The 261468-nt window shown below is 41.9% G+C and overlaps 14 protein-coding genes, 2 non-coding genes and 1 pseudogene across 18 annotated transcripts; 3 read left to right on the top strand and 14 right to left on the bottom strand.

Annotated features, from left to right (window-relative positions):
- Positions 1 to 19405: 19405 nt before the first annotated feature.
- Positions 19406 to 20587, bottom strand: LOC139657825 (homeobox protein HMX2-like). Its single transcript, XM_071535750.1, has 2 exons — positions 20380 to 20587; positions 19406 to 19914 (listed from the first exon to the last, which is right to left on the bottom strand). The coding sequence occupies exons 1-2, from the start codon at positions 20585 to 20587 to the stop codon at positions 19406 to 19408; spliced, it is 717 nt and encodes a 238-aa protein (XP_071391851.1).
- A 1360-nt stretch (positions 20588 to 21947) lies between these two features.
- LOC139657824 (homeobox protein HMX1 pseudogene) lies at positions 21948 to 24555 on the bottom strand (annotated as a pseudogene).
- Positions 24556 to 54091: 29536 nt separating this feature from the next.
- On the bottom strand, positions 54092 to 55393 carry LOC139657849 (alpha-2 adrenergic receptor). The gene has a single exon (XM_071535796.1). The coding sequence runs from the start codon at positions 55391 to 55393 to the stop codon at positions 54092 to 54094; it is 1302 nt and encodes a 433-aa protein (XP_071391897.1).
- Positions 55394 to 97848: 42455 nt separating this feature from the next.
- LOC139657822 (protein Dok-7-like) lies at positions 97849 to 125533 on the bottom strand. Its single transcript, XM_071535749.1, has 13 exons — positions 125480 to 125533; positions 125329 to 125374; positions 123434 to 123664; positions 119508 to 119708; positions 114444 to 114563; positions 110538 to 110636; positions 109259 to 110076; positions 107143 to 107191; positions 106291 to 106698; positions 105369 to 105457; positions 104056 to 104125; positions 99846 to 100003; positions 97849 to 97980 (listed from the first exon to the last, which is right to left on the bottom strand). Exons 1-13 carry the CDS (start codon positions 125531 to 125533, stop codon positions 97849 to 97851), a joined length of 2475 nt encoding a protein of 824 aa, XP_071391850.1.
- A 938-nt stretch (positions 125534 to 126471) lies between these two features.
- LOC139657832 (hepatocyte growth factor activator) lies at positions 126472 to 138880 on the bottom strand. Its single transcript, XM_071535767.1, is given in 16 exon segments — positions 126472 to 126736; positions 127761 to 127903; positions 128361 to 128432; positions 128435 to 128500; positions 128917 to 129056; positions 130259 to 130517; positions 131767 to 131815; positions 131817 to 131865; positions 133005 to 133179; positions 133724 to 133834; positions 135051 to 135182; positions 136155 to 136298; positions 136414 to 136487; positions 137850 to 137943; positions 138445 to 138511; positions 138652 to 138880. Coding segments are annotated over 16 exon segments (1857 nt in total). The 5' UTR covers positions 138760 to 138880; the 3' UTR covers positions 126472 to 126562.
- A 2535-nt stretch (positions 138881 to 141415) lies between these two features.
- rgs12a (regulator of G protein signaling 12a) lies at positions 141416 to 177662 on the bottom strand. Its single transcript, XM_071535765.1, has 18 exons — positions 177585 to 177662; positions 174776 to 176655; positions 172763 to 172852; positions 157631 to 157652; positions 154817 to 154992; positions 154123 to 154215; positions 153584 to 153727; positions 152594 to 152776; positions 152333 to 152483; positions 151710 to 151807; positions 151225 to 151428; positions 150865 to 150938; positions 150625 to 150751; positions 150014 to 150110; positions 149587 to 149645; positions 148973 to 149084; positions 148156 to 148731; positions 141416 to 142223 (listed from the first exon to the last, which is right to left on the bottom strand). Exons 2-18 carry the CDS (start codon positions 176564 to 176566, stop codon positions 141934 to 141936), a joined length of 4287 nt encoding a protein of 1428 aa, XP_071391866.1. The 5' UTR covers positions 176567 to 176655; positions 177585 to 177662; the 3' UTR covers positions 141416 to 141933.
- Positions 177663 to 180191: 2529 nt separating this feature from the next.
- On the bottom strand, positions 180192 to 181916 carry msantd1 (Myb/SANT-like DNA-binding domain containing 1). The gene is made up of 3 exons (XM_071535748.1): positions 181637 to 181916; positions 181190 to 181483; positions 180192 to 180486 (listed from the first exon to the last, which is right to left on the bottom strand). Exons 1-3 carry the CDS (start codon positions 181888 to 181890, stop codon positions 180192 to 180194), a joined length of 843 nt encoding a protein of 280 aa, XP_071391849.1. The 5' UTR covers positions 181891 to 181916.
- A 3526-nt stretch (positions 181917 to 185442) lies between these two features.
- On the bottom strand, positions 185443 to 200912 carry dtx4a (deltex 4, E3 ubiquitin ligase a). The gene is made up of 8 exons (XM_071535777.1): positions 200690 to 200912; positions 197270 to 198527; positions 189024 to 189085; positions 188439 to 188600; positions 188229 to 188290; positions 187727 to 188047; positions 187549 to 187638; positions 185443 to 187445 (listed from the first exon to the last, which is right to left on the bottom strand). The coding sequence occupies exons 1-8, from the start codon at positions 200895 to 200897 to the stop codon at positions 187215 to 187217; spliced, it is 2394 nt and encodes a 797-aa protein (XP_071391878.1). The 5' UTR covers positions 200898 to 200912; the 3' UTR covers positions 185443 to 187214.
- A 1289-nt stretch (positions 200913 to 202201) lies between these two features.
- trnaa-cgc (transfer RNA alanine (anticodon CGC)) lies at positions 202202 to 202273 on the bottom strand. The gene has a single exon. It is a non-coding gene; the product is annotated as a tRNA-Ala (tRNA).
- Positions 202274 to 202669: 396 nt separating this feature from the next.
- On the bottom strand, positions 202670 to 206845 carry LOC139657851 (sodium/potassium/calcium exchanger 1). The gene is made up of 3 exons (XM_071535799.1): positions 206681 to 206845; positions 205394 to 205544; positions 202670 to 204188 (listed from the first exon to the last, which is right to left on the bottom strand). Exon 3 carries the CDS (start codon positions 204184 to 204186, stop codon positions 203551 to 203553), a length of 636 nt encoding a protein of 211 aa, XP_071391900.1. The 5' UTR covers positions 204187 to 204188; positions 205394 to 205544; positions 206681 to 206845; the 3' UTR covers positions 202670 to 203550.
- A 1988-nt stretch (positions 206846 to 208833) lies between these two features.
- On the bottom strand, positions 208834 to 218698 carry coro1b (coronin, actin binding protein, 1B). The gene is made up of 11 exons (XM_071535741.1): positions 218230 to 218698; positions 216592 to 216797; positions 215743 to 215865; positions 214929 to 215058; positions 213185 to 213366; positions 212328 to 212451; positions 212086 to 212186; positions 211831 to 211976; positions 211300 to 211357; positions 210801 to 211133; positions 208834 to 210693 (listed from the first exon to the last, which is right to left on the bottom strand). The coding sequence occupies exons 2-11, from the start codon at positions 216793 to 216795 to the stop codon at positions 210571 to 210573; spliced, it is 1524 nt and encodes a 507-aa protein (XP_071391842.1). The 5' UTR covers positions 216796 to 216797; positions 218230 to 218698; the 3' UTR covers positions 208834 to 210570.
- Positions 218699 to 220992: 2294 nt separating this feature from the next.
- trnar-ucu (transfer RNA arginine (anticodon UCU)) lies at positions 220993 to 221084 on the top strand. The gene is given in 2 exon segments: positions 220993 to 221029; positions 221049 to 221084. It is a non-coding gene; the product is annotated as a tRNA-Arg (tRNA).
- An 862-nt stretch (positions 221085 to 221946) lies between these two features.
- LOC139657829 (oxysterol-binding protein 1-like) lies at positions 221947 to 233077 on the top strand. Of its 2 annotated transcripts, XM_071535762.1 has the most exons (17): positions 221947 to 222265; positions 223060 to 223231; positions 223552 to 223760; positions 223954 to 224122; positions 224352 to 224463; positions 224753 to 224936; positions 225989 to 226106; positions 226499 to 226556; positions 226696 to 226860; positions 227361 to 227606; positions 228254 to 228374; positions 228685 to 228788; positions 228996 to 229091; positions 229333 to 229520; positions 230344 to 230579; positions 230711 to 230749; positions 230858 to 233077. In XM_071535762.1, the coding sequence occupies exons 2-17, from the start codon at positions 223095 to 223097 to the stop codon at positions 230998 to 231000; spliced, it is 2325 nt and encodes a 774-aa protein (XP_071391863.1). In that variant the 5' UTR covers positions 221947 to 222265; positions 223060 to 223094; the 3' UTR covers positions 231001 to 233077. The 2 variants fall into 2 exon arrangements, with proteins under 2 accessions (XP_071391863.1, XP_071391864.1); XM_071535763.1 differs by lacking the exon at positions 230711 to 230749.
- A 2071-nt stretch (positions 233078 to 235148) lies between these two features.
- LOC139657830 (N-acyl-aromatic-L-amino acid amidohydrolase (carboxylate-forming) B-like) lies at positions 235149 to 238227 on the top strand. Its single transcript, XM_071535764.1, has 6 exons — positions 235149 to 235384; positions 235543 to 235738; positions 235929 to 236022; positions 236156 to 236263; positions 236540 to 236652; positions 237887 to 238227. Exons 1-6 carry the CDS (start codon positions 235149 to 235151, stop codon positions 238130 to 238132), a joined length of 993 nt encoding a protein of 330 aa, XP_071391865.1. The 3' UTR covers positions 238133 to 238227.
- A 45-nt stretch (positions 238228 to 238272) lies between these two features.
- Positions 238273 to 242465, bottom strand: LOC139657839 (claudin domain-containing protein 1-like). Of its 2 annotated transcripts, none has more exons than XM_071535775.1 (4): positions 241824 to 242465; positions 241106 to 241224; positions 240708 to 240845; positions 238273 to 240062 (listed from the first exon to the last, which is right to left on the bottom strand). In XM_071535775.1, exons 1-4 carry the CDS (start codon positions 242156 to 242158, stop codon positions 239842 to 239844), a joined length of 813 nt encoding a protein of 270 aa, XP_071391876.1. In that variant the 5' UTR covers positions 242159 to 242465; the 3' UTR covers positions 238273 to 239841. The 2 variants fall into 2 exon arrangements, with proteins under 2 accessions (XP_071391876.1, XP_071391877.1); XM_071535776.1 differs by having other exon boundaries at positions 241106 to 241213; positions 241867 to 242465.
- A 3152-nt stretch (positions 242466 to 245617) lies between these two features.
- LOC139657835 (ice-structuring glycoprotein-like) lies at positions 245618 to 255176 on the bottom strand. The gene is made up of 14 exons (XM_071535770.1): positions 255105 to 255176; positions 254546 to 254607; positions 253884 to 254448; positions 253621 to 253685; positions 253227 to 253408; positions 251424 to 252493; positions 250865 to 250926; positions 250293 to 250767; positions 250030 to 250094; positions 249636 to 249817; positions 248553 to 248902; positions 247655 to 247716; positions 247409 to 247557; positions 245618 to 247309 (listed from the first exon to the last, which is right to left on the bottom strand). Exons 1-14 carry the CDS (start codon positions 255117 to 255119, stop codon positions 247221 to 247223), a joined length of 3393 nt encoding a protein of 1130 aa, XP_071391871.1. The 5' UTR covers positions 255120 to 255176; the 3' UTR covers positions 245618 to 247220.
- Positions 255177 to 255180: 4 nt separating this feature from the next.
- Positions 255181 to 259203, bottom strand: LOC139657820 (keratin-associated protein 4-9). Its single transcript, XM_071535747.1, has 3 exons — positions 259193 to 259203; positions 258473 to 258643; positions 255181 to 256210 (listed from the first exon to the last, which is right to left on the bottom strand). The coding sequence occupies exons 1-3, from the start codon at positions 259201 to 259203 to the stop codon at positions 255181 to 255183; spliced, it is 1212 nt and encodes a 403-aa protein (XP_071391848.1).
- Between the last annotated feature and the right edge of the window lie 2265 nt (positions 259204 to 261468).

Raw genomic sequence — 261468 nt, 5'->3', positions numbered from 1 at the left:
TTTGGATTCAGTTTGTGTAACAGGAGTCAGTGACCACAAAGGAAGCCACAGCTCCATTGTTTATTCACCAAGAGAGATAATTTAATCCAGGATGAGGAATTGGAGGTGTAGGAAGAGGAGGATTGCCAGAGCATTACATCTCCCCTTGTAAGTGGTACTCACTTACTTAAGCCATCAGCCAGTCATTAAAAATGTAAAATTAACGTTTTTAAAGTGGAACATGATTCTGTTCTGTGCTCAGGGGCAGTGAAGCGCATGCTTGCATATGAAATGCATTTGGTCATCCCCCTGGCAACAGGGAAGGAAAAGGTGCATTGAGTGAAACAAGAGCAGATTGCTTTTATTCTTTATTTAGAGAGTTATTCTAGACAGTGAGTCACACAGATGCCCTCCCACTGTAAAACCCTTCCTGCTCAATTGAGGCTGTTGGAAGAAAACGTTGAAGGCATGGGTCTCCACGGGAAAGTAAAAAATGCATTCAAGCTTTTCCATTTGTCTTTGAACATGTTTTTTTCATGTGTAAATGTGTCACAGAATTAGTCGGGCTATAGACATTACATCCCTTCTGAGACAGTGAGCTATAGTATCAGAGTGGATAGGCACATTTGTCACAATCATCTAAATGTATTGTTTGGATTGTGATATTGTACTCTTCACCCGATGTGACATGTAAAAGGTGTGAGCGTGCATCATCTAGAGGTGTGCATGAAGTTTACAAATGTGTCTGTTAACAGGCAGAATCCTTTATATCCTCTTGTTCACACTCTTGTTTGGCCTTGAGCCTTGGCCATAAACCTAAATGTACATGTATTAATGTGTTCCGGATGTGTTGTGTGTAATGCGTTCCATATTGTCACTTTCCTGCAAAAACTGTGTATAGGTCTATCCAGTTTCTTCATGATTTACAGCCGAAATCGTCCTCCATATGCACAAAATGTTTTATGACCTTAGGGCCAAGCCAAACTATTAAAAATGCTTTGTGAAATACCTAAAAAAGCATGAGTGTCAATGGGGGAATCAACCAGCTTTTTCACAGCTTCTAGTAAATGTACTATTTGTGCCATAAGGTTTCAGCAGGACGCATGAATAATGATGAAATCATATGCATACATGCTGCGTTGTAGATCATCTAAGCTAATGGTTTGGCTATTGATTTTCTCCAATATTAGATGCATCTTCACATTTCATTACAGCTCTGAAAAGCTCCTACTGCAGAATTTCAAATAAAGAACGCTTTCTCACTGAGAATGTAAAGGCACAAATCATTTCCTCTTCTTGTCATCATCAATCATAATTACGTAACAATTTCTTCACCTTGGATCAATTTGTGCCACTGAGATCAAACAGTAGTGCTAATGGGAGCCCAGATTTCTCTAAAGGTAATCTATATCATGTGGTGTGAGCAGTAGCCTTTCAAGCCTCAAGTCAACTCATGTAGTATATAGTTTCGTTTACCATTGGAAGGTGATAGGAAACAGTTTTTTTCCCCTGTAACTAGAATGTAAATGTATTCTTGTGTTCGATCTACATAGTTTATTGTCCTCTTGGTCTGTCATTTAGATAATTCTGGCCATTCAGGAAATGCCCAAATAAACCTAATTGATTATATGATCTTATAATCAATGAAACAGGATGTTTTTCCATTATAAATAGGGTGTTGGGTCTTTTTAAAACTAATATTTAGTATGGGCTTCTTACTTGTGCTTGGTACAGAGATCTGCTTTCTAAATGTGGTTGCCCTCTTTATTGCTATTGACAAGTGAACAAGGTCTAATCAACCTTGCTGCAGCCTTAAGATAAACTGGGTCTTCAAAGGTTTCACCCATGCTGTAATTAGGCCTAATTGTCTCTGCAGGCAGAGTTCTTGTTGTTCTTTTAAAGACTTTCAAAATAAAAGTGATGGTGGTCAGTTTCCGCAAGCTAACATTTCACTTCAAAGAGAACTGGAGAAATGTACAGCCAATATAATGGTTGGCTGAATTGCGTGCCCATAAATACTCTGCCTGAACACTAGGAAGGAGATGAGACTAAACACCGGGGCGATGACCGCTGAAAAAGCTCTTGATTTTGGTTTCCATTTTTAGAGTCCTCACCCAATTTCATCACATTATCCCAGTTGCATAGAACCATGTCGGAAAATCACAAGCACTTAAAAGGCATTAGCATGTCCTTACCCAAGAGGTGTAACACTATAGTGTTGGGAAATACTGTATGAAACACAGACATTGGCAGATGAAAAGGCATGGGCCCATCACTGTTTCTTACATAATATGTTTGTAGTTAGCAAGAGGCGCTTGTTTCACACCCCATGTACTGTAGTTTAAGCAGCCTGTCACTTTAAACTAGTGTGATCTGAAATATTGCTGGGTGACTGCTGAGAATACTAATGCTTTGGAAGTTGTATCCTGTGGCTTTTTGGCTAAAATCAAACCCAGATAGGGACGAAGAAGAACCAAGCAGAAGCGATGCCAACTTGAGAACGGTTGGTAATAGAATCCTTAACAAGTCCAGCTTGGATCACAAACTTGGTGATATCAGCCTGACACTCCAAAACACTCTTTTCATTTTTGTTGGTAACTATATTTATTAAGGAGTCCACAGTATGATGGCAGTGTAGCTCAAGGAGATGATGAAGGCAATACGTATATAGATAAATCATTTCTTGAGCATAAGACAACACATATTCAATCACAATGTTGTTTAAGCAGTGCTGCTGTGTATGTAATATGCTCTAAACTATGTTTGCTAATGGTTCAGTTGCTAACGTTAACTAGCAAGCCAGGTACCTTACTGTATTCTCCATAGAAGAGGTGAGGCAGCTCACCTGACAACAGCAATGTGAAACCTGACAGATTTGCAGACATCTGAGTAAAGCACAGCATTTTTATACTCTTTCAAACAATTTTATGCAAATGATCCTCAAAACCTCCAAGAGACCTTAAATCCATAACTACTCTTTAATTCAGAGTCTGTTAGTTACTGCTAATCCTTAAAACTGTGAAAAAAATGTTCTGTAACATCATCTTCTACGATTTCTAAGACCCAAAAATGTAGATTCTATTTTGTTTTAGCTTGACTGATACAGATGAATGATAATGCAGAGGGTTTATTAATTTAGTAACAAGTAAAATATTTATTAGCAGGCAAGCAAACTTTTAGCCACGTGTTCAGGATTCCACTTGAAAATGTGAACAGCATTAAGATGACAGCTCTTCAGCTTTACTGTGCATTCAGATGTCCAACAACAATATTGTTGTTGTGACAATAATATTGGTAAAACTGGTCTGGCAAAAGTGTAAAAGTGGTTTGCAGCAATAGAGGAAACAAAAGTATAAGCACATGATTGCCTATCATTTGCCAATATTGCGCAAAAACTATGTTTTTTCAATGACACATGCAACCAATACCGATAACTTGCACTAAGGAGCAAAGCACGAAAATGGGGCCTTGTGTGTGTTGTGTTTTCCAGCATGCACACAATGATCCACAAGCACAGGGGTTAGTAGACCCTAATTTTTGTAAATTCAAGTATGTACTGATTACTCCATACCTGTGGATGTTTGCATGTATTTTGGCGAGAAGTAGAATGTTAACAAATCCCATTTATTCCTCAGGAAAACTCCATGGGATCTTTATGCTGCGGTCAGCTTTCCTCGTCCCTCCTTCACCACACAGACCGCACAGATTATTTGCTAACTGCTGCATTACGTTGCCGTTGCTTAAGTTGTCCCTTCTCTCATGGAACGTCAATCGACTTCTGGCAACTAAACGGTCAAGAGAAGACATGGTGATAACCTGATCTCACTAATATCAAGAAGGGATTTTCTGTCGCATCCAAACATCAGCATTTGACATTTTGTTTTTTATTAAGCAGTTCATTTCCTTGCAGCTTGTCTATAACCTGTTATCAAAGATCACATTTTTATATTCCCATTTCCCTTACAATGATGAATAACTGGTTTCTAATTTCCAAGTGTGGGCGTTTAATGAGGCCTAAGACATTTTATTCTCCTGCTATAATGCTGTCTACAAAATATTGCGCTGCTGAGTGTAATCATGCAATGCTATCTGGCACAGACACTCTCTGGCGGCAGCGAGGCAAAACCTGCAGCCCAGAACTGCTCCACTTAAAGCAGGCTGATGTGAAAGGAGCAGACAGGCGAGAGTGGAAGGCCCTCCAGTCATGCAAAATGCAAAAGAAATATGACTTTATTACAGCTCCCTAATGGTGACATAACAATCTGTTCAGCCACTTTCCCCCAAATCTCAAAGCATTTTTGGAGAATGCTTGGTCTAAAGGATAGGATGGATTTGAGAATCTTTCAATATGAGTGAATTTAAACAAAACTGAATTTGAATGATGGCTTTGACCAGCTTATCATGTGATAGCTTTTATTATTATTATTTTTTTAGTACTGCATGTCAAAGTAATAAACCTCCTGATAGAAAAAAACATTACCCAACACAATGTGGGAAATTGTAGTCTTAAGTCATAAGACTTCCTATAAGATATATATATTTTACATTTTTAACTCAGTGTTACCTTTTTTAAGTTGAAATGCACTTGCAGTATTAGGTATTTACAGCGGCTATAACTAACCTATAAGTTTTTCTTCTCAGTCACGAATATCAAACTTTCCTATACGAACTATAAATCGACAATAGGATGAAAATATATCCAACATTGCAGATTGAGATGTATAAATGTTCTCATATGTGCTGTGTGCTCTAAGAAAGGCTTAAAATATGCAGTGGAAAGCTCATGTTGGGATTTCCGTCACTTGAAATCTATTCATATCACCCTGAAAAAGTCCAGACATAATTACTCCAAGGCTTTATTTTGGCAATTCTGTTTTCTGTTCAAACACCGACCGAGTTGTGGGATTTCTGATGAAAGGAAATGCAGATATTGGTCATAATCTTTTACGAGGGAAAAAGATTCTGTTGTCTGGTAAATGAATTTTTAAAGAGGAACATTTTACAGCTATCTATTTATGGATTTAAGAGATATATAAAATAAACACAAACTCTGTTTTCCCTTTTGTAGGGTTGTGGAATTAAAGTGGTGAATAATACATGGCTGAAAGCATCCCTCTCCCTCAGTTGCATCCTCTCTTGGACACTAGGGGATGTATAGGCAAGGAAGCGCCGATATTTATGAAGTGTTGTTTGGTTTGGGAACACACAGATGTGCTATCACTTAAACTCTTGTTGAGAAACTCTCTTTCCCTTGTTCAGAAAACCATATAGACAGAATAGCATAGGAAATTTCCTTCCATCTCTTATAGTCTCATGAATAGGAGATGGCACAAAGACTTCAGCGACCAATTGATGCTGAAATGGGGCTAGGTGAGGTCATACAGTAAGAAAAGCTGCGTGTGAGGGAGGCAAACCTAGGAACAAAACTGTGAGAGACTTAAGTAGAGGTAATACTGTGGGCCTTGTACAATAGGAATGAAGAGCTTAGAAAATATTAAGAGCGCTTTCAATGTAAATATTTCTATACTGTTCATCGAGCAGAAGTAGCGGTAATTTTCTTCCATATCAGTGTGATATAAACTACTGTAGATTCTCTCCTTTGCAGATACAATAACAAGTTTACCAGTTTGTTGTGCAGGAGCAAAAGGAGACAAGAACTGTAGAAAAGGCAATGAAACTCCATGCAACACCGCTATGCAAAAACACCATGTAGTAGCTCTACTACTGAAATCTCAACTATTAAGTACTGTGTTTTAATGTGTTAGAAGGTCTAGCACCAAAATGTCAACTATTTAAGATGTTAGAAGATGTAGCACAGTAGCACTGAAATCTCAAATACTAAATGTGGCGTCTTGCTTCTGTACATTTCTGTACCTTTGAAATAATTAGATTCTTTTACATTTCAAAAATGGCTGCTTGCCCAGAGACATGGGCTCTTTCTCAATATACAGTATATTCTTTTGCATTATTGTGTCCTCCATGACGCGTTTTACATCATATCTAACCACCGAAGTATAATTCCAAAACAATACAGCGCAAAGATGGAGGATGGATAAAGATCCCGGAAGTTGCCAACAGAGGATGCATCGGCTGCTGACTTGACTAGTGAGAACAAATTGAAAGTCCCAAAATCATTGCAAGAAGAATGCATCATGTCCAAGCAGTGCTATAGTTTATGGTGCAGAGCCAGTTGAACCAGGTGGGAGAGTGAACAGTTGTGTGTCTTAATTGACTGCACACTGTGAAGTCTCTGTGCTTTCTTTCATGAGAAGATTGTTCTCTCCTAGACAATTTGGGAAGAACATTTTCCGCAAGGACACAAGCGTTGACTTGGCATTCTTGGATATGATATTCACCCACTGTTTTGACTGTTCTTGAGCTTCAACTTTTGCAAAAAGAGACTGTTAAACAACAAAACAAACCAAAAGAAAACCAAGTATACAAAAACCATCTGACCTCATTTATTAATAAAGAAATCTATGGTCAAAGTGAAAGGTTTTATAGACTGTATATCAAACACAGTATTTTTTCACATCCAAGTGAAATGACTCTGACTTAGACATTTGTTGACAGTCTAAAGTGGTTGTGAACTCTGACCTTTGCAGCACATCACTCACCTCAGCTGATGAGTAATGTCGACAACCGCGTTAATAGTGGCTTGAATAGCAGATGACAGATTGTATGAGCGTCTTTTGAGCGTCTCTTCCTAGTGCAGATTGTGACGTTGATGGGAGTTCGACCTCAGGCTGCTGTCACGCAGGCTCCACTTGTCAAGTGAAATGCGGAGAGCATCTCTGTGCCTTCCTCACCATTCTCTGCAGATACAGCACTGCTTTGTTGGTTTGTGTCTTTAAAAAAAACTATTAGCTGGCATGATGACTCGTATCATTACATGAAGTGCATAAAATATTGAGCCTCAACAGGAAAACATCTATGATAAACAAAATATGTAGATTGTGATTACACTAATTATAGGCAAGAACTCTTCCCGTCATTTCTCACCCACCGTGAGACCAACCAATTGTCCTTAAATAGTTTCTTGTGGTTGATACTGCATGACATAAGTGCGTGACTTGGTGTAAACTCCCTCCTTAGTTGAAATTCCCCCAAGTTGGATTCTTTTCAGATGGCAGATTGAATAAGGCAGTGTGTCTCTAGTGTTGTGAGCAAACTGAGGAGGTGTAAAAACTGATTTGGAACCACTTAATTTGAATGTATCATGTCATCAAGAGGGGAATAATTTAGTGCAAACTGACTGTTGTGTGTTGCAGTCACAGAATATATGAGCCCACTAAATAAAAGCCCACTGTGCATGCTGTCACACCAAATAATACTTCTCCAGTCTGTTGAAACAGGAATACTTATCTCGTCTGCATGTTGCAATGGGAATCATTTCAGAAGTATAGCTGGTCGGTGTCCACTTTTCTGTAAGACACACGATAATAGCCGAGTGTCTGTTGTGCAGCAATGTGTGGTTAGTTCTGTTGCACCATCTGTATCTGCATATCAGTCAGGGCCATTGGATTTGTTTCAGATGAGTGGTTCAAACAGAAATAGCTGGAGTGTTACAAATTGTGTTTCACTTGGGATTCCAGTGAGGGCCAAAGAGCTGGTGAACGGGTCAAAGCCCTGGCACAGAGGCAACATTACTGTTTAGCGCTGATGTGACCAGCACTGCTTCACAGACCCGCCTCAGAGGGCAAGTGGAATGGCAAACCGTTCATTAGTTAATCATGCCGCCGATTCACCAACTCTGAAAACAATCTGCGGATACTCACAGTATTCTCATATCACAGTTGTTTTCAAACAATATGGCACTTTGCCGCATATGCCGAGCACTGGTTGTGGCTGTCATTTGATTCACATTATGTTTTAGGCATTTTGCTGATACTCTTATACAGACTTCCAATGAGGGATGCTTTGGACACAGGAGCTGTTGATGGACACATTGGGTGTAGCAGGGCTCAAACCTATGACCTTCCAGTTACAGGACAACCATAAAACACTGCTTTAGTGATAGCTGTAGTTTAACAAAAAACTACTAAAAAACGCCTAAAATAAGCAGGTTGTGATATGAAATACTATAAGAATAGATTAAGAAGTTCGCTCACATAGCCTGCATTTGTGCTATTTAAGAGTAACGGTTGTTTCTCAGCAGTTGTGAGTTGATGGAGATCCTTGGTACTCTGAAGCCATATGTAATGGTTTTAGTGTTATGATGACACAGCCTGTTTAAGGGCAGCAGGTGCATCTACCTGGCAGGCAGCCACCGAGGCTATTAGCCCACAATCCAATGATCCCTGTTTGGGTAGGAGTTGTCCTTTTCACTGCATCAACCACAGCTCCATTTATATTCCACTCAGCCGCTGATTGCTCAGTGATATGTGTTTTCCGATGATAAATTCCCATGACTGAGCTATTGTGCTTGTGATTTGAAGCTGTCACACAGGATGAGCTGAGCGATGCACAGCTGCTCGGCCCTCGGGGAGAGCTGGCTCGGAGCGCATGCCGCCGATTCAGAAGGAAGCAAAATGGTTCCAGCACAGATGATTACGTTTCTGTGGTAAGAGATGTGGGTCAGGTTACCGTCCTATCGCCAATTGTCTGGAAGCAGAGGGTAAATCAACAGGAAACACACCAGCTGTCAATTAACTGTCACTTTCACACTACAACCCCATACTGAGTCAGCAGTTTGTATAGGTTTACATCACAGGAAATAAAATGCGGGCAGGTGTTTTTTTATAGAGTGAAAAGAATGTTTCCTTTTTTAGCGCAATTGCTAATTCATCTACCTGGCATAAATTTGTTTGGATTAGATCTAGAGTTTGAGGAGAGGTTTGTGTTTGTGGCCATGCATGTGTCTATAAATTACACAAAGCTACGGTTGATTGAACCAGTATTGCTGAATTCGCAGTCAAGAATTGACTCGAATATGTGTGCAAAATGTGCTTGTTTCTATTTCAAATAAAGTAGTAATGTAAATGATCACTACATGCTCATGGCAAGTATGCAGGTATTCCCCTACAGCACCACTCTGTATGCCATTTTTCAGTAGGGGCTGTTTGAAAAAAGTCAATCCAATTAATAGTTTAATCTGGCACATCGCACCAGATCTATAACATACAGTTTATCTACAAGATTTAGAACAATAAAATCACAGGATTTTCTTTATCTTCTGCAACATTGGAGCGCAAATAAACAGTGTGTTGGACATTTTAATATTTGCAAACATATACAGGTCATCCAGGTCCTAAGCAAAAATAGTTATTTGATGTTATATGCCATTAATGAGCAACTAATAACCCACTATTGATCAGAACGAGAATCCCTCAAGACAGCTAAGAAATTGATATGTCTACGTTCATACACGTACATGGTGGAGTATGCACATATGTACATGGACGCACACACACACACACACACACACACACACACACACACACACATACACATTTGGGTGCAAGCATACGCAGACTCCATGCCTCCCAGTTACATGTTAGTCACAGCAGCCTCTTCACAATTCAGTCGATAGGCTTCCATTAAGAAGGGGTAGGCTGTCAAAGCAACCTGTGACCTCCTCTCGCCCCCTCGGAGCCCGCTGGCCTGCGATGTCCGTATCAATATGAATTTCAGCCCCTTGCACCCGTCAGCCGCAATTCCCAGTGTCCATTAGTCTCAAGTATCTGTTTCCTCCAACTTGTATTATTGATTTCTGTGTGTCTTTTGTACACAGTATGTATAATGATCTTAAAAACAGGGACAGTTTCGTGTGTGGGATGGATTTCTGTCACTGGGGCATTGAAGTTCCTGTGTGTTCTACCTCTTAAATGATTTTCATACCTCTGTCACTGTGTCTGAATGGCATTGGCACTCTTATCGCCGCTCATAATTGCCTTACAGCTATGTAGTTGAGCTAAGCAGATGTGTCCAATAGTATGATGACATCTGATAGAGAGGCAGATGACATGGGGGTTTGAAGGCAGCTAGACGGGCGCCCCAGAAGGTCAGGGCATTTCATCTCCGAGGCCACAATGAAGTGACCTGTTGTTGTCATACACAGACGGATCTCACAGCAAATATGGGGCACAATATGGTCATGTGTCCCTGGAGATTGTATGTGCGCGTACTTGTACAGACACTTGTGCAGACACTTGTGCAGACACTTGCAGACAACATCTGTTACTGAAAATTGTCACGTGGGAATGGTTTGACAAAGGTTTTACCTTGATATGAAGGGGAGAAACTTTATTGAGAAGAAGAACTTGGTTCAATTGGTGAATCCAGCTAAACACATGAATGCTGTGTGTACCAGTGGGTGTAGGCAATGTAGAAGGCAGAAGAAATGCAAAGACAATAACCAAAGTGCTTAAGAATTGCAGCCTCTAGGTTATTTGGTCCCTTCCTTCCCACTGTGCGTCCAGCATTTCTAAACTGGGAAGAGCATATGCTGACATTTGGACGCTCTTCACACACATGACATATTTGCCACTAGGGGGCTTTGGGGGATGAGATTAGATATTCCTTGACACAGAAGACCGGTCCCTGAGAGATGAAGATGGATGACCTTTAGCTTTATTTATGTCGTCGCCACTCATGCAGGACCTTTTCATCAGATACGGTCATTGTAATCCCTTAGCCCCCATTCAATTTACAGAGGCACTCTGTCACTCCAGACCACTAAAGTCGACTAAATTAATGGATCAATAAGCCCTCTGAAAGCCTGGCGGGAGGGTCGAGATCCCCTCGGTCGCTATCGGGTTACCGGTCATAATGAATGGGGTGTTGTTTATGTTGTAAAGTGCAGCGTCATTGAGTCCTTTGAACAAGCCACTCTCTTAGCCAGAACTTAGGACACCACTGGAGAGGTTTTTCAGGGATGTGATGAGGACGCCAAACCAAGAAATCAACGAAAACAGGAATCTTCATTAGAAATCTATTGGTGTTGTCTGTCCAAAATGCAAAATCACTTCAAGAATTCCTCAGTTGAGACTCAAGTGGCTGCAGAACAAGTGCACAGACATTTCGTAGAGGATAGATACAATATATAACCAGAAACCATATAAATTATAATGTTTTGCATAATAAATGTTCCTTAAAAAGTAAAAAATCTGAAATACTTTTTAATGCACAAAGCATATTCAAGCATAAAATACAATTCATGTGTGTTATTCCTGTGGCCTAACTCGGTTCATTCAGTATTTGTGAACATGAACATCTCTCTCACAGCTGACAATGAGTAGGAGACTGACTGTAGATAAAAAACAATGGTTTGAGCAATTTATTTTATCATCGTGCCAACAGTACAGAGAAAATCCCTCAGGCTGTTGTCCCCACTGTCATGTTTTCCATCTTTACCAATTCACTCTCTGTTGAGTTTTGCATTGGTGTGGCAGCACAGATTTGGGTTTGGGACAAATTCTTCTCTTTATTTTCTGGTTAGGGGGGGTCATTAGTTAATGTTTGCTAATACCAGCTGAATTGTCCTGAGGCATAAGCAAAACATATTTGAATAGTGAAATTGAAATGTGGAATCCCACTTTAAGGTCATGTCACAACAATTGTGAAACTTGCTTTGGGTGACAAATCAATTAAGGACAGGTCTATTCTGTGAGAAATGGGCCAATTTTAAGATTCCCTGATGGCTCAGTGGGTAAAGCCACACCATACAAGTAGCATTTGAATCTGTTTCATGTGTTGCATATCTTTCAATCTATATTGTCATGCGTGTTGTCCTGGGATGGCAGTAGCCTAGAGGTTAGAGAAGTGAATTTGTGACCCAAAGGTCGGGATGGAAAAGTGAATGAGATACGCTCTCCTCTCGTCAGCAAAGCATTATTCTGACTGAATGTGATGCAGGCGCTTAGTCAGTTTTCCCTGGAATTGTAAACGTTAAAGGTGCTGTGTGTAGCATTTTAACATCAATAAATCATTACATCATTCATTTTGAAACATTAGTATGATTACCGTAAACAAACGAGACCATCGCTGAGCAGTTTGGCAGCGTCTACCGGTCTCTACACTGCATTTTATATTGTGCACCACCGGGTCAAATTTCACAGGAAATCTGCTAGATCGCTTTACAGCACAAAACAGGAAGAGAGAAAGCTGCTGATCTTCCAGTGCAAACGGAGCTAAAGCTTTCAGAGTTTCTTGCAATGGCAGATGGTGGAAGGAGTGAAAGGCCAGAGGAAAAATCACTTCATCCGCCCTCGTCTCTTATCCTCTTTGCAACAGGATGCAACAGGGAAATGGGAAATGTGGTCTTATAATTTGAGAGACACCAGCACTTACAGAACCACTGGTGTGAGATAGTGGCCACCAATCATCTCGACCATGATCTCATTTGTTTACAGTAATTATACCGATATATCACAATTACTTTTACAATGATATATTGATGTTTAAAAATGCTACACTCAGCACTTAAAAAAAATCCCAGTCTCCCATGTTTCCTGTCACTCTTTCATTGTTTACTATCAGATACTCCTCAAATGGCATTAAGACTATCTTAAAAAAGCAGAACTATTTTACAGCAGTTAAGCTCAGTTCTAATATATCATGTTAGAATAAAAAGCACAACCATGTTGCTGCATCAGGTCCAGCCTATCTTGAGGCAGCGTTAACAGTAATTGGTAGTAATTATAAATCCTACTGGAGAATGCACAAAGAGCTCATGGCAAAACTGGCCTGTTTTTCAGTGCGGAGCGCTCGGTGTGAACTGAACGCAGATTAATCGCTCATTATCAGGGTTATTAAACATCTATTCAAACATTCAGGTCTAGTTACGAAACAAGGCCGCTGATAAATGATTGATATGGAAATCTCAATCCAAGTTGTCACTCTTTGTTAAGAAGATGTAATGTGATATGACAACATGTCATCCTGTTTGAGACTTGACAAGCAAGATGATGATCCTTTAACTAGCACGCAGACACACACACACACACACACGTCAAACACACACTCACTCATCTATACAGTACACACAACGTACACTAAGTCATACTAATACACATACATTATGGTAATACACACCCTTAACGTTGGTATCCATTTACCCTCTCAGTATTTTCAATGTGATCTAAAATGACTTGTCCAGCCTTCACACGGACATTTGAACAATGTAATGGCCGCTTCGATGTTAAAATGAGGCAAACGCAGTCGGTCACATCTCCGTTTGTACTGTCAGTATTCGCATGCTAGTGGCATGAGAAAAGCTCACACCACAATCATTCAACGGGACCACATCATCACATGCGACTCGGGATCAATGATTTCAAACAATAGCGCTCAACATTCATACATTTAACACAGAATCAAAACCATGTGCTGTGTGCGTTATTGATGGTCAAATTGGAGAAAAGTGCTGACAGCTCTGGATGGCCTTGAGGTGTACATCAGCCCGGAATAACTCTGCCAAACTCGCAGCTCTATTTCTTTTGTAGAAAAACGTTCTTTTGTAGCCACTGTTGGCAGTAAGTCAATCGCATGTATTAAACTACCCCACAATGCTCACCAGTCATCGATAGCCCTAAATGAGTGCATATGGTGTCTTGGCTTTGGGATTCTTTTTGATCAGGTTGAGATTTTAATGGATTTTTCTTCGCCTGTGACAGACAAGGCTGGGGATTAGAGCGCGGCCCGGGGCAGACTGCAGGCAGCCGGTGGGGTCATTTGAACCTTGTGGTTGGAGAGCAGAGTGCTGAGACACAAAGAGCCAACGCTGCGTTCACAAGTGTCCGACACTGGGAGAGTCAGGAAGTCTGGCGACTGTAAACCCCACCCGACCCCACCCCCATCTCAGACACATGAAGACACGCCAGGCAGCCACTTCTGCACGCATGCGCACACACACATACACACACACACACACACACACATACACACACACACCAAGTATATAGTTAACACTTTCTATGAGGTCTATATATTCGGTTCATTATAAGGGAATATTCATAAAGACTTATAATGTATTATAAAGCTGTAAAGGAGTCATAATGTTGAGCTTGGTTATAAACACATCTTATGAGTTACTCTAATACTTATAGCACATTTTATAATATTGTTATAATGACTTAATGTGAAGTGACATTGATATTACAGATGTTTTTACTTTAGATTACTTCTTATAATGCGTTGAAGCACTGTAATGTTTTGTTTTGGACAGTGACAGACAAATCAATCCTTATAGGTGGTAAGTAATGCCTTTTTATTCAGAGTGCAAGTTTCCTGATGATTTGATAACTCCAAAAATATACTGCCTAAACGTTTGTCCCACGTTTTTGTTTAACGTTCACTGATCAATATATTATAGATAATATCAGATTCTGTTATTCTCAGTTGTTCAGACCACAGTGACAGTAAGGGTTACTAATCTGAATGGGATTAGTGTGAATGGTGGTTAAGTAGTCATGGAGGTAAAACCCCTAGTCTGAGTTGGATTACTTGCATTTACAAAAGGCTCCTGCCTCTTATCTGCTGGACAAAGAGAAACTAAAACTCAATCCAGCAGCGTGACGCTGAAGGCTTTAAATGAACTGTGACAGATTACAAATGGTATCATGCTGGTTTCTAATAGGAGATAAACATGTAAACATGGTCATACTAATAATAATACTAATAATAATAATAATACTAGTAATACATTTAAAACCTTGAAACATTTTAGCTCTTCATCTCCAATTTTGCTCTCACTGAAATGAAAACACTAGTGACACTTGAGTTTAATTTCTTCTATTGGTCTTCTGCAGTGTGTTTAAATACACAGGGTGAAAATCAAATGCTAACAGTACACAACTGTAGAATAGTAGAATTGTGACGTGAGGGTAAAAGTGATCTATTAATGAAAACATGGCCATGATATATCTGATGATGAAAAGAAATGTAATAATAGTAAATAATAGTAATTAACAAGGAAATCCATTCTGTTTATATGCTTTATACTTTTTCCATATATGTGACACTATGTCCAAGTGTGCAAAAAAACCCCAAATTAAGAATTAGTATTAATACTAATACTTTTGCTCATTTTCTTTTTCAATATAGCCCATATATACTTACTGCTAAAATGCATCACTATATTCTTTCTTTTAAATATTTCTGCCTTTTTACACAGCAAAAATCCACAGCATCCTTTTATATCAACATGTAAAGGATGGCTAATGAGGTTAAGTTCATTATCTTTCTTTCCCCTTTCAGTATCACACTGATCAAACCAAATAATATACTTGATGTACAATTGGTGTGGTACAATTCAACGTGCAGTACAGGCTTCTGAAGAGGAAGGTAGACAGGAATTTAGTAGAGAAAACAAGTGATTTGCAGGCAGACTAAGTGGTTGAGTGAACAGGTTAACAGCGGCAGGGCTTTGAATGGCTGTGACAGGGAGAAAGCAGTGAGAGGCTCCAGCACTGAAGGGGGAAGTGACCCGGAAACACTGTGTAAGTGCAGCTTGCTGGGCCCTTTAGGAAAAATCTCTCCAGAAGCACTGATGCAAGTCTACCTAAATACACATTTCTCTATTTCTCTCCCTCTCTCTGCAGAGATGCATTGCTCAGCTACACTCACGCACACACGTAGGACTTTAAAGGCAAAGAAAAAAAAGGTATTAGGGAAACCGTGACTGTGGTTGTCATCTATAGGCCTGCAACAAAAACTCATGATGGTTTCTTCATATTCACCAGATTTCCAATATGTAGAATGGAGCCTACTGTATACATTTGGAATAAGAAAAAAGTAAGAACTCAAGGACCTGTATCTTATAGTAGTGAAGCAATGCATTATAATTAGTATGGATGCACATTTACATATATTATGTATCATGAGTTACACATGCACAAAGTTGCATTTTTTCCATTATCAATGTGATTTGTTGCTTCACTTCCGTATTTTATTATGGTGCAAGTAACTAAACTAAACTTTATCACTGTCCATGTTGCACAAGACTCAATTGCCATAACTATTTCCACTGGCCTATAGACCAAAAGATTGTGGGTTTGATTCCAAACTTGGGTGAAAGTTTTGTCAGTTTATCGTTCCTGTCAAAGCTTAACACTTACAAACAATTAGCTGAGTATTGACCTAAACTCACTATCCACGCACTTTAATTGCTTAATGTTAGCAATGACCTAGCTAGCAGCTCTGCTATTAGCTAACATTTGCACTTCCATCCTTCCATCCTCCATACACATGTAGTATAACTGAAGGTGTGATGGAAACTTTATGTAACTGCGTTGTGTAAATGTTGCTTTGCTGTCACACCTTTCTCTTCCTGTGTTTCCAGTCTATCTTCAGAAAATAAACATTATAGGTCCACTGCAGAAAGGTGACCTGACTACTTTCCAAAGAATAAAATAATCTACAGTATAACCAATACACTGCAAACACGGGCCAAGAAGCTTAAAATTTATTTTTTTTGTATCACTTGTTTTTACTGTATAGCCTAAGTATAACTCCTTGAAGGATTGTGCTAGTCCATATGTAACTTAAAAGAAATTTGCCTCTTTGCTCCAATGTTCAAAACTCTACAAACATTACAAACTTATAACAGCTTCATAATACATTTTCAACTTGTGTTTAGCTGTCACAGATTGCCAGTTTTTGTGTCAAAAGTTTCATTCATGAGTTTGAGAGTGAAAGAACTGATCACTAAACTAGCTGGGAGCTGGACTACCTCCCTTTTGCTTGGATCTGGAGAAAGAATTGGGCCTTTAAAGGGATAATATGACATGTTGAATTTTTGTCTTTTCTTTTTCTTCCTTGGTTTACTTTTTTTCACTTGTCATATTGTCCAAAAACATTTCCCCATTTGCACTACAGCTCACCAAAAAATGTCTTCTTGGCTTTATTATAGATGCTAATTTGAAGCTAATTGGTACCCATGGTTTCAACAGTCAGTGCTAAAAAATTACAGGCTGTATAATCCATTTTTAAGTAAGTTACAAATGCAGAAACGTTTTAGTGCTTGGTGATGAAAACAAAAACACTGAGTATGAAGTGCGACCAGCTGGAAATTTACGTTTACAATGCTCCCATTTTTATGCCATTCCAAAATGTATTTAACCTAAACTGTGGGTCTATTCATGTATAATACATAAGAATTTGACTTGTAAGTGGAAAGTAATATTTTTTCATAACCCATCACACTTTAAAATAAAAGACAGGTTTTTCCATTATTTACAAACATTGCAAATGTAAACAAACCAGCCTTTTGCAGTCTTAAAAATTAAAGTAAAGCTAATGTCAATCTGTCATAATGCCATTAGATTTTGTGTCAAAACCTCATTAAATGAATTTCAGAGTGAAAAAAGCTGACTTCAGTTCAATATATCACTGTGTAAACAAAGCTACTGATGAGGCAAAATGCTTTCAACCAGGAGTGCCTTATGGCTCTTATGGATCAGGCCTTTAATAGACAGTGTGACAGGAAAGAAGACGGTCGGGTCGACATGCAGCAGAGACCTATTCAGGCAAAAAGGCACAGGTTTGGGGTTTCTCTTGAGTCAGTCAACTCAAATACATAAATTTAGTTCAGTGATGTACGTTAAGCAAATTCACACTTTTGTTGAGTTTGCATGAGTTATTTAAGTTTTGAAAACTCTTTAAAGCACAGTTTTGAGTCTTTTTTGCTTTGTTATAGTTGGGAAATCACAGATAGAGAAGAGGGACAAACACACACACCAATCATTATGTGCAGGCCAGTAGGCCTACAAACAACACTGACAGTTAAGTTACTGCACAAAAGACAAGTGTCTGCCCATTTTTAGTGCCGATGCAAACAAAATATCTTTTATGGTAACCAACATTGATGGCTATTTTTTCCTAAATTGACCTACATGAGTGTGCAGCCACCTCTCACTTTGTACAAAACATAGACTAAGGCAAGGACTGTTATAAAAAAACTTGTAGAAAAGTCACAAAAGACACAAGTATATTGACAGGAGGAGCTGCCCTGTCAGCTGGTTAATACCATCTTGACATAATGAGCAAATCCTGATTTCACTGAACTACAAGGATTTTCAGTATTCCACTCAGCTAGGCCATTTCTGATAGTAAAGCAGCACTGTTGCATGATGCCATTAGATGTTGAAGAAGACTAAAGTTACAACAAATACAAAAAAACTGCTGTTAACCCTTTGCAACATCACTATTCTTCACAACTCAGGAAAAGAGGCTTTTGTTCCAGATGATTTTCTGGATGCAAACTTTATCAGTTAAGTTACCTCAACTGCCTCAGGATAGCTTCACAACACACAAATTGTCTGTTGGCTCGTAATTAAAGTAAATAAAGAAAACCAAGAGCCACTTTCAGTCATTTTTGAGTCCATTTTGACCCAGTCAAGTTTAGGTTGTGAATAGAATCAATTTTTTTTCCTTCTGATTTAGCCTAAAAAAATTAGAAAATATTTAAAAAAACATTAAACTGGAACCTTTTGTGTTAAATCATATGCACTATATGATGAGAATGTTTTGCACACAGTTTCAAATGAACTTAATATCTTACTTGAACTTATTACCTCGGGCCAAATGCACATTGGAAAAAATAAATAAATAACAATGTGGCACAAACAGCCAAAATAATAATAATAATAATAATAATAATAGTTCAAAGCACACGATCATAAAACGTTTTGTTAATTTGATAGTAAATTTGATCAGTTAATGTCCCATTTAGCTGCAAAACCTCTTAAGATTCAACAAACTTTGGAGATATTGCAAATATTACAGTTTTTTATTGCATATATTCATCATTGTCATAATATACTGTATTTTAACAGCTTTACAATCTGTCATATGAAATGTCAAGTGAAAAGAAATCGTAGAAGTCGTTCTTTTAATGAATAAGAATAAGGCCATATAAATACAAATGAAATGTTACTGCGATTAAAACTGATTCAAAATTCAAGATAAGAGCTGGAAAATATTACAAAGTAGCCTATAGCAGAGTAATAAAGTTGATCAAGTGAGATGATAGATTCAGCATTTTTCCGAAGGACAACGTTAACGTTAACGTACATTCATCCAAATGACATTATACTGCACAAAGTAAAACTGTTGAATGTCCGTTGGGCCTTCTTTAATGCATGCATATTTTGCTCATGATAAATTTACTATTGATACTGTAATTTCCTAAGCATGGGAAAATAATAATAATAATAGCCTAATAATAATAATAATAATAATAATTATAATAATAATAATAATGTTATTTCAACTAACCCAAAACCATCTGGGGAAGGACAAAAAGTGGCACATGCATGTCTTGGATTAGTTGATATGTTGACATCGAAGTTGGGATTTTTTTTTTATTATTGAGCCCCAATAAAAAGAAGTGACTGACTGGCCTATGTGAAGCCGAAAGGGGGGCAAAGTCCGACTGATTGCCATTGTCCACGCAAGTCATCTTCTGCATCCCAAACGCTTGAAATCATCCGTCTGCATCAAACAGGCCAAAATATTTACCAGAATTGGAAACGTAAATGTAAGGCGCGGCGTTTGCAGTTGGGTACATGACGGGGAAAGGCATAGGTAACAAGCATCCGCCCAGTAGGCTGTTGTCTTTGTAAAAAGTCGGTAATTGCACGTTTTTCCCTGCCTCTGGGAAATGGTCTACGGCGAGCGGTCCCTCCATGTCCGTGGATAACTGTCTCTTCAGCTTATTGCGCCGGTTCTGAAACCAGATTTTCACCTGCGTCTCCGTGAGCTGCAAAGAGTTCGCCAGGCACGCGCGCTCCGAGCTGCTCAGATACCGCTTCATGTCAAAAGTCGCCTCCAGCTGGAATATCTGTCTCTTGGAGAAGATGGTGCGCGTCTTCTTCTTGACCGCTGCTTTGGAGTCCGTGCCGGCGCGGTCGTCCTCGGCGCTGTGCGCGCTCTGCGCTCTGGGACAGTCCGCGCTCAGCAGCGCTGCCTGCTCCCCGCAGTCTGCAGGCTGCGCTCTGCCTTTGGTTTGCGCTGTGGAAAGGAAGCGACAAAACGGGTTTCGATGCATATCATGTCTTTTTGCGACACACAAGGAGTGCGTGCCAATACACATAACAAGCAATGATGTAGTGGTGAATCAAAAGATGCGTGACCTGCAGTCGGAGATCATCAGAAGGCAAACATCCACCAATATAAACAAAAACTATTACATTTTCAGAAAAGCATTTAAAGATCGTATCTAACTTATATTGGTTTGACACAACTTAGCAGGATGTAGCTATGCTGTGAATTTGCTTAAAAAGATTTATCAGCCTAAAAAGGTGTGTCACCTCTCTCCCCTGTCTAAAAAGGTGGATAAACGGGGTCCAGGTGGGTTTAAACTCCACTACATCCCTGCAAACAAAAGAAGTTTTACTGGAGAGACACTGAGAGATAGTGGTTTATCATGATTTTAACTCCCTGTTATGCGGGACTCACCTGTCTCTTCGGATCTGCTGTCTGACAGATGCCTCCTCCGGACGTCCCACACCTCATCACACCGGGCTTGGAAGTCATTTTTACATCCACTGTCCGTCTGTTCTTTTGCGGCAGCGTCAAAGTTTCTGCTGCTGTGCTTCAGGTTGAGGATGTTGTCAATAGTGAACGTCAAAGCAGCAGTCCGACATGGGGCATCCTCTTTGTTCATATTCCCTGCCGTTTAATTTGCTCCTCCAAGATTCCCGAAACATGGACGTCTCCGGACGCTCCAAGCACCATTGCTCCTCGGTTGCAACTAGAGGACAGAAGAGCGAGCGCACCGTTATCCAATGAACCGGAAGACTGAGGTTTAGCAGCTTTTGATTGGTGAAGATGTGGGGCAGATGAGGGCGGGAGGCATATTTACGTCTGGCTGCAATATTCCAGCATTGAACACTTTTCTGCCATCAGAGATTACTCCTGATTGCTTAATGCACCGTAATGCGCAGTAAATTCAAAATATCGCACGGTTGTATCCTTTATTCCCTCCGATAGGAAAGCAGAAGGCCACTCTATTGCCTCTGGTGCTTTTTGTTTGTTTCTTGTGACTTTTCCTGGGGAATCAAGTCCATCTTTTTAATCCAACCTCTGAGTCAATGAGCCTATCCTAGTTGTTTGACTTTCTCATTAATAAGGCTACTCATTCTCATCATTAAACCCATTAACATGCATGGAGAATAGGCTTCACAGGCCACAGATGAGCAATCACGTGGAAAACTTGCCTTGTCAAGAATGAACCACAAAACAATGTATGCATAACGAACTATTTTATTCACACGTGGACATATTAGTGTACAAAAGTCTGTATGAAATCCTTTTAAATAAAAAAAAATGTGGCAGTCAAAGAATACAGCTAAATAACGCACCCATGCTCTGAGCTATCAAAAGACACAAACACCAAAATGTCTGTTAATAACTGGTCAGGTTTCTACTTCGGAGGCCAGTCTCAGGATTTAGTGCATAGATGTCCCATGTTACTGTGGAGCATTCCGTACATTTTGTGTGATTAATCAGCACAAAATAGAGTAGTTGAAGCTGGTGTGGCTTTGTGTGAAATGTTCTCCATTTAGGCCCGTGGACAGAGTTTTGGACAGTGCAAAAAAAAAAAACCCATCTTATAGTCATTAAATCTAATATTGAGTCTTAAAATCTTATTTTTCTTAAAATAAGTGGAAAAAACTGTCAATGAGGTGAGATAATTTCACTTGTTTCCTATGCAAATCAGCTTGTTTGAAGAATTCTCAAGTAGGCTAGGCCTATTCAATAATCTTGATACTGGTGGAGTAATCTGCCTTATTTTAAGATAGTGAAAGATGTTTCTTGGAAATTCCCAATACAAGTGAGACTGCATTAGAAACAAGTGGAATTATCTCACTCCATTGGAAGAATTTATGGACATTAGGACTTTAGGACTGAATATGAAACTAAATGCTGAGATGGACATTTTTGCAGCATATATTTGATTGATCAGTCAGTGTCCAATGAGTCACAAGTAAGCGGCTCTCCTTGCACCCAACTGTTATTTAAAGTCACACCAGCCCGGTCATCTGCGATGTCAAGAAAGACACCGGGTGAGCGAAATGGGACAGAGGATAGTTAATAGCGCTAGAGAAGCCAACCACGGGCGACGACACTTGGGGCAGGCCGGCCAGCGTCACGGACGCGGTGTTCTCGCGATACAACACGGGAACTCTGACGATCCTCTGGGCCGGGTAGGGGACGACCGCGGCGCCGCCGCCGGCCTCCATGTCCGCGGCGATTTGCCTCTTCCACTTGTTCCGGCGGTTCTGAAACCAGATCTTCACCTGCGTCTCGGTGAGCTGCAGCGAGGCGGCCAGGCCGGCCCGCTCCGAGCTGCTCAGGTATCGCTTCAGGTCGAAAGTGGACTCCAGCTGGAACACCTGACTCCGGCTGAACACGGTCCGCGTCTTCTTCTTGCGCGCCGCTTTCGTGTCACCTGAGAGGAGGGAGAGGCAGAGTTTTCACTTAGCGTAACCGGAGCCAATCCCGGACAGCGTACAACCAAAAATTAACAATCAATAAAGGAATATAGGGTAATTCAGCCTGGACATAAATTAATCATTCCCCATTTCATTTTTAAAGTTGAATATCACTTTTACTTTATCTTGTAGTGCACTTTGAGAGGCAAACAGATCTTATCCAATTGGACACTTAATCTTGTCCATGTCAGCGTAACCCTTCCTGTACCTTCATAATGGTACAGATAGCTGTATGAATGGTAGGCTAGGTACTCAAGTCATTTATCAGCCAATACAGCCATCTCTGGTCTTTTTTTTTTAATTACTCCTTGGCCTATTAGGCTAACTGTGGAACCCTGTAGACAACGTCGTCCAAAAGGGTTTGAGCTTCTTGTAAACTGATTGTCTTTATGTCTAAATATCATACATTTATGAACGTTGATATTTAGCTTCTCAACTTTGTATGAGGTCATGTCACTTGCCTTTTGGTAGGGACCTCATCGACATAATGGCACCAAAAGACCCGAAACCAGGTTAGAGAGTGCGTGTCCGGAATTGGACACACCAAATGGGTACACCAAATGTCATTGCTAAGACTCTGCTCTTGTTCTCTCTCTCCCCAATCTTTCCTGTCTCTCTTCACTGTAGATTTAATAAAGGCAAAAAATGCCCAAGAAAATCTAAAAAAAAAAAAAGAAAAGAAAAAGGTAAACGTTTCTATACATGGGCTTCTGTTGTAGAGATCTTCTGTTGTTTCAACTCTGTACCATAGGCCGATCGGTTGCTATGGTAACGGCTATGCTCGCGCTGTCAACATTTCAGGAGGAGAGCGCTTGCGTGACGAGAGCGCATGCGTGATGATTAATGCCCACTTTTGTATCCACATAGGTGGGCTCGTTTTTTGACAGATTTATTCTCTAAAACGTGTGACGTGTTCTGTCACCTGTCTCACAGCTGTCCTCTCTCGCGCAGCAGGAGGAGCGCGCGTCGTCCTCCTCTCTGTCGTCCGTCAAACTACCGTCTCCTCTCTCGTCCGGTTCGTCGTTGTCCTCCGCCGCTCCCGTTAAAGTCGGGGAATCCCGGTCGCTGGTTGGCAGAGGCAGAGGCTGGTACTGTGGACCTGCAAGGGAGGGCATGGAAAAGTCACTGCAAATGCTGCACATCACGAGGCTACATTTTACTCTGAAGGTGTCCACAACTAGCAGGACAAAAGTCGGCATCTTTCAGACTTTTCACAGCATGAGAATTACGCACATCCCGCCCTGTCGTTTTTAAGTTTATAAACGCGTTATGCATCAGCTGTCTCCACTGCCTCCACTACTGGCCTAGTGAAGCACCAGAGGGAGATTACTGTGAAATTTTAAGCATAAAATTTTAACCGTAAAGGCTGCTATACAGTAGTAGCCTAAATAGTTGGAGAGGTGTGGTGTTTTTACGCACGAGAAAGGGACAGTTTGACGTATGACAGCCTATATGATGTCCAATACTGGCATATTTGAGGCACCAGAGTGAGTCATTTTTTAGTCAATGTGTTAAATGTAGAAGTTATTGTATAGTTCAGGTCTAAGTGTAGGCTAGACTTTTACGCACGGGGCAGGGAGTGTCTCACTATGATGTAATCCCTTTTAACGTTACTTGAAAATGAAATGAATTATTTTAAGTTGTTTCTGATGTGTTGCATAACAGATAATTGCTGCGATGACCCCGGTTGGCAACTCTGGCGTAGTTTTTTTTATCCCGGTTATCCAGGTATAACACGGAGGTTGTGTCCCTGCGATAGACGCTGTATGCGATAGACGCAGTATCCTATCCTATACTGTTTTCAGAATATTGTATATAACGGTATCCTTAATTAACTTGCTAGGGCTCAAAAAACATTAGCCTACATATGACAAAATCGACACTCACTCCTCGAGCTGCCGTAAGGTTTGTTGGGTGACGTCCCGCACCAGTTCAGTATGTCGGTGTCGTTCAGTCGTCGTGTCTCCAGTCCCAGAGAGGGCATTTGGCTGTGGACGGTAACTTTGAACCCCCTGCTCTCACCCCGGTCCTCAGCCGAAGCCCCTCTGTCTGGAGTCCTAAGTAAATTCTCAATGTAAAAAGACGAACCTCTCGACGGAGGACCGCGCTGCGACCTCGGAGCTTTATCATCCAGCATATTGAGCTGTTTTTGTCTTCTTTTTTTCCAACCCGCTTTCACCTTTAAATTAATCTGCTGTGGATATTACAGAATCATTCCTGTGAATGTCTCTTGTCTCCATTCAGTCATGTCTTCTGCTCCTCGTAAACCGTACCGATGCAATCCATGAGAGCAAGCATAGCCCGAGCCGGTCGCACGGCTGTAAAGAAATCCAGACAGATATTTCGTCTTGGCTTTGAACAAGCCAGGAAGCGAGGAGGGGAATTACTCCAGGAAATTCAGGGAATTACTCGTCCAAAGCCTCCCCTGTACACTGTGTGATAGTCTGCCTTGGGGATCGCAGAGATGCTTTATTTAGGTCAATTAGGGAGCAAACCAAAGCAGAGATACAGTCTTGTCCTCGGGGCTGGAGATGCAGAGAGCTTCATGGAGAATGGCACAGTACCGCCTGTTGGTTACATTTGTCCATGCACACTGTAAATTTACTATGCACACTATAAATGTATTATGTCATGCAGTTTACTCTCTTAATTACACTCTTATTTGAATACTGCAGAAGCCAAGAGGGTGGAAAAAATATAATTGCACGTGATTATTTCGCAACCAGAGGAGTGTTTGATTATCCACTGCCTGGTGAATAAAGTTTCTTAATTGAGCCTTTAATTATTTTTTTTAACTCTTAATTGAGTGTTTGACCCTCAGCATGTCTTGTTACTTCTCCTTCCATTAGAGAGAGCATAATGTTTTAATTCAACGGTGCAAGTAACGAAAATGTAAACCTGAAAATACGTCAAACCTCCAATGAACAGATACACAGAAAATGTTTTGGGCTAAACTGTTGAATACAAAATATAAGTGATGAAATGAGAATAATGAGAAATAAGAGTAATGAGAATATCTATTACTTGGAGTGCGCTATAGGCCAGAAATAGATTATTATTATTAGGAGTAGTAGTAGTAGTAGTATTGCTATTATTATTATTATTATTATTATTATTTATTATTTTTTTTATTGGTGTTGTTATCGTTATGTTTATACAATAAACAATAGTTTAACAATACTGACGGCATTATTACTGGTGCCAAATATAACAGACTATCAAATTACTCCATGCTCTGCCCTGTTTTAACCCGCCCGTAGGCCTATAATGGTGTTGGTGTCTTACAGTCCAAATGAAACGTGCAGTTCTATTAGCACTACCTCAAGTGGAAAGTAGAATTTGGAGTAGCCTAATTTGCGTTTATTATTTTCCCCAAATTCAGATTTGCGTCCAAAATTCGCCACAGGATCTAGGTGAGCGGGAGGGCTACAGGCTAATGTCCACAGCCTGGTAATACACTTATTACTTTATTTATTTAATTTAAATTTGATTGATCTCAGTGTGATAAAGCATGGAATGAAATGAAATAAAATAAAATAAAATAAAATGAAATCATCCTATAGGCCTATATCACTAAAAATAATGTGTCCATTTTTTTTATGTTTGTTTGCAAACATGCATTACTATATTAACTATGATGCACCCACAGGCATCAACAGCTTTCACATCATCTCACTATACATGTGATTAATTGAGCAATCCACTAATTGCTGGAGTTGAGAACATGTTTTTCATCCCTCCAAGTGACTTAAAGGGCCACTTTGTAATCCACATGTAAGGAAAGAGCAGCTGTAGCTCCACTGCACAGGCCAGAAACATTTTGTTTTATTTTCAATCTGACAGACAGTCAGACAGAGACAGAGGGCCGGTCCTGTCCTGCTGCCCTGCCACATGCCCATGTACCTTTTCTGTAAAGATTTTAATTTTCACTTCCATAAGGTCAAGAAATCTACATAAAAACTTTGAAGCACAAGCACTCTGTAGCTCTCCAAGAGTAATTTTAGCTGTTGGAGTGCTTTTTTTTCCTTTAATTGAGCCAGTGCCACCTAAAATGTGGGCCGTCCTGTTGATGGGACTGACCATGTGTTGCAGCTAAACATGAGTTAATAAATGCAGAAGTTTGAAAAATGTTTGCTTAGCCTCAAAATTATGAACATTGGAGTAAAACACCATGTTGTTTGAGTTAAAAGAGGATTAAAACATTATGAAAAGCTTACTTTCATCTGTAAGTAGCCTACTGCTCTTGAATAAACACTCAGAACATTCCGGACTGGGGCTTTCAGCTGTATTGATCGACCATAGATTGAACATAACAGGCACTAATTGCAAATGCCGAAAATACCATGCAACACTGCAATAAATGTTACTCAAAGAACCTGGCAGGAGGAATAATCTGCCAGTTTATGAAATCCATGTACAGCAGGCTAACACTAAAGACAGGCAGAGAACAACAAACTGCTTGTGTTTGTAAAGGAATTGCCTAAAGCTCACAGTTGTTTACTGTTGTGCCACTAAATTGACTTTCATGAAAGCCTCTTTGCAAGTAACATCAACCTGATGTTCTGGATTCTAGCTGAATCTACCTAGTTTTGAGTGAAACCGCTCCAAAGAGGCTTTTTCCTGATCTGGATCAGAGTCACTTTTATTCCCAAAGTACAAGTACAATAGGACTTCATGTACTGTGTAAAGTGTGTCACTGTGTTTGTAACTGACACATTTATTATGTAGATTAGAAGGGTTGTGTGCAGAGATAATGTGGGTCCATAATATGCAGATTTCAGATTGCATGGATAAAAGTTGGTTCATACATACATACACTGTTAAAACGTAAACTTCTTATTATCCAGGGAAAAACACTATTGCTCAAAGAATATAGAGTAAACAATAGCTTACTAGGTCTTGTATCAATTTCATTATTGTGTGTTACAATTATTAGTTTATGCAGGGAGTCCACATAATGATTGGCGTTCATGTAAAAGACATTTTTTGAAAAACTTTTTGAATATGGACACAAAAAAGGCAAAATGAAAGCAAATTATTTCATTGCAGATATCCAGAGCAGCCGAAGTCATGTGGAGACAGAAAGAAAATGTTCTACCAATAGGAATAACTGTTTTAAATCACCTTGTATTATATATTTATTACTCTGGAACTCTTCTGTGGGGTAAAAATGGTGGAGGGCCCCACCTTGCCCACCAGTGAAACTTGTTTGTAACCAAATAATAAACAAGAAATGTAGTTAAGGACAAAATATGCTACTGAATCAAGTCTTTCAAAGAGCTCAAAGTGGCCTGAAGTGGATTATTTCATGAATGCAGAATGATGGGAAGTTTTACATTCTACTGTGTGTTTTTCCTTGCGCTCTTCGCCCAAACAATAACTCAGACAGACATGTTTTGTCTGTTATGTCAATTGAAGGCAACCTAGAAATGATCTCATTCCATTTTGCCAACAGCCAAAAATAACAGTTCATTTCCTTCCTTGGCTCGTTGTGAAGCATCGCAGACAGCTACGTTCAGCATGTCTTAATTGAAGATGGCACTGCTGCTTTATAAGGTAGAAATGATGCGATGAAAAACTTAACCTCAAGATTTCTTGCTATGAACATTGGGGAAGCTCATAGTCTCTAGCTGATGCCATTGATAAGTGATGAACAAAAATGAGGGGAAGAAGGTAAAGAAGAGGATTATTTTGAATATTATTAGTTTGTTCAGGCTTTGCTCACTGTAATCACTTTTTCCCCCACTGAAAGATTTATTTATGAGGCTTTTCACTTGATTAGTCTCGAGTAGTCTGACATTATTTACCCCTCGGACAAGATTACGTTGTTAATCATACATTAACTCTCATCACATTAATCCCTTTCTACAGCTCATGCTCCTCCTAATGAAAATGTACACAGCAGAAAACCCTGTTCAAACTCTCATCGCCATCCATTCATCCTGGTGATTATTCTGATTTTCAATGTTAGTCTTGAGACAGCTCATCCATAAATATAAACATGGTGAGTCTCCTCCAGATGGAATTCCAATCCCGTATCATTAGCAATGTGTATGTTTGTCTCTCCGTACGCATTGTAGATTACGGAGGATGAGAACGACTGTATTAATAGTCTGCTGGGGAATCCTCCATATCATTACTGGGCGAGGAGAGACAATAACAGGCCGCTGCGGTGATGCAAGCTGCTGAGGTCAAAGCCGCGGCCCAGAATGCAATAGTGTATATGAGGTCAGCAAGGTCCAGACATCTTGGATTGGCCTAAACAGAGGCAGTCAACCAGAAGGCCCCTTTATGCCGTGTGGAGCCTTTGATGAATTTGCCTGATTTTGCTCTTCTTCTTCTTCTTCTTCTTTTTAAAATGTAGCTTAGATTCATACCAGTCTGATGAAACTTTAAACGCGCTGTTTCCATGGCGGTTCATGTCAAATCGGTCAGCGCCGGACCCCACATGAAAACACAACCGCCGGCTGCTGCTGTCACTTTTCAGAGCCCTTTAATCTGCATTTTATGCTCGCTCAAAAACCCCAAAAGAACACTCCAGATCACGGCCATTGAAACTGACACATACTTCTCCTGCTTAATCTCTATTAGCTCTCACCTCAGTGCACCCAGAGCCCGATTCATCTGGACAAACCAAAAGGCATTCTGGGAGTTGTTTGGTTTGGTCATTATTCAACAGATTGCGAAATCCTCCGCGGACTCGCAAAGCAAACAGTTTCTACAAAAAAAAATGACCTCGCTGTTTTGTTTTTATCGGTTTGTATCTCTGAGCCTCGACACAAAACTCATTTGAGTCTTGGCTGGAATAAACTATTAATGCCAGTTTGTTTAACCCTTTAACGGCAAATTAACCCCTGTTAGGGCCAGCTTGTCAGTTCAGTACAAAGGAGGAAAAGGTCTTGATATTTTAAGCACATTACAGCTTAATGCCAGAAACTGCCGCCTCCCTCTCCATCTCGCTCTCTCTCTCTCTCTCTCTCTCCCTCTCTCTCTCTCTCCCTCTCTCTCCATGTGTCTTATTTGGAGAGGGGAAGTTAGACCAAAGATTTACTCCTCAAAAGTCACACAGGAGAATACACACTCCAGCCAGGTTTAAAAGGAAGAAATAACAGGCTGTATCTGTTTCATGGACTCAGTCGTGTCTCATTATTTGCTTTATCTTCACCAAAAGTAGGTTTTCAGAGAACTTATGGGAAACCGGTCTGAACCCATTGTTCTTTCTGCACTTTGTACCTATGGCTTTAGCAATCATTGGCTCTTTCCCATGTGTGCAAGTTAAAGCGATCAAGGTTAATCACATGAGATAAATGCAGCCGCCAGCAGATACAATATACACAGGAAGCATGTTTTATCCCTTGGGGGGTGGAGGGTGGGAATGAAGGAGCACCTCTGATGGATTACAGGCCCACTGCAAAATACCAAGGCTTATGGGACATCAGATCAATGAGCAAACATCAGCGCTGGTTCCAAGACAGGTTGTGTTCCCTGTAATTCCACTAATGCCTTGAGCTGTGCCAGGAACTGAGGTCAAATGTTAACATCGCACTTTATTCTGGAGATCATTTCAGCTAAATAATCGCTGGACTGTTACCAGGTTCGATAAATGCTCTTTACATTGAAAATAAACTCTATAAGTTCAAACTTTTGCTAGGAATCAGATAGAGGCTTTCAGAACTTCTTCCTCAAAATGGAGCTTTTTTTTTATGCCACTTGAGGCATCTTTGCTCGGATGGTGCCCCCCCATCGTACTTTCACTGACCCAGGAGTTTGTGGGATAGGTGGTTTTTGCGCGTAAACTCAAAATAACCCTGTCCAGTTGTGGAAAGCTGCTCCACGACGAGCCGAAGTCCCTCACAGATACAGGAATCGCGTGAGAAAGAAGCGGAGTGCACTCAAGGTAGCAGGGGGGGAGGCAGCTGACTGCAGAGTGCACTGCCCCCGAGGTCAAAGCACTTCTGTCATATTAGCTTATGCACAGGGTCCATATTTTTCAATAAATCATGGCCCTGAAGGATATCTGGGAGTACAGGGCTGCTCCAGCTGCAGGGAGGCCCGTCAGGCCGCCTATAGGTTCCTCCTTTACTGAGTGATGAGGGAAGTAGCAATGTGAGTCACTCATTTTGATGATATCATATTGAGGGAGATCTCATTATTATTATTATCATTACTTAAAAAATGGTATCGTTACTTCTTTGGCCTGTGTGTGGTAATGTGTCAGTAACAAAGAAAAACTATAAGACTAAATCTTACAAACATAAACGTATAAATCAAGCATGCTGAAAAGAGCTGAGAGACAGAGTATTGGATGAGTTATTTTGTCTCTATTCTGTATGAATGTAAGGCAAATGTGTGTCATTAAACGTCTTTGTTTACAACCATAGCAGAGTTAGATTTGACACAATAAATAAATGGTCTATAAGTTAAAGATGTAAAATGAAAACTGGGCTACTGCACAACTTTTTTTTACAACTTTTTTTAGTGATTAAAAAAAAAAAGTAATCACCCAGATCCACTGGTAACACACACATTGTAGATAAGTTCATTACTTATTTTTTTGTTTGGCACTGGTGTGGTGTGGTGTGGTGGTGCTAATAGTTTTATGGAATAACTAAATATTACTTTTATTGTTAATGTATTTATTATTATTATTATTATTATTATCGATCCCTATTTATTATTATTATTGTTATTATCATTATTATTATTATTATTGGCAAAACACTATGCAGCATTAGGCCTATTAACGTATAAGAACATGTAGGCCTAAGCAATTGATCGAAATACAGCTTTTCTTTAACAACAAATTAAATATATATATATATATATATATATATATATTGTGCATTGACTACTTTCTCTTTCAATCAATTAAGGACAATCTATGGTTTCTCCCCCCGGAGTCTGAGGACCATCTGATATGATTAAACATACATGCACGGGGCAGGGAAACCATGAGCGGCATGAAAGATGAAAGAGTCACTCTAATGTCTGCCTGCGGGACAGAGAGTCTTGTTTTCACTCGTCTTGTCACGCAAGTCCTACTGCCCCGGGACTCTAACCCGCACCTCCGACTCCGATCTGACGCTTTTCACAAGGAGAATGTATATAGCCTATATATATATTTGTTATCGCTACCGAGTCTATAGGGAAGCAGTGGAAAAACACCCTCGATTTCAAGTTTTTTAAATTTCTTTATTTATTAATATTCGTGCCAAAAGTCGCAGTCGTGTTAAGGATCAATGCAAAAGTTCACCACTGCAAAAAAGGCTGAAACGGACCTTCAGTTTATTAACTTATGAAAAGTTTAAAACTGACTAGGCTACATTAAATATGATTTTTCAGCATACCTAATGATAAAATCAAACTGAATCAAGATATAGGCGCGTGGTTGTGGGTAGCTACAATGATAGTTAATTGACAGAGATTTTAAAATCAATGAGGTCTTTGATCATTAAACCTTCAGCACCTAATTTAAAAAGCAGAATAAGGTAGATAGACTAGGCCTGTAAACTGAATTAAACGGCGCTGCATCGAAATTGGGCACTATCACTTAAAGCTGTGGGCGATTAGGAGGCCATTAAGTTGGCTGTTAGGCTATTGATTTCTTTTATCTAGGACATTTCCTTGTAGAGTAACAGGTTCAAACGTTGGCCTGTGGTGTAAACTGTGAGCCTGCCAAGTTTCTGACTTGGAGCAACAGAGAATCCAAAGACCAAAGCTGCTGCAGGAAGGCCAGTCTGTCAGGAGAGAGGGCAAAACTCTTCTAATCACAGAGAGAGGCTGCCATTGTAATTATTATTTTGTAGGAACTAAACGTCAAACAAAAAATCAGTTTTAGTTGAGTGTCAAGAGTCGGCCATCGTTTAGCAATTTATTGCTTTTCTACATCAGTTTCTAATAACTCTTCAAATTCCCCATACAGATGATATAGTCTAGTGTGTGTTTGGCCTAACAGTTTGAATCAAGTTGTGTAACTTAAAGAAAAAGTGAATTCTAAAACGGATAGTTGCGGTAGGTCGGTTCTGATTGGTTGAGTCATGTTGGAAGACTTTGTAAAATAAATAAATAAACAAATACATAAAATTAAAAATACAAAGCCTATCCGATAAACACACCTAATTTAAATAGCCTATTTGAGAAAATCGCCACTCAGCAACCCTTTTGTTTAGCAATTGTTCAAGAACTTTGGCGGAAAAATAATTATTAATTATTATCGATGGAAAAAAATAAGATTTATTGAAAATGTAGGCTACCTCCTTTCTTTTTTATTTATTGGGTAAATAATCGCAGGCCCTACCCTTAGTGGTAAACAATGCGAGCTACATGGTTAAATGTCATCAGGGAACCAGTTAGGCTGCTGTGCTGTTAGTTCATTTATTAGGCAGAAATTGCGGCGCTGCCTGGTTTTTATTTTGGCAATGAAAGGATTTAGTGAAGAGATGTCAGTTTGGATTTTCTTCCTTACTTTCCCGCAGTTTTATCTTAGTTTTGGTTATGAGAAAGCCTCGGCTGGAGAGTCATTTAAGAGTTTCTTTCCAAAACTTTTGCTCTTAGAAAATGATTGGTAGCAACAAATCTGCAAGGGTATCGTTTTCAAAGCATAGTGGTGGTTGGAGTTACTGGCTGACAAAAAGATAACACTGTTACAGACTGGTTCATCTATATTGCATAGTAAAGTTCAGTTTAGGATTTTTACCCCCAAAATAGAAATACAACACCTGCAGTTTGTTAAAAAGTGACTGCATTTTAAAGTCCTATACTTATTGGATTACTGAAACATGCTTTAAGGGAATAGACATTTTTATTGTAAAATTATACACAGAAACATCACATGCTGAACTGGTTAGGAATAACCCTATTTCAATTAGGCGACAGTCTCTAAATTGTAATTTAGAAATTTAGACATTTAAAATTGTGGCTTTATTCCATCTAGTTTTTGAGGCAAAGTAATCCAGAAGTATCTGAAAGTTATTGTTAGGCATATCTGCACTCACTCACTCACACACTCAGTTAGTTCATCAATCATCTAGGTTGGGTTTCTGTATGAAATCTAAGAAACATAGGATTAACATAGTATTATTATATCACATCTTGTATAACTAGGCCTACTGTATTGGTGTAATCCAGTCTATTACATTACTGACTGTAGGTTTAGCAGGCAAGTATAATGTGTGGAACTAAACTCAACAAGAAACAACAAAATCAATACAATCCAGTCAGATGTATCCTAAGGCCCCAAACAAGTTTATCTTTTTTTTATTCCCATCATGTGTTTCTATTTACAATATAACAAATCAACAAATACATGAGAGCCTACATTTGCTTGTAATAGCCAACAAACACCTTTCATTTGAATGAAGCCATGCAGTCCTAATGATTTTGTTGCTGTGAAACAAAAGAAATTGGCTAAAGTGAAGTTGTTTCAGAGGGAGTTGTTGAGCGAGGTCGCTCATATTTTCAAGGCTGTTAGGCATGTAGCTCCAGTTACTGTAATCTGCTGTTTGATTTCAGTGTATGAAAAACAGAAAAGAAAAACACTTTCAAAACACTTTCATGTATATGCTGGATATTCCTGCTGGATATTCTGGATCCTGTCACTTAATGTGATGATGAGAACAAGAAACAACCAAATACATCTTGACTGAGGAAAGATACCTTATAGGCTTAATTGTTGAGTTTGATTATTTGAATTTTCGTCTGTGTTTTAGCAGAATGAGTCATTAGAAACAGTAATATCCTGCACCAAAGAGCGATATATAGCGATATAAAGGAATGAAGGATATAAAGGAATACAGCTAAAACTAACATCTGCAAATACTGAAGCACAGTACAAGCAAAAGTAATCCATTCATCAGAGGAGACACAGTAAGATCAATGCAAACATTTGAAATCCAGTCTGGAAAATATACTCAAACAACAAAGCCAATGGCAATGTCCTCACAGAAAAAGTGAGGAGCAAAGCAACATTTTATCATCAAACTCAGAGCTGAGAGCAGCAGATCGTCTGTCGGCCAACTGAGGGCAGCAGAGCTCACGTTCCCCCCCAACACCCACATCAAAGGGCAATAGAAGAAGATAACAGAAGCTCTACTTTTAAGCCTGGTGATATTTCCCAATATATTTTGAGACTCCATGTGTGGTTTGACATTCAATTGCTCCTTTCAAAAAATTCATTTGCACTCACTGTATTTAAATATATCAAACGTACCTCAGCCTACCTACTGACTTTTTTTTTTTTTATAAAAGGCATTGGCCAAGAAAAAACAATATCTTATTTGAGAGAATCAAGATGTTCAAACAGAATGACAATTTGACAATGTTGATTGAAATATTTTAATAAAAAAAAAAAAAAAGAAATAATTAAAAGCCTTCAATTATTTGAACAATGTCATTCTTAAATATGCTGTCCGTTCATTTGATTAATTATTCAGTTTAGGTATTTTGTCTTATTCATTATTGAATATTCACAATTAGATGGTTTTAAAACACTGTAAGGATAAAATTGTTTCATGCTGAAGGTATTTGAATTCTGAATATTTACTTTCTGTCCAAGTGTACAGCTTATAGGCAGTGAAGTATTCAATGTTTTTAGCTAATCCAATAAAACCAATGCGCTCCTACAATGAAGCTCTGTGCTTATTCTGCTTTGTCAGCATTCTTGTGTCTAGTAAACTGCCTTTGATGTATTTGCACTTTGCACATTTTATACACTACGCATTACATAAACTTCATTGGATCAAAAATTGAGATCTACTGTATAGTAAAAATTTTAAAAACTTTGTGTTGGAGTCATTAGCAGTCAAGAAGATCATAAGAGTTATTTTATATATTAGTAATCTCTGTATCAGTTTTTCCTGAAGGCAAAACCCAAAGGCGAGTCTTGGGAAGATTATAATGGGCAAACAAATTATTCAGGAAAAAATGACAGCATAAGTTAATTACTTTTGTATTTAGATTTTCAAATTTTCTACAATGCAAGATAGACTGAGTAGCCTACAATATTGTAGGCTAGACCTATAAGGATATATTTTGTTAGATAAGCCTACATTGTTGTCAAAAACATCAGATTTGGGTTTCCTATAGGACAAAGATAAAAGAGGATCTGTCCAGATATTTTGCGTTTGATCGCGTGACATTATGTGTGTGGCAGTACTGGTGTAACCTTCAAGATTTGCTACAAACTACTGACGGATTGCTCACTCACCACCTTGTGGAATTGTTTGGTTTTGTGTTTGTAATGCCACTCTTCTGCCACTAGATGGCAGTGCTACATTTTTGTGAATCACAAGGCAGCTCTTTTGCTAAAAATGTCAAATTAAGAGATGCTTCCGTTTGACCCAGACAATCAATTAGCCAGATACCCACCTATAAGTCTTCATTTCACCCCTTTCACTCACATCTGGACTGGGATTAAAAACATATAATGAAGATTACAGGTTCTTCAGGAATTAAACCCTTCAGGCAGGTGGATAATTAGCCCTACATCTTTAGTTAATGGGAATGAATTAAATCCTGGCAATTTAGAGATGTAAAGTTTATATTTGAGGGTGTAATGACCCTTTCATAAGACTAAGAAATCTCCACCATTAATATAACTGGAAAAAGAGTGAAGGGGCTGCCTCAGATTATCATAGGCTAAATGCATATGGTTAAAATCACAAGCCTCATATTTGGGGCATTAATCAAGCCACATCCTCGGAGCACACAGGCATCATGTGGGGAGCGGACCTCGCCTCATCTTGGTAGATAAGCAGTTTGTTTTCATACTGAGAAGCACCTGCTGATCACTAGGCTGCTTCAGTAAACTGAATCTGAAATGGGTTTATTGGCAAATTTTCCCCCAACATTAGTGTACTGAACTGTTTTCCAGGTTTGATCAAGTAGACACTGGAAAACGATTAATTTTAAATTATCAATGTAAAAAAGGGATGATGCAACGAATGAATCATGGAAAACAACAAGTGCACTGCAAGTGTTACTGCATCCTGGTTCAGCTTAACTAGTATACTAATAATAGTGTACAGCACTGTCTCAGGACTGTTAGTATTGTCTGTGTAACTGTCCAATGCTTTCTTTCCCCACAGCACACTGAGAGGCCATAAAGCGCCGGTCCACTCCAAAAGCCAATCAATGAGAAGCTCATTAATAGATAATTCACTTGAGGAAATCGGGAAGGCCTCATCAATCAAGAAGACTGTATGAACTCCAGTAGAACAAAATTACATTATCATATGTCACCTGAGATTATTGCAGAATATTTCTGGGCAGAAAATATCATCTGGTCCTCAAAAAATAGGAGATATTTGGTAATGTGAGGGAGGGAGACTCAAGTGGACAAAGCTATCATCAAGAGTTCTTTCTTCAAATAATGTACTGCTACTGTATAATTGTTGTCTTCAGCTGGTGTCTTTTTTTTTTACTGATTATATTTTGATCAAGCTCAAACCTTTATAAAAATTTCCCTGAGAAACATCATTATACTGATTTTTTAATGTGATGATGACTGTTTCTCAGGTGAATCAGTAGCTACAGCCAATCTCTCATTTAGACTGGAAAAATCATAAAGAGTTCCAATCTATCAACCATTTGCCATATAAATGTAACTTGATTGAGTACATTAGGATTTCATACTTGAAAGTGATCTTTTTCACAATTAAACCATGTTATTCCTTTTTAAATCAATAACTCAAAGGACAGATTGCTCTCATATTGGAGGTCTGACTATGATTTTCTCTAAGTCTTGCACTTACTTTCTCCTTCATAACTGTTTCTGAAACATACAGTACGTCACATGAGGTCAGTATTGTCCGCTCTGGGTAGGACATGAACCCAGGAGTTACTCGCTACCCAGCAGTGTGATAGGATCAAGTGAACAGCCGCGGTCTGCAGCTCTAATCCGTCACTCACTCAACAGGAGGAGGCTTGGAGAGAGTTTCTCCAGCAGATTGAACCTGCAGCGCTGTCATGAGTTGAGCAGAGCAGCTTCTTGTGTGGAATCAGCACCTCCCAGGATTGGATGTTAAGACGAACACCAGTCTCCTCTTGCAATTATGCATGGCTGTCTGGAGATAGGCGAGGCGAACGTCTCGGCTGCTGTGGCTGGGGAGAATTCTTTGCTGAGCGTTGTTCACACAATCGCATTCAAATTCACCATGCATAATGTACAGCTTAATTCATTACGAAGAGATGAAGGGCTCCTTCGCATGCACACAGCATGCCTCTTCCCTCCTCACCCCATCAAATCAAATTAGTCCTTCAGAGGAGCTTAGACGGAGAATGTCGTCTGTCATGAGGGTCTTGTCAGACAGAGCAACAGAGAAAAAATATTAATAATTGTTGTGAGAGTCCCTCTTCTAAGACAGAAACACTTCCAGCATAATGCAAATTAGTGTTGCTGGGGTTTTACATCAATTGGATTTCAAAATCAGTGTGCAGGTGGCATAAGTTCTGCTAGCAGTCTGTTCCTGGGAGTCCAGTTAGAGTACAGAGTCATTTGCATCGCCCCCAGCTGTCTGTCTTGTTCAACAGCCCAACCACCACCATGCATTAGAAAACAGTCTAATATTTCATTCTGCAGCGCTGGCTTTCACAAAACATCTTATTCAATACGAGACTGAGAGAGAGAGAGAATAAAGAGAGAGAGAGAGAGAATAAAGCTACAGTCCAATACTGGATCTGCATGGTTACTGACCTTGGAAGGAGTGTACTTAACACCTTTCTGAATGCAGGTCTGATATGACTAAGCATGACTAAGTTTGTATATTATATAAACATTATACATATATTATACATATATTGTATAAACATTATTGAATTTTGATGTGGTGTCCCACTGCTTTTGGTCTAGTCCTTTAGGTCCTTTAGGTCCTTTAGGTCTTTCCTTACTGTGCATAGTATCTGCTTTAGCCTAAGCTATATTTACTGGGGAGAACAGACTCTGTCCTAAGTGAGTACGGCTCACTAAAAACTTGCTTCATTGCATCTCAAAACGTAATTTTGGAAAATCCATAATTCGTTAATATGTTGCTTTCATACTTTCCCCATCATTGCCCAAAGAGCTAACACTTCCTAAGCTTGTTTTAAACCAAGCAGACCTCTATCTCCCTTACATCCTTTAAAATTCATCACTCCCCTCTGAAGATTATTTACATCCTGCGCAGGTAAATCGGAGACTCGTCGCAATACATCACAACCATTTCAGTCTCTCCCTCCATTGATCTTTGGGCAGCACAACAGCACAGTGCCCTTTACCTCCTTATCAGCCTCCCAGATGGTGCTGCGGCTTATTGCCTAACCATGTTCACTCCTAGCATTCCCCTGCTAATGGAGATCCTGGATCTGCCAGCTGTGGATGTGTGTCCCCCTCCATCTGGCTCTGACAGCGCAGGGAGCCTACAGGTGGCTGGTGTACCTGCCACAGGCCTAAATCTTAATCACTGACACTCACTAATCCCAGTCTCTCTGCTGTGGCTGAGGGTTTGCACATGTTCTGTTAACCCTGACTGCAGTATGTGTGTATGGGAACGCATTAAAAAACATACTCAGTCACATGTAGATACAGGATTAAACTTCATTGCATTCCAGGAGTTATTTTGTGATGAAGTGTTGTAATTTACCTTTTTGTTGTACCTGCTTCCCCTCAACCTGCCTCGCCAACTTCTGCTTCAGTTAGTGATTTCCTACATTTCCCAGAATGACTGTCGACAACTCCCAGAGAGCGGACATGAACAGCTGTGGTTTTTACATGTAGATGGAGAGAGCAATAGTGATAGTATAGAGAGAGCAAGAGAGTTTTTCATGTCTTGTGGCTGCATTGCATTCTGGTCTATTGAGACTACTGTTGGTGGAGAAATTGGTCTCTCTACGATGGATTTCTCCCTCCCTGTATGACTGTTGAATGTCGGTGCAAAATGGTGAGTCTAGAAAGAAGCCTTTGCTCTTTTTATTCTGAGGGACTGACACCAAAACCTGATGTTTACGGTTGCTGTTAGATAGTTGACAAGTCATGTCGTCTATGTTTGGCCAGTTAGTGTGGAAATAAGAAAAATACACCACCAAACAAGAAAATGGACCCAGAAATGCAAGATACATCGACAACAAAGTGTTTTAGGGTGGGAGCATGTCTGGAGGGTGGGCGTTTTGGGACCCCAAAACTGGGGGGGCTTTCTTGAGATGTTGTGGGCCTAATTCAGCAAAACATCTGTGATGGGAGGGGCCCACTTTATAAACCCACTGACACCCGCTTTCACCCCCCTACACACTTTCCTCTTACATCCAAGCTAGGTTTCTACATAGGTGCTCACCCTAATAGCACAAGGAATCAGATCTGGTATATTTTGACTATTTGACTTAACTTATGTTTACTAATGAAGACATTTCTCAGTGTTTCTCAATGTTGAAAAATGCTTTTACATGGGTTGCAGTCCAACTGTAATTCATAGATAACAGCCACATTTGCAATTTAAATCTGCCGATGCCCAAAACTGCAAACCTTCTGTTGTGATAGATCAATTTGCTGCATGATGGTGGAATATTAAACTGATTTCCCAACACTACAGGTCCAGGTCTCATTCAATCAGTCCATCCCCACCTAGACCTTGACTTGTTCTTTTCCATGCTACTGAATTATTTACCAATGTCCTCCTATCCTGACACAGGTTGTGTAAGTGAGGGCATTACATTATGCATGAGGTAAAGAACCCTAGTCTGAGAAACAACGCTTTCTTGTGAAAAGATGACATAGGAAAAACAACACCAAAGGCAGATCCTCCTCGCCAAGTATCAAAGAAAGTGGGCGCTGAGTTTTTTGGCAAATTCATTCCTGTCTTTAATCTGTACTTCCTATCAGCCATCTTTTTTGTTGAACTCACACAACCCTCTTTTTAGTTGACATTTGCAGGAAGCACTAAGTGAGGAGTGAGGATTTGCAGAGATAACACCCACAGCTGAGGCAGGTGCAGAACTAATAGGTGCTCTCCTGAGGCCACAGGCAATATAAAATCCTTGACAATGGGATTTCCTATACTGAATAGCAACAAAGGTCTTAAGTGGAGGATACATTTTTCCCAGTTCAGTGAAAGAGTTGGTCTTGCAGCGCTGCACACTGAAAACTAGGTTACCTTACACAGCGAATGAAAGGCTTAGAGAGTCAAGAGGGTGTCGTTTGAACACTCCATCAGTTCAACTCCATTTCAGCATGAAATTAGAACTCATTCCTGATTGGCAAGTCAATATCCTTAACCAATCACCAAAGAGAGTTTCACTCAATCTATAGTTGACTCATGTTCTGCCGTAGCCATGTCTGATGTACTCTTAATCCTGAGAAACAGTAGACAATCAGGAGCGAGACAAAAGTTATTGTTGTATTAACTTCTTCAAGGCAGTTACCTTGGAGAGCATCTTCACTAGAGCAAACTGACATTCACTCTGTTGACTCAGCAGGCAGCACAATCACCTGATGACACTGATGATAACAGCAACACCATGTTGTCATGAACAACTGCATCGATCAGTCCAATGAAGACAAGCCACTCCAAGAGAGAGGGAGTGATAAAGCAGAGGGCCGAGTTGCAGGACTTTTTAAAACAGTCTTGAGTTTGCATTACATTACTGCCAGTCTAAATCCCCTGAGAAGCAGTAAGGTCTCATTGCATCAGAAGTTATACAGATCAATGCACACAAATACACCTATGGAGGCTCAGCAGTTATACTGATGCTCTACATTCAAACTACTCATGCCTCAAAACTGATGAAAGATATCTGCTAACATTGTATCTATAATATATTGTGTGATGCATCATAATGATATGATGTTTCTCAAGGAGTAACTGTATTATGAAAGTCAAAAGTGCTGAGTAATGGGACGTGTTTGATTGCTGAGCATTTCAATGGGGAATTTCCATCATGCGGTGCACTCAGCATGTAATATAATAGCTGATGTTTTCTCTTCCGTTTATGGCTCTGGCCAATTTTCATGGGGATTATGATGTTGTAATGGTTTCTTGTTTACTGGAGATGCTGTCAAAGAGGAGTAAATGTAATTTTAGTCATTGTAAATTATCGCCATCCCAGGTTCTACCAAAGTTACACAGGCTGTGGGAATTTGTTTGGCTGTGTTTTATGCCTAGGATGGCATCCTGTGAGTTCATTGTGGCAACATAGATTTTCCTCCTATATACAGTAAGTGACCAACATTTCTACATATTCAAACATCTGTTTACTATCGCTTCAATGAAGTGATTCTATGTGCTTTGAGTTAGATGTAGGATTTCAATGCTTTTAATAGCTGAGGTTTACCTTGTAAGTTTTGTCCACTGCGCTAGACATGGGCATCAGGAGCCAAATTCAGGCAAGTCAGTCAGACACTTAACTCCTGACTGGTGATGCTCACCAGTCTCCAGTGTTACAGTCTTGCTAATGTGTGTAAGCTTTACAACTGCAGCAGCTAATCTGTGCGTGACAAAAAAAACCCATATTTTTTATTTTTGAAATGTAATTGTTTGCCAGCGAATGTTTTAGTTACAACTACAATGAACTAGCAAAGCAGTTTTGCGTAACAGGTGTGGAAGTTTGGTCAATGTTAACAAAACATTTTGTCTGACAGACAACTATGTTGTGATACTGAAAGACAGCTAACATACCGGAGTGTAGCAATATAGAGTGGATTTATTCTTCAGGACAATACATCGGTGAATGATGTAGTTTTCCTGATTATTCCAGGACTGTAGTAACTTCAGCTATAGCAACAACTGCACTGTACTTGCTGTACTGTACTTGTTTAACTCAATGTTCTGGAAGTAAAAGTAGTTAATAAAAGCAGCATTAGATTGTCATTTAAATATATGTGGCACCTTTGGTTCTTTAGTTTGATAGATTATCATGACAAGCATCTTCCGATCCTTAATGTGTTTCTGTACATTTGATTATTACACCTGATTGTTGCCATGTTGCTGGATATTTTGGGGCAGTTTCAATGGCTCCGCTTCCAAGGTCACATGTCTACAAGGCTCTCCTGCTGATAAACAGAGCTTTGTAGGTCATGATTAAGGGACTCATTTGTCTCGCCCACTCCGTCTGCTAAGCTTCAACCTTCCAAGTAATTAAGGAGCTATGGGACACAGAATGCTGGATGGCCTTGGGGGGGGTTTCACTCTTTACTTTCATGCACCTATTAACAACTCAATGTCTTCCATGTGTGCGCTCACGCATGGGGATTTGTATGTATGCCTTTTACATGGGAACCCTCATATTAATTGCAATTGATGCTCTAATTATTCTTTGAGATTTATTTGAGGGATGAGGTTCCGGAGAATGAAAAACAACTGATGTAATTAACAACGGGTGTAGTTTTTTTTTTCTTGCTTTCAATGGCTCATGATTGCCAATTATGTAGTACACGTGTTTGATGTGGCACTCTTGTAACGGAACAATTCATGTCACTGTACAAAGGTATCTATATCACATTTTCAATGCTCAGTGGATAAAGACAAAACGTGGATAAAGACATCATAGCATTTTTTTTTTCAATGTGGACCCAAGGATTGTTTGGGGTTGATGGGGGTGTTGTTCTGTCAATGTAATTTTATTAAAACTCAATAAAATTGTATTGGAAAAAAAAAAATACATCATAGCATACAGAAGATATTATTCCACCTCCTCTTGTTAAATCTTACATACTGTATATCACAACAATATCAAGACACGGTTGTTAATCTCGTTACCTTTCAGCTGACGTCCCGTCGCTGTCACCTCGGCTTTGACTGGATTTGTATAAAAACTTTGTCTCAGACATCAAAAGCCTGATGCAATGAACACAGATGTCACAAACAGGGAAACTCATCTATTCATTTAATGATTCATCACAGCGTGCAGGTGGACCCAGCGGTGTGAATATACAAAAGCTCACGAGGTAGCAGGATGTGCCTGAAATTTGGAACTGAGAGCAGAAGTGGCTGATGGGTATGCAAGACGGGAAAAGACACAACAGGATCCCTCTGAAGTGGCTGCTCTTGATGTGTAATCCCACGGTCACCAGTGACTGACAGCTAATCAGAACTAAACAGCTGCATTCAGAAGACAAAGCCCGAATTTTTGCTTTAAATAGATTCAGAATTGCAATTATTATCCCCATTGGCTTCTGCCTCAGCGTGAGTGAAATGAGGAAACGCTGCAGATGGAATTACAACAGATGGGTCTTTGGGGGAGGCCAGATTTTGAGTATGCAAGTGCAATGCAAAAAATGCCCACATGCAGTGAATGCAGTCCAAAATGAAAGAGAATTATCTGCTTGGTAAACTTTTGCTCATCATTTGTTGGAAGGTCAAAGCTCTCAGTCAAAGTCAAAGTTCTCATCTGCTTTACAAATTGCTTTGCATGTCAGCCTTAATTGTTATCTCACATGATGATTCACTACATTTGAAATACTGTGGGAAGTCATATTCTTACACTCATTTATGTCAAATGTTGACAAGTGCATGTGATAAAACCCCCCCCCGAAAAGGCCTCCCCCCTTCCTTGGGAAAGTGGTTGCACCAGGTCCCCAACTCTCCAGAAAAACAAAACATGCTCCTCACTTGCTGACTTCAGCTGTGTTTATATCCACTAGTGGCTGACTGGAGTTACTGTTTTCACACAGGTATTCATGATGTGACGTTGAGTGTCAGTCAGTAAAATCAAGATACAGTTTAATGCATCCATAGTCAGTTTGTCCAAACATTTAACTAGAGCTCTTGGTGGTTGTAGGCTAAATGAGCTAGCTAACTCAATTAGCTTCTTGTTAGCTAATCACCAATATTTCAGAATTAAGCAATATTCATTGGAGGAATTAATGCAATATGAATCTGTTTTGGTTGCTTGTTGTCTGGCCATCTGGAAAGTAGTGAACAGTGATGTTACCTTTTCACCTCTCAGAAAGCCCAAAGAGTGCACGGAGCATAGGTTGACTTGGTATTTTACTGGCAAGTCACCATAGAATCCTGCTGTACACAACGAACGCAAGGTCAATTTTATAATGTTTCAATGTTGATTTGATGTCAAATCAATGATTGAAGAACACTGATGTTGGATCTACATTATTACAGGGTGCAGAACTGATGTTGAACATTTCAACATTTATTATTATCATTTCCATTGTCTTCCTCACAATGTATTGACCAATATTGACATAAGACTGTCACTTGTGACAAGCATCTCAAAATCAAACAAAATCAAAAATAGCCCTGTATGAAAACACTTTCAACAGTATAGTAGTGCTGCTGAACTACGACAATAGATAATAAATAGATAAATAATTTCCACTAATAATTTTCACTAATAATGGTTATTACTCATAGCAGACAAATCTAACGCACCTTGACCATTTATCATTGCACCGATGACCTCTAGTGATCAAGTCAGTGTTACCTTTGGGAGGGTTTCCAAATAATATTGTGCCAGCTACCGTGATTTATTTAAAGCACTAGGAAGAAGGTGGTTTTTGGCCGAGGGGATCAAAACAGATGTAAAGGTGCCCATTTTGTTTACTGGAGCCCCTGCCCCTCCACATGTCTGTGCACGGCCCTGATTGGAGGATTTTTCCCAGGACTTGAGTCACCTTTCCAGCACGATTGTTGTTGGAATATAGTAGTAATGTTTTGGACACCACACAGGGGGGACGGCTGGCAGACTGTCCTTCACGCCTCATTCTCATTTGCAATTCAGATTTAGTCTAATCAGTCACAATAAATCTGTACTAATCACAGCTCTGTCACTCAGGTCAGTCGACACAGTTGACAGACCGGACTCCTGCTATTCCATCAACATTGTCAACATTATCCAGGTACATATACTCCACTCCTGTCTGCCGTCACATGTGTGAATCACTAGCAATTAGCAAAATATACAATCAGTGTTCCATGTTTAGCAAGGTGGATTGCATCCAGAGGTGAGAGAGTCAAGTGTGGGATGGCAGAGGAGGGCAGTCTTGACTTTCATTGCATATAAGAAGCTGTGTTAAATAACATGAATTATCTCTGTTCAGTATGATGGTGTGGGATGCAGTGGGATGGTGGATGACATGACACGGGTGACAACTGACTGTAGTGGCGTATCTGTGATTGGTGCCAATTTAGCATGATTACTCCTTTCCACTGAAACCAGTGTTCAGTACATGTGGTGCGCTGTGGGAATTATAGGTGAGGTGAAAGTATAAAGACTGCTACTTGAGAACAATGATTAAGTTTCAGTCCCTGACACAAACGTCTGTGGGAATAGCTAAAGTATAATTTTCTGCTGTTCAAATTAGTGTTTCAGACAATCATTTTTCTTGAATGCAGGGTGGATTGAAAGCATTAGAAGTACATGTTAAAATACATTTTAAGTTCATTTGTTGTGGTTTTTCCCTTCAATCCAATACCTTTACACTAGTAATATTATTCTGTACACCACTGATTTCCCTGTTGGCCTGGCCTGTAATATACAACATGATATTCAATTTGGGGTGAAGTAGTTTTTCAGTAGCAATAATTCTTAATGGAAGATGAACACTCAGACGCCTGTGTGGTGCTGGATGAGGTATGAGGCACTCCATTAAGTGAAAATCCCAGTCCTGCCCGCAGCTGAGTTCCCATTAATGCAGAAAGCAGTGAATTGGCAAAACAGCTATATCAATAATTCCTCTTTATCCCCTGCTGATTTCTGACCTCGCCTGTCTTCTTTTTCATTTGCAGTTGATTTGTCCTTATCTGAACGATGTTAAAAGAAAATTAAAACTGAAGGCTCAAGTCAGGCAATTTTCTTTGATAAAACAGATTGAAAATGTAATCTTGGTTTAGGGATGGATTAACTCAGAGTGCACGAAAAGTCAACATTTAATGAAAGAAAAGGAAACAATAGAACGATATAATTGATGTTTTTTAACTTTGAATAAGTCTCTTTATTTTGCGGAGGTCATTTTGAGGGACCTTGCATTATTCTTCAGGACACGCCCTGTTCTTCTTGTCCTCGCTGTCCTTCTCTCTGCCTGCAGGAGCTATTAGAGGGCGAAGCAGGTGCTGAAACGGAGCCTGACATCGTCACGGAGGGATCAAACGTGTGTGCCAGGCGTAGTTTGAGTTAGTCAGTTGGGGCGGAACAACACTTCCTTCTCTTTGCGGGCGACAGAGAGAAGAGGTCTGGCAGGGACGACAATGGGAGCAGCTGGAGCGTATTAACGCTGTTCAAACTGTTTTTGCAGAGATGACATCTCTGATGGGGGTCACCGCCGCTTGTCTCTCAAAGCTTTGTTCACATGAAAAACAAGGCGTCTCACGGCATTATAATGCTGTTCACATTCCCAATGAGCTGTCCAAACTATCTGAGTCTGAGCCTGTGTGTGTGTGTGTATCATAAGTTCATAGTTTTTAGATCTACTATGGAAACACTATGACTTTGAATGGCAGTGCACATAACGCTTTTGTCAACAAAAAAACTTGTGAAAGAGCTGAAGGACGCTGGTAGAAAGATGACACTGTGAATTTAGCTTTCTCTAAATGATGTCTAGTAGATAACAGTTCTTTCTACTGTATTTTGAAGAAATGAAAAATTCAGTACATATCAGTTTGTTTAGTGCAACATTGCAGGGCAATGTTGTTAAAATATACTGTAGGTTGTGTCTCCGTCAGTGTCTGTATTCATGCGCTGTAGTGCTTTTTTGTGTAAGCTAACAGCATCACATCAAGTCACACTGAAAAGAAAAATGACCTTTTTGCCTTTTTCAGTCAATATGGGAGAGTGGAGGTAATTTTTTTTAAATGATGGATAATGGCGTTTCAGAGGCTTTTCCACTGACAAGAGTAAAATGTGAGTGGAAAACTCTGAATCTGTGACATTTTTTGGCATGAAAATTGTCAAATTAAAAGATATTGAATATCGGCACAAAACACGTCAATGCAAAAAAATATCAGCCTTCAAAACCCTGTATCAAATCCTAAATCCCACAGCATGAATTCTAACATTAGGTGATGGTGGGTGGTGGATTGTGCTGCTGTAGCTGCTGCAACATGTTGCTTATGAATGAGATGTTGAATCCTGCAGGTGGGTTTGAATTTGCATTGATGTTGCTGTGACAAAGGTCCAAATCTGTTGAAGATAAGTCTGGTTCAACAGGACAGACTTGCTGCTTTACTTGATATTTTACATTTGATCTACATCCATATTGCATCTACAGTTATTCTGTAGTCTTTTGCATGCAACATAATTACATTATGAGATGAAAAATGACATCTTGTTTCCTCTGCCCCCTCACTCCCCGCACAATCACTTTCGCCAAATTCATACACTGCTTCGAGCTTTGAGTCCCAGGCTATCATTGTAATTATTAAATGGATTCTACAAAGAACCCTTGCCACATTGTTGGACACTGTTACCATGGAAAATAACTCATTATGTTTGATTGGATTTGAACAGCTGTAACTGGTTTTGCAACAGATTTGTGATGCAGAAGAGTCAATCTTAGCCTTGCTGTTTGCTGTTTGCCTTCGTGAACACAAGCCTTCCCCCAGGCTGTGCACGCTCACTGGAGCAAACAAAACAATAAAAGTGACTTAAACGTGTTTAAAGGCTGTCAGTCTGCACCTCAGCTAAACCTGTTGTTCCCTTTGAACACAAGATAATAAAAGTGATGCAACCTAATTCTTAAGAAAAGCAACCTTTTTAATATAGTCACAGGCTTAAGATATATTGTTATATGTTATATTTTTAGTATAGTGGACAAATCAGTAGAGTGATTCTACAAAAACTGAAATATTGTTACCCAATAGGCAGGTTCACACAAACATAACCACATGCAATAGCCTTGATTTGTATCATGCATAATAATTTCATTGCATGTGATGCTCACACTGGAGTGCATTGCATTTTCCCTAGAATTGGGTTTTTATGTTTCTTCTGCCTGGTTAGAGGGTTGAACGCACGTCTCTCATTCAGTACAGGGCTGTAGTCAAGGTCTCTATACAATAGATGGCACATCATGATGAGGACAGTGCATTGTGTGTACAGTTGATTAAGTGTACCACTTGTGTGGAGCAAGAAAAACAAGCTGCTGTTCAAGGTTACTCACTTTTGGACATGACAGCATGACTTAATGTAGATACTTGATTTACCAAAGCACTAAACTATGCATTTGGTATAAATTTGCCATCAGTCACAAGTATGGTCAGGCTATTATTGCAGTAGGGGTACGTCTCAAATGCTCCTTTTAAAAAGTTGAAAAAGCAAGTTTAAGTGAAGAGGAAGTCTGAGGAAAAAGCTCAGTCTGTTTCCAGCTGAGTTGTTTGCACTTTCTCATTTGAGCCGTTTGACAGGAGAGCCAAGCAGTGAGCCTTTCTGCTGCGGCGGCGAGCTGCGAGCTCAGCTGTGAGTGTTGGTGAACATCATCAGAGGTACCCTCCATCATTAAATATGACAACTACACTGTGATGTATGATTGGCTGAAATAAACAGCTGGGATAATTCATCACACATTGTAAATGTAAATTCAGGAGTGCTGATGCACTGAGGCTGGTTCAGCAAACTCCACCGCATCAGAGCAAATCCTTATATCAAGTATTACTGCTGAGCGTCATCTAATCTTATAATGTGAGAAGTCTTATGGAAGATTCAGTGTCGAGTTCAATGCGCTATACAAGCTTTAAAAGGCAGTACCACTCATATGTAGAGTTCATATTCAGTATGTTAGTGCTATGATCAAAGACATCCAGTCAACATAAACAACTCTCTCCCCAAGGCAGAAAAAAGTGACCTAAAGTCTCAAAACCTGCGATGTTATGAAGAAAGAACAGCAGAGGTCTGTTCCATAAACAATGAATGGGACATTGATTTTGTTGGCAGGTTTTATATCCAAATTAGCTTCTTTTTTTTTTTTTAAAGGCTTTATCATATTCTAAAATGGTTTTATCATTCTATAATGGTCCCCCCCGCCCCCACCCAAACACACTTAACATCTTTTCTCTCAATTCATTCATTATGGAGAAGCTGCAGATTTTATAACATCTCGGGATCAAGTCTTATTTCTCTACTTTATGGCATTAGGAGAAAGTTGTTAATCTTCACAAATATTCATTGGAATGTATCAGATTGCATATATAAATTCTTAAATTGAGTGCTTTTACCATTTATGGTTTTAGATGTTGAAAATGATTGCACCTTGTGGAAATTTGTTTTCAAAGTTAAACAGATTTGGAAATGACTTTTTTTTAAGGGCAACTCAACTGCTAAATAGCTCACTTGGGATTGCTCTTGCAATCTTATGGCAGCAAAACCAGTTTCCATCGCTCCCAGAGCCTGAAGTCTGGCAGTAAATTGAAGCCGGTCAAGTGTGGCACGGGCGAAGCCACAAGACTCCCTCGGGTCTTCCACAAAATTTCACCAAATTTAATGATCTCAGTGAGGTACATGACTGCTTTTGAGTGGAGTGTATTGAAGCAGGTGCCAATCTACACTCCGAAGAAGGATGTGACTTCAGATCTGTGTATCTAGTTTGGACCGCACACATCGGTGTTACTAATATTAGTTGTTAAAATATGTTGTGTTGCAAAGTTATACAAAAATGTGTAAAGAATCATGACTCAGTCTAGACTTATGGATGTTGAAAATTACACATTTTTAGAGTGTATGCGGCCCTGCAACTCTTTTTTTTTTTTTTTTTGCCAAATACATTGACACATATTTACATAATGGCGTCCTGCTGTAGCTGTTGATTTCATGTGATTATAAGCATTCAGCACACCTCAACTATGTTAACTATGTATTTTCAGTACCTTTACCAGACAAAAGGGGAATATGACGACTGCCTGAGAAAAGCAGTTCTACCAAAGTCCACTTGCTCAGAGGAAACGCCAACACTCCTGTTTCCTTTTCATAACCGTTATCAGAATAATCAGAGAGCGAGCTTTCATCTTCAAGGTGATTTTCGTAGCTGAGGAGCTAAGAGTATTTTCAGGCACAATGCACAATGATGGAAGTGATGAATTGGCATTTATCAACATATTTCAGCAGTTATGGTAGCCTGTAATAGCCAGAAATATGAAAGTCACATTTTTACATGACATCATATCAATCACCACGGCCATCTTGTTGACTTTAGTGGCAGAGTAATGGCTAGAGATAGTGTTGTTAACAAAACTTTGTTGTGTTTTGGCCAAATATTTGGGCCAATTTATCACCTAAAAATTTGTTTTCTGGCCGGTGTGTCCTTGTTTTGTCCTCAGTGTGTGTTGTTGTTTTGCCACAGGGAAATCATCATGGGGGAAATGCACTTAATAAGTGACAAGCAGAGTAATGTAGCCTATAGCCTGACAACTTCCTTGTAGAATCAATGGACGCTTGTGGTTTGAGATAATAAGCTCACAGACGAGCGTGATCCCCGTTCATAATGAGGCAACTAGGTAGCTTACTTTATAGGCTGCTTCAGTTCTTTGATATCCTGAGAAATGTTTTAGACTCTGTGCACAACTTTGTTTCCCCTAAATAATGTGTTTCCCCTGGTGGTGTCTTGGCCTTGATTTCACGCCAGGGAAGAAAAGAACAAAATCATTAGAAAATTTTGTGGATCGTTTTCCTAGCGCTGCCTTTTCAAACTGGAAAGTGAGTTTTGGAAAGTCAGACATCTCAGCACCTGACAAAGTAATCACTGAGTCACTGATGTTGATCAATAACTGAGTCAAACCCCTGCAGATATGTTATGGTCATGTTGCGCTCGGTATCTCGTCCTGCAGTGATCCAATCAGTTTCAGTGGATTTCATTAAGCCAAAGTAATGAAGCCTGAAACTGATTCGTTGTGGTCAAAATTGGTTGTGATAAACTGCAGCTTTTAAATGTTTCTTGTAAGCTTAGTTAGGAAGAAATTGAACTCTTCTAATTCATTTCATACATTCATTCATTTGGACATTTTTGCTTTCATTTGATTGTGCACAGTGACGGTAATGATTAGGATCAGAGGGGGATGACAGATTCAAAAAAGGGAGGGATGTCCGCACAACCAAATGAATTACAAAAGTTTATTGTACGCACTGCAGCAAGCTAAGAAACAAACACGTTTCAGCACTAAGCCTTCATCAGCCTGATGACATAGAACAAGGGTCTGGGGCCGGACTCAAACCCAGGACGCCCCACAATCATTTTTTTCTGTCTGACTCATAATAATTCTGGGGCTAATGTGCAGCCCAATACATTTTATTTAATTCAGTCAGTAAGGTACCTTGCCCTTACCAAAACCTGTAAACCTCCAAAAGAACATTGGGGGAGCAGCACAGATGAGTGATTCATCTCTGCTTGACCTTATCAAGAAAACCATTTAAAGCTCAAGTCTTGTTGACTCAAAAGATTTTTGCACCATTTGTACATTAAATGCCACTTTTTGTTTTTGACAGTGGGAGAAGCAAAGTGAACATTTTGGCTGGCAGAGCGGTCTGATTTGGTTAAATGTTAGCATGAGAACTAGCCAGAATAGGGAAAATGTTTAATTATACTGTATTAATACAAGATTAAAGTTTTTCATGTATGACTGTAAAACCCATTCATTTAAATAAGTCCTATTAATAGTGGTGAGAGAGAAACATTTGCCTGCATTTGTCTCCCATCAACCCGTTTGCATCTCACTGGTCATTCTCTGCTCTTTAATCAAACAATTGCACAGATTGGGATATTGTATTTTCTTGTTTTTTTTGCCCATAAATCTCCGGTGGCTGCTAACAGCAATTGGAACAACAGCAGATGGAGTTGTAACCCATTACAAATGGCTTTTGGCTAAGCAGACGCAGCCACAGCAGAAAGTAGGAGGAAAACAAGAGTTTGGCGGAGGGGAATTCAGTTTCACCTCATTCTTGCCCACAGGCTCTGGGGAATATTAGATTATGAGTCAGCCAGACCGAACATCGAACCTGCTGTGCTGAAAGGTCACCAACACCCTCGAACTGAAGAGACCGGCGTCCACCAGAGGGACCGAACCCTTTTTTTGACCCCATCACCGCATCCTCATTGATTTCACAGTCCAACCCCAGACTGCTGAATGTACAATCTTGTGAGCGTTTCTAAACTTCTGTACTGACAGCTGCCTACTTTGGTTCGTCAGCAACAATTTGTCCCCCGTACGTCTCCCGATAGCAACCGAGAATGAGCAATTTGGTAGATACCAATCTGTTCGAGATTGTTTACTTTTTCAACAAATTAAGACACATGGCTGTTCACGCTGAGTGTACGAGACAGATTGAGTGAAAAATTGTATTTCGCTGCCTTTGCATAATTCTAAGGATTTCTCTTTCAACTGAAAATTAAACTGCTCAGTTGGATTTAATTAGCAGCTGTTGAAATGTAATTTGATGAAAGGTAATACATCCAGGCGCAATATAGAAAACACTCTACATGATTGTTCTGTTAACATTGTTCTATGAATTGAAACGTTAAGGAAATGTCATCAATTCCCAGATAAAAATATTCAAATTGATTGATACTGGCAGATCACATGGTTTCCAACGTTAGTCTCTCTTTGTAACTGTCTCTGAACCATTTTCACAAAACAACGCTTGGCAAACCCTACGACAGCTATTCAAGCATGTGAAGCACATTTGCATGACCAATCCACGGCGCTCCGTTTGTTGTTGCAACATCACAGCAGAAGTTTACGCAAGATTTCTTCAGCCTTTATTTTGCATGACAGCAGACAACTTAAGCGGAGGAAAGATATACTGCACTTTGCAAAATCTAAACCCCCAAAAAAACAGCAAATAAATAAATAAAGATACAGAAACAGAGAGGTAGTTTCTTGAAAATCAATGCTTTTAGGTTTTGCTCTTAAATATTCAGTCGTTTATGGCCACTGTGGAAATAAGGACGTCTTTCGCACATTGTATAAATAACTAGCTTATAGACTGGAGCGTCAGCCCTTGGCCTTCCGGTGCCGTCTCACACGTCGGAGATCATTAACCGTGACGAGACATGATGGCGGAGCCTGCGCTATGCCAAGCTCCCCTGCGTTATGCATTACCATGATTAGCAGGGAGATGCTACCACCTGTCATGTCGGTGGTATCGATACACACACAGCATCCAAATATGTGCAGAACACAGTCAGCCTGCTAGTGATGCTGCTCGTATCTTCCATTCATTCTTCCCATTTTAGAGTCAGTTTACAGCAGACACACTCAAATGTGTAAAAGCAAACATTGCTAACATGGCAAGCCAAGAAAAACAAAAAAAAATACATGTTTAAATTGTATCCACTGATTGAAAACTGTGGTTTCGGATTCTCATCTACAAGCAGGTAAGTGTGCAAGTGTGTATCCCATCAGCATCTTTAGTTTCCAGTTAGCTCCGCCTCTCCTTGTGCATCTATAGAGAGCTTGATCAATGATGATATACTATAAAGCATTACAGCACACTTCAGTATTGGTAATGAAATAACTGTGACACTAATGTGAGAGGGAAAGCCTGTAAGAAGCCTGTAATTGTGATGGAAGTGTATGTGAGACACCCAGCAGGTGGTTCAGGGTGTGTACTGTACTGGTGAGACTGAATTACAACAGGACAATGAGACTTAACAGTAAGTAAAGAGTGGCAGTAATGGACACAATAGGCTTTTTTTCTTCACTTGGATATTTCCTTGATGTCATATGGCTGACGGATTGTCGTGGTCACGGCGGCACAGTATCCCTCCTTCCCATCTAAAAGGACTTTTTCCACGACTTGCAGAGGATCTTCTGGAAGGCGCGGCGGAAATCCTGGTTGAAGATGGTGTAGATGGCCGGGTTGAGGGAGCTGTTGCAGTAGCCAATCCAGAAGAAGAACTTAAAGAGCGGTTCGGGGATCTTACAGGACTCCCGGCACACTCCGTACAGGCTGTAGCTGAAGAAAAACGGGAACCAGCACACGACAAACACCCCCATGACCACGGCCAGGACGAAGGTGAACCTCTTCTCCCTGGCCTGGGAGACCTTCTTCCTGGAGACCGAGCTCCTGCGGCGTTTCCTCCGGGAGGCGAAGAGGTCCATGGATTTGTTGCTGGCTCTGGACATGCGGCTGGAGTGTTTGGAGAGGGAGCTGTTCTTCTGGCTGGCCCTCTTGGCTCTCTTGGAGTTCAGGTTCTGGGGTTTGTGACCTTTGCCCTCCGAGGAGGAGCTCTCCTCCATGTCAACCTCCTCCGTCTGCCGCCCCGTGGTGACGGTGCGCTGGCTGGGCGTAGGCGGGCACTGACAGTGGCCGTTCTCCCTCTCACCGTGGAAAGGGGAGGTGGCTTTACTCAGACCGTTCTCCGTTTGGGTAGCGCCATCTGGCCTGGGATTCTTTCCCGACATGCTTCTGGTTCTGGTTTTGGCCACCTGGTATATTCTGATATACACCAGGATCATGATTAAGCATGGAGCGAAGAAGGATGCGATGCTGGAGGAGAGAATGTACCAAGTGTCATCGTTCAGCTCACATTGTGGCTGAGAGCTGATGTCATTATTGCTGTCGATAGATATCAACGGCGGAGAGGATATAAAGGCAGATATAAGCCACACAATTAAGATTATGCACTTGACACGTTTAGGAGTCCGCTTGAGGTTGTACTCTACGGCTTGCGTAACGGACCAATACCGGTCCAAGCTTATTGCGCACAGATGAACAATGGATGAAGTGCAGAACAAGACGTCCAAAGCCAGGTAAATGCCACACCAAACTTTTCCGAAATACCAGTAGCCCATGAGTTCGTTTGCCAGAGAAAACGGCATCACCAAAGTGGCGACCAGGATGTCTGCGGTGGCCAAAGACACCAGAAAAAGGTTCTGGGGGGCTTTTAGCGCCCTGCTTGTCAGCACGGCTATAACCACCAGTATGTTTCCAACAACGGTAAACAGGATGAGAAAACTTACAAGAGCAGCAATGCCAGCTATTGCTGCTAAAGAATATCCACTGTCCAGGCTCCAGGAGGCATTGAGATGGATCACCGTGAACGCGTCCATTCCGCTGGCGTTAAACGAATCCATCCCGATATTCTGCACTTTATATAAATCCCAGACTGGCTGAACCTTGGCATGTATTCACACTCACCCCTCTAACGACAGGAGAGTCCATCAAAAATGATCAGCTCCGCGGTAAACGCCAATATTCATATTGGTTGCGCCGTGAAAATGCGCGCATGTGTCACGGAATTGGTTTCTACTCAATTAAATGCCCAGTCAGCCTAACTGGAGGTCGCAGCTTGCTGTTCGAGCGGGTTTGAAAGTAACTAACCCAAAGAAAAAAACAATATGTTCCCATGTAGTCTACTCCTGCGGCTCCTGTGTGTCCGCGGAGTTGAGTGTCGTCCAGCCGCTGCTCTCTCTCCTTCAGCATAGTGCGCTCTGCCTCTTAATGATGCCCCATATGTTGTTCTCATCAAACTAACCCATTCCTGCCCCGCCCCCGGCACAGAGCATTATTTTCCATATCAATGTGGGAATATGATATGGCTCGGGCTCTGTAATTGAATAAATAATGCTAAGGACAGGCTCCCCCCCCCCCCCCCCCCCTTTTTTTTTTAAGTCACACAAATAATTTTACTTGCGCCTGTAAACATCTCAATTTGTTGTTTTATGTTATAAATAAAGTGAATAAAATGAATGCTTACTGTGAGGGGGAAGCCTGGATGTAACTGTGTAGAGAGAATTTAGAGAATGACAAGCATCTCCAGCACCTTGGCAGGGTTTTTTTTAATTTATTTATTTAATAAGCATAAACACATTGGAGGTCAGTATTGCTACGTATGGAGTAAAGTCTTTCTCTAAGCTGTCCAAGGTTTCTCTCTAACCGTATAGCTTTAGTGAGAAGTGACAGAAGAGATATTGTGTCAGGCTAGTTCAGGTCACAGCAATTCAAATTGTAAATAACTGCACAAACTGTGATAATAGGATACAGAAATGTGTTGACAAAACACTACAGACTTTATTGAAGGACTATCATGTCTCCTCTCTGTGTGTGTGTGTATGTGTGTGTGTGTGTGTGTGTGTCAGAAAGAGAAGAGAGAGATAGAGGAATGTGAGAGAGGATGGAGGAGAATTTGAGGGAAGTGAAGTTTGAGGCTCATTTGGGATTTTGGGGTTCAGCTCATCAGGCGAGAGGCAGGCTGCACACACACACATACACACACACACACACACACACACACAGTTGGAGCTTGTGTTTCACTGTGTTAACAAGGGCTGAATGATCAGAAGTCTGCTGATGTTTTGTAGTCATACATCCTCTGTAGTGCTGAAATGACTAGTTGATTAATCGATTAGTCGATCACCAAAACATTAATTGATCATTTTGATAATCGATTAATAATTTTAGAAATTTAGTAAGTAAAAATACCAAACACTTGCTGGTTACAGCTTCACAAATGCAAAGACTTGCTTTTCTCTTTCATATCATTATAAGATGAATACTTTGTGTTTATTTTGGTTGTTGGTCAGACTAAGTAAGTAATGTGAAGAATCACTTTGGGCTCTGGGAACTTGTGATGGACTTTTGTCATTAGTTTTGACATTTTATAGACTAAATGATTAATCGATTAATCAAAAAAAGAATGAATAGATTAATCGATAATGAAAATAATCATTAGTTGCAGCCCTACTCCAATAAACAAACTGTAAGCTCATTGCCTGCAGTAATACTTAAGAAGAGATATTTGCAGATGTGACATCTATACTTATCAGCAACAAAATGTGTGAAAATCAGTTGAAAAGTCAGCAAAATTGTATATGGGAGACTAAGTTCTAACATACAAAAACTGGTAGGCTGTCAAGAAATTGCCCAATAAAGGTGCAACCTCAAGAGGATGAGTAGATTCAGAGATGAATCGCAGTCGTCTACAACAAAGCTGAAGGTAATCTTCCTATCTGAAGTGGGTTTAATTTCTGTCTTTTTGCATAAGTAGCATTTTATGAGTGGTTTTGCCTTGCACTCATGACCAGGCTTTGAATAGATGCATTATGCCACTGTCTTTTCAGTCGACATATATCACTATCCCTGTGGGAGGACTTCGGAGATGTAAAATAAAAAAAATAAAAAATCAAGTCTCTTCTATTCCCACATGGAAAGGCTGGTGAAATTCATTTCAAGTGAAGATGAAAAACACTCTGATATTTACATCACATAACAAACTTCAGTGCAACAGTGAACAAAAAAAAAACAACAAACAGGCAAAGCAAGGTGGAACAGTGCCACACATATATAATATACATTCCAGGTCACTGAATCACATAGGCCTGCATGAAATATTTATTGACATTCAAGTCACAGGAGAAGACTGCTGACCTTGGATGGGGTTGATTATCTTGTCCAGAGACTTGGGTGTGAATGTACGTTATATAGTTATATATATATATATATGTTATACAGTGTGTATGTGAAGGAGCCGGGAAAAGATGAACTGAGACTTAAGCAGCTGATCTTCCTTGACCCCCTCTAACCCGTGTGAACAGCGTACACCATGCATTTCAACTCACAGATAAAGTAGAGACATTGCATTCAGAAAGTTTCAACTTGAACTGACATGTGGGTAACCATGGACTTGAATGAAAAAGTAACGTTAGAGTTTGAAAACAAAAAAAAAGTTTATTTTGTTTGGCCCTAGTTTCTCATGCAGGAACATAAGGTGCCAGTGAAAAGTTTTTTCACAGTTTTCCCTGTTTAACGATGTCAAAGGAGAGAAATTATCAATATCTTTGGGATATTGTCTGGCTCTAATATCCAAATAAACTAAAAGGAAGTAAACATTAGGCAATTATTCTTGTTTTTTCAGGATGTATCGAGGCCAGTCTTGCCTCACTCCTCTGTACACAGACAATCACTTTATATATAATATCATATCACTCCCTGCCTCCCAGAAGCTGCTGTGCTTCACTCTTCAGATAGAATCATAAAACATTTTGTGTGGCCACAACTATGAATAATGAATAACAAAGATTAAACACACAAGATAATGATGATCTTCAGGGTGAACTGAGAGTATGAAATGTACTGAAATGGGGCCATCATGCAGATATGCTTTAGTTTGGCAGACCTGTGGGCCAGTACTCTCTTTCTTAAAGGTCGCCACGCACACACACACACACACACACACACACACACACACACACACACACACACACACACACACACACACACACGCACACAGGCACAACAGGGTGAGAAGTTGTCTGTTTTTCTTTCAGACGGCATTTTTTCCCACTTGATCTGATTTTAAGGGTGTTTTGGTCCTTTTCAGGGGCAATATTTATTAAACTGTGAAATAAAACATTTACATTGGATATTGGCAAATATTCGATTACATTACATTATGTCATTTAGCAGACGCTTTTGTCCAAAGCGACTTACAATAAGTGCATTTTGTCAAGAAATAAACACTCAATTTGTACCATTTGATTTGTTTGATTTTAAATCAGAATATGTCATCACTTAAACAGAGTAACAATCAGAGACATTTTCTACTGCTGTGGTTTCTGACAGAACACACTCCTTTTTTTCTCAATCAGAACGGCGACCACGAATCCCCTACGGTGGCCCACGGGGGACAGTAGTCGCATTCATGCATGAATATATAACAACTCAGCGTATACTCCTAATTATCTTGAGTATTTTATGCATCTGCATTTAATTTTCCACGCATTTTATGAACTTTGAAGCGCATTTCTGCCCCAAGCCTCTGTTGATCTCTGACCCTGATGCACACCCACACAGCCAGAGAGGAGCAGCTATAGCTGAGTGACACCTGTAACGCACCACACAGGATCGGTGTGGGCTTGTCGTGCACCAGACAGCCTCTCAAGCTGTCGTTGCTGGTTGCCAGCATAGCAGGCTTGAGAAGACACAGCACAGGGATCGACAACAACAAAGGGCTCTGTGTCGCCCGCATCTCACATGTGAATTTGAAGCCGCACAAGCTCCAATTACAAGTCAATCGATGCCTTCAGGAGATTCCAGGCTTAGTTTGACATCTATCAAAATGTATGAGACTTGTGGAGGATTATGGTGAATAGTGTTATTGTATGACAGGCATATGTCACCGTCTTCTGCTTTAATAAACACACGTAGTGCGATTGCTATGTGTGTGTGTCTGTGGCTCTTTTTATGTGTGCGCGTGTGTGTGCTTAATCTATAATTTTGCTATTTTATGAGATCAAAATGTCCCTTATAAAACTAGAAAACTCTAAAACTCTGGTCAGCTGTGTGGTTGCTTTCGCAGGCTCCACTGGGAAAAGGGTTATTTTTAGAGTTTGGTGATAAACTGATACCTTGTGTCACATTGTGGGGGAAAACTTTCTGCATTTGTCATCCAGCTTCCCTAAAATGCAGTAAAAATGCCTGAAATAGCTCTTTTGGCATTCCTCATTCAAACTAAGGAGTAGTGTCTGGTGAAAAAAAATAACCAACTCAATTTCAAGATATTGACATGTTCCTGGTTGGAATTAAAGGATAGGGAATGAATGTAAGTCAATAGAACATCTTTAGAAGTAAGTCACTCTCTCTCTCTCTCTCTCTCTCTCTCTCTCTCTCTCTCTCTCTCTCTCTCTCTCTCTCTCTCTCTCTCTCTGTGTGTGTGTGTGTGTGTGTGTGGTGGCTGTTTGTAGGTGGTTGTGTGGGCGGGTTGGAGATGAGGGGCTTTGACAACATGTGTGCTCTGTACCAAGCACAAGCCTGATGGGACCGCTGTGAAAAAAAACGGAGTGAGTTATTTGCCTGACCAACCCATGTGCATGTCTTGTACTCGCATATGTCATCCACCCATGTATACTTTACCTTTCCCTGTGTTGATGTTGCATGGAACGAGATAATAATCTTTATTTATGTAGCACTTATCAAAACACAGCTACAAAGCGCTTTACAAAGGATTGAAACATATATAAAAGCATTACATCAAGGTGGAAAAGCAAGGCAAGAGTCATAAAAGGGAGGTCAAAACAATAATAAAATGTTACATGAAAGTATGATTACATAAAAGTCTATTAAAATGAGTTTTAAGAGGTGAGTTAAAAGATGATACAGATTTAACCTGAACTCCTCAGGCAGGTCGTTCCCCAGCCTTGATGGCAAACACCTGATCAAACTCTTGTTCTTATCTACATTTTGAAACAGCCAATAGAAATCTGCCTCAGGACCTCAGGCTGCGATCCGGCTCATAGATAAGAATGGCGATGACGTGGCATAAAGGCCAAGTGCAAAACCCTTTTCAATTTCTATGGGCAAAACAATAAATCAACATTTTGTGTGGTTGCTTTTTCTGTGTTCTAATAATTTATGTGAAACATGTATAGTGTAAATAATTTGTCATTAGCTTTTCACAGCATGATCATGAAATGTTTTTTTCAAGTGTTAAAATGCGAACATGACTCCTCTCTTGAACGGAAGTTTGCACGGAAGTTTGGTAACTTGTTAGCATTTTGTGACTTCCACAGAAAACATTTTACTGATAATGTAGTTCTGTCACATAAATTATCAAAACACAGTAAAAGCAACCACACAAAATGACAATTTTTTGTTTTGCCCATAGCAATAGAGCGGGTCATATCACCTGTATCGGACCTTGTGGGCGTGGCCTGTTTTAAACGTCACACCATTCTGTATCTATACCAATCTATACGAGGTTAAAGGTCTGTGATAAAGCTTGTGCTAGACCAGTCCATGCGGTGAAAGCAATGAGTAAAATCTTAAAATAAGTTCTCAAGCTAACTGTGTAAAACAGTGTAAAAATTTGAAAAACAGATTGATGTGATCTTGTCTTTTTGTCCCAGTAGAATCCCACCTGCTGCATTTTGTACAAGTTGGAGACAAGAAAGCGAATTTTGACTGAGGCAGGAATACAGAGAGTTGATATGAGGTAGGGACGATTATAACTTCTTCCATATCTAGGCATTAGTGCTGCTGATGTTGCTCAGCTTACAGATTTTTAACCATGCCCGCTGACTAAGAACACATTATGTTATAACAAGAGTTGTCCAGTGCCACCACAACTTTACCTGACCTAGTTACTCTACTGTTGATGCTTGAGGAATGCTCACTTATCGACTGCTTTAAGTCTCTCTGTTAAATAGCTAAATTGTAATAATAATAATAATAATAATACACTTTATTTATGTAGCACCTTTCTTAACAAGGTTACAAGGCTCTTTACAATACAAAATTAGAAAAAATAATAGATAATAGACAGATAACAGATAATAGACAAATGAATAAAACAAAGGTAAGAGCAAGCAGTACAAGTGTAATCAAAGGAAGGAACTGAAACATACACACAGAACCAGAAAAGCCCCACACACCATCGAGATGATAAATACATGTTGTTTAAAATATGTTATTATTATACTGTTACCCACTGAACAGCTCCACCGAAGCAGCTGGTAGTTCAGTGCCTTGTTCAGGAGCAGGTTGCTGAGGGAGGGGAGAGTAGTCCAGGGATTTGACCCGATGACCTTCCAGTCACAAGCTGCTTCTCTGACTGTCAGGCTGCTGCTGTCCCAGCAGGTCCGAGACGCTACAGCGGCTGACCTGCAGGTGCAAGTTCAGTTCCTGTAATTCAATATTGACAAATGACTATAGACAAGTTATGGGTAAAGATCTTTAAATGCTAAACTCAAAAGAGGTTTCCCTCTCACGTACAAATCCATACATGCTGGTGTGTTGCGGCTCGGCTTTTTGTTTCCATTGTTAGTCCGTATTGTATAACAGGCTGTCGACACGCATATGAATATTGCAACAGATAACTTGTGTTGTGATGTGTATTCCTCAATTATTAATTGGAAACTTTTCTGAATATATCAGTATTCTCTCTTCTTGTGAAACGCCAACCAAAAAAAAAAAAAACACATATCTGACAGCACTTTAAAGTCAGAGAGTTGTTATGCCACCTGGGGTTTAAGACCACAAGATGCACAACATTTGCTCTCAAGAAGCGTTTCCATTTAAAACTGGAACCATGCTCTCATTTTGCTTGCGGAAACAAAGAAACAAGCGGAGAATTAGAATTGGGGGAAAAAAGAGACGAGAGGGGACCTTTAATTGCCAGTCAAGGAATTTGTCTCGAATGTGAAAACGTTCATCAATACACACAAGGGCAATTGGCAATCAGCGGGGAGTGAATGAGGAGGTGATGTTTTTGTTTCAACTGTGGGACGAGGTAGCGATGTTCTGTGGTGTGTATGAGATGTATTCTGATGAGTTGACAGTAATCCCCCCGAGCAAAGACCGTTAGTGTTTGCTCAAAGAGACGCTTTCAGCAATAATTATTGTTCTGTAGAACGGTTATTTTGCCCTTGACTTGTCGGTGTGCTTTCCCACTGCAGGATATTGAATGGCAGGATCTCTTTCTGTGTTTTTCATTTCATTTTATTCTGCTTCCTGTGTCCTTTTTGTTTGGCTTGACTTGACCTTTGCTTGTTCAGAGAGAGAACTGTCAGCGGACCGGAGTGGAAACGTGTGAATGGCATGTCTTTATTTGTCTTCATGTTTGTCTGAGATCAGACTGATCAATGCTGCAGCATCATCCACAAGCCGAGAGCAGCCGACCTAGTTACTCTTGCAGTGGTTTGTATAGAAAGTGGAGAGAGCGCACATCCTTGACGGACCTGCTGTGTGTGTATGTGGTGATGGTGGAGGATTAGCCTTCGCTGTACAGAAACTCAGTGGAATCCAATCCACACTACATTGTATTATTAGACATGCTAGATACAGTTTGGCTTCTTTCTACATCAGGAAAAAAAAAGTGAGATAGTGTAACAGAGGGAAGGTACTCAATATAATTAAAAACTGGTACATGCACTTGATTGACAGTTCAAGCACGGTTATAAGCAGTTTTATTTACTAGTTAAAGGTCCCATATTGTGTAAAACTGGATTCCCCTTGCCTCTTTGATTATAAGGGAGTTGGATGTGCTATCTAAACATGGTGAAAGTATCAAAACGCACGGTAGCAAACTAAATCCACACAATCCATATTAGAAAAACAAGCCTCTAAATGAGTTGTTTGGACTTCTGTAACTTTGTGGCGTCACAAAGGTTCGCTCATTATCATTTTTGTAAGAAATAATAGTTTAACAAAGTGTATTTTTTTGTGGTTGAGCGGTTGTCATTGTTTATTTACCATAGTTTTTCCTACCTGTTGCTGCCGGGACTGTGGTGTCTCACGTTTCACTCTTGAAACAGTTAGCCAATCAGAACTGAGGGGTCGTTAATATTAATGAGCCTTAAAGACACAGCAACAGAAACAGCCTGTTCTTGATAAGGCTCAGAGAGATGCTGGAAAATGTGAAAACGTGTAAAAATGGAGTGAGAGTGTTTTTGGTGCATGACACCACACAAACAGCTTTTAATGGACCTCAAGACATAAAATAAAACACTGGAAAGTGTAGAATATGGGACCTTTAAAACCTTAGAAAACAAGATAAATTTCCTTCACCGGTCCTGCTAGAGAAAGACTGCAGGAGAGATGACAGACAGAATGAGGCGGCACAGCAACACAGCAACACACATCAGGAGAGAGGCAATCTCAGTTCGAGATTGGAAGCTCTCGGCCAGGTAGGCGTACATTTTTGCTTCGGAAGTGACTAAGCGGAAAATACCCGCTATTTACTTTCTATTTCCTACATGAGTCACTTCTATTTCAGTCCGGCATACAACAACAGAGAGAAGCTAAACATGGAGTTGACGGCTGACATTTTCAACCAGCTTCTGTCGCAATTTTCCAGTTTACATTCAACAGTCTCTATTTAAGGTATTTGTTAGCGAAATGCGTTGTTTTTACACGCCTTTTGGGAAGAGTTTACAAGAGCACAACCAGCGCATGTTCCTGTTGAATCCTCGCCTACACTTCTAAGCACTTTCCCCATCCAATCATGATTCGACAAAGCGTTTGATTAGCGTTCATGTTATGCTGCTCTCACCCTTTAAGCAACCGAAAACCCACAGCAGGGACAGAATCTTCATTTCGAGATTTGGAGATTCTGTCGAGAGCGATTAAAAGAGGGGTGATGGTAAGATGAGCACTATGAATTTACACCACACTACTCTTACCTGTAATGCGCCCACAGACACACACACGCACACACACACACAGACACACACACACACACACACACACACACACACAAATAAACCACTTCAAACCACTCCACTGCAAAAACATATATGGCACACAAAGGAAGAAACCTCCCACTGGCCGCCACACAGACGACCCTACAGAGAGACAGAGGGACAGAGGGACCAGGGTTAGATGGGAGATATTAAAGTCACTGCTCTAACTATTAACATCTAGTAGATAATAATCGGCGCTTGAAACCCTTTATTTACGTCCGCGCAGCCTTAGGAAGCTGCAGGTCTGTGTGTGTCCTCAAGTGCAGTTCCTCATCTTAAAAAAACAGAATACCCCTCCAAACCAGGGCCAATGTCAGCTTCTCACTCCTGCTGGGCTTTAGGCGTTTGCAGCTGACTCGGGGTCACTGCTTTGAGCATTAGAGCTCCCTTAATGGTCTTTTAATTACCATACTTATGCGTACTCAGGGTATCGTGTAAATCAGTTCTCTCTGGCTTTCAGCGTCGGCCTCTCCCAGGAGCGGTGTTTGGAAAAGGCCCTGCCATACCTGGACTTCTTCTTGTAAGCAATTTCCCTTTGGTAGACCTGGAATCTGCTCATCTCCACCTCCCACCAGAACGCCAGATTCACAATCACATCAAATCCAACTGGATCAAATTACCTTGCATCAAATCCAAGAGTTCATTATTTTTGGAAAGTGACAGTGTTATGCACAATGCTTAACAATGCTGCCATGTAGCTTACTGACTGAAAGGCTGCCTTTGAAATGAATATACTTTAATGCATTTTATTACATTGCATTCAGTTGTTTGTTGTCAGTACACACTGCAAGGGTTAGGGTTTAGGGTTTGTCTTTCCCAGGGCCGGCCCCAGGGTTTTGGTGGCCCTAAACAAGAAATTTGTGGCCCTATAACACTAAAAATTACACATGCGCAGCTGATAAACAAATTTCCTTGCTTACAGCAGTCATCACATATGGAATGAAACTGTACAGCCCGTTTCATACCAAAGCAATGAGCTGGGTAAAAGGTAGAACTGGTGGTGTGAAAGGGTCTAACCAGGTGATCTCAGTAATGCAACCCAGGAATAGACTTTTTATCAGGCATTCAAAAACTTGTTATAGTCTGAAAACTATTCCAAGCGTACCCAGAGGGATACAATTGTTGACAACTGTCTTGTGCAGGACAGTGTAATCTATCAAGAGAAAAAAAATATATCATGCAAGGTTAGCTAGTTAATTGTAAACCAGTGTACTCGGATGTGTGTGTATAGAGCGCAAACCTGGGTAACCTAAAAGTTTCAAGTATCATTCAGCAACAATATTATAGCCTACTTTCTATGCCTGTTCATTATTATATCGATAACTGGAGAACTTGCTTTCCTGTATGATTTCACTGCAACAGTAGATCTATACACTCAGAGGATTCAAATCCTTGAATTATGAGGCCCCATGATGGACCACAGACGTGTGTGGCCCTAAACGAACGCATAAACTGTTTATGCCTGGGGCCGGCTCTGCTCTTTCCCAGTGTTACCTGCCCATTCCATGCACCTTGTTAGTGGGTGAAAGTTGTGCCAGAATACAATTTCAACCGTTGATAACTTTCGACTGCCATGTGCAATGCATTATAGGCTTTTAAAGGAATGCATTTTACTTACAGTATATATAATATACAGTATACAGTATCGTCTTAAATTATCGCAATCATTTGTGAAGCTGAATCTGAAAAGCTATTTTACAGTTTTGTTGAATAAATTGACTATTGAGTTAGCTGGAAAAGCTATGAATATTAGTCAAACAAAAGGACAGCCATTGTCCTCAGGTGTGTGGATTTTGTGTGTGAGAGTGAGTGTGAAAGTGTGTGACTGCACTGCATAATTTCATAGTGATAGTAACAGCTTGTGACCTTTCTACTACCTAAGCACATGAATACCCAGGAGACTCGGAGAGCTCGTCATCTCCCGGCATTCCATCATCAGACATGAGCTGACATATTCAAAAGCAGTTTTTGAACTTAGTAAAAACGGCAGAGTCTCTTCGCCGTGTCCGTCTGATTATTCTGACGTTCACCTTCATCGAAAGGGACACAGATAGGACTCTTATTAACATGCCGTGTGCGTAGCAGCACACACACATGGAGTGAGAATTGATTTCACCGGCAGCGGGGAGAGATTTCACATAGAACGAGGAGGTGCTCACTTCCTGCGCTGGGGCTAAAGGCACAGCGACAGTAACGCCTGTACAACAGGGTTCAGCGGCTTCTACCAGCCAGTCAAGGAGAACTAAATGAACAAATGGTCTCTGCAGAGCCCTGCTGAAGTGTGAGGGGCATATTGTTAAAAGCGCACAAAAGGCACTTGTGAGGCATGACAAGGAACTGAGGGGCAGAACAGACTGACAGAAAGCTCAGCGTGAATCCTTTTGTCGCCTGAATGTTATGGGTGGCAATTCTTACATGCCTAATTACATGCCACTTACTAGAGTGTAAAAAGTTAGAAATGTTAATAATGTGTTTAACATGTTTGATGTTAGAAAGTGGGTATTATACAGTGACAATATGAACACATGTCGTCTTCCACAAATGACACAGGTGCCAAATGGATCAATCAGTAGCAATATGCATCGTCCCTCCATGTTTCATAAAAATCTGACCGGTGGTGTAGCAGTCTTGGCCTTTCAAAGTGTTAAATTTGGACCTTTATGTATAGTGTGTTCATCAGGCCAATCAGTGTCATGTTTTTAAAAGCTAGAACACAGTGAGAAAATGCATCAAGTTTTGTCAGAATCACACCGGCGGTGTCAGATATCACATTTGAGTTAAATATTTTGACCTATTATAGCGTCCCCCTTAGGCCAGTTGCAACAATAGCTGGATGCGTGTAGCAAGTTTCATGTTGGTCGGAGCTGTGGTGCATTTCCATTTTGAAATGTTGACCTTTAATTATAGCGCCTCCATCAGGTCAATCAGTGTCATGTCTTTAAATGCCAAAACACAATGCCAAATTTAGTCATCCCACCAAGTTTTCCAATTTTCCAGTTGCACTAGTGGCATCTGAGATATTATGTTTGAGTTTAAAATCTTAATCTTTAACTATAGCGCCTCCATCAGGCTAATCAGTGTATTTTTTTAAGCACTGGAACAGCGCGAAGATGCATCCACCTGTCGCATTTGTTCTCTTGGGGGTGCAGTTAACTCTGCCTTGGTGCTCTGTATTCACTTCCATAAATTACATGACAACATTAAAGATACTACAGTATTGTATATCTCAAGTGAGCAATCACTGAATAATCCAGACTGGGGGGGACTCTTGGCCTCCTGAACAAGATACTCAAGAACCAAGGCATCAATCTCCCAATCAGCAGCATCATCTCATTTCAAGACTAACATCCTGAGCGTCGCTGAAATGTGTTAATAAAGATCAAACATCCTGCCGAGCGCTGCCATGAAGCCTGTATTGTTGCGCGATGCGATTTAATCAGTGCTGAAAAAGGCCAGACCTTTGATCAATCACAACACTAACTTGCTCTCCCAAGCCGTTTGGGTTTAATGACACCATTTGTCAGTTGTTCCCCTTAGTCATGCAAACAACGCAATCCTGTCAGGATAATGATTGTCATGAAGATAATGTCATTCTGACCATGAGGGTGAGGGGATTGAGAAGGGAAAAAGATTGTGAATTTAGGGCAGGAGTTCTTAAAATTTTTCATATCCCCAAATAGAGAGGAATTTGGACGGGTATCCCATGTGACGGACTTCCCATTATTCCCGTCTAAAAAAAATCAGATATGAAGCAGAATGTTATATTATTGTCTATAGGAGTGGTGATAAACGAAAAATAAACCAATCACCATAATACCTAGTCTCTTATTATAATAATGTCAGTACGCTGATGAGAACATGAAGTAGTGAAGTGACATTAAATCACTCTTTAACTTGTGACCCACTGAAGCTCCCTCCAGGACCCAGAAGGGCCTCGTCCCCACTATTAGAAACACTTTTGATTGTTCGGGGGGGAAATTTTTCTGTGTGATTTGTTGAATAAATTAATTTAAAAATTGCAAGGCACAATTTTAAATGCAATTCAAATCCAGTTATGTTAATTCAGATTCACGTCCCTCAGACACACATCTGGGCACAAGGGACTTTAATTCCTTGAGTGACAGCTGAAAGGCGGTCGCCTCCTGCATGGCTGCCAACACACCACTCTTCACTTAGCCAACCACAAGCCATGTGGCGCTGTGCCTTGCTCTTCTCCCCAGACAATGAGCGACTCTTACTCTCCCCACTTAGTGAACGAGTTTTACATTCTCAGGGTGAGAAGTCAGGATGTGCTTCCTCTGGTGTGCAATCATGCGTGTTTTGATTTTGTAAATCGATGGGAGTGATCCATTTCAATAATCTCCTCCATTTTTCCACCCTATCATTGCCACTGCATCCTAAAAATACATATTAATTGGATCAAATAAGCAAAAATTCTCCTGCCAGGTGTCGATCCCATTTCCACATGCAAAACGCTCGTGCACACAGGTTAGTAGATCAGAATCGCCACTTTTTACACACACAACTGCATCAACGCCACCAGAAATGCTTAGTAATGCAGCCCCCAGTTGACAAAGTCCTTTTGGTCTTGCCATTGAGATCTGGCATTTACTGCTGAAAGTTTATTGGTTCAATTAGCTGTTGACCCCCACAGTAACCATTCATGTTAAGTGTGCTATGAATTTGTTCAGTAAATTTCAAGTAGTGCTGTGACAGGTTTCTACGACATTCATTGGCTGGAGGTCAGGGGAAGTTCAGGACAACACACACACACACACACACACACACATAGGTGCACATTAACTCTTGCATGCACACACACACCATAATGGATGCACGCCACATTGGCACACAGATCTGCAGAATATTTGGATCTTCTACCTTCTATTCTGGTATAGTTTTACACATCAGTCAGAGATGCGCTGTGCCCCATTTGCCCATGGCTGATGTCAACAAACTGCAATTCTAACTGACAATGGACACAATGTGCAGTGTCAAGTCAAATTAATCACAGTGTTGTTGGGCAGATGTTGGAGTGACTTTCAACACTTCCATATTCTGAGGCCGTGTCACTGAAAAGCATCTGTGTCAGACCTGGAGCCGCTCCAAAATGTCCTGTAATACTGAACTCAAACAGTAGGTCTCTGCTGTTGTAGTGTATGACATACTTTTATTATATTACCCATGCAGACACACACATATTCTACTTTACATATCACTTACTTCCCCCTGCAAAGAAATATTTCACAACACACAGCATCTCAGAGGCAAAAGAGGCTTTCACTTATTCATCCCCTTTGTCAAATAACATTAGAGTTTATGAAAAGCATGAATAATTAAGGAGCTGACCCTGAGTACAGCGCTCCACGGCTCGGTAATGAAGCCAGTCATGATGATCAACGAGCCCACTGCCGCGCGGCCGGCGAAGCTAACGAGAGGCGGGGGGTTTGATGCGTCCGGGCGTCAGAGTGTACAGCTCCGCCTGTCTTTCCATCGGCCTTTTAATAAGAATCGTGCCAAAGGTGAGTCGCCAGCGCTCCAGACCCGCACTGGGCGCTCGGTGCCCAGTTTCCCAAGACTTTTTCCCCCCCAAGTCTCATACTTGTTCAAGCCGCACTTTTAATCCTTCCCAGCCGATTTATCTCTTTCACCCGACATCAGCTACAGCATTAATGTGTAGGATCTGAGAGCGCTGGCTGGAGGAACAGAGGAGTGGTGGCATGCGCCCTCCTCATTAGGACACAATCCTCATCCATGATATCTGACATGGGTGCACCTCATTAATTCAAAGTAATGGCCTGTCTGCTAATCAGCTGCCTCTTGGCCCCTTTCAAACAATGTCAGTCTGGAAGTCTCTTTTGATTGATATCTTAATGGAAATTTAGGCACATCAGATAGTCATCCATCATACATCCAAGGTAGATACAGGACACTGAAATTTTGAATTGATTTTATTTCACACAACAAATAAGCTATGCTAATGTATTTTTCATCCAGGGAGGACATCTTCACTATGTCATGACACTCATAGTACGCTGTCTATGTTATTAGTTCAGGTAGGATCCATTTTAGTCAGACTGTACGTTATGAAATATTCATCCTGCAATACAAACATAGTCTAACCCCTGTCAATTAGTTTGAGGGCCTACTTTTGCGTAATGGCTCATTGTCATTCACAGTGGAGTCGGGGCCGGTTGTGACCACTAGACGCCATGAATCTAGAAGCCGCGTGACAAGTGTGATCGCTTTGCCAGTCGCACCCTGTAAACCCCTGGAGTCAATACCCAGCCGAGTTAAGAGATCGTTTGGTTTTCCACCCTTGAGTTGTGGGAGCGTAAGTCAGAAGGAAACATTTGCTGTAAAAACAAATCCCCTCTGTGCGTCTCACTGTTGCGACCCCACCTCAGCAATTATTCATGATGTTTAATTATTTAGAGGACAAAAGATTGTTTAGTGTTGTCCTGCGCCGGAATGCAAGGCGGACCAATGGGGAGAAGTCTTCCATGCTGCTTCACTGTGATTGGTACTTCAACTTCGATTGGCAGTCGTATTTCACAGAATGGACTTGAACAGGTGGCTGATGGTGACGCTCATTACCATAATTATGACATCAGTCGTAAACATGCAGTGGGCGACCAATAGGAGAACACATAAATAGTAGTAGTAAAAAACATTTTATTGTTGAACACATAGGCTAATACGTTCTTTGGTAGGTCTAGTTGTCTTTAACTTTAGCTTAGCTTTAGCTTTTTTATTTGTTTGCCTTCTATTGATGCAAATACAAATACACGTTATTATACAGTGTGTGGATTGGATTATTATTAAGTTAATATTTTATAATTATAAGATTCACTGTGATCTTTATGTGTCTTCAGAAAGGTTTTTTTTTTTAACACATACTGTAAAGTACTATTAAAGACATGAAAATTATAAAAGAAATAATGTGTGAAAGTGAAATGTGTTGTTTTAAAGTGACAGTGGTGGCACATTACTGTCTGTGCAAGCCTTATACTGTTAAACAGCTTTGTGCTTTAACTACCGTTCAATATTTGTCTTTGACGTTGTTTTCATACACTTCTACATAAATCTCTAAAATCTGTTTGCTTACAGTATAAAGTGGTATACTGATAAAAGATTAATAAATTCAGTTTTTATTTGCTATAGCTAATATGTGAACTCAAAAATTTTAATCAAGCACTTAACAAGCAAACAGACAACTGATGTCACATCAGGCCTCATGTGACCTCTTCAGTCAGCTTTGTTATTATAAATCTCCACCACATGCGTATGTTGAGAGGGCGAGTGTGCAAATTAAATGTCAATAGGTTTCTTGTTTGGATGCACGTTAGTTAATAGCTGTTTACAATCTTCATTTTCCCCCATTGTTTTGAAGTGGATCAGTTCAAGCTGGTTAAGCTTTGATAATTTTTCTATGGTGTTTATTCAAGTGATTGAACAGGCTGTGATCATCTCTGTATTATGCATGTATTTTCTAATTCAATCAAACAGATACAAATTGTTCTTTTCGCAGCGGTGTGAGTCATCATCTGTGAGTAACACAGTAAAAGAAGGAGCTCAGGGGCCTTTGGGCGCATGAATCTTCTGTAACAACAAATGAACAACAGGTACATTTACAGTATTGTTTCCAGTAGCTGGTGCTGTGTGGCACGTTACTAATGAGGGAGGCTGACAGTGAAGTTGTAGAGTTCTTTCATAAAATGTTGCATTTGCAAATTATTGTCGCCTCACAGCAAGAACGCTGCAAAACTTATTTACAAGTTTTTTATCTTGTATCCAGACTTATCAAGCTTATTTTTTAGTGAAATCATCTTACTGCTCTGGCAGATAATGTTACCGGTTTCAACACGTTTAAATTTTTTTTCAGGATAATGTTACTTGTTTTTTTCATTTACTTGGTAAAAGTGAAATTGTCTTGGAGAAAGTTTCTTGTTTCCAAATGTTCTTAATTGTTTTATGATGGTTTCTTGAAAGAAGTCCTTTTGGCAAATGGAATTTATTGAAACCAGCAAGATTTTCTGCCAGTGCAGTGAGATAATTTGACTAAAAATATCACAAAATAAGCATGATAGGTCTGGAAACCCTTTCTGTGTGGAATTTGTGTGTGTTGTTTCCTCTGGACGCTCCTGTTTCTTCCCCTGCTCCAAAGACATGCAAGTCAGGTGGATTGGAAACTGAAAAAGTTGAGTCCATCTATCTGTGATGGACTGGCAACCTGCCCAGAGTGTTTCCTTGCCTCCTGCCTAATGCATGCTGGGATAGGCTTCAGCTTCCTGTGACCCTGAATAGGAATGAGTTGGAAAAGAAAATGAATTAATCAATCTCTCTACATGAGGAGCATCTTTCCCCTTTTCTCCTTCCTCCTTTCATCTTTTAACTGTAAGTCCTGGCTTCAAGCCCCGACAGAGCAAGTATCTGCTCTGCTGAAGTGTCCTTAAGCAAGACTCCGACCCGGAGCTTTGACCTCGCTGTCAACAAAGTACAACATTATTATTAATTATCAACGAATGCATAGATAGATAGAGCAACTGGCCATCCCTGTTGTTCATAAACGCAACATTTATGCAACTTTAAGCAGAAGCTACAAGGACTTTACACCTTCACATCCACCTCTCCATTTTTCTCAGAAATTATAAGCAGGACTCAATGAATAATTGATCAGGCAGAGTTTTTTCAGAGGGACGCGCACCATATGCTGTGTCTGCTTTGCCATCATGACCTTCTGAAACATTTATGTCACTCATCTTTAGTCGGGCTCAGAGCGGAGGCGAGGGGAGAAAGTGTATAGCTGTCTTTATGAAAGAATAAGCAATTAAAATCAAACGGAACGACAATGTTGGTACACAACAAACATCCATCCTAACAAGTCGTTTAATGTGCTGAATCTAAAAATCATTTTTTTCCTAAAACAATCTGCCGAGGAGGTGAGATAATCTTGCTTGTTTCCAATGCAAATCACTTTGTTTCAAGAATTTTCTTTTTGAATATAGTATTTCTTAGTGATTATACTAGCGATCTATTCTGTCTCATTTCAAGATATGATGACACTTGTTTCTAGAGAATTCCTAAAACAGTTGAAAATGCATCAGAAATAAGTGGAATTTGGCAGAATTTTTCATTTGTTTCAAGAAAAATAACTTTTTAAGTCTGAACATGAGATGAAATGATTAGAGAGAGAGAGAGAGAGAGAGAGAGAGAGAGAGAGATAGAAAGAGCTCAGACAGCAAAGGAGACAACAACAAATTATTTTGGTGGGAGTAACGAGTCGGACGTCAAACCTGAAAACTGGAGGAGCTGAGGAACATGTTTATCTCTCTGTTCATGTTCAGTGGAGGAATAGGCTAATAAAAAAAAAAGGTTCAAATAAATGCAGGTCTCTCGAACTCGGGGTAGAAATGCTTTGAAGTAAATGAGTTTACAGCTCCCAAAGGCACGATATTGTTTCCTGCTGAACATTTCGTAAATAAAAAAAATGCATCCAGTATATCGTGTAAACATTTTGAACATGTCAGAGACACTTGATTCATTATTAAGTCTGACATTCATTATTAAGTCCCGTATGATGAACCTCAGTCTTATAATCCATCATACCTGCCTGTGTCTACCCATCAGTCCAGTGATCAATGTGTGATGGAGTTCAAAATATTTTTTTTTGGCTTGCAATGAATAAAATAGATCCAAAACCAAATGAGATTTAGTGAAGGATTAGAGGAATAGCTCAGAGAAGTATGCAAGAAATGTAGACGGTCTGGTAAGTTGCTCTGATTAGCCCTGCAGGTCAATATCCGCCAACCAATTTTGTGTTTGAAGTTCAGCGGCGGCATCGCACTCATCTCTGCGCCTCATCAGTTCGATCCATCGGGCATGAAATATGATCTAAACAAAATTAGAAGCCGTACTATCATCCTCAAATTATCTAGGAGTGAAGCGAAAGCATCAAGATGGTGTGGGTGCAGCTAAGCATGTGGTCAGATGGTTTTCCCTTGCCTCATTGAATACCATCAGAGTGACCTCAAAAGCAGTAGCAGGTGGCGCCGATGATGATGATGATGATGGAAATGTGTTTCAATAAATACACTCATTTTTGGGCGTCATCTTATCATTTGGGCAGATTTGTGGAGAAGGATGAATTGTCCCAGTCAGTTATTTGTGTTAATTGAATATAATCTCTGCATTTTCAGAAACACAGTGCAGCTTTATTAAGTCACGTTTTGTGGTTGGCTTTGATCACAAGCACAAACACACTTCAAAAAGAAATGTGAAACCCTTCCGTTAGTTGTTTGAAACTCCTTAACAGTCATTTCCACAACATATTCAACTGCCATGTTTCATGTTTTCTTCAGTGTTTGCCCTTCAGATCAGAGGTTCAGTTCACTAATATCTTCCTGTATTTCCCATTGACTGATAATTCCCCTCACTCTCTCTCATCCCTGCATACTTTTCTCATTTAAGTTTGAATATTTTGTTTCAGTATTGCCAGTGAAGAGAGGGAAACAGAGTTGCAGTTTAGCTGCTGCTCTGCCCATAATATGCCAGAGTGATTAGATGCTGAGGGTTTGATCAAGAGTGTGCCCCCCCGCCCCTAAAGTTAACGCCTTCGCAGTTGGGCCCCTTCCATCACAGATCTTCTGATGGATTAGGTCCAGGCCGCCTGCAGGAGGCTCAACAGTAGATTCTAGCATCGCAGATCCAAATTTATACCCACTCTCAGCGCTAATAGCTGATGGTTGAATGCACTTCACTCACACTACACGGGGCTTTCCCACAATATCACAACAGATAAAAGGTCCAGCTTAACATTAACAGTCTCATCAGCTATGATGGTCTAAGGCCGCTGGCTGGAAGCACCTTGTTCCACACTTCAGGAACCCAACTGTGCCAACAGACAGAAGGTAATGGGACAGCTGATGCCTCTGGCTTCAATCAGCTTGTTCCCGTTGTATCAGCAAAAATAGACTTGAGATGCTGAGATGATTAGGTGATTAGTCGATTGACAGAAAATTTAGCGATTTATAATTTTGATAATCGATTAAATTGTTTTAGTCATTTATCAAGTAAAACAATTCAAACAATTGGTGGTTACAGCTGAACAAGTTCTGAGATTTGCTACTTTTCTCAGTTTCACATCATTATAAAATTAATACTTAGGGGTTTTTGGCTGCTGGTCAGACTAAGTAAGCAACTTTAAGAATCACTTTAGGCTCTGGTGACTTGTGATGGGCATTTGTCATTATTTTTGACACTTTATAGACTAAATGATTAATCATTCAATTGAAAAAATAAGTAATCCATAAGGAAAATAATTGCTAGTTACAGCCCCAGACATGTAAGAAGAAGGATGGCGCATGATTACCCTATTCTAAATGATATCCATACCATCCTGCACTAAAATATCTTCTCACTAATGATATTATAATTTGAAGAAGTCCACCAAGAACAAATTATATAGTATGCGAAAGAAATTGATTGTGTTTATGTTGTAGAACTGTTTATCTGTGACTGATAAGGTGCCATATAAGAGCTCTAGAGTTATTTGTAGTCCTTAGTAGCCTTTATGCTATGGTACACACATTGTATCATGTTTTCACAGCACTGCAGGGTTCTTCAAGCAACATGCTGCGTGGGAATTGTGGCTTTGAAGCATCAAATGTAATTATAGCCTTCTCTCCTTTAAAGGCCTAGAGTTACTCATTGTTGGCCGAGGGTTGCACTTGCCTGAAGAGGAGAGAATATTTCCATAAATTTATTGAAGACTAGGGGAAGGGGGATAGGGGAAGGGGGATAGGGGAAGGGGGGGTGGGGGGTGGCATTGCGCCCCCATACACTAACACTGCTCTCCCTCTGTGGGATGGAGCAGAGGCTAATGTAAACAAGACAGAATGCTTTGTAGCCGCACTTATCAGTTCAATGAGCTGTGAGCGGCTCAGCTATGCCATACATCAGTGGATCTTCTCGCCCCATCTGTGTAAATAACGTCTGACACTGCATGAAAATGAAATAATGAATCACTGCCGTCCCTCTTCTGTCTCCACAACTCTATCCGCACGGTTCCAGGGTGAGCGAGTCTCTTCCTTGAATCACTTCAGCGAGCGAGAGGCGGCGCATGTGCGGCAGGCGAGGCTAAAACAAACCCCCATCATCCCCCTTTTGAAAGGCAACAGACTCGCTCCTCAAATTGAATTCCCTTCGCAACAATAGCTCACACAGATAATAATAAAACACTCGGGAAGTGAAGGTTAATAGATCTCCGGCTCTGTTGCCTGGCGCCTGCATTAGTAACGTCGCTCCTTTGCAGCAGCAGACTTCAGCTAAATTAGAGTTTGATTGCTATTGCGTCACTGAAAATTTACGAGTGTATATTGGGTTTAAAGGGTCTATTAATTGATTCCAAGAGGCAAATAAATTCATGATTAGGGCCAGCGAGGCCTTCCATGAATCATATTTATATTGGTATTCATATCAACAACCATTAAAGGATGAGAAATCAACATCCCCACATACTGTCCAATGGAGTCAAATGATCAAGAAATGTGTGATATGCTGCTTCTGTATAGACTCAGAGATGGGGAGGGTACTGAAATACTTTACTCAGGTATAAGTATTGTAAAATTGTATTCAAGTCAGAGTAAGTAAGAGTAACAGCACTCATGTAGAAAATAAATTAAATGAGTAGTTTAGTAACAAATGTACTCAAGTAAAAGTACTCCACTAAGGAAAAAGAACAACATAAAATCCCTGATTTGGTGATGGAGCAAATTTGATCATATCAACAAAATTTGTAGCAGTTAGCAGGTGTAAAATCCAAAATGACTGTACTGTATTTCACTGTTATAGACTAATCTCTCTGTACCCACTATTAATTTATTTAACAAGCACAGATCCTTTACAGACCCACTGCGCGTGTGTTCAATTCAATTCAATGAACTGAAGCATTACTACACGGTTCGGTTAAGTAATTCCACTAATGTCACTTAAATACCACAGGTAATTACGTTACCTAACGTTAAAGTTTATAGGACAACGAAAGACGTGGATGTATGTAAATTAACGGTAGAGAGTGGGGCTTGCGGTTAGCCCCAAAAGGATGTTAGTAATGGCATTTGGCTGGTTTGGCTGGTTTGGTCAGCCTTTGGCTAACTGCGAGCTGGATGGACGCTAGATGGTTCTGCCATTACTAGCGACCCTTTGGGGCTAACCACGAGCCCCACTCTCTGCCAAAGATCTTTATCCAACTCACAGTTAAAAGATAAGGCTGGTGTTTTTTAATGCATTGCTTACCGTCAACAAATCCTATGAAAATAACAAAATCAACAATGCGTTTGCTCTACTCCCGTTACTTTCTGACTTCCCACGTACCGTTTTTAGCCGTCAACCCAGAAGTCATTGGCTCCAACTGTAAGCTAAAAACCTTGAAATACAGCTCACAAAGACATAGTTTAAATTTTAAAAATCGCTAACTGTTACCACGAAAAGTCAGGCTGTTATAGTTATTACTAAATCAAATTCAAATGGGAACAAATTCTTCATTACGCCGGGGACTATTTTCGGCGCTACAGAACTACTTTCTTGAGATCGCAAAGTGTTTACAGCCGGCTTATTAAGTTGTTTGAGGAAAAAGTCGGCTGGCCCGGTGCATCGTGATGATGAAATATGTTGCCCAGAGCAATGGCATGGCTCTTTGATGTGTTTTTAATCGTTTTTTTTTAATACAATGGAGTTCTATGGCTGCTGGGACATGGCTTCATTGGGCACCGGCTACATGGACAAGACTTGTTGGCAAAACAAAATCATTGCTGATTTTATTTTCATAGGATTTGTGGACGGCAAGCAATGCATTAAAAAACACCAGCCTTATCCTTTCAGGAGAACATCATTTAGCAACGGCTTCCAAACGCCTGCTCCTTGGTGGTGCAAACTTACATCGAGTGTCCTTGGGCTTAGTATCATGTACACGCCACCATAAAAGTTTAAATAAAGTCCTCCGTTTTCACAAAACACAGCCTTTTGGAGCTGGGAGCTATAGCTACTGCTACGCTGGTAGATCTCAATAAGCATTACCTGACTGACTGACTGACTGAATGCATGACCTGACCTGAATTTGCTGTGTGATGCCCTCGGGTGCGCGGTGGGAAAAATTAGATTTAATCAAATAAAAGTACAAGTAATTCTTTAAAACTGACACAAGTACAAGTAAAAACACAGAGTAGCTAAAGTCAGTAACTTTCCGCCGCTGATATTCTTATCTAGTACTATTTGAAAGCAAATAGTACACAAATCTGGTTTGGGATTAGTATGGAGATTTACCAATTTGAGAGTAGAGCATCAGTGTTTTTTTACTGGTGACATTTCATTCTGCTTTTATCAATAGCATCTCATCTACTGTCCGCCGATGTTTAGGCTAAATTTATAGCGTTGTGTTAATGCTCAGTTAAAACGAAGCGGCCAAGTTAATTGGGTGAGCGAGTGTTATCTGTACAGTCTGTTTCACTCATGTCAGTGAACGCCATCCCCTCAAGGGCAAACTGCACCATCGGGCTTCTGCTGCTCCCAAAGTAATTCCAAGGACATTTACACCATGTGTCCATCTGACATGTTTCAGTCAAGCAGCGTTCATCTTCACTGCCACACTTACAGTTTTCCTAAATGGCCCTATGGCAGAGGAACACTTTAAACAGCAGAATATATGATGATGTGACAAAAATTGCCTCAAATTGATGGACACTAGAATCTTCGTGGAGTACATTAACTATTTTGTGAAGGAGAACTTGGCCTGCAAGGGGGTTATTTGTTCTTGTTTCTTCAGATATATACTGTATGTCCAATCTGGTGAAGCCACATTCAAGGACATTTTGTAAAATAGACTCCTGGCTTTCAAGGGGTTCATAGATGTGAGAATCTGGCTCATTTCTTTTCTAATTACAGCCTATCTTTCCAAGGAAACTACTCGATAACAGATTTCTTCCATATGCTCCGAGTGCCGTAGACCCGATGAGATGGACACACTCAGCTGATTATCAGTTGATTAGGCCTGCTATGAACCGTGAGACTCGTTGTGCACAGACTGCACATCGCCCTTCCTGAACGTAATCAACATCAAACAGCACTACAACAATCACGAGCTTAAAAAGTTCCATGATTAAATTCCCCCTTTACATTATGCTTCATGATTACCATTGCACATCATCAGCGTCATATACACTACCAGTCAAAAGTTTGGACACTCCACATTTTTCTTTATTTTTACTATTTTCCACATTTTACAATAATAGTAAAGACATCAAAACTATGAAGTAACACAAATGGAATAAATGCAGTGACCAAAAAAGTGTTAAACAAATCAAAACTATCTTATATTTTGGATTCTTTAAAGTAGCCGCCCTTTATCTTGATGGAAAGGCAAAGGCTTTGGAAAGAAATTCATACATAGGCATCAACTTCACTATTTATATTTGTCTAAGAAACAAATTTGAAGCATTTAAGCAGAAGCCTTTAGATCAAAATGACTTTAAGAGAATGAAAAACATTCAATCAGGTGTGTCCAAACTTTTGACTGGTAGTGTACTCTGCTTGGTTGGGCCTAAACAAAATCACGTCACATGCATCTCACCATCTGGTTGCATGCAAAGGCTTTTTTTTTCTTGCTGGCAGAAATGCCATGAATTCCAAATCTGTGCCCTTTGTAAAGCCACGCAAGACGCATGGAAGCCTCAGAGCCTTTTCTGGGGAGCCCTCGGGGCGCAGGCCTTAATTGAAAGAGACAGGGAGAACAAGGGATAGGTAGGGAGCACATGAGAGGCTGGAGCACCTCCTCTCCTTCAGCTAGTCAAATGGGGGATAAATGTCAAGCCATGGAAAGGCCAGGCTCAGCGCAGAAATGAAGAGAGTTGTTGACTCCCTGAAATGTCAGCTAATATTTTGTAATGCCTCCTTGTGAGAGAAAGGTGCATATGAAGAACATTCATGTACATCGGCAAAGTTATGAAGCTATTAACTGCTCTATTGGAGTGTAGTGGACTGCTGGCCTCATAACCTACATCAGTTGATTGCAAGTTTATGGAGAATTTCAGAGGTTTTTTGTCCTTGATTTAAATCTTGCTCTTGCTCTAAACATATACTGTAAGTAGTCGGTACATGACAAAGTGGCAATTGGTTTAGATCCACCTCTCCAAGAAATTGAATGTCTGTTAAAGTCTTTTCCAGATATTTAGCACAAATCACACTCTATGAGATTGTGAGCCTCCCCCTCTGCCTCTGCACACGCTCAAAAGGAGACGTTGGTTTCGCTCCACTGCCCCACTGCTCTCTAACCGTTATTGAATTTTGGGAGAAATGGCTCTCATGCATTTTATCATATTTTCTATGCTTGCCAAGTTGGGTCAAGTGCTGCTGGGTAGCGCGGATGTTAAATTGTAATTGGAAATGAGGAAAAAAAAAAAAAAGCCAGGGGTAAATCATTGACTATTATGCCTCATCATTTACCAACCCCAGAAAAACATGAGTACTATGAGCCGTTACTGCGGGACGTCAAATGGCCCCCTATTTAAAATATGGGCAGGAAGAACATTTACCTTAACCCAGTAAAAAAAATATGGAGCTGATGTGCAGAGAGACTAGATGCCATATAACAACCTCCGCTGGCTCTCTGCCCAGAAGTTGTCTGAACTTCCATGCCAGGCAACTTCACTGATTCATGAAAATGCTGATAGAGAAATATGGACCAGCCAGAAGGAATTGATTTGGGAGTTATTGCTGAAATATTGGGTTCAATCAGATTACTCCAGAGGAATTTGTGAGTGAAATGTTAGCCTTGTAAGGATCGTAACTGTGGTTTTCCACTCAATCTACATTTTTCATCAAGATATTTTGTTCATTTATTGGGATAAACTATCCACATTATGTTTTATATCCTGACTAATACAATAAGATGGGGCATATTAAACCAATCTGAATGAATTTCAGATAGTACATCAATCACTGCTTTTCTTTACTTGGTACATTGGAAACAAACCAAGTTAACAAGTAAGAAACAGAAAAAGTGTAACATTATTCACATTATTAGGGATGTGGATGGAAAGCAAGCAGACACTTTTGGGAAAAGTGCTTCAACGGGCATCTTATTAGGCAGAGCGCAGAACTTTCTAAGGAGCTCACATGACATTTACTGCTTTTTTGTGAGCTGACCAATCACAACGAAGAAGAGGCGGGGCTTCACAGTACATAGGCAGCTGAGAGTTTACGACAATGACAACCAGAATGACAGTGGAGAAAGTACCAGTAGAAAACTTGATAGTACTTGAACTCCCAGAAACTCAGTCAGAGTCTGTTTTTCTGCAAAATGTCTGGTGATAGAGACTGTTGCTGCTCGTTGTTATGGAAACAAAGTGTGCGTATTTCCTACCAAAAAAAAAAGGTGAAATAGCGTGAACACACGTTAACAGAACACTGAGCTGTCTGCTATCAAAATGAAACACTCCCCCAATAACTGAAACTCTGTCTTTTTGAAGCTCCTGCACCTTTTTGGAGAGGATAGACTGGGGCTCATGTGCTTTCTCCTTTTACAGTTCTACCAAATCCTCGCTGGTACAGCTAGTTAGACTTAAGTGCTAAACCATGTCTGAGGAAAGATGAGTCACGCCACTGAGGCCGAGGATCAACAGTCAGGGGCTTTCTTGCTCTGTTGCAGGTGACGAGTGTCCATCTTCTCTTTAGACGGAGAAGCCCCTTCGTCTGGTTCAGCAGATTAAACATCAAAGGTTTCTAGCCGGCTTGTTTACTTTCGGACAGAACAGTTGATGAACTTTTCACTCCTGGGTTCCTCCTTAGTTCGACGTCTGCAGTAATCTTCTCCATGCTGAGCCTCGCAATATAATACCGCCTTATACTTTCTCTCGGTGACGAAAGCTTCACCATTTACAGTGGATATTTTTTAAAAGAGAAGCATTATGTTTTGAATATATGCACTGAGCTGTCGTATCTGCGTGAACGGATTGCTTGGTCTCAGAAATATTCTTGCAAGTAGACAGCCACACAAAGCCAGAAAATTAAATTCAAAACTATGTTTTTATGGCACCAAAAAGCCCTCCTCAGCTACCGTACGACATCTTGACAGATCTTTTACCTTTGGAACGACTCTGCAATCTGAATCCTAACGCAGCTTTAGCTGTTTACTCACTTGAGCATCACTAATCTCCACACACACACACACACACAACAAAATCCTTCCAAGCCAAAGCATATTCAGTATTTCCCCTGATGTCCCTCTTCATGACTCCACTGCTTGAAGGACTGTTGAGAGACAGCACGGGTCACTAGAGGGTCAAAGGTCACTCCTTCAAGAGCGGGCACACATCTGCTGCCGTCCCCGGACACTCCTCCAGATCACCTTGGTGACGGTCACCCTGAAAGCTCTCCTGCTGTTTCTTGGTTATCGCTACCTGCTAAACAAAGGACGAGGATAGGATACATCGCTTTCAACCTGCACACATGGGAAATCAAACTGCTCATCCTAACCTTTAACTAAGAATTGTTGCATTGTTGAAGGAGTGTATCTAATGGTTTACATTTTTTTTTTATTAGGTGTGTGGGAGGGTCTGTCTATCGAAAGTGATGTAATTTAAAAACATGACATTGGCCTGATGGGGGTGCTACAAATAAATGTCAAAATGTATACCTTTGAAAGGCCAGTCCAATTCTGATGAAACTTGAAGGGATGATGCCGGTTACTGATTGGCCCAAGGGGTGTAGACATGTTTATTTGAATATATTGTAGCTGTCCAGTCACCTGAGCTACCTAGTATTCATCCACTCCTTGTAGTAAATGAAACATTCAGTTGAAAGTAAGATCTTTAAGTGCGACCCCATCTCTCTGCCCCGTGTTGCCTCTCTCTGCCTCATCTGTTTGTCTGTTTTCCCCCCATGTCATTGTCATTGCCCGTGTTCTTGTCACTGTTTTCCCGGCACCTATTGCACGACCAGTCGTCCCGGTGGGGGATCCCGCTTTGACTTGGTCCACCTAAGGTTTCTTCCATGTTTTTTTCCTAACATGGTTTTCTTGGAAGTTTTTCCTTGTATCCATTGAGTGTCAGGCTGGTGGTGCCAGGTAGGTTAGGCTATGTAGAATAGGCTGTTATGTCCTGCTAATATCTGCTTTTGTGCTTCTCCAGATGTTTGTCCTATATCATTCTATTCTATAATTGATTGTTGATCAGTTAGATCTAGTTAGGCTCATTCTCTGTACAGTCCTTTGAGACATGCATGTGATAAAGGGCTGTAGAAATAAACAAACTTGAACTTGATAAAAAGTGAAATCAGTCTTAGAGCAATCTTAGAATAATTTTACTGATATGCTAATTAAATAATGATATTGCATTTCCCCCCAGTATTCCCATGCATTTTCTTCTAAATAAAAGTGATAAGAAAGTAAATTCAGTTATAAGTTGTGAGAGGGGAACCAAATGATTATGCTGCACGATAACTTTGCTTTGAAGTAAAACATTTTCCCCATCAAGTGTGAAATTAAAGTCAGGATGTGGAGTCAGGACAAAAGTTCTTGGAAGAAAACTACTGAAACAAAATTTGATGAGACCGCACACACACAAGTTCATTATGCAATAAATTGCTAAATTAAAAATTAACATCATTTAGGGACAAAAGTCTGACTCGGAAATCATATTCTTGGAAATGGCCCATAGATCTTTTGTCCAATTACCTAACTCTTGGATGGGCATTAGCTGATAATTAGATGCAAAACTGGTTGGTTAAGAGGCCAAAGAAATATACGACAACTCTCACGCTGACTTCACGAGTCATTCAGTCCACAAGAGCATCTTTCAGACTCTTTCACTGGACCGAATATAACAATTTGCAGCTGTATGTTATGCAAAACTAATGAATCAGCTACTTGTGCGAGGAAGATAATGAGGAATGGTGGGGGGAGCGATTCAGGCTGGGCAGGCAAGGAAATGAGCGTCACATCAGCGCTGCTCTCTATTTACTTCTACTGAACTTGGCATTTTTGTTCTCAGCATGATATGTTTTTTTAATAGTTTTTTTATAGTGTCCCTGTGTTTCCCTTTTTGATTTTGTTATTGTGAGACTGTCGGATGATTTCCTAATGGCTTTTTGTGCGATGAATCTTGAATGTTTCATACAGTATGTTTTATACATTGTGAAGATTTAAGATGTAAGTCTATCCAACGGTTTACCAAGTCCTTATATTGTACTGTGAATAAACCTTGCTATGAGTAACACTAACCTACTTTCCTGGCCAGATAGCAAATACTCCAGCATTTATAAATTGTTTTATATAACCTCTTGAACAGAAAAGGAAGAGAAGAATAATATTTGGTGCCCAGCCTGCTTGCAATAATTGCTAAGGTGAATTAATTTCCTCCAGGATGAGAGTGGGTACTACTGGAAAAATGAGGCACAAAATACTAATTTTGTGCCTCATCAAAATAATAAAGGAATCTATTGGAGGAATTTGGACGTCTATTTTCTGGGATTTTTAGGCAACATGAGTGCTGATGGAATAATTTCAGCAGGCTATTTTTTTTTCTTAAGTTCTCATGTTAGACTCCAGTTATGAAATGGAAAACTGAAGATTTTTCTATCTGGAAAGCTGCGAGTGACAGAAAAAACTCTCTAGGCTATATAAGTATAGCACACTTTTACAACCCCTCATGTGTTTTAGAAAATACATGACCTCCAATTTTTCAGAAATGGAAAAAGAATCACCATCTTGTAAATTCACTGGTGCACATTATTGCGAATGGTTCCTCAGGCATTATATTAGTTGTTAAAATATTCTGTGAATTAGTCAGTCTCAGGTTTTCTAAGAGGTCCGTATAATAACAGAAGTACAGTCTGCTCCTCCTGCCAGCTTTCCAGTGATGGTTTCTTGGCCTAGAAAGTGGGGACAGGCATATCGATTCTGTCCCCCTATTCAATCCATTATCAAGCCTTTATCAGGATAGCCAGGAAGCCTGCGGTTATCTGATTTCCCATTTTATAAGCAGGTTGGAAAACAGCCACCAAACTTTCCAATTATTAGAAGGTCTCTGTATCCGTGTTTTCCCTTGTGACACTCACATGGCGACATAATCAAAGCTTTCACTTGATTTTTTTTTTTCAGGTAACCCTTCAAAACAGCGTATTTACACAGGCAAGCTGAGTATAAATGCTTTCTTATTTGCAGCAACAGCCTGGGGGAATAGTTGCAGGGAAAAGCACACACACACACACACACACACACACACACACACACACACACACGTACCTGCGAGCTGCCTAGTATTGTTATTCTTGTACTGTTAACCATGGAGCAGCTCCATTGGAGCAATGAGCTAGTTTTTCCTGCAGCCTGGTGTCTTAATTACACTGTTGGCTATCATAATTACTTTGCCTTTTTTTTATACTCATTTCATTTTCTTTGTTTGACAAGGCATTTTTCATGACTCGGGGCATTTTCCCACAGCGTAACCAAACCAAGGAAACATTTCAAAGCATACAAAGTTCACAGCCATCGTCTCCTATGTCAAAAGGTTTTCTTATGGAGCATTTTACACCACAGTCGCCTGACAGACAGCTGTACCATTGATGTGGAAGTCTGACTGCGCTGCCTGCTGTCGCTGCTGCTCTTTCTTAACAGTTTTTTAAATCTTTATTGTCCCCCACGATGAAGTCAGGGTGGGGACTATGGACTGGCTCCGGTCTGTTGGCCCATCCATCACGCACAATATCTCAGATTCCACTGATTGGATTTTGATGAAACTTAAGAAAATTATATGTCTCATTGCTCCATTCTGCCGTTTTTCTAATTGCTCTAATTTGCCCCAAGGGGAGCGGCACAGTGTTTTTGTAATTGTCTGTACATTACGCCCGGGACGCCACCTAACTTTGTGCAATGATGCTTCTCATTGCTGTTCCACCACTTTTAAAATTGCACTGATTGGCTTAAGAGAAGGCGGCACCACAGTGTTTAATTGTCTGTACTTCACACACAGTATCTTGGATGCCAGTGAATGGCTCGTCCCCTGCCTCCTTCCCTGCCTCCTTCACTGCCGCATATAATCAAGAAAAATGAGGTGACAGATTTTCTACTTATTGCCCAACTGTAACTGCATCATTTGTGGGGGACGACATGTTTACTGTTTATCCAGAGAAGATTTGCTGCTCACACATGCCGTCTTTCATACAGTCACCCACATACTGACACCTGGAGCTGCCTGGTACAAACAGTTACTACTGCAAGTCACTGTGTCGTCCAAATGGAGCTCAGCGTACACTTTGATTGCATAAGACAAATTATATTACTATAATAGGTAAAGATGCACTCATATTATTTTTGATGTGCTTTTGTTTGTTGATGAGCTTTGCATTTCTGCCTTTTTGATGTTACCAATACGGTAGATCCACTGTAACATTCCAACTGAATATAGTGGTGCCCATAGACATTAAGGTTTCATATCATTTACCATATGCTTCAAGGATGTATTTCCATCAAGAGCTCTGTGAGACCGCAATGAAAAATAATCAATGTGCAATCTCACCGTGGTTTCTGTATTATCTTTTATTATCATACCACATCAATATGCCTGAGTGAGGCCCTTTTATCTTTTTATCATCATACCATGTCAATATTCCTCAGTGAAACCCTACATCAAAATATGTGCGTTGCAATTCTCCATGAGATCATGAATTATGAACTGTTAGAGGCGCCAGCTCGTCGTTTTTTCGGTCGATCTCTCAAATGTGTTTGTGTGCGGTTGCATGTTGTGACGGCTCCCACTCAGACTCTGCTGTGTGCAAAATGAACAGAAAATGAAACGGAGAAGACCGACAATTAAATGCCTTTTTAAAAACACATTTGTTTCAATAAGTAGTGATTAAAAAAAGCAATCATCCCTCATGCATCATGCCGGTCTCAAAATCAGTGGCCCTCATGATACCTGTAATAATGCTGCCACAGTAATGACAGGCTTACGGTGTGTTGTCCTCCATTATGTTTCCTGTATATCCCCATTTCTCTGTATGGTATTCATTTACGACAGTCAAAGAGCCAATCTATTTGACAATCTCTTCATCAAACTACTTTACAGTGGAATATATTTAACTTTAGCTTTCTCTCTTGGTCATTATCACTTACTCTGCTAGGTAATGACGCACTTTGTTTTTTTGGAGGAGGAATGAATTAAGAACAGAAATAGAACCCATGTCATAGCGATGCCGAGACTGACTGACAAAATGAAAATGGCTTTGTGTTCATGCCGTCTTAAACAGTCCTTTCAATGCCAAGGAAGAACTATTCATAATGTGTTTTGCATTCGCAGTGGAGCGCACACACAAATCAGTCAGCACCAATAAAAGAGTATTCTACTGAATTCAGATGTTTTGTAGTGAGTGGGTTGTTGCTCAGTAGTGAGGTCAAAATGACTGTTTCGCTCAACTTTTGTAGTTGTTAGTCACTCCCTTATTCAGTGGTTTACAGCATAGTTCATTATTTATTTACTAGTACATTGGCTTCAAATGAATAAATTAGCAACAACTCTACTGTGGAGCAGCGTTACTGGTTTTCAAGGACGTTGGGCTGCAAGGTGCAAGGTGGAAGGTTTTTGATGATGAGTATCTATTATGGATTATGCAAACTACCGTGTGCTTTTTCTTTGGCTTTTTCCAACACGTGAAATCTCTGCAGACACTCACCTCTAGGCATCTAAAATGAATGACTGTAATGACAAGGAAGGAGTGCAGCACTGCACATGCAGGGAAACTAGGCTGTCTGGGGAAACTTGAGACAAACAAGGTGGATGATGATGATGATGATGATGATGATGATGATGATGATGATGATGATGATGATGATGATGATGATGGCCCCATAACTCAGATTGATCCACAGTTCATCCCACAGCAGCATGGGGAATTCTCACTGGGGAGAAGAACAGGACAGGAACGACCAAATGAGCCGAGTGCTGCAACTTTCTCACGCTTTAAACAGGCAGCAGTGCAGCAAGACGTTCAGCATGGTAAAGCGTCCCTCTTGGATTAGATATGCTGTTACAACATTGTAAGATTTGTTCAAGTTCCTCACTGACTTCATATCGGTGCTGTCATATGAAAACTTTGTACCTCCAATTTTGGTGATTTTCATGTTTTAACTTCAATTCTAGGATTACATGGTCTTCTATGGGATCAGAAAATTGAACAAAATCTTAGGAATTTGAAAAATGCATCATGGTAAATCAAAGAACGTGGCTGTTTTCCTTAGTTCCTAAAAAGTCGACATTTGGGAGATACAAGGTTTTCACCCGACGTTTTGCTGAGCACTTGCTCTGGGGTTATACAACCTACACCACATTGCACCATCGAAATCTTCAACCATATTACTCATCCCCAAAATGTCAAATCATTCTGTGCTGACTGAGCGTCCCATTTTGTTCCACAAAATGCCTTCAAACACTAATCAAAGCCCTTCTGCTGCACACAGATGAGCCGGGATCCCCCACAGTTTACCAATAAGCCCAGTGGGGAGGCAGTCGTCCTGTGTTGAAGCTGGTCGATTTGTTTTTCCTTGACTTTTAACTCCATCAATCCCTGCGGTCTAGAAAGCAGAAATGAAATAACTAGCTTGTGTGGCGCTACAAAGTTACAAAGTGCTGTAAAATAAAAGCAAAAGATTAAAGTGCTAAGATTCAGCTATTATAAAGAGAAGGCGTGTACTGATGGCTGTATTAAGGCCCACTCAGCAGAGCAGAAATACTATCCTATAATACATTGGTAATCTAATCATAACAATACAAAGCTCCCACCTTGACAAACACCGTTGGTCTGATCTGGACTACATCATCCACAGATGTGATGTAGTCCAGATCAAACCAATGCTGTCCCAGCTGACTTCATTTCATGATGCGAGGGGCTCAACAGCAGCACAACAAAGGAGATGGGTGCTGACTTTAGGAGAGTGACAGTCACAGCACCAAACTCTTAACAGCCATCAAGAGAAGCCCCTACAGGCTGTAAAACTGTACTCATGTCTTCTGGGTGCTGTCCTGGACAACAAACTTTATTGGAACAAGTGTACAGACTGCAAAAGACCAAAGGAGAAGTAGTAGGGGTGCACAATATTGACAAAAAATTAACGGGACAAAGCTATTGCTACATAAGTTAATTATTGGTACTTGAAAAAACTTCTTAATTTGATTTGTTGGCAAGGAATTGTGCAACAACAACTGAATAGTTTAGAAGGCTGTCTGAAGCATTTTCCACAAAAAACAGTCTTGCTTATTAGGTGACATTTTGCTGGGTTCTTTCTAGTGTGGACTGTTAAACTGCTAATCTTGTTTTAAATCTCTTTCAGTAGGTGCTTCTTAATTTACTGTATAATGTTGGTACAGAGACACAACTTCTAGAGGAAAATCATCACAGAAGGCAAAGCGACAGGACTGAATAAGATATTCAAGGTCAGAGTCCTGGGGCATCAGATGTTGATCCAGATCATCCTGTGCTGTGATTTCTGAGCTCCTCCTACTTGGCCACAGCTTCCAGACTCCACCTCACCAGAAAAACAGACCCAAATAATTTCTCATTCACCATGTCACATCTCTTTTTGAATAAACAGTGAAATTCTTCAAAAAAAATCTGGAGTAATTTTTAGGGTCATTTGTATTTTGCTGTCATATTGTGTTGTGTGGCCCTCATTGTGATAATTAGTCTGCATTTCAGATCTTTCTGATACTTTTCTGACTTTCTGATGCTGCAAAGCACAAGGGCATTAAAGAAAGCAAGGTTAAAAATAAAGTTAAGTAAAATAATGTGCGGTAATGTGCGGTAATGTAAGGTAAGGTTAAGGTAAGGTAATGTAAGATTTGGAAAGGAAAAAAAAAAAAGCAGAAAAAGAAACTATGATATCTTTCATTCAGTTTCAAGCAAGAAAGTAAACATTCAGGGATAATTAGAGCTATGGTAGGAAAGCTGGAGTATGGATTTAATGGTTTAGAGTGGTTTAGTTATTGGTTTTAGGGTCAAACATACATTTTCTATCTTATGACTGTCAGTGGTTCAACACCATGATCCATTGACATCACATTTAGCCAGACAGACGAACGTGCAAAGCAAAAAAAAAAATCAAGGATGTGCTTTCAGGTAATGATTGTTTTCATAATTAAATCTGTTGCATTATTCCCAAAGTCACTTGAAAGGTTCTTGTTTGCAGTGACAATCAGCAGATGAGCGTTGAATTATCAAGCTGCAGTGAGTGTTCATCTTTGGCGGGACAGGCAGCCGTCGTCGATCGCTGCTAACAGATCGAGGACGGTTCCCATTTGACTCGTTACGTGACGCACATCCAAACAAAGCTCACTACAGCAACACGGCTTCCTCGATGTGTCACAGAGAGGTCAGAAACGGAGAGTGTCCCTTTCGGTTCACCTTTTTTCTGAATCCTCCAACAGAAATGACTTCAAAGAGGAGACGGGCTGTACCAAAATATCCCTCCACACCAGCAGTTTCAACACTTCAAATATGTTGCTCTCATGGGCTGAAACAGTCCAATCAATATTTCTCTACATGAACTGTCTCTCCTAAAGCTAAAAACCAACAAACCAAAACGTTTAATTTGTAATGTCATACAAAGGTACTGCCTAGAGCGGCTCGATGGATAATAAATGAGAGATTGAATTCGTTGGCTCATGCAATATTTGCTGGGATGATTGCATCCATATGTGCTTTATGGTTATGGTGGTGCTGCCAATACAGAAACTTTACCCCCCGGAAAATCTTCCACTAACACCTTTTTCCATGATTTCTACTTATTTGATGGGTGGAGGGTGTGGTGGGAGTGTGTAGGAGGGCCATAACAATTCTTTCTTGTCTCTAGTTATGGGAGATAAAAGTGAAAGCCACCCAATTTAGACCAAAACAGCAGTAGTAAAACTTGCTGTTGAGTGGTATAAAGTTCAGCCAGCCTGTGAAAAGGTTTAATCAAAGGCCCAGCCGTTAGAAATGACCGACTATAGGCAGACCAAAAATGTGCCCATTCATAAGTTGAGTCAATCAGTAAAAAAAAAGAAAAAAAAGTTTCACTCTCACCTCAGCAGCATCTTTGAATGTTGAAGGGCTCATCACTTCCAGAGACACTCATCAGGAAGAAAAACACTCTCATCAGGGTTTGTCAATGAGTGCATTAAGGGAGCTACTGTACCATCACTGATGGACCCACTGATTCTGTATTACTGTTTGGTGTGTGTGTGTGTGTGTGTGTGTTTGTGTGGGCGCGTGTACTAATGTATGTGTGTGTGTGCATGCCTTCAGTGTCTGCAGTAATAGGCAGCCAAGGCTGTGTGGTGGAGATGATGGTGTTTGAGTCCTTAAATGTCCTTAAACCACATTGAACATCTGGAATATCTGAATCTTATTTAAACTTTAATGCAATGTGTGTATGAGATGATTTGAAAATGAAATAAAAACTAGTGTGTAAACAAACAACCAAACAAACAAAAGATGAAACGTGAGAGCGTCAGCCAATAGAACGGTTGCAGCCTAAAGAGAATAGAGGCTACATAGAAAACAAGAAGATTAAGGCGTTTCCTCTTGAGATGCCTTGTGGGCACCGACTGCAGGAGCCTCTTTGTGTGGGACATTAGGGGTCATAATTGAGTTGTGCTGAACAAGGCCAATGACCAGGACCCAATGACCAGAGCAAAAAGGTCAGTGGCCAGAGTTTATTGGGTTGCTGTTTGGAAATGCTACCGAACCCTGGAGGCTTTGACCATTTGCAGCAAATCACCTCCGACAGATAGGCCCATCAGCTGCTATTTGTGGAAGCATAACATTTACTTAGACCCCATGAGGTTGTAGGTGAAGCGCCAGCTCGTGGGTTAAGAGACCATTGTTCAACACTTAGTGAAGCCAATCGCAACACTTGACATTACATGCTTGTGAGACTATAAGAGCGGTTTCAAAACTGGAAACGACAATTATTAGGCTTTATTATTAAGCACAGGGACACAGGCTTCCCTTTATGAACAATGCAAAGTTCAAGACTAAAGTACTGTGACATACAGTACAGTATGAACTGACATTCATGTCTCTTTCACGTTTACATTTCACCTGACTAATATCGGTGTCCTTTATGCTCTCCATTGCTCGTCCAGATACCTCTTGAAGTAACAAGTGCTGCCATAATCCAATCTATTCCTATGAACTAAACAGAATAAGAATTGATTGAAGCAAGAGGAAAAGAGTGACGTGAATATCAATATCATGTTGTGTCAAGAATCAGTGGGAAATACTGTAGTTTGTAGAGCAGCAAAGTCAATACTTCTGTAATACATGTTAGTTAATTGTGTTAATCTTCTAGGCCAATATAGTGGATTCAGAAGTGGAAATTATCTAGTAGCAGGTATTATTATTGCAGCAAAATGTGTTTAGAGTAACACTACTTTTCTGAGTACTTTAAAGAAGTCTCTATTTAAGTATTTATTATTTTTATCCTTGCCAGAAGGGTGAGTATCTACATGTGCTGATGTTGCTGTAGGATTTTCATTAGGTCCTTGTTTATCTGCTTATGTCTGGAAAGCCTGTGGTAATAACCTTTGTAGGTCAGCTGATGGCTTGTGTGTTATTGCTCCTGCTGCAGCTATTTTTCAGTGCAATTGCATTGGAAGATTTGTTTTTCCATTTCACATTTCTCTGCAATTTAAATTGCTTGTGCTTGTGGAACACGTACACATATTTCAAGTTCCCTGGTTTCCTGGTAAAGTGAGTTTATTGGTAAAGTGAGTGTCATTTTACAAGATCACATTGTTTGATTCAGGTTTTGCATACTATTTTTTGCACTTCTTCACTGTAAGTGGGTTTAATACTTTGTTGACAATGTAACGTTACCATAGTAGGACAGGCTAAAAGTGTATGTTAGCAGAAATATATGTTAAGTTGTAGTAGTTGTAGAGATTTGATTTTAGTTTTCTTGATTTTTTTGTAAGTGTTCAGCTTCGTTACCATCAGCTGTAGCCAGTCACCATTGCTGGCTGTCTTGGCTTTGTAGAATTCTAGATGGCTTGTTTGCCAAGATGCTCACAAATGGCAAACATGTATCTAGTTTTAGGCTAGTTTTCACCTGAAAGCTTTATGTTTGGCTGTGAGAGTAGTGAGGACAATGAGATCTGGCATTTACAATAAAACAGCCTCCTGTTTAAGTTCTGCATTTTACTGATGTTATAGCTTTGTTAATATGAGATACAGAGGAACCAAAGCTTGGCATGTTACGGACCCATAAAATTTTCTTCAAGGACCACAACACAGCGGTTAATTGGTATTGCAGGGGTAGGATTGTGAAACATGAACAAAAATATTTGAGAATTTTACTAACCTACTCTTTCAGTCAACTATCTAGATTAGTGCTGTCACCCTAACTTTAAATTTGATCTTCAATCAAGTGTTTCAGTTCTCATTCCCCCTCTGCATCGATTTGAGGGGATTGTTCCTGCCCTCGCCTGCCCAGGTGACCTGACATCGACTGCGCTTGTGAAGGTATACAGAGATTTGAGATATGTTTGCTGGCTCACCTGTTTGACCTGAGGACTGGCCTGTGACCCAAAACATTGCATCCAGGTGCCTTTTACCCTTGTCCCGTCAAAACACCCTCTATTCTGTTTTAATGAGCCTGTAAACAAAAAAACAGGGAAACTGCAGGGTGGAAGTAGAAGGTCAAGTTATGGTCATTTGACATGAGACACAACTGGCAGCGCTGCACAGCTGACTCACCGGGCACGGGATGTACTTTTATCTGAGCAAACAATATTGTATTTAATGTTCTTCTTTAAGAATTATTAATGCACTATGTAGCAGAAATTTCCTGCCGGGCCTCCCAATGCTGTTGCCTGAAAACGTGCAGATAAGCCGTTCTCTCTGTTCCTGAATAATTAATGGAATTTAGCTGTTATTTCTTCTAAGTCATTTGAAAGGAGCAGCAAGATCAATGATGAGCCCCCAAAAAACTGAGGGGAAAAAAATGACCTCGCATGAATAATTAAACAGATTGAGTTGTTTGAATTTGTTTTCTGACAAGCAGAATAAGATGGACAAAGCAGAGCAGAGAGTTTGATTTGCAAGAACTGATTACTTATTCAGTAGATGTAATTTTCTCAGAGGCGGAGAACGAGATTTCAGATATTAAACAAGTACAATGAGCAGAACTGATGGGCTCTTGATTTTCTTACACTCTGTACAACCTTTGCTATTTCAACCCCGGCTGGTAAAAGTGGATTTGAACACAGCAGCTCGTACAGTCAGGTGCGTTAGAAGTTGGTTTGTGTGTAGATAATGAATCAACAAAAGCTTACAGTGCCTTTCTTGATGCAGTGACATTGTGGATTGATGGCAGTTCTGAATTAGGCAGACCTCTGACCAATTTCACTGTTGTCAGGCACACTCCCAGGAGGAACAGAAGATATGCTTTGTCTTTCACTGAGAACTGGCACTATAGATACACACAAGCTGTCTGGGTATGTACATGATACAACTAACTCCCTAGTCTCTCTCAATGCCTGTTAGCATTTAATTATTTATTTGCTGATATTATCTATTTATATTATTGTATTCATTTATATGCTATTCATTTTTTTTTTTACCATTTTACAGATATGTGACAGAGACAGCCACATACTGTATGTGTTATTTCCTGGCTATTTCTTGCTCAATTAAATGAGTAAATGTGTTTACAAGGAACACTTCCCTGCACCATAAGGGTTTGTTCCAGGTCAGTGAAGTTACGTCCATGTGGCCAGTGGTTGTGCGACAAGTCAATCAGAATCTGGCAGACTACACATCACCATCTTGAAAATATCTGCGTAGGAGCGGTGCCTAAGTAATAACCCTGTGTGTTTTCAGTTTTACAGTTAAAACCATTAAGCCTGGTCTGTAGCACACAGTGGAGTTCCCAAATCCTTTCCTGCAAAGATTTTTAAGTGCAGATGCATCTGTCTGGTTGGACCTGAACCTCTGCTGTGAGAGTCGGCCGTCACTGGTCCCGTGGCCCGGCGGCCCGGTCTGTGGAGCTCACTGCTTGAGTCAATTCACTACAAATAGAGGCTTCGCAGTTGCGTCACAAATCTCCTAGCAACCACAGCTGGTGCCATCATGGAGGTCCATTAGAAAATTGGCAAACAATAAATAAATATATAACAACTGGGCAAGAAAAGGAGAGAAAACCTGAAAAATATTTTGTTGTGGCTGTAGGTCCCATTTAGTAGTGTTATAACCAGTGTTGGCAGTAACGTGTTACAAAGTAATGCGTTACTGTAATCACATTACTTTTTTCTGTAATAAAGTTACAGTAAAATTACTGTTCAAATTTCAGTTCGTTCCCAGTTAAAAACTGTAATTAGAAATTAACCATGTCTATTCCATACTGTTGAGACAGCCAAGTTGTACGTTTTGAAATGCAATCAGCTGTTCACAGTATTGTTGCCCAAGAGCTGAGGACCTCCAATATGGCCGCCAGAGGGTGTGTTACATCACCTGAAAGCGCTCAATAACCTATAAGATTAACTGTCCCCAATGTTTTGATAACAAGTGATGAATTGGAATTCAATTCATAGATCAATCTACATTAAAATGGTCTATCATAGCATGTGTGTTCAATGAAAACAAACGCGTCATTAATTGTAAGCCTGCTTTATACAGTATGGTACCTAACGGGTTTACATGTATACCACTGTACATGGAGAAAAGTCCCATTATGTGATCTACCTCGGGCAAAACTGAACACGCACATCAAAGCAGTAGTTGTTAGCCGTTATAAATAATATTACAAGAAAAAGTGGTGCCTTAGAAAATAGGCATTGTCCTTGAACTCTTTTCACAGATCTGTACATACATTATGTCTTCACATGTATATTTCATAACAATCCACAACATCTAAATGGAAAGAAACGTATTTACAGATATAAAAAAAATAAACTGTAATCCAAATACAAAGGTGGTTAGCATGAGGTTATTACTGTGTTTCAGAGTATGAGACAAAAGCAATATATTACTAGACTAAAATGAGAGTAGCATCACAAATAACATCACAAATCAAATAATGATTTTTTTTAACAGTATAAGTAAAAATCCCTATGTGCACACACACAAAAAGGAAGAAGAATAAAACGGATGTGTGATTTCAGCCACTCCAATGGCTTCATAAAAAAAGATTTGTGAATCTTCAATCCTCTGAACACAATTTTGAATAATGAAGGGCCAAAAGTGCCAGACAGATTTGTCGTCGCTGGGTAATTAAAAATCCAGTGAATTTCACTGTCTTCTGTGCTTTGCATTATTTATGAGGAGTTTCCCACAGTAAATCCCACAGTGATTCCATATAAACTGTAAAGCAGAGAGACAACAAGAGCAATGAGCTGTTCATACGGTCAATACTAATCCATTAGTTACACCCAGGCGAACAAAAGTCAGCATGCACAATGTGGAAGAATTATGCACTCAGGCATCAGAACCATTAAGGGCATAATCTTGCTCTTACAGTTGTATCATACAACCAGCAGACATAAATCTGCCACAAATAGCTTGTCATTTGCTTCAATTTTACAACCTGATGCACTAAAGTTACAGCATTCTGAGTAAGACTGGATGGAAAGTTTTTCTTCCTCCAAACTCTGAAAAGACTTTCATGCAGCTACATGTGGAATTGCTGATATGGTAATCACTAAGGAATAAATGAGTATGAAAAAACCAACTCTATCCCCTCTCCTCCATCATCAGCCCCGCTTCATTCTCCCAAACAAGTTCAAAAAAAGCATATTGCATCTTATTAGGGATGGCCTGGACGAGCTGTGAAATGCCTCTGCTCCGGGGCTTTGTGGGGGTCAGTGACTCGGCTCAGGACTGGCACATCTTCCTCTGAGTCCGCCTCAGGCCGCAGTGCTGACATAATGCCATTTAATGAGACGCCTGACTCCACAAAGAGAAACCCAGATTGAAACGCTCCTCCTGATCCTGCGCCAAACCTTTTTTTTTTTTTTTTTTAACAAGGGTTCGTTTTCATGTCGTTTTGTGATTACAAAACCAAGTCTCAGTGTGTGAAAATTCAACACTGGGGCAGATGACATTTTCTGGCAACTGACTGTGTAGCACGGCCGCAGTAATTTCTGCAAAAATTTGCGGTGGAACAATTGATTTACAGAAGACAAGTCCCACAAGCGGTCTCGAGGGACTTTTCAGGAACAGTGGCAGCTGAAAAAGCCCCAGGAGAGCCGTGATTCTGGCAGATTTTGTGTCGTAGTCTGGTATGGGCCAGGAGAAGTCCTGCTGGGATGAACAGCTCAGTGATGAAGAAGTCACTGTGGCACTCCCTTTCTCCTCAGCTCCAGAGTGTGCAGGCCTTCCTCCCGACCCATAGCATGCTGTGTGCCAACTTTGTGGGCCGTCTCTGTGGCGGTGATGTCAATCTGGGCGTACTTGGTGGAGCTCTTCCCTGTCGAGACACAACACAGATCCTCCATTAACCGGGTCAATTTGGCGATTAACATTTTTTTCCAAATCTTGAGACGTTATAAAAATAATTTAGTGCTCAAACTGAGTGAGTTCTATGGCCGTAGACTTATGTTGTCATTTAAAAAAATCCTCCAAGCTCGCTCTCTGTAGTTTTGTACTCAGCCTCTGATAGCTGCTTTTGCTCACAATTATGTCATTCTCAAAGCCACTCAAAAGCCCAACATGGGCAAATGTCAAGAATGCCTTGTGTAAGGTATGTGGAGCAGAGTTGTCATACGATGGCTCCACAAAAACGATGCTGAATCATCTCAAAAAGCATCCAGAATATTTGATGAAGATAGACCCAGCCAAACTGGCATGACAACATTTGTGCTCGTTCCTCTGAAGTGTGACAGAGTTCAAACTGAAAGGATCTCTGCCCTGAATGGCAACATGATTGCTCAATATATGCAAGTGAGTTGTGCACATTGCTACCATTAACCATTACCGTTTCTCATCCTGCCTTGTGTGAAAATCAAACAAACAAGATGTCAAGGTTTAATCGCAGCAGGAGAATGACCTCACTTGTGCAACACTGAAACGCATATCACTACATTATTGTCTGTGAGCTGTGAAGACGTGATGAGATTCAGCATCAGGAACCGCTTGAGTTATGTATTCTCCAGTCTCATAAAGTGTAGGAAACCAACACCACCTCCTCACAACGCACGCACGCACACACCCTGGAGGATGATCCCATTACAGCCAGTGAATTCACAGCTGTGATGTGAATGCCCTGTGACTCCCTTTCAGTGACAAAGATGGGACATCCCTCCTCCCGGGTGACAGATTAATGATGGCGCATGCCGGGATGTGAACTCTATTGCTGACATTAGATATTAACCTCTCTCATGTCAAAGCTAAAGCGGTCCTCATATTCCTGAGGGTAATAATGCTAATAGCCGACTTCTCTGGCAATTACACCCCACTATTGCGTCTCTGATGACAAGGACTCAGCTGTCTTTTAGTGAGACGAGAGCAAATCAGCTCAATCGTTTAGGAACAATTACCTTAACTCAGACTAAGTAAAATAGAATTACAGAGCAGTCATGTATCTCCAGCCTCTTTTTGTCCTGGCTTGATATTGATACCCTACTTTAGTTCAGGTCAGTTTCACTCCTCTCTCTCTCTCTGTACAGCATATGAACAGAACATTTAACACTTAAAGGTTGCTTCTCCTTCTCTATGCTGTATACAGATAGTATATAAACTATAAAACAACACAATCGGGAAAGCCCTGTGCATTTTGAGTATGAAAAAAGACAAGAGCACATGGGGCACAGTTGGGGTGATTTCACTTTGGTTTCAATCATTTCAAAATTCAAAACCTGGAAATAGTTTGGGTGTTTACATCCAGTAAAGTTTTTAAAGACAACATAGTTTCACTCACTCCAATCATGCATAACCCCCAGTATGATCTAGTAGCCTACTGGTTTGTTACCAATAATAAATCAATAGAGTAGTTAACTGTTTTGCATGACTATTTCTGCCAGATATTCAGTAGTAGTAGTAGTAGTAGTAGACAACAGCTGCCTATACCAGTAAACTATCATTTTAGGTATAACGGCTACTGTGGACTGCCAAAAGAAATAATGACCAGTCTCTAATAAAGGCCTGTCTTTTGTTGAGGTAAATTAAGGCCTGGACCTTTATTGGAAGTTCTACAGTAGGCATAGTGATCAAGAGCAGATCACTGGGGCTTTAGAGGCAAACTGGTCCGATATCAGCACTTCTCATTTCAGAGATCATTTCCACAGACGGGCTCGGATGTGTCCTTACTCTGTGCTGGGAGATGCGTGACGGTCCCTCGGATGCCGGACCCCGGCTCCTGCAGCTCCAGCTCCATGTAGTTGAGCTGCTTCTTGGACGTGGGACTAATGGGGATATTCACGTAGGTCACACCTTCACCCCGAGGCCTGTCAGGAACTGGCACCTCTGGTGGGAACACAAACACTGGCCCTGCCAAGGCAGCAGTAACACCATGTTAATTAAGCTCAGGGGGACAGCTGATGTCCATCATAAGTTTGAGGGCGAGGTTTCTTCATCTGCCACATATACCTTGTAAAGGGGCATTAAGTTGTAATTATTGAGTCACTGGTATTGATCAACAACATTATCAATCCCCTGCAGATATATTATGGTTACTTTGTGCTATGGGCAGTACAAATCTTACTTACTTACACCAGCATTCACACTGCTGCAAACTGTGTGCAGAGTTCAATGTATGGATCCAGTGCCTCAAACATATTTTTTACTGTAAATCTGATTCACTGAATAAATGTTCCTACCTGGAAAACATCAGGAAAAACCTAGCAAATAAACTCCAAATAAGCTGATGCATTTTCCCAACATTTGCAACAAAGATAGTGCAACAAAATGTGACACAAACATAGCTGCAATGCAAATGAGTAAACATCTGTTGAAAGCATATGCATTTGTGCAAGAACAGATGCTGGGGGGTATTACATTAGGGACGATAACAGGTAATGCTTCAAGAATCTAGGCAATTGATCAAATGGTGCAGTCAGCGGAGAATAGGTGTGAACTGAAACTAGAAAGAAACGTCAGCTCAAGCCGCTTTAACAGAAGAGCCTTTCCTGTCAAACACGCAAATTACATCCACGGCGCTGCCTAAAGTGCTTTGACCAGGTGATTTATCCTCATTCCTAGATGGTGTCCAGTGACAACGGGAAGGCCCCAAAGAGCTTTACCTGTCATAAACCTAAAAGCTACCGAGGGTAAAGAAGCAAAGAGACAAATTCATTGCTGGCTGGGTGAGTGCCACTGACCTCCATGTCTTATTTATACAGTGTGGCAAAACCTGGATAAAATATGTGCATATCTCAGCCACATGACATGTAACCTTCAACAGTTTTTGAAACCTTTATCTGCAATGCCAGCAAAGATAGCTAAGACCTTCAAAAAAACACGGAGGCAAAACACACTTAGGATATCTGAGGAATTTGCATAATTTGAATATTTTTTTGTTCTCCCCTGTGAGTAGAGATGGGTGAAAAGCAAGATATGCTTTGTCTCCGATTACAAACAGTTGGATTACAAACAAATGGATGGCTCAAAACAGACTTCAAAATACTGAACTCTGTTTTGCAGGGTCAAAGTTTGAGTACAGGCAAAGACCAAAGACTGTTTATAACTGAGGCTTTCAAATGTTATCGTCTCAAAGAGATACCAGCCACCATGGTAGGTGACCCTTATTGATTTATCCAGATTTTACCGGCATTTGGTGCTTGGTGGGAGTCTTACTGTCCATACAGTTACTTCTTAGTGTTTGTACCGTAAAAACTTTGTTCTACTGCCATTTTTACTGAAGGTTAAAGAGTGCATGGTGTAACTCCCCTAAGCACGGCGCCTTGCAAAAAGTGTTTCACAGAAAACAAACCAACAAACAAACGCACACGAACACCAAAATACACATAATATATATTTAAAATACATGATGTGTAGTATAAATACACATCATGTGCCTGTGAATATCTGCTTTAACAACTGCTGTTTGACGATTAAACAGAATATCTAGATTTTAAACCTGGATCTGCTGTCGTGCTTCAGACCTCCCCAACGGCAGTAAAAAATAAAGACAACAAGAAGCGCTTCCATACGCCGTTCATCTTTCTAGGTCAGTTTATCGCACACAGCTGAGGGCCGTCTCAACTAGAAACAAACACATTGTAATGAAGCTCTCTCTAGAAGAGATTCATCATGATAGGCATCTATTGGTAAACATAGAGGAATATAAATAAAACAGAAATCTTTAGAACATATAAGACCATTTTAGATTTCGTAGTGACATTTTGGATTAACTATACATCTTTAACCCCTGGCATGGTTTCATATATCTCTGTATTGCTACAGATATGTTGTAATTACAGTATCATGTAGATATAGCACTGTGAATAATATGCAGAACCTGGGTGATACATAACATTTGGGGACAAAATATTTTCACCTGCTATTGACTCATTCTTCCTAAGTGGCACCAGTAGCCATTACCCGCTGCTCAGAAGCATCAAGCCCAAGGGACGCTCACACAATCACTGAGAAGCCATTAGACACCGGCAGACTCTCAGTGGGCGCAGCCTCTGGCAGCGTCTGAGAGGCTTGATACCTAATTGATCAGACACCAAGCAGCCCTCGCAGTAGTGCGGTGTTTTGTAATGGCTGCTATTACGACAGTGGGTCTGCCCGCAGCTCTGAGGCCGGGGGAGCGCTTTAGTCATCGCTATACTGTGAGCCCGGCTGGGGCGGGGGGGGGGGGGATGCACTCTGTGAAACCTCGAGGGGAGGTGTTAGAGGCAATACCTGGCCAAGCTTAGTGACCTGGACTTGGGAATGTCAACTGGTTTTGCAGAAAAACACAAGTCTGATGGCAGCGGCGTCTCCAGGGAGCGGCATGTTCCAAGTCGGATTTCTACCTCCCAGATATTATTGCAGCAGGCTGACATTTAGCTGTATTATGGAGGTGAAAACATGCCGGATTGAACCCAAGGGAGCAATCACTGTGCTCAAGTTATGAGCACATCTGAGACACATCTAAGAGGGCAATAGGTTGAGGTTTGGGAAATGCGTGTTTGAAAAGTGTGAGCAAGTAAGCTGCTGCAGGAGTGGATACCTTGGCCCATGACCTGTAGATGGACTAAGGCAGTGGTTCTCAACATGGGGGTCATGCGATAATTTTGGAGGATTGGGAGATGATTTATGGGATAAGAAAAGTAATCATAGAATAGATAATAGAATCATAGAAATCGCTTCAATTTAAGGGGTCACAAGCCAAAATGGTTGAGAACCACTGGCACAATTTAACAGCTCAAACAGTCCCAGCAAACATTTCTGCATCATTTTGTGAAATCAAGACCTACAGCTGTTTTAATCTGAATTAAACTTAAAACAGTGGACTTGGCCTCCTGCACGTCTGCCGCTGTAGGACGATGGGAACGATGACATGGGAACCGAGGCCATGTGTGTAGCTAAATGAAAATGACTGATGGGTTTGGTGCCACACTGTGACAGCCGCTGGGACTTTCTACAGCAGGTGTGCATTAGACTGAGGGCATGTTTCACGGTGTGGGACACCTAAGTGGCCAAACCTCCCCTGACAACTGTCCTCTCACCTCACATCAGGGCAGGTATCCTGTCGCACATCACTGCACTCTCTGTTTACCTATCTGTGTGTGTGTGTGTGTTTTCTCTCGACACAATCGGTTCTTATGTAACTCAAGTTTATGGAGTTACATAAAATGCAGCTGCAGAAATGTTCTATACATGCAGTGAGCCTAATATAGGTGATGATGAGGAGAGGTCTCTGAACTCAAGCCTGTTTTCTAAATGACATTAGCAGCAACAAAGCATTCTGTGACTCATATGTGCTTTACAGGTTCATATGTGATTCAGTTCTGCCAATAACACAACACATAAATTAACATGTTTTTAACAATGAAACACTAGTGGATTTGAATACATCAGATGTTATGTCATTCACTATGTTGTACTGTAGGTGCTATGTAGAAGTAAACAGCTTTCTGTCAGTCACAGTCCCTTAGCACTGAAGTCAGATAAACACTGTTCACGTGGCGGCCGTCTGTTTCTTGGCCTTTACGCCTAGTGCCAGTCTGTTATTTCAGACACTGAATGAGCCTCATTTCATTTTATTTATTCACTTTATTTCACCCACACCAAGCAACAGGTTACAGCGGTTATGTTGATTCAGGCTGCTGACTCATCAAAATAATTCACTTTCCAGAGGGCGTGTCCTGGGCGTTGTAAGGAGTAAGGAGACACAGCTGAAGTTGTTCAAAGCACTTAACAAAATATCAAACGGTCCATTGAGAAAAATGATGGAATCCATTAGTTCACCCAGAGGCAAACTTTCTGTGTGTTTGACCGGCTTGGCAGCACTAGAGAACTCATACCGAAAACCACTTGGTTGTTTTGATTGCTTGGCTCCCTTCAAACTCTGTGTTGCGGAGGGTGGGTGGATTAGTGAATGCACTCACCTTCAGTCTCATGGAGGAGCCTCTGGTGACCACAGCTGCCCATTAGCTCATACTTGCTTTTCTCTTCTGTCTGCAAGATATACAGTAAGTACTGTTGATTACAATCTGCAGTGAGTGACTATACCCAATGCAGAAGTTCATTACATAAGATGTGTGATGATGACTTTTTTTTTTCCCAGCAACAGCTCACTGGACACGTCAGCACTATTTTCAGACAGAGGCTGATATTTGGGGTTTACTGAAAGCACAGAGCCTTGTCTTGTCTTACTTCAGTGGAAACATCGTCTGCACTGCCTCGTCATTATAAAGGCTTTCAAATTGTGCCCCATGATCTCTGGTTATAGACTGGCACTATAAGCACAGCTATTGGTGGAGGAGTGCATCCGTACTGCTCTCAGTCTCATAACACTCACTAAGAGGAGCAGGGACCAGAAAGAGGTCAATGCTTGCTATGCATGCCAAACAGAGGGATAAATCTACATGGGACCAGAACCGTGAACCAGAACCAATGGGAAACTATGAGCGTAACACATGAAAGCTGATATCTGCATGAATATCAACTGAACTGACAAGTAGTCTAACTATTTCACTGCTTTTCATGTGATTGAGGTGGTTCAAAAAAATTTGCAACCGCTTCAACCCTTGATTTCTCAATAGCATCAATTCTCAATATTCATGTCCACAGGTCTCATGAATTTGTTGACTTTCGAAAGCGTCCGCCATTATGATCTTGTCCGACTCCTAGATAAAGAGTTCCTGAAAGTATAAGCTCTTACACAATCCATTCAGCGCTGCAGCTGTGAACGGCTGCCTTGGAGCAGAATGAGTCTCATCACACTCCCACATATAACTCAAAAATATAACGTTATCAGGGTGTACTGTACTTATGCCGAGGGACTAGACTTTAAGGAATGTATGTACCGTGATGCTGTGACTTCAGCTCATCACACAGCATGTGAACATCACACACACATTACTGACATTCACAACTGCTTATTCCAATCCGCTCATGTTTAAAGTCACTGAACAAGAAGTTATCAGAACTAAGAAATGCTGAGCGAACAACTAATTTTACATTGTTGTATTACAGATATTACGCTTACGGCTGTTGCATGCGAGCTGCTTGCAAAAACTATATGAGCTGTTATTAATATTAAGTCTTCATAATCCCTATAAATAGGAATTCCCAAGCTATCACAGGTTTTCCATAATTGTTTCAGCTCAACTCAGACCCCAAAGTGTTGTACAGTCAAAATGTGTGAGCACTTGATAGTGTAAAGCGGATTAGAGGTTTTTTTTTTGGATTGGCCTACCTCAGAGTTCTTCTCCGCTGCCCGGCTCTCCATGATCTCATAAGCAGGATCAACTTTGCGTCTTTCCTCTTTACTATTTGGCCTTTTGTCTGGTGGTAAAGCGAAATACAGTGTGCTTTAGATATAGGAAATAAAGCTCTGATAAACTCTTATTTCTGTGCCAGCAGCCAGTGAAGAAAATGCTTTTATTTTAATCCATTCAGTGAACCAAGGAAGCCAAAGTGTGTCTTGGTATAAACGCATGAATCCCTGCAAATCCAAGGAAGGGAACAATTGAGTAAATGACAGGGACAGATTCATCACAATACCACAAAATATTACAGAACTGGAAATAGCATCACTTTACTGTCTGGTGCTTGGTGGGGATAAGTTCTGTAATAATCATGGTTAATGGCACAAGTGATAGTTACATCACTTATTGTGTATTGATAAAGAGGTAGAAGACACAGCAGACAGTTTAGTGGCCATCATGTCATTTCCAGTGTAAGTAAAACCCAATCTAAACACTGAAACTGAAAAAAAGGGTTTCTCTGTTATCACTGATACTCAGTTAAATAATGTAGAGATCCTGTATATCATTTCTACTTTGATTCCATGACTTGCAGTAAATTTTTTTCCCAACCCTAAAAAATGCTCAATTGCACAAACATAAGAAACAGAAAAAAAGAGGAAACATCACAGATTGCAGAGAGAAAAATAGTGAAAAAAAAGAGAAAAAAAATGGTTCAAGAAACAAAAGAATCCACTAGGTAAGTCCTTTTTTTTTATCAACGTCAAAGAGAAGAGGACAGAAACAAAGAGATGATCCATTTCAAAGGATGCAGAGTTGAGAGGAAAGGGAAACACCAAAAGGCCATGCAGAGGCTTTGTTTGTTATCAGTGAGTTCAGTTGAAGAGGAGGTTTAGCGAAGAGGCCTCTTACCTTCACCAGTCACCGTATGACCGTTCATGTCTTCGTATTCACACTTCCCATCCACGGCCCGTGATCCATGAACTTGATAGTGCGGCTCATTAGCAGCTGCTTCTTCTTCTACACTTCTCTTCAGGCGCGGCCCAGAAGGCACAGCACAGCTCCTCTCGCCGATGTGTAAAGTGGAGCTGTTGCTGCCGCGGTGGGTTTGTGCAGGCGTGACCCGTGGAGGCGGGTGGCAGCGCTCCCCTCTGCACTTCAAACAGTTTTCGTAAATGACAGATCTGTTGTCTCGCTGTGGGTTCGGATCGTGTGACGGAGCGCAGGTACCAGCTGGTGTGGATCTGAGTTCACTTCCAAATGCGGAGCTCATCGACTCATACAGGTTCAGTCTGTTCGTCTTTGCCTCCGGCTCCCTATCTGCGCTCGGATAGCCTAAGAGATCAGCTAAGAGGCTGGCTAATTTTTCTCTTCCTTTCTTTGGCAGAGGCGTCTCCTCGTTCTTCTTCACCGTTGACTTCTCTGAGCTATGGCTGTTTTCCGGGCCAGGAGAGGCATCACTCTCCATAATTTTCTTTACTGCAAACATCTTATTGTATTCACTGGAAGTGACGGGTCTGCATGGCGATTTGTCAACGCTTTGATCTGCTGGATTGAAAATGTGATGTTCTGGAGGCAAAACTCTCGATCATACGTTGGGTTCTGCCCTACAGTCTAACTGCACATGTCTCTTGGATATTACACACAATCAAATCTGCAAAATGTGTCTGCTGTAGCAAATCAGTCATGCATAAAATCGGTTCATGCTTGCAAGAATAAGTGCGTGCAGTGTGCATAATCCACATTTCTGTTGATTAGACTTACCTGGTATGGCAGGTATCACTGAGCCACTAGCAGGGCTGTATGGTGTCCCCTGTGAGAGGATAAACAAAAGAAATGTATTGATTATTTATGCAAACAGACTTAATTGGATGATTTGTACTATAAATAACAGTAATAATAAACAGCCTCATGGCCAGGCACTTGAATGTTTTTTTTGGGTTTTTTTTGTTTTTTTTTTAATTCTGGGAGTTTTAAAAGCTCCCCACAGTGGAGGGCTTAGTTTCTTTATATATTTTCAAATTTTCTTAATTTATATTTTAATACTGTGAATGTCAAATTCACTGGCAGATGATTGCCTGCATCACACAAGGCATATCGCTCTGTTCTGCTTTGCTTTTGCATGTAGGTTTATCCCCCATACACACTTTCTGTCTAACCAGCCAGATCTGAACCTGTTTGGGACCGATGACATCACTGTCACATATTGCATTAATGGGATTAATTATGATAAAACACAGACTTTACGTATTAATATACTGTATATATTAAGTGATTCCAAAGGACATATACTGTATGTTTTTGACTGAAGTCGTCCTTTAAATGTGAACAATAAACAGTTGGATTCTGCTGCTGAGACTGATAAATGCCCTCCTACACTCTTCATGCCTGCTCCACCAGCTTCTGGCCAGTAATAATTCTCATGTTTAATTTAATGTTCTAAGGAGAGGAGTGAGACAGAGAGAATAAATATGTGTCTAAGAGCAATAAAGGTGATTAAACTTGCATTCATTCATTCATAAATGCACTACCAGTAGGTGGAGCTCTATGTTTAGAATATTCAATGAAGTGACATGAAGTGATATTAAATGAGCTCCAATAAACTTTTCATCTGAATGCTCAAATCATGGGATTTTCCAACTTAATAGAAATTATAGATCAAGCTCAACATGTTCAGAGTTCTCGTGACTTAAAACACAAGAGTATTAACACAAGTATTTAAACAGTGGACTTTGATCTAAGTCAAAGTATATGAAGATCTCAGTAAAAATGCATCAGTATGAAACTGATCAAATGATGTAACGCTGCAGATCACAGCCAAATTGGATTTATCTCAAAATCCAACAGCTGAAATTGATTTATTCCAAAATCAAACAAGCCTCTCTTGAGCTGTGGCAACATATCAAGACCAGACAACGGGAAAAAAAACAATCAAGCTCTGAACAAGAAGAACTCTAAACCGACCCCATGATCACCAGCCAAAGGAGAAAAGCACCAACGCTTCAGAAAACCAAGACAGCTACAAACTAGGAGCTCAGAAATAAAGCTGTTACGATTTTATGTTGTGTGTTTATAATAGCGGTTAAACTGTACACTTGGATGACATGTATTTTGGGCTTTACATGATAATGAACTATTATTCCTGTTATGCCAGAAGTAGATGCCTTGTTGTGTTTGAGTATTTCTCATAAAAAAGGAGAACACTACTCAAGCTAAAAAGTCGTAAGCGCACTTGTAAGCCATTGGATATTCAGGAACAATACCACAATAAACAGAGGGTAGAGGTGTAAAAAAGGAGAGAAAAGCTGCAAGTCACTCACAACTCTCAAGGTCTAATTTCGCTGGGTGAAATGACAGTGTCAACCTCAATTGGCTGCTGAATGCCCAACTCGCTAGACAGATGGGCCGTGGGATTGTTAGTTGTTCTGACACAAAACGCAAAGCAGCATCAAAATCGCCCTGCACGATACCACAAAGGTCATATTGACAGCACGCAACAGAACAGATGATACAGTGATGATAAGGCCTGCTCACACAAGCTGCTATGACGATGAGTTATACAACAGCACTTTTGCAGAGAGCGCCGTTAGGAGACCGTTTGAAAGAGACAGACGTCTTTTTTTTCAACAGAGTTAAGAGGCAGAGAGAAAGCCAGCAATAATGGAACTGACTTTATGAAAAGCACTGTGTTCATTTCTCTCATTTCTCATGGCGAAACAGTTTCTGGTAACAGGGTTTGTTGAAACAAAAAGAGAGGCAAAAAGAAAATCACTAAGAATTCAGTCAGCGTAATTGGCATGCAACATTAACAAGCAAAAGCAACAGGCTGAAAACAAAGAGCAAACGCTTAGACGGAGCACAACAAGATATTTCACTGTACCTTAAATCCACCGCAGGCTGAACAGATGGTCACGATGGTTTTGGATACAGATGAGAGAGAGCTGCAGATCTGACAGGAGTCCGGATGTTGACTGTCATTAGAGGCCGCCACCTTGACTTTCTTACTCTCCTCTGAGGGGCCTTGTGAGTGTTCGGCAGTTGGCTGTCTTTCAGCAGTGTCCAAGTGACCCCCAGAAACAGTGGCACTGCTTTCATCACCCTGTGATGATTCTGTTGTGAGGCTTGAAGGGGCGGGAGCATCCTTAGTTGGGGTGGAGGGGTCACTGTCTTTGGCAGCCCCACTTCCCTCCTGTATTAGACTTCTGGGAGAGTCATAGAGGTACCTAAGTGATGTGGGCACTTGGTACTCGTGTCCCGGAACAGGGGGGCAGGTACAAGGGCTGAGGTCTAGAGCCAAGTGAGGAGGCAAGCTGAATACAGACCCATATTCCTCCGCAGGGGCGATATCCAGGCTGCCTGTGTAGGAGGAGAAACTTCCAGAATAAGAGGAATGGCTGGCAGTGGCAATGCCGCTGTCCGATGAGCTCTGGCGGCCAATCTCCTGAAGCTGCCGAGGGGCCTTGGCAGCGGGGCGGCTTCCTCCTCCCTGGTTGACTGAGAGCTTCTCTATGCTCTGTAGTGCCACTTTAGCCCCCGACTGGCCAATGCTCTCAGAGGGGTTGGAGCCAACGGCCGGCTCAGTCCAAATGGCCATCCGGCTGCCAATACTGCAGTCTGATTGGCTGGTGTCTGAGGTGTCCGAAGACCCCGACATGCTGCGGTCGTCTCCCCCAGCGGACGGGCAGTAGGTGGACGAGGCTGCCGAGGACAAGTTAATAAACACTTAATAAAACTTTGATGAATTTAATCAACATTTCTTACAACTTTAATGAAAACATTTCTTTCATCAATAAAGCATCAAAGCATTATAACATCATTATGCCTGTTGTTCCTCAGCCACTTCTCCCGCTGGTATTCACCACATAATAAGCACAATAAATCACCAGCATAAATAATGTCAAATTTGCAAACTTAATTTAAATCAAACTGCAGCATTATTAAAAGGCTATGTATCATTTTTTAACAGTTATTTGTGGGAAGAAGGCTCACTACAGTACATGTCCCAATGGGTGCTGTGGATTAATTAAGAGCAGAGACATGTTTGCAAATCCAATATAGTATGTGTGTGAGTCAGGAAGATTTGTGAAATGCACACACTTTTAGTTGCTTTTGCACGATTTACTTTGTAAAGACAGTCTTCTGCTACTTTGACTATGTACCTGTGCTGCTCCGGTGAGAGAGCATGCTCAGTCGCTTCTCCAGCTCCTGGGCCTCATGGTTCACCCTCTCCTCCGAATACGCCTGACTGGCATTGGGGTCTGTCAGAGAGAGCATTCATAACACAACCACACCCACAATGGCAATGGAACACCAAAGATGCAGTAATTTATAGGGACTTCAAACATCAATGGAGAAATATCCTATGCAGTGTTGATTCATAACTGGCAACTATATTAGAAGCTCATCCTGACACATCTTTTACTGGCAACACTTCCCGCTGCTATTGACATTCTGTTTGAATCTATTGGTCCAGGGCGGTAAATCATAGAGCTAATTAGTGACGGGGTTAGCTTAGTGTGTCTTGCTATCGTCACTGAGACGTGGGATCAAATGTGACGCAGCTGAGCATTTTGTACCGCGGTGACACAGGCGCAGCTGTGAAAACACATCCAGCTACTCCAGAGATACATAAACGGACGCTGTAACCACAAGGCTCTCGTCTTTTTGTGGCACGCAAACTACTGTGCGGAACATCCGCCTGAGACACGGTGAAAGATGGAGATGTCAGTGAAAAGATGCCAGTGCGTTTAAGACGTTTAAGATTAATAACAAGGCATCATTGAGAAAACAACAAATCCTCGGGCAGTGGGAGTGGTGTGTGCTGTTATGTTGCCCCGACTGTGAGGGAGAGTGTAGCAGGCCTCTGGAGGGGCAGAGGAAGGGGTCACACAGGGGAACACCTTGCAGTGTTTGTGCAACACTACAGTGTTTATTAATAGCGCTGCCACGTGGGCCCAGTGGTACGCACACTGCACTGGTGGCTAAAGACTGTTGGTACTGTGTGAGGATCTAATGTACCTTGGACCACCAAGGTCAACTGTAACATTGCATTGATTTTTGATCTATCCAGGCCTCCAACAGTAATGTGCCAAATGTACAAAACAACTGTTAAGATTGCTTCCTACATTTAGCACATTGATCTACAGTAAATAGCTTCCTCAAATATAAAGTAATCAATTAGGACAAACCATCTGAGGACTGCTTGGAGTCTCATGTCACCAATGTCCCCTTGCACGCAATGCAGAGTGTTGGTTATGTTGTTAATAGACCTCATTCCCTCTGTGGCCATTTTGAATTTATGTCACATTCGGGGTGGGAAACCCAGAAGAGCAAGTACAGCCCAGCTACTGTTATGTACCAAGATGAATATCACATACATCTGAAAAATATGTGAAAGAACTGGATCTTTAGAATCTGGAGGGTTATAGCTTAGCTAACTAGCAAGTAAGCTAGCTAACTTCCCTGCTTCAAGCAGTCAATTGTAGTTGTTGTTCCCAAGATTGCTAGCAAATTTGATAACTGTTGGTCTAATGGCTCTTAAGAATGGATTGTAACAATGGATGAATGGATTTTAACAATCTGGAGGGTTAAGTTCATAATTTAAGATAATGTTGGCCCAATGTAGCTACTACTGGAATCTAGCCTAGGTAGTTTAGTAGCAAGTAAGTCGTAGTTGTTAGTCCCAAAATTGCTGGATTTATATATACCAATTTATCAGGTAGAGTTTCCACCCCGAACATAATGCCAGTGCAAAATGGCCGCCTGTGTGAATAAAGTTGGTATACTTGAGACTGAGAGAGTGAGAGGCAGAGAGAGACAGGGAAAAAAGATAGAGAGGTGGAGAGAGAGAGAGAGAGAGAGAGAGAGAGAGAGAGAGGGAGCGCGAGGTGGGAGCACAACAAGCAAGGGTGACAAACAGATAAGTGGGCCAGAGAACATACGAGCAAGCAATTAATCAAAACAGAGACGAATAGAGAGATGGGAGAGATTTAGTCAGGAACACTGTGTAGGACATGGAGAGAGAGTGAGAGAGAGAGAGAGAGAGAGTTAGAGAGAGAGAGAGAGGCACAAGGGCGGTGAGGAGCAACAGCGAGCAAGAAAAGAGAGAGAGATAGAGAGACAATTACGGGCTGTGAAGAGGACACAGAGAGAGAGAGGGGGGAAAATGAGAGAAAGGGGAGGGGAGGGGAGAGTGGAGCACTGGGTGACCGAGTATGAAGCGGGGTCGGGCTTAAGAGGCGGGCGGGGGTCGGTGGAATCCTGTGGATGAGGTTACACACATGCCCAGAGTGATTAGGGGGGTTTGGCTGCTCTGCTTGTGTGAACTGTGACTTTGACCCGTCGCTCTCCCCCTGACATCCTCCCTGCTATTTATTCTACTACGCACAACAATAATAGGAGTATGAGCTCAACCTGCGATTGGGTAGGGAGATGTGTGAAAACAAGAATACCCACAAGCCCCACAGCTGCCCGCTCCACATTTCCTATTAGCTGGCAGACTGGATGATTAAAATTTGAAAACTTAAAGTGTGGAAAATAGAAAGCGTTAAAGTGGACAGCAGAAGAACAAATAATGTTTTAATCGGTTTTAGTAACATTTGGCCTAGCATCCAGAAACGTGTTATCGGAAAAACAGAAATAGAAGAATGGCCTGTATGTTTCTTTTTTTCTCAGATTATTTTTTAGAGTATTTCTGCTTTATTAGGCAGTATATAGCAGAGAGTGACAGGGAAGATGGGAAAATGAGAGGGAATTAGGGTGTGAGCCAGATTCAAACCGACAATATTGTGAGTACATGGTATGCGCCTCGGCATGTTGAGTCACCAGGACAAATCCTCCTGTAAGTTTCTATGGGACAGACGGTTATATGTACGTGTTACATTGTTCCATGTGTAAAATAAGTCACAGCTTATTTTATTTTTCAGTGTTGTGTGTGATTTTCTAGTTGATGACGACACTTTTAAACTTAAAAAAAAAGAGACATGTAATTTTATATTACTGAAACAAGCTATGCACTGGCTAAAGAAACCTTAACCAAAACACTAACTAGATACTTTCAGGTTGGCACTATGGGAGGCAGTAGAATAGGAGGAGCAGGAGAACTGAGGATGGACATGCCAGGACTTGTCGCTCAAGGTAAAAGCACACCTCTCTGTCACAAAATACTGCATTATACTGTACCACTTTTTAAAAAAAAAAATATTTTAAGAATCTTTCCAAGCCTATTTTATCATGTTTGTGTTTTCAAATATTTTTCAGTAGTACAAAACTTTGCTGAGATCACGTTGTTTACCTAAGTCAATCATTTAACACATTTGTGCATGCGTTTTTGGCTGAAAATCTAAATTTCTGTGGCAAACTGAAATCTAACCAGATAATCTTGCAATAATAAAAAAATCCTGGCTGGGACTCTGGCGCAGCCCATTCTCCACCTCGAACACCAGTAGCGTTCTACTCTAGACTATAGATAGAAGATAATTGAATTTGCTGCTATAATAAAAGTTAGTGCGGTGGTTATCCTCTTACATATGTTTAAGGTGACCCTAACATACACATTCACCATAGCACACTTACGTCAGGGGTTGGCAAATTTCATCGACTAAAATTAAAGTGAGTTTCAGAGGATAACCCAATTACAAATAAAACAGCTGTCAGTCATAATTCAAATTAGCATCAAAGCACATCCATCCATGCCTGAATCCTCTGGCTCATTCTGCATCAAGCCCAAAAATGGTTGGATTCTAGGAAGGCAGCACATGGAGTGAGGCACCTAACAGCTATGATAAAGCCCCTGGTAGCATGGGACTACAGCAACATTTGCTTCAATTAAGACGGCAAGTGCTCAGTTAAGTGTTTGCTCACACTGCCAGGCAATAGTGCGGCTAATAATCAGCCAAATAAGCATGATTAACTTCAGGAGATCACATGGACATCCACTTTCCTCCTTTAACATAGTATGTCTTACAGCTAATTTGCCCCCCGCCCTGGTCTGTATAGATTTCTTGGGGTCAGTTGGTTTTCCAGTCCCTCCTAGCTAAGCAGCATTAAACACCTCTGGTACTGACCCGGCAGAACTGGCCGCAGTCCAAAAGGGCCTCTGGTGGGGGAGATGCCTCTGACGATGCAGTCGAACAGAAAGCTGATCTGCTCGCTCTCTGTAGATGTGAGGAAAAAAACACCGGCCCCTGTAGGAAACAGAGTTTATTAGTGTCCCTTCTGGTCTTGACTGTTATTTTCTCCAGCATTCAAACGTCCTCTGCCAGACCAAATATGCTGGAATTAGTAGCATTTCAATGTATACAATTTGAAAGATATGAAAAGATACTATACATACTATAATGACCCTAGTTATTAAGAGTTCATTGAATATTTACAACCAAAAATCTCATTCATGATTTACGACTTCCCTTTCGCATTTCTTTTCAATTTAGAGTGTCATCATACGGTGATATAAAGGTGCAGGGGTCAATGGCCACGCCCCCCGGCGGCCTCTTGACCTCGCTCTAAGCACCCAACCTGCTGTCCATCACTGAGAAGCCGAGCAGGGTGTCACCAAGGAAGCGCTGTTCCTGAAGACCACCCATGTCAAGGCTGACCTCAATCACATTCCAAACGCTCCCCTGGCCATGAGCGGGGTCAAAGGTCACCAGCTACGTCCACTCAGACGTCCGCACCAACCGAGTCTGAAGATGTATGTCCCAGTTAGCAATCTCATGATTCGGCTCTTATGAAGAAGCATCTCATCTCATTCTCTCCTCTGGCACAAACATTATTTGAGTTTGAGTCTCAATGAGAATTTCCGCACTTGTTTTTGCTTTGGCAGTTGTTTTTGTGAGGAAGCACATCTACTCATCTCACGATTTGGATAGCGAGTGATTTAGCATCAGCTGCTCTTGAAGTGACTGAAGCTTGAGGATACAAAAAAATAAAAATAACAGGTGGGAGAGCTCGCTCCAGTTTATGACACAATAAAGATGCTATGTAGGAACAAAACAACCCAAGTGCTCCCTTATGGTTTCTCTTGCTGCAGTGATAAAAACAACAACACCCATACAAAGTAACAGAGCTTTACCTTGTGATTCAGTAAGTGGGGAGTGTAAATTAACTCAAATCTTTGCGGCGAGGCAATGACAGTCAAGGTTGACCTTTTTTATTTTTACCCAGTATCGGTAGCGTCTGACAGTCATCCAAGCAGCCATTAAGTGACACCAATACTTGGAGATGAAAGTGCTGAGTGCTCCAAAGTCACTCTGACACGTTCATGCGGCAGGGCCCTGTCTTATTTATTCGCAACCGAAAAGCTGTGCGTCTCTGTGAATTCTTTATGTGGTATTTGAGGGAATGAGTGGAGGTTTCATTACATCATGGAAGATCAAAGTGTGTCATTTGAACATACATCAGTACATTCCCGCTACTAGACACTCCAAAAAGCCCCAAGACATTTTCTCTCCTCTCCATCACACCTTGGTTACTGATCGCATTTCCTCCTTAAAATACTGTAGTCAATGCTGTGCGTTTACATTGATTTTCCTATGGAAGGTATTTGTGCCCGGCCTAATTGAAAAACTAAAACCATAAAGAATGCTGCGGACAAAACAGCCGACAAAGCCGCCTCACTGTTTTACAGCTGCATTAGCCAGAAGTGAGAAGTTCAGCACACAACACCGGCACCCCACTTCTCCATCTGCTGTGGATAAACTGTGCCGAGATTACATATCCCAGGAATGCACGCCCTTCAACACACACACAAACATTCAGATGTGCCTTCATGTATAGATATCACCTACACACACTTCCAGGTTTTTTTTGCATTTCTTTTTTACATGAAATTGAAAGGGATGTGTGCCCTTCTTGATATTATGTCTATGTCTATCTCTTGCTGAAGATTTAATTGAGCTAAATAAATCACACATCGCATTCTTAAGTCTCATGTTTCCAGCGGGGTCATCATGTATCCGTTATGCTCTGATGTCGTCGACTATCTGGCGTTCCTCGCGTGCCTGTCTCTGTCCCGTCTCTGTCCCTTCCAGGTGTTGACACACACTCGTCTCGCCTTTAATGGTTTCATGTCTATTCCAAGATGTAAACTGCAATACACCTTATCGCAGGCATACACACAGTTCTGACTGTTAAGCTTGGGGATAACTTGTGTTTGTCAAAAACAACTTCATTTGGAGTAGCACATAATGTTGAATTCTGGTTGCAGCGGGGGTGATCCAAGTCCTCCACAGAGGGAGTAATTTGCTCCAATAGGGTGTTTTTTGTCATGAAGCAGATGCTATCACAGGCCCAATCTACCAAGCTTGAGAGGACAAAACGCTATAAACATTAACAAGTGAGAAATAGCTTGGTGCTAGTTACATGCTTGCCAGCTGTAAGCGTCTTGGCAAATCAACTAACGTTACAACTGTCTTACACTTAGCAAGGCCTACTATGTATCGTTACCTGATCGTTACATCCACAACAAAGGATTATGCCCACTCACAAAGAAGAAGTGCAACAAACAATATGAAAAACTTGAAACAAACACTAATGTTGAAAATTTACACGCATTACCTTATCAGGAAACAAGGGAAATCCAAATGAATCTTCTACTAGCTACCAAAACACTTCCACAACCTATTTGATTTGTAGAGAAATGTGAAGTGGATAAAAAAAGCAATCTTCCCGTGCAGCTGCAGCAGGAGCAGCGCCATATAAAAAGGTTATTTCCACAGGCTTTCCAGACATAAGCAGTTCAACAAGGACCTAATGAAAATCCTACAGTCTCTTAGCGACATCTGCACATGTAGATGCTCGCACTTCTGGCAAGGATTAAAAAAAAACCACACATCTGAAGGCTCATTTTTTGTTTCATAAAACGCCATTCAGCATCTTCTTAATGCGTCTGCCTGAGGGAGACCAGATGTACGAGAGGAGAGAGAAAAACACATCCAGCGACTCAGTTCAACCCTTTAATCCTAATGTTGACGCTAATGTTCTCTGTACTGAGAGATGCCAGTTGGCACTGGGAGCTTCACACACAGGAATCAGCTCTAGAGCAAAATATCGATGATGGCATAGTGATTTAAATCCACCAAACGCCAAACTCACCCTCACGTATTCATAAGAAAATCCCAGGGATGAAATGAATCATAAGGAAGGAACAATATTTATTGTACTTAATGGCTAAATAATCAAAGCAGCTTCACCATGAGACTGTATTCAGCACAGTATAACTTAAAGTGATTATCTTACACATGGGCATCCAGAGTGCAACAGAGATTTAACACGGGCTGCTGAATGGTTTTTTAATGTATTCTTGGTTAAGTCTTTCTATAAATCACATTCACTTATCAATACTTGATCAATTATTCATGAACCTTATGTTATGGACAACAATGTGATCAAAATTTGTTGCCCTCAAGCAGTTATTACTCAGCAGTTATGACTTAGGAGTCGATCATCCAAACCCGCCCGAAGGACGATGAATTGTGGCTTATTCCCACCAAGTTCTCAAGTTCTCCAGACAGATTGGCCAACACATTATTTCTGCAGACTGTTTTTATAGTCCTACTATTACTTCAACTAGAAAGAGGGTCAGGTCCAGTCTATCTTATTTCATTGTTACTGACCCCATAGGCAAAATTAAGGCAATGCATCCTAATACAATAAAAACTCCAACTTGGTCAGTTGGATTAGATTTATACAAACAACATAAATACTTCTTCAATTTCTTTAAATTTCCCTAATCTCCCAAATCCTGCCTCAACTCACTTGAGCCGCTTTTAACGGATGAGCATCCATCTGCTGGTTTTGTATTGATCCAACATACAAATTACCACTGACTGATTATAGCTTCTAATTAGTTTAAGGGCATCTCTTTGATTGAAAGTTGCACATTATGTTACTGTACTGGGAAATGAGGTCTTGGGAAGGAGCCTCTCTTTCACATTTTCTTTTCACACTGTCGAATTAATGTTACAAATGGATCATGGCCAGTTATTATTTGGTCCGTTAGAGAAAGACAGAAGGAAAACACGGCTCATATAGTCTCTTACGATTTAATGAGCTATTAGCCACCAATAATGCGACCCAATTTGACTCGAGACACATTCTTCATGTGATGAGCTATGAGAGACTAGAGCTTGTTCATAACAGCACTGCTGGCCTAAACATTCACACTGCACTAGAGGTTCCTTGGTTTGTTAAGTGAGTCTACATCGCCTAAAGAAATTAGGCTACATGTGACTCCAATCTTTGCCAAATCAATAGGTTAAATCCTGTCTGCACCTCCCTTTGTTATAGGATCATTGCCCTACAGCCGAAAGCCAGACGTTGTTTGGGATCCGTTTACAAGACTGTGGCTAAATGAAAGATCTAGCAAGATGTTTCATGGTCTTAGGTAATCAAAGTGAATCAATACTGAACCTATATCAGAACATCCCCACCAGCTGTTGCTGCATGACTCCAAACCAACACTCAAAACGCCTACCCATGTTTACCTAGTGTCCACAAATAATGTCCAAGACGACCAAATAATGTCTTTAAGATAACATATTTGTGGTTAGAAACTATGTGGGTGATAGGCCGTCAGCTGTGGCTTCACTGAGACTGAACCCAAAGCATCGGATCAGCCAAATCAGTCTAAATTTTTAAAACCTATTTTTATTCGTTGTCTTTTCACTGTCTGACTTGTTTTTTTATGCTCCGTTTGTCTTATTTCATGCTTTTAACCACATTCTTATCTCCCATATGTCTTCATTTTGCTGTTGATGTTCCATGCTCTGCCTCCCTTTATTTCCTGTTTTCTAAAGCACTTTGGTACACACTGGTGTTTTTAAAGTACTACATAAATAAAGCTGAATTGCCTATACGTCCAATACGTCTTAATTTTAGAGCATTTAGAGATAATAGATTGATTTTTATAGTTTCCTTGGTTTCCCATGCTTCACAAATACAAGTGTTCATGTTTATGTGAGTGATTCAGTTGCAGCCTAACAACCAATTAACTTTATGTTCAGAGGAACCATCTGCTAAGCACAAAATGTCATTTTACAGAGCCACACGACAGCTAAACTACTATCTTTACCATAACTAAGCATCCGGATTTAGCATAAAAATGACAATAGAAGCAGCTATAAACTTACAGTAACCACATCGTGTTCCCCCCTCGAACACAAATCCATTTGGGACAGGCCCATATCTGCGCAGGTCCGGAAGGTTCCAATGGCCAATAATAACAGGGGGGACGTCCCTGGCTAGAGCCAGCAAGTTGTTGCACAGATGAAGAGTTGCAGGTCCACTCTCCAACTTGGTCCCTGGTAAGACTCCAACACTAAATCTGTGAACTGAGGGAAAAAACAAATTGGAAAAACACTGAAGAAAGGCAGCAAAAAGCAACTTACATCACTGACTTCATGGAAATTATGGGAAATCAAATTCTTCTCTATGAATGCAACAACAACAGCTTTAGAAGCAACTTAGAACTTAAAGCATAGCTGAAGACATTTTCACATGGACCCTATTTTCCCATCATTTTCCATCATGCCAATCAATTCTGACCAAAATCTAGACAACTGCTTCACTATGAAGCTGCTTACATCTTGCTTGCCTGAGTGTGCAGCTCTCCAATACAGTCCTAGTCCCAAAAGCACCCAAAACATATATTTTTCAACACATTGATGCCAACTCTGTAATGAGTTTTGAACTACTTCACACAGCGACAGCATGTAGACAGGCAGCCAGCTGGCAAAGAGTTAACAAGGAAGTGTTACAAGCAACGCCCAAGGCAGCATCCAAACTGTACCTTTAACTTTTTACTCTCATTACAGAGTGGGCAATGAATGTGTTGAAAATTACATGCTTTGAGTGCTTTTGTGGATAATTTTTCAAGTGTCCATTGGCCTGTTAGTACTGTGTTGGACACACACGCACCCAGGCAAGCAAGACACAAGTAGCTCTGTAATGAAGTAGTAGTTTTGGTCAGAATTGATCGGTATGATGGAAAAAGATTGGAAAATAGGGTCCAGGTTGAAAATGGCCAGAGTTATGTTTTAAAAAGGGATAGAAAAAACTATTTCATCATGAGATGATTACTTCAGTGTGGATTTGATTTATTTCAGCAGTAAAAGGCAGGAAAAACAGCTGCACACAGAATGAGATCAGTGAGCTGAGCTCTGAACGTAACGGGCTCAGATCTAAAGCCCAACGCAATCAATCAAAGCCTGTCACAAACATCTGTGGAATTAAGTCAATATTTTTGCTAATAAGCAGCAAAAGAGGAGAGCCGGTCAGGGCCCAGAAGATGAACAACAAATTAAGAGTGAGCATTGACTGTGTGTGTGCTTGCGGACACACATCTCTGGTCTGTGTGTGTGTGTGTGTGTGTGGGTGTGTGTGGGTGTGTGTGTGTGAGTCAGTGGCGATGCCCACACACATGCCCTGAAACCGAGTGTCTCTGATGGGAGTTTTGTTCAAAAAGTGTGCAGAGTTCCTCAGCAGCGGCACCTACGCTCACATCAGTGACTGATACCACGGTGAATAAACTTTGCCAGGTGAGATTGATGGAGCCGACGATGAGAAAATGTCGGCCTGCGGCGTCGTGTCATCACTCAGTTTGAGAAAGATTCATATGGTGTCACAGATCACAACAGAGGCGCTACACACGGTGGCCCTCAGCCCACAGGCTGGCAGGTGACATTTCTGCAGGCGCTGGCCGCACTCCACTCTGTGGTGTTACCATCAGGACCAGGCGAGCATGTGCACGCCCACACAAACACACACTCTAGCTCTCTCTTTACTTCTCTTATCCACACAAGCACACACACACATACACACACACCCACGCCGAACAGAGAGGCACAACTGCAACTTGTTGTCTATTACACCATGTCCCACTCCACACCACCAGCTCCCTTAACACTGTGATTAGTAGCCGCTTTAAAATTCAGCTGGACTGAAGCCAGCAGCTGAGCAGCCAAACAGCGTTTCTATTAGTTCATTAAACTCACTTACAAAAGAGGAACAGCACAGGATAGAGAGTCAAACCAGAATGCATGTACAGGGTGGGCTATGTGTTATTAGGGATTTTTAGTACAGTTTTCCAAACTGAATACACAGTGTCCATCACTGACTATTGGTTGCTCTGCTCTAAATCAGCATTTGATTATTTGACGTCAGGTCAGGTGGAAGCTATTGGGCCCCCCACCTCTCAGTACGCACAAACAACGTAAACCTTCTACAGGTTCAAAGTAATCTGAAACTCAGATTTAGCTATTACAAACTGCCATTCCTTCTATCTAGAGCTCACTCATTCAATTTGAGAGTGATAACATTTGTCCACCCCCAAGGCAAGCTTTAGTTCCTAGTTTTAGGTGTTGGGGCTTCCCTTTGTTTACATTTGGATTGCAGGTTGTGGCTTTAAGGAGGCGAGGTGATAGGTGGCGAGAATGAAGGACCAAAAAAAACAGTTGAATGTTGAAATTTATTGAAAAGATTTGACTGTCCGTACCTAGACCCCCCTGCCCCCCCAGTATATAATTAGTGCTCTGCATCTTAGCTGGATGATACTCACTAAATGCATTGCTCATAAACATACAAGCAATAGGTGGCAGTTTAATAATTGTGATTGGGGCCTCTGCATTAAAAGAAATGTCATTAGAGACTGTGACTTGGGCCCCCATAATCATAAACTGTGGCCTAGGGGCCTATATCTGTCAGGGTCCTGCCTGACTGCACATTTCAATTGAAATTTGTGAAATGACACGGGACTTATAATATTTTGGGGCCCCTGGTGGTCTGGGGCCCTGGGGCATGTGCCCTGCATGCCCGGTCAGTGATACAGGCATGGGTGGAAGAAAGTCGAAAATAGTTAAAATTCTATAATTCCTATAATTTATAGACCCTTGTACTGTCCTGTGCCCAGCCTATATCTTCATCAAATGTGTGCTGTTTTCAACTTTTATTATTGCCGTTGATATTTTGGATACCTGACTGTTGTAAGGACAAGCAGCCGTTCTTTGCCAGTATTCCATTTGGACGCTAGAAGTAGGGCTGGGCGATATGGACAAAATCAAATATCACAATATTTTTGACCAAATACCTCGATATCGATATTGCGACAATATTGTAGGGATGACTATTGGTGCTTTCACAAAATATTTACACAATGAGATTTTTGATAAATAATCATCAGTAATGTGGATATAATGACTAAGTGGGTAAAGGCAAATAATAGAACAGCTAGAACAGTCTGGTAAGTTCAGAAAATGACATCACTTTACTGTAATGCAGCCTTTAAAACCAGGAAAAGACAACAAAATCTAAGACGATATCTTGTATCGATATAATATTGATATATTGCCCAGCCCTAGCTAGAAGGCAGAAATCCTCACACCGCTCACATGTTTGTAAGTGTTACGTTTACTGCAAATACCTACAAGGCCAACACCGTTTCAGAGTATCTGTAACCCCAATGAAAACTTTCCAAGTGAGTCAGCAACAAGTTGCACCCTCCTCCCCAAGTCAAAATAGCACCATCATCAAATAATAATAAAAATCCTTCTATATATTCCAGCAGTTTTCTGTGATTACTGTGCCTAAAAAACACTTTTTCATAGCTTTTGGGCAAATTACAAGGCAATTTACAACATTTTCTTTGTTTGACTGGAGTAAAATTCAAAGACTGAATTTGCTTGTTGCAAAAGTGCTGTAATTAGAGTATTTTGAGGTAAAATTGTACTATTTTGTGAAAATTGCTGTCTGTGACGTTTCTTTAAAAGTTGTTTGTTTTTTATGCAAGAAGGTGTGGAGCTTGGACAACATGGCTGACTACATTCATGGGCAAGTGTAAATGTTTGTCTATTGAAGAAAAAAAAAAAGACATGCGTGTAGGAACATTGCAACATTTAAATAATACTGAAATGCCACAGTAATGACGTGATCCACATGCAACACATGTACAAAAATATTGCAATAACGCTGAAAAACACACTGAAGCTTTGTGCCAGAACAGTGAAACAGTGCTGACAGGACAGTGAACTAGTGAACTAGCAGTGAACAGTGAACTCCTCACCTTCTCCCAGGCTGTATCGAATGCGGATGTCCCACGCCAGCAGGGCCTCTTTGCTGTCAAAGCCCAGCACAGCGGCCTGGTTCAGGCAGAGGACGGCCAGAGTGTAGCCCACGCCCTCGTACCACTGTCCCGTCTCCAGCCCGCAGATGTCCTCCAAGGTGACGCTGGCCCTCTCCCTGTGGCCCTGGGCTTTGTCCGACTTGTCTTTAAAAACCAGCAGCACAAGGCAGTCTGCGGGAGTCAGGGTGCGGACAGAGGAGAGGAGAGCAGAAGCAGAAAAATGCAGCTTTCAAATGCTTTGAATTGGAATGCTACAGAAAGGACGTTCAGCATTTTTTCCTGTGTCTTTGCATAGAAACTGGATGTGTGGAATAGCAGATAAAGACGGAGCTACACTGGAACTACAAGAATGGGCCGTTCGGTGTACGGTCTCTTTGTAGTAACTATGAAAAAAGTCCAACTGACAATAAGAGTGGAGAGATGAGAGCAGCATAAGAGCTTTTGAACAAGAGTGTGCAATCACTCGAATGTTTTCAAGACGGAAACGGCTCTGGCCTGTTTCTGAAAGCAACGCAGATTCCACTCCTCTCTCACTGTAAGAGAAAATCAATTTACACTATGGCAGAAAATCGCAGCATGTCATTATGCTGCCTGAGCTTCATATCTGTCGCTACACTGATACAATCAAACATTATAGTTGTGTAGTTTGTAGTCATAACAATTCCCTTGACTTAATTGCAAAATTATAGAAGGAATCCAACATTTATTTCCCAAGTTATACTGTCTTGACTGCTTATAAGATTTATTCTGACACACAGTAGCCGCATTAGTGTCCTCTAGTCTTTTGGCACCTTCGAACAATCAGTGTCAACTGACAAAACAAGACTCTGTGTGTGTGTGTGTGGGTGGGTGTGTGTGTGTGTGTGTGTGTGTGTGTCTCTCTCTCTCCCCCTCCCTCACAGACACACACACACACACCTCATACACATAACTGTGGCATGAGCATAGACAGCTGTGATAACACCGACATCAAAGGTTTGAAGAAGAGCAGCACACAACTTCAGTGTAACCTGTGGAGCATGTTACAGTGTCGCACCACCAGACGTTCAAAGAAACCAAGATTTACAGTGACCCAGTGTAACTCAATATGGACTTCATCACTTTCAACCCCAGTTGAGTAATCATCAAACACAATGTAGGAGAACGAAAGGCCATTTCTCTCAAGGCAATGCCTCAAGACATATTGTAGATGTATTTCAAGGAACAACCTTCAGTGAGGTTCACCGAGTTCACTTAACTAGGATTCACAATATGAGACATTGAGTGTATTAAAATCATAAAACCAACCAATTGATTAAGAACCAATTTAGCTAAGGTAAAGACAAATGCTGAAAAATCTGCTGTGACTGAATGACATATTGAAAATAGGATGCAGTCACTGTCCCATTATTTCAATTTCTGTTTAAATTAAGGAACCTTTAAAAGTCAGTTTACTTCACTTGGACCTCACTTTATAAACCAATTGAACTTGCATCTAAAAATACAGCAAGTCCTGGACTGGCAGTCTTGAACACATCAGCTTTGCGGACTGGGCCTAAGTTCTGAATGAGAACATGAGACCAGGCCCTGTCGGAGCAGGGGGGGTCCTTGCAATAGGAAAATATTTATTTCATGGCATGCAGCAGCAGAATAGCATCTGCAGTATTCAACTCAGTCTACTATCTCCCTCCACTGTGGCGCAGCCTGCATGCGCATTGATTTGTTTACGCCACGCGCAAAAGTTAGAGAACACAGAAGCTTGACATTTGAACAGCATTAAATTACCAGAGTTATAAAACAAAGTAAAGTGTGTAAAAGTGACCGACGCTTTTCCAGCAAAACGTCTCTGATGTTACCTGCTACAGGCGACGGCTTGCGAAGCACGACCCACCTAGTTTTCCACTGTGGAAGACACAAAAGTAGAGAGAAACTTTTTGTAAGCACGAATAAAAGGTGCGCTGAAGCAGTTCTACAGTGCGCGTCAGAAAATGTTTTCATGATAAAGACCTTTTTTCCATCTCTGAATTTGACATATCCCTCCACGACAACAGAATCCGTCATCTTCTTCAGTCATGGTTCCTGACAGCTGCAGAGTCGCTGCCTGAATGAGGGGTCACTTTCAAAATAGCTGCTGTGGTTCAGGGGCGCAAACTCTTCCCAGGCAAGGCACATGCAAAATGGCACTACTCTACTCCTGGGCAATGTGTTTTTTTCACCAGTTGCTACCACAGTAGAAGCAACAGAAGAAGAAGAAAAAAAATCTAAATATACTTTGGAATATGTTTAGAGGCATGCTTCAAAGTATGCAAACATTGGCCAAAAAATGCACAAAAATAACAAAAATGCTTTTAAAAACGGGAAAAGGAAAAATGAATCACATATAGGCTACAGTACTAGAATATGCAAGACATTTTTCAAAAAATATAATATATATATTAAAAAAAAAGAAAATGGCCAAAAAAATGCACAAAAAGCATTTCCAATGTAGGCTACAGCGCTTATGTTTAGAAATGTTTGATGTTCACATATACTTCAGAATATGTGTAGATATATTTCAAAACACTGATACATATTCAAAAAATTGGGCAAAAAATATATAGATGGATTTGATTTTGGCGACTAGAAATACATTTTATGCCCTGTGTTGTATGTTGGCAAAATATATCTGCAATTTTGGCCACTCAATATTTTGTGGACATGTTTGCACAATTTTTGTATATTTTGAAATATATCTCTACACATATTCTTAAGTATATGTGATTTTTTTTTTTCGTATGGGCCTACAAATGGATTACTTTTCACTTGCCTTATTTATCAGGCTATAATTAATTTAGGTTACAGGCCAAAGTACAGTATGTTTAATTTTTCAGGGATATTTTTACACAGAGGCTAAAAAAGATCCTGAGAACTTAAACTATCCAACAACAGCCCACTTCCATTAGCCTATATGTAAGACACTCAAAAGTTTTATCAAGTCAGTAAAAGTTTATTCAGACACAAAATATTTCACAGTAAAAAAAACTACTTACTTCCACAGTCATTACAGTAAAACAGACTTAAAATATCCCATATATTCAAGGTAATGTGCATTCATGAAGACTTGGGTTTGCGTTTGATCACTGAATTGATCCAGTCCATATAGTTAACCACTTTAGTGTAGACACCAGGTTTCCCAGTACGGCCGCAGCCCTCGCCCCAGCTGATGATCCCATACAGGAAGCTGACGTCATGCTTAGCGCAGGCAAGAGGGCCTCCAGAGTCGCCCTGGGGAAACACACACACACACACACAAACATAAATGCAGAGATGAAAGCAACAGCTGAGTCACACACTTGAAACCTAATACATCACAAACCTAAAATTGCATTCGACCCTCAAAATTTGTGTCATGACATTGCAAGAGGTAAACATAGTTAACAGTGACATTTAATTTAAGAGGAAGGCGCTTGAATATTTTAGCGGGCGGGATGAGTGGGCAGTGTGACGCTGCAGATAGCTCTGCAGACTCTCGGGCCCGTTTCATTACTCATCCTAACCTGTCCACTTCCCCCTGGGGGAATCCCCGCCGCCATCTGAAGTGCCGTTTCATTAGTCTGATAACTCAAGTGAACTTTCTGAGACAGATGCTTTGAGGGCCGAGGGAGCGGGTTATGTGAGTACGCTGCCCAGAATGCATTGGCATCATTCATAATTTCCTGTGCACAAACTAACATGGTGGAACAAGCGTGTCAGTAAACAATCAATACCCAGAGAATTTAATCTTATTTATGAAATTAAGGCTGCTCTGCAAGCACCCACTTGTGTGACGTACGTGATATGCATCATCAAGCACCGAGGGGAAGTTGAGGAGGGCATGTTATAATGAGTAAAAGAGTAAAAGCCGGGGCCAACTATGATGCATTTGACAGAATATCTAACAGCCGAAGTACGAGTCCAAATCAAAACAACATGAGGACGGGTAAAAATCGTGGAAGTTTACTTGCCAACAGATGATACATTGTATGATGAGTTGGCTGACAAAAACAAATGGGAAGCCCCGAGATTAATTGCGAGAGTGATGCATCATGTCCAAACAGCGCTATAGTCTGTAGAGGAGAGCCGGTTGAATCATCTGGGAAAATGAACACCTGCGTGTCTTAATTGATCCCACTCGACCGCAAGCACACAGGAACTCATCTCAGACTGTAAAGATGCTTCTCTTGTTTGTTGTTCTCTCCAAGGCAACTTGGGGAGAACGTTCTCCACAAGGACACAAACATCGACTTGGCATTCTTCTGTAAATCCTTACCTGACATGCATCTACACAGTGGTTGATCCCAGCACAGATCATGTTGGCGGTCACATGGTTGCCGTAGACCTCTGGTTTTGTACAAGCATCATGGGAAACCAGTCTCACTCCAGCCTCCTGCAGGTTGGAGTACTCCTTTGCCTCTGTGAAACACAGGTTGTAATTATATGGAGCAAATGTCCCACCTGAGAGAACACAGCAGCATTACATGACAGTATAAACTTGTTTACCGCTTGTTTACCCTCAGGACTGGAGAGAATAACACGTTTCAAACACTTCAGTGCATTGAAATTCAAGACAAAAGCTTTTTCAAAATGAAACTAGCATGCGCACACACACTCTGAAATGCTCTGCATATTCTTAATGCATCAACAAAGAAATCAGTCAATGCAATTTAAGGTTACAGTTCCCATTCAGAGACGTTTATCTAGCAGTTTTGCAGTCACACAAGGATCTGCAGCACTTTGATAGGTTGGGTATCTATTATGTTCACAAAGAGCAGCACTATATGTCTGTATCTGTACCCAGTATATGAATGCAGTTAGCTGTCACTGTAATGGCCCTAAAATGACATGATGTGATGATTCCCCCATCACTTACTCTCGTGCATATGTCCCCAGCCGCTAATCGTACAGCAATAGTCATCAGGGAACGTCATGCCCTTGTCTGGGAGCAGATGGGCCGTATGAACTGGGATCTCCTCACACATCGCCCGTTCTCCTTCTTCAGTTTGATCAGAACTGTCACAGTTAAAATAGAAAAGCATTGTTATGATGCAGGCAAAGAAACAACAAAACGTCTAGTTGAAATAATGAAGCAAGTGCTAGACTTGGAGACTCCGTGGGTCTAAGAAACAGCCACACCCGACTCTCTGTGTGTGTGTGTATGTGTGTGTGTGTGTGTGTGTGTGTGTGTTTGTGTGAGTGTGTTTGTGTGTTCATGTGGGGAGCACATGGACACAGCTGTTCAGTGACGCACAGCTGTGCACGCAGACTAGGGTCTTGTGTGGGTTTGTGTGGATTTCTGTATGTGGAGGGGGTACACTAGTTTATGTGAGTCACTGCTATGAGTGTGTGTGTCTGTGTGTGTGTGTGTGTGTGTCTGTGTGTGTGTGTGTGTGTGTGTGTGTGTGTGTGTGTGCGCATCTGATTATTACCGATGTCGTGTAGCGTCGGATTAAACACTGAGAATTGTTTCGGAAAGATGTAATCCTCCACTCCGAACGTCTTGGTGTTGGGACCGGTGACATTGAAATTCTGCTGACCGAACACCACTCGAATCTGAGACTTCAAGGGGCTGAAGGAAGAAAACACCATTCTCTATCACAGTCTGGCACTCAGAATACTATCTAAGGGAACAGTGCTGAATTTTTTTGTCCTCTGCTGAAACGTTATTCGATAATTTCACAAAGCAACCAATCCCACAAAACACAATTCAACAATATGAGTAATCTAAGAGGAAGCCTTCCAGATACAACAGTCCTTAACATTTTCAAACGGCAATCTTCTGAAGAGGTTATTGTCACTTTTTGTTGTACAAGTCTTTTATTCTATTGTGATCTTCCTTCCAGTGCTACTCACTTCAGATTTAATGCTTTAAATGCCTGAACGAAAGCCATTCAGACTTGAACAGCAGCAGGTATCTGTTTTTTGACCTCAGGAGGAAATGTGTGTGTTTGCGTGTGTGTAGATCAGATGTTTTTAGGTGTTCCTCGAACTGCATGCTTGTCTAAATATAGTGCGTTCATAAAACTGTGATGCTGAAGGGTCAAAGTCTTTAGATCATGTGCCAGTTGAGTTGTGACCTCTTGTTCAGCGACAACAGCTTGGACATGTGACAAAATAATGCTCCCCTAAGAAATGTGAATGTTCTGTTTGCTATACGATGAAGTATTTTTTATTTTGCTGATAAAATGAGAGCTTGATATGAATTGCCTTTCATACGCAGGCTGTAAATGACTTCCCATGTTATGTAGCACACACAATGTCTCTTTAAGAAGCTCCGGATGCCTTTATTGAAAAAAAAATCACTTTAGGACATCCAAAAATCTTTGCACTACAGCAGCAACATGTAAATATCACTAGGAGGGATGGGACGATATATCGAAATTCAGTGTATTGCAATACAAAACTCTGACAATACATATCGTGGGGCAGAAAAAATTAGTTGTGATATTAGCTCAATTTTATTCTGCTGTGGTAATCACAAATGAGACGGCTTGCCCATCACAATTTCACAAGCTCTCCATTGAAATTATATTATTTGCACTTTGTAATGACATTTTTAAATTGCCATTGCCGATGCCATTGCTAGAAAGATTTGTGGTTCAGAAATACACGTAATTTTGCACCATAAGACTTTGTTGTCATTGAATTTTTACTTATCACATCGTATCGTGATTGTATCGAATCGCGAACCCCATATTGTGTATCGAATCGTATCGTCCCATCCCTAATAACCATCTATTTTGTCTGAAGTGAATCCATGAGGTGGGCTACCTGCGGAAGAAGCAGTGTGCAGCGGAGACTACCCAGCAAGAGGCGACCAGGGTGCCGGCACAGAAGTCAGTCTTTCCAATGTAAACGGCTGCCATCCAGGGGTGAGCACCTGGTAGAGCGGTGTTGCCGCCCATGATGCGCCCCCTGGCTATCCTCTTCTTGTGCCGCTTCCCACACACAGGCTTTTTGGCTGGCTTGGTGAAGGTAGTTTGTTTAATGCCGGGAAGGACATTAAAGGGCATTATCCTACGAGAAGAATCTGCATGAGGAAACAAGGTAAAATACAACATTTTTTCAAACTTAGTGGCATTATGAACATGAAATTGCTTCTATATTCTATAAATTACTCTTGGAAAAACTACCACGAATGTTGGTGCTAAAGTACAAATAAACTAAACAGGTGTCACAGCCTCTACATTTTGGATGTTACCGCTGGCTGATTTTCCCCTGCAAGAAGCACAAAAGCTATTCTATAGGATGAAAATAGTAGGACACAGGGTTACAAATCCTTGTAAACCAAGCATCTTCTCACTGCAAATCATATGCTGGGGCCGCTGATGTGAAGCCACAGCAGATGGGGAAAGCTTGTGGATTCTGTACATACCCATGGCATCATGACAGCAGGACAACTGTGCCAAATGGTCCCACTCAACACATAAACATTTGGCTCCACTTGACATGACATGTTGATTCAGGATGAGTCATTCCTTATTTCCCTTACCTCATCTAGCCCACGTTCATAGCAGCTCTGCCACTGAACTAGCCAACCTGCTTCATTTCAACTTTTCAGAGTAAAGGACACGGCACAGCTTAGAAGATAATTGCTGTATTCTCTCCACTCTCATCTTTATCACAAACACTGGATTTCTAATTAAAAGTTAAGTTTTTTTAATGAGGTTTTGAGAGTGTTTTGAATAATTTTATCAGATGACAAGTGTTGCAGCTCGTGTCATTTCATTAAGGCTCCCTTTCGAGTTCAAATGAAGAGATCAAATGATATTCAGCTGCTGGTGGCACCCACAAACTGATGAGGTGATGTGAGGTGAAAGTCTAGAGGAAGATGATGAAGACAGCCAAATAGATATGCTGTCCTCGATAAAATACATACGAAAAAAGAACCTTCACCTGTTCTGGCTTTTTGTAAGCTCTATAATTTGGTTAATTGGACACAAACTATTAATTACCTCAAGGTCAATCAAGGCAATTAATTAATGCTTCAAAGAGAGTTAATCACACAGGGATGGCAAAGCATTTATACAGAAGCAAGTGATGAGAGCAAAGTAACGCAGCCTTGAAAATCTTGACCATACGGCAGCCTACTGAAGTATATCAATACATCTTTTCGGTGATGATAGCAATTAAATTATGAACGAGGGACGGAAGCTATTAAGTAATTTACCAACCAATGATACCTACTTTGTCTGACATGTCCTGAGAAATCGTTAACCCACCCACACGAAAACCCTACAGTCCTACAGGCTACAACAGTCCTGCGCCCCTTTACTCACACACAGGCATCATACAGGATGGGACATCACAGTTCTCCCAGGAGATGGCGCCGTGATTTTAGTGTGTAGCACCATGGCATCTTGTCTCCATCTGGGTTTCTGCACACACAGAAACACAGTGGGACATCGTGTGTGGGTGTGGCACCAGTGTTTATAACGCCACGCATTACGCAACTGAACTCACTACACCTTACTGCATGGATTAGCGGGGCTCATCCCTTTTTATTGCGCAATACTGAAAAATGGAAATGGAAATGGGCCAAAGAAGGTGAGAGCTGCTTTTTCAATTTTCTGGCCCAAGCCACAGAGTCAAAAATCCCTATAGCTTCAAAAATCAATAACCATACAATTTTTGCTTTCACCTATATAATGTTTTGGGTTAGGAGTAAGGTCTCAGTGACGTTAAAACTGCAATATGCAACTTTTTTTACATTAAAATAACAAGAAATAGGATATACATGATCAGTCTGTGTCTGCCTATGAGCCTGTGTTCATGCCTAAATTCCCCCGTCTGCTTGAAATCGGCTTTTCAGCGATGTTAGGGACGTTTTGGGGGGCGTATATCTTTTGCATGTCGTATGGGTGTGGCCAGCAGTGAGCTGGCTGTGGCTATCAAGGTGAGGCTAGTGGCCACAGAGCAGGGAAGTCATAGCAACAACAATGGAGAAAAGTAGTAAGAAACAAAAGAACAGCAAAGCTAAATATGCGACAGACTGGACCGCTCAAAGATAATCATCGGAAACTGTTTTTTTTTATTATTGCAGATTAACTGCGTTCACCATCTACTTCTTCACTGCCTGTGGAGGCTTTGCGGCTGTGGGTTACCTCAGCCTCAGGCTAGATGCTGTTTCAAGGTAGACAGCTCATCAAGATGGTGACAAATGTTGGGGCGTGAACTTGACCAGCTGAGGAGGAGGAGGGCGGGACTAGCAAACCCCTTCGCTGACTCAAAAAGTTGCATATTGTAGCTTTAAAGTGGATTTTAAGCGAAAATCATAACAAGTTCTGGCTTTGCAGTTGAGCCTGAAAGTAGCATCCATCAGTTCCTTTTAGAACGGAGATTGTATTTTTTGGTTACCAGATTGGCATTTTAAAGCATTTAGTTTGTTCTTATAGCAGCTCACAAGAAACTTGCCACATGATGCTAGTTCCTATACTGATAGTTTTAATTTCTCACGATGCTACCAGACACCTATAGTAGCGGCTGGTTAGCAGGATGTCCCAACACACACACAGACCTGCAGTAGGCGTGTTCCCCCAGGCCCCTGAGGGGGGCGGCGACCACCGTGCCAACATGGAGCTCGTCATGCAGCAAGTCTGAGTTCCACGGCAGGCAGCGGGCACCGGACACCGTGCTGCCCACCACCCCGCGGTAGTCTGTGCCCCTGTTGTTATAGCACTCTGTCTCAGGCTCTGCACCGTATGACACACACGGGCATACACACATGCACAGGCACACACACACACACACACACACAGACAGAGACATTTGAACTGTGTCCACCTCAGTATCCCACTAAACAAGGGACATAAACAATATGGATGCCATCATAAAATTTCTGTTAGCTGGTGGATAGCTATGTGATCACACTGGCCTTTCTTTCACGTTAGAATCAGTCCGAACAAGTCCTTTCAGCGTATGTTAATGACGGCAGTTACAACGGGTGTGTGAGTACAGGTTTAGAGGCTGCTCATGTCTTCACCTGCTGGCATTTATCAAGCCGTCATCACGCACAGACACACACACACACACAGATAGGTAGATGTTTACGTATGTAATAAGCATCGCTCTCATGACATAGCCATTAGTCAACTGTGTATCCTATCTACTATGTTCAACCTAGTGATCTTTGGTTTATGACATGTAACTATAGAAAACTGCATTGAGCATGCCAGAGCAAATCAGTCATTTTTAAAAACTAAAGGGAATAGTTTGATACCATCTAGATTTACTCACCAAAGCTACAGTAGGGTCCGCTGTAGCCGGGCCTGCAGTTACACACCTCCTCACCAGTGGCTATGATCAGTCGGCACGTTCCCTCATTCTCACACGGGTTCATACGGCACACTGAACACATCAAAGCACAACACGTCAACTTGACACCATATCCAATAACCTCTACTTCAAACGAATACACCGGCTTTTTTTTGGCAAAATTAGCGATGTGTGACGAGTCCGTCCCTGTTTGTCCAAGGTCTTTACAGTGCTTCGCAATTTTTAGTTTTAGCACACTGTGTATGTTTAGTGGAGCTCATTTGTCAAAAAGTTAAGAGTATTCCTTTAAGATACGTTGCAACATCTACCAAATAGACTAGTGGCACCCTTATCTGTAGCTAGAGAGTACAGGCCCCTGTTTCCCAACACAAGTGGTTTTGGACCGGAGCATTAACATAATTTTAGTTTCAGTACCAGCCAAGGGGCAAAGATGATCTCAGTGCTAAAACGCTCTCACGCTCTTACTAAGGCTCAAATTCAGTAGAAAACCATACAGTAAAAGCAAATTCAGCCGTACTGAGCTACAGAAGGAGTTTCTTTACTTAACCACTGTAAGGTAAGCCCCCTAACACCGCGACAACAAACAGTTTCGGTCCAGGGAGCGTGAAACCACCTCACTGCCTTTCTCTTTTTATGCCAGGGATTCTGTTAAATGCCCATGAACATCCCCCCATTGAGATGAAAGCACCTTACGGACCCATTGGGGTGTGTCCAAAACGCCATTCCTGAGTCACAGTGAGTCATATAATCTCTCTTTTCTTCCATGGCAAGGTTACACTTGTAACTATGGAGAGGTGATCAAAGGAAGGGTAGGGCCTGCCTTTCATATCCCCTGCTTATGGGGTGATCTGCCTAAGCCTGATCACATCTGGAAAAAAAGACATGTCATAGGGTTTGGAGGAGACCTGATACTAGTCATTCTATAAGGTGTGATGAGTGACAAAAAGGCAGAATGGGAAAATTTGAGAAACAGAAAAACTTAGGGAGCATTTTTCTGTATCTGTAGTCATTTTTGGAGGGGATGTGTTATGTATAAGGTGTGAATTAAATCTGGTAAACCATAAAAAATACATAGTACCCCACTGAAATTTTAGCTCATTGTCTATACTTCAAAAGGACTCGTAGGGAAAGTTGAGTCACTTCAACTGCTTGTGAAAGCACCTTGTGTTTAAGTTATTGTAAAGGCAGCACCTTATCGGGTTTCGCTCTCATCCCAACAAAAGACGACAAGAAAAAAATAACAAGACACAGTGGGAGCAGAGCAACAATAGATGAAAGCATGTCTTACTTGTGTAGCGGACTCTCTCACACTTGATTTCCCCTGCCACACATGTGCACTGTTCCACATTACGGAGGTGAATCCTTCCCCAAGACTCTCCTATGTCATAATAACGCAGGTGTATGGTTTCATAGCACTTCTCTGAAAAGACAACACATAAAAGGGAATTGGTTGAAATGTGAGAAGAGGAGGAAGAGAAGAGGTCAATGGAGTGTGACAGAGCAACGTTTTAGGGTTGCACTTTGTGGTGTTGAAGAGCGAGATGCTTTGCAAGGTCTTTTTCAAATATGGATTTTTTTTTTATTTGTTTTGTTTGTTTGTTTGTTTTGGCAACCCATCCAAGATCAGAAACCTACATGCAGATGACTCACAAATGATTGTTCGATTGCTTTGGGTTCTCTGAAACTGTTTTCAAAGGTGAAATCTGTTCCACAGAATGCAGCCAAGTTGTTAAAGGAGAGTGCCAGTGTCATTTAAAAGAGTGTCAGTGTCATTTAAAAATCATTTAGACTTGGAGCCCATTTACATCTAGTTTACATTTCCCTCATCATTTTGTATTTACTAATTTTTTGTCCATTTTAAAATACAAACTTCAAACCTGTCAAACCTGGCTTAAAATGATCTGCTGTCCCTGCTAACAAAGACACCTCAAATAAAAAGACATGGATGTGACAGTAAAGTTTGTAAGGCGACAGCAGGCGATGTTTTGAGGGATTATTTCCTGGCAGAGACGTCCACTTCTTCCTGCGGGTGTCAGGTGATTGACAGCAAGCAGAGCATGATGTCATGTGCACGCTGATATGAAACCACTGAACTCGGGCAGAATGAAATAACAATAAAACAGGAAAACCAAATTAAGGCTTCATGTTTACTATGATGGATTATCAAGTTCAGGCAATTTTCAAGTCTGTGGAATTTGTTTTTCACACTGTAGAAGAATGATTGGCAGCAAATGGCTTCTGAATGGAGGAAAACGAGCCCTGACATCTCCAATTCAACCAGGAATAATATAGAGGACAGGGGCGACCTAGACAATTGGCACAAACCCAAATAACACCAGAATAAACCTTTAAATTGAAAAAAATAATAATTTTAACCTAGAAGGCAACCTACTCTCCTCACACAGCCTCCCGGTGAAGCTCTCAGGACAGGAGCACTCAAACGAGCGCCTGTGCGGGACCAGCGTGCAGACGCCACCATTTCGGCATGGGTTCACCTGACACGGATCTATGATTCTTCTAGATGTGTGGACAAAAACTGAAACACATCAACAAGGAAATACAGAATTAGAATGACTTATTATTACTTTATTTCACATCTCTACAACATGTCTGAATGATCTTTGTGTGTCTCCCTTGTTTGGTAAACTCACCGTCTGGCTGAGTTATCTCTGATGCGCAGTAGCCCCACTGCAGGTCCCGATCAAAATTATGTGTGAGAGAGCACCTGTGACAGTGGAAACAGGAACATTCACTTATGCATTCAAGCGGTAGATTACAGTCACCAGCCCGTCACCTGGATGACAAACTGCAGACTCAGTTTTACAATGAAATCAAATGAACCTGCAAGTAGCGACAAGCTTCCCCTGCTGTCTCTGTGATCGCGAGCGCTACACAGTTTGCTGCCAGTTTGATTTTGAGAAAAAAAAACTCTCAACCATGACCAACTGATACAGATGGCTAATTCTGTCAATCATCCACACATTCAGTCGACGCTAAGCAACATCACAACACTTGTACACCACTCAGCAATGGATCAACGTTATGGCAAAGTCATCTGAGGTAGTTATCTGACACTGAAATCACACACACATATCGCACAAACACAAAGCATATTGGCGTGTTGCAGCAACTCTCTGGATAACTGTGTAGGAGGACCAGAGATGTTGGGCCATATGTAATTGCATCCATATTGCTCCAACTTGTTGGCACACACCCTTCCCGTCACACACCCCCTGCAGCGATGACTGACAGTTGGCTTTGCAACCTGGAAAACACTTTAGCGGGTATGTTGTTTTTCCAGAATAAGAATCTAATATAAACAAGATGATGATGCTGTGTCACAATCTGAAGTAATAAGAAAGCACCATTACGGCTTTCCTATGACAGTTGTTTATAAACCCATAAGATAAACTGTATGTCATTTAAAAAATAAGCTATGGCTATGATGGCGCTGTAAAATTATATTCTATAAACTTTATCTAATGTAGCCTTCAAAATAAGTGTAATAAACTATTAGCTATAATCATTATTCTAGTTGTGACAAGCAAATGGTTACAAGGCATATAAGCAGTTTAGCAATGAACAATTTACTAAAGTCAATTACCTCATTACCTTGTTAAAGATTGCATTATGTTTCTTCATTACACTGTAGAAAAATAAATCCCCTGCAACTGAGAGCTGTAATTAGGTGCAACTAGCCATCCCAATTAGATGGTGAATTAGTGTCCCTTCAAGGAACCACTCCTATTACTGCAATGTTAAATAGAAAATGGTGAGGTTGTTAATTTGAGGTCATCCCATTTTGAGGTCAAGTCATACAGTGGAGCAACGCAGTGACGTAATACTTCTGTCTGTGTGAGAGTGATGTACAGTGCAGTTCTGCAAAGTTTGTGGTTTGTGTGTGTGTGTGTGTACAAAACCACAGTATGACTAGGCAGCCCCTTATTATCCTTAAGTGTTAAGTTGTCTGTTTGCCTAACGCATGAGTGTGGTAACTTTGTGTGATCATGTACGCACGTGTGCAGGGGAAGTATTTGTTTGTGTAACCAAAACAGTCAGTGCAGACGGACAGCTAACAAGGACTCACCAAGGTCTTGAGGATCTGACGGTGATGCAGTGATGATGAATCCTTCCACCCTGACGAAATGGGAATTTACATTCTTTGCCATTGGCAGTGAGAACTGCAGAGAGAGCAAAAAAAACCAGAAGTCACTTTCTTGCTGTCTTTCAGGTATGTTACTGAACGCAGACGGGGCAAAACTCAACACAATGGAATGAGTAACTGTCTCAGAAACATTTGTTCACAGTTTGGGGGTAGGTATGTTATGAGGGAGAGTGTTTTCTTTTTCCCCCCATACCTCACAGACAAAGAATCCTTTGAGTGTGTCTGTGGCTCTGATCCTGGACATGATCATGTTCTATTGCACAGGAGGCCTTAGGTAGGGGACAATAAATCTGAAGACTAGATCCTTCTTTCAGACAACTACATCATGGCTGTTGTGAGAAGGGATACAGACCAACACAAGCACTCTCCTGTAGGCTTCAGTTTTGTGCTGCATCAACAACAGAAATGTGACAGTATCTGAAATTGACTCACAATTCATGCATCCCCCTCCCTCTCCCTTTCTCTAAATGAAGCACAGGATTAAGGTGTTTTTTTGTAGGTGAATTAAAAAACCTACCTTTCCGGCTGTCCCTGTTTGGATCTTTAGTGCTTACGACAGTTTCATATCCAGGGAGTATTATTCGCTGAAATCAAGGAAGGAAAAGTTAGTCCACAGTGTCCTCGGCAAAAGTTCACTAGATTGTTTTTGGCACACGCAAACTGCATAACCCAGTCCAAGAATTGCAGTGGTGACTGATCAAAGCAAGATGTTTTAAAAACTTACCGTCCGTGCACCGAAAACACAAGGTAGAAAAAGTAACGCAATGTATGCCATGATGAAAGTCTGCCTTGAGTGGCCCCTGTTATCATGAGAAAACTCACAAGCGCTCATTTCCTAAAGTCGGACAGAGGGTCTCCTCTGGCTGTCACGTTATATCTGTCAGTTTCAGAGTCCTCAGCCCGCTTTTGGTCATAGGAAACGTGGGAAACCCTGCAAGTATTATCCTGTCTCTCACAATTTCAAGCTGTATTGAGTAAACCCGCTGCGTCATTAGACTTGTCTATCCTAAGACATCCTATATCCCGGCTGCTGTCCCTCCACAGGCTCTGCAGACGCCCACGATTTAACATGCAAGTTACCGAGAGAGAGGAGAGGAAACTTTCCAGATGAGGGAGGTGATGGTCGGTTGATGGGGGCAGGATCCCTCCTTTCCAGGCTTGGTCACCGTGTAGCGTTACTCACGTGTCACATTACTTTCCCCAGTAACGAATTAGCTTATGTCAAATTCAGCGATACTATGACAGTTACTTTCAGGGGCGGACTTAGTGATTTGGGGGCCCTAGGCAAAGGCAAGCTTGGGCCCCCCTGAATCCCAACTCTCTCCCTTTTTTAATCCATCCTTTCTACATATTGCCATCAAGTTGGGGCTGAGAAAACTATGCATGCATGAGCACTTTTTTATTGTTTTTCTGCCCCATTTGTGTAGCTTGCTTTTTTGTTTTGGGTGTTACTTCTCTGTCAGCTCCTGATGCAGTGGCAAGAAAAATTTGCTTAAGTACCGAAATAGTAACAAAATAGTAGACAAGTAGCAAAATCGCACTAGAAGTGGAATAACCCACTATAGCCTGACTGATTAGGGTGGGTGACCATGACTGAAGATCAAAATAATTTATTGTAACAAAAAGTACATTTATTTTATATTGATTAAAAATAAGTTTACATTAGTTCTATTCTTGTCTTTTTTGGGGGCCCTCTGGCTGCTGGGGCCCAAGGCAGTCGCCTACCTTTGCCTAATGGTAAGACCGCCCATGGTTACTTTACCAGTCAAAATATAAGGTGCTGTGTTTGTTATCACGCCCTGTAAATGTCAAAATTAGCATAGCTAGCAGGTAGTCGTCCACTCTAAGCTAACTTGAGAAATGGCAGAAAGGTTTACTTTCTTAGGGTGGAAGCAGTTCTAACTACTTTGGTTTTATCAAGAAAAATGGTAACAAAAACATTACTCACCCAGACATCCACACTATCTGGTTACTTGAGCATACAGGAGAGGAGTTGTCCCGATATTTGAAGAGGAGAGGTTATAACCAGCGTTTTTCTTTTTCTTTTTTTTTTTTTTACCAGGGCATAACGGAAAAGTAATGTAACTACTAGTGTAACGAATTATGTCAAATTCAGTGATACTATTACAGTTACCAACCAAAATATAAGGCGTTGTGTTTTAGTTAAATAATATAAATATATAATATAAATTCAGATTGAAGGTCAGTTATCCAAATAGTCGCCCTTCACTAAGCTTAGCTAGCTGCCCCTCCTTCAAAATAAATGTCCTAACGTTCTCACACTAGCTTAGATGAGATATGGCAGAAAAGTATACTTTCTCAGGGTGGAACTACTCTAAATTTTCCCCAAACCCATTAGAAAACTGCACTATTTGGTTACTTTTAAGAGAGGAAAATGAATTAGCCAGATCTTTTATGATAAGAATTAAAGGTCGCAACCAGAAATTTTGAGGGCTTAACTCAACTGAAAAGTAACACAAAGTAGTGTAATGAATTTACCCATGTCAAATTCTGTGACACTATTACAGTTAAGCAACCAATATAAGCCCTTGTATTTGTTATCAGACCCTGTTAAGTTCAGTTCAGTTATCCATAATTAGTTGTCGCCCACTCCCACACTCACACCCCAAGAGCACAAGAGCACGTGCTCTCCCTTCAAAATAAGAGTCCCAATGTGTCTCATACTAGATGAGAAGTGTACTTTCTCAGGGTGGAAGCACTCTAACTACTTTTTTTTCATATTTGCTAAAATTACGAGAACATTAGACATAAACACTACAGGTATGTTATTAAATTATCAGAATTTTTGAAGAGAGGCCTACAACTGCCAATTTTTGGGATATATAACAAGTAGTGGCATGAAATAGTACTTCCAGGGAGAAATACATAATGGCATTACTTTTGAAATGAGAAACCCAATACTGGCCACCATGCACCCTGTGTTGTCAGCATTCCAGAAGTGACATGCTGTGTCAAGAAAAGGTCCTCAGTCCCATAATCTACCCCCTCATTTTCACCAGCTGCAGTAATCTCTCTCCAGATGCTGTGCTAAGAAATACAAAGAGGAGGCTGGACGACTAAAGAGCACTTTTCCATGGGTGAAGTAGCCCCAGGTGAATTTAGTCAGTCTCTGAAGAGGAAATTGTTCAACTATGATAACTATACCGTTAATTATTGACGATTCCAACTAACTTGGCAAACACATTTAGCTGGCCAAATATGCTAAGTGGGAGAATTCAGTCAGGAATTCAGTCTGTCTTACGTAAGACATTAGGTCATAAAGTACAACAGATAGGTATTTCAAGGTTTTTTTTACAAGGTGGTGGGGGTGGCATGGCAAGGATTTCCCTGCTATTAGAAATTATTCATACACATTGGACACATTGCAAATAAATAGGCTAACTAAGGAAAAAGAGGATAAATTCATTGGAATTACAGCCATCAATGCTTTTTAATCATTTGACATTTGAACAACCAAGTAAAATGCCACTGAAAACCACAGAAGCAGAAATTACAGGCAATGAAAGTACCATCATGTATTCACTGTAAAACATAGGAGGAAGATATAACGAAGAAATATAGTGAAATACCCAAGAAAATTGTGATTTGCTTCCCTTATGATCCTACAAACAGAGTCCTGCCCCAGCATCTGCTCCAACAAACATGAATTTCATGGCTTTCCTTCACGGTTGTCCTCAATACAACATGGCTCATGATGGGAACTCATTGTACAGGGCAAACGTCTTGAGTCTTCATAGCTCTGTGCGTAATAATTAAACTATACCATAACAAAACAGATCAGTGTCCCAAAATTACAACCAGAACTAAAACCTAACAAGAGGACGGCAGAATTCTCAACAAAATATACAACATCTATCACCATAAAATTGATTTTTTTGGAGTGGAAATCGACAGCTTTGTACAGGCAGTCCATCTGTTTGTCTAATCCTCTTTCGAAAGACAGTGCCTCAGGGCTTAAAAAGTGCAGGAGTGGTGGGGTTTCCCTTCAGACAATCGTTGCCTTGTAAAGGTCCGTCTTGGCGTCCTTGCCCTCCGGCGGGTTGCGGACGTTGTGGGGCACCTGGGCGCTCCTCATCTTGCTCTGGCACTGCCGCAGCTCGGCCACGTAGCCCTGGAAGCTCAGGCTGAGCTCGGAGTCCTCTCCCTGGGACGGGCCCGGCATCCCCTCCTCTAGATGGACTCCCTCCACGTCCATCACCTCCGGACCGGTCTGGGACGGGTCGGCTCCGACAGAGGGGGATTTGGCGTTGGGGCTTGATGTGTCTGTTCTTCCGTCTGTGCATGGGAGAGAGGAAAGACAGGGGGAATTTAAGAATGAGACGATGTGTTCTAGGGGTCCGAGATGTCTGTAAATACCAAAACACCAAAAGTTTGAAGTAGATAAAGAACCAAATCACAAGCAAACCACAATCAGTTTACTTGGGCTTGATGAATATATCTTTTCTAGTTAACAGTGACTGAACAGTGAACACAGATACAAGAAAAATCCAATCTTATTCATATTCAATGGCTTCCTCTATATGTATCTTTAACTCGTGTGGGCCCATGTGTGACAGAGCATTGAATTTCCATTATAGCACATGATGGCCAGAAGCACAAGATGTCTTTATTACAGTTCAAATGATCTCAGAAATGGAAATGTCGTCAACCGTCACACGGCTGCACATGCATCTCATGTTGTCCGCATTGCTTGAAAGAACACATCAGTTTAATATATTTGTGTAATCTGTTGTTGTGGAGGCAGGCTTGATGATATAACTGCTTCCACACAAACTTGATGAAATGCCTTGACGAATTATGGGAAAGGATTTGTTGTCACCATGGTTATGTCACTGCAGAATATTTCAATTCAAACAGAAAAAAAGCAGTATGACCTAAACATCAGGCCCTGCAACGAGATAATAAAATAATAAGCATCACATTTAGAGAAGGTCTGTTGGCCACTTGGACTCCCACAGTCCCCCTGTTTGTGCAAGGGGCTAAAGCCAGAGTTTCTGGGACGCTGGCATTACAGTTATGATGAGTGATAAACGGTCCACTTCTCTTCTGAACCCCGCGGCCCCCCGGACTCTAAACACAGTAGCGGCCCGGAGTGACTCAAGCCGCAGCACTCCAACGCACAGAGCCTCCGAACCGCGCTGGCCGTGATTCATTGCTGTTCAGGGCGGATGTAAACACAGCCTGGGAGTTCCCGCAGCTGATCTCACACAGACCCTCAGCAGAACGACGGCCTTGAAAAATGTAAACGAGTTCAACTTCAGTGACCAAGCTTTACTTGAGGCGGGTTTCCATCCATCACCTGGACATCAATTTAAAAGAGTTTTCAATGACTTTCAAGATCTTGTGTGGTGAAATTCAGTCTGACATTGGGGTAAGTCTGATTTTGGGAAATGTTTTGAGGTAAGACAAGACATTGAGCAAAATTAGAAATCACCGAGGCGTCATTTTTTGAGTCATGATCAGGTCAAGTCAAGAAATCATGGTGAAATCATTCATTTTAAAACTGAACACTTCTACTATATCAAAGCAAATGATGGGTGTCATTCCCAAATTCCCAAAATTCATCAGGAAATATTTGAAAAACATCAACTATTTATAAGCAGCTGCCTTAAGATGACTCCTAACTTCAACACTAACCCATAATGTGCTTAACTTTCATGCCAACAGTTAATCTGGAAGAGGGGGTGTTGTATTTTTTTTTTTAATGGTGGATATCTCATTTTGGACCAGAACTCTTCTAATCTCCATCACAGGGTTTTCCTCAGGATGTGATGTGTCGATGCAAGGACAGAGAGGTCGAGAGAGCTGAGGCATACTGAGGAATTTGGGTTTATTTTAGGTACTTTCAAGGCCATCCATTTCTTTTCATAAACTTTCAATTCAAAGTTTTATTTTTTCAAGGCCTGTGGGAACCTTGTTGAAATAGAAATGACAAACACAGCATACTTCTGGTCCTTAGGAGCCAGAGTCCTGCTGGTTTTCTTCTGTACTTTTTAGTTAATTACATTCACCTGGTGTAATCAGGGGCTGAATGAGACCAGGTGAATGTAATTAACTACCAGGTAAAATGGAAAACCAGCAGGACTCTGGATTGAGAACCACTGATACAGAGCTTGACTTGAGCTTGCCTGATTGTGTTTTCACATAACGGCCTTCTCATGCATATTTCCGTGTTGCAGCTTGCTGACTTGCTGTGACGTGTTAAATGATGTCTTGGCACATTAACACGGGCATGCCTCCTGTGGAGAGTCTTGTCCGCGGCCACGGCGGCAGCAGGGAGCTGAGACAGAGTAGTCAGACTGGAACTTGCCCAGCAGCAGCTTTCACCGAGGGCCGGCTGCCAAAGATCTGCGTCGAGGCCCTCCCTGACCGCCAGATGGATGATAAGGCTGGCCCAGGGTCAGCCGCTGCCAGCTTTCGGATTTGTCACAGAGACTCGAGGAAGAAGACGGTGAAAGGAGCCTGAAGGAAAGCTGAGCCATATGGTCTCTCAGGTGCGCCCTGCCGAAACACGGCCCGAGTCGTTTGCAGAGCACTTTTCAGAGACGGCAATAGGGCAGATGTCCCATTTACTTCCAGGGATCCTTTAATCTTTCCCCACATGGGCTAAAGTTTTCCTCTGAGCAGAAACTCAGGCAACTAACTTCTGTGATTGATCATGGATTCTGAAAGGAAAAAAGAACCACTTTCTCAGCATGAACTCGCTGGATTTATCATTGCTAGTGTTATGTGATGTTTACTACAAAAATACTACAAAATCATTTAATAGTGCAATCAGTTCTTGTTTATGAGAGGGACAGCTTTATTGTTGACTCATCCTAAATGCCCCATGTGTTTAGATTAATCAGCATCATGTGAGTGAATAGACTTAGGCTGTGTGATATCGCCCCCTAGTGGACATCTCAATCACTACCAGCCAAACCTACGCAACACTTGTCACTACAGGGAGAAAGTATTACAGTGATGATTACAGCAAGAAATTATCATTGCATCTTAGAGCAGTGATTTTCAGTCCTGGTCCTTGGGATCCAGAGTCCTGCTGGTTTTCACTCTAGCCAACCAATCAGGGACTGATTTGCACCTGGGATGCCAGGTGAACACAATGAACTACCTGGTAGGATAGAAAACCAGAAGTACTAGTCTTAGAGGATTACCAAATGCTTCAAGATTTTAGGCTTTTAGGAATATTAATATTAGAGTAGATTTGTTTTCAGTGCAAGTGAAATCATACCATGAATTGAATGAATCTGTGTTATCGATACATGTATCACTCTCAGCTTCCCCCATGAACTTGTGTGGTTTGATTCCTTAGCAGAGGAATAAAGGATCATAGGAAACAATAGCAGTCTCAAAATATCTTTCCTCATTAATTTTATGCCTCATATAAAGAAGAAACAAGCAGCCTAGCTTGAACCTGTTCCATCATATTTTAATTGAATTTCTGGTATCGTGACAATAATACGTCTTCAAACTAGTATTGAGATGAGTTGATTTAATGTTCCATCCCGAGTGCAGTTCCTTGAATTCCTCTGGAACAGCAGAGGGCGTCAGTCTGACAATAATACTCACACCAACTGGAGACTGATGAGTGGAGTTTCTGCAGTGACCGAGTCAAGTAGATTGAGAGTTTGAAATCACAGGAATGCCATCGAAAACGCTGCATATTTAACTGCTTGTTTGTAGTGATTGGACTTGTCCTTATTCAATGGGTGCTCATCTCTCAGGCACACACACATTTGATTGTGCCTGTGTGTGTAACTGTCGACCCAAGGGTCAAATATACTTAGTAATGTCTTTGAGAAGTGGGGAGTGGGAGTGTGTTCACTTGCTGCATCTCCATGTTTGCAGATCTGCATGTTTGCATACAGTCACAGCAAGGTGGCAAGCAATATAGAAAATAAGGGTACATTTTGAGTCATAGCCATGTTTCTATTTTAGAGAGAGGGGGTAGAAAGAGGGAGAGACAGGTAGATAGATTAAAAACAATGGTGACAGTTTCTATCTGTAGCTCAGTCAACTTGTGGATAAGGTTACCATGGTGCCCGGTGGTGGGAAGAATCAGGCTGATGCACTTAGCAACCAGAAAAGAGGAGCGAGTCTGTAGAGAAGCAGCAAGGCTTCGCTTCTTCCTCATCATCTTGTGTACATATCACCTTACATGTGGCCTATCTATTAACACAGCCGTCGAGGAAAAAGGTCAGACTCGAACATGTTTTGTCCACCCTTGGTTGAGCGCTTTGAAGTGCAGGATACCTCTGCGCTCGTCAGGTGAACAAGCTTTGTAGCACAGTTGTTGGAAAACATATTGAGCTGTCTTTTTGATTATTTCCCCCTTTTTTAGAGCTCGATACAGAGCTTCAAAGAAGGCTTCCTTGGGATTTCCTTTCAAGTTGAGCATCAAAACATGTTGTTGTCTCTAATTGGACATTTGAACACCAGTGAGGCTGCAGAGAAAGCTTTTGGCCAAAATTGGTAAATTTGTGATAACATCAAGACCGTGTCTGTGTTTTATGATTCTGATGAATGCCCGCTTTGTTTTGCTAGAACATACCACAACTAACACTATTCAGTCTCAGCACTTCACACTTTACCTTGGAACACACACAGTGGAGGAGTGAAAACTAACCAAGTAGGGGGGGAAATGGAAAAATGAAATCCATCTGCAGGGGATGATAATGATCTTGCCCTCCGCAAAGAATGAACCCACACTCCAGCACATCACAGCAAGCTTTGAAAGCACAAATTCAACATAAGACAGACCAGACTGGACAGACCCACAATGCCACACTGACTGGTGAGTCAAAGCTGCACACAACAGGCAGTGACACACACCACCGTCTGTGCACAAAAACCATACACCGAGCAGGTACACAGAACACATCAAAGACAGTTAGCGTTTCACAGTCAGGACTGTGCAAACACACCAAACTGAAGTCTGAACAGAAACACACACCGACACCATGAAACCAAACGCACAGATAGAAAAGCACACGCAAGAGTGGGAGTTGATGAGCGAAGGATGCCAGAAGACAAAATGAGAAAGAGCTAAGGGAGTACGGGAGAAGGCATGCGGAGGCGGAGAAGTGGCGGGGGAAATTGAGCTCACGAACGTGTAAAAAGACAGACGAGAGTGATTTCCAATTCTAACATTTATTAGATCTAATCAAACACAGGTACAGAGTTTATTGGCAATGATTATCTACAACAGGCATCTAGAGAGGGAGTGAATGACCCAGATAAAGAATGACAGGCAATTCAACAATGTCACCAGCACTAAGGAGCACTTGTCCTCCAATGACTACACAACGATTTTCACCTTTTGTTTAAATTGCTACAGCAGGAGTGGACGCCACTTAATGACTCACAGATTTACAGTTATGTAAGAAAAATACCCTTTTGTCACTGACATTGTTGAATTGCATTTACTTAGAGATGGTGGGATGGAGAGGAATACAGCATTTGATTTGTAATGAGTTTTTAGTATAGGCAGGTAGAACAATTACAGTATATTTGCTTTCACAAATAACAATTTCATGGGTCTCCAAAGTCTGGTTTGCTGTGATGTGTTATAACTATAATTATACATAATGAACTCATAATGCCAGTAAACACAGCTGCTGATCTGACTCCTTTCAGTTCTGTAGCAAACTACAGATACTTGCTCATTTGTTCTGAATTATACTGTTCATTACAACATTTATTGACTACAGTACTGTCAAATATTGATCAATAATCCATATGCATTATGCATATGTTACTATTGATAAGTCCTGAAATCAATTACATCAACATTCTCATGCACTCAAGGTACAAAATAGTGTCACTCTCAATGTTCAACTGGAACAAACTAATCCCAATCATATGGCCAACCCAACAATTTGTGGTGTGAACCGAATGACATCCAAGTAAACGTTACTCACTTAATATATATACACATCACTATTTACAATTGATCTGAATGTAATTAAGATCAATCAAACACATGCTTTGCTATGTTTATTAAAAACAAATCAAAATGAGTTTATATGATTGGTGATCTGAGGAAGAATCATTTTCAATTCGTCAATAAAGTGCATCAGAGTCAGTGTAGAGGGAGTTATCATGGAGGAGGTCAGGTCAGACCGTTGGAGTGGGGGCACACACATGCACACACGACACACACACACACAAACACACAGAGCACTGTATCATCACACTGTAGAAATACCTGAACTGGACTGTCCCTCTCCACTTGCGTCGTGAGATTTGGAGCAGGGTGGTGGCGGGGTGAAGTCGGCCTCGGGCAGGCTGCCCTCGAAGGATAGCAGGGGGGCCGGCGACGGGGGCAGCAGGGTGCTGTTGGGGCTGCTGATCTCGCCCTCCCCCACCAGGGTCAGGTCGCCGTGGTAGTCCTCCTCCACGGTCCGGAGGCCCGGCCGGGACTCCGAGAGCCGGGGGATCGGGGACAGATGGGTGCCGAAAGGCATGTGGCGCGGAGGGGGCAGCAGGCACCGCCTGGCCCCGGAGTGTCCGTTGGCGCTGGAGCTGAGGGAGGAGTCCAGGCTCTCCGACCGGAGGCTGGAAGTGAGGGGCCCGCGCTGGGAGACGCCATTCTCTCGGCCCATGCCCTGGCCTTGTTTTAGGGAGTCGGGAGTGGAGCAGGCCAGGTCAGAAGAGACGGAGCAGGAGGAGGTGGGAGGACCCAGACGCAGGAAGTCGGGAAGAACCAGGTCTTCTTTGCTCAGGAGTCCGCGCTGGTCGTTGGCTCGGCTGCTCTGTGCGCGGCTCAGCAGCTCAAAGAATTCTGGGAGCGGAAGAAAAACAGATGGAAGGAGTTACCTCACTGAAACGTCCCAAACAGGTGAGTACCTGGAAGAGGAGGATTAGTCGGGTTTAGCATGCAGCACTGCAGCCTCACATTTGACAGAGAAAATAACCCTCTTCTAGAGCTGCCAAAGAGATAACGGTTAGTCCTGAGGCAAAGCAAAGCCGAGAAATCCACCACAGGTTATAAAAGACAGAGAAGGAAGGAAAGGGGGATTTACCTTCAGCTTCATCTATATTAATCTTTTTCTGTTTTCTCTTTTCCCCTGGGAGCGCTGAGTCTGGTCCACTTGCTCTCACAGAAAAGTCCTTTCCTGATGACCTCTCATCCCCCTGCAGATGCAACAATAACAATGCACTCTGTTAGGGGGAGGGAGGGATGGGAAGGGTCGGAGGGGAGGGGAGAGTACTGGGATGAGGCCATGCATGTGCTGCCAGGCACCCTACTGAGCAAACTGTCCCGATTTACTGAGACTTCATACAAAGATGATCCTGGTCCATCTGTTGTCCGGCTAACTCAATGTCTTAACTGACCTTGCTAGTAGCATAAAGACCAAGTCAGATCTTAGTAAGTATAGCGCGGTAGTTTGTTGTCTAAGCATAGGAAAATGTCAGGGAGCGAGTGAGCCACAGGCAGTGTTAGAGCAAAGGATCCAACAAACAGGAAGTACACACCAATCAAAAGCATGTCATTGGCTGAATGTTAATAAAAAGATTTATTTGGGCCATTACTGATTGAGACTGAACGTTACAGAAGCAGCATAGCAGTGGAGAAGGACAAAACACCATATTTGGACTTATATATGAGAATAAAGACGTTGTCTGAAGTGCTTACTGTTGCAGAAAGACTCCTGGTTGGTGGGTGGCCTTTCAAGGAGCAAGACTTGGGCTTGTCTATTTGAGAGAGAGAGAGAGAATATTGTGAGTTAAGAAACATAAGGAGAGACAGAGAGAAGAGGGAGGTGGTGGAGGGGACATTTGGGGTAAGTATGCGACATGTCCTCCAAATCTAATATGTGATTAGGTAGAAGTAGAAGTGGAACAACAGAAGAGACACTGTTTACAACTGGCAGTTCAATTCCTGGAAACTGATGTTCTGCGCAGAAAGAGCAACAGTGGAGGACAGGTGCCAGTGGGAAAGACGATTTCTTCAATCCATTGCATTTATGAGAACTTCATTGTGTCAGCAGGTCAGAGCAGTGCCTGTTTTGTTGATGTGATGTCAGTTTTAGTGGGTGTGTGTAGGCTTTAGTGTGTCTTACCTTTCCCCGAGGCTGGGTCCGCTCGCTCCAACACGACACGCAGGCCGTCCAAGCTCGATATGGGGGCACCCAGGTCCAAAGACTCACTTTCTCCGCTCTAAAACGACACGTTTGGGAAGCCAACACGTTAGCATCTTCATTTAACACGCTGAAATCTACATACGTCGCTATTTAATATCTCTTAGCCTATTAGCAATGGTTGACATTTTGGTTCCCTTCTTCAGAATTATGTTTATCTGCCTCGTAATTCATGACAGTCAATTTATAAAGTGGCTTTCAGCTTTGCATCTGCTATATAATACAGTTATAATGCCTGGAAACCCACAGGACCAAAATAAATCTTCTGGCAAGGATTTGGGGGAGGAGTGAGGAGTCGGCATGTTTGAGGAGTGTCGTCATTCTTAATTATAGCCCTGGTGCTCCATCATCAGAGGCTGGGTTGAGTCAGCGAGTGCTAACCACTGAGTAGAGATGGAAAAGGATGCGGTCGCTTCCCTCCCCTGACCATGATACTCCACCCTGCGGCACTGTCACACACTGTATCGGCTGGTCTTTGGACTCACAGGAGTTTCAAACAGATTAAGGCATTGTAGCCACCGGGGACGACTTACTATTTTGGCCACGAGATCGCTGAGGTGGAGGCCATATTTGGCAACCACAGGACGCAGGACCTCAGTGACTGGTTTGGTGGGTTTGGCTTTCAGGCCCACGGAGCGGTTAATGGGCACCAGGTCCAATCTAAGAATACAGGGAAAAGCAAAAATAAATGTTACGGTATAAAAAGCATACGCAGAAAAGTAGACAATCACAGGAACTCAACAGATCCAAGCAATCTCATTGATTGTCAATACCTAAACAAGGTGCGCTTCTCCAGTCTCAAGTCTCGTGAGCTTAGGGTCATGCAGTCTTGGTCCAAAACTAAAGGCTGTGAGGAAAAGACAGAAAGAAAAACATGATGGACACCAGCAACAACACATAAACATTCACAAAACAACAAACACAGTATCTCCTCAAAACAAAATTTAATCTCTAGTTTAATCCTCTTTAATCTCATTTTTTCAATTCTGTTCAGTTCAATTCAGCTCTTTTCAGGGTCAGTTCTAAAAAAGACTCCCTGTGGATCGTTTCAACTCTCTCAAAAGGTGCTCAGCAGCAGTGTTCTGGCTGTTAAAATGTTGCCAGCAGATGTTCTTAGCATTTGCCTCACTCACCTTCTCCCCTCCCACCAGGAAGAGGTCGACGGCGGCCATGTTGACACTGATGTTGTGACAGAGATCTCGGAGGACCTCCCTGATGGAGGCGCCGGGCCGCAGGGTGATGGAAGAGCAGGAGCCGTCGGGCAGCATCACACTGCTGTGTTTGGGTGAACACTCGCGCACCCGCTCCCACACCGCCACTGAGTGACGATTATCAGCCTAAAGGAGAGTTCACAGGGGGAAATTAATATGAAGTCTCTTTTTTTAAATCAATAAAAATAATGTAGTATTTTTATCATTAGTGTTTTCTGGCTAAACCTCAGTTGATCCAATTGTCGGGAATTACAGCATTTTTGCCTTTACATTCTGATGTGTGGTCCAACAAAAAATGAGTAGGCTGACAAATGCAACAACAAAAAAAAAACCTCTGGCCTCTTATGATGGTCTCAGCAGACACTAAGCTCTGTGTTGCCATGGTGACTTGCCCAGAGGAATCTTACCTCGATCTTGCCAGCAGAGCAGGAAGTGGCCATCTCCAGACTGGTACCAGAGGACAAGGAGCCTTGGGACTCCCTGCGGCCATTACTGCCCCAGTAGTCTGCACAAAACACCACAGAGGAAGGTGAGTTCACACAGACATGAAATATTAGCTCACTACTCAGGTCAAATGACACTAGTTGATCGCTACACAATCCTCTTGGTGGTCAACAGACAACAGGTGCTTGTAATCAAATGCATATTTGTGACTAAGTAGCAGGTGTGTGTAATTAAATTACATTAGAGCTAGTCAGTGAGAAGTGTTTATGTTAAAACACCAATATAAAATGCATGTTAAGTTTAATTTCAGAAGATACAGAGGATGCTGAAACAGAGCTTGAATCATGAGGAATTGCTATGCATTCACAGCTTCAATGCAGATAATATTCTACTTAATGTGTTAAAATACAAATTTTTCATGCGTGTGATACTTAAATCACTGTAGGGCAATTATGTGTCTTGTTCAAGGACACTTCAGCAGGTTGGATGTTTGTCGTTACAAGGGCTTGAACCTTTTGAATCGCAGCCACAAGTCTCTCAGTTTTGATCTGCAAAAAAAAAAAATCAAGTGATAGGAAGTTCTCACCAAGGTTAATGTCTCCAATGTCCTTCTTCTTGGGCCCCTTCCCAAAGCTCCTGTTGCGGGACCAGGAGAAGAAGATCCCTCGCTTCTTGTCAGCGCTCTCATCTCTGGTGTCCTCGTTAAGCGACCTCCCTGATCTCTGCTTTCTGGCCTCCTGCGGGTTTGGAGGAGAACCAGAATTAACTAAATTAACCTGCCAACTTGTACTGATGAAGCAATGTCAACAGATTAACTTGTATACAGTCAAAATGCTTATAGCGGTACCTTTTTGGGCGTGGAGAGGGTGGAGCGGTCGGAGCTGGCGCTGTGTTTGGACGGCGCGGGGCTGCAGGGGATCTGGTATGGGTCAGGCAAGGGACGGCCTTCCACCTCAGCCAGCATACACTCCTGGTACAGGGAGGACTTGAGGAATCGGGAGTAGCTGTCGAACTTCATCAGGTTAAAGATCTGCGGACAGGGAGAAAGAGAGAGCGGGTGTTTGTGAGAAACCGAGAGACAAACGGTAAAAGACAGAGGGTGAGGGAGGTAAGGAGAGAGGGTTGGTGAAAGTGAGAAGAGAATGAGAGAAGGGGTGAGGGTGACGGAGGTGAGATATGGAGGGGGGGGCGGAGGGATTTAAGGAAGGACGGAGACAAATGGAGAGAAAAAACAAAATGGACAGGGAGTGGGAAAGAAGAAAGGGAGGAGAAGAAAGTGCTGGTGTTAACATATGGTTACAACTGATGTTATGACAGGTGTCCTAACATTTAACGTTTTGTTATGCTTATGTGCAAGTTGAAAATATACAGACCTTTGTGCGCGCATGACTATGTGTCCGTGTGTACAGTATGCGCTAGATTCTCAGTGTGGGTGTATGCCAGTTTGTGTTTATCTCTCTGGTAAAGTCTCACAGCCCTTTCGTAAACAAACCCAGATGGTCACCAAAAAAAACCAATATGCTTGTGCAAAGTGACTAAAGGCTAGATGAGAACAAACCCCCCTATTGCACACTGAATCCCTCCTAACAATAGTGCTGTCTACAAAAAGCTCTCGCACTGATCCTCTAATCATCGGTGTTGATACAGTACAACATAATAATGTCAACTAATCAAATGCTTTGTCTCTTAAATGGACGTTGCCTGACACAACCAGAGCCAACTTGATTTTATTGCAAAAATATTTGAACCAACAGCCACAAGTGTAGAAACACCACTTGTGTCAACCAAGATCTCCTTGTATCTTGAGAAATTAATTAATCTGCTGTGTTGCCGGTACCTGTAGCTGCTGGGTCTTAAACATGTCGGGCCGCGGGGAGGTGAGGACGTCGTCAGCCAGCTGGGCTTGGCTGTCGATGTTGACCGGCGTGGTGGCCTTGCTGGACAGGAAGCTGTTGTAGATCTCTCCCGCTCTCTGGGACAACTGCAGGAAATAGATTAGATGTTGCTGAATTTCAAGAACAACTGTAGACAGTTATGTTGCTACGCGTCCTTTCGTCTGCTCCTGTGTCAATGTGTTTTTGCACAAGTAAATCGCCCATCAAGGTGCCATTTGAGGCGGTTTGAATTCTTATGACAAACACATTAGTGACCACATACTCTACAATTTCGGTGCCATTAAAGAAAACATATGACATGTATACAAACCACCTTACACCATCATGAGTGTATACATTTTTAGCATGGGAGGGAATCAAATGCCAAACCCTGGCAGAGTTAATGCCATGCTCTACCAATTCACACAAGACCACAATACACTGAACCACAAAAACAAGCATTGGCTGTATCTGTATCTGCAGCTGCATAAGGGGGACTTACCTGCTTTTTGTCAGTTGCAGGGACATGACTGAAGTATTCACAGGCCTGCCAGAACAAGATATTCTCCTCACTGAATTCCTTCTTGAGGAATTCCTGTGAAGACAGACAGCACACAGTTCATATATGATCTTATACCAAGACTCTCTATCACTTTCTCATCTTACCAATGCTGTTGTTGTTGAGACCAGTAGTGAGGCTAGAAATTGCCGGGTGTAATGTTGTGAACAAAATAAAAGCCTAAGTGTAGGCAGAGGGAAGTGTAGGCGAGCGCAGTTCTGATCAGTGCGGAGACAAGGTGTGGAGGGAGATGGCTCTGGAACGCCAGAACTTACTATTGAGCCTTCTGGAGGTGTTGTAGGCCGAATTCAATGAAACATCTTTTGTGTGGGAGGTGCCTACATGATGAGCCGAATGACATGCCCGCTCTCACCCACGCTTCTTCGCTCTTACATCTACTACACAAAATCTGAGGTGACTATCAATCCGTTGTGCTATTTTGGGTGAACACCTATGTAACATCAGATCTGTGTTGGTAAATTATAACCAGTGCAGGGAGTTAGTAACTACAGATCAAATATGCCAGATAGAAACCCTTCGTGACAGCTATCCAAGAGTCAAGAACACTTTTGGTAGCCTCTGGGGGGCTTCAATCAACTTGAGAAACTTAATTCTCTGTGAGCTTTGCCCAGCTTACCGAAAAGTAGCGTACGCCCACCGGGTCCTGGAGGAGACGCTCGAAGCAGGCGGCCCAGCTGGCCACACGTCGATCCGAAAGCCTCCGATGGCTGCCCGCTCCTGGCAGGCTGCCATTACTGTTCAGGCTGCTCTGGCTGCAGCATCCCTGCAACTGGACCCCGCCGCCGCCATAGTCTAGAAGAGAGGAGAGCGATAGGTTAGAAGGTCCCACAAGGATAATTCTGACCACAGTGAATCTTAAGCCCATTTTCCAGTGTGTCCTTTCTCGGGAGTTTTACATGCTCTTTTCAGAGAAACAGGTGACTTATTTCCCACCTGTAGACACCACTTGCTTTCATTTAACTCCAAACAATATCAAAGCCAAATTTTCGAGATGGCAAACCAGGTGTAGTAACGTGATTCATGGAGGAAAACATGACAAAATTTAGCTAGGCCCCATTTTTGTCAATGAATAGTACATTTGAATGTTTTTTATTCAATATGCGCATTCAAAAAGCCCTTATTGAATGAATGGGGCAAAAGTACTGTAGGTGTGGCGGATATGTAAACATAGGAACAAGGAAGTAGGCAAAACACCATAGCAAAATAACTATCATCAGAACAATGTCGGATTTTGAAAATTTCAAATGCTAATGTGACTAGCTAGACGAATTTCAGAGCATTAAAATAAGGTTTTATTTTACGACGGGTAGACATACAAATCAGTCTGACTTCATGATAATAAAAAGCTTGTTTCTTATCTGCTGTGAGACCCACTCACACAAATATAGGCGAAATCTAGGACTTTTCCACAACACAAAAAAAACACAGGAATTTAATAAGGGACAGAGGGCTTCACATTCACCAGGACGGACATGGGAACCCTGCAAACTAGAACTCACTACAATAATCTAAAAGAGAGAGGGGAGATAACATAGATGCCAGCCGATAAGAACATGAAATCCTCTACAGTGTAACTACAATCATCTGCCAAAGTCTGGCGAGAGTGGAGAGGAATGGAGGTTAGAGGGTTGGCATCAGGGGAAGAAAATTGCAGGTAAAAGGAAAAGACTAATCATTTGACAGCCATTTGACAAAAGTCTAGAACCTGTGGAAATTCAGAGAGGAAAGAGGGTGTCCTAAAACTCGTCTAGAAACAAGAATTTGGAGTGAAAGGGTGTCCTATAACTGCACCGAGGAAATTATATAAAGTGCAACCACTACCACAGATTACAGCAGGAGGAATAGAGAACGGGTTAGAGGGTCGAGGTAAAGGACAAGTGGGTTGAAAGCTGATGGCATGAATAATGTTCCCATTTGCTGCATCTCTCACCATTGTGAATGTTTAAAGAGAGTGTCAAAAGTAAAAAGAAGTTATGAGGCAAGTGTGGGTTAACAGATCTGATTGTATCCCATGAAAAAACAGCAGACGTCACCTAGCCGAATTTAAACTCAGTTGGTAAGAGAGCAGCAAAGAAGGAGCAGCAGGAAGAGGGGGCAGACTAAGGAAAACAGAAGAAAGAGGGGGCAGACTAAGGGAAACAGAAGAAAGAGAGGAGACATGGCTGATTACAGGGACACGAGGGTGGAGAACAGGGTGAGGAGGTGAAAAAGACCCAGGAGCTGCTGGTCAGCTCTGCACAGTACCCGCTATCACGGCGGCAGATGGCCACTTCAGAGCTGTGGGCCGACCAAGCAGGGAGCGCACAGTAAAAATAAACAAACAATAGGGTCACGGTGGGATTTGTTACCACTATATAGCAGGTGTCATTCAGTGGAGAGTCAACCAGTGGGCAACCGGTACTGACTGACGGAAATGTTAGCTAGGTCAAGTAACTCAAGTCTTGAATGCTGCGTATCTGTGTCTTGCCGATACGCCTGCGCAAGTGGAGGAGGATTGACAAATAGGTGTGGGTCAACTGTGGCTTTGTGAAATAAAGGCACTGCAAATAGTGCGTGACATCACTGACAGCCTTACACTGAAGTCTTTCAATTTATGACTAATGTGGCCGCAACATGGCCTTCAAACCTACATCCTGGTGTCTTGGAAAACTGAATCAGTGGATGTGTCACCAGGATTATAAAGCCATTAAGCAAAGCGTGACAGCCTGAGATACCGTGGAGTTTTCTCTTTCCTACAAGGCCAAATGACTTGTTTGACTGCCATGTTGAAATTCCCCCATCTAAAGTTTGCAGACAAGCTGTTTGTTTGGACTTGGTTTATCGTATTAGGTCTGAGGCTTTGGGATGCCGTGTTTACCACATTGTGTGCCGCTTTGTTAATGAGATGGTTTAGAGAGCAAACAGCCTTGCAGGTCTGAGCCACATCCACAGTGAAAGGAAAAAAGCAGCACTCTGCACCGCAGCCTCAGTGACCCTAAAACTGCTATAAAAGTGGAGACCAGACAGCAAACACACTCGCCCTGAGCGTAGCCCGAAAAATGCTCAAGAAACACCCTTTGTTAATAAGCCACTCTGCCTTCAGTGAATACATTTACATCATCTTCACTAAAAGTCCTTTATTAAACCATTTTATTGGACAGCTGCAAAGTTGCGTGTCGAGGGTAGGCCAGAAAATTAGAAAGAAAAGGCAAACACTGAGGACAAGCTGCATTCAAGATCAAAAACAGAAACCATCTCAATAAAAACGGGATCATGAGGAAAAAGCCTTGTTTACAAATCTTGATTCAGCTCAATTTGAAGAGTATTCACCTATGTAGCTCGCATTCAGGAGCAGGATAAATCTCTTTTTGTATCACAGATTCAGACATGTTTTTTTTTTCACAAGGAGAACATTTTAAAGGAAAAGTAGAAGTAAAAGAATGGTACTCACCACCATCTGAAGAAGCAGCAGACTGAAAGAGAACAAAGAGAGACATGAGTGAGAAGCTGCCCTCATGACCTCCTGTGCCGAGACAAGGGATTGGAGCCTTTGCAGATAGTAGTGTCTCTCCAGACATCCCACCAGTCGCTCTGAGAGGTGTGTGTGTCTGTGTGTGTGAGTAAAGAGAGTGTGTGTGCTACTGGAAAGGGGTTGGATCTTGGGTCCTTACACAGGGCCATTAATTTGTAAGTGGGTGGACTCCTGGGCTCTAACACATACACAGCTGTTCACACCTCTGGACCAGGACCCACCCCTCATTTCTCTCTCACACACACACACATACAAAGCCAGGAATCTGCATTCCTGCTAACTGGAGTCACAAAACAGATCAGAGCTAATCAAGGGAGAGCTACTTGAGAGGCCATCACTGGCAGTAATGGTCCTCTTTTCACTTGCTAATTCAGGGAATGAGTGGTTTATAGGTCTATAGATGCCTGCAAATAAAAGGCAAATAGGACAAGCACCCTCGGTGGGCATGTAAATTTCAGAGTGAAAGACTTTTCATAATTGTCCATATTTACAGCCAAAGAATAATGTTCCATAAAATACCACCCGTGTCTGATCTTATGATGGATTCACAAATATTTACTTGGCAAGTTCAATTGCCACAGCGGTGGGCCTCTGTAAAAACCTGTTCACATCATTTTGGTCGGGCTATTAAAGAGAGATTTAATGCCCAAACTGTGATGCAGTTGAGGCAAATATTTTTAAATGCAGGGGAGGATATGAGAGGAGCGTCTTAGGGCTTGGTCCAAGAACACTCTTTAAATCAGTGCGTTGGAGGATTCATTTGAAAAGGGGAGACTATTTCCAGAAGAGTATTTTCTGAGCTGCCACTTCAAAGTGTGAATGTTCAAGGCAGATAATACGTCTAAACAAGGCACTTACTGCCAGGCTAGTGTTCTGGTGTGAGCAATACTTTCAATTCGTGCTTAAGCTTGTTTTCAGATTACTGAATGCAGCATTATAGAACATACAGTCAAAACTAACAAGAACTGTTCACTGTGATAAGGCTGTTTTGGGGGGAATTGAAACATTAGGAATCTAAACACTGGACATCTTAACATGGTAAAAGTATAATTATCAGCACTATGACTAATTATTCAGAGATGCTGGTATCTTTTTCCGGTCTGATTTATTTATAGTATAACTACTAAATTGCCTGTGATTTGTGATCTATGATCAGTGATTTGATTAGTGGTTCTCAGTTTGATCTATCAGTTGTGGAACAAGACCAGGCATATTCTGGACCAGCCCATTCTTTTTAGTTTGCGTTGATGCAACTGGCCATGTGAGGGCAAGGGACGTAACCACAAAGCAACTGTTTGCTCCGTTTTGGGAGTGACCACATGTAAAAGTTCCATCAGACGTAGACCGCTGAACCACTAATTGTCTCTCGCAGCCTCTTTACAACTCTACAACTACTGAATCCAACCCCTTGCAGTCAACACCCAAGAGCCACCTCTTCTGTGGCGGCTAGCTTGTGTACAGTAATGATGGGCGGGTAGGATGAAGCCCACCATAAAGCCCAAACAGAAGAGAGAGAGAGAAAGAGAGAACACCCACTCCATCTGCCTGTCCCTTTGGGGAGCTAAAAACAGCTAAACCTCAAACCTTAAATACATAGAGCCTTGTGACTGCGGTTCATTTTAAAGAACAGACAGACATCACACATCATGACGCAAATTTTGGCTTTCAACACATGAAAGGCCCCCACGCTGAAATTATGCTGGGGGGGGGTATTCGCTAGAGTCGGCAAATTCTTCAGCATTGACATCTCTAAATCTTATATCTGTAGAGTTTTTATTTCTAAAGATGACAAACATAATATGATGACAGACATATCCCGTATCTTGACACAACAGAACTTCCACTCATTCCCCGCCACTTGTACGAGAATTGTGGGAGAATTGCAGTAAATTACAATGAATGCCGTCATGACACACACTCGATGAGATAGCTGAGTGGCTACATCACGCTCATGTCGGCGGGGAATTATCTCGATGACACAGACTTGTGTAACAAGTCTGAAACATCATTTGATGACATGTAATGGATGGTAATGTTGCAAAATCACTCATGTTCATGAAAAATTGACAGTGGCATCATTGCACAATAGCTGTTAAAGGTGGACCGCATAGACCTGGCAAATATACAGAGTTCACTGTGTGTGTATGTTTTTGTGTGTGTGTGCATACACAAGCCCACAGGGGTTAGACCACACACACCCCTATGTGTTTTTGAGCTTGTTATTGCTTCCTCGCCGTCAAGTAGCCTTACAATGAGGCCAAAGTGATGACCCAGGAACACCAGCACCTCTTGTCCCCACAACTGGCCCCACTCCCTTCCTCTGTTCACACCTCCGGTGATGAGCCGGTCCAGCATGGGTGGCTCTGGAGGAGAGGCCTCTTTGATCCCTCTCATTTAGGGCCATAGTTCACAGACCACTTTTCTGAGCTGTGACCCCGCAAAAAAGCTCAGGGAGTTTGTTATCAACCAAATGGACGAAATCACGCTTCAAGTCAGAGCAAGTATCTTGGCTCCAATCTGAGGAGGATTTGGCCCTCCAGTTGGAAAACGCGACTCCAACTTTATTGTGGTTCAGCCCCCTCGCCGCACAGTCTGGAGTCTTGAGACACCGCTTGCTGAAGGAACGTAGACGATCACAGCAAGACAAATTTCCTTGTATGATCTGAAGGGAACCACCATGACAAAAACACACTACGACTTCATCTATGGCAATTCAGTTGAAAGATATACCACGTTCGCACACACAAATGCAAATGTCCCCGTTAACACCTCTCACGCACTGTATTGTTGAAGGTGTAAAAGTGAGTTCTCGTATCTTTGGGACCAGTTTAGGCATGTTCCTGCCTCCAACAGCGGGGTCGAGATGCACCCTGTCCACCTCACCACAGCCTGAGAGAGAAGGCTCTTCTAAACTTTTACACAAGTCAACGCAGTCTCTACCGCCGCACAACTGTGGCAACAAACGATTCCCCGCTGCTCGCAACAGCTGTTCTGAGCGGTAGAGAGGAGAGGAGCGAGAAGAAGGAGAGGCGAGAGGGAGAGCGTAATGACAAAAACAGCTGACTTAACAAAAGGAGTACATCGCGGAGAAGAAGACGAAGAGAAGGCTCGGTCGGCGAGCCGCAGTGTTTACTTACTGTGTTGAAGTTCCAGCTCTTCTTGAAGGAAAGTCTCTTTTTGAGACTCATTGTTCTCTGGTCTGCTACGGCAGCAGCAGGCAGACAGATATGTGTGTGTGTGCGAGTGCATACCTGAACATTCCCCACCCAAACTCTGCTAACCATGTCTGTACAAGTCGGAGAGAGAGAGGGAGAGAGAGGGAGAAATCTGACGAGGTACCGGACAGAGAGAAAGAAGGGGGGTGGATGAGGGGAGGCGGGGGGGTGGGGGGGTGCGAAGGAGGAAAGAAAGAGTTCCATTTCCTTACTCCGCAGCTGTTGCCATGACAACCCGCCCGACAATACATACAGCCTCTGCCACAGTGGCATGAAGGAATCAGATGAATTAACCCCCACCCCATCCCCCCGACCCGAACACACGCACACACACTCTTATATCTAAACCACATTGGCCTTCCCCTCCTTTTGTTTCCAGTTGTGGTACTCTCTTTACTTGAAAGAGAAGAGAAATACCCAGTCGCTGTAAATTGAAACCATATGAATTTTCAATCACAATACAAGACGGGTAAAAAAAAAAAAAAGCCCCCAACTTGAACTCTCAAGCTTCATTATTCCTCATCACAGAGCGCCATTCAGCCAAACTAAGTCTCCACCTCAAAAGTGAAGGTCTGACTCTGTAACAAAGGAAACGATATGAGACTCTGATGGTAATCGTGTCAACTGGTGGTTCTGCTAGCAGTTTCCTGCACGCAACAGCAGAAGAAAATGGGTTTTAAAATAGGTTTTGTTCTGGCATCACTCCTTTTCGCAGTGTGCCTCCGCTTTTTTGGCACATCTCTACGATCAGCGTGGCATTGTTTCTTGACCAACTATTATTCTTAAAGCAGAGGTAGCCCGTTCCAAGGTGTTCCCACGGCAAATGAGCTACAATATTCCACATAACACCCTGTTTTCTGGACTTAATGTTCCCATAAATCATATTCAGATACGGTGTATTTTACAGGCTGGGCTTCATGGTAGATTTCTTCTGTTTAATTAGATTTGTACATGGTCTATCACTTTGGACGTTGGATGTTTGTCATATGTGCATGGTTGGTGCAAGGAGGGGGCAATCTGGTCTCCTGGACAGGGAAGTCACACATGACACCTTAACTCCCTCTGGTGGGTGTGTGTGCGTGTGTGTGTGTGTGTGTTTGCGCATGTGCAAGAGAGGGTAAGGGAAAGAGAAAGGGCATGGGGGAGGGGGTGAAAAAGAGTAAGAAAGAGACAGATAGATCCAGCATGCGTACGCTTGCATGTCCAGATAACATCAGCCACGTAATGATTAGAAGCTGCTGAGGGTGCTGAGATGAGTCATCCATAATTGACAGCCACAAAAACACAAGACAGTCTTCTTCACCCCTCTGCCCTTTGACCTCCTGTGGCAGAGAGTTCACACAGGCCACTGCAGCCAGGTGAGCTCATCCAAAAGCACATGACCCTAGTAAACAAGAGCAAAGCCCATTGGAAATTTCCAAACCAAAATGCCTTGGGGAAGTGTTTGTCCATGGAGCCCCTTGTGTTTCTAATTGAACAGAGGCCGCAGCCATAACCAAAATAGCCTTCACGTGAGCTTTGAACTCCCTCCTGATTTAATCAATTTGTAAAACATTTCTTGCCAAACTTTACTGTGACAATGAACACTGCCTGTCACAAGACCTAACCGCTCACAGATCGAGTTCTAAAACAAGCAGTCTTGACCGAAGAGGGAAAATAATCTAGCCCTGCTATCTATGGCAGACTACAAACTATTCCCCGAAAATAACATCAAGAAAAGTCCTTGGATGGAAGCAACTTCCTTTTGAGGGAGGGAGGGTGAGGGTGCGGTGACTGATAAGATGGAAGAGACATTTCTTTACCAACCAAGCAAGAAGGAGTGTGGGACAGAGAGAGAGAGAGAGAGAGAGAGAGAGAGAGACGGACCGACTTAGAGGATTATGAAGCTCCTCTCTGACAATATCTAACCAAAGATAACCAGGACAGACAACCTTGTGTTTGCTTTTTAGATTCTAGGAGGCTAAGGAGTGGGGCCCAACATATTTACTGTGGGAAATCTTGTTTGTCACAGCAAATCTGCCAGACACTCTATCACATCAGCTAGGATCTGATGAGCTCAACATGCTTATGTGATGCTGAGTGACCAAGAATGGTAAACAACAGGAACACAATTAGTGTCCCCTTAGATTTGCTATCTGCGCTATGTCCATAGGCAAAGTGACACTGTGTTGAGTGGCTTGGGACAACAGTGTTCTCATGATTTGTTTGAAGATGGCAAATGGATGTACTTCTTAACAAGTCACTTAGTGTTCAGTGTTAAAATCCTGTTTTCATTAAGGCAACTGAAAAAGTATTTCAGTTTCTGCGTTGTAATTAACATTCCAATGCAGTTCCACTTGTTTGTCAATATGCTGAAACAATGAGGCTGATCATCCCACTAGTAAGTGACACTTGATTTAAGAAAATTCTTGAAACTAGAAGAAACTCAATAGAGTGCAAAACTCCACCAACACTGAACAATTCTCCAACTTGCAAAGCTGCAGCGGTTTGTTTGTTTAGCATTTGTCTTCCAGGTTTGATTTTCCGAAAAAATAGCATGTAAATGCAACGTTGTTTAGCAGCCAACTTTGAAGACCCAGATGTCGGACCTTCCCACCAGCACATGAACACAGCATAATACGAAAATCATCCATTGGCGGAAATCCCAGATCTGGATCACCACCAAAATCTAATCAGTCTGATCTGTGGGCCAAGGGCGATCTGTCCACCAAATTTCAGCCAAATCAGTTTGTAACTTTTTGAGATATCTTACTAACAAACAAAACAGACAGGGGTGAAAACATAACATCCTTGCAACTTTTGTTGGCTCCACTGGGCGATTTTTTCCACTTTTTTTAAGACTCAATGTTACATCAAAGGACTTGTTGAGATGGATATTTTCTGCAGTGTACAAAATCAAATGTAAAACATCATCTTATCCATGCATACATACATGAGGCTACTCAGCAGGACTTAAATCACAAGCCATCAATTTAATGGTGAAAACAATTAGACCATGTTGGTCTCTAAACTGTTAAAATCTCAAACATCTAAAGAAAAGGTTTTTCTAAAAAAAAGTTTCTGCAGTATCCAAGATCCTGTATCAAGCATTATGATGAGGCTGGAGGGGATATACGTGTGTCTTACATAACAAGTGCGGCGGCTGTGGCCCTGAGCCAAGTAAGGAGTCCGGACCTGCAGTCTTCAGTCGGTGTGTAAGTGTAATCCCCTCAGCAAACAAAGAGGTTGCTCGCTCTGTCTTTTAAGGCAGGACTGATTTGCATGCAAACAGGGGCCATCGTCGCAGAGTATTTCATCTCTTAATCTCACTGATCGGTACTAATCTAGTACCTCTTCCCCAACACTAACCAGTTAGCCACAGCAGATGGGGACGGCTCCACTCCTGTCTGGACTTAAGAGGCATTACTACGACTTGTGCCGTACTGTGTGTGTGCGTGTGTTTGTGTGTGTGTGTTAGCCACTTGTTGCTGATAACAAGGCTAGCAGGGAGTGTTAGCATTCCTCTGAATGGAGATGTTTACCTTTCTCCCTCTTGCTGCCCTACCTCTCTCAGGGTCAGGCACTTGCTGCTTTAACTAGGATCGGAATTAGCCTTTCCCAGCTTATTACAGTAATGTTACACTAACTCTGCCTGAACCAGCACAGTTCCACTGACCTCATGCAGTGGTGCGCCATGGCATCGGCCCCGTTATCTATAGCTAAAGTAATTGCATAGCCTGAATGCATGCATGGCAACGTGATATTAACTCCTTTTTGTGTTGGAGTTATGAACAGGAATCTCAGCATCTCACAGATGGACTGGCTGGATGTGATGCTAGATTTAAAATGTGCCAAATCTAAAATCCATTTCATTTACCAGGCAGGACTGAACACCTCAAAAAATGAGACAACTGCAGAGAGGGAAACTGGAAACAGTGATCACCCCCCCCCCCCAAATTTATTATCACAGAGAAAAGGGTTGCACTCACATGTGCCTGGAGGGTTCGAGGTGGGTAAACCACATAAGACGCCACCACACCCTCCTGCTCTCTTTCCCCTTTCCCCTTCCATAAACGACACCAGAAATGGACTTTCCAACCTGAAACCTGACACTTATAATTAGCCCTGTGACTCTTTCCCCCCTTTTCCACCAAAATAACTTCACGAGAAAGCTTAGTGTGCAGCGTTTCGGGGTGCTTGGGTGAGTTTGTTGTGTAAAGAAAAGGCCGTGTTATTACTGAATATCTGCCTCCTGGATGTGCAACGAGGCAGACCTTGGCACTGAGAAGGAACAGACATAGTCGCTTACTTCCTGAGTATAACTCTCAGTGTCCTGACCTTACAGCCTACGGTCTAATCCTACTGGTCATACAGGGAACCTGAGCTGGCTGAGTGAGACTGGGAAAGAATGGAAGGATGCGGGGTTGGTTTAAGTTCATCCCCTCAGGCTAAAGGATGCCGTCCAGTCCCCATGGGTATTTGGCATGGGGACAAGTTCACGGCAACTCTCACAGGGGCAAAAATAGATGTTTCAGGAGGGAAACAAAGACACAGTGGATTGCTTTGTCTACACACAACATATCTATATTCTTTATTTAACCATTGTTTGAAACACTTATTGTTCTCTGTAATATGTAAAATATCAGCTTACCTTTCAAATATACTCACATTTCATAATATGACTCACAGGTCGACTAGTACTACATCATTTGAATTTGAGGGCAAACTTTATATCCGGCACCTTTACAAACACCATCACACATGCTGCAGGTCCCAACATGAACAATACGTGGCGCCAACCAACAGCAAGCAAGTCACACAATAACCATGGCATATAAACAGACATATTGTATTTCTTTATATTGACTAGCGGGTGAAGAAGTTACAGAAATAGCTCACAGGGGAAAGTTAGTGTTTAGACTGCCAAAGTAAAGCACCAAGTCAATCCCTCACAATAGCGCAGGGAGAATAACTTGGCTGCCCCAACAATCCATGTTTATGACTTCCACAGTGCTAAGCAGACAAGACCTTGGCCTGGTTCTACAGCGTCCTGCGCCAACACAAGGCCAAAAAGATACCAACCACATTCATTTTCCAACCTTCCCTGGAAGCCTCTCCAGTTCAAACAAGACAGCCTGTCTTACTCAACGTCTTAGACATGGAGGCGAACGCGCCCCAGCGATACCCCAGCCACAGGTGTGAGGTAAAGAGTCGAATGCGGCGAGCAGTCTGCTGTATCTCAGACATGTCCAAACTGTTACCAGGGAGGTGATAAAGCAGTTTGGCAGTTCTAAGCCGTTCCTTGTTGAGTAACCTCCACACCCTTGGCAACAGACTCACACTCAGTGAAGCAGAGGAATTTAATAATAGTAAGTTTGAGGAAGGTAAATAGTGTGTGGGGACTGAATCATTTGCAGAACCTATGCTTCACACATCCACAGCCTTTGTTGAAGCAGCCTTTCCCATGCAGCCAATCAACCGGGGATCATGAAGAGCTGTGCGGAAAACTAAACCAACATATCATGTTTCCGAATGGGCAGTTTGCTAGATGTTGATAGATGATGTCATGGTGTTGGTGTGACATCATCGTTCAATGCTTAATAACAAAAAGCCAACGTAGAAGCCAAGAGTGGAATTGCAGTGCGTCTCCGGCCAGAGGTGGAAGGCAGCGGGTATTTTCCGTGGTTACAGTTTGGTCAAACAGCAAACTCAGCAACCACAGCCACATCTGGTCATCTGGTTATTGGCTGTTGCATATTCATACCCCGAGCAGCTGGACAATCAAATAACTTCATCTGAAGTTTCGCTGTGTTAATGTACTGTTTTTCCAGTTGGTGGGTTGGGAAAGAAGCAGTCTATTTAATTACAATAAAACCTCTGCGGGAAGAGAAAAAAGAATCATAGTGGAGACATTTAGAAAATGTCAGGCTGCCTGCTCTTTGCATCCTATAATGCTAGCCTGAGGACACATTTCGTGAGTGCAACTGTCCACCCACACTCCAGAGCTGCCCATGTGATGTCAGCGAGATAAAAGTGCGTCGTGTTCCCTTGCCTCTACCGCTAATCCCCGGGAACACACTATTCCTGCTCATCTTCTCAAGTCACAACATCCACATCAAACATAGAGCGCCGAATTCATACACTGAAAGTATGACATGGCGGCAGACAATTATTATAATATTAGTAATAATCATAACATAACAACATGCATGTGCATATAAGCTATGTTTACTTGCATATTTATGGAGGTTCCTTTAAGATATGAACAACCAAGACCATGCAGCGCAGAAAAAAAAACAGTTGTACCAAAGACATATTTCAGCAAAGGTTGCTTTGTGAGAAATGAATAAGATGGGTGGTGAATCACAGCAGGAAAATGCCTATAGGAAACCAAGAGGGGCAGGGCAAAACCACAAGCAACCACTTCAAGTTCAAACCCAACTAAGGCTGCTACATGGCCACCTAAAAATATCATGCCACTGAACATTCAGTGAGGACTTGATTCCATCTGACAACAACAACCCATGATCTCCATCCCCCCCCCCACACCAAATGCAACTTCTCCCAACGGCGCCAATTCATTTTGAAATGGGTCACTTGTCAAGCGAGTGCAACAAAGCTCACTTCGTTCAAGGGCGCATAACCAATGCTTGGTGGGTAGATGACAAGAGGACTCCTGGGTCACTTCACAAAACCCTTTTAGTATGACGCCTAATTTAAAGTCAGTGTGCATCCTGATATAGAAGCTAAACAGCATTTTCTGTATACAGCAGCGCAGTGTGTGTCATGCAGCACATGGGAGTTCAGCTGGCACTGGCCAAAACATTCCTCCAACAGACCACACAAGCTAACCACTGTATGCCGCTCAGACGCTACAACAGGAGCTACAAAGAGCCCAAAGAAGGAAAAGTAACCGTTGCAGAGAAGACACCACCAGCATAAAAGATAAAGATGGCATCGCCAAACAGAGAAAAAGTGAGGAAAGGCAAAATAATGACAGAGAAAGACTTCAGAATTTCATGATGAGACTTACAGAGTTGAGAGTTAAAGTTTGCTCCATGTATGGCGCTGTGTGCGTGTGTTTGGCTCGTCTTCAGCGCTGCTCCACACGCCCGGTGTGTGTAAACGAGTCCATCCGCTGGAGCTCCGTGGTGCGTGTGTGAGTCTATGTGTTTTGCAGTGGAGAGAGATAGAGAGCTCAACGGGGGAGGAGAGAGCGTGCAGGAGAGCCGAAAATCCTGACAGCTACTGGGAGTTCAAAAGCTCCCTCTCTCTGCTGCCGCTTCCTCTCTCTCTCTCTCCCTCCCTTTTACACTCTCTCTCCCTCTCCCTCTCTCTTTGCTGTAAACTCCCTCCCTTTCCCTCTCTGTCTACCTCCCTCTCTGTCTCTGTGTCTTCATGCCTCCTCTTGGTTTCTGCTACGCCCACAGGATAGATCTCTTAGCCCCAGGCGTGCAAACAAGAGCTGCTAATATCTGCACACCTAAGAGGGGAATGGAAACCACACGTGCATGGAGCAAAGGAGGTGTCCCCCATTTCCCAGCAGACGCCCATACACAGACATAACAGTGTACATTAACTAATAGCTTACATTAATGGATACATTCACATTCACATGCACCAACACCTCAAAAGACACTGCAACAGAGACTCTGTGAACACACAGCAGCCTGCTAATGGTGTCATCTCTGGGAAGTTCTTGACGTGTTAGCACACACTGTCATCTGCTGAGCGATCCTGGCGCAAAGCATCTGTTTGGAGCTGGAAACAGGGAGCCTGTGATGAGGAAGAAATAGGCTCACATTGGTGGTGCATTGGGATGTGGGGGCATATGCAGCAGAGCTGTGACAAGCTCTGTGCGGAAATAAGGCAGGGAGGTACAAAGCACCACATTCTTCGACATGCCCAAACATAAGGGGATCTGACAACAAAGGCTCAGCATGCATCAAGACGCTCCTCTCGCTTCATCACCAGATAGAGAGAGAAAACGAACCTACACAAACACACACACACACAGAATAATAAAGCAGTTTCTTCTTCTACTGAGGCAGAAAGGCACACAAATGAAACAGGCCGAAAGCACAAGGCTATATGCCGTTCTGGCTTAATGCGTGGGCTGCAAACGCTACGTGTCAGAGCCTTCGTAATGTCGAGAAAAATAACAAGCTTTTGCTCATTCCCGTGCTAGCCGCTCTGACGCACACCACTGACCACGGAAAAAGCAACACGGCCACACGCGTGCAAATTGTTCTGGGCTTCCCCATATCATGCAGCGAGGCCACATCCAGGGGTTATCCGCAGGGGTCTGCCCTAAGCACCAATGGTGAACTCTGAAACAGTCTCACGGTGTCCTTGTGAGTCCAGATGCATGTGCTGACCGGGAGCTTATCACGTTTTTCATACACTCAGCATGAGAACAGTCCTTCAAAACATCCTTCACAACAATATATGAGTAGGAAAGTGCTGCAGAAACCACTCCCCCCCCCCTTAGATTCAAACCTGCACTACACATCACCAAGGAGCCATTTAGTGTCCATAGTGTAGTGCATCTTGTCCTCTGAAAGAGAAAAGAGGTTCTGACTCTCTACTTTAAATGTCTTAGGAAGAGGTAAGTATGTGGGTCAGTATAAGATATCTGATGTATAAGATCTCAATATGGAGATTCCATTATCGAACGTCATATTAGGACTGCTGCTAACAAGAACAGAGGTGGTTCTCCAAATCCGTGGCTAAATTAAACCACAGACCTTTGCAAATGCATGAGTCATTACATGGCCATGATTGTTAATGCCACTGGATGGACTTAGGTTCGCTGTGGCAGGAGCTTTTAGAAGTGCATCATCTGATCTCTGACCGTGAACCCCGGGTGAAGCTCAGCCCTTGAAATGAGAGCCGAGGGGCAAGCGCTAGGTGAGGATCTAATTGCTTTTTACGACCATAAAACATTCCCTGCCGTGCTATTACCTGAAATGTATAGGCCTACAATGACTTCAAGCTGTATAGGTAATTTATGGCTCTCATTTATATATGGTTTGAGTAGCTATGAGTGAGATTCACAGTGAGAATTTTGAGTCTCTTATATTTGGATGTTATCTTACAGCAAATGTTGTCCAAAACCCTCCTGGAGGGGATGGCAGTATCCTAGAGGTTAGTGGAGGAAGGTTGAAGGTTCGAATCCCTGGACCAGCTGGAGAAATGTGGGTGAGGAAAGTGAATGAGCAACACTCTCTGTCTACTGTCGAGGTGCTCTTGAGCAAGGCACTTAACCCCAGATTGCTCAGTGACCAAGATTAGGAGACTCTGGTTGTACTGGGCAGCTGGTGTGAATTCACCCAGGTGTGAATGTGTTGAACTGTATGAATGAGATGCAGGGTGTTGCTGGAAAAGCGCAAGCATGCTCAGTCTATTTTCCCTGAATAATAAAGGTTAAAAAGCATATATACTGTATATATTTTTGAGCAGACTTCCCTTAGGAAAACTCCAGTAGAATCACTTATCCCCTCTTCGCAGCTGTCTGCTGACCAAAATGTAATTTAGCTCAGAGAATAGACTGAAGCTCAAGTTTTCTAGGAAATACTTAAATGGAATCCTACTAGTGTTATAAATATGAACAGGAGATTCACTTGTGACAAACCAAATTAGTCTTCAATTAGTATCCAAAAGAGCATGGTCCTGTACAAAGACGCAAATCCAAGTTGCTGGATGCAGATTATCAAAACCAGCAGAGATTTTGAGGAATTTACAGCATTTAGTTTAAGATAAATTGAATCTGACAAATTCAGTGCAGCATACTCAAAAAAGAAAAACACATTCATAACATCCTAATCCATGTATTTTGTTAATCTGAGGGAAACTGTCTTTATATGGAAGATCACAGTCTTGATCATTCTGTTTTCCATAACACAGTTACCAAAACAAGCTCTTGATCATGGACAGAAGTCATTACCAATGATGCTAACATGTGAAAGGCCAGTGCCTTTTTCACATCACAGACACTCCTAGCATCAGAACAGCCTATAAGTGTCATGGTGGCTGCTGACCTTAGAGAAGAGCTGTGAAGTCCAGGTGTGGGTGCAAATAACCTCTTGTAACAAAGAGAATTCAAGGTGAACTATACTGCAAGTGTGAAAGCATCCGCTGAAGTGTCCTTTGACAACACACTGAATCCCTGCTAGCTTGTGGGGGGCTGTTCTGTAGCTTTGACCTCCCTGGAGAAGAATAGCAACAACAGAATTTCCCAATGCATATCAATAAAGTATTCCTTTGAAAGGCAACCTATTCTTTCTGGTTCAGGGTTGACAACACAGAAACTCATCAAATCAAATGTCTCAGGAATCTAACCGTGCGTTAAAACTGCAAGCAACACAATCAAAGTCATTGGAAGTCCATTAACTTCCTATAGGGATGAGCAACCAGGGAAACTCCATCAAGAGCCAATCAGATTTCTTTGTTTCCCTACTGATGTGATTTTGTTCCACAATTACAAGAAGTTGAACAAGATTTAAGCCATTCAAAGCTTCCCAGTTCTCTACAACTTGCATAAATAATACATGATTTGCCTGGTCAAAACTTTGTAGCTGCAGACCATCACACAGCTGCAATCTGAGCCTCTCGCACCGCCCACAACCGGTCAAATTAGAGCGACCAAAAATCAACCAAGTTGCTCGCAGTGAGATCACACGGTAAGGATGAAGGGGGAAAACCATTAGGATTTGCAGTATTTTCTTTTGAAAACATAATCACACTGTGGACAAATTAGAACAAATCAAAAATGAAAGAAAGCATAGAAGTTGGGCTATATGCAAGCACAACTTGTATAACTGCTGCAACCTTTTACAGCAGTCTGTAATCCTGTGGCTGTACATCTGGGGCAGACTTGCTGAAAACCTTCTGGAGCTTTTTAACAACACTACTGTGTGTGTTGGGACAATTCTGAGGTGGAGATTTGTGGTGTGCCTCTGTGAGTACAATGTGTGGTCTGTGGGTGTGTCTGTAAATAATACAGGGATATACAGTAAGACATGCTTTTTTTTGCTGTGCTTGTTTGTGTTTGTGTGTGTTCAGAGCATTTATGTGATGCATTATTTCTACATGTATGTGCATGTGTGGTGTGAATTTGAATCTGTAGGTTTGCGTGTGTAATGTATGCATGTGTTGTGTGTATGTGTGTGTGTGTGTGAGAGAGAGAATAAAACAGCGGGCTGGTAGAATCCCTCAGCAACACTAATATGAGAGAATGTGAGCACGTCATTCAGTCATTCAGCAGTGCTCATTAGCGAGGCCAAACAAACAGGGCCATGCCTCTGGCCTGCACAAAGACCACTTTGTGAGCCACCCCTTGCCACAAGTGTAGCACCAAATGCAGAGTTCAAGGCAAACGGAAATGAAAGGTTAAAAAAGAGCTGAAAGTGGAGCAGAATGAGAAAGGGGGGATGGTTGGACTGAATGTCCACATTAGTCAAGCTGACCAACTTTTCTGCATACGAGCCCAAGAGAATGGGAAGTACAGTACCCATAAAAGACCGCCATGGCCATTTCACAATAAATAGTCTATGCTATGGAAGGAAACTGGTAAAATGAATTAAATTGGACTTGGTGAATATCCGAAATTCAATTAACTTGAAAAAAGCTCTATGAAGTTAAAAACTTTTCCCCCCAAAGTGGAAAAAATTGGTACACTTCCTATAAAATACTGCCATTGTCAGATTATCATTGTGAAATAAATTTGTTGAGGAAGCACATTGGTACAATGAATTAAATTAAAAACTTTGTGAATTTCAGAAAGGTTCCCTCATTCAAACGACTTGAAAATAAAGTCATATAAAACTGATGACAGCTGAACGAACTTGGTGCCCACCTCGAGGTCGTCCAGTGATCTCGCCAGGCTGAGACGTTTGGCGGGGCGGCGTCCTGAAGCACGAACACCCATGCCCCAAAACCTGGAGCCCTGTCAGAATATAAGAGAGAAGGATGAGCAACGAAACAAGATCAATACCCACTGTTGACAGCTTTAAGTTCAACCTGCCAACATAGTGTTACTCTACATACATTTTCTATACACGTTTCTATTTTATTCTGGTTAGTAGTTTTCAGCTTGCATACCTAGGATTAATGGACTGTCAGCCACCAATACTGGCTCTGTGTTACCAAAGAGATATCACTCACATGCTTTCATTTCGATTAAATTAGTTTAATAGTCACATTCATAACACACAAAATGTGGGCTGACTGAGATAATGTGATTTCTTTTCCAAGGCAGAATTTGTTTGTGTGCAATTATTGATAGTCAGGACGAAACCCTGAGCTCTGAAGATTCACAGATCATGGAGCTCCAGTATATCAAGCTGAGTGTACTAGAAAATGAAAATGTGGCACACCAAAGTGAGAAGTGGCTTTGAAGTCAAGTCAGTTATAACAGATGTCAGGAAATATTTAAGGATTTCAAATGGATTTGACAGATTTGCCTGGTGAACTATTAGGACCACATGCTGTACGCTCAGGTAATGGGAGGTCATGGCACTCACTCCTCTCCTCTCTGACAACATGGCTCCCTGGAGCCCAGGCAAATTAGATTGGCTACAGAGCAAACCCCCGCTACGCTGCATCTCTGTTTCAACTCTTCAACAGAGAGAAGTACGGCTCTCTGCTAATTTCACCAGCTAACAATATCAAACTACCTCGGTTTTCCACCTGCCTATCACATTAGGAAAGGTAACTATTATATTTAATTCGTTTTATCCACATCTTTTCTCTTTGCTGTGTTAAATAGTCATGAGAATATATTTTATCCAGCAACCCCTGTTGTTACTATGATGGGAGAAGCCGAGCCTAATGTTTGAGCAAGAATAAAGAATTGCGGATAATTACCGCAGTATGACATGGGCTCTACCCCATAATTGGCTCGGCTTCCTGTGCGAGATTGTCTTCTTTCTGATCTGATGGGAGCTGGGGGACAGAGGCACAATTCACCCCCGCTTTATGGACAAAGGGCAATACTTGAATAAATAGGGAAGGACAAAACCACCAATAAATAATGCAAATGTGAGTTCACAAAGCTATAAATAGATATCTCAAACATAACTTAGATTTTTATCTGCATTTCAAGCATTCAGCCATTTTTAAATGCATATATAAAAGCAATCGTGTACAATAACATAGGTGAGCCATGCAAACCCACAAAATGATACTCTTCCTGTGATTGAGAGGGATTTTACAGAGACTGATTCTCAAACAAATCTAAAATTGCACATATCATTACACCATTTCCCTGAGAGAGGCTCATTTTGTCACGACCAGATAGCAACACAGGGACATCTTGTGGGCAACGAGGAGAGCAACAGTAAATCAGGTTCCTTCCCTCCACAGGTTTATGACAATGACATCATTGACTTAACAACAGGTGCCTTCTGAGCTTAATTCACACTCACCGCCAATTGACCGGTGAAATAGTGGTATTGTATTTCATGTTAGGTGCCACCAAAAACAGACTTGACACCCCTTCAGTGTCTGGAAACTCAACTCCCAGTGACCATTTAATACTTCCTGTGTATAATGTTAGACATAAATGAAGCACAGAAACAGATGTTCTCTTCTCAGTGTGACCAAGCTAACAATGGAGCTATTTAAAGATACTCTGTGTCAGGATTTCTCATTAATACACAGCTGAGAAATTAGTCGACGACACATTGTATAGGCTATAAGAAAAAACACCACTCTTGTAGTCAATATGTTTAAAATCCTATACTACTTAGACAACATACTGCACAAATCACATTTTAACATTAATTTAAGTTAAATTGCTAAGGCTAAGATGTTGTCACCTCTCATCAAAAGCGTCATGTGTAGATGTTAAAAAGAGTATGTTACTAACTTTGTTATTGGCATCCTTCCGTTGTTTCCCACTCTGTTCAAGGAATCTTTTGGTCCATTCTTCTCTAGGAGGCAGCATCATGGCTTCTGCTGACTGGTACCTGTCTGAAGGGATCTGGCTCATGGGGGGCGGCAGGACATGAGGGCTGGTGCTAAGGCTGATGCTGGAGGACCAATTTTTGGTGGCCATCGCCTGGGGCTCAGGATCATCGTTGGAGACTTTAGGCCATTTCTGCTTTGAGAACCACTTTTGACTACTTCTGAGAGGGCCTCCAAAGAAGTTTGGCTTTTTACCCAAAGGCAGAGGAGGCGGTGGGGGCTTAAACTGAAACTCAAGCCTGGGTGGGGGACCTCCATAAAGGCTGGTAAGAGAGTCAGGGCCAGGTAGCGACTCTGAAAGGGAATGTGTGCTGCTATTGCTCCCGGGATTAAGACGGAGGTTCTGGGTGAGGCTTGTTGGGGTGAGGTCTTCAGCCGGAGGATAATCCCATGGACAGCTGGGGAGGTGGGCCCCATGGTGGTTTCCAATGGCAGAAGGGAAATCCCTGTCCGCTCTCTCCTCAGGGGGGGAACCGTTGCCAATTCCACTGTCTCCATTGCTGCTGGCACTGCCTTGCTTGCCAGTGCTGCCATTTTCTTTGGCTTCCTGGTGGGCTTCCGTGTCTAGCTTGACTCTAAGCCTCTCCACAGCCTCCCCCATGTCACTGTATAGGACAGACACAAAATGAAGGACGTCTGGGGGAGTGTGGGGGAATTCCAGGCAGCCCAGTGCATCTGGGTCTGGAGTGCAGTCAAAGCCAAAACGCCCAGCAATGCCCAGGTGGTCCTCATGGTGGCCTAGCTCAGGGTCAACGAAGAAAACATGGCAGGAGGCCCGCAGAGGACCATCGTCAGGGACATGGCCATTGGAAACGTGTGCTGTAGTGACCAGGCAAAAAAAGCGCATGTCTTCGGCACACACAGCCCCTAAGACCAAGTTCTCAGCAGGGAAGGCTGCCAGCACAGCTCCTGCATCGTCACACAGGCGGATACAGTCAAACATGATCTTCATCATGACCAAAGTATGGGTATCCTGCTCTGTACCCAACTGTCGTATTCGCTCACGAATGGCCTGTAAGCAGTCCTCCTCCGGTTCAGTGGTGTTCAAGATCAGCTCAGTGGAGCTCAGGTAGCCCACCACCATGGTCATGTTCAAAATACTCCAGTCTGGATTAGCTTCTTCTGTGTCTGTAAAAACAGAGTCTGTGTCCCCAGCCCGAGCAGTTTCCTCCTTTGGCTGCTCAGCTAAAGAGCTCCACTGTTGTGCCCAGTGCGACATGTCAGGCTCTGACACCGGCCTCTGTTTGGCCGTGACTGCTTGACTCGAGTTACAGGAGGAACGGCTGGAATGGTCCGAGATGGTGCGATGAACACCAACCTTCTGGAAAAGACTCTTTCTCTCATTAATCCCAAATTCCACATCACTAAGGATGGGGTTTCCCATGGGTCGGCCTTCAGCAAGCACAACCAACCGCAAGGGCCCTTTGCAGCTGCCGATCAACTGCACCACGGTCTCATGCGCTGCAGCGGACACGTCGGTTCCACCGACAGACATGATGCAATCTCCCTGTTTGAGTCCTACCTGGTCAGCCGGGCTCCCCTCCAGGATGCCACTCAACAGACACGGCCCCTGTCCCGCAATGGTAAAGCCATATCCTGTCCGGCCACGGATAACCTCCACCCCCCTGAGCTCACCGGCAGGATTTAAGTCCAGACGCCTCCTCACGCCCTCAGGCTGTCCCAGTATCCTCATCTTTGCTGTGGGTGTTATGAGATCCAGTGTGTGGGAACTGAAACACTTGTCTGTTGTCTTATTGCCAACACTAATGTGTTGTTGTCATCCTACATTTAGAGAAAGTGGGCAGAAGAGGGGAAGAAACAAATTTTAAAAGTAGTTTGTTTGCAATCTATCAAAATGTACAAAAGATACAACTCAATGAATGATCCCATGTTATAGAGCTGGGCAATAATCCAATATTATCATTCATCATCTTTCAATAGTCATATCATGGTGAAATAATGATATGAAATTATGATGATGCACAGTTCTGTTACCATGATAGGATCTTCAAACATTCAAAATCACATAACATAATTGATGTTCATGCACTGAAGTGCATAAGAATTAGAGGTATAATAAAACTGAGTAATTTTCAAATAATGTTCCCTAATTCGTTTCAGATCTCATTTTGTGAGAGATTTGTAGTATTTGCTTTTATCAATAATGTTAATATAACAATCTTTATTTACAGAGCACTTTCAACAGAATTACAAAATACTTACAAAGATAAAAATGCTGCTTGTTTTTAATCTTTATCAGTAAAGAGCAGATTTTGTTGGGGTTTTTTGTTTTTGTGCATTTTACTAAATTCCCAAAATACTGCACTTCCTTCATGTCAATCTTCTTTTAGCAATTATTTGTCAAAGTTAAAATGTAGAGGGCTTTAAGGTCCCTAGACAGCTTGTAAATTAGTCCTATCCACCCCTCCACCCACCCTACTCCCCAAAACACAGTGCCAGCTGGCTCCCCTACTCAAGAACTCTTCAATCACAGCCAGACGTGTGGTTTCGGTCAGTCATTGTTTTTAAATGTTAGTGTTCACCAGACTAGAATTTTAACATTTTAAACACCAACTTCACAAAGTCCATGAACAGGGCCACATAGTTATTATTCCTTTTAAAGTGTGACTCCAATAAAGTTATGCTAAAAGAGAGTAACGTTACTCACAAACTATCACCATTGATGAAGCATGTTTACGTACTACAATTACCTTCAACTTCTGTAAAGTTCCGCCCAAAAGTCCACAGTTACATCCACGCTGATAAAAGTCCACACGCGTACATTTTTCACATCACAGGTCTACAGTTTTCCTTTTTTTCAAAAAATTTCCCTCCCGCAACCCAGTAATCCATATGGCAGTGCGGAAAGCACCTCCCTCCTCCATTCACGGTTGAGATTACAAAGCGTCTTTCATAGTAACCATGACAGCGTAACGTCTCTGCAACACGTCACGTCTCCTTTTGGCCAATCACCACGCCTGTCATGTTCAATATTCAAACGTTTGAAGTGAAGCTATTGGCTGAGATTTATCAGAGTTGACAGTCTAATTTTGCGCCAATGTAAATCAAATTGAGTACAGTTGTATTATTGCCCAAACCACTCAAGCATAAAGGTAAAAAGGTTTAATACTTTGAGAAAGTAACAAACCCGGAAATGTATGGCTAAGTAAATTATGTGAGAACACGTTAAATCCGAAAACACACAACGCTATCAATGTTGGTCAGTTTTCAATAAACTTGTTAAATTGTGCAAATTAGAAGTCTTACCTATTGCTGCTGTGTTATTATCCCTCAAGCACTTTACATGTGGGTCGCCCCATGTGTCTTCCAGACCGCAGCAGGACTCACTGTGTTACCACGGGTGGTTTGTAAACAATACATCTGGCCAAAGGGCTGCAACGGTTGCAAGGGCACACACAGTCACATGGGTTTACTACACATGTGCAGCCCACACACACTTGCTAGGAACAGACAATGGACTGAAAGTCAATTTATCAGATATGCCAAGTGAAAGTAGGTGGACATAGTTTGTGTTAGGCTATGCCCTGAGTTTATGTTACAGCAGAGTAACTGGATTTAAGAATTCATGTCAGGAAAGATTATATTTAAACCTGTGAAATGAAACCTATCTGTGATGACATGGATGTGTTTCCTGGAGCTGTTCTATTGATTGACTTTATGGGCTCATGATGTTAGTCTGTGTACTAGATTTTTATTGTGTTTCAAACCCACCCTGGTTCCCGATAGATTATCCCAGGTGCTATCACAGCAATCATTTCCGTCTTTTTCACTTCATTCTCTATGGAGCTGTGTGTTTGTGTAACATCAAGGTGTGGGACACACTGGTCTTTCTAGTTTCTGGATACAAGACACAATAGTGATTGTTGCCTACAGAATATGAGTAACATGTCAAAGCAGAAATTCAGTGCTGATTTTTTCAGTGTTGCTAACACAATTTGGTTTGTGTTTGGTCTGTGTTTCATCCTTTGTTTTTATTGAGAACATTGCATTTCCATAATGGATTGACTTCCGTGGAGCTAGCAATGTTGTCTGATGGAACCAACTTAACCCACTTTCTCCCAATCCTCTCAAATTGGCTGCAAGGCAATGACCTTAACATTTTAGCTCTATTTGTCTTTGCCTTCTGAGTGTTTTGCATTTCAATAATTACCCTGCAGTAACAGATCTGCTTCACAATATGTTGCCTAACTTATGATAATTATGATAAAAGACAGGAAATTAAGGCAGACCAATGTAGTTTAATTCAGCAGCAGTTCAAACAAGAATAGGACTTCTTCACCAATGAAAAAACTGAAATCTCGGAAAAATGTCCATGCATATGTAAAGACAGTGTAACAGCTTCTGTCTTAAAAATTGCATGTAGCCTACGTGATGCTAAAAGCAGAATGCCACCCAAATTCAAAATATGCATAACGTTATTTGTATGCCTTGGTCAGTCCAATCAGTATGTAAGCACAGCATCAAGACTATAATCTGCGTAATGTGATCATAGTGATGCACAATCTGGAGTTGCTTCACTGACAGTAAATAGGAGATTGACTTTGTGGGCTCAACATTTCTCTGATTTTATACATCCAAATGAGCTGCAGGTTTATCAATTTTAAACCAGGAAATGTGCCCTTATTGTTAAAAACTCATTGCAGCTACAGTCAGAATCACTTTTCCATGGAGCTATACATCAGTATGGTGTCATAAATTCACGGTCGAGACGACTAGTCTGTCTCATCAGCACAGACTTTACTGTTATAGAGCACAGGAATGACATATTCGAAAGCTGATATTCAGTGATGTTCCCCTTCATCAGAACTCATCATCACCAGAAACAGTATAGTTTGTGTTGTTCATGTCCTTTCCGATCTCTCCAGGAAGGGCTTACTGTATCCAGCAGCTAATCACCATCCAACTCCCTTAACTAACAAGTCTGGTTCACAAACCTCCCCAGCTTGTAATTATCCTGACACAGCAACAGAGCGAAGGGGCAAGGTGAGTCTATTTTCGCACAAGACTATTGTCCTCTCAATAACAGTAATCATAACAGGGCATTTCACAATTACCAAGACACAGGATCTGATATGACTATCCCTTGTGCTGTAGAAACATTTCTTACATGGTAAAGTGTGAGCTGAAGTTTTGAAAATTGCAGATATTTCAGTGAATTCGGTTGATGACACCTCCAGAAATTTTGACCTTGACCTACAACACCATACATATTAAAAATGTTCCATGTTAAACTGAAATTTCAAATAATTTCCATTCCTGGTCCGAGGAGGCTACAGGTGGGGCTAGACCCTGCCGCTTCACGCCTTCCCGGGGTCTTTGGCCCCACCCGGAGCCCAGGAGGCTGACGTGGCGGCGGGGGGCTGGATCATCTTCTCCAGCAGGTTCATCATACGCTCCTGGAGCTGAAGACACTGGACCTGCAGGAAGTTCTGCTGGTGCATGGCCCGGCGGACCTCCCTGCACGTCTCCTCCACGGCCCGGCTCACCCTCCTCTGCTCCTGCAGCATGGACTGCATGACCCGCAGTTTCTTCCTCTTCATGGACATTTGCTTGCCGTAAGCGTGCTTCTTCCTGGCTGCGGTCGGATGGGAGCTGGAGAGCAGAGAGCGGACGTTTTTATACATTCCTTTTTCACCAGAAGGGAAAACCCCCCCTTCAAGAATTCATATTCTATTCCTATCATCTAGTCCAATCAGTGTGAACATCAGCTAATCTCTCCCAAAGCCAGAAACCAGAGAACGAAGACCTGAATCTATAATTTGATCATGCATACAAGCTGGAGCTGCCTCACAGTCAATGAATTGGGAGTGATGTATAGGTGACTGTGAGAGCACCCAGGGGGCCATCAGAGTACATACCTAGTTTTGGTATAAAAATTAAAACAAATAGTCAGTGACTCCACAAAGTCTAGTTCTACCTAATAACATCACATATGTGTCTTTACTCTGGTTTCTGGCTTTGGAAGAGAGTTGTTTATATTCACAGATACCAACGAGAGGGTCCCAGACCACAGAAATAAAATACTACAGGTTTTCCAGTTATTCTGGAAAATTAATCTGGTGAGTGAGTGTTGTATTTCTTCTGACATTTGCAAAAGGAAACACACCAACACAACATGACAAATAAAGTCTTGTAAAGCAAAGTAAGGCCATTATCTCAGCCTAGTTGAATTGCTGCCATCAAACTAGAACAGCAGAGGTCAGTTTATCAACCTGCGATCGCCATTATCAGTGATTAAACCCACACACACATACACACACACCCATACAACCTCCTCTCTCTTTAAGTATATTACCTGGAGCCCAGCGTGTGCACACTGTCAGAGCTCAAAGAGTCCACTTCTTGTTTCATCTCTACCTCATCAGAGGAGCCTGTGTACTCTGGCAGGAAGCCCATCAGCCCCTCTTCTGAGTGGGGCACCAGGGTCTCTGTAGACTGGGAGGAAGTGGAGGGACCTGCGGTGGAGGACTGGAACTCAAAGGAGTTCATCCTCCCGTTCTCCAGCGGCTTAGACAGGATCTTCTCGATGGCCTTGTAATATGGCCAGTCTGGCGTCTCCCCACTCTCACTGGTGGTGCATTTCAGTCTCCTGTCAGAGCGGAAGAGGTGTAGATAAATGTTTATAGTCAAGCAAAAGTAAAGTTTGAAGTTTGGCATTTGGAGTGTGCATGCAAGTCATAATTCTGGATGAATATTTAGATCAGATCCACCCCCAAAAAGGGCAGATTTCTATTGCACTTGCCTGTACTGGAAAGACATGTTGGTGATTTTCATCTTGATCTCCTCTTTGTAGCGCTGTTCTCCAGTCAGCTCGAAAAACCTCTGGGACATCTTCTCGTACACCTTAGCGTTCCTCTTGCTCATTTTCAGCTCGTTGTGGTGTTCCTCCCACACGTACAGGAGCGCTTTCATTTCACCATCGGTCCAGTTTCGGGCCCGCCTGTGCTTCTCACTGTGGCCCGGCACTAGGTAGTTGAAACTGTCCTCTGAAGCCATTTTGAAACAGTTGTCTTGGCCTGTGCCGGCTGGGTTCACAACAACAGACTCTTTACAGGTTGAATTTGAAAGCCTTTTCCCGTGCTAAGACCTCTCTAGACTCTGCAGTGAGGGAATGAGATCTGTAAACAGACACACACCGTGCTGCCTGTGCCCTTCCCCCTAGCTTAGCTGAAAGAGGACTCAAAATGGGGCCTAAGGCAGGAGAGGAATCCGGTTAAAAGCTTTTAGTGGGGGTTTTCGTCACCGTGATGTCAAGTTGCCTTGGCAACGGTGAAGGAGGCCCTTCATTTTCCCTCCCTCTCCCTCTCTTCTAACCACTCCCATCCGCTCTCTTTTTCCCTCTGTCCTGCTCCACTGGCAGCACAAAAAGCTTTTAGCTGAAAGGCAGCAGTGTAAGCGCATGAGATTGCTGACAGTTTTGAAATATAAGCCTCGGGGGAGGGAGAGAGAGAGCGAGAGCACGGGTGTGTGTTTCCTTGGCAACAAGACACTGGATCTGGCATTCAGCCAAGACATTGCTCCATTTAAAAGCTTTTAATAATACACAAGTCCTTTTGAGACAGGAGAAGGAGGATTTGCTTTAGCTGAGGAAAATACTTCCAGTCTGCAGTGTAGACCTAAATAGCAAGCAGAGGCTTTCCTCTGAAACACTGTGCAACACTTTGGGAGAAAAGTAGAGGGGAAGACAATAGACAAACTGGCAACATGTGGTGATCAACCATTGGTACCCCTGCAATAGCATACAATATGCTGACTGGTTTAATCAGCTTTCTATTCATAGCCTTGGTCAATGACAATGGACTCCTGCAGGAAGGGTTTCTCTTGGACCAGTTGGAGACCCTTCCCCTCCCCCACTGCAGGGGGCGGGTCTCTATCCCCCATACACTCTGTCTTGGACACCCTTTTGTCTATCATAGCATATGCATTTCTCTCTCTCTCTCTCTCTCTCTCTCTCTCTCTCTCTTTTCCCCCGCCCCATTCCTCTCCCTTACACAGTTCCTCCCATCCCCTCTTTCTCTCAAGAATATTTATGCTACAGAAGTTAAGGCCAGTGCATGAGCCAGGTCATAACTGTGGTGTATGTGAAACCCCAAACTACTCTTTCTCTCCAGCCGCTTGGCTACTACTCCCTCTCTCCACATTTATGTCTGTCACTTAAAGTGAGCAAACCTCTACATGAGCACAAATTGTAATGCTGTAAAATAGTTGTCATGTGTGACCCACCCTCACTTCATCTTTATTAGTGCCACTAGTTGCTGTCACTCCGTCTTAACTCAGTTTTGGACAGATTAGACCCTTAACCCATCTGCTCCTCAGTAACCTGACAGACGGTCGGTCCATGCATCATACCACAAATTGGCAGCTTCGCCCAATCCATCACATCTGTCACTTAAGACAAATGTATGCTCTGTCTTTGTGGAAATGGAGGAACAATTGAAAGTTGATGTGAAAGGTTTTGTGTGTTTGTTTTTCACCGTGGCCCTCAGAGTGCAGTTAGAAACTTGATGGGTGTCTCGATGCTTGGTTGACCTCTTGAAGGTAAAAGATTATTCAGAAAGGGAATAAATAAATGGAATAGATGGCTGTTTCACAGAAAAAATATCATCTGTTGGATCTAATTGGCCCTAAAAGCCTAGATGCTGATATAAGAAATCTTATGTGCTGATGTTGAAATGCATACTTATAATACTTAACCATGGCAGCGGCCTAATATCCCCTCTGTTTCACTGTCATGCTGAATTCCCTTGCTAGGGTCCATTATAAGTGTGTTTAGTTATCTACATACCTTTTCTCATCCATTAAGGTGGACATAATCCAGACTACTAATCCAGGAGCCAGACTAATCTACAGATAAACTGGTCATGCGCTTCTCATGTCTAGAATTAGAAGTCACTAGTGTGAGTAATCTGTTAAATCGAACCATATAACAATCATATAATTGGCATACTCAAGATTGTCGCATCTAACCAGGCAGAACGTAGGTCTCAGTTTTCTTTCAGTTTGCCCATGTGGAAACGAATTGCTAGGCAAAACTTATTTTTACAAACTACATTTGAAAAGACTGTGTTAATAAAGGATCTAGATTCTTGAACTGTGTACAGAGTAAATAAAACCATTGAAGTACAAGCAAAAGTAAAAATGTTGTGAATTTAAAGTGGAGCTGCACTATGTAAAATGCTTGTGTAGAAATATTTCAGGTGAAATACCCCTCAGTTTAGTTAGTTGCAAGCATTGGTAGCACATTATTATAGGGACATATCACTTAATTTCAGTATTCAATTATCCCAATATCCAAGGATAGTTGTTCATAGTTTGTCCTGCTCATTAATCTGTAGTGCTCTATTGACAATGAATGGAAAAGCTGGAAAAAAGTGGCTATGATAGGATCCAGGTGATTTTATACGGGTTATATGGGATATGGGTTCCTTGTTTTGGTTCATCAGTGTTATAGCTTCTATAAATGAATGCTTAGTTCGGCATAAAAGCACAGATGTTCTTTGAGTCCGCATCATTAGTCTCCAATACATTGTCAATGGAGTTTATACAACAGTTAGTTCCGGTCGAGTAATTTGATATCCAGTACAACAGCACTCCCTCTCGTGTGATATTGCTTAAATATCAGGGTTTTAACTCTTTGTGGCATTACAGATAACTTAAATTCTACTTAGGTTCTATTTTTAAAAAATGCCCCCAGAGAGGGAATTCAAAAATAGCCCAAATAAACATCGCACACAGACAGCTGGCCAACCACACACAGACACACAAGAGAAAACCGATTCTGTTTTCATTTCTCATTTTTCAATTTAATAATCCCACTGTACTTTATATGCAAGTTGCTTTTACTTTATACATATTACTACTTTCTGCGGTCATACTCTTTGTCGTCACCTTATTCATTCTTTCCATAACAATTTATACAAAGTTTTTAATCAACAGGTTTTTTTTTTTACAAAGTGGTCATGAGCCTCAAACCACCGATAGACAGTGTAGATGGACAGTCACTGGGAAATGAAGGTTTCACATGGCAAACTCAACAGTGCAATAACTGAGGAGACATGAATAAAAGGTATAGCAGAAAACACTATACTCATAAACCCAGAGGATGATGGGCCTGAACCAGCTCAAATTATTGTTGAAAGATTTTTTTTTAATTACATATCTTAAAGTGCCAGAGTCTGGGTTTGAATATTTTTTAGGATCATTTAATGATCTCAGGAAAACTTGATTGGGAATCAGGGAAAATATCAACATATTTCTAGACTTATGATGGCTCTGTGGCCAAAACATTCTGGGCCTTTTTTTAAATATATACAAGCCATATAGATATGACATGATATACATTTTTAATTGTACTTTGCCACTGTGTGATGTGATGGCAGGTCCGTGGGTTCAGACAACCTGATATTATTCTCAAAGTAATAAAAACTGGTACAGTGATGAACTTAAAAAAAAAAAAAAACTCAGTACAGCTGATATAAAATCAAAATTACAGAAAATCAAGGAGTAAACCAGAGTACAGCTCTGTTATATATTTGTACCTTAGAAAAATGTTTAATGTAAATTTGTGCACATAAAACACATACATACAGTGCATACATAAAGAATTATAAAGTATAAATGTTTTTAATGTTGGCCTACATTAGTATGTTAACACATACTGTTGTACATCTTATCTAAAGTACCTCATAATAAACAGGTCCATAATGGACCTAATGCAATCCGACTGGACCGTTTCGGCCAAAGCTGGATCCACAACAAGAGATAGTCTTTTGCACCTGCTTATGGCGAAAACAAAACGCGTGTGTGACAAAAACAACAGATGACCAGACTTTGTATTGTGATTAGAACATTTGAGGCTGGTGTGTGTGTCCTACACAAAAACAGATACAAGCTGTTACACTGTACCTCACCCAGTCTAGCATGGGACTGTTCGTTTGACTGAAGAAATCCGTTTCCATGTGAGCATCATAACAAGTAGAAAGACCACGCTCTGTGCAAATCTGAGCTCAGGCAGCAGGTCCAATCCTAGCTTTTTGTGACCTTACTCCTCCTGAGGGGCAACGGTAGGAATCCACAGTAGCTTCCTCTATCAGTCTTTCATGTCAATGCAGATACAAGAAGACAAAGAAAGCTATTAAATGCACCCATGCTCTGAGGGCAGAACAATTAGGAATGTCAATTTGTGAACCTATCACATATAAAATACTGAAAATGATTGTTAATACTGAAAGGGATTGGTAAATGGCATAAAAAGTGTCAGGCAAATACTGGCACACCAGAACAGCTTATCTTCTCCCCACATCTCTCTCTCTCTCTCTCTCTCTCTCTCTCACTCTATCACGCCACACCAAAACAATAACGCAATCAAATACACCATATAAAATTATAAGTCAGAACGAAAATGGAAATATAAAAAAATGATATAAATGGAAACAATATCATATATCAAGTATTCATAATATACAGCAATACAATTTCAAAATCAAACCTAAAAAGGAATGTAGTTCTGGATAAGTACCACTAGAGGTCAGCAAACATCCATGCTCAGATGTCCAGTCAGTCATACACTTGAAATATTTTAAAAGCACTGTTATCTGCAATGAAAAGTTTCTTACGCTTCTGCCTGTGGACTAACAATTTAAAAAAAACACTGATATTCTACTCTTTCCTTCATTTTAACCCTCCTTTCAGTTTCCTTGTCCGCTATTCCACATAGCAGCAGTAGTGATAAACTGTGTTCACCAATTCAGCAAAGTTCAGAGTTAGTTACATTCTTGATATCATTTTGTTGAATTCTCACAGTATAAATGACTAACACTGAATTGTATGTGCACAGTGGTCTCAAATGTCTCACTGAATAACATTTGCAATCTTGACACCGTTACTGCATCAGGAAAAAAAAACAAAAAACAATTATTTCCCACTTATCGAAAACTGACTCATGCAGTCATAAGAGAAATTTTAATCTCAGCAAACACTGCTGAAACTCCAGTCTCTATTTCTGTAAAATGTCCGAACATTTGCATCTTAGTTGACGAGTCCTCAAATTCTCTCTTTTTTGTTTTTTTGTTATTTGAGTTTTGTTTTCTGAAGTAGTTTTCCATCTGCTTCTTTCTCTATTGTTAAAAGTTCTCTCTCTTCATTTTTGTCAGGTTGGATTTTTGAAAATAATTTGTTAAGCTTGTCTGTTCAGCTGTGAATCCGTTTCCAGTTGTGTCTTGGGATTGTGGGTTTTACGGACTCGAGTCTCCGGTCTTTCTCTCTCTTCTGGTTTCTCGTGCCTCAGACTCGGCTCTCTCTCTCTCTCCTCTGCTGTCCGCTCAGTCTCTGGGTAGGCACTCCTCCTCGGTGATCCCCTGGGCCTTCAGCTCCTCCAGGACGTTGTCCAGGTGGCCCGGGTCGGGGTAGCCGTGGCCCGTCAGGTTGGAGCCAAACTCCGTCTTGTGGTGCACCTCGTTCCAGATGACCGTGTCGGACTCGCCGGTGGTGCTGGACGTTCCCACAGAGAAAATCAGCCGGCGGTCCCACGCCACCAGCAGCAGCCTCAGAACCTGGAGGGAGACACATAATCCTGTCAGGTAATCCCAAGAAAACCAATGGGGGAAAGAAGCGTGATGAACATTAGCCAAAGAGTGGAGATGCCATGTTCCTTACCTTGCGTCCCTTCTCGCTGTCGGGGAGGTAGCAGTGTCTGGGGAATCCGCGGGCAGTGAAGGGCTTGCCTGGGTTCGGGTGTTCTGGACCCTACGGAAGGGGGCAAAGTTCACGATCAGGACATCATCCAAACACAATACACTTCCTTTATGCCTTTATTGTTCCAGCTTGACTTTACCTGGATGCCAGGAGGGATGTTGTAAATGATGCGGATGGTTTTGCAGTCGGGGTGTCCGGGCAGCGAGTGGGGGATGACGTGGTACTCCATCTTGCCGGGGGGCTGGTTGCCGGTCTTGACCCCATAGATGGTCTTGCAGGTGGGGCACTGCAGGCTGCCGTCCTTGTTGCCGTTGTTGTACATGGCAACGAGGCACTGCAGGTGGTACTGGTGACCGCACTGCGCCAGGCGACCCACCGACTCCGCTCGGGAAATGCCACCCACGCCGGGGCCCTTGTACCCGGACGGGCCGCCCAGGGCCTCCATGCAGATGGTGCAGTCCTGAGTCGGGACGGCAAATAAGATTTAGATTCATGTTTTTTTTTCAGCATTTTAACCTGCTGTTATCCCATTTTATCAATCTATTTTCAAGATCACATTTTATTTGACAAAAGTGGCAGTTCAAAATGACAGTGACTTTGGAAAAGCTTTGTCGAATCAAGAAGGTAAATTATAGACTCACTTCCTCCGGGGGGTTGCGGACCTTCTGAAGGTACCTCTTCACCACCTCCTCAGGGGTTTTGCCTAGAAGAGCAAAACAGAGAGAGAGAGAGAGAGAGAGAGGGAAGAAGAGAGTTCTTAATGAATGACTCATCATGCTGACCCACTTATGAGCGACTGCACAAGCACCACAAAGTAGATGGTGTGTTTGCATCCGGGTCCTGTACCCCACCTTTGCGGGCCTGTTTCTTGGTGGTCTTGCGGCAGCAGTGGCCCAGGCCGGGCACAGGCTTGATGTCGCTCTTGCTGACGGGCGGAGGGTGGAGCACCAGCTTGGGGGGGCGGGTCAGGCAGACCGGAAGTCCCGCCGCGCTCATCAGGATGCCTGTAATGCCTGGGCACAGCCAGCAGAGGGGGGTGTGAGACGCTGAATCTGAGGTTCACCAAGTGCGTGAGTGGTTTATAAAGACACTCAGAGCTCTTTATCCAGGGAATAATCCATTCACCATATTTGGTAAGGCTGGCCAATGGATTTAGCTAAAATACCATTTAAATGTGGGGCTTAGTGTCATTAGCATTCTTGTCTCTAGAGCTGTAAATCAGCATCTGGTAAACATAAGTTTACTAAAAGAGCTGTGAAGTAAACAAAGTAACTTGAGGTGTAACCTTACGAGTTAGAAACCTCATGTACTTATATATGTTTTGATAACAGAATTGTAAATGTATTCTACTGAAGGTGATTCTGACCCACTTGCATTCATGTTCAATCATATTGTGTTTGATGAGAATGGCTCAAGGTGTGTGTGAATATTCTCACCTGCCAGTGCAGGGTGGACAGGGCTGGATCCGTTCAGGTTCTTCACCGGAACCGTTGGTACTCTGAAACAGGAAACACAGGGACACATTAACCTACAGAGCGCTGACACGCTAACAACCAACACGTTAAGAACATGCTAAGAACTGGCCTGGTCACCCCACCCCAGATTTAAGGCATTCAAATCTGATGAGTCACATGTAAACAGGTGGAATTACGCTCAGCTGGCCACGGCATATGCTCGTTTCTGGTTCACGCCATGTCAGCAGGTTAAAGAGCTTCTGCCGAGTCATGCAGACACAACCAGGCGTTTCTCATGGCCCAGACTAACACCTTGACATACTGTCCTATAATGCAAAATAGGACTCCACCTATATAAGGCTTAAGGCTTAGGATGTGCATGACAGCACTAGACAGTCGGCTGTAATCTTTTAAATTATTGTTAACAGGCATGGAAGTTGTGTTTTGCTATTGACTTCTTGTAACACTGCTTTTGAAAAACCCAGGAGTAACAATATCACTAATGATGGCCACTAGCAGAAAGCACAGATGCTCCTAAACAAGAAGAGTTTAACTTAAAAATAAATGTCATAGGTTATGGGCTCCAATTCATAACCAGGTAATTCAAGCATTATGATTATTATTTGTTAGAAACTTTGTCCATTGTCATATTTGATTAAAAATAATCAGCAAAGGAACAGACTCCTCCAGTCTTTCTGACCATAAAGCCAATTGAAGTTGAAAACATCAGCCCTTATTTCAGTGAAGAGTCAAACTATCCTTTACCACTGTAGTACTGTATCTCAAAGTCAAAAGTCAAAGTCAACTTTATTGTCAATTCTGCCATATGTACAGGACATACAGAGGATCGAAATGCCGTTTCTCTCAGATCATGGTGCAGGCAAATACAAGTACAAAACAAAACAACAAGGGTATAAAAAATACTAGGATAAAAAGGTACTAAAAAGGACTAAGAATTTAAATAATTATAAGTTAAGCTGGGGTCTAGGAGGACAATAACAAGGCACAGATCAAGAACAAAAAACTGCAATCTCTGCCCCTTAAAGGGGAAAACACATGTACTGCCCATGATAACAGTTCATGATAAACACAGTAACTTCTTCTCACATTCTGCTATGATATGTAAAACCATCCAAACAGAGATGAATACTTACGGTCGGCCAGTTTTGATAATAGTCATCTTTCCCACTTGAAAGCAACAAAAACCACAGATACAACTTCTTAAAATCTTAATCCAGCGCCAATTTCCACGTGTCTCAGTATTTCTATTTCTTTCTCTTCCAGTCTCAGATCCTTGAATCCTTTAGTTCAGTCTAGTCTGCCAGTGTCTTCACCTCTCTCTCTCTCTGTCTTTGTGTCAGTAGTTGTGTGCTGGAGTCAGGTCCCCTTCCCCTCTTATAGGGCTAATCCACCTGTTTCCATCTGTTGACTAACCTCTGGTTGTAGGCCAGAGAGGCGTCACAGGGGGGGGGATTACCTGTCAATTACCACGTCACATAACCAGGCTGCCATATGGCTGACAGACACCGGCACATGCTGCCATCACATATGCTAATACAGCACTACTGCATAGCTCTTACAATATGTTAATATAATAGAGTTAAGATTATATTGATCATTTTGACTACAACTGTAATGTTTGCTTTGTGTATCATATATGGCTCTGATCAGGGAGTTAAACTGATATGGAGACTAGCAGGGGCTCCTATTGAGTCATGTGCCAGAGGATTTTACTCCAGCAGGATTTAAACCAGAGGGTGGGTGACGCAGGAGAAGGGTCTTCTGTAGCCAGAGGGAAGCAACAGGAGCGGGCTTGTTAGTGGTGGATCAGTTCACTGGAGCCATACACAGACTGACATTTAAGCCATCAACCTTGTACGTCTTGAAAATTACAGATAGCTGTTATAGATGATGATAAAACTATTCCACAGCTTGTAAATTAGAATGAAATGCTTGGTGAATTGCATATTCTGTGTATTTTTGAGGCAGTGAAACCCAAAACTGACTGGAAGTAATCAGACTTAATGAGTTTGTGCATTGCGATGGATTATTTTGCAGTTAATCAGTTATCTGTTATAGCTTTTATTTAGAGCATAATCTTCCCAACCTTGTTCTTATGCTAATAATAACTTGAGGTTAGGTATAGGCTATGTGCTATGTTTTGGGTGTGGCTCTAAATCACGATTGGCTAGATGTTTTGGGATGCAGCATCTGATATGAATGGTAACATATTAGCAGTAAGTGCTGCATGGTATAAGCTTGTACTAGCTGCAACATTCTCCCTCTCTTAATAAAATGGCTCTTGCAGTGATGACATGGAAAAACTTGATTACAGCCTGAGTCACTGTGCAGCACCTGTACTGGACAGTCTGAATACAGTGCACTGTGTTACTATGTTAGTTTGCCAATGAGCGAATATAGCGTCTGAGCTATTAGCGTCCCATGTACGTTCCTTAAATGATCCACTAAGTCGTGATACGTGCTGGCTGACTGGGTCACACCTGGGGATGGTAAACAGGAGGTGGATGGGTGCCCTGGTGGCTCAGTGGGCTAAGGTGTGTACCATGTAAACGTGACCTGGGTTTGAATCTGACCAGGGACCGTTGTCGCATGTCATCCCCCTCTATTTCTCTACTTTGAACTATCTAATAAAGGTGAAAATGCCCCAAAAAATAATCTAAAAAACAAAACAAAACGGGAAGTGGCTCAGTGCTCTAGACCAATTATGCAAGCTGTTGTCATGTTGACTTCATGAATGGAAGTCAGAGAACTAGCACACTGGATATAAATAAGCTGATGTTTTCCTGCCAGGCAGCAAACGTGAGCGAAGTGATAGATGGAGGGCAGAGAAAAGGGAGGGTGGGAGAAAAGGAGAGAAAGGGTGGGAAACAGAGGAGGAGAGCAGTCTCAATTAGTCACGTTTCTTTGATCCTGGCTAATCTAGCAGCATTAGAGCAGCCTCCATCTGGACCATTGGATGATGGAGACACACAAGCTGCAGCATATGGCACCACTTACACACACACACACACACATTTGCACGTACAAGTGCGCACCTTGAATCTAGTCGAATAAAGAGATAAACCCTGGAAAAGAGACAAATACCTGCGCTCAGACGCAAATTAAAGTGTGCAAGTGCAAGTTACTTGTTGTACTGATTGACACACTTGCAGAAAACAAACTCTTCATAGTGAGAGGTGAAAGGGCGGCGACAGGTGTGCGGACCAAAGGCCATTCTCGTCACTGTGGTAATCTCTGACGCTGAAGACCCTCACAGTTTACGATTCACTAGTAAACCATCTGCTCTGTTTCACTGCAGGTAAACTCTCACAACAACAACAAAAAACAACTATGAGTTTGACATTCATAAAGCCTCATTTTGGCGATAAACTAATCCGATTGCTTAAGAAAATCCTTTTAAAAGATATTTGGTGGACAACTGCACTAACAATTAATGATGATAGGGTATAAATGTGGTAATATTTTTTTCAGAATGCATTTCAGCAGAGCGATTATTAACGATACCTAAATGTTGCTTACTTTAGTTGATCCCTGTGCAATTGTTTGACTGCATGCTGAGCCTTGAGACAAAAACTGAAATACCAGTAAACGCTACAATGAAACAAATTCCCGGGTCAACGTCTCTTGTGAAACAAGCAAATGAGTCCTGAAACATTCAGCCTGCTTCGCTTTTGTTAAAAAACTGCTTGGCTGCAATTACACTACGAAAACTGTTCGAAAACAAGTTGCAGTCATGCACATTTGTTGTAAACTCATTTAATTGAACAGACAGTGTGTGACTGAGGTCCATACTAATAATTCCCACTAACAGAAAAGTGAAAAAGTTGAAGATATGCTGTATTTGTGCACCAAACTTATAAATGACTCCAGATAAGTCACATAAAAACATCTGTAGCCCTTGACAAGTTGCCAAGAGTGAAACAAACATTCATTTGAACAGACCTGGGCCAAGTGGTAGCTGCACTTGATTCTTATCTCTCAAGTAATATGGCCATTTTGAGGCAGTTTTTGCTTTGGCAAAATAAATCAAGCGCACTTAAGTAGTTCTACTTGAAATTCTTGAAACCACACAACCACATTTAAATCTAGTTTTGCCCATGTCAGGGACAAATAATGGTTTCCACCTTTTAGAAAAGTGCAGTAGCAGCATAAGCAGTGCACTAAAACAGCTTCATTACTTCACCTAATGAAAGCAATGTTTCACTCTAATGCTGTGTTACTCAGTTAGCCTCAACAATAGACCGGTTCATGAGTGATACAATGGTACATGAAAAGATGATCACCTTTAGGCAAACACACACCAATATAAACAAAAAATATGTTTTCACACTATTTGTCTTCTTCTTGAAATTTATATAAATCTGAGCAATTATGTATTCTATGGATTTAAATCATAAAGCGTCAACCCTCACAAGTAAAAAGGTGGGCAGACTGAGTTTGGGTGGGTTTTCCCTTCACTGCATCACTCTTCATGTGGGTCAAGGTATGATTTCAGGATTTCAGGTAAGATGATGACAGCAGTTGCACAAAATGGGAGATTGAGCTGAGGACAAGCAGAAGGAGAGAGGAAGGGCGCAGAGAGGAGAGGAGAGGAGCAGAGAGGATCCCAGGCTGAGGGGATCAGAGAGACTCCTGATCTGTGACGCTGGTGGTTTTACCACAGCAGCAGCAGGTGCGACCATCTGCTGGACAGGAAAGCGCTCTCACCTGGTATGTTTAAAGAATGGTCCAGTCACGCAGTTCACACATACACCTAGCATGAAGTATAGGGATTACCGAAGTGGGGATTTTGCAGGAATAATAAGCCTACAGTGTGTGGTATTAATCTGATGCTTAAAAAAAAAAAAGCAGATGCTTCACTGCGCTCAAAGCAAAAACAGTGCGCTTCACCATATAAGGCTTATCGTGTAGCGAGAGAGAGAGGGTTCGCACTCAAAGAGATGACTGACACGCAGTCTGGTTCCAAAGTCTTAATGCAGAGGAGCAGATCAAGGTGCAGACGCTTCAGCCCTGGGCTTTCATCAGTCTGCTAATATGATGCTTAGCTGCTGTTTTACAGAGGTTTCTTCTGCTAATGCGATGATTCAGAAATTGGGGGGTCCAGGCTCCGTGTTGGGTTGGCTCACATGGAAATGGGGTCTAAATAATCCTCAGCATGGAGCCGTGTGTCAACATTTGATCACGCAGCGCAAACAGCTTAGTCCATGCAGACCCGCTGCAAAACACCGACGAAGTGACTGCATGTATCTGAAAGACCTGAGGCGCATTTGACATTCCTCTCATCTTTTTTTTTTTACATTTTTTTGTTACATTTGAGGCAATGCAACTGCTTGACAAGTTAAATCTAGAGCATCCCAGGTTTTTTGAAATGTTTGAACATCTATTTCAGTGAGACTTAATGATTGTGTGGGGAAAACTTTATAAACAGGAGAGCTATAAATGGAATCTGATGAAATCTGGATGCTGAAATCTGTAACATGCTCACAGCTCGGCTCCACAAACAGCATGAACTGCAAATGTATAAATCTGCTGTTTCACAGGAAATAATGATCATTAAAAAAAAAAAAAACAGATAGCAATGTAGACAGTAGACTTCTTGCTCCAGAAGTCTACTGTGAAACATCAGTGTATCTTTTCAGAGATGCATAATGCTGCTTACAAGCCTGGAAATGTTACTGAGCAGCATCCTCTGGTCATGAGATCTGGACACTGCGACGTCTCCTCACCTTCCTCATTAACTCTTTGATTGATACTGACAACTGTCAATACTGACAATCGCTCTGTGTCATATGCATTCATTCAGAGAGTGTCGTAAGTCCTTCGTTCCTAATCACTGCCTACATCAAGCTCGTTCTAGTATTCAGATGGAAAATTCACACTTCCATATCAAGCTCTTGCCCATTTAAAAACATTTTAATAGGTGGCAGAGTCTCTGCTATGACTAGTCTAGGTTTTGTTTTACATGCAATCTAAGAGAAGTCTTCATAACCTTTATTTACATTTTTATAAACATACTTGACAGATGTTTGATATTAGCATTTTAATTTCCTGCTTACACAACTCCTAAAACTTTCGCCGAGTCAGACACTTCTGCTGCCTTCTTGGCTAAAATTGAATATTTGGGCAAGGATAGGACTGGTTAGAATAACCTATTCCCTAAGGACCAGCGACAGAACCTCACACAAGTCTATCTATTTTTTTTTTTTATAATCTCCCATCAATATGCTGTTTCTGTCTTCAACCCACTTCAACCCAATCCACAGTGAATGAGACCTGTCACTCTTTCATTAGCACTGTTGTGGACTGCTGGACTAAGGTTTGTGCAGCCTGACCTGATAAATCCCCAAGAAAATACACACACACACACACACACACACACACACACACACACACACGTAAACACTCATGCAAGTATAAACATCCATGCCCATGTGCACCCCAAGTCTGCGTCTCTGTCTCAGCATTGTTCCGCAAATGGGAACCAGGACTCAGCCTGGCCCACAATGGTTGCTGCGGTAACCAACCCAGTGCTCACACACACACACACACACACACACACACATACACACATACACACAAACAAACAATTGGGGGGTTTTGGGCCTCCAGGAATGAGAAAAGTCTGGGAACGGGGCGTGTGTGTGCATGTGTGTGTGTGTGTGTGTGTTGGGGGGTGTACTGAAGTACTTATGAAGGAGAACTTATGTGTAGTTTATTCTAACCCCACTTCACCCTACCCCCATCACTAACTAGGTGCGTGAAAAATGTCTGTAACACTTGTGAGAGCCTGGCCTGTTTGATATGAATGCCCTGTATTGTTTCTCCATGGAAATGAACGGCCCGATGGACTTTGTCACAAAGATTAAAGGCTCACAAATGCTAATGAGTGTTGATGTCAGATATTCTGTGACGACTATGTAGGGCATGTAGCCGCACAGGCGAGGGGCTTCAAACAAATGGGAAATTCATGTCTAACCTGATTTTCTTACACGTCCTGTTTATTTGGTCTCATCACCATCTTCCCTTGTGAGGATGAACAGCTCCATATATTAATAAGGGAGGTGATCTGCGTGAAACTATCAAAGACTTCACTTAAATTCACCCAATAAAGCAACTAGGTCCAACACCGGTTGGGATTTGTGACACTTCAATAGTAACAAAAGAAGTCATGAAGTAAATGTGAAATGGCGCTGGACCATGTGACAATAATCTACATTCAAAACTATTAAAGTACTAGTATTGGATTGTGTGTGTGTGTGAGTGAGCTGTGGCACTATGGAGCAGCTGTGATGATTTACTATGTGCAGCTAGTGAAAAATGTCGCTTATAACATCTGACTTCAAAGACAAGTCAATATAAATCAGAGAAATGTGTCTTTGAATATAATTTAAATCCACCAGATTCTACGTATTTACACTTGAGAAAACACCTCTCTTCAGCTAGTGCTGTCTGTAAAAAAAGAAACGTTATCCACAAGTGTTGGAATACAGGCTTTGTTTTGCCTGCGTAGGTGAGAAGAATGTCTGACACTTGTTTTACCTATTTTGTTATTTATGTAACTTGTATGCCTTACAACCAGTGAAAACCATGCCCTTTGTTTTGGTGACGGGGCACATCACACCTATCATGCACACCTCTGCCTGTCCATTCAGCTGTGTGGAGGGAGAGCCTATTCTTGGAACTACACCCATTTTCTGCAATTGCCCAATTCACACATCTTGTAGACTGAAAAAAATGACGCTGAACTGAGAAAACAATTTTGTTTTCTTCTGACAGGTAACTTCTAACAGGTAACTAAACCCCAAACCCAAATCTGTGTAAAGCCTGACATCTAATGGTAAAAAGAATGCTACTGACATTGCCATCTGCTATTGGTTGATCTGATGCCAGGTGATGTCACCTTCTATACAGTACAACAGGTGGTGACATCACCTGGCACCAAAGATCAACCAATAGCAGATGGCAATGTCAGCAACATATTTTTACCATTAGATCTGGAGGTCAGGCTTTACACAGATTTGGGTTTGGGATTAAGTTAGTTTTTAAATATGCCTATTTTATAATGCATTCACTTAGTTTTCAGAGATTGCCTGAGATTTTCTTGGACCATGGAACCAGTTGGACTGCACCAGAATCTAATATCAGAGAAAAGCAAACTACTCCTGAACCCAGATGCTGATGTACAGCTATAGTGATTGGCTACTCACCCAGAGGCGATAAGGGCCCGCGACTGAGCCATGGCAATGCGCTGCAGGGCGGGCCGGCTCAGTCCCGCCAGGCTGGCACGGGGCGGTAGAGGGGCGGCGCACGCAGCAGCACCGGGCGAAGACACCGGGCCCAAGACCCGTGCAGAAGGCGAGGGCGTGCAGGTGGAGGCGGCCGTGGAGATGAGAGGAGGGCCCGGAGCGGGCGCCGTCGAGGAAACCGCAGAGGAAGCAGAGAGGGAGGAAGAGGCGGAGGGGTGGGGGGGGGAGGTGGCGGCAGTGGAGGGTGTGGTGGAGGGGGGGGGAGGAGGCGGCGGAGGAGGCGGGAGAGGTGGAGGAGGAGGCCGGGTGGAGGAGAGGGAGAGGGCGGCGGTGGCCGAGCCAAGGAGGGAGAGAGAGTGGGCAAAGCCTCCTCCTCCCCCAAGGCCAGCGCTACCAACACCACTGCCACCGACAACACCCACACCCCCCATTCCCCCCATACCCCCCATTCCCCCCATACCCCCCATACCCCCCATTCCCCCCATTCCCCCCATACCCCCCATTCCCCCCATACCACCCATACCCATACCACCTGTAGCCCCGACTATGGACGTCCTGTGAGGGGAAAGCGACCGTGTCAGGGATGGCGGTCGAGGGAGGGTCAGTGAGTAAGACCCTCCTTGAATTGGGTAACCCCCCATTTTGGGACTGGGCGGCTTGTTCTGGGGCGGCCTCCGCCCCAGGGTGTGAGCAGTCGACATGGCGCCCGCTTTGACGCTCAGCACCAGCATACACTGCTGGCAGGCGCATGGCTGTCCCAGAGAGGTGATGGCTGAAGCGGGAAGCGCCCCGCTGGGGTAGGCGCTCCCGTTGCCGGTCCCGCTGCCGCTCATCCCGATCCCCATGCCCACTCCGGACACGCCCACCCCCAGCAGTCCTCCAGGGCCCGGCATGGACGCGGGGCCCCAGGCGTGGTGGGATTTGGGCAGGGGCCCGGACACCAGCGGGTAAGCCAGGTCAGAGCGGCGCTGAATGCGTCGGCAGCGCTGCGTCTGCCCGTTGATTTGGGTCATGCTTTGGAAGTCAATGAGGTAGCAGAAACCCAGCGGCGCCAGGTCCAGCCAGGGCTGCTGACGGTCCCGTGCCGCCTGGATGGCGATGCCCACCTCGGTGTCGTAGGCCGTCCAACTCCCAGCGTCGTTCTCCCACTCCCACAACCAGCCCTGACCTGGTGCTGAAGTGGGGTCGTAGAAGCTACGTCGCACCGGTCGAAGGGTACCTGGGGCACAGGGGCAGGCGTCACCACAGACACAAAACATGCACATTATGAACATATTACCCCAGTGTAATAACAGCTTACAAACATAGTAATACCACTTTTAGATTTATCCTGTGAGTAGCACACCAGAGGGATACTGTCAACCTCATTCAGATTTTTAGACATTGTATATAGCTTGAACCATATAATCAGCCTCCTTCTACAGCTCAACCGAGTCTATATATTATTATATATTAACAACTGAACTGAACTATATTCATGATGCTTTGTGATGACAACTAGGTGAAAGAGGAGATAAATATTTGTTGGACAACATGGCTGCAGTAATATTTGCTGTGGACAAGTAGATTACAACCCTAACAAATTCAACATGTCTGTGTGTGTTCGCTACAAATTTGGGCAAACAGGCAAACAGGTTGCCCCTGGTAACAGCACACGGTGTTCTGAATTCTGATTGGCTGTCGGCCTTGATCCGACCCAAAGCCGGCTGTGTTTGCTTTCCCAGGGTGTCCAGAGAAACTCTACAGAGTCTTCATAAAGCCTTTGCCATACTAAATCCTGTGTTTGGAACACAAAGTGCTGCAAAGATTCTTCTAAAATGAATGAGCTGGATCTCAAAGTGAGGAATGAAGCCTTTTTTGGGATCATGAATCAGTTTTGCCAATTTTAGCTTTTCAACTTGAGATTTTTATTCCTCCCACCCCACATGTACATTTCACTAGCTCAGGTACAATATCATCTTTCCCTTTCATATAATCAGCAGCAACAGTCCTGACTAACAGGGGGCATCTATTGTCCAGACAGTGGAAGCAGTGTTTGGCATCTCCGCTTGAGACAGCAAAAACTTCAAAATTAGTAATTTACACAACATTGTCTAATAAATTCTATATTACCCAAATATCTGCAATTCAGACACAGACATTTCTCTCTATTGTAGGAATATTAACCCCATTATCCCCATGGATCATTCTCTCAAAGTTCATTGTAAAAGCGTTGAGTCCAATAATGCAATGTTACAGTACATGAAGTAGGACAAAACTTAATGCAAAACATCTTTCTGGCCCTCTGCAAAAGATTCTCAGATAAAAAACGATACAGAACAAAAATAGTTTTATACATGGCACAACTTATAACAGCTAACAGAAGCCATTACAGAAAAGCTCTATTTATTGCTTTACTTCGTAAGTGGTACAGTATAGATGTTTAACAATGCTCTGAAAACAACAGGGTAATTCATTCATCAAATCTGCACCCATCAACCCCATTTTATCAATGACCTCAGACTTCTGAAATTCAGCTCTCCTCCTCCTCCTCTCCTCTCCTCTCTCTCTCTCTCTCTCTCTCTCCCTCTCTCATATTTAGATTGGGGCACCCTGCCCCCCTGTTTCTCACCCTTACAGCCTTTGCTGGGTTTGGAAGGCAAACTGCACAAAGGCTTTTGTCAGCCAAAGCTGAGAGAGAAGGACAACATTGGAGTCTTTGCCAAAGTTAGACGTCTGATAATCCCCCTCTTTGTTTTGTGGCGCCCTGCTTCCCTCTCCTCCTTGTTGTTGTTATTAATAATGTTAAGTTGATGTGCATTGTGCCACAGCCATCTTGCTGGTTAGATGTAAGGCTTTGGCATATAAAACAGTAGAGTATATTCCTTATAGTATATCCTCATCTTTATTGATCATGGTGTTGGCATTCAAACTCGAGGGGCAAAATATTCACTGACACACACACACACACACACACACACACACACACACACAGGGTCTTTCCTTAGTGACTCACCACTCAGTACTGACACACTTCAATACCACTGATGTACAGTAACCTGTACATCAGTGCTGAAATGCCTCCCACCTCTTGGAGAATGGATTTTGGGATTATGAAGTACACATTTTCCCCTCACATCCAATCAATTATTTACGTTTAAAAAAAACAGCAGTATGTATAGAATGTAAACCCTGCAGAAAAATACATCTCTGGGCCACTGTGTAGCAAAATACCCCCGAAACAGCATCAACTTCTGGAGCAGAATCAAAACAAGGCCTCGGAAAGATAAAGTCGACCTGCCTGCACATGAGAAATAAAAAAAAAAGGGCCTACACCTCGGGCCCGGCTACACATCCAGCCCACACCGCTACACCCAGTGCCGGTCGTGTCAGGATCCCTACCTGTGTCTTGTCGGAACTGGTGCATGGAATGCAGGTCGATGATGTAGGGCGAGAGGCGAGAGTCCACCTGGCCGAGGACAACGCTACCACTCCGCGGGTCGCTCCGGATGACTGCCTCGATGTGATGGGAGACAGCCGGGCTGTAGGGCCGCCAGCGTCCGTGCTCGTTCAGCCATTCCCATACCACCACGGCGGATGCTAGTAACATCCTACTCCTGTAAAAGGCAAAGAAAAAAAACAATACCGAGGCGTAAATGCAAGCAATGCAAGGCGGGTTGGGGTGGAGGGTGGAGGTGGAGGGGAAGAGGGGGGGTGGGGGGGGGTTGGTCATTTAAAGATACCCTGCTGCTCCGCCGTGCATCCCCGGGCACAGCGGCGCTGCATCCATCTTGGACAGTTTGCGAGCCAGATGTGTCTCCTATCTAGTCTGGAGATATATATTTTTTAATGACAGAGACTGTACCTTCCATGTTTATGTCTCGGAGACGCGGCAAATCAGTCCGTCCTTTTATCATCTCACACACACACACACACACAGCGAGGAGACACAAGCGGGTATTTCAGGGCGCAAAAACCTTGCAGGTTCGTTGCATTTTTACTCCCTATGCAGATAAGTGACGTCTACTGAAATCATTTCTCCGGCACAATCAAGTTAGGGTGAGAGAAAGAGAGAGGGAGAGAGAGAGAGAGAGGGAGAGAAATGCATTTTGGATGCTTATGGTGGTGCGGCACTCGTGAAGTAGGTTACTGTGACAGACTCGCTTTGATCGTGCAAACGCTTGTATCTCCCCTCGCGTTTCAGTGTTTTTACCTAATCGTTACAATGTAGCTACACTGGCTCGCGCCGGGCTCTCGTGACCGGCACAGAGGATGAGCTTTCTCGAGAGCAAATAACTGAAATATTTACCAATGTAGGGGTAAGGCCGCCTCCAGTGTCTCCAATCAAAGCCAAACCACTGTTTAGTAGGACAGTTTGCTTAAGCGATAATCCATATCTCTCTCTGTGAGAATGTCTTCGGTCTTGAGGAAAAAAATCCAGGGATTCGTGTTACATAATTGCTTTGATAATGTATTATTGCGGGTTTGTTTGCTCTATTTTGGCCGAGACACAGGTATCAGGTTCACCCATGATGCCTCGGTCGAGTGGCTTGTTCACTCAGCACCACCCGGAGAGATGGAGACACCACTGGAAATAATTTGGTCGGCCTTCCTCCGGCGGAAAAAAAAAAAATGTTTGACATTTGCGTGCGTGTGGGGACTAGCATGCACACTCCCACGCCCCGAAAACCCCCAGCATCCAATCAGATTCAAGCTATTCTTCCTCCTCACTGAGTGTTTGGCCAATCACGAATCGCTTTCATCTGGCATTCTTTGTCCGTTTTATTACAGCATCAAATGTGAACAGCGATGCATTTGGACAGATTTATGTTCACTTCATACACCTTCTTACTTCATGATGGTATCGTATGGTATCGTTCATCCACACTGCAGAAGAACAGGAGTCAAAAGATGTGGAGATGCCGGGGATTGAACCCGGGACCTCATACATGCGAAGCATGCGCTCTACCACTGAGCTACATCCCCATTGGTCACGACTATAGCAAATACACTTCATATAGACTAGTCTGCACTAACCCCAAGAGCTACAAATTAAAACGCCCCAAAATGAAACAATAGACTCACCCTGGCATACAAAGGTATTGCTGATGAAAACAATAATGCGTTTATTAAACAGGGAAGTAGGCCACAATAACGAACAATAACTATAATATTCCTATCATGGAATTCCTATAGGGACTACTTCTTGTGTGTCTGCGGTACTCACTAGAGTTTATAGTGGCCTCATTGTAATTAATTGTAGCCTACTTTTCGTCTCCCATGGTATCACTATCATAATATTCCTAGACCTACATATAGAGCTTATAGTTTTGCTGTGATATTTATACAGTAAATTTAGTACAGGATTACTATAGATGGTTTTCATGAGGGCCGTAGCCCCATTTTTTATTCCCCACTCAGGCCACATAAAATGTCACAGTATCAAAAATGCATCTCCACTTATTACAGTATTTTCACCATAAGCATGAAGAACAACTTAGCAAAGTATTCTATCAATGGCTGCGATTTCAAGTAAAATTGGAAGCAAATTTTGAAGCAATGTATAGAAATAGGCTTATTATACAGTATAGTCTGTCTATAAATCTGTTTTTTAGACTGACAAGCAGAGGTGTGACCAAGTCAACTTTGCTCAAGTCTAAATCTAGATTACCAAATCAAGTCCAAATCAAGTCCATGTCACGAATGTCAAGTCTCAAGTCTAGATGTAGAACACCAAGACAAGTCAGAACAAATCAAGAGTCCAGTATCAATTTAATATCTTAAAGAAAAGGAAATATCTAGGACTTTTCAATGCAACATTGTTTTATTAGGATAAAAACTTGTTTCAACTTCAATAAATTCAGTCATTCCATACCAATTTTTTTTTTTTTTAAACAGTATCTAAATTCAGTTTTCTGATGGAACAAATCTCATCACTTTCAATCCAAGTCATTTACACAAACACAAGACTAGAATCCTTTTCAAGTCATCAAAGTACAAGTCAAGTCAAGTCCCAAGTCTTCTCTTCATGTATCAAGTCAAGTCTCAAGCAATTAAAATCATGTTGACAGATTACAAAAAAGTCAAAGTTCTTAACTGATTAAGCCACTCAGTTTTGCATTATAGAAAGTAAATTATTGTACACTACATTCGCACAGTTCAGTTTACTACATGTCTGTTTCAGTGACCAATTAGCCACCAGCACTATCCTGATGTCTCAGTGGATTTCCCTTGATTTTTTAAAACGTCCTCTGGTTCTGCTCTCACAGTGCCGTCACATCATTGTCCTTGTCCTTTTCCTCAGACCAGATGGCACTTCCAGAGAACTGTTTCAGGTCGATCAACAAGCCAGCACCCCCGCTTACTTCTCCCCCCTCTCTACCTTCTCCATCCTCCACGTTCTCCCCCTTTCCCTCCCTTTTCCCCTCTGCCTCTCCCTCCGCCTTGGGCCCATCCGTCAGCCTGACTCGCTCCCTCAGGTCTTCCCCCTCCAGACTCGAGTAATCATCCGAAGAGTCGTCTCCTTTTCCCTCCGCCTCAGCACCCCCTTCCTCCTCCTCCTCCCCCTCCTCCTCGCTTCCACTTCTCTGGCTGCCCTCCTCCACCTCTCCCTCTTCGTCCTGGAAGTCTTGCATCTCCTCTCCGTCCTCCTCAGCGTCATTGCGAGGCCACAGGCGGATCCCGAGGCGGGTCCCCAGGGCTGTGGCTGCACCCCTCACCCGGTCCCTGACCCCCCCCTCCTTATACACCATGCGGCGGACAGTGAATTCTCCATTGGTCTCCTTGTTCAGCTTCTTGTAGAAGATGATCAGCAGCAGAACTAGTAAGACGAGGCAGGCAGAGAGGATCAGCACGGTCTGAAGGGCTGTGGTTTCATCTTTGATATTTGGGTCAGCCATGCCTAGAGTGGAGAGAGAGAAACGGATTGCTCTTTGACTTTGGAGTCAGCATGGTCACCAATCAAATCACAATTAATTAATTTCTACAAAATAGCAAAGAAATTAAAAAATTCTATTGAAAAATTCCCTTGTTTTGTGGCACTTTTCATGATTTTGATTTATGTTCAGCTCCTTGACTTGAACCAGTCCCGGGTCAAAAAGTATTTGCAAATACTTTTAATGGTTTAAGAGTGGAGGCAGAAGTGGCAACAACCAAAACAGACTTGATTGGAGCGCTTAACCAAAAACACTGAACTTCAGAGGAAGAAAGTAACACATCCAAACATAAAAATAGTAGTATGGCAGAGTTCTCACTTTTCATTTGAATTTATTGGCACACATACACAATAATGCTGACGCGTTTCGGCCTATACAGCCTTCATCAGAGCATATAACGTGTCAGCATTACTATATGTGCACCAATAAATTCAAGTGAAAAGTAAGTACTCTGCTATACTACTTTTATTTTTGGATGTGTTACTTTTTTCCTCTAAACTTTTAATGTTTGTTTCAGCCTACATTGGTGCCAGGGCGGGGTTTGTCATCAGAGGCGGACTTAGTGTTTTGGGGGCCCTGGGCAAAGGCAAGCATGGGGCCCCCCGAATCCCAACTCTCTCGCTTTTTAGTCCACCCTTTCTATATATAAACTTGGATATATTGCTAATTTTTTTTAAACTACCGATGCAGTGGTAAGGAAAATTAGTTTAAAGTCAGGTGGCAAAAAATCACTAGAAGTTGTTTATTATATTTCTTTTAAATTGATTAAAACTAAGTTGACATTAGTTTATTCTTGTCTTTTGTGGGGCCCTCTGGCTGCCGGGGCCCAAGGCTATCGCCTACCTTTGCCTAATGGTAAGACTGCTCCTGTTTCTCATACAGGACAATGTAATGTGTGTAAGAAAGTTTATATAATCACAGGAAAGCATTTGAAAGTCAATTTAACATATTTCTCTGTAGTATATTTCTATTACTGTACCGATTTACCTGGCACCATCTAAACCCCTATATATACTCTAAAAAGACATTTTTACAGCTACCACAGTATTTGACTCTGAATCCACCACCATTTATTTCCAAGGGTTAGTCAGAACATGAGAAATCCCCTCAGTTTTATCAAGCTGTAAATCTCTCATTATTGGGTCAGATTAGAGTTAGAAATGTACTTTACCTTCTCAAGAAATTCACTGCAAAGCGGAAAAATCCTAATGGCTTGGCCTCACACTTATGTGCTTAATTCTGCCCCAGAAATCCTGTTTCTTTCAAAGTATTTGCAATGTTTTCATCAGGAGGAGATCCATTGGTAAGTGTACATTCAGCATCTGAAAAGAAACTTCTCATTAGTAAAGGAAATTAGTTAAGTAAATGAAAGTGCTGCAGCTAGCTTGATGGGGACATACCGTATATTCATTGTACAGCATTGCCTTTAGATGGTTTAACATGGTAACAAATGACAAACACACCTTTTATCATAATATCTGGGTGAAAATACAACAAGAGTGCAATAAAAGATTATCTGTTCAACTCAGCTGTACACTGTTTTTGCCAATAGTATTTAATAGTTTGATTGGTGTGTGTTTCACTCACTCCAGGCTGAGCCTTTTATCTAGAAATGCCAGTAACTATGTTCTAAAAACTCTGCCCAGCTATAGTATAGTATCATATTTCATCATCATAAAAGCTGCCATATGTTCAGAAAACATCAGACTTTTGTTTGGTATTGAAATCTAATCCTTGTAATTTAGTCCTGAACTTTCAAATTTGTCACAACCTAAAAAGACTCACAGAAGCTGACACAACTGTAAAAGAGAAGGCAGCATGGATGCTGGCTGACATGTAACCACAGGCTTATAATTGTCATGTACAGGAGATGTAACAGGAAGAGTCTGCATTGCCTTGATTCTGTTCATCTAGAAACTGTGTGTGGTGTGACTGAGTGACAGGAAGCCAGCAGACACTTGCTCTGTGCTGCTGGTTTCCTGTCGACATGATAATTAGACAGCATCAGTCAGCCAGCCATGGCAAGAAAGTGCTTAGTTTAGTTGGTTTCTAGGGCTAAGCTTAGACATGCATTAGACCTGGATAGTGTTAAAAATTTTTAGTTAGGAAGTAGGTGCAACTTAAAAATTGAGGTGTATGTGAAGGTAACTGACTTACTGTAATTTAGAATAAGTGATAAATTAATCTTGCCTTTGCCTGCAATACTGTCATTATAATATCATGTCACAAGCACAGACGTTTAAGTAAATAATTCAAGTATTTAAATAGAGAGAGATATTAAGATTGTGTGTATGACGAACTATAATTGTACAGAAGAAGGGCGAGAGATGAGTTGGGCGAGATGGAGAAAACATAAACTTGAGGCATTTACATTAAGATGAAATTAGAAAGATAGCTGTGTGCAGCACAGCAAAGTTAATAGTTATATGAGAAAGGAAGTAAAAGTGACAAAACTTACCCAATTTGTTGGTAGAAGAGAGGATTTGTTATGCCACACAGAAAACACAAAGAGTGGCAGAAGACTGCTTGTATCAGTGAGGTTAACTTCTTGACAGAGTGTGAAAATGTGTGTGTTTGTGTGTGTGTGAGAGAGAGAGAGAGAAAGAGAGGGAGAGAGAGGTGATGATGCATAAAATATGGTAAAGAATGCAGCCAAGACAGAGCGCTTGGAGGTAGGTGGGGTGAAAGCACAGATTAGTCAATCGTCACTTCATCGAGAGGGGTGTGGTGGAAGCAAACACAGATAAGAAAAAGTGCATCTATAAATATAAAAAGAGGAAGATGCATTTGTTTTCTTTCAAAAATGATTTCAGTCTGCAGCAGAGGTACAGGTTGCATAGTGCAACAAATCTATTGATGGGAAGTTAGTAAAGCTGTTTTTTTGGGGCTTTTACCAACAACCTTCATACAATTCACTGATTTGAATCCACCTACCAGAAATGTACTAAATATATTAATTTCCTTTGCACGACTGCAAAATACATTTCGACCCATACAGTTAAGTCAGTCATTGAAGAAGAGTTGTTGCTAACACTTCAAGTCCACAAAGTGCAGCAGTGTTACATAATGTGGTTTTGGGTGAAAACCTTGCATCTCCAAAATTTAAACTTCAATCAAGAATCAAGAAAAAAACAGACTTATTTCCATATTGAAAGTAATGTGTGTTTGAAATTATACAGAAATGAAAGTGGATCTGAAAGTGTTATATGTGCCTGAGCCCCATAAACCAAACAATAGACAACCATGCAATCCTTCCATGTAAGTGAAAATATGAAAATGATTATATACTGGAGTTGTAAGGTTTTCACCTGGCAGCAGCAGTGATCAAGTTCAAAAGCAGCACATTACTTATGAACATGAAACAAGTCGGCCACATCCTGTTATTCACGTCAGTGGGCAGCCCCAGCCCCAGCACCCAACATAGAAACCTGTACAGTAAATCCTAACAGCAAACTTTACTTAGTTACCAAGTCAACGATCTGAACAGGATTTTTTGAAGTGGAATCTTACTGACTTTATCTTTTTACCTATCACAAAGCCGCATATCTAGGGACAATAACCACAGTGCACAGAGTGCAAGTGTTTCACTGAAATTGCATTTGTTTGCCATATTAAGATCAAAGGAATCACTCAGAGCTTGCAGCGCCTTCAGAAAGCATGCAACACCTTCTGACTTCTGCATTTTGTGGTGTTCAGCCTGAATTCAAAATGGATTAAACTGAGATTTACTGTCAACAATCTACACAAAATGCCCCATAAAGACAACGTGAAAACATGATTTCAGATTTTTGTTTTTTTGCAAATGAAATATAGAAATATCTAAATAATTAAAAAAAAAAATCTAATATCTAAATATCTAATTTTATTCAATCCTCTGCGTAAATACTTTGTAGAATTGCTTTTGACTGTGATATCTTGGATACATCTGTGTCACCTTGGCATAACTTGAGGATTTTCTCCCATTCCTCTTTACAGATTTGCTCAAGCTCGGTCAGGTTGGATGTATATCAATGGATCTTCAATGGGACACAGGTGGACTCCAGTCAAGTTGTAGATACATTTCTAGGAGATTCAAAGGAATTTGGATGCACCTTAAGTCAATTTGGAGTGTCACTGCAAAGGGGTTGAATATTGACTCAAACATTTCAGCTTTTCATTTTTAACTACTTTGTGAAAAATTATAAATAATAAAAACACTTCTTAAAAACGCTTACTAGACATTATTGGTTATGTGTTTTTACAAAAATGTGAATTCAGGCTGTAATACCACAAAATGCAGAAAAAGTCAAGGGGGTTGCATACTTTCTGGCACTGTAAATCTATTCATCTTTAATTACAGTAAAGTGTTTGCCTGATATCAGACAGAACTGTCAACTCGTTACACTCCATTGGAGTGGGTGGATTCAAAGGTCTGGACCCAGGCAAGTAAAGTGTGGCAGCAGTTCCTTTGCATACAGTTTGAAATTATGTTTTACATATGTATAACATTCCAGAGAACAGAGTTCTATAAGTTGGACAATGTTTATACCAAGGGGGCAAATTCCACTAATACTTGATCATGAACAGAATATTCATCATCATTAATAAAAAGCCATAAATACAAAAGGAGGAATGAATGTTTATTGGGTTTGCACAGTGTAGTCTCATTGAATCTGCTACTGGTTTACAACCACACAGATAAAAGTTTTGGGAAGTCAGTGCATAAAGAAATATAAATCACCTAAGTAATCAAGGGATATGGAATGTACCATGGGTTACACTATCCGTGACTGAAGGGTGAGGTAACAGATAAATGCAAAAAAGTCTAAGTGTAACGCCAAAAAAACAAAAAACAAACAAAAAAAAAAAAGATTTCTAAAAGAGCCTTCCATCTTGAAACACCAATACAAAACTGCTTCTACATTAGCCTAAGACTATAATAGTTCTACTGATCTGTTTGACTTAGTTCAAACTGTAGAAAATGTTTCACATTTCATCGTAACTTCCTTTTTTCTGTGCCTTAGAAACACTCAAACTTCTGTTTTGAATAACATTTAGTGTGTTTTATTCAACATGCTAGTCACTGGAACTAGTGTTAGTCTCTATGTATGTAGAACACCTTCGTCCCTGTGTCCACTGGGAACTTCCCTTTTAGCTTACAGCTCTAAACAGATGCTTGGGGGAAGCGCTGACCATGGTTCTTTTTGTTGCTGAGCAACTACTGAAAAGTGCGAAGTGTGAAGTGTGGCGCTCTTTTGGTAAAAGTTGAAATATTTTTAAATTCTAGCGCTCTACATGTTAAAAACCTGCCAAGCTCCCAGTGCTGTCGGGAACAGACATCAGTGCATCCTTTCCAATCAAATTAAGGGGAAAAGGATGCCAGCGCTGGGAAGAGAGGTTCCCACTGGACACATAACTTACTGCTCTGAGTTTGGGCCTTATGACATCACAGAGACTCGTCCCTGTGACGTCACAAAACTGTTGTTCTCTCCTGACAACATGAGGTACAAGATCACAAGTGTTACCTTTTCTCTGAACGCAAATACCACACAGAATTACAATATACATAAATATTCAACTACGTTTGCATCGGCTGTCATTCACACAATTCTCACTATCAAAATCATTATTTGTGTACTGACAGATTTTCCTACCCTTAACCTTTTACATAGACTCCTATGATGAAGTAGTAAAACAAAGCACAAGCCACGCAACGATATCAGGTCTTATATGACATCACAATTTAGCAGCTTTAACTACCTGATTAAACGGCCCTAATGGATACATTTTGTGAGTGCTTCAGAGGTCAAAAAAAAAAGAATATTGCAGGTAATTCATCATTTTGCTATGCCACACTAATTCAGGGTGAAGTCTCCACTTGCTTTAATAAAATGCTGTTCATCACCACCTCGTACAATCATCCACATGAGGCAGTGATTCCATTGTGACGTGTGACTCCACCAAAGCCCTTCAAAATTAAGACGCATTTCATGCCACAAAATCATTTTAACCAAGTGGACAGATTTTGCAAATCTCAAAAGCTGCACTATATGCACCATCAAAATGCTACTATAATACTCTTTCATAAGAAAAAACATTATTTCACAGCCAAAATCACTCTATGCAGATGACATCTGTTTCTCACCCACTGTCTATATAAGAATTGCAGAAACAAATTGTGGTCTCTTTTCCTTCGCTATAGTTGACCTGCTTCTAGGCAACTGTGATTTACAGTTCGTCACTACTACCCTACACTTCAAGCTACATTCTCCCACTCACACAGCTTAAGGTACTGTTGATTCTAGTAAGGCTATGGTCTATGGATTTAAGTAAGAATGCCCTTCGAGTGTAGCGGTGCTCCCTCCTGACTCATACGTCCCCATCCTCGATCCGAGCCAGCTGCCTCTCCAGCAGCTCAATTCTCTGGCTCTGAGCGAGGACAACTGCGCGCAAGGCCTTCATTTCCGCTAACAACTCGTTCAGCACATCGTCCTGGGAGCAGGAGGGAGAGAGAGAGCAAGAGAGTGGTAAGGAAATGACTCTGGCCATGAAAAAAGTCAGTAAGGTCAGCAGGACAGTGATTCATTCTTTTATCTTACCTCTTTCTTCAGCCTCTCAGATGTTCCATCCGTCTCTTTGGCCGCTCTTGGCTGTGACGCTACTTCTCCCTCTGTCTCCTTGGTGGCTGAGGTGGATATGGGAGCAGCTGTGTTGCCTGCTGCAGGCGGGGCAGCCGCTGTCCCGGAGTCCTGCGAGACAAGCTTGGGCTTGCTCCTGAGGGTGTCTCTGTGCTTGGACGGAGGAGCTGTGTACCCACCACTCAGGGAGACCAGCAGGGGTGCCGCGTCCTGCCCAGCAATCCAGTCCTCCGCCAGGAGAGACGGCTCCAAGCCAGCTGTGTCAGGGTAAAGGTCTCCCTGGAACAGATCTGACTGAGGTTGCAAGATGGAGATGGGAAATATAGGGAATTTATTTACCATACACTTACAAATGCTGTGCATACAGCAAGCTTAGAGTCATATTTGTCATAATCCATAAGTCATAATAAGTAACTCACTGTTTTATAGTTGCATGTTTTAAAGGGTGTGCATGGCTTACCTTTCGTGGTACAGTCATAGAGATGGGTTCAACTTTCCTTTCATGCAGTTTGTAGAACCTGCAGAATAGCAAGAGATAAGTTCAATCAATCAATCATCATTTATTTGTATAGCACATTTCATACACAGAATGCAGCGCAATGTGCTTCACATATTATAAGCAGCAAAACATTGAGTTAAGTAAGACCACAGGCATGTGCCCATATTAAAAGCAGGAGAAAATTGCCACAAATTACCACACAAAATAAAACCAAAAACCAACCAACATGGTAGGTAAAAAGAGATAAATAAGTTAAAATAAACAAGAGTAAACTGAAGCAAATTATTACAAAAAATGAAGACCAACAAATGGATAAAACAGATATGTAAATTGACATATAAACCCAGGAGAAGGAAAGAAGAGATATCCTACTTAAAGGCAAAGTTAAAAAAAAGTTATCCAATGTGGCAAGGGTGTGAAGGAGTGCAAAAGAGAACAAAAGATCAAGCATCAAATATCAAGGACATAAACATCATAACCAAACCCATTTACCTTGCAATTTCGCACTTGTTGACATCCACACCTCTTTTACTGAGAAAGCCCGCTCCTCTCTGAGGCTCCTTGCTGCTGTACAAGCTGAGGAAATGGACATACGGGGATTCGTCGGTCACTTCGAAATACCGGATGGTGCAGTCCCCCTGAAAGACAGCAGAAGATAAGCGGACTGAACCAAACATGGATGAGGATGGTTACTAACTGTTACCAACTGAGTGAATTTGTGTTCCTCACAGAATCCTCAGGCTATACCTTTCCACACAGGTAGACCATGTTTGTGTCAGGGTCATAGAAGGGTAGAAGAACCCCATTACTTGTGTCCATCTCCTGTACTGCCATTGGCTCAGAGAGATCTTTCTGTAAGAAAAAAAAAAACATAACCATTCATTTGACGACCTCAGACCTGGGGGTCTTTGCCTTGTGTAGTTGCATGATACTGTTTGTAATTGCTTCTATGTGTCTCTCAAGGAGACGGGTCAGGCGACAGGTGAGACTTGCCGTATCCCACAAGGCCAGCTGTCTCTCACTCATACGGCTGAAGCCTGTGGTTAGGATCTTCCCGTCAGCGAGGAACACCGCTCTCATTGGCCTGGTGCCGTCGTGGACCTTCTCTTTCACCTGAGAGTCATGTTAGGAAGAAGAGATAAATAAAGGAATAGCACGCAAGCCCTCTATTAATAGAATGTGTGTTTTGTGAAGATAATTATGATTTGTTTCTATTCAATTTTTTTATTTTTATTTAATTCTTGGCAAATAATGTAAAAAGCTTCAGTTTTCTATGACAGTCATGGATAAAGAAAACACCTTTAGCCAACTTTAAGCTTTCAGCAACACCACATATTTAGACCACAAAGGGTCTGAAGTAGGAAGGTGTTATGACTCATTTGTTTACAGTCTTGGATAACATCATGACTGCTGAGTGACCGCTGGACAGAGAACAACAACACGTAATGATGATGACATTTTATAATGAAATTGAAATGTAATGCAATGATTATTGTAAAGAAGTTTAATCAAATATGTGATTGCTGCTTTCTGTTTATGTAACTACAATGTGTGCCTAAGTCAATATTTTGTTATCACAAAGCACATTCTTTCCTCCACAGCCACTGAAGGTTACTAACACAGTTATTTCAGATGGGTGCAGTTCAACAAGGACCTGTGAAAACCCTACAGTCTCTTGGCAGCATCAGCACATGCAGATGCCCTTCTGGCACACATAATAGAAATCAGTTTATCATGTCTACATTACACACTACAGGCAAAATATTTATGGTTGTCAGTGAAGAGGGAGGCTCACATTTACATTCATTTGTATACATCTGCATATATGGCAAAGCTGTGAACTCACCTTGAGGACGGTGCCCCTCCGTGGGTCGATGACGCGCAGTGCCTTGTCCTTGCAGACGGTACAGATGGCGCTGCCATCCTTGTTCCAGCTGACGCTGTAGATCAGGTCGGGATGGGCATCACTTAGCTGGTACACAAGCTCCCCCGTGCCAACGTCCCACACACACACCATGTTATCACAGCCTGAGAGAGAGGGACACAACATTCAGTGTAGTGGGGCAGTGCATGGGCCAGGGGAATGTCCAGAATAATAGGGGCTTACGAGCCAGCGCCTAACATCAAAAGGCAAACATGCACAAATGTAGACACAATATGGAGTGGGACACAAAACAGTCAAAACCTGAATGCTTAGGCTGCTATAGGAACATCAAAAAATGACAAATGTTTGCTTATTTGTGATTATAAATAGATTCGGAAAAAAAGCATGTAATGCCAGAAGGTGATGGCTAACAAAGTCACACAGGGTAAACATATTGAAAAATGAAAAGGTTACACTGTGCTTACTGTACTGTTGTGTGCTAATTATATGGTGTGCTTGTGTAGGATATTTTTTAATGAATTCACAAAATGCAGTGGCTATATCACAAAGTGTAAATATTTTTCAGGTTAACCACATTCTCCTTTAAACTTGCATTGCATACCATGAATTGCTGAGGAGGGAAATCCAATTCCTTGCTTGTATAATGCAGTAGTAATTGAACTGGTTGTCACAGAACACCAGCTGAGTAAGCTTAGAGCTGTCCTTCAACTCTCACTATTTACAAATGGGTGGGAATACATCACTTTGCTCTGGCTGTCAGCTAATGTCAAATGTTTAGCACACTGATGACAACACACCCTCCAGGATCGTTAGCACCCTTCATAAAGACGGACGATAAGGTGGTAAAAAAAACTAACTCCACAAATACTCACTCTTTCTGAAAGCAATTCATTCAAAAGCAATTGTTTACATTTTTATTTTAATCTAACAAAGATGGCCCTTTGCTGCAAAGCTATAAAGGCCAAATTTCACTTGAATTTGACATATCTGCTTCAAGTATGACACATGTAGATCATGAGATTTGAGGTTTATTCCTTTGATGTGTCCTTCCTTTTTTCTCTGTTGCACAATGGACTACAATATTAATTACTGCCAAGGTACTGAGACTTGGAAGGGGCAAAGTCTAAATTACTTTTTACCCTGCTTCTGCTGTGCCTAAAAGACGTAGACAGTATTTTAGTGAGAATCTCACATGCAATTTCCCATCTGGAGATCAATAGAAAATTAGTAAGAAGTAATCCCTATCCTAATATGAACCATATTAGTCTTGATGCAAGGCGGTGTTAAAGGAGGTTTCAGGCCAATATACTCCCTCCAAAGTCTCACTACTTCATTCATTCATTAGCCACACTATCCACAATACATAGAAGAATCCATAACAATTCAGATGCACTGCAGTTGAGGCCTGAAAGAGCTTTCCAAAGAAATGCAGTGTCTAGTCTAGTGATCTCATTGGGTCGTATTTAAAACAGTCAGAAAATCCAAGTTATTTTTCTGCAACAAATTATGGAGGACCTGAATTACTACAAGTTTACCAGTAGTTGGAACAACTGCCTTGCTTTAGAATAAAGGTCATCACTTGAAATTAAATAATTTTCTGAAAAATTTAGTCAAAAACTGAAAATATTTTAGACATTTTCTGCAAACAGAATTTAGCTCAAACATCCCCCCCAGACTGACAACAGGAGGTGACAGGTGAGTTTACCTGCAGTTAGGAGGATGTTGAAAGCTGTTGGGTGCCAGGCCAGGATTCCCACTCTTTTACTGTGTCCCTCCAGAGTGACGATGGCCTCGGTCATCGGACCAGTCAGGCCCCCGTCTGGGATCTGCCACACCTGCAAACAACAAGACACTGGAGCATAAACTCTGTTGCTAGAGTAGAGAATTCAGCTGATATTTGATTTAGGTGCAGCGGTCAGATTGGCATCCCACATCCAATCGAATGTTCTTTAATGAGTGTGTCAGCGCCATTATAACTTGACAACTAATCATTACAATAACTATCATGACATGCATCCATCCAGGTGCATGGAAATATATCAAATACAAGTTTCATAGGGTTCGACTAATATGGGTTTTTGAAGTCAGATACCGCTATTTTTGTTTTGAAGCTGCCAATAGATTATATTATGTGCCAATAATAATATAAATATCTTTACATTTTTCCATTTTCATGCCAAAAAATTACAAGTATTCAAAGTTTCCCCCAGAGTTTTATTCTTGGCAGGATGGAAAATCCTCTGAAATAGCATTTAGATCAAGGGACACTAAAACTCTGCACTGAAACCCAGACTAATGAAATGCTTTTTGGGTTAGCAACTCTTCAACAGCAGGGAAGCTCTGGGATAGCTTACCTCCTTTAAATGACAAATTCACAAAAGGCATTATTAAATGATTAATTAAAATGTGCAAAGAAAATAAAAATTCACTGCAGGTTTCACAGACTGGTTTTATATACCTGTGGTGCTATCCAATATTTACTAAAAAGCCAGTATCAGTGTGTTGTAGGAGTTGCCTACCTTTACTGTGCAGTCCTCTGAGGCACTTGCGATGATGTTGTCGTCATGAGGACACCACTGGATGTCCAGCACGGGCGCCGCGTGGCCGCACACCGTGGGACACGACTGATCGATCCTGCCGCTCTGCGGGACAAACAAAAAGCACGCTCACCTTGTTTTCTTTGGTACGTAAAAAACAGTAGAATATCTTCAGTTTTTGTTCACTCTGCTCTATTGTTAAATGAATGCTTGGCCACATCTCGTTTCATACTAAAATATCAATAAAAAATTGATCACAAAAAAAAAAAGAATATCTTCAGTAGAAATACAGATGGCTTGCATTTAAAAAGAAGTAAGGTATGTTAGGTTAGGCTATGTTGTCATTATGCTAGTTTTTTTTTTATAAAAGCAGAAGAAACATCATGCACAAAGGTTTCAGCTGGTGCCTTCTTGAAGCTTGCACACTGAGGAAGGCACCAGCTGAAACGTTTGTGCATGATCTTTGTTCTGCATTTATAGAAAATTCGAAAATTTGCATAATGAGAACATTAAAGGAGAAACAAAAGCACAAATCATAACACGGTGACATTTCGTCAGATTAGCTTTAACACACTGCAGGAATCTAAGAGTACAGATTTTGCCCGATGTCCGCCATTTGTCATGAAACTTAAAAAGTGCTGAATATGCATTAACCAGGCATGCGGTAAGACACTGAAGAGTTGCTGACATACTTGCTTTTACTAGGGCAGAGTCTTTTAAGATCATTTTAACACCGGGAGAGAGGACACAAGACAGAGCCACTTTAAAATATTGATCCACTGCTTATCTATGCTGGATGCAGTGAAGTCGGATACGCGGAGGAGCTCGCACCTTGCTGATGGGCACAACGAGGAAGGCCCCTCCTCCGCCCGCCTCCACAATCACGGCGATGAATTTGGGGTTCACGGCGCAGAGCGGACTGTCCCACGTGACGCGGGACACCCGGACGTCGTCGATGCAATGCTCCGCTTTCCACGCCTGGGCGAACACGTGGCGGAACTTGCTCTGTCTGACCACGCCTCTTCGGAAAGACATGACTGGGGAGAAACATACGACACCAGAATTAGATAAAGCAAACACATGAGAGCAAAATGGTTCTGTGTACTTTCTATTATAGCAGATTTTGAAGGGGAAATGAGCTGAGGAACTGCAAGGGTCAAGTTACAGTGTACTGCAGATGGCTTTGCAATAAATGCATCCCATAATTCATTCATTTATGGTCATAATAACCTAATATTTAAGTAGGGGTGGGACGATATATCGAAAATGTAATACATAACAAAACAGAAATATGACGATACGTATCAAAGTATCGACGAAAAATTAATCGTGATATTAGCTACATTTTATTCTGCTGTAGTAATCACAAATGAGAAGGCTTGCCCATCACAATTTCACAAACTGCCGATGGAAAGCCGATAGAAAGCGAATGCCATCGCTAGAAAGATTTGCGGCTCAGAAATAAACACAGGTCTGCACAGTCAGACTTTGTTGTCATTGAACTTTTATTTATTAGGCTACATCATATCGTGGTTGTATCGAATCGTATCTTTTGTTAAGTGTATCGTGCCATCCCTATATTTATGAATGCAACTTGAATTTGCCAAGTTTAATCCTTATGTTTCTCATCAGGTGAATAGCTCTGCCTTGTTGTGGCTTTCTGTGAGTGCATCCAGATGGCTAAAATCACCATTCACCAGCGTTTTGTGAATGTTAACGATGAAGGTCTTATTCAAACCAGCAGGCAAATTCCCCTCATACTGGGAGGCTGTTCTGAAGTACAGTCAGGCCTCAGTGGACAAAAGGGCATGATCCGCCTGAAACCAAAACATGGGAGGGAAGGGAAGGGAAGGGAAGGGAAGGGAAGGGAAGGGGGTTGGGCAGGCAGAGCTGACCACCGAGGGAGGGGAGGGAGTGTAACTCTATATCCACGGGGCTGCCACCTAATGCTTCACAGTTGTCAAAGCAAATTACATTTCAGCAGGTATACAGGCTAGTCTACCTTTGCCTAAAAATGAGAGTGAGGCCTATGATATATCGGCTCCAAAACCACACGGTTTTATCAAGTGCAACTGGAAGACAAAACATTGTAACACTCCTACAATGACTCAAAGTGTATCTGTGGTACTCAATAGTGAGCTTATATAATGCTATATTCATCTCCTATGGTGTTACTATTATATTTCCATATTGTTACACAAACCCCTATTTGGCACAGTATCATTATACACTTTATTTTAGGGGTTACTATGGTTCTTTTGCGTAATGGAGAAGAGGCAGCATCAGTCTAACATAGCGGCCTATTAGGAAGAATGGAAAAGGTGCGTTTGGAAAAGAGTCATTAGGCAACTACAGTGAGCAACAAAGGACAGGCTGTGTATTACGGTGTATCTAATCCCAGACCGGGACGTGTCGAGGAAGCAGCAAGAGCAACGCAGTTTACACATGCATTATGTTCGAGTACAATACCTGGGTTTTGGAGCGAGCGCTTCTCCTAATTGGGGAAAGAAACGCCGGAGACTCGGGCGTGACAGGAGGAGGCCAATAAAATAATCCGCCGCTAGCAGCAGTAACTTAATCCTTTCCTGTGTCCGGGGAGGCGGCTACAGTCCAGCTACCACGATGGATGAATGGGAACAAATAAAAAATAAAATGTCGTAGGCTGCACGTTGACTGCGTAGACCTGCGATGAAACACGGTCATGAAAAATAGATTCCTTCGGAGCGTTATCCGCTTTTCCGCTATTCTCCTGCTGCGGGTTTTGTCAGGAATTAGGCATGTGTGGTGCGATGTGGAAGCCTAACCTGAGGGAGCATGTCCCGTGGCGATACGCTAAATTAAACGGTGCACGGCGACACTGAATGGAGCGCGAGCGATGGGTGTACGGTGGGAAGAGACGGTGCTCGCTCCGTGTCCGTTATCAGATAAATGTTTTTGGATGGATGGACTAGAATCCCAGACACTTCCGCCTAATGGCAGGACATATCAAAGACGAAGAGGCATCAAGATGTTTAACATCCTACACTTCTGCCCCTTGTCCCATATACCGGAAATCATCGCGCACATGCGTACATCTGTCTAAAATTATAATATTAATGAATAGCCAGCTAGCAGGATAGCTAACGCATGCTAACGATGCGCGAAGGAGCTAATTTAGACAAAAACCTTCATGGATATTTGTTACCGACATCAGATATTACCATACCGCGCATGCGTGAAACAGAAGCAACGGTCGGTGGGTGATGCTGTTTGGCTGAATCAAGCCTAATAGCCTATAGAAAAACGTTATTTGACTGAATATGAGTCACTTTCACTGACAGTCAGCCTAAAACGAAAAGGTGTAGTCTAACTAAAGGCATTTGGCAAAAGTAAAACTTCTCGCCTCGTCTGGATTTACACAGCATATAAACTGCGTAGGCCATGGAAGAAGTGTATCAAACTAGCCTGAACTAGCCAGAGAGTGGAATAAGACCGGCAGTTATGTGATTTACGTTAGGTTTCCTCCTTCAAAATAAAAGCGTGTAATTTGTAACCTTTGAAAATAAAAGTACTTAGAATAGTGAGTATTGTTGTGAGTAGAACAATAAAATTGTCTGAAAGTGCTCACCGCAATCATCATGTTTACCACAGATTCCTCCTTAAAGATATTCTTCATTTCGTGAAAAAAACTCAGCAGCAAGTTGTATTTAGACATTTTTTTCCCCCCGGAAGTCTTATTTGTTATTCTGGCAGGCTTGACACTTGTTAATTTTTTTTTATTTTTATTATTGAATAACTTGTAAATGTGCAATCAAAAGGCAATCATATATAAACAGTTCAACATCAATAATGCTTGCTGAGCACCATATACAATAAATTCTAATAAAGAAAGAAAAAAGTACAAATATATACAAAATTCAAAATAATACAGAAATAAAAGGAAAATCAGGTGATGAGTCGTAACACATTTAAGAAGGACTTTTTCTTATTTAAAATTATAATCGTCAAGGATTCCTTTTAAAATACAAGCTTTTTTCTTATTCATTAGAGGAAGTGATTTGACGTACAATCTAAGTTGGGGGCACCTTTCAAAAACTTTGCTTTATGAATTGTGAAGTTTGACAGTATAAGAATTACGTTAATAAGGAATTCTCAGTAAGAAGTTTCCATAAGCACACCATAAATTACATAATCTTTTGTGACATTGGGGGGGAAAACAACACCTCTTGACACAAACCAAATAAAAAACTAAATGTTCTGTAGTTTCCACATTTTTTTTTTTTTTTTACAAAATGTACATACATTTTGTTCAATATTAAATCGTAGTGTTAAATATTCAAGCAAACGTTAGGGGGAATTGGAAAGCCAAGGTAAGAAGTTCTTATCTTGTCAACTGATGTAGGCTATTATCAAAATAAAGAAAAATAATAATTTGAACGTCGCTTAATACATGATATCAAGAAACGAATAAAGCTGACACTTGTTAAATGAATGGTGTTTGGGGCGCTGTTGCGGGCTGAACGAGTTTAATAGGTTTAATACATCCATGATCCACGGGGCGGAACAACAGCTCTGCGCCTGTGTCCAAGTACCCCTGACTGCAGAGTGCAGATCGGGCCATCCATGACCGTTTAGCGACACCTAGCGACTAATACGACATATGAGCACCCCAGGAGCACACCCACATATCAATGTCTGCACAATTTACTGTTCAGTGAGAAAAGGCTTCACTTTACCAAAATGAAAGTCTGTGGAGGGAGTGTAATGGGATAATGGAATATGATCGGCTACTTTATTCATTCATTTATTTATATAGCACTTATTTAAACAGGGTTATAAAGTGCTTTACAAAATAAAATAGGAATAAAAACGTTCCTGACAGAATGCAGATATTAAGAAAAAGAGAAGCAATAGTAGATGATAATAATAAACAACAATGAAATATGTATAAAAGAAATAATACAATAAAAAGGCAAATAATTCCACCCATAAAATCAATAAAAGCAAGTCTAAAAAGGTGCTTTTATCCCCGTGCAGAGTAAAAGTAGTCTACATTGAATTGAACACAACAGGAACTGCATAAAACGATAGATAGATTATAATTGTGGTGGGCTGAAAACGAAAGTGAATTTTGTTTTGCCAAAAGTCATGCAGTATTACCAATTTACCAAGGTTTCTTCACTGTACAGGGTTAGGGTTAGGGTTAAGGTTGGGGTTCTTTATATAGCCGAAGTCCCACCACGTGCAACAGGTGGCTCCGTGGCGCAATGGATAGCGCATTGGACTTCTAGGCAAACACTAGTGAAGTGATTCAAAGGTTGTGGGTTCGAGTCCCACCGGAGTCGCATTTTTTCGTTTCCGAATAAACAGATGTTACTGTTCGGCGTCGCACCGGTATATATTGCTGCATCCGTCATAGTGCAGTCGCAATGATTAAGTGATTGGTATAACAATATAAGATATTGTAAAGCAGATTTCCATTTATGAAGCAAACCAAATAACGTTAGTTGAAGCAAACAACTGTCACCACAACATTGATTTTCCAAGGAAGGCATAATATGTAAACGATTTACAAAAAACTATGTCGCGGGCAGGTTGGAAACTTTGGAAATGTTGCACAGAATAAGCGAAAATTTTAATTATTTTGGGCAGACACTACTCTTAGATTCGTCGCGAGTTTTAAACAATCCAATCTTTATCGTTATCTTACAACGTCGCCAAGTACTAGCCACTAAATTTAGCAAATACGTATTGAATATAAAATAATGCTAATTTCAGATCATTTAATTTTATCTTCAGAAGTTACTGATCCTTTAATAATTGTCTCAGGGCTCGGTAGACTGAGTAGCCTATATCCACTGGCGAGAGGATGTGTCAAGCCAGCCACAATAAAAAAGGGGCTTCCGGTAATAATATTCAAAATAAAACCCTCACTGACGAACAAAGTACAAAGAGCAAAATAGAAAATACCAAAGTTAAAATAAAATATGTATTTACGGCGAAATCTCTACTAATAGAAATAACTTCTAATGTCCCTTTCACAACACAATATAACGATGTTGTTGATTGTACACCTCAATCCGCACTTATTATGTTTTCAAACGTGACAAACAGTAGGCTTTTACTTTGAAGAGAAAATCGCTCAACCTCCGGCATTGTCCTGGTAGGGGAAACCATAGCTGTCAGTTTCTAGACGAGACGGAATAGTGTGGCACCGGGTGTAACCAACGAGCTAACGTTAGGCTAGTTAGATGTAGCTAGCTTTTAGATTTTGTCGTCGCACGCAGCTGTAGACTGTACATTATACACACGATTATTTATCGTTGGCGATTAAAGTCACTGTAGTGATTGCATTACAGTCACCCCACTGTTGTCGTTGACGTCGTCGATTTGGTTGTTTTGTAGCTGACCCGTGTTGGCCAGTTCGCTAGCTAGCCCCCTCAGCTAGCTAGCTTATGGGTGTCAAAGTTAGCAGTGACTTCACTGGGTGTCTGGTTGCCTGATCTCACATTACGGACACGTCAAGGTAAACATAGCTATCAGCGAGTTTGAAAGCTAGCTAGCAAGCTAATGTTTGTTCACCGTCACCCATCTTTCGTGCTAGCACCTCAGAAATACGTTAAACATGAAAACGTTAGCTAGTAAACTGTGAGCAACCCTGCCAATTGCGTTTGGTAACTTCAGCTAATGTTAATGGAAAGGTCATTGTCATTCTTCCTTTCGATAAGCTAATTCGACAACTAGCTAAACATTACTCCCACCTAGCTTAACTAGCGCTAACGTTGGCTAGCTTCTAGTGTCAAACCCATCAGTTTCTTGTGAGCTCGAAGAATTTAACTAACGTTACGGTCATGAGTTGTTTTTAGCTGGTCTTCTTAAGTATTGTATTGTATTGATTTGGTAAATCTTAAGTTTCATCAACAATATAATCAGGAATCATATATTTTGTAGTTTTTGTATGACTGACTAATTCACTTACTAGCCAGCTAATATCGTTAAATTAACGCTAATCATAAGTTTATATAAATTTACCCACAATTAGACTAAGCTATTTTAACCACATCCTACCAACGTAAGTCATTCACTCCTTTATGTGCATCTAATTAAAGCTTGAACACTGGGGTTTTGTCTCCTAAAATGTTCCAGTAGTTATGTAATCTGATTCCTTAGTTACCCTTTGACTTGCCACACCACACTGTAAGATCAATTGCTATCACTGGCAATAAATCCTGTGAACATCTGATAAATTGAGATTGTGCAGTATGAAACATAAGCCTTCCCATTTAAATTCTAACATGTCTAACGTATATCTTACCAAAGGCTGATCAAATCTGCATCGTGATTTGGGGGCTGTGATGTCGGAGCCCAAGACCCCCACTCCAACCCCAGCCGGCGACACATACAAAGGATGGGTGTTCAAATGGACAAATTATATCAAGGGATATCAACGGAGATGGTTTGTCCTGAGCAACGGATTACTGTCGTACTACAGGTACGATTTCCTACAAAACACAAATAGAATACAGCAAGCATATGGCCTTGATCATGTCACCTTTATCTGCTGTAACGACTGTTTTATTACACTCACTCAGCCAAGATTCTGATTAACCTTGATTAACATAACTTGCAAAGTTAGTGCATTTAATATAATGCGCTATATATTGAGATAAATAACCCTACCTCATCTGAGTTCAAATTTTTGTTGAATTTCCAAGTCTGATCAAAGTTTAGTAATGAATACAAACCCTGTATTCTTTAGGATTGCGGTGGCATGTGGAAGTATTTCAAGCTTTTTGTGTCTCTGATTATCAGGACCCAGGCAGAGATGGGCCACACGTGTAGGGGCACGATCAACTTGGCCACAGCAACTATCGCCGTGGACGACGCCTGCAACTTCGTGATCTCTAATGGTGGGGCACAGACGTATCACCTGAAAGCCAGCTGTGAGGTGGAGCGTCAGCGCTGGATCACTGCTCTGGAGTTGGCCAAAGCCAAGGCTGCCCGCATGCAGGCCGAGTCAGGTAAAGCGCATGGGTGGAGACAAGACAGCTTTCAAAGAGGAGGCAGAGAGTATAATAAACTAGTTAGTGTTCCTATTCTGTAAACATATTCCTTTTGTACATTGAGAGATGCTTTTTAGAATGACAGAAGTGCTTTTGTCGACACTTTCTAACCTCAACCTTTGCACTTTGCTGTCTCTTTGGTTCTTTATAGATGACTCTGGGGATGACTTCTCTCCATCCTCTGCCTCGGTGCCGCCTGGACAAGGTGGTGGGACACAAAACTCGGAAGTCCAGTCCACACTCAGGACGCTGGGCAGCAAAGTGGAGGATCTCAGCACATGCAATGACCTCATCTCGAAACATGGCTCTGCCCTCCAGAGGTCAGCCTCTAAGTTTCTATTGCTCTCTTTTCACTTTACCGACTGCAGGTCAAGCAGATGTACCCTGATGTAATGAGTTTGTTTCTCTTCGCTTTTTGATTATAAACCGAGAGAGCCCAAAACACATCTGACCTAAACATGTATACACAAACACACGTTTTCACACAGCTAACCACACACACAGATTTGTGTGTTTAGTTTTCTGAGATACTGTGCCAATGTATTCCAGGTCTTTGTCAGAACTGGACAGTTTGCGTCTCACTGGAGAGGCTGGGGATAAGATTCGGCAGGTGACGGAGAGGGCCACACTGTTCCGCATCACCTCCAATGCCATGATCAATGTGAGTGTCATCTCCTACCTCCTCCTACAGTATAGTTATATCTGCCTCTTTGTAGATGTAAAATGTATCAGTAAGACCTGGGCCCAGTGACCAGTAGAAATGCATTCAATTATTTCCCCTTGATTGATCGTGTCTGAGACAAAGGAACCAAAATGCAAACCCTGTCTGTCCCGTACTCCAAGCAGACCAAAGCACTTGCTCAAAATTGTTCAAAGTAATTTGATTTTGGTTTTCAATGAACAGAGAGGGTCTGGTTACAGTTGCATCTGTGTGCTGTTTTGCTCCTCAGGCGTGCCGAGACTTCCTTGCACTGGCCCAGGCCCACAGTAAACGATGGCAGAAAGCCCTGCAGGCAGAGCGAGATCAGCGGGTGAGGCTGGAGGAGACCCTGGAGCAACTGGCCAAGCAGCACAACCACCTGGAGAGAGCTTTCAGAGGGGCCTCACAGGCGAACACTCCCGCAGACAGTAAGGGTAAGATCCTGTCGCAACCGAACCTGGGCCCGCAGGTGAAAGAGGTAGAGAACTCTGCATCCTAAATTGAATTCACATCGGTGCTCTTTGAAATTCCAAGCCATCAGGGTTCTCAAATTACTTGAATCATGGACAGAAGGGTTCCCATAGTCATGGAAAAGGGTGTGTTTTTCCAGGTCTTAAAAAGTTCTAGGAAATGATACATGTCCAAAAGAGTTTTTCAACTGGTCATACAGTACTGTGCAAAGTCTTAGGCACACAAAGATGCTTTCAAAAATAATGAAATGAAAAGTTTCTAAATATAAAAAAAGGTACTATAAAGAGCAGTCTACTGACACACTAATGCAGAAAGCAAATAAATAAACATATCAGACAAAATTGATATAAAACATCTAGGGTGCCTAAGACTTTTGTACAGTACTGTATATTTAATGTCATGCCTGGCTCTTGGCTGATGTAGTTGCCTTTTGAAGAAAAAATAACCTAATTAACAAATTTGCTGATTACACAAGTCCCAAGTGAGAACTTGTAGCTAACCCTAACAGAGGTATTCAACAAAAAACCCGCATTTGAACATAGACAAATAGTCTTGGAAATAGAACTGTCACACTGTCATAGTTCTGAAATTTGATTGGCAAATGTGTAGACGGTTAGAATCTTCAGTGAGTTCTCAAAATGAAGGGTAAATCAATTTAACATAAGTACATCTAATGTAAATGAAGCTTCACATTGGTTCAGGCAGGACATGCAAGTCATGCGCGCCACATCAGCTGATAGTCAGCTGATCCAAACAAACGGCAATCATGTTTGGCACTTCAAATTATGTATATTCCATATCTCAATGCTATGTGTCTGCTGGGTTTAGTGCTGTATACCCTGAGGGGGTTTATTTGCTTTCCCCGCTGAATCTTTAGCATGCTGCTTGGATTCACACAGGGAGCAAGAGAGCAGAGTCTGTGCCGCCTAATACAACTGTACAACCATTCATGCGGCAATGGTTTTAACTTCATGACGCGCATGTTCCTGGCTGAACCGAGTGTTTTTCTTTTAAGGTTCTGCCGGGCCGGGAAAGGGCGAGGCAAGCGATGAGGACGATGACAACGAGTTCTTCGATGCCATGGAGGAGGCGCCTGAGTTTATCACTGTGCCTGCAGACCCCCAGTTCCATAAGTCAGTGGACTCTTATTTACCCCACTGTTACATGTGATTACTACAGATAAAATAACATGAACGTATAGAAGCTTCCAAAGGGGGAATTTCACCCAGCCCTCATCAGTGTTCTTCCTTATCGAAGGTTTATTTGTTTAACTCATTTCCTTGTATGACCTGCAGAGTCATGATTACATCACATCTATTATTGTAGTATGGTTTGATTCCATTACACTTGCAAGCTTGTTTTTAATTCCCAAATTGTTTATTTTGTTTTTTGTACAAGTTTAGCAGTCGCCTTCATGCTCCATTTCCGTGTATGTTATGCTGTTTGTCGAGATGACTGTGACCCTTCCAGTCTATCACTGAATGTCTTTGTTCTCTGTTTGTTTTGTGAATCTCTTTGTCAACAGAAGGTCAAGCAGTAATATCAGTGGCTTCAACAGTGAAATGTGTCCTGATGATCAGTCGGTACGTCTCAAACTGGCCTCTGCTGTACTAAGACTGAAGAGTGTCGTGCCATTGTAGAGATGACTGTTTAGCATTATCATTTGCAATAGCTTTTATGCCTTATCTTATTGACATAATTTTCTTCTGTCGTCGTTCTTAGCTTAACGAGGAGCTGCTCGCGATCAACCAGGAGTCCCCGTCTCAGGAGATGGTGCCGGTGAAGAAGAGGCGGAGCCGTATCCCAGACAAACCCAACTATTCCCTCAACCTGTGGAGCATCATGAAGAACTGCATCGGCAAAGAGCTGTCCAAGATCCCCATGCCGGTCAGTATTTCCACATAGGTTACTCATCATCCACTGATCAAATAACCCTTTGTTAACCTGTGTTAATGGATAATAATCAGGCTTGTTTGAGTCTTTGACGTAACGTGATCAATGTGTACAATCCTGACACCATGTTCTTTAGTACCTTGGAACCAGGGATGTTAGTTTCAAACCCAAATTGATGGCCTGTCTTGTAACCCATATAGGTAGTGTAATAGATATGTCATTTGGTGAGTGTATACATCTATTCTATTGTATTCTATTCTAGTGAGTGCATACATTCATTCTATTCTATTCTTAAGGCCTAAAAACCTTTTTATTTGGGAATGCTTTTTCACGTTAACTTTTGTTTACTGATTATTTTATGATCATCATTATTATTATTATGTTTTTAACTCTGTAGCCCTTTTTAGATTCACTGTGAATGAAAAGAGCAGTATAAATAAAATGCATTATTATTATTAATGTACGTTCAAATTGTTCTCTTTTCCTCTCTGTAGGTGAACTTCAATGAGCCCATTTCCATGCTGCAGCGGTTGTCTGAGGACCTCGAGTACCATGAACTGCTGGATAAGGCGGGCAAGTGCCAGAGTTCCCTGGAGCAGCTGTGCTACGTGGCGGCCTTCTCCGTCTCCTCCTACTCTACCACCGTTCACCGCACGGGCAAACCCTTCAACCCTCTGCTGGGGGAGACCTACGAGTTGGATCGCCGGAGAGAGAGCGGCTACCGCTCCCTCTGCGAGCAGGTGAGGGAGAGATTACATCAAGGAAGTTAAAGGGAACAAGGGATGGATGTTGGGAAGGAGACCTTAAGAGAGAGGTGGAGAAAAAATATCGAGGAGAGTAGTTTATTGATTGAAGGAGTGAAGGGTAGAGAGGAATTTGGGTTGTGAGAACAGTACAGGTGAAGGAAGAAAGCTGTGATTTTTAAATTGGGAGTTGGAAAGACAGGAATAGATGTACAAGGTGGGGGAAAAATAGATGGTCTAGGTTGAATGTTTAGAGGAGAGAAAGGAATGTGAAGGAGGAATGGAGGCTTAAGGAAGCTGTCTCTTAGAAAAGTAGAAGGGGGGAGATGTTTCTTTCCCTGAGGAGCAAGAAAATGAAATGATAATCCAATAAATTGTGCTTTCAGGCAGCAAATCCAGTGATCGGGCAGCTGTGGACAAAACTGTAATCAGAGCATGAGCTTTTACATAGTGGTTCTATTCAGACAAATGAAATTGGACTAGTGGGATAAACCAATGAATCCAATTGTAGATGAATGTGTGTAGTATAATGGGATTTATGATTTTCAGTGGGGTTTTTTTTTGTGTATTGAGTTATAACCCATCCATGTGTATGATTTTTAAAATGAAGCACACACCAAACACATTCTCTACATTTTCTCCAGGTGAGTCACCACCCCCCAGCAGCTGCACATCATGTGATCTCCGATCGAGGCTGGACCCTGAGGCAGGAGATCACCGTTGCCAGCAAGTTCAGGGGCAAATACCTTTCCATTATGCCTTTAGGTGAGAGATCTACTGCTTCTGAACATTTTAGGCATGCCCTCGGGTAACATACAGGTGTGGTGCGAATGTGCCCTAGATGGGTGGGGCATGAACATTTCAGTCATTCCCAGAAGGAAAACAAGTGCATTAACAATAGTTCCACGTCATTTGTTGAGAGATGAGTCGCGTAATGAACGTTACAGTCATGCCTTTGGGTCAGGGAAGTTATGCATGTCAATCACAGACCGTCGCGTATACCACCCAAAAGAGTTATGTCTTGTCAGTCATGGTTTCTGTTTTTCACCTCGTCTGCCTTGGCTCTGCCTTACAGGCACAATTCATGCTATCTTTGAAAAGGGCAACAATCATTACACATGGAAGAAAGTTACCACCACCGTGCACAACATCATCGTAGGCAAACTATGGATCGATCAGGTGAGACTGACCTGTACAAGAATGTCACAGTAATAGCATGGCTTTGATTAAACAGACATACCTTCAGAGTAACTAGTACTCATTTAATTGTTAATGTAATTTAATTTTAAAATACATTCTTCTTCAATGGAAAATGGAATTGCCTCGAGAGTGTCAGTGATTTACTTGTTTTTTTCCTCCATCTTTCTCTTTCTGTCTCCTTTCCAGTCCGGAGAAATAGACGTGGTGAACCACACAACAGGAGACCGCTGCCATCTGAAGTTTGCCCCCTACAGCTACTTCTCCAGAGACGTGGCCAGGAAGGTGGGGCAATGGCAGAGAATGATTTGACTGATTCAGACTTGACTGCAAAATGGCTCCTCTCTCCTTTGTTCTACTTTCCCTCCCTGTTAGTCACAGCCAAGTTCCGCTTTTTGGTGAAACCATCTGACATGTTTTCTACACTGTGCAGTGACCTCCCTGTTGCTCTTTCACGGGTCATGATGATTTACCTTCTTTTCTTTATCTCTTCCACCACTTTACCCGCTCTCTCACCTCTCCTCAGGTGACAGGTGTGGTGATGGACAAGGACGGCAAGGCCCACTATGTGCTGTCGGGCACGTGGGATGAGAAGATGGAGTTCTCCAGGGTGATGCAGAGCAGCCGAGGGGGAGAGAATGGCACCGAGGGCAAGCAGAAGACAGTCTACCAAACCCTCAAAGCCCGAGAGGTCTGGAGGAGGAACCCTCTACCGTGAGTACTGCTTGCATGGCTTCAGTTATATACAGTTTTTAGTCTTTGCATGTATTCTAACCTTGTCCCTGCTGGCCATCATACATTCTTTCTGACTGAGCCAATCAGATCACAGTGAAACAACTACGTTCTATCAAACAGACTCCTGATTGGTTGCCTGTTACACTTCTAGTGGCACATGCTATATTCTCTGTCTCTAGCAAGTATATTAAATTTGTGTTCCTCTCCAGAAATAGTGTAAGATTTTTCTTTACCATCCCAAATGTCAGCGCCTGGAATACTCTGATCATCTGAAACATGATCCCATCAGTAATGGCAGAATTTCATGTAAATATGAGATCTATGATTCAGCCTACTGGTGATAGACCCACTCTGATACACAAATCCAATTTTTTGAAGCAGAAAATGGTCATCTTTCAAACACCAATTTCATCTGCTACTTGTGGAGGTCCTGGGAAAATTGGTGAAAATTAGCCAAAAGAGCCATTCTATTGCAAATCAAATGCTTAATTAAGTTAGACTTCCCCCCTGAGGATAAATAAAGTTTTTTGAATTTCATGAATTTGTACATGAAATATAGTGTCTTATATCGCTGTACAAGAACTTGGTATGTTGCACTGATGCAAACCCTAGAGCAATTTTACTCTTTGGTCTTATCAACCGATGATCTATATGGGTATATGTTGTTATGTTTTATTGTGCCTTTATGTTCTTGTTTTTGTTTTATGTATTTCTGTGTGTTGTAAACCTTGTTTGTGAACCTAGTTTCCCATACAGGGTAATGAAGTTTAACTTGAGGCGTTTACATTCTCCGTCTCCATAGCGACGGGGCAGAGGCCATGTATTTTTTCACCGACTTGGCGCTCACCCTAAACGAGTCAGAGGAAGGCGTGGCGCCCACCGACAGCCGGCGCCGGCCTGACCAGCGGCTGATGGAGGACGGTCGCTGGGACGAGGCTAATGCTGAGAAGCAGAGGCTGGAGGAGAAGCAGCGCAGCGTCCGGCGCGAGAGGGAGAGGGAGGCCGCCAGCCAGCGCACCTCAAGCCAGTCAGAAGAAGGTAAGAGTGAATCATTTCATCTTTGCTGTGCTAATGCCTTTCTCCTGTTTTCCTCTCTTCCTTGAATGGGAAAAATATTAGAACTAAGGTGAAAAAACGATTTCCATGACCCCCCTTTTCTCTTCCAAAAGCTGTCGATGAGGACTCTTTTACTGACCCCTCTCTGAAAAGCAAGTATTCTTCTCTTTGTCCGTTTTCTCTTCTTTTCTCCTCTCTTCTTCTTTTTTTTAAATTTTGTTTATAAAGATTGATTTTCTTATTTGTTGTTCTTCCACCAGGCACTCCTCATGACAACTACAAGGCACTTTGGTTCGAGCGCTGTGAGGACCGCATCACAGGTGAGCAAGTTCATATCTATAAGGGAGGCTATTGGGAAGCCAAGGAGCGCGGCATCTGGGAGCCCTGCCCAGACATATTCTGACCTCGGCATTGACTGGAAAGTGCCCCGAACAGACTGGTCCATTGGAGCCGACCGGTGGACAGCTACTGAAAAAGGCCCGCTTGCCCCCCTGCGACAGCTGGTTCCCTCCAATGGCTCTCTGTTCTAAGAGATCTCGAGGACGGACACTGCAGTCTGATCCAATGGGAGTACAGGGTTTTTCCCTCCGGCCTCATCCCATTTTACTCCCCAGCTCCTTGCCCCAGAGTCTTAGCATCTACCCCCATTGCGGTCACGCGCGTGAAAGGACTGGAACGAAAACTAGATGGTCGAGGCTTTGTTTTTGCGAGAGCTGATTGAAGCCAATAGTGTTCTGCTTTGACTCGTCTTAAGCCTTTTGAGATGTGAAAGGAGTGAGGATAAGGGGAAGGAAATGGAATGGGTAGCGCGTCCTAATATAGGTTGTCCCTTTTGTCCCCCTCTTGATCTCTTTGTGGTCACTGTAATGGATCAAGAGCAGGAGAGGTTTGATCGACACATCTCCTCCACCGTCGTGTGCCGATAGCGCTCTGTGAGATAATGTAGTGTTCCTATCTTCATCCACGGCCTTGTGAGCTTAGATAATAAAACAACTCTAAAAAAGGGGTAAAACCTGGTTAATAAATATATATATACATAGATATATATATATAGTTTAAATAATTAATGTCATTAAAATGTTGATTGGTGGCCTTCAAGAAGTTGGAGAGGGTTTCTTCTTTATCTCTCACTGATTTAGTGTCTTAATGTAATGAAGTGAAGTTCTAGTGTGCTTGTGTGTATGATTGCATATCTGCTCTTCCATCACTTTGCAATACTGCCATTGTGCAGTATAGTGTGTTAAAAAAAAAAAATCTACAGATTATCCAAAATACTGTTTGTCCCTCTTCACAGTCACTTTTTTTTTTGTTTTAAGATATTTTTTTCCCCCTTACCAGAGCCTTGTAGTCCACATAGTCTATGCTGATGGAAATTATGATGGTGCAATTTATACTTTTTAATTTTAGACTGTCCTTGGCTGATGTGGCTAGAAGGCCTACACACCCTGGCTCTTTACCTTAGAAACAAGCAACCTGCTCTCACCTGTCTTTACATCATGAGTGGATATGATGCTTAAATTTATAGATGGTTTCTTGTACAAACATAAAAAGCTAGAAGAAAGAGTGGGAAAAAGACTACAAATCGACACAATGGCAAAAAGGTTGTTCCAGTGCTGAGAAAATCTCAATCAAATTATGGGCTAGTACAGTTTTATCCAGTAACAATTAGTAAAATTACCCATTACGACAGTAAAGGAATAATATTTAGCCATTTTGTGTCTGAAGTGAATGGTAACTAAGTTACATGGCAGTAAAATTTGTTTTAAAAAGTGTGGGGTTAAATACTTGGTGTGATTTTGTGTTGTAAAGAGAAATGATGTGAATAACACAAGCAAGTGAGCGTAGAAAACAAGGAAAAATTTATGCAGTGGTGAAAATAACTAAAATGTCACACACCCCACCCAGCGTACACATTTAGTCCTCTGACAAGTTCATACATATGCAAGTATGTTTTGACACCAAAAATATGGGATGTACTGTGTGCGTGAGTTTCATAATTTTGTTTGTAAGTGTACTTAAAAATGAAGAATAAAGAAACAAAGAATTTAAAACCATTGCAAATAACTATGATTTTATAAATGTATAGAAAATCGTATTATAGTATTGATAACTGTAATGTAGTTTTTTTCTTGTATTATGGATCCTCATATTATTGGAAGAGGAATGTCTTCATTTTCACAAAAAGGGAGTTTCCAAACTTATTGTATGAGAGCGGACACATGACACTGTTCAGTATTTTGTCTTAACAAAAGAAAAAAAATCTGTTATAAACAAATGCTGTTATGTCAAAACAAATTGCTTTTCATACTCTGTCCTTTTTAATTTTATTTGTTCCATTTCAAACATTTTTCTTTGTTATTAATTGGATAACACAATTGAAGGTTGTTTGCCAAATCAATTCTGTAGGCATTTCTGTCCTCTTGTTCAGTACAAGCTGTGCAACATTGATGGGGATGGCATATGTTGACAATGAAATAATAAAAAGCAAACAAAAATGTGTTTTCTGATTGCTTTTTCTTTTTTATCTTATAGTTTTCTACATTTGTACAGTCAAAGACATAAAATTAGGTAATATTAAAGCAGATAAATTTACATGCACAAGGCCCCCTGTCATTCTCAATCACAAAATGTAACAATAAAGGCTTCTTTATTGGTTCTATTTTCAGCTCTCCTTGGGCAGTTTATGTCCTCGTATTGAATCTGTGAAACGGCAGCGAAACAGTGATGATTTGTTCAGAATTTCTTTGAGCTGCTTTGAGCAGTTAAAGTGCAGTAGTCATAAATACTAGCTAGGTGGCTACAACTATTTCATGTTGGGAAGCTTAAATCCATGATCTCACTAAAAGAGCAGCATGTTCTCTTGCATTTTTCCCTGTTACAAGAGCTCTTTCTTCCTCTGTATGCACTACAGGCCCCTCTCCTGGCTGTGTCATGCCAGCATATTTATTTTTAGCCAATTTTCTGAAAGGCGCACTGGAACCTACCATCCTATACATGGGGCAGAGAGAAACGGGGACCATGGTCGGGGAGTTGGGGAGGGGCTTATGGATTGGCTGACCTGACAGCTGTCGGGACCAAAGGAAGCAACCGATGCACCACATCACACTCAGGACACACCCTGCCTGCCTACGCTACAGTATAGTACAGTACAGTGGACAGGAGGGTTGGAGAGACAGTGAGAGTTTGCATAACAGCATACGGGCCGCTACAGCCTGTACATTACTATTGAGAGAGAGAGAGGGAGGGATGAGAATGCTGAATCAGTGAAACTGCATGAAAGCCTGGGAGAGGGTGGAAGAGGGTAAACGGCAGGAAGAGAGGGAAGGGAAAGATAACAGCCGGGGTGGAGTGGGTAAGGTGTACGATGTCTTACCAAAATGACTTGTCATTCGTTTAATCTCTCTGAATGTGGAGCTTAAATTTGACTTTTTTACCTAAAGCTTAAATATTACCTCCTCATTTAAAAACCCAAGTCGATCAGTGAGACTTTATCAAAATACTGCTTTAGAATAAATTGCTAGAGTTCAAGTTTGAAGACGGAGCTTCCACTGCACTTTTCAGCAAACCAGAAAAGTGAGGTAAGGTTTTTAAACCAATATGTCTGCTTTGTGTTGCAGTGGTGCCGATGTTGTTTACATAGTGCAGTGACATCAAGCTGGAGTCACTGATTCCTTCCACTGGAGGAAGTGAGGGGGGGTGAGGAAGGAAGTGAGGGGAAAAAAAAAATACATATGTAGATTGACACTGACGCATATGAACAGGAATGACCAGACTGGGTTAATAGATACAGTGCTGCAGGTATGGAGAAAATGCAGCCTATTCAGTACGGTAGCTGTCCAACCTATTTAGTAATTTCTTGACACGCATGTTGAACGAAATTTGACTGCATGTTGATTCTGGGTCGATAGATTTGACAGTGGACAAGGTGCATAGAGATTGCAGCCTCCTGTTTACACTTGTCATACTGACATGCCTTTGATTGATAGTATCTGCTCAATAATGTTTAGAGGATGTTCAGAAAACAAGAATGCACATTGTACTATGATAACTAAGGCCTGGCAATCCAAAGGGCTGAAAACAGGGTTCCCACAGGCCATGAAAATCCTTGAACATTTGTGGATTTGAGAATAATGAAATGAAGCCTTAAAAGTTTTTGAAAATGAATAGATGGCCTCAAGAGTACTTGGTTTGTAATGAAAATATAGCACTCAAATTCATCAGTAAGCATCAGATCTCTGGACTTATGTCCTAGGATCAACACGGACAGATATATACTTTGATATAGTTTTAAAATGAATGATTGGTCTCTTGACCTGACAATATGATAATTCTTTGAATTCTAATTTTGACCAATGGCATGTGTTACTCCAGGACAATTTTGAGTCCTTGAAATTAACCAAACAAGGCCTTTAAAGTAATTGAAAAGTTCTTGAATTTGATGTCGAAGTGAATGGGAACCTTGTGTGAAAAGTATATAGACCAGTTGCAGTTGTATCCACCTTCAAATTTAGGCACGTGTTCCTACTGTATCCCTCGCCTGCCCCCAGTCAGATGGAGGTGGTGTGTTTGCCAAGGTTGTCCCGTGTTGCTGTGTGCGGCGGTACCCATGGAAACGAGCTGTCCGGGGTGTACTTGGTACGAGAGCTACTGAAGACGGAGAAGAAGGCCAAGGAGGAAGACGAGCTTGTCTCGGTGATGCTGGTGCTGTCGAACCCGCGGGCCGTCCAGCAGTGTCGCAGATACACCGAGACTGACCTGAACCGCTGCTTCACCCACGCCACCCTCAAGTAAGAAAGAATTGGAGAACTTAGTACGCCTTCATGTCTCGTAGTGGTGACGATGGCAATGACTGGTGGTGGTGACAGGGGAGTCATGGCAGTTCCAGTTATGGTATCTTCATGAGGATAATGATCAGATGTCATCAAATGTTCTCCTTGTCTCCCAGCGGCCCAGTATCAGACCGAACCCCGTATGAGATCATGAGGTCTCGAGAACTGAACTCTCTGCTGGGTCCCAAAGGTGGCCCCCAGGCGGTGGACCTTGTATGCGACCTCCACAACACCACCGCCAACATGGGCCTCTGCCTTATCGCTTACTCTGACTGCGACTGGATCTGCCTGCACATATTCAGATACTTACAGGCAAGCACAAACAATTCCTACATACAGGAGTAAAATCTAGCCAGTTTGAGAATTGAGTGCCGAATGTCTTATCTGGGTACGTGCAACGTTTTTGGAATGGATTACACTTGAACTCACATGGAACAAAGGATTGGATTTTGAGATTAGTCATGTCAGCAATCTAATCATAAGACTGACATGTTGTTTTCAGAGGCAGATTCCAGATATACCAGTGAGGTACATCCACTTTGATCTCCCCCCTAAAGAAGCATATTCCCTTGAGTCAGTAGGAAAACATGGCTTTGGTAAGTTCTGAAATGGCTTTTTGTGGGGTTTTTTTTTTACAACTTTTCAATGTTATGTCTCAGTGGGCTTATTAGAAGCATGTGAATACAACACCATCTGTGATATTCTTCATGTAAAATGCATTTTCTGCAGCAATAGAGATTGGCCCTCAGCCCCATGGCGTAGTGAGGTCAAACATCTACACAGCGATGAAAGCTGGTGTGCAGCACATGCTGGACTGGGTCCGTTCCTTCAACTCAGGTACCAGGATCACAGCTGCTGTTCCCTCCACTTCAGCTCAGTAAATGGGCAACCATTAAAATTCATTAACTCAAGAACTTAATGTAAAATCAAACTATTTTTAAACAATCTATAATAGAACAGAAGTACAATACAATTGATTGATAATGGATGACCCTTCAAGTATCTTTGCTTCTCACTGATGCTACAAAGCGTTGCCTTGCAGAGTTTGTGTATTTGAGCCCTGGTTTGTGTTGCTTTAAGCTTTCTTAAGTCTGTTCTGCTTTTACCTTTGAGGTACTATCTTTGAAGGAGGATCCGTGGAGGTGTACACCATGATTAAAAATGTTGACTACCCAAGAGACAGTGAGACTCACAACATCACAGCAGCCATTCATCCTCAACTCCAGGTACTGTATGAAATGTTTTGTTTTTTATCAGCTGTAATGTTGGATATTTCCAAGACGTTACCATTAGTCAGATTGAAAAGTTATTGTGCTAATATCATGTTTGAAGTATACAGGGGGTAGATAAATAATGGAAACACCAAACAATATATAAATACCTAATATGGATTAGGGCAGCTTCAATCCTCCGTGGAATGCTCTCACACAAGTCCTGAGCTGTGTGTAGTGGGATATTGGACCATTCTTCAATAAGGAAAGCCTCTAGCTCTAGCCCTTTGAGGAATTAAGAAGGTTGAAATGTACTTGGCGCTCTGCGCTCCAAAACCTCCCATAAAAAACCTTCATCCTGGTGTCCATGAAACCACTCTTGAATTCGTTCAGCAGTGTGTTTGGCGGCATAATCATCTGGGAATATGGGAACATCATAAGAGAACAGTGTTTGCACCCTAGGGTCCAGCTGGTCTTGTACAATGGCCTCATATTCTTTGGTCGTCATACAACCATGCAGAGCAATGATCAGACCTAATGTCTCCCACAACATGGCTGCCCATTCCATTATAGATCCACCAAGAAGTTTAACATTTGGCAACAGACATTGTGAGTTGAAGGCATCCTTTGGCTTTCTCCAAATGCAAGCAAGTTTGGATGTTGGATGTGGGATGAAGGGTGAAAAATGATTGATCAAACCATATTATGTTTTTCTATTTCTTAGAGGTCTGGGTTTTGTGCTCCTTGTACCAGTTTGAGTCTTTGTGTTTTGGCCTTGGATAAATACCAGCTTTGTGAACTTCACAACGTACAGTATTTGTTCAAACTGTACATTGATTTTGTTAAGACGTTGATTCTATTCTGTGGTAATTTGAGGTTGTAGTTTTGTGGTGTTTAAGTCGTGTTAAGTATCTGTTTATCCCCGTCAGTGAGCTGCGACTTTTCCTGTTTGCAGTTTGTCTGTTTGGCATCTGTTGTCATGATTTTCCACTGTTCCCCTTGCCACATTAAATAACATCACAGTTTTTGTGACCACTGCACCTACAACTATTTGGAACTCTGTTAGTTTCCTCATGTTACTTTGAAACCTCACATATAAAAGTGGTGATTGTTACACCTCTTTTGTTCAAATCTGACAGATACTGCTAATTGTCGTTCAGCCTAAAATTTAGGCTATTTTGTCCACCCCCGTGTGCATCATTTTTCAGCACATTTAGGTAAAACAATCTTGGGCTGCCTTTCCTCACAGGACCGAGACTTCTGCCTCCTCCACCCCAACGACCCCCTGTTCCAGACTTTCTCAGGAGATACGCTGAGGTATAAAGGGAATGAACCTCTCTATCCTTTCTTCATCAATGAATGTGCTTATTACGAGAAGGGCATCGCTCTCTCCCTGGCGAGGAGGAGGTGCGTGAACATTCCTCCGATCCGGGTGCAGACGGAGCTAGAGCATCGAGAGAACGAATGGGGATTCGTGTCAGAAGAGGAGGAGTGAAGCCGGACTTTTAAAGACATTCTTAACACCGACGCTATCACAGGAACTTCTGGATTCCTGACATGGACAGCAGATTTGCTAACCAGATGGGCAATACAGACTGATGTGACTATAAAATAAATTACAAAAAAAAACTTTTATTGAAATGATGACAGCAGTTGCTTGGAACACGCACATACGTATTTGCGCACACACACACACTTGTACACAATTTTTTAAGCGTACAATTACCTGTTCCAGACAAGCTCACTAACAGAGAATGTATAACACATTCACTGTGGATTCACAAAAGCACAGTCATACAGTAACATTTGCCATATATTTACGCTACGCTAGAGTCAGGGATAGAACCACTTCTTGTATTTAAAGGCAGGATATGTGGATAAGTACAATCTGTTTGAAAACTACACTTTTTAATTAGAGGCGTGTTGTCAGAAGTGCATCCTTTCATTGACACTCTTACCTACAACCAAGTTTTATGTGTGAGTGGTGTTTTTATATTTATGGAGACATGAAGACATCATCTGTTTTCACATACAATGGTTTTCAGTTTGATAATTGTTTTTTTTCTCCTCTACTCATTTGATTGTTCAGACATTTACATTGTCATAAAAAATAGAAATTCATTACCAACTGCAACATTCAGGATATGTTCAAAAATAATTTAAGTGCAAAGGAGGACAGTCGCTTATCTGAATATGGCCTTTAAAATACATTCATAATGCTTAATAGGATAAAACTTTCCCTTAAATCCTGACAGTCGTTGAATTAATTATTTTGTTTTGAGCTTCTCTCCAGAATGGCGATAACGAATAGGAATAAACCAATTGAAAAGCAAGGGGAAAAGATAGGTATATGGCAAATAAATAAATCAATAAATAAGGGTAAACACAACTGATCACAAAAGGATATGAAAACCAATTTACATTAGGATAAGAGGTCAAGGAAACAAAACATGAAATGGTGAAGAGCCACTACTATGATGGCTCAGCGTCTTCTTGAATATTTCTACAAAATCAGTCAAAACATTTAAAATAATATTCCTGAAAATATCAAATAAAACACTGCATTGGATCAACAAATTATAAACGTAACCACAGCCTGACTTTTTATGATAGTCAGAAATAAATACGTCACTTTTAGTAAAAAAAAAAAAAAAAAAAAAAAAGGGAGGAGCTGTAAACCCTTTGTAATAATACAGCAACATATATACAGCAATAGCTATCGGTTCATTTTTCACTGTGCGCTTAATTGATTGATTTCACCCTGTCATTCCCAACTATATTTTGAAGCAGTTAAACTAAAAGACAGCTACAGTGATTGTAACAGCAAACCTCTGTATAGACAAAGCTCTTATGGATGCTAACTAGGTAGCAACTCTCTGTAAATGTGTGCAGCCATATGCAAAAGTCATTAAGTAACCAATCATATACTGTGGCATATATATCTTTCTGGGTCACTAGCTGACCTTTTCCAAGCCAATCCCTAGCCTCCACAGAGATTGAAATCAAATCTTTTAATGCAGCAGATAGGGTCATTACTATAGTGTACATGCACTTTAATCCACCAGAGGGCAAACTGAGCAGATTAACCCTCATCTCTATCCTCTGAGATCAATTAGAAATGTGTCTTGTTGGTAGAGCTGGGTGTGATTTGAAACAGGACAGAGATCGAGAGCTGAAGGACACTAGACTGATCTGCGGTCGGGTCTAGGCCACCCGGTAGGCGGTCATGCGGTAGTAGTTCTGGCTGTGGCTGCGTGCTGCCCACACCAGCAGCGCGGCAGCCATCATGTGGAGCGGGGAGGAGATGAGAGCCAGGTAGAGGGACCAGCCCAGAGAGCCGTCCACCTTGTCAGGCAGCACCGACACCCGGTGGAGCAGGTCCGTCCCCGCCAGGTAGCAGCACACTGTGGCCAGGGTGCAGAGTCCTGCAAGGCACAGGACAGACTGCTTCATCTTCACTAGGATTTGTTAATGCACATGTTTTTAGCTGGATGTTTTGGTAGCAAACTATGTGCTTGACATTTTATATTCATACATTTGTTCTTACACTACCAGTCAAAAGTCAGTCAATTTTCCACATTTTAGAATAACAGTAAAGACATCAGAACCATGAAATAACACAAATGGAATTATGCAGTGAGCCAATGACCAAAAAAGTGTTAAACAAATCAAAACTATCTTATATTTTAGATTCTTCAAAGTAGCCACCCTTTGCCTTGATGGAAAGGCAAAGGCTTTGGAAAGAAATTCATACATAGGCATCAACTTCACTATTTATATTTGTCTAAGAAACTAATTTCAAGCATTTAAACATAAGCCTTTAGATCAAAATGTGTGTCCAAACTTTTCAGTGGTAGTGTACATCAAATACATACACATACATCCTAATATGTTGCAGTTATTACTGCAAGTAATTACTCTATGCATACTGGGTGAGTTTTCAAAAGTTAAGTGCATGTTGTTTACACAAGTTGTTAACCCCCAATTGTTTTATTTACTGCTTTGGTGGCTCATACGGTGGCATCTTCCTGTCGACAATAAGCAAGTCTGTCCAGTTTAACAGGTCTTACCAGCCAGCAGGTGCAGCACTCCGATGCCCAGGGTGGGGGTGAGGCTCCGGCAGAGGCAGGCACAGAACCCGATCAGGCCCGCCAGCACCACCAGACCCAGCGACACCAGTGGCAGCAGAAACTGGCACCTCCACAGGTCTATGCATTCATGCACACACAAGCACGAGGAAGGAAGTGTGAGTCACTGGGCATCACACACTCTTCATTGGCTCATCCTCTTGTGTGTGACAGAGGGAGGTGCCCAGGGGCGCCACAATTGGGGGCAATGTATTATGCAACATCACATATTGATCATAATTAATGCACTGCATAGTGAAGAGGTTGCACTGGCTGCTTTCCTACAGCATTATGCAACGGATATAATATAGAATAAATGATAAACTTGTCATTTAACTTACAGGTGCGCAGCATGTCTTCTCCGCTGTTGTGGTTCCCTGGTTCTTTGTACTTGGGAGTGAACTGCTGAGGCAGACTGAAGCTCCGGCACTCCATCACCATCTTGGCATCTGAAACAGAGGTTAATTACTGATAAAAAACAAGCAACAGGCTACCATGCACATTAGGTGTCTCCTACTCCAAATAGCACATTTCACATATACTTAAGAATATGTTACAACATTTACAAAATATATTTTGAGTGTCTAAAATTTATTTTGGATATACTTGCAGAATCATGTTGTTGACAGTGCATAGGAAGAAAATGTATTTCCAGTGTCCAAAATATATTTGGAATAAATGTGTTCTACATGTATGAACACTACAGCAGCTGATTTCACTGATCAGTTCCTCTTCTCTGGTTGATGATGTGCTAATCAGTGAAATCAGCTGATGTAGTCTTTGGTTGGAATGAAAACCTGCAGGCTCTCAGCATGGGTCCTGACTGCTCATCTGATGTGCATTTCTTAGATATGGCTTCCAAATATATTTCTGGCAATTTTCTCTTGATCTCTCTGCTCTCTGTTGTAATAATAAAACATGTTACATCATATTTAGCCTCAATTAGGCTAAGGTATGAAGGTAAGCTATTCAGTGCTTTATCAGAGGGACACCACAAATTGACGCCCATATAGTGAAGACTGTGTGAAATGTTTTTGTGGTGGTGGTGTTTTTTTTAATGGGGTAGGTGTGGTGTTGTCAGTTTTGGGAAGAGTAAACATACCTGACTCCTTGTACCAGTGGGTGTTGGCGGGAACCAGGACACACCGCCACCACAGGCCCATAGTCCCGTTGAGGCGGAACAGGGTGTCGCTGTATGTTTTCTCATCAAACTCCCCGTCCATGAACTCCTCGTGCAGGGAGCGCAGCTCGGACACGTTGGCCTCTCCGCGCACGGTGGGGCTGCTGTACTGGTACCAGTGCTGCGTCCCGACGGCCACCGACAGATACACCGTGGCCAGTATGCTGAGGACGCAGCCGATGACCAAAGCCGTGGCGTAGCGGTTGTCAACCATTGTTCACCGACTCAGAGACACGTAAAAAGGGATTAAGTTGACGCCAGCGGCCGAGTAGCTGCGCATCAATCTGGTCGCGGCGGCAATTCGCGATGGTTCTTGTACCCCCGGTATCATCCGAGTCACTCGAGCATCCTGCGAGGATATTGTGCAATAGCCAGCGACTTGCTTTTCAATGATTGATACTGACCGCCTTGCTCATCTCCAGCACTCCTCTCATATTCAGTGTCAGCAGCCCCGCAGCCCGGCTCGGGCACGCCATCTGTTCCCTTGTCCCACTTCCCCGGTCAGTCTGTCGCTGCTACAGATGGTGGGTGGTCCGGCTGCTGCGACAGATATTACAGTCTATGTAAATATACTGGTCCAGAGCAGAGAGAGAAACCGGATGACACTAACTAGGCCCTGTGTAGTGTTAGCAGCACCAACGTGCAAAACTGCATTAGTCTATTTTGGATGGCAGCGGTAACGGGGAGGCTCGCGAGGATAATTTATGAGTTGTAAACACACTAATCCATGCGTTTTCCTCTTCCGGCTGCATGGACGCAAGAACTCTGGGTATTATAGTTCCTATAGTATTTCCCTTCAGCACAACTGAGAACTGGCTTCTCTCAACCAATCATCAGTGATTTGTTTCAATCACTAGTAGTGTTTTTTTTTTTTTTTATCATTAGTGCTTTTTTGTTATTTCATCCACATTTTAAGGTAATAAAGTCTCTTGTTAGTGATACACAAGGCATATTTTGGGAGCAGGATAGATGGGCAAGGCTTCCAGGAACAAATGATAAAATCAGACAGTTAAAAAAATATATTGTTTCCTTCTTGGCAAGGTGTAAAGTAACATTGCTGAGGCTCCTTGGGCCCTGCTCAAAAAACATCTGAGTTTTCCGAAAAGTTGTCCTGTGTATCACTACCTTTTTACTTATTTGAACCTTCTTATAGGGAATTTTGGTGCTTTTTATGGTAATTCAGGCCCATATGAATGAAGATGACAGTAGACAATCAAATTATTGGATAATCTGTTGTACCAAACAACATGTACAAATCACTAACTGTGGCCGCTGCGATAGATTATGTTTGACTGGTGTTGAGTCCTGAGGCCTCATGCATGTCAATAGTATTGGATCAATACTGCAAACAACATGGTACAAGGAATGATTTTGCTGTATGTGCCATAATTATTTTCCACTATCTCTCTATATTGTCCCCTGCTGTGAAACCTAAGGGAGGACTATCGGTCTGCTTCAGTTCATTCATCTCAGACACGATGAATGGATTTGGATGAAACTTGGGAGAATGATGCATCTCACCACTTTGTTGTGGCAGTTTCAAAATGACACTGATGTTTGTGACTGAGACAAAAAAAAGTCTGTGAAATCCGAAGTGTGTTTTCAAAATTGGTTAGGATTTCAAGCGTCTTCTGGTGTGTCTCCAGCCTAAGTGACTGTAGGATTTTGTTAAGTCATTGTTGAACTGCTCATGTTGAATTGGCTGTGGTGCTGAGCTGAACCTGAGGTGGAAACCCCCACTGCTCTGCAGATGGCGGTGACTGAGGACCAGGGCATTACTATCAGTGAGATAGTGGCCCATAGTGAAGGATGCGTTATATACCTTTCTATCTCTAGAGGAATCACTGTTGTGGTGTGTTAAGATTGTAAACAATGGGTTGTATAATGTTGTTGTATAACAATTTTGCTATTTAATTTGCATGATTTTATGATTTCAGATTTCATGATAAACAGAAAGGTTTATTTTTATTAAATTTAGTTGATGTACTTCTGATTTACTAGCAAAGTGTTTTGGATTGTGTATATTTTGTGGATTGTTCGCACATTTGGTTGACTATCAGATGAAGTAAGCAATACAATAGCGATGCTGTTTTTGTTTTGTTTCTTTAATAGATAGGTACAGTCACTGTTCAAATATAGCTTTGTCTGGATAAATTTGCAAGAGTGTAAAATAAGGCTGTAACATAATTCTGCTCCAAACCCTCTGTCATCTTAATAAAAACGTGTTTCTGAAACATTAGAGGTGTTGTCTGTCATGACAGTCATATAGACAACACTTACAATTATTACATTTCTTGCCAGAATGCTCTTAGCTGACCAGCATGTGACTAGCATTAAGCTAATTTTCACTTGTTTGATTTTACTTTAATCTGTTTGATTTCCAAAAGCAGGTGATTTTTATCCTTTAGTGATCTTGTCACAGTCATTCATACTTTTATTTTCTTCTCTTTTGAATCCCGCAACCTTCCTTTTCCTGCCTCAATCAGACGTCCCTCCATGTCACTGCCTGTGCAAACCTCAGTCCGTCCATCTCATCTCCATGTCACAACTCTGAGAGCCTCATCTGTCATCATGTCTGCTATACATAGACCTTGCTCTATCATCACTCTTTTGTCTTTCTAGCTCTTCACAGTAACTTGACCTGACACACTGGGCGAGCACTGCGACACTGCTGCTAGCTAAAATGCCAAATCTCAATAATTTATCCAGCCATTTATTCTTTTTGGCTATGTATAGCCCAGTTTTAGACCAAGCAATAGATACATAATTACATTTTGAAACAATGCATAAACAGCTGTAAATATGCACCAGAGAAGTCCATATGTGCAAGATAATGTGTTTTTTTTGGCATATACCCCAGATGACATAGTCTAAACCCTATAGCCTCATTTTAGCCGAGGCATTTATAACCATTTAGAAAATTGATTTTTTGCATTAAAGCTAAAGTGATCATGCCACATCAGAAGTGATTTCACTGAAATAGTTCAGCCGGTCATCATGCCCACCACACACCAGACATGCATGATGATTACTGTTGAGTTGGGAAGTTTCGTTCTTTAAACTCTCTCAGGCCGTCTGACAGTATTTGATTCACCCACGCAAAAATGAGAATCTCTCTTTCTTAGGCTGTCATACATTCTGCTCCTTCCAGCTGAAGTCCACATATGTAACACATCACCTTCTTATCTAGTTAAAATAATAATAATGATACGGTGACATAAATACCTTGATCGCCTGAACAGATTTACATATTCCGCATGCATGTGTGGTACCAAGAACACCAGTGTGCTCGTTGTTCTTTTTTTTTAAGTTTGTGTGTTTTTTTTTCTGTAAAAGTATGCCGCCGTATAGTCTGTCTCACTGGTATTTATTTTCTTCATGGCTTAGTTTTGATTCACTAATGAGCTGGATCATTTCCGCATTTTCAAACATGTTTGTGCCAAGTTTGCACAACTGGACAAACCTGATTCACTGACACTAAGGTAACAGCAGTGGCTACCACGGGAAAAAAAAAGTCTATGACTTTCCATGACGAGGCAGGATTTGGTTGTCTGTATACATCATTAATACATATAATTTCAGGTTTTTTCATTCAAACTTCTGGCCTTGAATACGCCACAATCCAGTTTGCTTGTCCGACCCCCCCCCCCATCCCCCATACACACACACACACAGACCCTCCCCAAAGTTACAAAGTTAGACAGACTTTTTTAAAAGAAATTTATATTCTGCTCATCATGAAGATCTACTATTTCTTACATCAAGTATACAAAATTATAATGTAAGCTCACAGAATACAATTATGACTTATGACAGTATAAATATATGTATAAATAAGCAAATTGACTGGATAATCATACAGGACATTGTTCTGATATCATACATTTCTTAATTACGAACAGTATATCTGACTCACTGGGTTTTGCACATTTCTCCATCTATTGGTAAACATGGAGGAATTCATGTATGCACACACTTATCTTCAGAGGGAGTGGAGGTGTGACCCATCTAACTTTGTTAATGTGAACTAAATGATCTTTGATCAAAGCCCCAATCCATAATCGCAGTATTATGCTCCTGCAGCTACTACAAGGACTGAATGTATGTGAAACCTAAACATGAATTTCACATGCATTTTGAGACTATGTAAAGGTTCATGTTTATGTTAAACAGAGCTGTATGTTGAGTAATCGTGGGTTAGGCAAGCTGTAAAAGACCTATTTCTGTTCCAAGACAAACTCCCCAAGGATCTGTGTGACTGGATCTGACATTTCTTACAGATAACTAAATTCTGGATTGAGGCTTTAATTTAAACATTGGGTAATGTATATATTAACCATTTGATAGACAAATGTGGTCTAGAGTTACACAAAAAGTCACTGGACCATGATAACTATAAGATAAACTATAAACTATAAGGATACATTGTTGCTCAAGCATCCACACTGCAGCGATATCTGTGATCAGTTCCTCAGCAAACGAAGCGTCACTGCAGGAAGCGACTGAATGCTCCCCGTCCCCTTCTTTCTTACAACTTTAATTTGATTGGTTGAAAATGTTTTATCTTTGCCTCTGCATCCAAAATAATCACTCTGTTGTTTTGATGTCTTTATAGTTATAGTTGTAGTGGGAACACAGATATTGTATTTACTTAGAACGATTTAAATCTTTTTATAGTTGTGGTTATATTTATAGTTTTCATTCTAAATGTGAACTGGCCTTTAAAGTCAATAATTCTAAAGGTATTTAGTTCTAAATATTGCTATAGCACATGGTATTCAATGAGGCAAATTCTACATATATTGTACATAGTGCAATTATTTTGGATGGACTATCTGGATATCCCACAGTTCGAATGATTTAAATAATCATATTATTGTACTTTTATTTCTAGTATTGCCATATTATTTTCTTTTCATTGGACCAGGTGCTTAAAGCTGGCTGCATCCTGGATTGAGCTCATTCTGTCCTGCTGGTCCATCCCACAGTGCAACGTGTGTTCAGTGTTTTCCAACTGGCATTCCAAGGCGTATGCTGTCATTTGCACAGTTGGATAGTGACTGAAATCAAACCAGGAGGCCATCCTCTGAATGTGCCTTCTCCATTGTCCTTAATGTGTTGGGCCATTACAATTTAGAATTTAATATCTGGAAGTTATTCCCAAGCCTTCAATGCTTGAGACCCTCACAAATCTCGTATTTTTAATGACAACAAAGTCCTTTCTCATACCAGTGACGGTGGCCATTGTCCTTTGACATTTATGTCTCCGCTGACACTTATTGCTGGTTTGACAGTAGCCATGACAACGCCACCAAGAAGGATGCAGTGAGGAGACTGATCTTATGGCTTACTCCACTTGAAACCTCTGTAAATGAAGAGAGAAGAAAAAGAAACATATATTAAAAAAAGGGTGGTACTGTAAGTTTTTGCACTTTTTGATCAGGTAGTACTCAATATTGCTTACGCGTGCCATTCACAGAAACAGAGTTGGGGTCAATGTTGAAGGCTGTAATGTTTGAAGCTGCGTTGATCAAAACATTTCCAATCTGGGTAGCATTAGGAACAGCTGAGTTTGCGAAAGTAAGGTCTGCGTCAGTGACGATTGATCCATTTCTGCAAATGGAATTACAGAAAAAAATATTGTTTCAATCATCATGACTTTCTGGCCATTATTCGTTCATTCTAGCAAAGTTGAACATAAACAAATTACCTGAATGACACCACTATCAAGGAGTTGAAGGAGGAGAACGCTGTTCTGTAAAAAGGCTCAAGCTGCAGGAATAAAAGCAGGTTGTAAGCATATTTATGTTGGCTATATTCTTAATGTTTTTTTCTTAGTCTTTTTAATTATACTATTTCATTTTAACATTATTTAATTACACTATTTAATTTCCTTCTTTTCTAGTCCTTTATTGACTACCACAGTAAAATTACAGAAGGGGAAGTGCATCTTCATCCTTTTATATATAGTGATGGAGGGATGATTTTAATTTTTTTCTGGAATGAAATGCCATCCCATAAGAGATATGGGTATCCCACTGTATGATCCAGCATTATGAAGCAGAAAACAACCTATACCCCATTAAGATGTACTGAAAAGACCAAGTACAAGACTACCTAGCAAGAACGGTAAAAGTGGAATTAGGCTTGGAAAAAAATTGGCAATTCTGAAACCTGAATATATTGAAAATGTCTTGCTAATAGTTTTTGCCAGTGAAACAATATAGCCCAAAGTGAAAAGAGAGGGTGAATGCTATTGCAAATTAGATTGAAATTTGATTTGAAATTTTATACTGTCACATACATTTCTTGAATTTCCACTCCATTTAGATTGGTGTAGATTTAACACCAAAATCCCAAATAAATGTATTTTGACACTGACAAAAATGATTGTTGGAAGATGAGTACATCATGAATGAAATTAAAGGAAAGCTTATTGTAGAATATTAGGTAGTTATTAGATATCTTAAGACATTTGTGTACTAAAAAACATTATTAGGATGCAGTAATCTATATTTTCAATCCTTTGAGCAATGAATGACCTGATCTATCTGATATCAGAATACAATAGATGTTACCACACGCTTCATTTTAAGTGGGAGACTTACCTGTGTTCTTATCAGTGTGGCTCGATTTGTGAAAGCTGAAGATGATGAATCCAGCAGGTCACTTGTAAATGTCTCATCAGATGAGAAACTGACCCGCACCGAAGTGAGTACTACTGTAGCTGTAGTTGCAGCAGCTGTGGTGGCAGCGGCTGTGGTGGCAGCAGGTGTAGTGGCAGCGGCTGTGGTGGCAGCAGGTGTAGTTGCAGCAGCTGTAGTGGCAGCAGCTGTAGTTGCAGCAGGTGTAGTTGCAGCAGGTGTAGTTGCAGCAGGTGTAGTTGCAGCAGGTGTAGTTGCAGCGGCTGTGGTGGCAGCGGCTGTGGGGGCTGCAGTTGTTCCATTGTTTGAAAATTCTGTGAATTTTTTTTTTTCAAGAATAAATTAGTAATAGCTTGCCCTTACATTGTGAGTATATCAATAATGCATTGTACTCCCATGTCCAAGGCAAAAAGATGTCTGATGTCATATACACCTCAGTTCCACAGTGCTACACACTGCATCAAAACAATACTAAGGAAGAGAATTGGTTTTGCAAACTAGGAAGCATCTTATCTAATTCTGAGTTTACTAGTGTCAAGAATCTTGAAGTTAGTCACAAGCTAGTGACAAGACGTTCTACTAAATGGCTGTTCTTGAGAAATTCTGTTATTCATTAACTTTTCACTGTTATAGTGTTTGAGTGATGTTTTTGTAATTTCTTTATTGTTACATGGTTACTGTGTTTTTATGTGTGGTGTTGTTGTTTGTGATGGATTTTGTTGCAAACAAAATTGCCCTCTGGGATTATAATAAAGACTAAACTGAACTGAAGCAAGTTACTAGTTAGTGACAAGCATTTTCATTGAATGCAAGATATCTTACAGAATAGCTAATCCTGCCCCACACGCTGTTGAAATGGTGTGGTAAACTGTATAATACTGAACAGTGTGACAGATGTCTTTTTGTATCTGGTCCCTAAGCTACGTCCGTTTCACATTTACCAGCATAGTTTTGTTCCCAACTTTTCAATTCAGGCAATTATTTAAAATTCTGTTTCAAATAATGCGTGGAGTAAAATTTAGCTTCATGTGTTAACTGTTAACTTACCTGTTACTTGGAGGGAGTTGGTCTCAATAGTGAGGTTGAAGGTATTGTTGGGGTTATTCACAGCTTCTGTCACAGCCTCTATAATGGTAGCACTCTGTGGGATAGTTTCAACTGGAGCAGTCCTATTGAACTCAATCCCCACATCTGCTTCAGTATTAGATTGTCTTCTGACTCCAGCAGCGCTGCATCATAAATGCCAATATCATAAAGTCAAGAGTCAAATTATGAAAATAATAAATTATATTGATAACTTATTCAAATATGTAACTTATAGGTGACGTACAGATATAGATAACTTATTCATTATCCACATAGAAACATACGTTTACTTATGACAAGCATGTTAACTAATATCAGACAGAGGCTTTAAAAGAAGGTAGAATTTGAAGTTTACCTAAATGATACAACAAAGCAGCGGACATAGAGATCACCAAATCTTTCACTGAAGATTATATCATACTGTAAGAAGAAAAATGCAAAAATTAGACATATTGAGTGGATTTCAAATACAATATTCTCCAAATGAAATCAAATGGAATGGTACATTTCATGTGAAGTTGCATCTGCATTAGAATGATTTGTTTTTCAGTTGCAACCAACAGTGTAATGATTTGCTTATCAAAACAACACTCAACAAAACAATGAAATTATTCTTACCACACGAACAACTGTCACTGCAAGAGCTATGAATTCTTGGCTCATGGGGTCACTGAGTTGTGGTGTGAACGTAACTTCCAAGGTTGATCTGAGAACTGCAACTGGTGCAGCAGCTGTTGTAACTGCAGCTGTGGTAGTTGATGCAGGTGTAGTGGCAGCGGCGGTGGTGGCAGCGGCTGTGGTGGCAGCGGCGGTGGTGGCAGCGGCTGTGGTGGCAGCGGCTGTGGTGGCAGCGGCTGTGGTGGCAGCGGCTGTGGTGGCAGCGGCTGTGGTAGCAGCGGCGGTAGTTGCAGCAGGTGTAGTGGCCGCAGCTGTTGTTCCAACAAGCGTGCCATCCACAGAAACAGAGTTGGGGTCAATGTTGAGGGCTGCAATGGTTGGAGCTGAGTTGGTCAAAACATTTCCAATCTGGGTAGTATCAGGAACAGGTGAGTTCGTGAAAGTAAGGTCTGCGTCAGTGACGATTGATCCATTTCTGCAAATGGAATTACAGAAAAAAATATTGTTTCAATCATCATGACTTTCTGGCCATTATTCGTTCATTCTAGCAAAGTTGAACATAAACAAATTACCTGAATGACACCACTGTCAAGGATCTGAAGGAGGAGAACGCTGCTCTGTAAAGAGGCTCAAGCTGCAGGAATAAAAGCAGGTTGTAAGCATATTTATGTTGGCTATATTCTTAATGTTTTTAATGTTTCTTAATGATTTCATTTCCTTCTTTTCATAATTTTCTTTATTAGTCCTTTATTGACTACCACAGTAAAATTACAGAAGGGGAAGTGCACTGAGAGTGCATCTTTGTCCTGGTTTTTAATTTTTTCTTTGAAACCCCAGCAACTGGAATGAAATGCCATCCCATAAGAGATATGGGTATCCCACTGTATGATCCAGCATTATGAAACAGAAAACAACCTATACCCAATTAAGACGTACTGAAAAGACCAAGTATAAGACTACCTAGCAAGAACGGTAAAAGTGGAATTAGGCTTGGAAAAAAATTCACAATTCTGAAACCTGAATATATTGAAAATGTCTTGCTAATAGTTTTTGCCAGTGAATGACCTGATCTCTCTGATATCGGAATACAATAGATGTTACCACAGGCTTAATTTTAAGTGGGAGACTTACCTGTGTTCTTATCATGTTGGCTCGATTTGTGAAAGCTGGAGTTGATGAATCCAGCAGGTCATTTGTAAATGTCTCATCAGATGAGAAACTGAGCCGCGCCGAATTGAGTACTACTGTAGCTGTAGTTGCAGCGGCTGTGGTGGCAGCGGCTGTGGTGGCAGCAGCTGTGGTTGCAGCAGGCGTAGTTGCAGCAGCTGTAGTGGCAGCAGCTGTAGTTGCAGCAGGTGTAGTGGCAGCAGGCGTAGTTGCAGCAGCTGTAGTGGCAGCAGGTGTAGTGGCAGCAGGTGTAGTTGCAGCGGCTGTAGTTGCAGCAGGTGTAGTGGCAGCGGCTGTAGTAGCAGCGGCTGTAGTTGCAGCGGCTGTAGTTGCAGCAGGTGTAGTTGCAGCGGCTGTAGTAGCAGCGGCTGTAGTGGCAGCAGGTGTAGTTGCAGCGGCTGTAGTTGCAGCGGCTGTAGTGGCAGCGGCTGTAGTGGCAGCGGCTGTAGTTGCAGCAGGTGTAGTTGCAGCAGCTGTAGTGGCAGCAGGTGTAGTGGCAGCGGCTGTAGTAGCAGCGGCTGTAGTTGCAGCGGCTGTAGTTGCAGCAGGTGTAGTTGCAGCGGCTGTAGTGGCAGCAGGTGTAGTGGCAGCGGCTGTAGTGGCAGCGGCTGTAGTGGCAGCGGCTGTAGTTGCAGCAGGTGTAGTGGCAGCAGCTGTAGTGGCAGCAGGTGTAGTGGCAGCGGCTGTAGTGGCAGCGGCTGTAGTGGCAGCAGGTGTAGTTGCAGCGGCTGTAGTTGCAGCGGCTGTAGTGGCAGCGGCTGTAGTGGCAGCGGCTGTAGTTGCAGCAGGTGTAGTTGCAGCAGCTGTAGTGGCAGCAGGTGTAGTGGCAGCAGCTGTAGTTGCAGCAGGTGTAGTGGCAGCAGGTGTAGTGGCAGCAGGTGTAGTGGCAGCAGCTGTAGTGGCAGCAGGTGTAGTGGCAGCAGGTGTAGTTGCAGCAGGTGTAGTGGCAGCAGCTGTAGTGGCAGCAGGTGTAGTGGCAGCAGCTGTAGTGGCAGCAGTTGTGGGGGCTGCAGTTGTTCCATTGTTTGAAAATTCTGTGAAATTTTTTTTTTCAAGAATAAATTAGTAATAGCTTGCCCTTACACTGTGAGTATATCAATAATGCATTGTACTCCCATGTCCAAGGCAAAAAGATGTCTGATGTCATATACACCTCAGTTCCACAGTGCTACACACTGCATCAAAACAATACTAAGGAAGAGAATTGGTTTTGCAAACTAGGAAGCATCTTATCTAATTCTGAGTTTACTAGTGTCAAGAATCTTGAAGTTAGTCACAAGCTAGTGACAAGACATTCTACTAAATGGCTGTTCTTGAGAAATTCTGTTATTCATTAACTTTTCACTGTCATAGTGTTTGAGTGATGTTTTTGTAATTTCTTTATTGTTACATGGTTACTGTGTTTTTATGTGTGGTGTTGTTGTTTGTGATGGATTTTGTTGCAAACAAAATTGCCCTCTGGGATTATAATAAAGACTAAACTGAACTGAAGCAAGTTACTAGTTAGTGACAAGCATTTTCATTGAATGCAAGATATCTTACAGAATAGCTAATCCTGCCCCACACGCTGTTGAAATGGTGTGGTAAACTGTATAATACTGAACAGTGTGACAGATGTCTTTTTGTATCTGGTCCCTAAGCTACGTCCGTTTCACATTTACCAGCATAGTTTTGTTCCCAACTTTTCAATTCAGGCAATTATTTAAAATTCTGTTTCAAATAATGCGTGGAGTAAAATTTAGCCTCATGTGTTAACTGTTAACTTACCTGTTACTTGGAGGGAGTTGGCCTCAATAGTGAGGTTGAAGGTATTGTTGGGGTTATTCACAGCTTCTGTCACAGCCTCTACAATGGTAGCACTCTGTGGGATAGTTTCAACTGGAGCAGTCCTATTGAACTCAATCCCCACATCTGCTTCAGTATTAGATTGTCTTCTGACTCCAGTAGGGCTGCATCATAAATGCCAATATCATAAAGTCAAGAGTCAAATTATGAAAATAATAAATTATATTGATAACTTACTCAAATATGTAACTTATAGGTGACGTACAGATATAGATAACTTATTCATTATCCACATAGAAACATACGTTTACTTATGACAAGCATGTTAACTAATATCAGACAGAGGCTTTAAAAGAAGGTAGAATTTGAAGTTTACCTAAATGATACAACAAAGCAGCGGACATAGAGATCACCAAATCTTTCACTGAAGATTATATCATACTGTAAGAAGAAAAATGCAAAAATTAGACATATTGAGTGGATTTCAAATACAATATTCTCCAAATGAAATCAAATGGAATGGTACATTTCATGTGAAGTTGCATCTGCATTAGAATGATTTGTTTTTCAGTTGCAACCAACAGTGTAATGATTTGCTTATCAAAACAACACTCAACAAAACAATGAAATTATTCTTACCACACGAACAACTGTCACTGCAAGAGCTATGAATTCTTGGCTCATGGGGTCACTGAGTTGTGGTGTGAACGTAACTTCCAAGGTTGATCTGAGAACTGCAACTGGTGCAGCAGCTGTTGTAACTGCAGCTGTGGTAGTTGATGCAGGTGTAGTGGCAGCAGCTGTGGTGGCAGCGGCGGTGGTGGCAGCGGCTGTGGTGGCAGCGGCTGTAGTGGCAGCGGCTGTGGTGGCAGCGGCTGTGGTGGCAGCGGCTGTGGTGGCAGCGGCTGTGGTGGCAGCGGCTGTAGTGGCAGCGGCTGTGGTGGCAGCGGCGGTTGTGGCAGCGGCGGTGGTGGCAGTGGCTGTGGTGGCAGCGGCTGTGGTGGCAGCGGCGGTAGTTGCAGCAGGTGTAGTGGCCGCAGCTGTTGTTCCAACAAGCGTGCCATCCACAGAAACAGAGTTGGGGTCAATGTTGAGGGCTGCAATGGTTGGAGCTGAGTTGGTCAAAACATTTCCAATCTGGGTAGTATCAGGAACAGGTGAGTTCGTGAAAGTAAGGTCTGCGTCAGTGACGATTGATCCATTTCTGCAAATGGAATTACAGAAAAAAATATTGTTTCAATCATCATGACTTTCTGGCCATTATTCGTTCATTTCAGCAAAGTTGAACATAAACAAATTACCTGAATGACACCACTGTCAAGGATCTGAAGGAGGAGAACGCTGCTTTGTAAAGAGGCTCAAGCTGCAGGAATAAAAGCAGGTTGTAAGCATATTTATGTTGGCTATATTCTTAATGTTTTTAATGTTTCTTAATGATTTCATTTCCTTCTTTTCATAATTTTCTTTATTAGTCCTTTATTGACTACCACAGTAAAATTACAGAAGGGGAAGTGCACTGAGAGTGCATCTTTGTCCTGGTTTTTAATTTTTTCTTTGAAACCCCAGCAACTGGAATGAAATGCCATCCCATAAGAGATATGGGTATCCCACTGTATGATCCAGCATTGTTAAGCAGAAAACAACCTATACCCAATTAAGACGTACTGAAAAGACCAAGTATAAGACTACCTAGCAAGAACGGTAAAAGTGGAATTAGGCTTGGAAAAAAATTCACAATTCTGAAACCTGAATATATTGAAAATGTCTTGCTAATAGTTTTTGCCAGTGAATGACCTGATCTCTCTGATATCGGAATACAATAGATGTTACCACAGGCTTAATTTTAAGTGGGAGACTTACCTGTGTTCTTATCATGTTGGCTCGATTTGTGAAAGCTGGAGTTGATGAATCCAGCAGGTCATTTGTAAATGTCTCATCAGATGAGAAACTGAGCCGCGCCGAATTGAGTACTACTGTAGCTGTAGTTGCAGCGGCTGTGGTGGCAGCGGCTGTGGTGGCAGCAGCTGTGGTGGCAGCAGGCGTAGTTGCAGCAGCTGTAGTGGCAGCAGCTGTAGTGGCAGCAGGTGTAGTGGCAGCAGGCGTAGTTGCAGCAGCTGTAGTGGCAGCAGGCGTAGTGGCAGCAGGCGTAGTGGCAGCAGCTGTAGTGGCAGCAGCTGTAGTTGCAGCAGGTGTAGTGGCAGCAGGCGTAGTTGCAGCAGCTGTAGTGGCAGCAGGTGTAGTGGCAGCAGGTGTAGTTGCAGCGGCTGTAGTTGCAGCGGCTGTAGTTGCAGCAGGTGTAGTTGCAGCGGCTGTAGTGGCAGCAGGTGTAGTTGCAGCGGCTGTAGTGGCAGCGGCTGTAGTGGCAGCAGGTGTAGTGGCAGCGGCTGTAGTAGCAGCGGCTGTAGTTGCAGCGGCTGTAGTGGCAGCGGGTGTAGTTGCAGCGGCTGTAGTTGCAGCGGGTGTAGTTGCAGCGGCTGTAGTAGCAGCGGCTGTAGTTGCAGCAGGTGTAGTGGCAGCAGGTGTAGTTGCAGCGGCTGTAGTAGCAGCGGCTGTAGTTGCAGCGGCTGTAGTGGCAGCGGGTGTAGTTGCAGCGGCTGTAGTTGCAGCAGGTGTAGTTGCAGCGGCTGTAGTAGCAGCGGCTGTAGTTGCAGCAGGTGTAGTGGCAGCAGGTGTAGTTGCAGCGGCTGTAGTTGCAGCGGCTGTAGTTGCAGCAGGTGTAGTTGCAGCGGCTGTAGTTGCAGCAGGTGTAGTTGCAGCGGCTGTAGTTGCAGCGGCTGTAGTGGCAGCAGGTGTAGTGGCAGCGGCTGTAGTGGCAGCGGCTGTAGTTGCAGCAGGTGTAGTTGCAGCAGCTGTAGTGGCAGCAGGTGTAGTGGCAGCAGGTGTAGTGGCAGCAGCTGTAGTTGCAGCAGGTGTAGTTGCAGCAGGTGTAGTGGCAGCAGCTGTAGTGGCAGCTGTAGTGGCAGCAGCTGTGGTGGCAGCAGCTGTAGTGGCAGCTGTTGTGGCAGCAGCTGTGGTAGCAGCAGCTGTAGTGGCAGCTGTAGTGGCAGCAGCTGTGGTGGCAGCAGCTGTAGTGGCAGCTGTAGTGGCAGCAGCTGTAGTGGCAGCTGTAGTGGCAGCAGCTGTGGTGGCAGCAGCTGTAGTGGCAGCTGTAGTGGCAGCAGGTGTAGTGGCAGCTGTAGTGGCAGCTGTAGTGGCAGCAGCTGTAGTGGCAGCTGTAGTGGCAGCAGCTGTGGTGGCAGCAGCTGTAGTGGCAGCTGTAGTGGCAGCAGGTGTAGTGGCAGCAGCTGTGGTGGCAGCAGCTGTAGTGGCAGCAGGTGTAGTGGCAGCTGTAGTGGCAGCAGCTGTAGTGGCAGCAGCTGTAGTGGCAGCTGTAGTGGCAGCAGCTGTGGTGGCAGCAGCTGTAGTGGCAGGTGTAGTGGCAGCTGTAGTGGCAGCAGGTGTAGTGGCAGCTGTAGTGGCAGCAGCTGTGGTGGCAGCAGCTGTAGTGGCAGCTGTAGTGGCAGCAGGTGTAGTGGCAGGTGTAGTGGCAGCAGGTGTAGTGGCAGCTGTAGTGGCAGCAGCTGTAGTGGCAGCAGGTGTAGTGGCAGCTGTAGTGGCAGCAGCTGTAGTGGCAGCTGTAGTGGCAGCAGGCGTAGTGGCAGCTGTAGTGGCAGCTGTTGTGGCAGCAGGTGTAGTGGCAGCTGTAGTGGCAGCAGCTGTGGTGGCAGCAGCTGTAGTGGCAGCTGTAGTGGCAGCAGCTGTGGTGGCAGCAGGTGTAGTGGCCGCTGTAGTGGCAGCAGGTGCAGTGGCAGCTGTAGTGGCAGCTGTAGTGGCAGCAGGTGTAGTGGCAGCTGTAGTGGCAGCTGTAGTGGCAGCAGGTGTAGTGGCAGCAGGTGTAGTGGCAGCTGTAGTGGCAGCTGTAGTGGCAGCAGGTGTAGTGGCAGCTGTAGTGGCAGCAGGTGTAGTGGCAGCTGTAGTGGCAGCTGTAGTGGCAGCAGGTGTAGTGGCAGCTGTGGTGGCAGCAGCTGTAGTGGCAGCTGTAGTGGCAGCAGCTGTGGTGGCAGCAGGTGTAGTGGCCGCTGTAGTGGCAGCAGGTGCAGTGGCAGCTGTAGTGGCAGCTGTAGTGGCAGCAGGTGTAGTGGCAGCTGTAGTGGCAGCTGTAGTGGCAGCAGGTGTAGTGGCAGCAGGTGTAGTGGCAGCTGTAGTGGCAGCAGGTGTAGTGGCAGCTGTAGTGGCAGCTGTAGTGGCAGCAGCTGTAGTGGCAGCTGTAGTGGCAGCAGCTGTAGTGGCAGCTGTAGTGGCAGCAGGTGCAGTGGCAGCTGTAGTGGCAGCTGTAGTGGCAGCAGGTGTAGTGGCAGCTGTAGTGGCAGCAGCTGTGGTGGCAGCTGTAGTGGCAGCAGGTGTAGTGGCAGCAGGTGTAGTGGCAGCTGTAGTGGCAGCTGTAGTGGCAGCTGTAGTGGCAGCTGTAGTGGCAGCAGGTGTAGTGGCAGCTGTAGTGGCAGCTGTAGTGGCAGCAGGTGTAGTGGCAGCTGTAGTGGCAGCTGTAGTGGCAGCAGGTGTAGTGGCAGCTGTACTGGCAGCTGTAGTGGCAGCAGGTGTAGTGGCAGCTGTAGTGGCAGCAGCTGTGGTGGCAGCAGCTGTAGTGGCAGCTGTAGTGGCAGCAGGTGTGGTGGCAGCAGGTGTAGTGGCAGCTGTAGTGGCAGCAGCTGTGGTGGCAGCAGGTGTAGTGGCAGCTGTAGTGGCAGCAGGTGTGGTGGCAGCAGGTGTAGTGGCAGCTGTAGTGGCAGCAGCTGTGGTGGCAGCAGCTGTAGTGGCAGCTGTAGTGGCAGCAGCTGTGGTGGCAGCAGCTGTAGTGGCAGCTGTAGTGGCAGCAGGTGTGGTGGCAGCAGGTGTAGTGGCAGCTGTAGTGGCAGCTGTGGTGGCAGCAGCTGTAGTGGCAGCTGTAGTGGCAGCAGGTGTAGTGGCAGCTGTAGTGGCAGCTGTTGTGGCAGCAGCTGTGGTAGCAGCAGGTGTAGTGGCAGCTGTAGTGGCAGCAGGTGTAGTGGCAGCAGGTGTAGTGGCAGCTGTAGTGGCAGCTGTAGTGGCAGCAGCTGTAGTGGCAGCTGTAGTGGCAGCAGCTGTGGTGGCAGCAGCTGTAGTGGCAGCAGGTGTAGTGGCAGCTGTATTGGCAGCAGGTGTAGTGGCAGCTGTAGTGGCAGCAGCTGTGGTGGCAGCAGCTGTAGTGGCAGCTGTAGTGGCAGCTGTAGTGCCAGCAGCTGTAGTGGTAGCTATAGTGGCAGCAGCTGTAGTGGCAGCAGGTGTAGTGGCAGCTGTAGTGGCAGCAGGTGTGGTGGCAGCAGCTGTAGTGGCAGCTGGTGTAGTGGCCGCTGTAGTGGCAGCAGGTGTAGTTGCAGCTGTAGTGGCAGCTGTAGTGCCAGCAGCTGTAGTGGTAGCAGGTGTAGATTCAGCAGCTGTAGTGGCAGCAGCTGTTTGTATTTGTAAGGAATAGAAAGTGAATGAGATTAAAATAATAATGTTGCTTTATAGGACAATAGTCTTTCACTTCATGCCACATAGATCAACTTACCCACAAGAATTAGCAAAATGGATATGATTGGTCCAAAACCCATCCTGTCTTCTTTTGAATCTATAAAATTAAACACCACAGTGACCAACATGCAAAACCAGCATATAAATCAAAAGCCTCTACAACATGTTGGTAGAGTCGACATTTACTTTATAATGATAGTATGGAATTTATGGCACTCACAGCATTTTAACATAGTATAAGCTGTGGTATCATGCTCTCATATCCTATATTAAAATGCAAGTAAAAGTTGGCTGGATCATATTTCACTTACGAGTTAGAATATTAGTAACCCAAGAACTCTCCTTACAGTATCAAAAATGATAGCAAACACCTGGTTCATCAAAAATAGTTTGTTTTGATCAACAGAATTAGATTTTTTTTTTGTTTGAAATGGTCCTACGCATGCGCCATTTTCAATCGCCACATGAACCCTAACCCTAAACTTGGCATGTTAATAGTTTATTTTCTTTGAGCACCTATAATTCAAGGGTCAATTTCGACAGTCACCTGCTTTATGCCACTGTAAAACCTCCTAAACCCAGAATGAATACACATGAAGAGGTAGGGCTTGGTGGGAAAACCACCTTATCAGGGTACATGTGTCCCTTACTCATATTAATTCCTACGCAGAACCATATATTTTTGGATAGTATACTGTAGCATATGGGAATGAGGCTTTGACTTTTTCTTTTTCTTTATCTCTAGCTTTGCTTTGGTATAGAAATTTGACTTTCTCTTTGAAGTCCTGGTGGCCTGACAAAATGGTTAAAAGAAGCTGGATTTGTTTCATGTTTCATACAATATAAACATGTGCACATTGAGGTACTGTTTCCTGGTTTGTAGAAAATTTAAGAAACTATGGTCACCCTACAACAGAAGTCCAATAGAGTTCAATTTATAGCATCTCTGATGAATGGACAATACACAGTCATTAATTTAGGCTGCTTTGCTGCTTCAGTATCTCAGTGGCATAAAGTGATGCCATCTCATTTCAGGAGCTAAAGGCATAAAAAAGTTGTATCTATTCTAGATTTTTTTTTACTGGGTGGGACTGAAAATGGGACTCAGAGAAACTAGATACCAATAAAAAAGTACACCATATTACATGTTAAATTAGTACAGGTATGAAACTGCACTGCCTCTTTTTGCTTGCTTTTTCAGTTACCATTTAGCCCATAATGAGAGTCTCTGGTTGAAGAAGACTTACAGTTAATTATGTATTTGTCATCCAAACCTATATGTGAATAGCTATGTGAAAGCTAGTTATCTGTGATATGATATGAAAGTAACAAATACGTTATGTCAACTTACCTATGGGTTTAAAGTTGGACTGAAATAAAAGCAGAAAAATGGTTGTGAAAAGGCAATGCACAATTATGTTACAGGGTAAATATAATAATAATGAAATGACAATAATAAGTAAATGTTATTCTGCCACCAAGTAATATTTGCACAGTAGCTAAACAAAGAGGTGGCTCGTTAATAAGTTAATAGTTATATGGTTATATACAGCTTCTATTTGACTCAGCTAATCAGAATTGAAGATTAGATCTATCCAGTTCATGAATGAAATTTATTTGTGGGATATTGCCAATAAAAGGTTGTAGGAAAACAAAGTGCACCGCTTTCTTACACTGTAATTTAAGTGTATCATTAAACTGCAAATTATACTGAATTGTTTGAATTCAGCCAATTGGGTGTCAATTGTGGATATGCACAGCAAATCAAATTACGGATTCCTTGAAATTAATATTAATTTCTTACGTGAACATTCCCTTTCAAACTAAGCTGCTGTGAGTGGACAATGTACAAATATTAACCGAAAATGCTTTGATATAAATATTGTTTCAAAGTGCACACACTGGTAATACATTTCCAGATTCTAAACAAAAATAATGGTCATCAATTTTTCATTTCATTTGAACTTGAATGTACTTGAATTTGAACCATTTATACTTTACTTTTGACTCATTACGAAAATGTCAATGAGATCAGATGGAATAAGCTGCAGTTAACGCATGACAAATCATGAAGGATTAAATCATGATCTAGTAATAGTTGAAGCAATCACACTGCGTGTTTGTTTGAAGCAATCGCACTGCATGGGATTTGTCTGAATACAGGTTTAACTTGCATAATTTAAAACAGCTGTTAAATAAAGTAATTTTAGCACTTCTTTTTGTCACAATGTCACCATCACAATGATTACCCATTGAAACTGTTTTTTTTTTTTTAGCAATTGTTTTTGACTAAAAAATTGCAGGATATAGACATTGAAAATAATGTCATCAAATTCACATTTTGCTTTCTAATAATCTTTAAGGTCGACTGAGCACTTTTAAACCTACTTGCAACAACAAGTGAAATAGCATAAACAAAAAGGGTTTGATGACTACAGTCCAGTGAAATAACCACTAAACTCATTTCAGCTACGTCCATTTTAAAATAAAATTGATATCATGTGAGTTTAGGGAAGAAAGTTTCACAGAGCAATTCTTTTCAAAAGCTCATTCAGATCTTTTTGGACAGTAACCAGTAATTTTCAAAATCCAAGTTCATTGGGAAGAGGGACTATTTCCATTTGCAGTATTCCTCACCAAATACATTTGTATGCACAATGTATTCTGGGAAAGTGGGAGAAGATCATTCTGGGAAAGTGTATAATATAACATTCAT

This window comes from Centroberyx affinis, unplaced genomic scaffold, assembly GCF_046629955.1.
Source record: "Centroberyx affinis isolate AG114_WGS23_722 - 3 ecotype Tasmania unplaced genomic scaffold, CSIRO-AGI_Caff_v1 ptg002764l_1, whole genome shotgun sequence".
Lineage (NCBI taxonomy): Eukaryota > Metazoa > Chordata > Actinopteri > Beryciformes > Berycidae > Centroberyx > Centroberyx affinis.
This window is presented reverse-complemented; position numbering and strand designations above follow the sequence as displayed.

Excerpts from the sequence above, each read along its gene's own strand:
- LOC139657825 (XM_071535750.1), bottom strand. The coding sequence starts at position 20,587 with ATGAACAAAGAGGATGCCCCATGTCGGACTGCTGCTTTGACGTTCACT. Across the intron at positions 19,915-20,379 it reads CAGCAGATCCGAAGAGACAG|CGCAGCCTGCAGACTGCGGG; the intron begins GTGAGTCCCGCA and ends CCAAAGGCAGAG.
- msantd1 (XM_071535748.1), bottom strand. The coding sequence starts at position 181,890 with ATGGCTTCAGAGGACAGTTTCAACTACCTAGTGCCGGGCCACAGTGAG. Across the intron at positions 181,484-181,636 it reads AACATGTCTTTCCAGTACAG|GAGACTGAAATGCACCACCA; the intron begins GCAAGTGCAATA and ends CCGCTCTGACAG. Across the intron at positions 180,487-181,189 it reads GTGCACACGCTGGGCTCCAG|CTCCCATCCGACCGCAGCCA; the intron begins GTAATATACTTA and ends TCTGCTCTCCAG.
- LOC139657851 (XM_071535799.1), bottom strand. The coding sequence starts at position 204,186 with ATGGCTGACCCAAATATCAAAGATGAAACCACAGCCCTTCAGACCGTG.
- LOC139657822 (XM_071535749.1), bottom strand. The coding sequence starts at position 125,533 with ATGACGGATTCTGTTGTCGTGGAGGGATATGTCAAATTCAGAGATGGA. Across the intron at positions 106,699-107,142 it reads AGTGATACCTGCCATACCAG|ATAGGGAGCCGGAGGCAAAG; the intron begins GTAAGTCTAATC and ends ATCCGAGCGCAG. Across the intron at positions 100,004-104,055 it reads GCTCCTCCATGAGACTGAAG|GGCCAGTGTTTGTGTTCCCA; the intron begins GTGAGTGCATTC and ends CTGCCTTGGCAG.
- coro1b (XM_071535741.1), bottom strand. The coding sequence starts at position 216,795 with ATGTCTTTCCGAAGAGGCGTGGTCAGACAGAGCAAGTTCCGCCACGTG. Across the intron at positions 213,367-214,928 it reads CAACATCCTCCTAACTGCAG|GCTGTGATAACATGGTGTGT; the intron begins GTAAACTCACCT and ends CCTCTCTCTCAG. Across the intron at positions 212,187-212,327 it reads GGCCTTGTGGGATACGGCAA|ATCTCTCTGAGCCAATGGCA; the intron begins GTCTCACCTGTC and ends TCTTACAGAAAG.
- LOC139657829 (XM_071535762.1), top strand. The coding sequence starts at position 223,095 with ATGTCGGAGCCCAAGACCCCCACTCCAACCCCAGCCGGCGACACATAC. Across the intron at positions 228,375-228,684 it reads CCTTTCCATTATGCCTTTAG|GCACAATTCATGCTATCTTT; the intron begins GTGAGAGATCTA and ends TCTGCCTTACAG. Across the intron at positions 230,750-230,857 it reads TACTGACCCCTCTCTGAAAA|GCACTCCTCATGACAACTAC; the intron begins GCAAGTATTCTT and ends TTCTTCCACCAG.
- LOC139657835 (XM_071535770.1), bottom strand. Across the intron at positions 250,768-250,864 it reads TTGACAGTGGTGTCATTCAG|AAATGGATCAATCGTCACTG; the intron begins GTAATTTGTTTA and ends TTCCATTTGCAG. Across the intron at positions 248,903-249,635 it reads CAACTCCCTCCAAGTAACAG|AATTTTCAAACAATGGAACA; the intron begins GTAAGTTAACAG and ends AAAAATTCACAG.
- LOC139657849 (XM_071535796.1), bottom strand. The coding sequence starts at position 55,393 with ATGGATTCGTTTAACGCCAGCGGAATGGACGCGTTCACGGTGATCCAT.
- rgs12a (XM_071535765.1), bottom strand. The coding sequence starts at position 176,566 with ATGAGGATACTGGGACAGCCTGAGGGCGTGAGGAGGCGTCTGGACTTA. Across the intron at positions 150,752-150,864 it reads GAGAAGCGCACCTTGTTTAG|ATTGGACCTGGTGCCCATTA; the intron begins GTATTGACAATC and ends CTGTATTCTTAG. Across the intron at positions 149,085-149,586 it reads CCAGGAGTCTTTCTGCAACA|GGGGATGAGAGGTCATCAGG; the intron begins GTAAGCACTTCA and ends TTGCATCTGCAG.
- dtx4a (XM_071535777.1), bottom strand. The coding sequence starts at position 200,897 with ATGTTACTAGCATCCGCCGTGGTGGTATGGGAATGGCTGAACGAGCAC. Across the intron at positions 188,601-189,023 it reads TGTCCACCCTGCACTGGCAG|GCATTACAGGCATCCTGATG; the intron begins GTGAGAATATTC and ends GGCTGTGCCCAG. Across the intron at positions 188,291-188,438 it reads CAAGAAACAGGCCCGCAAAG|GCAAAACCCCTGAGGAGGTG; the intron begins GTGGGGTACAGG and ends TTGCTCTTCTAG.
- LOC139657839 (XM_071535775.1), bottom strand. The coding sequence starts at position 242,158 with ATGGTTGACAACCGCTACGCCACGGCTTTGGTCATCGGCTGCGTCCTC. Across the intron at positions 240,846-241,105 it reads AGAAGACATGCTGCGCACCT|ACCTGTGGAGGTGCCAGTTT; the intron begins GTAAGTTAAATG and ends ATGAATGCATAG. Across the intron at positions 240,063-240,707 it reads AGTGCTGCACCTGCTGGCTG|GACTCTGCACCCTGGCCACA; the intron begins GTAAGACCTGTT and ends TGTGCCTTGCAG.
- LOC139657820 (XM_071535747.1), bottom strand. Across the intron at positions 256,211-258,472 it reads AGCTACCACTACAGCTGCTG|CTGCTGCCACTACAGCTGCC; the intron begins GCACTACAGCTG and ends CTGCCACCACAG.
- LOC139657830 (XM_071535764.1), top strand. The coding sequence starts at position 235,149 with ATGGAGGTGGTGTGTTTGCCAAGGTTGTCCCGTGTTGCTGTGTGCGGC. Across the intron at positions 235,739-235,928 it reads ACATATTCAGATACTTACAG|AGGCAGATTCCAGATATACC; the intron begins GCAAGCACAAAC and ends TGTTGTTTTCAG. Across the intron at positions 236,023-236,155 it reads AGTAGGAAAACATGGCTTTG|CAATAGAGATTGGCCCTCAG; the intron begins GTAAGTTCTGAA and ends CATTTTCTGCAG.